At 56.9% G+C, this 207,825-nt stretch overlaps 3 protein-coding genes, 4 non-coding genes and 3 pseudogenes across 7 annotated transcripts; 3 read left to right on the top strand and 7 right to left on the bottom strand.

The window, feature by feature from the left end:
* The first annotated feature begins 8,094 nt into the window (after positions 1 to 8,094).
* Positions 8,095 to 9,043, top strand: LOC143171667 (olfactory receptor 14A16-like; annotated as a pseudogene).
* Positions 9,044 to 22,037: 12,994 nt separating this feature from the next.
* LOC143171650 (scavenger receptor cysteine-rich type 1 protein M130-like) lies at positions 22,038 to 157,153 on the bottom strand. The gene is given in 18 exon segments (XM_076360691.1): positions 22,038 to 22,348; positions 22,601 to 22,753; positions 22,969 to 23,052; positions 23,482 to 23,577; positions 24,338 to 24,475; positions 24,764 to 24,799; positions 25,261 to 25,575; positions 25,660 to 25,722; positions 26,205 to 26,519; positions 27,175 to 27,489; positions 27,576 to 27,902; positions 28,855 to 29,169; positions 29,401 to 29,709; positions 31,003 to 31,326; positions 154,927 to 155,235; positions 156,528 to 156,879; positions 156,882 to 157,000; positions 157,003 to 157,153. Coding segments are annotated over 18 exon segments (3,978 nt in total). The 3' UTR covers positions 22,038 to 22,091.
* On the top strand, positions 44,787 to 45,715 carry LOC143171669 (olfactory receptor 14J1-like; annotated as a pseudogene).
* LOC143171622 (uncharacterized) lies at positions 51,440 to 61,583 on the top strand. The gene is given in 11 exon segments (XM_076360673.1): positions 51,440 to 51,782; positions 51,868 to 52,008; positions 52,011 to 52,181; positions 52,541 to 52,855; positions 54,546 to 54,683; positions 55,846 to 55,941; positions 56,379 to 56,462; positions 56,678 to 56,830; positions 57,080 to 57,186; positions 57,188 to 57,370; positions 61,260 to 61,583. Coding segments are annotated over 11 exon segments (2,055 nt in total).
* TRNAA-CGC (transfer RNA alanine (anticodon CGC)) lies at positions 60,506 to 60,577 on the bottom strand. The gene has a single exon. It is a non-coding gene; the product is annotated as a tRNA-Ala (tRNA).
* Positions 61,768 to 61,840, bottom strand: TRNAF-GAA (transfer RNA phenylalanine (anticodon GAA)). Its single transcript has one exon. It is a non-coding gene; the product is annotated as a tRNA-Phe (tRNA).
* On the bottom strand, positions 62,908 to 137,699 carry LOC143171623 (polyunsaturated fatty acid lipoxygenase ALOX15B-like; annotated as a pseudogene).
* An 8,927-nt stretch (positions 157,154 to 166,080) lies between the features above and the next one.
* TRNAA-CGC (transfer RNA alanine (anticodon CGC)) lies at positions 166,081 to 166,152 on the bottom strand. Its single transcript has one exon. It is a non-coding gene; the product is annotated as a tRNA-Ala (tRNA).
* Positions 166,153 to 167,342: 1,190 nt separating this feature from the next.
* On the bottom strand, positions 167,343 to 167,415 carry TRNAF-GAA (transfer RNA phenylalanine (anticodon GAA)). The gene has a single exon. It is a non-coding gene; the product is annotated as a tRNA-Phe (tRNA).
* A 26,663-nt stretch (positions 167,416 to 194,078) lies between these two features.
* LOC143171651 (hydroperoxide isomerase ALOXE3-like) lies at positions 194,079 to 204,279 on the bottom strand. Its single transcript, XM_076360692.1, has 10 exons — positions 204,142 to 204,279; positions 203,343 to 203,541; positions 203,192 to 203,268; positions 198,298 to 198,372; positions 197,608 to 197,819; positions 197,541 to 197,569; positions 197,335 to 197,435; positions 196,815 to 196,985; positions 196,403 to 196,578; positions 194,079 to 194,196 (listed from the first exon to the last, which is right to left on the bottom strand). Exons 1-10 carry the CDS (start codon positions 204,277 to 204,279, stop codon positions 194,079 to 194,081), a joined length of 1,296 nt encoding a protein of 431 aa, XP_076216807.1.
* Positions 204,280 to 207,825: the final 3,546 nt, after the last annotated feature.

Genomic DNA, 207,825 nt, shown 5'->3' on the forward strand with positions numbered 1-207,825 from the left:
TTTGGTGCCAGCTACTGGAGTCCGACCAAGGGTGTGGCTGTCCCTGGGCTGTGGTGTCAGCTACGGGAGTGTGTGGGGTCTCGGTGCAGCTACTAGAGGCAAATGGGTGTCCCAGTGAAACTACTGGAGTGAAGGGTGTCCCAGTGCAGCTACTGGAGTGAGTGGGGTCCCTGGGCAGGTACTGAAGCAACTGGGGTCCCATAGCAACTGCTGGAGCATGTGATGTCTCCGTGCAGCTACTGGATTGAGTGGGGGTTCCCAGTGCAGCTACTAGAGGGAGAGGGGTCCCAGCGCAGCTACAGGAGCGAGTGGGGTCCCAGTGAAGCTACTGGAGTGAGTGGAGGTGCCAGTGCAGCTACTGGAGCAAGTGCAAGGGTCCCAGTGCAGCTACATGAACCAGTGGGATCCCAGAGCCGCTACTAGAGTGAGTGGGGTCCCTGTGCAGCTACTGCAGAGAGTCAGGGTTTCAGTACAGCTGCTGGAGCATGTGGGGGTCCCAGTGCAGCTCCTGGGTTGAGTGGGGGTCCCAGTGCAGCTACTGGAGCCAGTATGTCCCAGTACAGCTCTTGACACCAGTGGGTTCCCCGTACAACTACTGGAGCAAGTGTGATCTCAGTGCAGCTACTAGAGTGAGTGGGGTCCCTGTGCAGCTACTGCAGAGAGTCGGGATTTCAGTACAACTACTGGAGCATGTGGGGTTTCAGTGCAGCTCCTGGGTTGAGTGGTGGTCCCAGGGCAGCTACTAGAGGGAGGTGATTCCCAGTGCTGCTACTGGAGCAAGTGACTTCCCAGTGAAGCTACTGGAGCGAGTGGAGTCTCAGTGCAGCTACTAGAGTGAGTGGGGTCCCACTGCAGCTACTCAAGTGAGTGGGATACCTGTGCAGCTCCAGCAGCGAGTGGGGTCACAGTACAGTGACTGGAGCCAGTGGGGTCTCCATGCATCTACTGGCTCCCGTGGAGTCCCAGCACAGCTACAGGAGTGAGTGGGGTCCCAGTGCAGCTACTGGGTTGGGTGGGAGTCCCAGTGCAGCTGTTAGAACCAGTGTAGTGCCAGGGCAGCTACGGAGTGAGTGGGGTTTCCCTGTTTATCAGCACTGCCTTGTTTGCGTACCTGAAGCCCCCCTCCATCTCCTCCCCATCCCTGGATCTGATGGTAGCATTGCTGTACACAGCAATATCTCCAGCAGTGAACCCCCTCATCTACAGCATGAGGAACAAGGAGCTCAAGGATGCCATTAGGAAAATTATTCCTTGGACATGTTTCAATAGTGATAAAATTACCACCTTTCTCCACAAATGACTCCCAAAGTATTGGATTCCAGCCTTTTCTGTTTTCTGGGGTTTTTTTTTATTTCGTTTTGTTTGTTTAAATCATTATCATTATTGCTGTTGTTACTGTCCTTCATGGTTATTATGTTTTGTACGGAAATGTTTGCATTTGCATCACTACATGTGAGGCATGTACCTACTCTGTGTCAGCTGGTGCCCTTATGAAAGTGTGTCTCTAATACTGGCTCAGAGCTGGCCTGTCTCATAGCATCTCTGTAGTAAAATGGGATCTCCCTGGTGCAGTGCTTTCAGGCTGGTCTCTTCCTCCAAAGAGGCCTGAGGAACTACACCCCTGAAGTTCCTCTTCCTCCATGTGTTGGGGAGTAAAAGCTCAGTGTCTGTTTGTGACCTTTTGGAGACATAGGACTGGATGTAGGAGTCGCCAGTTGGTGATAAGCATGGCTGCTATTCAAGCATGGTTAGCAGTATCTGAGCAACTTCCATCATAACAATATGACTTTAGAAAGAAGAGAAATTGAGAAAAGAGGACTGGTAGCTCAAAGGAAAATTGCTGAACTTGTTGGAGGGGAAAAAAAAGGCAAGAAGGGGAGCAGAAAATAAGCAAATTCAATCTGTGTTTAATTTACAGCAACAGAGAAGGCTTCTCTACACCTCCCCTTCCCTGGGCCGCAAGCCTTGTCCTGTGCCTGATGTTAGCTCAAAGAGGGACGTGGCTCTGAGAGGTCAAACGCCAATTGTTTATGCTGTCTGTACTCTGGTTCACATATGGAAAGGGCAGAGAGAGAAAGCTCAAGTTGGAGATGCGTGGGAGATGGAAAGGACTGAGTCATGTCACTCCACTGTGGATATCTACATTTGTACAGATGGATGTGGCCCCAATGCCTAAAAAATTGGATGACTGATTCTCACCAAGGAAGCCGACAGTAACTTTATAGCCAATAGCACAAACAACCCTTCCAGAGGAGAGCATCTCCTGCTCTTGTGTGAGGTTCGTGCAGTCCTTGCTTTCTTACTTTGAAACCCAGGAACCTACAGTCTGTCTTTTTAAGGTAGCCAACAAAGCCAGGATCAGGACAAGACGACCATTTCCCACCACGATCCAAAAGTCGGAAAGGTTATGAAGGGGCAATAGTGTGGGCTGGAGCAACCATGGGCAAATCCAGGCACTGTGGGGTGATTTCCTTCTGTGAGACATGTAAGACTATCAATATGGGGAGAGACAGGAGTGAGAAGAGCTACTGCATAAGGAATTGCCCATCCGCAGCCTGGGTATCTCAGTTACTAAGGTCCTCTAAGAGTCAATAAAGAAACAGTCAATATTGCCGATAAGAACTGAGAAGTGGTTCATTTGACCCAAGAGGCTGACTTGAGCTGGCACACAGTGGTGCCTCCAGATCATGAGGAAGCAGAGAGCAGCTCCTCACGCTCCCAGGCCTTGAACCGGCACCGGCAAGGTGATACAAAAACGCTCATCTGTCTGTCCTAGTTGTGCTACCTCTATAACCAAATTTGGGTTTTTTTTCTGATGCTATTACCATGGTAATCTGGGAGTGATATGATATTACTGGTGTGGTTACATTGGTGCTGTTGGCCTAGGAAGATGGGTTAGGGTTAGGGCTAGGTATGAGTTATTTAGGGTTTGGGTTTGGGTTCCAGTTAGGGTTAGAGTTTGGGTTAGAGTTTCTAAGGAGGTCATCACCCTCTTCCCCATCTTGCCAATACTGCATTGGTTATGTCAATATTTGATTCCTCATTCATCAAGAATCCACTGAGTCAGACTCTTCTTTCCTCGTTGTAACAATTTATCAGCTATTCTTCCCAAACCAGTGCTAACAAATCTCTCCTCAGTGTTAGCTCTTCAGCAAACCTGGCTGTCCATAGATTCCAGCTCTTTTTTATATGAAACAGAAGAGCTTTATAGTCCAAGCACAGAATTTGTTACTCTTTTTTTTTTTTCTTTTCCTTTAAAGGGATGCTGTTATATCACCACTTGCTATCAATGCATTGTAGGGTTAACTTATGGAAAAATCAAATACAGCAGCTGAGCTCTTGGTACTAGACTTATGAGTATTCCTTAATACTTTCCTATGCCGTCACTTCTTTTGTGACTTTGCCCCATTGCTGGAGCTTTCCCGCAGTGACACAAGTGTGGTCAAATGTGTGTCTTTCACACTCTCTTTTCCAAGTACAGTCTTCCTCTTCATGTTCCCACTAGCCTCCTTTGTGTGCATCACGGCTGCCATCCTGAGGATCCCATCCTGTGTGGGCAGGCAGAAGTCCTTCGCCATCTGCTTCTCTCACCTCGCCATCGTCGCTGTTTTCTATGGCACCCTCATCATTGTCTACCTGCTGCCCAGCACAGCTCAGCAAAGTCTTCTCCTTTTTCTACACTGTCCTCATGCCCCTGGCCAACCCCCTCATCTACAGCCTGAGGATCAGGGAGGTCAGAGAGGCCATGAGGAAAGGGCTCAAAAAAGTCCTGGCCAGCACCCAGTCCTCGTAGGATTGTTAGACCGTGATGTAGAAATGGTCCTTCTGTGAATCGCTGAGGATAAAGTTTGGGAAAGTGTGTGCTCTGCACCAGGCGCCCTCAAGAAGCGTGTGCCTTGTGGATGTTTGTGAAGCGGTAAGAGGAGGGAGGAACGAGTTCCTTAGTGATCTTTGTGTCTTCTTTAGAAGAGAATGTGGAAAAGTCCCTGCTTGCTTGTGTCATTAATTCTAAATAAAATGGTGTACTTGTCAGGTGGATCTTTGCTGTTCCTGTGGAGATAAAACAGGGATTTTGGCTGAAAAGAGAGCTCTTCCCAATGCCTAGTGCCCCTCGTTATCTAAGTGTGGATTCATCTCTGTCAGCTGAGCACATTTCCAGTGCAGAAGTCTCAGTCTCACCCCATATCCCGTCCCCTCCTACCTAGCGGACCTCTACGATAGACGTCAAGGGGAGCTCCATGGGGATGAGGAGAAAATAATGGCAGTCCAGAATGTGAGGGTACTTAAAAGGGCTGTGTGGTTAACAGCACTCATGCCTGCAGGCATGGACTTCACTGCCAGGTGGTCTGCCACTCAGCCCATCCTCAGGTCGATGCTAACACAGGCCACACCAGTGTGCATCCAGAGCCTGTCCACTGTGATTGGAGAATGCTCCTTGGCTGGCACATCCCCTTGGGCAGAAGAAACATCCCTGAAGAATTTTAGGCTCAAAGTTTAATTATGAATAGCTACTTGTTCAGCATGGGCCCTCCTCACAGCCCGCAACAGCGGTGTGTTGCACCAGGATGACAAATGAGAGTGACACGTGCAGAAAGTGATGGCATTGAGGGTGATGTTATTCCAACATCCCTGAGGTCCCTTGCAACTCCAAAAAAATCCAGTAGGATTGGAAGAGCCCTAAACATCTCAGGCTCACATTTGTAAGGTTGACTTTTTCACTATGAAAGGCTGAGGGAGCTGGGTTTGTTAAGTTATGAGAAAAGAAGGCTTTGGGGACCTCTTCCTTTCCACAGGCCTTCCCACCTCTACCAGGAGCTCATCAAGAAGACAGAGCTGGGCTCTTCCGTGTCGTGTGTGATGGGAGGATGAGGGCCCACGGGCATCAGTTGAAACAAGTGTGGAAAAACAGTTTTCCCACGGAGACACTCAAGCACTGGAGCAGGTTGCCCAGAGACGCTGTGCTGGGTCAGTCCTTGGCAGGTTTCAAAGCCAACGTGACTAAATCCCTCATCAACCTGGTGTGAAACTATAGCCGCCCTTGCTGTGAGCAGGAGGTTGGTCTAGAGACCTCCCGGGGTCCCTTCCAACATGAGGGATTGCACGTTTCCTTCCACCACAGGTCTTCCCTTCCCCGTGGTAGGGAAAGCACTCGGGTTCCCCATGACCCTGGAAGTAAGCCAGACATAGGTTTGGTCGGATCATCTGTGTCATTCTTGTCCCACACCAGTCACTGCTGCTCAGATGCAGAGCTGCTTGGCAGGCACCCCAAACAGCCTTGAGCTTGTCCTTTGCTTCACCTTCTCTTTTCTTTCTCCCTCTTTTCATCCAAGTTCTTCCCTTGGATCATTCTTGTGCCCTCCATACAAACACGCCACCTCCGTTTGCTCTTTCCTCACCGGCCCTGGGTTTGCTGGCTTTGCAGCTGTTTCTGAGGTGGTCACCATGGTTAATCCTACATTGGAAGGAAATTGCATTAAAGTAGCACCACCTTTTAGTATTTGTAGTGCCCTGCAAGTCCCCATGCTGTGACCACCCCATGAGAGGCACCACAATCGGGGCGAGCCATCTGCACACAAATATTAACAGCTGACCAAATGGAGCTTGAGTCCAGGGGGATCTTGAGAAACTCTGGGATTTGGCCAACAGAAGAATCTCTTGAAGTTTTACATGGAGAAGTGGCCAGTCCTGTATCGGGGGCAGAATAACGTGTATGAGGTTAGTCAGGGCCAGCTGGGACCTGACGGGCTGAGGAGGGACCCTGAGGACAAGGGCCTGGGCACTGTCAGGGTTGCCATACAAACCAGTGGTGCACGCTCCCAGTGAGCAAGGCCAGCTGCATACAGGCCTGCGTTAGGAAGTATGTGGCGACCCAGACAACTTGAGCAACCATCCACCTGGAGTCGGCACTGGTGTGCCCACGTGTGGACTAGTGTGTCCCCCTGTGGAGGCTTCCTGTTCTAGAGAAGTGGGGAGGAACTGGAGAGGGTCCGGAGGAGCTCTGCTAAGACGGGGTTTGGGGCCTCAAGCACATGCCCGGTCTAGGTAGGCTGGGGAACCTGGGCTTCTTTGGCCCTTTGGTCCAGTGGCATGGAGGCTCTGGTCTGTATAGCAGTAGCCTGAGACTGCTTGAAGAGATGCACCATCAGAGCTGGTGGAGCTTTTCTTCATAGTGGGAAAGAGTAGGGAAGAGGGCCACAAAGTGCAGCTTGGGAGGCTGAGACTGGACATGAGGAGAAAGAAATGTGACCGCAATGCAGATGCGGTTCTTGGAGCGATCTTGTAAAGCTCTTATAGCCCACAGCCGATGGGATCTCTCTCGTGATGGGTAGGAGGATGTGCTCTAGAGCAGGCATTCCCTGCTGCACCATCAGAGGGACAGGGCATGATGGCTGCCCTCTCCCGGGGATGGCTGCAGGGTTGTGAAGGGGGTGTGCAGCCAAGGATTCCCAGGGCTGTCCTTCAGAGCAGGGTCCCTGTGCCCCAGGGGGCTTTGTGCCGGGGCAGGGACTCTGCCACCTGCCAAGGTGCCAAGGTCAGCGCTCAGCCTGCCTGGGGATGTTCCCATGGCACTGCAGGGAGAAGCTGTGGGTGGAAGGAGCGACTGCCAGCAGGGCAGGGCAGGGCCGGGCAGGGCAGGGTTCCTCTGCTGTCAAGGGGGTTCTATGTGGGTGAGGGCTACTCACAGCTCCAGATCACCCCCAGGACTTTCCCAGGGCACTGTTCAAGAAGCACATCAAGGCAGGGGCTACTTGAAAGGTATGGATCCAGTGCTTTCAGTCTTCTACTCTTGGTTGTCTGGGTGGGGAACAGGACATAGAAATTCATCTCTCAGTTCTGGAGAAGGCACTGAAATTCCAAATATGCTTCTCTTAGAGGTGAATAAACCTGTGATGATCAAAAAGCAACACCCTGTGCCCTACGAGCAGCACCAGTATCCCCTTTCCAGCCTCCCCAGGGTTGCGCTCATGTTACCATCAGAGCCTGCAGACACGGAGATGCCCCTGGGCAGTGTCCTGCTGCCAGGAGGTGTCTGCAGGGCCAAGATGAGTGCACAGTGAGTGGGATGAGCTCTGTGAGCATGGACAAGGAGGAGACTTGGGCAAAGAGAAACAATTCCTGGCAAATACGGCTCCAGGCAGCAGAGTCATGGCAGGGAGTGGGAGGAAATTGCAAGCAAGGACTGGGAGAGGCTATGTTCAGGCAGCTCTCTTTTGGTCCTTCACTGTGGATGTCTTCTGGGCGTTGTCTGCAGGGCAGCGTTGACTCTCCCTTTGGGAGATCCCATTTCAGGACACCTGACTATCCCCTTTGCCTGTCCTTCTGCGCTTGCAAGCTGCCCTCCAGAAAGGCACGGCTCTCGTGTAGGATCCTAGGGAGTGCCGAGCCTTCCCTTGGGGGTTGGCACCGACCTCTCAGAGTTCACAGATCTGCCCTTTGAAACAGGACTCCTCTGCTCTCATCAGAGTCCAGTTGCATTTGTTTTAAAAGCAATTTGCAGGTGCAGTCATCCTTGAGGAAGCACAAATGAAAGCACAGGGCAGCTGGGAACAGAAGGAGGGACACTGCAGTTCTCATGACTCTGCACTAAGCCACAGAGGGCTGACCCCTTTTGCCTGCCTGGTCTTAGGACTTTCACACTTTCAGTTGTAAAAATGGGGATTTCTAACCCCTAAAAAGAGCACTCACCAGACGTAATGATGGAAAACAAGAAACTCGGACAAAATTACCATAAAGACACACTAAGACTCTCATCTTCAGCCCACACTCTTCAGAGTCATGGGTGCAGATACTGAACTTTTCCACTAAAGGTGGATTACATCTGACATCACTTGTGAACACCGGAGGTGTCACCAACCAGCTCCCGTGTACTCACTGCAGCAGGGCAGAGCTGACTCCTCGGGACATCACAGGCAGAGCCCCTGCTCCTCACAGCACATTCAGCACAACAACCCAGAGAAAGGAAATGCTTTTTAATTGGGGGTGGGTGGGTGTGTATTTCAATGAGAAATGGAGTACCTTTGCTGAGAGAAGTCTGTCCTAACTTTACCATGTCTTTTCCATCTTTGGACAGACTTCTGTGCCCAGGGGGAGCAAATGTCCAACAGCAGCTTCATGACTGAGTTCATCCTCTTCATGTTTGCAGACATGCGGGAGCTGCAGCTCTTGCACTTCTGGCTCTTCCTGGGCATCTACCTGGCTGCCCTCCTGGGCAACAGCCTCATCATCACAACCCTAGCCTGCAACCACCACCTCCACACCCCCATGTACTTCTTCCTCTTCAACCTCTCCCTCCTCGACATGGGCTCCATCTCCCAAAATCCATGGCCAGTTCCCTGTGGGACAGCAGGGCCATCTCCTACGTGGGATGTGCTGCACAGGTATTTTTTTTTATCTTCTGGATCTCAGCGTTGTATTCTCTCCTCACTGTCATGGCCTATGACTTCTACGTGGCCATCTGCAAACCCCTGCCCTACAAGACTCTCCTGGGCAGCAGAGCTTGTGTCCACATGGCAGCAGCTGCCTGGGGCAGTGGTTTCCTCAATGCTGTGCTGCACACTGCTAATACATTTTCACTACCACTCTGCCAAGGCAATGCCCTGGACCAGTTCTTCTGTGAAGTTCCCCAAATCCTCAAGCTCTCCTGCTCAGACTGAGACTACCTCAGGGAAGCGGGGCTTCTCGCGATCAGTGCCTTTTTAGTCTTTGGTTGTTTTGTTTCCATTCTGCTGTCCTATGTGCAGAGCTTCAGGGCTGTGCTGAGGATTCCCTCTGAGCAGGGGCAGCACAAAGCCTTTTCCACGTTCTTCCCCCACCTGGCCGTGGTCTCCCTGTATGTCAGCACTGGCATGTTTGCCTACCTGAAGCCCCCCTCCACCTCTTCCCCATCCCTGGATCTGGTCGTGGCAGCTCTGTACTTGGTGGTGCCTCTCGCAGTGAACCCCCTCATCTACAGCATAAGGAACGAAGAGATCAAGGGTGGCCTGTGGAAACTATTTGAATACATGCTACTTCAGCATCAATAAGGTGCCCATCAGTCTCATAGGACTCCATGGGTACCTCAGGAAAAGCCATGGCTAACTTCTGTTCATATGTGTCTTTAATTTTCGCTTAGTTTTGTTTCCCTGCTTGCTTGCTTGCCTTTTTTTTTTTTTTAAATATATAACTATGATAATATTAGTCTTGGCCTCCTACCTTTTTTTTCTCAAAGACCTCGTGTATATATGGAGCCAGGCTCCCTGCTTAGATAAACTCAATAGAGAATCAAGCAGAAAATTATTTGTCTCAGCTCCCATCTCTTATCTATCCTCTCTGGAGCTGGGGGTGCAGCCCCAGCAGGCAGGAGGGGTTCAGGAGCCAAGAGGCAAGCTGCTGCATGGCAGAGCAGCCGCAGTGGCCCTCAGGGCTGCCGCTCACTGCCTCAGTGGCCACTCTGCCACCTTCAAGTCAGGGCTGCTGCTTCCTTGGAGCCGTGTCCATGGACAGCAGCAGGACGTGGTCTTTTCAGTGATGGTCTCCCCTCACTTCCACACTGTCCTCTTAGACCTTTGCAATTGTGGAAGCCCAAAGGTCTCGTGTAATTTGTGGCAGTCCCGTTGTCTCTACAGTGGCATCCCTGTGGCTGTGGGGAAGAGCAGGCAACGTGAACCACTGTGTCAGAGCTGGCCTCTCTGCTAGCACCACCGTCACCAAAGGGGCTCCTCAGGGCAGGGCGAGAAGGCTAGATGCCTCTTCCAAAGCTGGTGTCAGGAATACACCCAAATGAGTGACCATCCAAGTAGAGTCTCTCAGAGGACAGAGTGAACCTGCGGAGCCCACGTGCTAACAAAGACACTGCAATGTCAGGAGAGGCTGTGAGGAGCCAGCAGGCAAAAGGACACAAGACTGGAGAGTGATTCAGGATACTTTGAAAACCCACAGGCTGGATCTAGTGCAGCCCTCATGATCCCCTTGTGCCATTAGAGACACCCCATGGTCCTGGCTACTGAGCCATCAGGGAAGATGGAAAGGGGCTCACAAACAGTGATCCCCATCTACCTGGTCGAGTGTTTATGGGTAAGGATGAGGGGGAAGGCCAACAAGGCAGATATCCTGCTGGGAGTCTGTTATAGACCACCCAACCAGGATGAAGGGGCGGATGAAGCGTTCTACAAGTGGCTGGCACAAGTCTCTCAATCACTAGCCCTTGTTCTCGTGGGGGACTTCAACTTCCCGGATGTCTGCTGGAAATACAACACGGCAGAGAGGAAGCAGTCTAGGAGGTTCCTGGAGTGTGTGGAAGACAACTTCCTGACACAGCTGGTAAGTGAGCCTACCAGGGGAGGTGCCTCGCTCGACCTGCTGTTTACAAACAGAGAAGGACTGGTGGGAGATGTGGTGGTCGGAGGCCATCTTGGTCTTAGTGACCATGAAATGGTGGAATTCTCGCTTCTTGGTGAAGTAAGGAGGGGGGCCAGCAAAACCGCAACCATGGACTTCCAGAGGGTGGATTTTGGCCTGTTCAGGACGCTGGTTGAGAGAGTCCCTTGGGAGACAGTCCTGAAGGGCAAAGGGGTCCAGGAAGGCTGGACGATCTTCAAGAAGGAAGTCTTAAAGGCGCGAGAGCAGGCTGTCCCCATACGTCATAAGAAGAACGGGTGGGGAAGACGACCGGCCTGGCTGAATGGGGAGCTCTTGCTGGGACTCAGGAAAAAAAAGGAGAGTTTATCACTTGTGGAAGAAGGGGCAGGTGACTCAAGAAGAGTACAGGGATCTCGTTAGGTCATGCAGAGAGGTAATGAGAAAGGCAAAAGCCCAGCTAGAACGCAATCTGGCCGCTGTTGTTAGAGACAACAAAAAATGTTTTTACAAATATATTAATGACAAGAAGAGAGCCAAGGAGAATCTCTATCCCTTATTGGATGCGGGGGGGAACACTGTCACCGAGGATGAGGAAAAGGCTGAGGTACTTAATGCCTTCTTTGCCTCAGTCTTTAATAGTCAGACCTGTTATCCTCAGGGTACTTCTACAGCCTCATTCCCCATGTGTTTTCATCCTGCACTGTGATTGGCTGGCAGCCATTTTTAGGTTCTGTCATACCCATGTGTTCTCCGGTAGCCCTGTGATTGGCTGCCTGCCTCCCTTGGACCAGGAAGTGCCGAGATATAAAAATATAAGCATTTATATACAATAGATACATATATAGAAATATATCTATAAAAGGGAGTGTGTAATCATATTAACAAATGTATTTATTTAAAAATAGAACCAGTATTTTTATATATATACTTCTATATATGTATATATGCATATGCATTTGCATATATATGAACAAGCATAAAGCTATAGAAATTAAATTAATATAGCCACAAAAGCATAGGTATGAAATGGATAAAACCTCCTTTAATAAGGGCTAATGGACTGAAGAATTGAATTTTAAATGTGAATAGAAACAAAAGGAAAAGGCCAGGTCGGGGTCCCCCACTTCACCAGAACAAGCCCTGCCAGGTCTGGGGGGGGAGGGGACATCAAGAGGGTGGAGGGGTGCCCAAAAGGTGGTGGGGCGTAAACAAGCTGGAACATGCCCAAGGGAGACGTCCCCCTTCTAGGAGGCCTCCAAGGGGCCCCCGTAACAAATCCTGTCACGTGCAAAGAAGGGCCAGTCCTGTGAGATGGACTGGGAGGCCCCCACATGCCAGCCCAGCTCTGTGGGGCGGCCATGCAGGCTTCCTGGGGCAGACTCTGGGCTTTGAACAATGCTGCAAGACACAGGCCACGTGGGCTGTGAAAATGGAAAACCAGGGCAAAATGCCAAGCTCAGAAGAACATGTGCATGGGGACAAAGAGGAAAAGACCCGAAGGGAATCACCAAAAAGAATCACATGAATGAGAACAAAAACATCTAATGGGCCTGTGAACTGCAAACTGCATTTTGAGGTGTCACACCAAGAAGTCGGGGGGTGGTGGTGAGCTTCCTTTGGTATGGAATAAGGGGTGGAGATTGTCCTGGGTCTGGCTGGGCTGGAGTACATTTGCCTGATAGCAGCCCTTACGGTGCTGTGCTTTGCGCTGGTGGCTGGTGTTGATAACGCACTGATGTTGTGGCTATTGCTGATGAGTGCTGGCATAATGTCAAGGCCTTCTCTGTTTCTCATTCTGACCCCACAGTGAGGAGGCTGGGGATGGGCGAGAGCCTGGGAGGGGACAAAGTCAGGACAGCTGACCCAAACGGACCAAAGAGATATTCCATGCCATATGGCGTCTTGTTCAGCACTAAAACTGGCAGGGGAGTTTCTCCAAAGTAGCCATTGCTTGGAGACTGGCTGGGCATCTTTCTGCTGGTGTGAGTGATTGCTTCTCCATCCCGTGTTTCCTTCCTTTTTTTATTTTTCACCATTTCTTAAAGTGTCATTATCTTGACCCATGAGTTTTTCTCTCACTTTTGTCCTTCCAGTTGTCTCCCCATCCTGCCGGAGGGGAGTGAGCAAGTGACTGGGTGGGAGGTTTAGCTGCCGGCTGGGGTCACTCCACCCCATGAGTACACAGCAAATAAGTTGGTATGTGCTTGTGAGGTCACTGGTGCCTGAGTAGCCGTGTCGTGGTTTAATCTCAGTCGGCAACTAAGCACCACGCAGCCGCTCGCTCAATCCCCCCCACCCGGTGGGATGGGGGAGAGAATGGGAAGAGCACAAGTGAGAAAAACTCGTGGGTTGAGACAAAAACAGTTTAATAATTGAAATAAAATGATAATAATAATAATATGATGATAATAATAATACACAAAACAAGTGATGCACAGTACAATTGCTCACCACCCGCCGACCAATGCCCAGCCAGTCCCTTAGCAGCGGCCCCCCCCAGCCAGCTTTCCCCAGTTTATGTCCTGCGCATGACGTCACATGGTATGGAATGTCCCTTTGGCCAGTTTGGCTGTGCCCCCTCCCAGCTTCTTGTGCACCTCCAGCCTTCTCAGTCGGTAGAACATGGGAAGCTGAAAAGGCCTTGACTAGTGTAAGCATTACCTAGCAACAACTAAAACATCGGTGCGTTATCAACTTTGTTCTCATCCTAAATCCAAAACACTGTACCAGCTACTAGGAAGGAAATTAACTCTATCCCTGCCGAAACCAGGACAATATCCACCCCTTATTCTATACCATCTGCGTCATGCTCAAGTCTCATACTTTCCAGTACATTTTCATTAATCACCACCCCCCCTTTTTTTTTTTTAATCTATATATATACACACACACACACACAGAGATATCATTCCCTTAGTCTGTGGGCCATCCCTCTAAAACGTTCGGTGAGTTCATTTAGTCCATGACTTCGGGCTCCATGTGTCATAATAATCTTTCAGGGCAGGAAAAATGGAGATGCTATGTGGTGTTGGATTGTTTCATGTTGAAGTCAGTTCTGGTACCGTCATCACTGTGCTTTGCTTGGTTTCACTGAAGTTATTCTTCATTAGTCTGGGTGATTCTTATTGTAATAACATTAGTATGGCATATAATATTATTAGTATTATTAGTATATCTGTGTATTATTAGTATAACTATTATAACTATAATTCGTACTTAACATCAGATAATTCAGATCATTGGCTATTCTCACCCAAAATCAAATCCCCTGGAGGTACACATCGGACTTCCCCATCCTCCCGCATCACCCACCAAGTGCACCCAGGTCCTTGAGTAAAAGCAATCCCACGGATGGGTTTGCCTCTGCCCGAGGCAGGAATAACCCAGACTGTCTTCCCCAACATATTTTTTATGTGCACTACAGGGACTTTATTCCCATCTACAGTACGTAAAAGTTCTGACTGGGCAGGGCCAGCTCAGCTGGCAGATCCCCTCGTGTTGACTAACCAGGTGGCCTTTGCTAAATGTGTGTCCCAATGTTTGAATGTCCCGCCACCCATCGCTTTCAGTGTAGTCTTTAACAGTCCATTGTATCCTTTGATTTTCCCGGAGGCTGGTGCATGACAGGGGATGTGATACACCCACTCAATGCCGTGCTCTTTGGCCCAGGTGTCTATGAGGTTGTTTCGGAAATGAGTCCCGTTGTCTGACTCAATTCTTTCTGGGGTGCCATGTCGCCATAGGACTTGCTTTTCAAGGCCCAGGATAGTGTTCCGGGCAGTGGCATGGGGCATGGGATATGTTTCCAGCCATCTGGTGGTTGCCTCCACCATTATAAGCACGTGGCGCTTGCCTTGGTGGGTTTGTGGGAGTGTGATATAATCAATCTGCCAGGCCTCCCCATATTTATATTTCAACCATTGTCCTCCATACCAAAGAGGCTTTAACCGCTTGGCTTGCTTGATTGCAGTGCATGTTTTGCATTCATGGATAACCTGCGCAATAATGTCCATGGTCAAGTCCACCCCTCGATCACGAGCCCATCTGCATGTTGCATCTCTTCCTTGATGACCTGAGGTGTCATGGGCCCACCGAGCTATAAATAATTCACCCTTATGTTGCCAGTCCAGATCCACCTGAGCCACTTCAAACTTAGCAGCCTGATCCCCCTGCTGGTTGTTTTGATGTTCTTCGGTGGCCCGACTCTTGGGTATGTGAGCATCTACGTGACGGACTTTTACAACCAGGTTCTCCACCTGGGCAGCAGTATCTTGCCACAATGCGGCAGCCTAGATGGGTTTGCCTCTGCGCTGCCAGTTGCTCTGCTTCCATTGCTGCAACCACCCCCACAGGGCATTTGCCACCATCCATGGGTCAGTCTAGAGAGAGAGCGTATTTTTTACATCTTGTCCTGCCCGGGCTGGCCCAAGGGCTACTGCATGAACTATCTCCTGTTTAATGTGTTCAAAGGCTTGTCGTTGCTCAGGGCCCCGTTTGAAACCGTTCTTCTTCTGGGTCACTTGATAGAGAGGGTTTACGATCAGACTGTAATTTGGAATATGCATTCTCCAAAAACCCACGACGCCTAAGAAAGGTTGTGTTTCCTTTTTGCTAGTCGGTGGAGACATGGCTGTTATTTTGTTGATCACATCCTTTGGGATGTGACAATCTCCGTCTTGCCATTTTATTCCTAAAAACTGGATCTCCTGTGCAGGTCCCTTGACTTTACTTTGTTTTACGGCCAAACCGGCCTTCAGCAGGATTTGGACTTTTTCCTTCCCTTTTTCAAAAACTTCTCCTGCTGTGTTGCCCCACATGATGTCATCAATGTTTTGCAGGTGTTCTGGAGCCTCACCCTGTTCTAGTGCAGTCTGGATCAGGCCATGGCAAATGGTGGGGCTGTGTTTCCATCCCTGGGGCAGTCGGTTCCAGGTGTACTGGACGCCCCTCCAAGTGAAAGCAAACTGTGGCCTGCACTCTACTGCCAAAGGGATTGAGGAAAACGCATTAGCGCTATCAATTGTGGCATACCACTTGGCTGCCTTTGATTCCAGTTCGTATTGAAGTTCTAGCATGTCCGGCACGGCAGCACTCAGCGGCGGCTTGACTTTGCTCAGGCCACGATAGTCTACTGTTAGTCTCCACTCTCCATTAGACTTCCGCACTGGCCATATGGGACTGTTAAAGGGTGAGCGAGTCTTGCTGATCTCTCCTTGGCTCTCCAGTCGACGAAATCAGCTTATGGATGGGAATCAGGGAGTCTCGGTTGGTGCGATGTTGCCGCCGGTGCACCGTGGTGGTAGCGATTGGCACCTGTTGGTCTTTTGACTTTCAGCAGCCCCACAACAGAAGGGTCCTCCGAGAGACCAGGCAAGGTAGACAGCTGTTTAATTTCCTCCATCTCCAAGGCAGCTATACCAAAAGCCCACCGGTACCCTTTTGGGTCCTTGAAATACCCTCTCCTGAGGTAGTCTATGCCAAGGATGCACGGAGCCTCTGGGCCAGTCACAATGGGGTGCTTCTGCCACCCATTCCCACTTAGACTTACTTCGGCTTCCAATGCAGTTAGCTGTTGGGATCCCCCTGTCACTCCAGAAATACAGATGGGTTCTGCCCCTATATAGCTTGATGGCATTAGGGTACACTGTGCACCAGTGTCTACTAGAGCCTTATACTCCTGTGGGTCCGATGTGCCAGGCCACTGAATCCACACAGTCCAGTAAACCTGGTTGTCCCTTTCCTCCACCTGGCTGGAGGCAGGGCCCCTCTAATCCTCATCACAGTATTCATTTCTCATTTCCTGCAAATACGAGTCAGAAGTCTCTTCATTAAGATCAGAAGTAAGATTGGCCCTTCTACTCTGTCTGGGGAACTGCCCGCTGGAACCTGGAGCAGCAATTTTCCTGGAAGAACCCCCTTTTGTGATTGTTTTCCCTTGCAACTCACGTACCGGTGCCCCTAGGGCTGAGGTAGGTTTTCCATCCCACTTCCCCATGTCCTCTCCATGGTCGCGCAGGTAAAAAACATAGGGTGCCCCGTGGTCTGTACCCTTTATATCCTCTCTCTTGAGCAAAAGAACGCTGACTCCTAATAGCCGAGATATTGGTCCGTACAGGTGAGGAGTAGGACCTATCCTCTTCAAGTTGCTGGTCCTCCCGGGACAGTTTCTCCACAGCTGAGGCGAGGGAGGAAGAGAGATTTCTTTGTATTGCCAGAGTTGACTAGCCAATTCATCCACCGTTTGTTCCTCTCCGTCTTTCCAGGTCATCACTGCCAATGAATTGGCATATGACGATGGTGTGCTCCTTATAAACTTCCGACACATGGGTCGTGTGCACCTGACCTCATCTGGATCTTTGGATATCTGTCCATTGTTCATGTCACCAGAAATCACCTCCAGCACAGCTAATTCCCTCAGGAATTGGATACCCTTTTCCATGGTGATCCATTTGCCTGGGCGACATATAACATCATCTTTGAAGGGATACCTTTCCTTCACACTTGTCAAGAGTCGCCTCCAGAGGCTGAGGACTCGCGTCCCTTTTCCAGTCGCCAATGCCCCCTTCCCTCGAAAGGGATCCCAGCTGCTTGGCTTCTTTACCCTCTAATTCCAGGCTACTGGCCCCATTATCCCAGCATCGGAGCAGCCAGGTGACAATATGCTCACCTGGACAATGGCTGAAATCTTTTCCTATATCTCGCAGCTCACTCAGGGATAGGGATTGGGTGGTTACTGCCTCGTTTATGAGTTCTTCCTCTTCTTCCTCCCCGAGCAGTGGCCGGCCCTCCTCCTCCTGTTCTCGTGATGGCCCTTCTCCAGGGTAGTCTGCCTCATCCACTTCTTCCTCTGGCTCCCTTTTAGAAGAAGCGTATTCCTCCCTTACTAAACGAGCCGACTTCCGCTTCCAAGATCTCTTCTTGTGTACAGGGGCAACTGATACTGGCACAGATTGGCTCTTTGGTTCAGCCGCAGGGCGTATCGCCAGGGTCGGAGTGGCCGCAGGGCCTGTTGCCAGGTTGGAGTGGCCACAGGGCCCATCGCTGGGGTCGGAGCGGCAGCAGGGCCTGTCGTTTTATTGTCAGATCCAGAGACTTTCTCTTCCCCTTGAGGGTACTGAAAAATGTTGAACAGGGCTCGGTAGGCATGGGCCAGGCCCCAGCACGTTGCAGTGATCTGTGTCTCTCTGGAGTTGCCAGGGTGACAGCATACTTCTTCCAACTATTCCACTAACTTTTCAGGATTCTGCACTTGCTCAGGGGTGAAGTTCCAAAACACTGGGGGTGCCCATTGGCCTAGGTACTTGCCCATCTTGTCCCACACACCCTGCCACTCATAACTGTCCAGCCTTGGGGCAGATCTCTGGATGATATTCTTAAATTGCTTATTAAGTTTAGACAAAACCGAAACAATATTCCCAAGAAATACCAATAGAAGTATCTTAACTACCCAAGGATGTTCAAGATACTGAAAAGTTACTGTAATGAAGGAAGAAACGTCATAGAAGAACGTAGCGACGCAGCCATTCTGTATTTCCTCCGTTAAAAATCTCTCAGAGGAAGGACTGTAATTGCTAATTGTCTCCACGAAGTGGTACACGAAGTACAGTAATGGCTTCAGCACGAAGCTCAAATACCAGGTTAAGCTCAAGGTCAGTGTTTTAATAACAAACCTCCCAGGCAAAACATCACTAATCACCACAGACCACAGCAAACTGCAAAACCCAACACCAATCTCTAACACGTACAGCAAAAAAAAGAGCATGATGCGGATTAGACAAACCAATATCGAGAACAGATGAACCAACATTGTGACCCGCAACTGTTAACAGATATAAATTCCTTAATGCGCTCCAGTTAATCTGTTATTATCTCAAACCCTTCGAGCCCCACGTTGGGCGTCAAAAAGGACTGCGTGGTTTAACCTCAGTCGGCAACTGAGCACCACACAGCTGCTCGCTCACTCCCCCGCCCCCCCCCCCCCCCAGTGGGATGGGGGAGAGAATTGGAAGAGTAGAAGTGAGAAAACTCGTGGGTTGAGATAAAAACAGTTTAATAATTGACATAAAATAACAACAATATAATAATAATAATAATAATAATAATAATATACACAGCAAGTGATGCACAGCGCAATTGCTCACCACCCGCCGACCGATGCCCAGCCAGTCCCCGAGCAGCAGCCCCCCTGGCCAGCTTTCCCCCAGTTTATATACTGAGCAAGACGTCACATGGTATGGAATAGCCCCTTGGCCAGTTGGGGTCAGCTGTCCTGGCTGTGCCCCCTCCCACCTTCTTGTGCACCTCCAGCCTTCTCAGTCGGTAGAGCATGGGAAGCTGAAAAGTCCTTGACTAGTGTAAGCACTACTTAGCAACAACTGAAACATCGGTGCGTTATCAACATTGTTCTCATCCTAAATCCAAAGCACAGCACTGTACCAGCTACTAGGAAGGAAATTAACTCTATCCCTGCCAAAACCAGGACACCTAGGCACACAGGGGACAACAGGGCTGTGCTTCTCATAGACACGTCATGGGAGGAGAGTGTTCCTGCTGCTGGCAGGTGCCAAAGGGGTGTAGGTCAGTGGAAGAGGAACAACTTTGCACGTGGGAGGTCCTGGCTTCCATCTCCAGGGCTGCTTTTGCTCTTACTCCCTGGCCTCAAGTGGGTGAGTGCTGGAGCTGGGGCACTGCTCCTCTCCAGGTGCTGTGGGCCTGCCCTGACCTCCCAGGGCCTGGCTGAGGAGTGAGGAGGGCTGTGTGCACTGCCTCTGCTGAGCCCCCTCCTGGAGGAGAGGCAGGCAGCTGTGCTGGACCTGAGCTCAGGTCACTACCCTGCACCACAGATCCACCCCACACACCAACCAGGGGCCCTGCTTGGAGGCAAGGGGTGGCCCTCAGGGAGGGGATAGACATCAGCAGCAGACTGGGTGCTGGCAATCCTTTCTGGCTGCACTGAGAGATGTGGTGTGAGGGTGCTGGTCCAGCCCAGGTGCCCTTTGGGACCAGGGCCACACTGCCCTGGTGGCTCTCCAGGGGTAAGGCTGTGAGATTGTCCTGTCTCCAGGTGGAGATCCCATACCACGTGGGAAGTACCTGTCTGTGCCAACGGGTAGGGATGTCCGAGCTGGAGGAGCGACATTCCTTACCCTGACCCTGTCTCCAGGTCCTTTTCCCTCTGCCATCACCACTGGCTTGAGCAGAGCCGCAGCTCAGGGAACCCGGAGCTGCTGAGGTCAGGCATAGCTCTGCAGAGGTGGAACTGGTGGGGCCGGCACCCACCTCTTGTTCCTGGGGGGGTTGGTGGCTCTGTCCACCCCATGCCAGTGGGATCAGGGAAGCACAGGCCTGTCCACAGCTGTGCAGAGGTGGGGAGGGCAAGGAGATGGTGCCTCGGCTGCTCCTCTGACAAAAACCTCTGCAACCAAAACGGGGTGTGAGACCCAATGTTTCACTGCAGGGTGCCCAGCCCCTGGGAACAGTGAGCCCAGATTCAGAGAAATAAGGTATAAAAATGAAGCAAAGAAGAAGGGGGGTTGTGGGGATATCTTCTGAACACAGGACGGTGGGCGCCAGTATGGACACTGACCTGCAGATTCAAGCCACCCCAGGCAGGGACAGGGGAGAAAAGCCCAGTGTCTGTCCCATGCCACCTCCCCACCAGCTCGGCCCTCCCGCAGGTGTAGTATTTCTCCCTTACTCTGGCACCTGGCAGAGGTTTGCCTCCTCCTCCTCCTCAGGGAAATGAGAGCCAGGCCCTGGGTGTGGGTGAGGGGCAGCACACCTGAGCAGAAAGAGCCCATTTCAAGGCATTTGGGGCCTGACCAGTCTGGCCCTGCAGGCTGGGTTCATTCTCTGCAGCAGTGCGGGATCATCTCTGCCCCAGATCTGTGCAGGCTCCTGCAGCTCCTGAGGACCTACATGAGGGGCCTGATGGTGAGAGCCCAACCCTGTGCACTGCTGCCCCACGTCGGGAAAGGCCATGGGAGAGAGTAGCCTTCCTAGGGTGAGACCCCCAAGGTGATGGGTGACGCACATGGGCACTGCAAACACAGCCTCCATCCCCTGGGAAACTCCCACCGGGGCAGGCTCCAGCCCTGCATGTCCACAGGGAGAGGTGGGCCCAGAGCTGGGGAGGGAGGGGCTGGCTCCGGGGCCAGGGGCTGCCAGCAGGAAACCTCTAGAGACCAGGGCAAAGGAGTGTGTGAGCCTGGGCTCCCCCCAGACCCCCACAGGGTCACCCCAGGGGTGGAGGAGCTCCCAGCAGGGAACGGGCCAACGCTGTCAAGGCAGAGGCTGTTGGTGACGGCTGCCTCCTCCCCTCTTCTGCTCTAGGGCCAGATCCTGCTCTTTGCAGTCACCTACGGCTGCTCCTCGTGGGGAGCCCTGCTGTGGACACCCAACGCACCTTCCAGCCTGCAGCAGAGAAGCCCTCCGGGGAAGAGCTGGAGGGCTGTGGAGACCCAACAGCAGGAGCAGGGAGGGCAGTTTAGGCTCCAGGTTCCTGCCCAAGTGTCAAACCCTTCTCCCCACACAGCTCCTGTGTGAAAGGTTTCTCTGCCCATGGGAGCTGGGGCAGGTGAACGCCCCAGCCGAGGGAGAGGGACCCTGGCTCAACTCCCAGCAGTGCCTGCATTAGGGGAGGGACACAAAATACCCTCTGCCATGGAAATGTGCCCACGTTAGCACCCTCCCAGGCAGGCCCTTCTCCAGGCCAGGGGCTGGATGACAGCTGTGGGTTCCAGTCGACGTCTCACAGGGATCCTTTCTCCCTCCCCCTGGCCTCTCCCTCATCTGCCTCCCACAACGCTGAGGGAAAGGTGCCCCCACCAACCCCCCCCACTCCCATCCCCCCTGCACCTGCACACAGGTACTGCCCCGACACAAACCGACACTGTCACCCCTGGCGAGGCAGCAGGAGGGCAGGGGTGGAGGTAGGAGCGCAGCAGGAGGAGGGGTTCCCAGGGCTGCCATGGGGCCTTAATGCCCCTGCCCAGGAAGGAAGGCAGCTCTGGGGCTGTGATAGAAGTGCTCGGGGTCTGCAAGGACCCCCAAGGCAGCAGGAACAGCCCATGGAGACTGGAGTCCTGGCAGAGTCATTGAAGGGGCAATCCCAGGCCCGTGTTCCCCAGCAAGTGGCTCTGTACCCTGTGCCGAGGCAGTGGGGAGGACAGCTGCCTCCTAACCACTGTGGGAGATGATCCATGGGCCGTGATCCCCCCTGTGGCTGGCTGGGGTGTTCAAGGCACCACGGCCACCTTAGGGCTCACTTCTGTGGGGCCACAACCCAGGCCTCATCCCAACATGGCAGCTCTGTCGTGGGACCAGCATGGTCCTGGGGGAAAGAGCAACTGGGGAACCCCGAGTTGAGGAGATGGGCGTTCCTGCTGGGGTGCATCACGGGACCTTGCAGAGAGCCATTTTTGTTGGAAACTTTTGCTGGCAGGATGGAAATATCAGCAGGAATATTCCCCTGGAACCATGGGCTCTCGCAGCCCCACAGCCTGACCCTGAGCCTGCTGTCCCGAGATGTGCCCATTCCCCTCCACCATGTCTTTGTGCTCTGCTCCCCCCCAGTCAGCCTCAGGGAGACACCCCGACACCTGGGCAGGCAAGCACCAGCTCTGGCTCAAACCCCCAAAGACTTTTATTAAGAACAAATATGGAGGCACAGCGTAAAAACAGCATAATACAAATAGAGGACATGCCCAGCTGTTTCTGCTGCCCGTGGGAAAAGGGAAACAGTTCCCTGGTGCTCACGGCTCTCCCAGCTGCACAGTCCTCTCCTCCCTCCCGGCTGCACCCAGCTGCACGGCAGGGACGGGCTCTCCTGGTCTGGGCATCAGGGACTGTTGTGCACTGTCCGCTGGTATTGCAACCTTTGTGTCCTCAGGGCGATGCGCCAGAGACACCTCTTCAGCATCGTCATAGCCCATGCTCTCTGGGGACAGGGACCAGGCATCTCCCTCAGCTCCAGGGGCCCCAGCACTTCTCTGGGAGTGCAGGTTTGCCCCTGCAAGCAGCAAGGCAGGCCATTGCACGTTTGCCCCATGGGGTGCCTCTCCTGCTCTGTAGATCTCCAGCCTCCCATCTCCTCACTAGTCCTGAGATGTTCAGGTCTCTCTCCCACCCCCTGGTCCCCCCAAGGAAAAATTCCCAGGGCAGGTTCCCCCATCCCAGGAGGCTGGGCTCTCAGTACAGCAGCGATTCATCCAGCACCAGGGATGGCACCCCAGGAACCGGTAGCGCTATCTTTCCCTCTCACCTCCGGGAGCATCCCTGGGCCCTGCTCCCTCCTCTGGCGCCCTGGGCATTTCCCAGTCTCCCTGCCCAGGGGAAGGATCCTCCCCAGGGTCAGAAACCTCCCTGGCATCATCATAGCCATCTGCTGGGTCTCCTCCGAGCAGGACAGGGACGTCTGAAAGGAGAGGGGAGCTGGTGAGAGTGAGAAGATACACCCTGCAGAGCAGAGGATGGGAGGATGCGCAGGGACATGGGGCTCAGACACTGGTGTTGGCAGCACCACAGGAGACACGCAGTGTGCTCCCCAGCTCTGACGGTGACACTCAGTGACACCGCTGTCCATCACATGTCTGCAGGGACAGGACATCAACCCCTTCCTGCCCCTGTTACCTGGTGCTGAACGTGGACCATCCTCCTCCTCGCTGTCCCTGGGGTAGGGCTGCAGCTTGGTCAAGGACCCCTCTGAATCGGAGCCTGGAGAGAGGCACAGTGGGTGTTACGGGAGTGCGCTCTGCTCCCCTGGCTTGTGGTCAGTGCTGCTGGGGACGGGGGACCCACGGAGCCAGGGCTGAGTGGGGAGGAGGGCTCAGGACTCACCCTGCTCCCCTGGGATCAACCCTGTCTCAAAGGGCCTCCCAGAGATGCCTGGGGACAGTCCCTTCCCTCACCCCTCAGGTGTCACATAGGGGTGCAGGGACAGGCAGAGAGGGGCTGTCCCCGGCTGGGACAGGCAGAGCCGGTGAGGAGGAAGCTTCTCTCCCAGGCCCAGGACCTGGCTGCTCTCCCCACAGAACCCACAGACCCCAACTCCATGGGCCAGGGGGTTGCAGTGGGTCAGCCCCAGGTGAGGGCCAGGGGAAAGAGTTCTGCACATGTGCCCCCCCATGAGGGACCCACACCCACCTGACTGACTGAACCTTGCCTGCTTCTCCCACGCTGGGCTGTAACCGATCTCCTCATACACGGCCTCAGGGAAGGGCTCCCAAGCGCGCTCGGAGCCTGCGGATAGAGGCAGGGCTGGCTCAGGGACAGGCAAAGAGGGGACAGAATCCTGCTCTGTTCCCCCAGCCCTGTTCCCCTGGGCCAGCCCAGGGCTGTCCCCACAACACAGACCCGCTGCGCTGTTCGGTCACCGCTGCCACTTCCTCAGTGAGGGCAATGTCTCCATGGAGATGAGCTGGGGCAGTGACACCCTTGCACCGTCCCTTCAGAGACAGACCTTCTGCCCCTCTGGCCCCTGGGTCAGGTCCCTGGTGCTCAGCTTGGAGCAGCTCCCGCTTTTCCTCTCCCCCTGGAGCTTCCCCCTCTCTGCCCCATGGATCCAGAGCATGGCACATGCCCTGCCATGGGGAGGTCAGGGTTGGGCAGAGAAACAGCCTGGGGGTCTGAAACCACGAGTATGGACCCTGCTGCCCCACGTTCTTCCTGGCATCTCCCCTGACCCAGAGCCCACTCCAGCACTGCCCAGAGTGCTGCCAGTGGCAGGTCCTCAGCTGTTTCCCCTCTGCTCCCATCTGTCCCAGCCCAGCTCAGCCATTTGTTTCCTTGCCTCATCCCTAAATCCTCCCAGTGTCCTGACTCTCTCTACCCCTTGCTGCTGGTGGCCCATGGTCAGGCAATCAATGGGGCAGCACATGGGAATGCAGGCAGCACACACTCTTGTCCCCCCAGCTCTGCCTGTACCACTCACTGACACCCCACAGCACCCCTGGCCTTGCCAGGAGGCATCTTCCCCTGGGACCATGGGGGACAGACCCACCTCTGCGCCCAGCCCTGGCACTTCGCACTTGCCCGGCCAGGAGGGCCAGGAGCAGGCAGAGAAGGGCTCCCAGGATGATGCAGATGATGACGGGCAATGAGACCTTTTCACTGCTGGTCGGACGGCCCCGAGTGGGATCTGCATGGGCAGGAACACAGAAAGGGCAGCACCAGACCTGGGAGAGGTGTGGGGCCAGGACACCCCAGTCCTGACCCCCATTACACCGGGGGTAAGGGGCCCCAGGGGGTGAGTGATGGGGAAGCTCCCACCCTACTGAGTAAATGACAGCCCTATCCAACCCCCTCCACCGCTACCCCGGTGCCTCCTCTCGGGAGCTTCACACCCCGACAAGAAGGCCCTTCCCTCCAGCTGCGGGTCACAGCCTGACCTCAAGAAGACCCAGCGCAGCCAGGGAGGACAGGTTACCTGTTCGGGGCGTTGGTGCTGCCGTCCTGGGTGCAGCTGCAGAGGAAGAGAAGGAGACTGGGCTGAGAGGGTGGGTGTGCAGGTACCAGGGAGCCTCCTCTCTGACATGCCATGTGTGTGTGTGTGTGTGTGTTTATATGTGTGTGAATGCATGCGTGTGCTTTTAGACATCCCTGACACATCCCACACAAATTGCCCCTCCTGCAGGGCTGCTCAGGGTGGCCGGAACAGAGCCCAGGGCCCTGCTCTGGGACACGGGTAGGATAGCACAAGCACGCTGGAAGATGCCCCTGGGGCCTGCAGAGCCCTGCTGGGTAGAAGACGGAGGACATCCAGCCCCACAGAAGCAGCTGCCCACTTGGGAACAGGCTCCCATGTTCTGCAGGGACAGCCTTGCTCTCAGGAGCTCTGGAGCCATGATGGGACCCAGCAAGGAAAAACGCCTTCCGTGGCTGCTTGCCAATACCCCCGTGAGGAGTCCCAGCCCTGCCACTCACCTGAGCAGTTCACGGAAGCATCCTCCTTGTGCCGGCAGGCACCGCTGTCCCCAGGACGAGCCCAGCAGTCCTGCAGAGATGGCTCTGTCCCCCGGCACTCCACCTGCTCCAGCCAGATGGGACCCGTCCCCTCCCCAAATGCAGCCTTGTCCAGAGCAGACACTGCAGGGCCACAGCCCAGCTGCCTGCATGCCACCTCGGCATCCTGCATGTCCCAGGAGTCATCGCACACCGTCCCCCAGGAGCCGCGGTGCCAGACCTCCACTCTGCCCAAGCACCCATTCTCGCCTCCAACGGCACGAATCTTCTCCCTGTCTGGAGAAGGCAGAGACCTTCCAGGGCACCGGGACAGCAGGCAGAGCCCTGCCAGGTGAGAGGGGCATGCAGAGGAGCAGCTACCTGTGCAGCTTGTGGAGTTTGGGCACACAGTCCCCAGGGCTGGGGGCGTTTCTGACCGTCTCCCTGCAGAAGGAAAAGCTGGCGTGAAGGGGCTGCTGCAGGGGAGTCATGCAGCAGAGGGTGGGGTACAGCTCTGCTCACACCTCCCCGTGCTGCCTCGCTCACGGCAGCAGCTGAACCCTGGTCATTCAGGGGACACACACAGCAATGTGGGGGACCCTGACTGCTCAGCCCCAAAGGGACCCTGGTTCACAGAAAAGCAGGAGGGTGTCCATGGAGGGGACGCTCCTCGGAGCGCTGGCTGGTCTCTCCTGAGACCTTGCCTGGAGACACCTCTGCCTCCCCCGGGCACTGCTGGGAGCCCGGCTGGCAACTGCTGGTGAATGTGTGGGGCTCTGAGAGCTGAAGTCCCATTTGTGCCACCAGAAGCAGCAGGGTCTGGCACGTAAGGTCAAAGCCCCTGTGGGCCTTGTCTCTGTACTTGACTGTGCCCAGCAGGGAGCAGGAGCTGGGGGGATGCTGGAGCCCGGGTAGCTCAGAATTACCATTGCAGGTGATGTGGGTCTCATCTTGCAGGTCATCGCACGACTGTGGGTCCCAGGGAGCGGAGGGACACTGCCAGAAGGAGCTGTTTCTCTCCCCACACTCCACACGATCCAGCCAGGCGGGGCCAGACACCCTACCATAGGGCAGGCGTGTTTCCAGGAACCCTCCATCCCCGCAGCCCAGCTCCTTGCATGCCAGCGACACTGTTTCGGGAGTCATTAAGTTGGAGCAAACACTCCCCCACGTCCCGTTATAGAAAACCTGCAGGCGCCCGGAGCAGCCATCGCTGTTCTCCAGCCTCAGGTCCACGAACTCTGGGAGGAAAGTGGCCAAAGGGGAACATGCTGGTCTGGGGCTGTGGGAGCAGGGACACCCCTGCACCCCCCAGGCCCTCAGCCAGGCAAAGGCACGTCCAGCAAGTCCCCCTTGCACACATGGACAGAGAAAAGTCCCGGATGGACAGACAACCCTGCCCTCCCCGCTCACCCTCAGGGACAGCTGAGCTCACCGGGGAACCCTGGTGGGACTGAGGAGACCCATGCATTGGCACCCCCGGGACGGGCTTGGGCAGGGGCTGAGAGGCAGCCAGGGACAGCCTCGGCCGTTGCCATCTCTCCCCTCATCCCAGCCTCCCCAGGCACTGGGGCCTGGGGCTATGGGAGCAGAGAAGCCTCTTCACCCCCCAGGCCCTCAGCCAGGCAGAGGCAGGGCCAGCAAATCACCCTTTTGCCAGGGGGCAGAGAGAAGTCCCAGACGGACAGACACCCATGCCCTCCCCACTAACCCTTGGGGACAGCTCAGCTTACAAGGGACCTCTAGTGGGACTGAGGGGGTTTGTGCATGCGTGTCCCCAGGACAGGCTCAGGCAGAGGCTCAGAGGCAGCCAGGGACAGCCTCGGTCGCTGCCGCCTGTCCCCTCGTCCCAGCCTCCCTGGGCACTGGGCTCCCACCACAGCTCCCGGCACAGACCTGAGCAGACGACTCCTGCGTCCTCTTTGTGCCCACAGTCATGCTGCCCCCAGGACCCTGCTGGGCAGTCCCAGAGAGCAGCTTCGGCCCCAGAGCAGTTCACGGCATCCAGCCAGATCTGCCCAGAGCCTTCCCCGAACTGAGCAGAGCCAACCGCCTCCACCGCCCCTCCGCAGCCCAGCTGGTGGCAAACAACAGTGGCATCGGGCAGGTCCCAGCTGTCATCGCAGATGGTCCCCCAGCTGCCCTGGTAGTAGATCTCCACTCTCCCAGCGCAGCGCCCAGGCCCGTTCACCAGCCGGACCTGCCGGCTCCCTGCAGTGGGAAGAAACCCCAGCTGTCATTAGGGGCGGTGCCCACCCAGCCCAGAGCCTGGGGGGGGCCTGTGCAGTGCCACTTACCCCGGCAAATGACCCCCACGTCCTCTGCAATCCCTGCTGCCAGCATGCTCTCGGGCAGGGAGGTGTTGCAGAGGGTCAGGTTGGCCTCGTGCCCTGCACACCTGACCCCTCGCAGCCCCACAGGACCTGTCCCTCTCTGAGGCTTCGGGGGGTTGTAAGCTGTCTCTGCCTCTCCGCACCGCAGCTGCCGGCACACCACGCTGGCCTCCCGCATGTCCCAGTGGTCATCCAGGACCCTGCCCCATGTCCCGTGCTGGAAGATCTCTACTCGTCCGTCGCACCGACTCCCTCCAAGCACCAGCCGCAAGGACGCGGAGCCAGCTGGGCCTGGGGAGAGCAGCCATGCCCCAGCCCTTGGTGGCACCAGGGAGGCAAGCAGCCTGCGGCACGTCTCCAGGCTCTGGCACCCTTTCAGGGCCTTGAAGCTCTGCCTGCCTGTCCCCAGCCCTCTGCGGGAGCTCCTGGGCCAGGGCTCCATGGGGCTGGTTGCCCAGTCCCTGAGCCTTCCTGAGCCAGACGCCAGCTTTGCTGTTGGCGGGCCAGAGACACACAGCACGTCCCTGCCAATGCAGTTGGGGCAGCTTCCGCAGGAGGGAGCAATGGCCAGCAGTGGCCTGGGGATGGGCAGCACCAGGACAGGCTTTGCCCAGCCTCAGCACTGGCACTGGCACTGCTGAGACACCAGGCACAGCCCACACATCTCTGCCCATCTACGTCCCTGGGAATAGGGGACTGGGAGCCTGTGTCCCTGGCAGGGAGCAGAGCGAGGGGGGCCTCTCTGAGCAAACAGGATGAGTTTGGGGCTTGCGCTGACCAGAAGGCAGGGCAAAGCCCAGCCCCGCTCTGCAGCTCACCCCCCTGGTCTGCCGCTGCTGCCGGGGGCACCCAGGCAGCCCCTGTGATGGTGAGTTCAGGCTCTGAGGGTATCTCTCTGTGGCTGGAACAGGGCTGTCTGCAGCCAGGGGGTTGGCGATGATCCCCGTAGCGCTGCCCCGGGCCCATCCCACAGTGGGAGTTCAAAGGAGCCCAGGCCTAGTAGTGGCCCCGGAGCCTGAGCTGCTGACCCGGGGGGCAGAGACGACTGCTCCTGTTCAGTCCTCAGCTCTCCCACAGCAGAGCAGTTGGTCCGAGCAGGCAAAGCCCTCCAGATCGCTTCTGGTGAAGCCAGGGTTTCTCCAGGGAGAAATGCAGCCTGGCACTGCAATGGGGTCCCCTGCTTTGGATTTCTCTCTCATGCCAGGGGAAAATGAAGTTAATCCTGTGTTTTCCCAGCACTCACCTGAGCAAATGACAGCAGCGCTGTTCTCATGGGAGCATGGTGAGGCCCCCAAGGCAGTCACTGGGCACTGTCCCAGGTGAGCTTCTGTCCCATCACAGTAGAATGAGTCTTTCCAGACAGGGCCGGTTCCTCTCCCAAAATGCCCTCCTCTGGGAATGGACTCAGCAAACCCACAGTCGAGGTGACGACAGAGAACGTGGGCATCCAAGAGATCCCAGCGGGAGGCACAGAGAGAGCCCCAGGTCCCCAGCACATGGACCTCCACCCTCCCCTCACATGCCGTGCTGCCGTTCACCAGCCGGAACCCTGTGAACTCCGGGAAAGAGAAGGATGAGAGAGGGCAGACTTGTGCTCTCGCTCCCTCAGGAGCTAGAGGAGAGGCCAAATGGACGAGAGCCTGCCATCCTCCTCCTTCTGCATGATTTTAGGGCTGCAGACAACCACATCACCCCTGCTGTCCTCACACCTGGCACGGCACAGTCCCTACCCTGCTCCCCTGTCCCCAGCACACCCCCTGGCATTTAACACCCCAACAGGAGTCCTTACGTGTGCAGGTGACACCAGCGGCGTCCGTGTGGGTGCAGGGCTGGTCTCTGGGGGACCCCCTGGGGCAGAACGCGAGGAAGGATTCATTCCCCACACACTGCAGCTCTCTGTCCCACATGGGACCGACACCTTCTCCAAAGTGAGCTGCTCCGGGGACGGAGAGGGCTGTGCCACACTGGAACTCCCTGCAGACCACGTCGGCGGCTTTGGGACCAAAGTCTGAGTCACAGACTGTTTTCCACTGGGTTCCATCATGGATCTCCACGCGTCCTGAGCAGGGACTGTTCCCTCCAACCAGCCGGACAAATCCTGGAGCAATCAAAGACCCCTGCGAGTTCCCAGAGCCCTCTGTCCGTTACCTGACCGCATCCCACCTAATCTCCAAGGAGGCCACGGGCAAAGAGTCCCACAAGCACCCCAGCAGCTCCCAGTGGGTGCTGATGGCACAAACACATCAGGGACTGCCTGCCGCTCCTCAGACATCAGCACAGCACTCATGGGCTGGCTTTTCTTCCAAACCCACAGCCACAGATACTGCTTAGAGAAACTGCTGCTGTCCTGGAGACCCTGGGATGCCTGGCACGGGCCCTAGGCACTTGCAGCGCTTGGAGCACTTGAGCCCAGGGAGATTGGCCCAGGCACTGTTGGCTGCTGCAGCCTGCTCTGCCTGCCGAGCTCAGTGCCAGGCTGAGGAACCCCTGGGAGCTACCAGAAACGCACCTCATTCCCAGAGGGTACACACTCTATGAGTGTACCTGCGGTTGCTGTCTCCACCAGCCCCAAGCTCCAACACCCACCCGGGGAGGGGTCCTCAGCCAGGGCCAGAAGTACACGGCCAGGCATGCACAGCCCCAGCCAACAGCTGGGCAGAAGGCAGGAGAGTAGGCAGAGGAGCAGCCCTGGACTGACACAAGCTCCCAAGGCAAGGACAGGCACCAAGGAGAGCCAGAAAGTGCTAGCAAATCCCCCGTGGCACAGGGCAGACAGCGGCTGGGGCCGACAGGAGAGGCTGGGCAGCAGGTCAGCACTGCCTGCACAGGGTTGTTTCCCTGTGAGCTGGCTCTCATGGGGTGACCCTGGAAGAAGAATGGGGTGGCCACGCCACCCTGCTCTTCTGCCCAAGCCCAGTGCTCCTCCCCTGTGAGCAGCCCCTCTGCTTTGGGGGGACTCATGTCTGCCAGGGAACACAACCCAACAGTCCCTGGCCACCTTGGGCCCTTCCCTGGGGCTGTGGGTGGCCACGTGAGCTGCTCTCAGTGCCTCTGCCATGGGGGGACCTGGTCCTCCGTGCTGCCAGATAGCTCCTGCGTGAACAGAAGGAGAAAGTTGGGAACCAACAGAGACTGCGGGGCAGGGTGGGCATTCATCTTCCAGCCCCAGGCACCGATTGAGGGTGGGCTGAGCCACATCGGGGGTCAGGCAGGGACAGGTTCCCACTGGGCTTTCCTCAGGGACCAGGGAAACCAGGAATGAAAGTCCCAGCTCAGCAGTGTGACCGGCCACACTGGGCCCTCCTCTAGTACCCCCTTGTTTCCCTGAGGGCACAGCCAGGTCCCTTCCCCTATCCCGGCCACAAAGGTGAGGAATGGGCTGGTCCCTTACCTGAACACGTCACTCCAGCATCCCAGCTGTGATAACAGTTGTGTTGACCCCATCCATTGTGTGTACAGTCAGACAGGGCAGACTCGGTGCCACGACAGCCAACATCATCCATCCAAATGGGGCCAGATCCTGGCCCAAAGTGTCCATACTTAGGAGCTTTAACAGCAGACCCACAGCCCAGCTGCTTACAAACCACTGCAGCATCGGTCATGCCCCAGGAGTCACTACACACGGTCCCCCACTGGCCCTGGTGTTTCACCTCCACTCTTCCAGCACAGCGTCCACCACCATCCTCCAGCCTCACCACCGCAGCCCCTTCAAACATCAACACGGGACCCATCAGGAGGGCGCTGAGCCCCAAACTGCAGGTCTGGAGGTCCCCCCTGCCCAGGCTGAGTCACAGGCACTGGAGTGGGAGCCCTCCTCCTTCTGGGCTGTCCCCGGGGCAGTGTGGGGGTCCCTTTTCTCCCCATGGGCTGCAAAGAGCTGGGGGTGCCCAGCAGCAGACCTGCTGTGCCATTCACCACCCCACAGCCTGCAGCACCTCCTCCCACCTCAACAACCTCCTGCCCATGCCCACCCGCACACCGTGGCCGTCTCCTCACCATCCCAGAAACCCCTGTACAGCCCTGTGCCCTCAGGCCCACAGCTGCCTCTCCCACCCAGAGAGCCACAGGGAAGGGCAGAAGTTCAATTGACTTGAGTACCTTCTGCCCCTCATCTCAGTGGCACCTGCAAAGAAACCCGTTCTCAGAAGTATCCCGATGACCTCGCTGGTACTCACTGGCCCTGGGCTGTGGGACAAGGGAACCGGCACTTACCCCTGCACAGCTGCACCCAGAGGAGCAGCCACATCACCTGAGGGAACTGGAGTCCCTCTGTGCCCATCCTGAGCCTCCTGCCCTGCTGGCACAGCCCTGCTGCACCCCACTCCCTCTCACGGCTCCGGGGGACTTACAGGGACAACAACGGTGGGAGGGTAATATATCTCTGCAGATGCCGACCCAGCTGCAGGAGGAGCCAATCGAAGCAGCAGCACCTTTTTAGATACGATAAGGAGCTATCTCCCCTCCGACACAGCCCAGCCCTCCAATGAACTTCTCCAGCGCCGTTCATGACCATATATGAGGGATGGCTCCGCTTCGGGTGTCACGGTCACGGCGGTGGGGAATCATCACAGGACAGGGCTGTGGGGGGGGCGGGGAATGGATCTGTCACCCCTTGCATCTCGCTGTGGGGACCAGGGGCACTGAGCATCTCCTACGTTGGGCTCATCCAAGAGCCCAAGAGGCAAGTGACCAGCCATCCCCATGCTACAGGAACCACAGGGCTGGGACTGCACCAAGGTCTGTGTGAGGATGGGAAGGAAACAGCCCCTGCCCCTCCTACAGACCCTGCTGTGCTGGCAACAGCAGCTGGGAAAGGTCCTTGGCCTGGACAAGAGCTCCATCCCAGGAGTGCTGGCTTGCAAAGCCCCATGGTGGGTCCCTTGCAGGAGCTGGAGCTGGGACATGTCCCTGCCCTGGCAGCAGACATGCAGCCCAGAGGCTCAGACATGTCCCTGACTCTCAGCCTGTCACCAAGGGGCCGTTATTCCCCACAGGCAGATTGGGAGCTGGAGCCTGCAGGTGCACAAACCACAGCCCATGTGGCCTCGCAGCCCTCGCCATGCTCCCCCCGCAGCGCCCGTGCAGGAAGTCTGTGGTTTCCTCCTGGCACCGTGCCCTGGCACATCCCTGCGGTGCCCCTGAGCCACCCCCACCCCGACTGCTCCAGCCAGGGCTGCAGGGGCTGCTCCTTCAGCCTTGCAGACATGGGCCAGGCAGCTCCCATCCCCCGTCATGTCCTTCTGATGCACACGGCTGCTCTGCACCGAGCCCCACAGCCACGGGGTGCTATGCGTTATATGACCTCACACCCTTCTACTTCTGCTGCTGTTACACTGTCACACATGCGGGTGTGCTGTGGGGACCATGGTTCTTCCAAAAAGTCATATTTGGATGGGGCCTAAATATTATTTTGATGACATCAGAAGCACCCACACAAGCCATATGCCTGATCTTTGCCTAAAAGCTACTCAGGCACCAGTGAAATCACAAATTCGTGCACAAGCCATGTGCATACTCCTGGCCTATGCGCCACTCAGCCACAGGTGATGTCATAGCATCTAAACCTGCCATGTGCTTCTTCCTGGCCTCTCAGGTATTCAGGCACCAATGACCTCACAAACACCTACACAAACTATTGGTCTGCTCCTAGCCTATCCGCTACTCAGGCACCAGTGACACAACTCAACCTACACCACCCATGGGCCTGCTCCTGGCCTATCAGATAATAGGGCGGCAGTGACTTCACAAGCACCTACACAACCCATAGGCCTTGTCCTGGCCTATCAGCTAATCAGTCACAAATGACGTTGCAAACACCTACATGAGACAAGTTCTTACTCCTGGCCTACCAGCTTCTCAGGCCCCTGTGACCTCAAAATATCCAACACAAGACATGTTTCTCCTGGCCTACCAGCTACTCAGGCACCTATGACCTCACAAAGACATTCACAAGTAATATGCCAGCTCCTGGCCTATCATCTACTCAGGCACCAGTGACCTCAGAAGCGCCTACACAATCCATAGGCCTGTTCCTGGCCTATCAGATATTCAACCCAGAGTAACCTCACAAGTAGGTATCTGTCCATTTGCCATGTACTTGCCATTGACGTACTCAGGCTCCAATGACCTCACAAGCACCTATACCTGGTCCTGGCCTATCAGCTACTCAGCCAAGAGTGACATCACAAGTACATGCCAAAGCTCTGTGTCTCCCTCTTGCCTATCAGCTACTCAGGCACCAGTGACCTGATCACCACATATCCACCTATTTGCTATCTCCTCACCTATGAGGTACAAGGGAACAAGTGACCTCATCCAATCGCTTGCTCACTCCCCCCCCCAGGAGGATGGGGGAGACAACTGGAAGGGCAAAATGAGAGAAAAACTCATGGGTCAAGATAATGACACTTTAAGAAATGGTGAAAAATAAAAAAAGGAAGGAAACACGGGATGGAGAAGCAATCACTCACACCAGCAGAAAGATCCCAGCCAGTCTCCAAGCAATGGCCACTTTGGAGAAACTCCCCTGCCAGTTTTAGTGCTGAACAAGACACCATATGGCATGGAATATCTCTTTGGTCCGTTTGGGTCAGCTGTCCTGACTTTGTCCCCTCCCAGGCTCTCGCCCATCCCCAGCCTCCTCACTGTGGGGTCAGAATGAGAAACAGAGAAGGCCTTGACATTATGCCAGCACTCATCAGCAATAGCCACAACATCAGTGCGTTATCAACACCAGCCACCAGCGCAAAGCACAGCACCGTAAGGGCTGCTATCAGGCAAATGTACTCCAGCCCAGCCAGACCCAGGACAATCTCCACCCCTTATTCCATACCATTTGCATCCTGCCCAGGTCCTGTAGTATTCAATGCATTGTCATCAGCCACCACCCCCCCTTTCCCTGCCCTTTGGCATGACATAAACACCGTGTACTGGGTGTGGCTGGTGTGGCTCAGGTGGACCTGGGCAAGTCCCAGCCCACTCCTGACTTCTCCCTTCACTCAGTCATCTGGAGTTTTTTGAAACATGCGATCAGATCTGGCCTTTTCCTTTTGTTTCTATTCACATTCAAACTAGAATTGTTCACTCCATTAGCTCTTATTAAAGAAGGTTTTATCCATTTCATACCTATGCTTTTGTGGCTATATTAATTTAACTTCTATAGCTTTATACTTGTTCATATATATGTAAACGTATACACATATACGCACATATAGAAGTCTATCTATAAAAATAACGTATCTGCTCTTAAATAAATACATTTGTTAAAATAATTAGACACTCCCTTTTATAGATATATTTCTATATATGTATATATTGCATATAAATGTATATATTTGTATCTCTCAGCACTTCCTGGTCCAAGGGAGGCAGGCAGCCAATCACAGGGCTACCAGGGAACACATCCGTATGACAGTATCTAGAAATGGCTGCCAGCCAATCACAATGCAGGATGAAAACACATGGGGAATGAGGATGTCAGAAATGGCAGCTGCCCTTTATGTAATGACAGGCCCTTTGTGACGTGCCCCTGGGGACACCAGGACAGGCGGCCAGTCCTGCCAGCCAATCACGGGGCTGCCTGAGCGCTCGTAGGTATGACAGTGTCAAGAAATGGCCATTAGCCAATCACAGAGCAGTATGATCTTTAACAAAATGGCAGCTCACTGCCATGGAATGGCGGCACCGTGTCATAACATTGTGGCCAAACCAAAATGGCGGCCCCTGTGTTTGTAGGGGAAGGGCCTTCTGATGCACTTCCGGGTAAACCTGCCAGCCAATCACAGCAGAGCACATGACCGGTAGAGGAGAGCGACGTCCAGGGCAAATGGCCCCTGCAGCTGCTGGGAGGGGGCGGGACTTCCACCAGAAGCTGGTGGGTGGGGCACCTGTCGGGGCATGTCTCCCGTAGCAGTGGTGCTGGTGCTCCTGGCGTGTGCCAGGGCAGGGATCCCAACACGCACCAGGAAGGCACGTGGGGAGGTACAAACACCCCAGCCAGAGCTGGGCCTCCAGAGCTGTGGAAGCCTCCAGTTTCCTCAGGTCTCCAGACCACGCGAGTGACTGTCTCGCAAAACATATGGGTAATTAAACCGACATAAAACACTGGCCCTGTTTGAGCTCTCGGGGCAGTTTGTCTGAGCTTCGCCTCCTGGGGAACCTGCAGCTGTCCCAGCACCACCTGTGGTCACCGTCTGAAACCGTCACAAAAGGACCCCTCGCTGTGTGTGTGTGTGAGGGTCTACACATGCGCTAGCATGTTCAATATTTTACTCTCGTTCATGACATCCAGCCAAAGCGTGTCTTACTCTCATCTGTGTACGGGTGTGTGGAAGGAGAATGGCTGCTCCTTTAAGGGTATCTCGTCAAGGACCTGTTTCAATGAAGCAAGGGATAATAAAACAATGAGAAAAGGAGGAAGCCATAAACAAGAACTTACAGGGACACAGACCTGACCGGCAAATGGTAAGGGAGGCAGGGATGGGAACCAAAGCTGGTCAGTCACACAAACCGATGACGGCATGTGAGAGGGTGAGAGGGTTTATTCCAGCAAGTTTATCTGACCAGGGACCTGGTTAATTGGGAAACTCAGGGGAAAAAAGGGACTCCAGAAGCAAAATACAATGAGACACAGCCTTGACAAAACAAATATGGAGTCCATACAAGGAAGGAACCTAGCCAGTCACAGTGATTGATGGGCCATCAAGGATCTACAGGCACCACTTCCAAGAGGATCAGCTGGACTTTTCAACTGATAACGTTGTGAATCAGAGGGACCCCAGTCTGAGAGGGGTGGGGGAATCGATAGATCTGTGCAAGGCCATGAGGGACATGCAGGGGAAGGGGCAAGAGGGAGGAACGTAGAAGGGGTTAGACAGCAAAGGGTATAAAAGAGGCCAGTTGCATGTCAAACATGGTCAGTCAGTGTGCTTGTCTGGCTGAGAAATGCGCCTGACCACCGCAGTCTGTCGTGTCTTCTTATATCTTCTCATAAAACCTTGTCTTAACTGTCTCTCTGTAATCTCACTCTATCCTGTGTGTGTGCGTGTGCTGCAAGGACAAAGTGCCAGCTGCTGGTGAGACCTCTGTGTGTGTGTGTGTGTGTGTGTGTGTGTGTGAGGGGAATTTGGTGCCAGCTACTGGAGTCCGACCAAGGGTGTGGCTGTCCCTGGGCTGTGGTGTCAGCTACGGGAGTGAGTGGGGTCTCGGTGCAGCTACTAGAGGCAAATGGGTGTCCCAGTGAAACTACTGGAGTGAGTGGGGTCCCTGGGCAGGTACTGAAGCAACTGGGGTCCCATAGCAACTGCTGGAGCATGTGATGTCTCCGTGCAGCTACTGGATTGAGTGGGGGTTCCCAGTGCAGCTACTAGAGGGAGAGGGGTCCCAGCGCAGCTACAGGAGCGAGTGGGGTCCCAGTGAAGCTACTGGAGTGAGTGGAGGTGCCAGTGCAGCTATTGGAGCAAGTGCAAGGGTCCCAGTGCAGCTACATAAACCAGTGGGATCCCAGAGCCGCTACTAGAGTGAGTGGGGTCCCTGTGCAGCTACTGCAGAGAGTCAGGGTTTCAGTACAGCTGCTGGAGCATGTGAGGGTCCCAGTGCAGCTCCTGGGTTGAGTGGGGGTCCCAGTGCAGCTACTGGAGCCAGTATGTTCCAGTACAGCTCTTGACACCAGTGGGTTCCCAGTACAACTACTGGAGCAAGTGTGATCTCAGTGCAGCTACTAGAGTGAGTGGGGTCCCTGTGCAGCTACTGAAGAGAGTCGGGATTTCAGTACAACTACTGGAGCATGTGGGGTTTCAGTGCAGCTCCTGGGTTGAGTGGTGGTCCCAGGGCAGCTACTAGAGGGAGGTGATTCCCAGTGCTGCTACTGGAGCAAGTGACTTCCCAGTGAAGCTACTGGAGCGAGTGGGGTCTCAGTGCAGCTACTAGAGTGAGTGGGGTCCCACTGCAGCTACTCAAGTGAGTGGGATACCTGTGCAGCTCCAGCAGCGAGTGGGGTCACAGTACAGTGACTGGAGCCAGTGGGGTCTCCATGCATCTACTGGCTCCCGTGGAGTCCCAGCACAGCTACAGGAGTGAGTGGGGTCCCAGTGCAGCTACTGGGTTGAGTGGGAGTCCCAGTGCAGCTGTTAGAACCAGTGTAGTGCCAGGGCAGCTACGGAGTGAGTGGGGTTTCCCTGTTTATCAGCACTGCCTTGTTTGCGTACCTGAAGCCCCCCTCCATCTCCTCCCCATCCCTGGATCTGATGGTAGCATTGCTGTACACAGCGATATCTCCAGCAGTGAACCCCCTCATCTACAGCATGAGGAACAAGGAGCTCAAGGATGCCATTAGGAAAATTATTCCTTGGACATTTTTCAATAGTGATAAAATTACCACCTTTCTCCACAAATGACTCCCAAAGTATTGGATTCCAGCCTTTTCTGTTTTCTGGTTTTTTTTTTTTTCTTCGTTTTGTTTGTTTAAATCATTATCATTATTGCTGTTGTTACTGTCCTTCATGGTTATTATGTTTTGTACGGAAATGTTTGCATTTGCATCACTACATGTGAGGCATGTACCTACTCTGTGTCAGCTGGTGCCCTTATGAAAGTGTGTCTCTAACACTGGCTCAGAGCTGGCCTGTCTCATAGCATCTCTGTGGTAAAATGGGATCTCCCTGGTGCAGTGCTTTCAGGCTGGTCTCTTCCTCCAAGGAGGCCTGAGGAACTACACCCCTGAAGTTCCTCTTCCTCCATGTGTTGGGGAGTAAAAGCTCAGTGTCCGTTTGTGACCTTTTGGAGACATAGGACTGGATGTAGGAGTCGCCAGTTGGTGTTAAGCATGGCTGCTATTCAAGCATGGTTAGTAGTATCTGAGCAACTTCCATCATAACAATATGACTTTAGAAAGAAGAGAAATTGAGAAAAGAGGACTGGTAGCTCAAAGGAAAATTGCTGAACTTGTTGGAGGGGAAAAAAAAGGCAAGGGGAGCAGAAAATAAGCAAATTCAATCTGTGTTTAATTTACAGCAACAGAGAAGGCTTCTCTACACCTCCCCTTCCCTGGGCCGCAAGCCTTGTCCTGTGCCTGATGTTAGCTCAAAGAGGGACGTGGCTCTGAGAGGTCAAACGCCAATTGTTTATGCTGTCTGTACTCTGGTTCACATATGGAAAGGGCAGAGAGAGAAAGCTCAAGTTGGAGATGCGTGGGAGATGGAAAGGACTGAGTCATGTCACTCCACTGTGGATATCTACATTTGTACAGATGGATGTGGCCCCAATGCCTAAAAAATTGGATGACTGATTCTCACCAAGGAAGCCGACAGTAACTTTATAGCCAATAGCACAAACAACCCTTCCAGAGGAGAGCATCTCCTGCTCTTGTGTGAGGTCCGTGCAGTCCTTGCTTTCTTACTCTGAAACCCAGCAACCTACAGTCTGTCTGTTTAAGGTAGCCAACAAAGCCAGGATCAGGACAAGAAGACCATTTCCCACCACGATCCAAAAGTCGGAAAGGTTATGAAGGGGCAATAGTGTGGGCTGGAGCAACCATGGGCAAATCCAGGCACTGTGGGGTGATTTCCTTCTGTGAGACATGTAAGACTATCAATATGGGGAGAGACAGGAGTGAGAAGAGCTACTGCATGAGGAATTGCCCATCCGCAGCCTGGGTATCTCAGTTACTAAGGTCCTCTAAGAGTCAATAAAGAAACAGTCAATATTGCCGATAAGAACTGAGAAGTGGTTCATTTGACCCAAGAGGCTGACTTGAGCTGGCACACAGTGGTGCCTCCAGATCATGAGGAAGCAGAGAGCAGCTCCTCACGCTCCCAGGCCTTGAACCGGCACCGGCAAGGTGATACAAAAACGCTCATAGTTGTCCTAGTTGTGCTACCTCTATAACCAAATTTGGGGTTTTTTTCTGATGCTATTACCATGGTAATCTGGGAGTGATATGATATTACTGGTGTGGTTACATTGGTGCTGTTGGCCTAGGAAGATGGGTTAGGGTTAGGGCTGGGTATGTGTTATTTAGGGTTTGGGTTTGGGTTCCAGTTAGGGTTAGAGTTTGGGTTAGAGTTTCTGAGGAGGTCATCACCCTCTTCCCCATCTTGCCAATACTGCGTTGGTTATGTCAATATTTGATTCCTCATTCATCAAGAATCCACTCAGTCGGACTCTTCTTTCCTCGTTGTAACAATTTATCAGCTATTCTTCCCAAACCAGTGCTAACAAATCTCTCCTCAGCGTTAGCTCTTCAGCAAACCTGGCTGTCCATAGATTCCAGCTCTTTTTTATATGAAACAGAAGAGCTTTATAGTCCAAGCACAGAATTTGTTACTCTTTTTTTTTTTTCTTTTCCTTTAAATGGATGCTGTTATATCACCGCTTGCAATCAATGCATTGTAGGGTTAACTTATGGAAAAATCAAATACAGCAGCTGAGCTCTTGGTACTAGACTTATGAGTATTCCTTAATACTTTCCTATGCCGTCACTTCTTTTGTGACTTTGCCCCATTGCTGGAGCTTTCCCGCAGTGACACAAGTGTGGTCAAATGTGTGTCTTGCACACTCTCTTTTCCAAGTACAGTCTTCCTCTTCATGTTCCCACTAGCCTCCTTTGTGTGCATCACGGCTGCCATCCTGAGGATCCCATCCTGTGTGGGCAGGCAGAAGTCCTTCGCCATCTACTTCTCTCACCTCGCCATCGTCGCTGTTTTCTATGGCACCCTCATCATTGTCTACCTGCTGCCCAGAACAGCTCAGCAAAGTCTTCTCCTTTTTCTACACCGTCCTCATGCCCCTGGCCAACCCCCTCATCTACAGCCTGAGGATCAGGGAGGTCAGAGAGGCCATGAGGAAAGGGGTCAAGAATGTCCTGGCCAGCACCCAGTCCTCGTAGGATTGTTAGACCGTGATGTAGAAATGGTCCTTCTGTGAATCGCTGAGGATAAAGTTTGGGAAAGTGTGTGCTCTGCACCAGGCGCCCTCAAGAAGCGTGTGCCTTGTGGATGTTTGTGAAGCGGTAAGAGGAGGGAGGAACGAGTTCCTTAGTGATCTTTGTGTCTTCTTTAGAAGACAATGTGGAAAAGTCCCTGCTTGCTTGTATCGTTAATTCTAAATAAAATGGTGTACTTGTCAGTTGGATCTCTGCTGTTCCTGTGGAGATAAAACAGGGATTTTGGCTGAAAAGAGAGCTCTTCCCAATGCCTAGTGCCCCTCGTTATCTAAGTGTGGATTCATCTCTGTCAGCTGAGCACATTTCCAGTGCAGAAGTCTCAGTCTCACCCCATATCCCGTCCCCTCCTACCTAGCGGACCTCTACGATAGACGTCAAGGGGAGCTCCATGGGGATGAGGAGAAAATAATGGCAGTCCAGAATGTGAGGGTACTTAAAAGGGCTGTGTGGTTAACAGCACTCATGCCTGCAGGCATGGACTTCACTGCCAGGTGGTCTGCCACTCAGCCCATCCTCAGGTCGATGCTAACACAGGCCACACCAGTGTGCATCCAGAGCCTGTCCACTGTGATTGGAGAATGCTCCTTGGCTGGCACATCCCCTTGGGCAGAAAAAACATCCCTGAAGAATTTTAGGCTCAAAGTTTAATTATGAATAGCTACTTGTTCAGCATGGGCCCTCCTCACAGCCCGCAACAGCGGTGTGTTGCACCTGGATGACAAATGAGAGTGACACGTGCAGAAAGTGATGGCATTGAGGGTGCCTTGCAACTCCTGAGGTCCCTTGCAACTGCAAAAAAATCCAGTAGGATTGGAAGAGCCCTAAACATCTCAGGCTCACATTTGTAAGGTTGACTTTTTCACTATGAAAGGCTGAGGGAGCTGGGTTTGTTAAGTTATGAGAAAAGAAGGCTTTGGGGACCTCTTCCTTTCCACAGGCCTTCCCACCTCTACCAGGAGCTCATCAAGAAGACAGAGCTGGGCTCTTCCGTGTCGTGTGTGATGGGAGGATGAGGGCCCACGGGCACCAGTTGAAACAAGTGTGGAAAAACAGTTTTCCCACGGAGACACTCAAGCACTGGAGCAGGTTGCCCAGAGACGCTGTGCTGGGTCAGTCCTTGGCAGGTTTCAAAGCCAACGTGACTAAATCCCTCATCAACCTGGTGTGAAACTATAGCCGCCCTTGCTGTGAGCAGGAGGTTGGTCTAGAGACCTCCCGGGGTCCCTTCCAACATGAGGGATTGCACGTTTCCTTCCACCACGTCTTCCCTTCCCCGTGGTAGGGAAAGCACTCGGGTTCCCCATGACCCTGGAAGTAAGCCAGACATAGGTTTGGTCGGATCGTCTGTGTCATTCTTGTCCCACACCAGTCACTGCTGCTCAGATGCAGAGCTGCTTGGCAGGCACCCCAAACAGCCTTGAGCTTGTCCTTTGCTTCACCTTCTCTTTTCTTTCTCCCTCTTTTCATCCAAGTTCTTCCCTTGGATCATTCTTGTGCCCTCCATACAAACACGCCACCTCCGTTTGCTCTTTCCTCACCGGCCCTGGGTTTGCTGGCTTTGCAGCTGTTTCTGAGGTAGTCACCATGGTTAATCCCACATTGGAAGGAAATTGCATTAAAGTAGCACCACCTTTTAGTATTTGTAGTGCCCTGCAACTCCCCATGCTGTGACCACCCCATGAGAGGCACCACAATCGGGGCGAGCCATCTGCACACAAATATTAACAGCTGACCAAATGGAGCTTGAGTCCAGGGGGATCTTGAGAAGCTCTGGGATTTGGCCAACAGAAGAATCTCTTGAAGTTTTACATGGAGAAGTGGCCAGTCCTGTATCGGGGGCAGAATAACCTGTATGAGGTTAGTCAGGGCCAGCTGGGACCTGACTGGCTGAGGAGGGACCCTGAGGACAAGGGCCTGGGCACTGTCAGGGTTGCCATACAAAGCAGTGGTGCACGCTCACCGTGAGCAAGGCCAGCTGCATACAGGCCTGCGTTAGGAAGTATGTGGCGACCCAGACAACTTGAGCAACCATCCACCTGGAGTCGGCACTGGTGTGCCCACGTGTGGACTAGTGTGTCCCCCTGTGGAGGCTTCCTGTTCTAGAGAAGTGGGGAGGAACTGGAGAGGGTCCGGAGGAGCTCTGCTAAGACGGGGTTTGGGGCCTCAAGCACATGCCCGGTCTAGGTGGGCTGGGGAACCTGGGCTTCTTTGGCCCTTTGGTCCAGTGGCATGGAGGCTCCGGTCTGTATAGCAGTAGCCTGAGACTGCTTGAAGAGATGCACCATCAGAGCTGGTGGAGCTTTTCTTCATAGTGGGAAAGAGTAGGGAAGAGGGCCACAAAGTGCAGCTTGGGAGGCTGAGACTGGACATGAGGAGAAAGAAATGTGATCGCAATGCAGATGCGGTTCTTGGAGCGATCTTGTAAAGCTCTTATAGCCCACAGCCAATGGGATCTCTCTCGTGATGGGTAGGAGGATGTGCTCTAGAGCAGGCATTCCCTGCTGCACCGTCAGAGGGACAGGGCATGATGGCTGCCCTCTCCCGGGGTTGGCTGCAGGGTTGTGAAGGGGGTGTGCAGCCAAGGATTCCCAGGGCTGTCCTTCAGAGCAGGGTCCCTGTGCCCCAGGGGGCTTTGTGCCGGGGCAGGGACTCTGCCACCTGCCAAGGTGCCAAGGTCAGCGCTCAGCCTGCCTGGGGATGTTCCCATGGCACTGCAGGGAGAAGCTGTGGGTGGAAGGAGCGACTGCCAGCAGGGCAGGGCAGGGCCGGGCAGGGCAGGGTTCCTCTGCTGTCAAGGGGGTTCTATGTGGGTGAGGGCTACTCACAGCTCCAGATCACCCCCAGGACTTTCCCAGGGCACTGTTCAAGAAGCACATCAAGGCAGGGGCTACTTGAAAGGTATGGATCCAGTGCTTTCAGTCTTCTACTCTTGGTTGTCTGGGTGGGGAACAGGACAGAGAAATTCATCTCTCAGTTCTGGAGAAGGCACTGAAATTGCAAATATGCTTCTCTTAGAGGTGAATAAACCTGTGATGATCAAAAAGCAACACCCTGTGCCCTACGAGCAGCACCAGTATCCCCTTTCCAGCCTCCCCAGGGTTGCGCTCATGTTACCATCAGAGCCTGCAGACACGGAGATGCCCCTGGGCAGTGTCCTGCTGCCAGGAGGTGTCTGCAGGGCCAAGATGAGTGCACAGTGAGTGGGATGAGCTCTGTGAGCATGGACAAGGAGGAGACTTGGGCAAAGAGAAACAATTCCTGGCAAATACGGCTCCAGGCAGCAGAGTCATGGCAGGGAGTGGGAGGAAATTGCAAACAAGGACTGGGAGAGGCTATGTTCAGGCAGCTCTCTTTTGGTCCTTCACTGTGGATGTCTTCTGGGCGTTGTCTGCAGGGCAGCGTTGACTCTCCCTTTGGGAGATCCCATTTCAGGACACCTGACTATCCCCTTTGCCTGTCCTTCTGCGCTTGCAAGCTGCCCTCCAGAAAGGCACGGCTCTCGTGTAGGATCCTAGGGAGTGCCGAGCCTTCCCTTGGGGGTTGGCACCGACCTCTCAGAGTTCACAGATCTGCCCTTTGAAACAGGACTCCTCTGCTCTCATCAGAGTCCAGTTGCATTTGTTTTCAAAGCAATTTGCAGGTGCAGTCATCCTTGAGGAAGCACAAATGAAAGCACAGGGCAGCTGGGAACAGAAGGAGGGACACTGCAGTTCTCATGACTCTGCACTAAGCCACAGAGAGCTGACCCCTTTTGCCTGCCTGGTCTTAGGACTTTCACACTTGCAGTTGTAAAAATGGGATTTCTAACCCCTAAAAAGAGCACTCACCAGACGTAATGATGGAAAACAAGAAACTCAGACAAAATTACCATAAAGACACACTAAGACTCTCATCTTCAGCCCACACTCTTCAGAGTCATGGGTGCAGATACTGAACTTTTCCACTAAAGGTGGATTACATCTGACATCACTTGTGAACACCGGAGGTGTCACCAACCAGCTCCCGTGTACTCACTGCAGCAGGGCAGAGCTGACTCCTCGGGACATCACAGGCAGAGCCCCTGCTCCTCACAGCACATTCAGCACAACAACCCAGAGAAAGGAAATGCTTTTTAATTGGGGGTGGGTGGGTGTGTATTTCAATGAGAAATGGAGTACCTTTGCTGAGAGAAGTCTGTCCTAACTTTACCATGTCTTTTCCATCTTTGGACAGACTTCTGTGCCCAGGGGGAGCAAATGTCCAACAGCAGCTTCATGACTGAGTTCATCCTCTTCATGTTTGCAGACATGCGGGAGCTGCAGCTCTTGCACTTCTGGCTCTTCCTGGGCATCTACCTGGCTGCCCTCCTGGGCAACAGCCTCATCATCACAACCCTAGCCTGCAACCACCACCTCCACACCCCCATGTACTTCTTCCTCTTCAACCTCTCCCTCCTCGACGTGGGCTCCATCTCCCAAAATCCATGGCCAATTCCCTGTGGGACAGCAGGGCCATCTCCTACGTGGGATGTGCTGCACAGGTATTTTTTTTTATCTTCTGGATCTCAGCGTTGTATTCTCTCCTCACTGTCATGGCCTATGACTTCTACGTGGCCATCTGCAAACCCCTGCCCTACAAGACTCTCCTGGGCAGCAGAGCTTGTGTCCACATGGCAGCAGCTGCCTGGGGCAGTGGTTTCCTCAATGCTGTGCTGCACACTGCTAATGCATTTTCACTACCACTCTGCCAAGGCAATGCCCTGGACCAGTTCTTCTGTGAAGTTCCCCAAATCCTCAAGCTCTCCTGCTCAGACTCAGACTACCTCAGGGAAGCGGGGCTTCTCGCGATCAGTGCCTTTTTAGTCTTTGGTTGTTTTGTTTCCATTCTGCTGTCCTACGTGCAGAGCTTCAGGGCTGTGCTGAGGATTCCCTCTGAGCAGGGGCGGCACAAAGCCTTTTCCACGTTCTTCCCCCACCTGGCCGTGGTCTCCCTGTATGTCAGCACTGGCATGTTTGCCTACCTGAAGCCCCCCTCCACCTCTTCCCCATCCCTGGATCTGGTCGTGGCAGTTCTGTACTTGGTGGTGCCTCTCGCAGTGAACCCCCTCATCTACAGCATAAGGAACGAAGAGATCAAGGGTGGCCTGTGGAAACTATTTGAATACATGCTACTTCAGCATCAATAAGGTGCCCATCGGTCTCATAGGACTCCATGGGTACCTCAGGAAAAGCCATGACTAACTTCTGTTCGTATGTGTCTTTAATTTTCGCTTAGTTTTGTTTCCTTGCTTGCTTGCTTGCCTCTTTTTTTTTTTTAATATATAACTATGATAATATTAGTCTTGGCCTCCTACCTTTTTTTCCTCAAAGACCTCATGTATATATGGAGCCAGGCTCCCTGCTTAGATAAACTCAATAGAGAATCAAGCAGAAAATTATTTGTCTCAGCTCCCATCTCTTATCTATCCTCTCTGGAGCTGGGGGTGCAGCCCCAGCAGGCAGGAGGGGTTCAGGAGCCAAGAGGCAAGCTGCTGCATGGCAGAGCAGCCGCAGTGGCCCTCAGGGCTGCCACTCACTGCCTCAGTGGCCACTCTGCCACCTTCAAGTCAGGGCTGCTGCTTCCTTGGAGCCGTGTCCATGGACAGCAGCAGGACGTGGTCTTTTCAGTGATGGTCTCCCCTCACTTCCACACTGTCCTCTTAGACCTTTGCAGTTGTGGAAGCCCAAAGGTCTCGTGTAATTTGTGACAGTCCCGTTGTCTCTACAGTGGCATCCCTGTGGCTGTGGGGAAGAGCAGGCAATGTGAACCACTGTGTCAGAGCTGGCCTCTCTGCTAGCACCACCGTCACCAAAGGGGCTCCTCAGGGCAGGGCGAGAAGGCTAGATGCCTCTTCCAAAGCTGGTGTCAGGAATACACCCAAATGAGTGACCATCCAAGTAGAGTCTCTCAGAGGACAGAGTGAACCTGCGGAGCCCACGTGCTAACAAAGACACTGCAATGTCAGGAGAGGCTGTGAGGAGCCAGCAGGCAAAAGGACACAAGACTGGAGAGTGATTCAGGATACTTTGAAAACCCACAGGCTGGATCTAGTGCAGCCCTCATGATCCCCTTGTGCCATTAGAGACACCCCATGGTCCGTCCAAGCATCATCCTGGGCTACTGAGCCATCAGGGAAGATGGAAAGGGGCTCACAAACAGTGATCCCCATCTACCTGGTCGAGTGTTTATGGGAAAGGATGAGGGGGAAGGCCAACAAGGCAGATATCCTGCTGGGAGTCTGTTATAGACCACCCAACCAGGATGAAGGGGCGGATGAAGCGTTCTACAAGCGGCTGGCACAAGTCTCTCAATCGCTAGCCCTTGTTCTCGTGGGGGACTTCAACTTCCCGGATGTCTGCTGGAAATCCAACACGGCAGAGAGGAAGCAGTCTAGGAGGTTCCTGGAGTGTGTGGAAGACAACTTCCTGACACAGCTGCTAAGTGAGCCTACCAGGGGAGGTGCCTCGCTCGACTTGCTGTTTATAAACAGAGAAGGACTGGTGGGAGATGTGGTGGTCGGAGGCCATCTTGGGCTTAGCGACCATGAAATGGTGGAATTCTTGATTCTTGGTGAAGTAAGGAGGGGGGCCAGCAAAACCGCAACCATGGACTTCCAGAGGGCGGACTTTGGCCTGTTCAGGACACTGGTTGAGAGAGTCCCTTGGGAGACAGTCCTGAAGGGCAAAGGGGTCCAGGAAGGCTGGACAATCTTCAAGAAGGAAGTCTTAAAGGTGCGGGAGCAGGCTGTCCCCATACGTCGTAAGAAGAATGGGCGGGGAAGACGACCGGCCTGGCTGAACGGGGAGCTCTTGCTGGGACTCAGCAAAAAAAAGGAGAGTTTACCACTTGTGGAAGAATCATAGAATCATAGAATCATAGAATCATTGAGGTTGGAAAAGACCTCTAAGATCATCAAGTCCAACCGTCGACCCAACACCACCACCACCCACTAAACCATGTCCCTAAGTGCCTCATCTACTCGTCTTTTAAATACCTCCAGGGATGGGGACTCAACCACTTCCCTGGGCAGCCTGTTCCAATGTTTAACCACTCTTTCAGTAAAGAAATTTTTCCTTACATCCAATCTACACCTCCCCTGGCGCAACTTGAGGCCATTTCCTCTTGTCCTATCGCTAGTTACTTGGGAGAAGAGACCAACACCGAACATAGCTGTTCAGGGGTGCTGGGCTGGGGAGGAGCAGGTGCCCTGTGCAGGGCCAGGGGGCACGGTATATCAGTGAACATGGGCAGGGGGCCACTGGGGTGGGAGGAGGTGCCAAGGGCTGTGGGGCAGGATATGGCCTACACAGCCCATGGGGAGTGGAGGGACACTGACACTCCCCCAGGGAGAGCCCGGAGGGGAGAGGGCTCCCACCCTGGTGCCTGTGACTCGGCCTGGGAAGAGGGGACCTCCAGACCTGCAGTCTGGGGCTTGGTGCTCTCCTGACCAGTCCCATGTCGGTGTTTGAAGGGGCTGCAGAGTTGAGGCTGGAGGATGGCAGCAGCCACTGTGCTGGGAGAGTGGAGGTGAAACACCAGGACCAATTGGGGACCGTGTGTGATGACTCCTGGGACATGGCTGATGCTGCAGTGGTTTGTAAGCAGCTGGGCTGTTGTTCTGCTGTTAAAGCTCCTAAGTACAGACACTTTGGGTCAGGATCTGGCCCCATTTGGATGGATGAAGTTGGCTGTCATGGCACCGAGTCTGCCCTGTCTGACTGTACACACCACGGATCACATAACTGTGATCACGGTGAGGATGCTGGAGTGACATGTTCAGGTTAATGGCCAGCCTGTTCCCCACCTGTGAGGCCAGGACAGGGGAAGGGACCTGGCTGTGCCCTCAGGGAACAACGAGTGGAGGCCGTAGCAGGGCCTGGTGTGGTTGGTCACACCACCAAGCTGGGACTGTCATTGCTAGTGTCCCTGGTCCCCGAGGAAAGACCAATGAGATCCCACCCCAGGTGCCCACCCCCTTTCTGGCCCCTGAGGTGGCTCAGCCCACCCTCGGTCAGTGCCTGGCACTGGGAAATGAATCCCCCTCCCTGCCCCTTTGTGTCTGTTGGTTCCCATCTTTCTCCTCCCTTTCAGCCAGGACCAGTCTGGCATTACCAGGCGCCAGGTCCCACCAAGCCAGAGGCACCAAGAGCTGCTCACATGACCTCCCACAGCCCCGGGGAAGGGCACGAGGTGGCAAGGGACTTTTGGATTGTGCCTCCTGGCAGACACGAGTCCCTCAGCCTAAGCAAAGGGGATGTTCAGAGTGGAAGAGCGCTGGCCTTGGGCAGAGGAACAGGGTTGCACGTGGCACCTCATTCGTCTCCCAGGCTCACCCCGTGAGTTACAGTCCATGGAGATACGGCCCCATGCAGGCAGTGCCAACCTGCTGCCCAGCCTTTCCTGCCTACCCCAGCCCCCAGCTGCCCTGGGCCACTGGGGCTTTGCCAGCACTTGCAGTGTCCTCAGTGCCTGTCCTTGCACTGGGAGCTCGTGTCAGCCCAGGGCTGCTCCTCTGCCCGCTCTCCTGCCCTCTGCCTGGCTGTTGATGGGGATGTGCATGCCTGGCAGTGCACTCTGGCCCTGGCTGAGGACCCCCTCCCCAGGCACGTGCCAGAGTCGGGGCTGGCACAGACACGGACTGCCAATATAGCCGTGTCATACCTGTACCCTGTGACATGTCCCGTCTAACAGCAGTGTCCCAACAGCCTGAGAGCACCCTGAGAGAAAGGTGTGTTTCTGGTGTGATTCTGGGATTCCTCAGCCAGGCCCCGAGTTCAGCGGGCAGATCAGGCTGCAGCAGCCAACAGTGCCTTGGCCAGTCTCCCTGGGCCCCAAGTGCTCTGGGTGCTGCCAGGAAGCTCAGGGTCTCCAAAATGGCAGCAGTTTGTCTGAGCAGTGCCTACGGCTGGGGGTTTGGGAGAAAAGCAAGCCCACGAGTGCTGTACTGATGTCTGAGGAATGGCAAGATGTCCCTGGTGTGTTTGTGCCATCAGCAGCCACTGGGAACTGCTGGGAGGGTCATGAGGCTCCTTCCCTGTGGTCACCTTGCAGACCAGGTGGGATGTTGGCATGTAACTGCCAGGGGGCTCTGGGAACTCTCCGGGGACTTTGATTGCTCCAGGATTTGTCCAGCTGGTTGGAGGGAACAGCCCCTGCTCAGGACTCACAGAGATCCACGATGGGAACCAGTGGAAAATTGTCTGTGACTCAGACTTTGGTCTCAAAGCCGCCGACGTGGTCTGCAGGGAGTTACAGTGTGGCATAGCCCTGTCTGTCCCGAGGGCAGCTCAATATGAAGAAGGTGTTGGTCCTGTGGGATAGAGAGCTGCAGTGTGCGGGGAGTGAATTCTTCCTCATGTTCTGCCCCATGGGGTCCCCAGAGACCAGCCCTGCACCCACACGGATGCCGCTGGTGTCACCTGCACACGTAAGGACTCCTGTTGGGGTGTTACATATCTGAGGGTGTGCTGGGGACAGGGGAGCAGGGCAAGGACAGTGCCATGCCGGGTGTGAGGACTGGAGGGGTGATGTGGTTGTCTGCAGCCCTAAAATCATGCAGAAGGAGGATAATGGAAGGTTCTCCTCCATTTGGCGTCTCCTCTAGCTCCTGAGGGAGCAAGAGCACAAGTCCGCCATCTCTCATCCTTCTCTTTTCACAAGGACACAGGGCTCAGGCTCATGAACAGCAGCAGAGTGTGAGGGGAGGGTGGAGGTCCAGGTTCCAGGCACCTGGGGGACCCTCTGTGCCTCCCGCTGGGATCTCTTGGATGCCCACGTTCTCTGTTGTCACCTTGACTGTGGGTTTGCTGAGTCCATTCCCAGAGGAGGGCATTTTGGGAGAGGGACCGGCCCTGTCTGGAGACACTCATTCCACTATGATGGGACTGAAGCCCACCTGGGACAGTGCCCAGTGACCGCCCTGGGGGCCTCACTGTGCTGCCATGAGAACAACGCTGTTGTTATTTGCTCAGGTGAGTGCTGGGAAAATGTGACATGGCCACCGAAAACAGGGGACCCCATGGCAGCACCAGGCTGCATTTCTCCCTGGAGAAGCCCTGGCTTCACCAGGAACAACCCGGAGGATTTTGCCTGCTCTCACCCACCACTCTGCTGTGGGAGAGCTGAGGCCTGAACGAGGTCAGGCATCTCTGCCCCCAGGGCAGTGGCTCAGGCCCTGAGGCCATGCCAGGGCTGGGATCCTCTGCTCTCCTGCTGCAGGACAGGCCCTATCCTGGGCTGTGGGGCTCAGCTCCATCCCTCTGGCCGCAGATAGCCCTGTCCCAGCCCCACAGACCCCAATCCCACACCCATGGGGGCTGCCCAGGTGCCCCCAGCAGCAGACCTGGGGGGTGAGCTGCAGAGCAGGGCTGGGCTTTTGCCTTGCTTCTGGTGCTTCTGGTCAGCACAAGACCCAGACTTGTCCTGTTTGGTCAGAAAGGCGCCCCTTGCTCTGCTCCCTGCCAGGGACACAGGCTCCCAGTCCCCCATCCCCAGGGAGGCAGAGGGACAGAGACGTGAGGGCTGTGCCTGGTGTCTCAGCAGTGCCAGTGTCAGCGCTGAGGTTGGGCAAGGCTTGTCCCAGTGCTGACTGTCCCTGGGTAACGGCACCGGCTGCTGCTCCTTCCTGCGGGAGCTGCCCAAGCTGCCTCAGCGCAGACATGTTGGGTGGCTCTGCCCCATAAAGAGCAAAGACAGTGTCTTGCTGAGGAACGCTGAAGGACTGGGAAGAAAATGCTGTAAAAACCCGCTCCTGAAGCTCAGCACAGAGGGCTGGAGGCAGGTGGGTGAGCTCCAGGGTGTTGCAAGGATTCTAGAGCTTAGAGAGTTGCTGCAGGTTTCTGGGCTCTCTGGTGCTGCCAAGGGCTGGGGCATGGCTGCTCTCCCCAGGCCCAGCTGGCGCCGCATCCTGTGGCTGGTTGGTGGAGGGAGCCGGTGCGATGGGCAAGTGGAGATCTTCCAGCGCGGGATGTGGGGCAGGGTCCTGGATGACCAGTGGGATGTGCAGGTGGCCAGTGTGGTGTGCTGGCAGCTGAGGTGCGGAGAGGCAGAGATAGCCTACAACCCCTCGAAGCCTCAGAGAGGGATGGGTCCCATGGCGCTGCGAGGGATCCGGTGCACAGGGCATGAGGCCAACCCGACCCTCTGCAACACCTCCCTGCCTCAGAGTGCACCAGTGGCAGGGATTGCAGAGGATGTGGGGGTCGTTTGCTGCGGTGAGTGGCACTGCACGGGCCCCCCAGGCTCTGGGCTGGGTGGGCACCCGCCCCTGATGGCAGCTGGGGTTTCTTCCCACTGCAGGGAGCCGGCAGGTCCAGCTGGTAAATGGGCCTGGGCACTGCGCTGGGAGAGTGGAGATCTACTACCAGGGCAGCTGGGGGACCATCTGTGATGATGGCTGGGACCTGTCTGATGCCGCCGTCATTTGCCACCAGCTGGGCTGCGAAGGGCGGTGGAGGCGTTTGGCTCCGCTCAGTTAGGAGAAGGCTCTGGGCAGATCTGGCTGGACGGCGTGAACTGCTCTGGGGCCGAAGCTGCTCCCTGGGACTGCCCAGCAGGGTCCTGGGGGCAGCGCGACTACCGGCATAAAGAGGATGCAGGAATTGTCTGCTCAGGCCCATGCCGGGAGCTGTTGTGGGAGCCCAGTGCCCAGGGAGGCTGGGACGAGGGGACAGGCGGCAACAGCCGAGGCTGTCCCTGGCTGCCTCTGAGCTGCTGCCTGAGCCTGTCCTTGGGGACACACATGCACAAACCCCCTCACTCCAACTGCAGGTCCCTTGTAAGCTGAGCTGTCCCCAAGGGTTAGTGGGGAGGGCATGGGTGTCTGTCCATCAGGGACTCTTCTCTGCCCCCTGGCAAAAGGGTGACTTGCTGGCCGTGCCTCTGCCTGGCTTGAGGGCCTGGGGGCTGAACAGGCTTCTCTGCTCCCACAGCCCCAGACCAGCTTGTTCCCCTTTGGGGTCTTTCCTCCCAGGTTTCATGGCCCTAAGGCTGGAGAACACTGATGGCTGCTCTGGGCACCTGCAGGTTTTCTACAATGGCACACGGGGGAGCATTTCCTCCAACTCAATGACTCCCAAAACAGTGTCGCTGGCATGCAAGGAGCTGGGCTGCGGGGATGGAGGGTTCCTGGAAACACGCCTGCCCTATGGTAGGGTGTCTGGCCCCACCTGGCTGGATCGTGTGGAGTGTGGGGAGAGAAACAGCTCCTTCTGGCAGTGTCCCTCCGCTCCCTGGGACCCACAGTCGTGCGATGACCTGCAAGATGAGACCCACATCACCTGCAATGGTAATTCTGAGCTACCCGGGCTCCAGCATCCCCCCAGCTCCTGCTCCCTGCTGGGCACAGTCAAGTACAGAGACAAGGCCCACAGGGGCTTTGACCTTACGTGCCAGACCCTGCTGCTTCTGGTGGCACAAATGGGACTTCAGCTCTCAGAGCCCCACACATTCACCAGCAGTTGCCAGCAGGGCTCCCAGCAGTGCCCAGGGGAGGCAGAGGTGTCTCCAGGCAAGGTCTCAGAAGACACCAGCCAGGGCTCTGAGGAGTGTCTCCTCCATGGACACCCTCCTGCTTTTCTGTGAACCAGGGTCCCTTTGGGGCTGAGCAGTCAGGGTCCCCCACATTGCTGTGTGTGTCCCCTGAATGACCAGGGTTCAGCTGCTGCCGTGAGCGAGGCAGCACGGGGAGGTGTGAGCAGAGCTCCATGCTACTCTCAGCTGCACAACTCCCCTGCAGCAGCCCCTTCACGCCAGCTTTTCCTTCTGCAGGGAGACGGTCAGAAACACCCCCGGCCCTGGGGATTGTGTGCCCAAACTCCACAAGCTGCACAGGTAGCTGCTCCTCTGCATGCCCCTCTCGCCTGGCAGGGCTCTGCCTGCTGTCCCGGTGCCCTGGAAGGTCTCTGCCTTCTCCAGACAGGGAGAAGATTCGTGCCGTGGGAGGCGAGAATGGGTGCTTGGGCAGAGTGGAGGTCTGGCACCACGGCTCCTGGGGGACGGTGTGCGACGACTCCTGGGACATGCAGGATGCCGAGGTGGCATGCAGGCAGCTGGGCTGTGGCCCTGCAGTGTCTGCCCTGGACAAGGCTGCGTTTGGAGAGGGGACGGGTCCCATCTGGCTGGAGCAGGTGGAGTGCCGGGGGACAGAGCCATCTCTGCAGGACTGCTGGGCTCGGCCTAGGGACAGTGGTGCCTGCCGGCATAAGGAGGATGCTTCCGTGAACTGCTCAGGTGAGCGGCAGGGCTGGGACTCCTCACGGGGGTACAGGCAAGGAGCCAGGGAAGGCGTTTTTCCTTGCTGGGTCCCATCATGGCTCCAGAGCTCCTGAGAGCAAGGCTGTCCCTGCAGAACATGGGAGCCTGTTCCCAAGTGGGCAGCTGCTTCTGTGGGGCTGGATGTCCTCCAGCTTCTGCCTGCAGGGCCCTGCAGTTCCCAGGGGCATCTCCCAGGCTACCTGCGCCATCCTGTGAAATACCCAGAGCAGGACTCCGGGCTCTGTTCCGGCCACCCTGAGCAGCCCTGCAGGAGGGGCAATTTGGGTGGGATAGGTCAGGGATATATGCACAAACAAACACGCACGGCATGTCAGAGAGGAGGCTCCCTGGTACCTGCACACCTACCCTCTCAGCCCAGCTCTCCTCCTCCTCTGCAGCTGCACTCAGAATGGCAGCACCAACCCCCTGAGCAGGTAACCTGTCCTCCCTGCCAGCACTGGGTCTTCTTGAGGCCAGGCTGTGACCCACAGCTGGAGGGAAGGGGCTCCTTTTCAGGGTGTGAAACTCCCAGGAGTAGGCACCGGGGTAGCGTTGGGGGGCGTTGGGGAGGGTGTCTTTTACGCAGTAGGGTGGGAGCTTCCCCATCGCTCACCCCCTGGGGCCCCTTACTCCCGGTGTAATGGGGGTCAGGACTGGGGTGTCCTGGCCCCACACCTCTCCCAGGCCTGGTGCTGCCCTTTCTGTGTTCCTGCCCCATGCAGATCCCACTCGGGGCTGTCTGATCAGCAGCGAAAAGGTCTCACTGCCCGTCATCATCTGCATCATCCTGGGAGCCCTTCTCTGCCTGCTCCTGGCCCTCCTGGCCGGGCAAGTGCGAAGCGCCAGGGCTGGGCGCAGAGGTGGGTCTGTCCCCCATGGCCCCAGGGGAAGATGCCTCCTGGCAAGGCCAGGGGTGCTGTGGTGACTGGTACAGGCAGAGCTGGGGGGACAAGAGTGTGTGCTGCCTGCATTCCCATGTGCTGCCCCATTGATTGCCTGACCATGGGCCACCAGCAGCAAGGGGTAGAGTCCAGACACAGGGAGGAGTTAGGGATGGGGCAAGGAGAGAAATAGCAGAGCTGGGCTGGGACAGATGGGAGCAGAGGGGAGACGGCTGAGGACCTGCCACTGGCAGCACTCTGGGCAGCGCTGGAGTGGGCTCTGGGTCAGGGGAGATGCCAGGAAGAGCGTGGGGCAGCAGGGTCCATACTCGTGGTTTCAGACCCCCAGGCTGTTCCTCTGCCCAACCCTGACCTCCCCATGGCAAGGCATGGGCCATGCTATTGATCTGTGGGGCAGAGAGGGGGAAGCTCCAGGGGGAGAGGAAAGGTGTGATCTGCTCCAAGCTCAGCACTGGCATGAGCCGGCAATGTGTGCTCGCAGCCCCGAAGGCCAACTGTATCCTGGGCTGCATCAAAAGAAGTGTGGCCAGCAGGTTGAGGGAGGTGATTTTGCCCCTCTGCTCTGCTCTGGTGAGACCCCACCTGGAGTGCTGGAGCCTTCAGCATAAGAAAGACACGGACCTGTTGGAGCAGGTCCAGAGGAGAGCCACAAAAATGATCAGAGAGATGGAACAGCTCTCCTATGAAGAAAGGCTGAGAGAGTTGGGGTTGTTCAGCCTGGAGAAGAGAAGGCTCTGGGGAGACCTTATAGCAGCCTTTCAGTACTTAAAGGGGACATATAAGAAAAATGGGGACAAACTTTTTAGCAGGGCCTGTTGTGATAGGACAAGGGGTAATGGTTTTAAACTAGAAGAGGGTAGATTTAGACTAGATATAAGGAAGAAATTTTTTACGCTGAGGGTGGTGAAACACTGGAACAGGTTGCCCAGAGAAGTTTTCGATGCCTCGTCATTGGAAGTGTTCAAGGTCAGGTTGAACGGGGCTCTGAGCAACCTGATCAAATTGAAGATATCCCTGCTCATTGCAGGGAGGGTTGGACTAGATGACCTTTAAAGGTCCCTTCCAACCAAACTATTTTATGATTCTGTAATTCCTGGGCCAACCCTGCCTCTGTCCTCAGGCTCCAAGAGAGCTTGGGAGCCCTTCCCTGAGGCTGTGTACGAGGAGATCTGTTACAGCCCAGTGTGGGAGAAGCAGGCAAGGTTCAGCGGCACAGGTGGGTGTGGGTCCCTCATGGGGGGGCACATGTGCAGGACTATTACCCCTGGTCTCCACCCAGGACTGACCTACTGCAGCCCCCTGGCCCATGCTCCCTGCAGTGCTGGGACTGTGGGGTCCGTGGGGAGAGCAGCCAGGTCCTGGGCCTGGGAGAGAAGCTTCCTCCCCACCAGCTCTGCCCATCCCAGCCGGGGACAGCCCCTCTCTGCCTGTCCCTGCACCCCTATGTGACACCTGAGGGGTGAGGGAAGGGGCTGTCCCCAGGCATCTCTGGGAGGCCCTTTGAGACAGGGTTGATCCCAGGGGAGCAGGGTGAGTCCTGAGCCCTCCTCCCCACTCAGCCCTGGCTCCGTGGGTCCCCCGTCCCCAGCAGCACTGACCACAAGCCAGGGGAGCAGAGCGCACTCCCATAACACCCACTGTGCCTCTCTCCAGGCTCCAATTCAGAGGGGTCCCTGACCAAGCTGCAGCCCTACCCCAGGGACAGCGAGGAGGAGGATGGTCCACGTTCAGCACCAGGTAAAAGGGGCAGGAAGGGGTTGATGTCCTGTCCCTGCAGACATGTGATGGACAGCGGTGTCACTGAGTGTCACCGTCAGAGCTGGGGAGCACACTGGGTGTCTCCTGTGGTGCTGCCAACACCAGTGTCTGAGCCCCATGTCCCTGCACATCCTGCCATCCTCTGCTCTGCAGGGTGTATCTTCTCACTCTCACCAGCTCCCCTCTCCTTTCAGACGTCCCTGTCCTGCTCGGAGGAGACCCAGCAGATGGCTATGATGATGCCAGGGAGGTTTCTGACCCTGGGGAGGATCCTTCCCCTGGGCAGGGAGACCGGGAAATGCCCAGGGCGCCAGAGGAGGGAGCAGGGCCCAGGGATGCACCCGGAGGTGAGAGGGAAAGATAGCGCTACCGGTTCCTGGGGTGCCATCCGTGGTGCCGGATGAATTGCTGTCATACTGAGAGCCCAACCTCTTGGGATGGGGGAACCTGACCCAGGAATTTTTCCATTGCAGGACCAGGGGGTGGGAGAGGGAGCTGAACATCTCGGGACTGAGGAGACGGGAGTCAGGAGATCTACAGAGCAGGAGAGGCACCCCATGGGGTGAACGTGCAATGGCCTGCCTTGCTGCTTGCAGGGGCAAACCTGCGCTCCCAGAGAAGTGCTGGGGCCCCTGGAGCTGAGGGAGATGCCTGGTCCCTGTCCCCAGAGAGCATGGGCTATGACCATGCACATCCCCCTGAGTGAGGACACAAAGGCTGCGACACCAGAGTTCAGTGCACAACAGTCCCTGATGCCCAGACCAGGAGAGCCCGTCCCTGTCGTGCAGCTGGGTGCAGCCGGGAGGAGGGAGAGGACTGTGCAGCTGGGAGAGCCGCAAGCACCAGGGAACCGTCTCCCTTTTCCCACGGGCAGCAGAAACAGCTGGGCATGTCCTCTATTTGTATTATGCTGTTTTTACGCTGTGCCTCCATATTTGTTCTTAATAAAAGCCTTTGGGGGTTTGAGCCAGAGCTGGTGCTTGCCTGCCCAGGTCACAGGCATCTCCCTGAGGCTGATCGGGGGGAGCAGAGCACAAAGACGTTGTGGAGGGGAACGGGTGCGTCTTGGAGACAGCGGGCTCAGGGTCAGGCTCTTGGACTGCAAGAGCCCACGGTCCCTGGGGAATATTCCTGCTGACAGAGACATTTCCATCCTGCCAGCAAAAGTTTCCAACAGAAATGGCTCTCTGCAAGGTCCTGTGATGCACCCCAGCAGGAACGCCCATCTCCTCACCTCGGGGTTCCCCAGTTGCTCTTTCCCCCAGGACCATGCTGATCCCACGACAGAGCTGCCATGTTGGGATGAGGCCTGGGTTGTGGCCCCACAGAAGTGAGCCCTAAGGTGGCCGTGGTGCCTTGAACACCCCAGCCAGCCACAGGGGGGATCACGGCCCATGGATCATCTCCCACAGTGGTTAGGAGGCAGCTGTGCTCCCCACTGCCTCGGCACAGGGTACAGAGCCACTTGCTGGGGAACACGGGCCTGGGATTGCCCCTTCAATGACTCTGCCAGGACTCCAGTCTCCATGGGCTGTTCCTGCTGCCTTGGGGGTCCTTGCAGACCCCGAGCACTTCTGCCACAGCCCCAGAGCTGCCTTCCTTCCCGGGCAGGGGCATTAAGGCCCCATGGCAGCCCTGGGACCCCGGCCTCTTGCTGCACTCCTGCCTCCACCCCTGCCTTCCTGCTGCCTCGCCAGGGGTGACAGTGTGGGTTTGTGTCGGGGCAGTACCTGTGTGCAGGTGCAGGGGGGATGGGAGCAGCGGCTGGTGGGGGGACCTTTCCCTCAGCGTTGTGGGAGGCAGATGAGGGAGAGGCCAGGGGGAGGGAGAAAGGATCCCTGTGAGACGTGGACTGGAACCCATAGCCACCATCCAGCCCCTGGCCTGGAGAAGGGCCTGCCTGGGAGGGTGCTAACGTGGGCACATTTCCATGGCAGAGGGTATTTTGTGTCCCTCCCCTAATGCAGGCACTGCTGGGAGTTGAGCCAGGGTCCCTCTCCCTCGGCTGGGGCGTTCACCTGTCCCAGCTCCCATGGGCAGAGAAACCTTTCACACAGGAGCCGTGTGGGGAGAAGGGTTTGACACTTGGGCAGGAACCCGGGGCCCAAACTGCCCTCCCTGCTCCCACTGGTGGGTCTCTACAACTCTCCAGCTCTTCTCTGATGGACTTTGCTGCTGTAGGCTGGAAGGTGTGTTGGGTGTCCATGGCAGGGCTCCCTGCGGGGAGCAGTCAGTAGCACTGCAAAGAGCAGGATCTGGCCCTAGAGCAGAAGAGGGGAGGAGGCGGCTGTCACTAACCATGACAGCGTTGGCCCATTCCCTGCTGGGAGCTCCTCCACCCCTGGGGTGACCCTGTGGGGGTCTGGGGGGAGCCCAGGCTCACACACTCCTTTGCCCTGGTCTCTAGAGGTTTCCTGCTGGCAGCCCCTGGCCCCAGAGCCAGCCCCTCCCTCCCCAGCTCTGGGCCCACCTCTCCCTGTGGACATGCAGGGCTGGAGCCTGCCCTGGTGGGAGATTCCCAGGGAATGGAGGCTGTGTTTGCAGTGCCCATGTGTGTCACCCATCACCTTGGGGGTCTCACCCTAGGACTGCTCCTCTCCCATGGCCTTTCCACAGCCATGCTCTGCCCAGCGTGGGGCAGCAGTGCAGAGGGTTGGGCTCTCACCATCAGGCCCCTCAGGTGGGTTCTTGAGAGCTGCAGGAGCGAGCACATATCTGGGACACAGTGATGATCCTGCACTGCTGCAGAGAACGGAGCCAGCCTGCAGGGCCAGACTGTTCAGACCCCAAAATGCCAGGAAACGGGCTCTTTCTGCTCAGGTGTGCTGCCCCTCAAACCCACCCAGGGCCTGTGGCTCATGTCCACCAGGAGGAGGAGAAGGAGAAGGAGGCAAACCTCTGGCAGGCGTCAGAATGAGGGAAAGATATTACACCTGTGGGAGGGCAGAGCTGGTGGGGAGGTGGCATGGGACAGGCACTGGGCTCTTCTCTCCAGTCCCTGCCTGGGGTGGCTTGGGTCTGCAGGTCAGTGTCCATACTGGCGCCCACCATCCTGTGTTCAGAAGATATCCCCACCCCCCTTCTTCTTTGCTTCACTTTTATACCTTATTTCTCTGAATCTGGGCCCTGACTGTTCCCAGGGGCTGGGCACCCTGCAGTGAAACTTTGGGTCTCACACTCCATTTTGGTTGCAGAGGTTTTTGCCAGGGGAGCAGCCGAGGCACCATCTCCTTGCCCTCCCCACCTCTGCACAGCTGTGGACAGGCCTGTGCTTCCCTGATCCCACTGGCATGGGGTGGACAGAGCCACCAACCCCCCCAGGAACAAGAGGTGGGTGCCGGCCCCACCAGTCCCACCTCTGCAGGGCTGTGCCTGACCTCAGCGGCTCCAGGTTCCCTGAGCCGAAGCTCTGCTCAAGCCAGTGGTGATGGCAGAGGGAAAAGGACCTGGAGACAGGGTCAGGGTAAGAAATGTCATTCCTCCAGCTTGGAGTCCCCCAGGCCTGTCCAGGCTCTTCCAGCTCAGACACCCCTACCTGCTGGCACAGCTGGGTGCTTCCCACCTGGTATGGGATCTCCACCTGGAGACAGGACAATCTCAGACCCTGACCCCTGGAAAGCCACCAGGGCAGCGTGGCCCTGGTCCCAAAGGGCACCTGGGCTGGACCAGCACCCTCACACCACATCTCTCAGTGCAGCCAGAAAGGATTCATAGTGTGCTGCTGATGTCTATCCCCTCCCTGATACCTCTCCCTAGGCAGGCACTCTGCTGCCAAGCATTGTCCCCAGGCGGTGGGTGGGGTGGGTCTGTGGTGCAGGGCAGTGACCTGAGCTCAGGTCCAGCACAGCTGCCTGCCTCTCTTCTGAGAGGGGGCTCAAAAGAGGCACAGCACAGCCCTCCTCACCCCACAGCCAGGCCCTGGGAGGGCAGGGCAGGCCCACAGTGCCTGGAGAGGACAGGACCAGTGCTCCAGCTCCAGCCGGTACCCGCCTGAGGCTGGGCAATCAGGGAAAAAACACCCTTGGAGATGCTGGGGATTGAACCCAGGACCTCCCACATGCGAAGCAGGCACTCTGCCACTGAGCTACATCCCCTTGGCGCCTGCCAGCAGGAGAGACACTCTCCTCCAGTGACATGTCTATGACAAGCACAGCCTGTTGTCCCCTGGGTGCCCAGGGACCCTCTGCAGAAAATAGTACTGGAATCCTCCTAAGATGGGGGAAGACAGTCCTACCTCGCCACTGGGGCCTGATCCTGGCACAGGGCTGCACTGCAGAGCACTGCCCCTTCAACGTCTCTGCAGGGCAATGGGGCAGGAGGAGGCTCTTGCTGCAGGCACTGCTCCCATGCTCTGACCCACTCTGGGGTTGATGGAGAGGAGAAAGCCCCTGAGCCTCCTCTGCCACCCAGGGCAACACTCACCCCTCTGTGCCACATCTGTCCCCGACTCCACAGCAGGAGCAGAGCAACAGGGTTAGGGAAATGCCCCCCTGGGGTGAGGTGCCCCCAGGCTCTGATGGCACCCCAGGGTGTGTGGTGGGGGGACATGAAATTTCACACGTCCTCATCCAGGTACCGGGCCTCCCCCTGCACCCCTCTTCCCACCAGCATCCCTGGAGGTGGGGTGAAGGGCAGGCTTCCATCTCCATGGGGCTGATGCCCAGAGAGGAGCACATATGCATTTCATCAATCATTGCAGCAGGGGGGCAGAGGGGGCCAAGAAACTCTGCTCAGGACAGTGTGTGACCGAACAACACTGACGCCCATGCACTACAGTGGACGATCCTCAGCATAGCTTTGTCAACTGTCCTGGGCACATCAGAGGTCTTGCTGCGACAGACCTCCAGAGGAAGGATGCTGCTGTTCAGGCCTCAGCTCCAGGGAGTGCCTCTCCCTGGGACTGGGGCGATGGTGGCCTCTGGTCTGGGAACTGAGGACCAGGTGAAGGAGGTGTGTGAGGTGGGGAGCAGCCTGTGCACCACTGAGAATGACAAAGAGGAGACAGACAGGATCTTTGCAGAGGTCCTGCAGAGGAGAGATCCCAACCCCTGTGGAGCAGGGAAGGAGGGGCAGCTGGGGACCACCCCAAAAGAGCACTGAATGGAGAGGCCTGCCCAGGGGGAGGCTGGGGACTTGTGGTGCTGGAGGAAGGCTCCTTCTAAGCTGCACATCTGCAGCTACAGAGCAGGGACCGTACTCTGGCAAGAGGGGAAGGAACAAGCAGGGCTGGGGCAGGCTGGAAGGCGGCAGACGGGCTCTGCAATAATCTAAGGGAGAAAATCATTGCTGAAGCCCGGGGTTGAACCAGGGACCTTTAGATCTTCAGTCTAACGCTCTCCCAGCTGAGCTACTTCAGCCCTGCCCCAGCAGCCCTTGTCCCTGTGCCACCCATGCCAGGCCACAGGCTGACACACACAAGGAGTGCTCCTCAGGCAGGTTCCCAGAGAAAAGCTGTGCCCAGCCCCAGGCAGAGGGGACCTGGCCCCTCCCTGCCTCCAAAGCCAGGTGGGCTCCAGGTTTGGGTAGATGCTAGCTTACACTGTACGGGCCAAGATGTGTGTGGGCCTTGTACAAACATGACAGTGGCGAAGGCAAGTGGACAGGCCAGACATGCGCAACTACAGAGGCTGAGGGTGGAAGAAGCATGGGGCCGGTGGAAGACCTTATCTCCTTCCCCATGGAAGGCCTGCCCCCACCCTTTTCTCCTTGCCTGAACTTCACTCCTTTGTTCCCAACTCTTCCGCCTCCTCCCCCCGAGCAGCGCAGGGGGATGGGGAATGGGGGTTGTGGTCAGCCCATAACAGTCCCTCTCTGCTGCTCCTTCCTTCTAACACTTTTCCATGGGATCCCTCCTACGGGCTACAGTCCTTCGATATAAACCTGCTCCAGCAGGGACTATCCTCAAGCAGCCATTCTTTCAGGAAATATCCGATGACTCCAGTGTTGGGTCCTCCACAGACTGCAGGGCTTACCTTCTCCACTGTGGTCTTCTCCACGGGCTGCAGGGAAATACCTTCTCCACTGTGGTCTCCTCCACGAGATGCAGGGGACCATCTGCTCTGGCACCTGGAGTACCTCCTCTCCCTCCTTCTTCACCAACCTTGGTGCTTGCAGGGCTGTTTCTCACACTTTTTTCCCCTCGTTCCTCTCCCACTCTGGCAGTTGTGGCCTTTCTTAAATATGCTTTCACAGAGGTTCCACCAGCTTTGTTGATGGCTTCAGTTTTTGGCCAGCGGTGGGTGCATTTTGGAGCCGGCTGGAACCAGCTCTGTCTGGTATGGAGGCAGCCCCTGGCCTCTTCTCACAGAGGCCACCCCTGCAGCCCCCCCTGCTGCCAAAATCTGGACATGGACACCAATACACAGTGTAAATCTTTGCCTTGCTAAATGACGTCCCCTGCTCTTCCCTCATCCACAAATACAATTTACTCGCTGGGGAGGAAGAGAGAGAACAGAGAAGGCCCTGAGGCTGTGCAAGCACGGTTCAGCAATAGCTACAACATTGGAGTGACATTTGATTTCTTCCAGTCTTCAGAGGACTGTATTGTGTGCACACCTGAACTGAGGCAAGAGGAATCCCACCAGCTGTGGGTTTGTGGCAGGCATGGGAGGGAGCTGAGTCCCTGTGACAGATGCACTCGACGCCATGACTAAACTAGTGGTAGTTTGATTCAGGCTCCAAAGAAGGTAAAGGCCTAGGTGAAACCGGGCCAAGAACCTCTCTAGTTCCGATCTGTTCTCTGGAAACCCACACAGGAACAGAGTGACATGGTGAGCATTGATGCACATGGGTTTGGAAACTGGAACAGCGACCATGCGATTAACACATGAATAGCAGGTGGTTCCTCCAAGACTCATTTATCAAGGAACAGAGAAAGTTATGGGTACAAGGAGTCTCATGCCTACCTTTTCCATTGCATGTAAATTGGCTACGAGCCAAGCACTTTATTCCATAAATGTGACGGCCTAAGTGAGCCTTCTTTGAGCTCTCCCTGCTAAGCAGCTGGCTGCGCGATGGTGACCTCCCCTGGAGCTGGGACACCTCTCAGGGTTAATCCTCAAGGTTGAGAGACCTCTTACCAGCTGCAGATCTTTGGTAAGTGACCAATATCGTGCATAACCTTGTATGATAGTGCACTAAGATTTTGTATTGCTAACTTTGATTTTGCATTGGTAGCTTTGAATCATTGTTATATCCTTTGTGCAGTAAGTAATAAGCTTGCTCCTCTCCCAGGAGTGGCGCAGGAGGGGGCTGCTTAGGGTAGGCGAGGTGTCAGGGTTATGCTTGTATCTGTTGAGAAGAGACTATGCTCTGTAAATTGCCTGTCTTCGGGAGCTGATGTTACTGCTGTCCGGAGAGCTAGTACAACTGGCTAGCAGGCAGAGCTCAGCCCCTTTGAGATGCTGCCTGCCGGAGTCTTCCCACTCCGTATTTCTTCTGTTTTCCTGGCCTGTCCTGACGTGAGAAACCTCCGCAAAAGGCATTTAATTCCAAGGACTCCACTCCATGGGGACCTCTCTCCCCTCGCCTCTGCACTCTTGCTCCCCTGCTTTCTTTCAGGAGATGCAGTGGAACCACCACGTCTGGTCTGTACAAGCAGCAGGTTGGGGGAAATAGGAGATTCCGGCAGCACTGAGCAGCTCTGTGGGGTTGGGAGGAGGACACTTGGATGCGGCAAACACTGCTGCTGCCCGTGGTGTGTCCCTGGGCCATCTCTCGTCGTCTCCACGCCCTAAGCCAGCTCTGGGGCTGGCCTCTTTGTTTTAATGCACTGGGGTGGCACTGGGAGGAGCCAGGGAACCAAACTGGGAGAACTGGGATGGCTCTGGCAGCACTGAGGGGAGTCTCAGCGCCGCATTGGGACCACTGCTGCAGCACTGGGATGACACTGGGAGCACTGGGGTTAGCCAGGGAGCGGTACTGGGAGCACTGGGGGAACCAGCTAGCTGAACTGGGAGCACTGGGCAGGGGCACTGGGATCACTGTTGGGAGTCTCAGAGCAGCTCTGGGAACACTGGGTGGAGCCAGGCAGCCGCACTGGGAGCACTGGGGTGCCATTGGGAGCACTGTGGGGAGCCAGGAAGCCGCACTGGGAGAACTGGGATGGCACTGGGAGCACTGGGGGTAGCCAGGGAGCGGCCCTGGGAGCAGTGGGGGGAGCCAGTGAACTGAACTGGAGCCCTGGTGGCGCACTAGGAGCACTGGGGGGAGACAGGTAGCGGCACTGGGAGCACTGGGGGGAATCTGGGAGCTGAACTGGGAGCACTGGGAAGGCACGGAGGGAGCCAGGGAACAGCACTGGAAGCACTGGGAGGGAACTGGGAGCACTGGGGCGGCACTGGGAGCCGCACTGGGAGCATTGGGATGGCACTGGGAGCACTGGGGGTAGGGAGGGAGCAGCGCTGGGAGCAGTGGGGTTAGCCAGTGAGCCGGACTGGGAGCACTGGGGAGAGTCTGCGACCAGACTGAGAATACTGGGGTGGCACTGGGAGCACTGCGGGGAGCCAGGAAGCTGCACTGGGACGGCACTGGTAGCACAGGGGGGAGCCAGTGAGCAGCACTGGGGCGGGACTGGGAAGATGGGGGATAGTGAGGAAACCAAACTGTGAGCACTGGGAGGGAACTGGGAGCATTGGCATGGCACTGGGAGCACTGGGGGTAACCAGTGAGCCGAACTGAGAGCACTGGGGAGAGTCTGCATCCAGACTGGGAGCACTGGGATGGCACTGGGTGCACAGGGGAGGGCCAGTGAGCAGCACTGGGGGGGGACTGGGAAGACGGGGGAGAGTGAGGAAGCCAAACTGGGAGCACTGGGAAGGAACTGGGAGCACTGGGACGGTACTTACAGCACTGGGGCAGCACTGGGAGCACTGAGGGGAGCTAGGGAGCGGTATTGGGACTACTGGGGAGAGTGAAGGAGCCAAACTGGTAGCACTGGGGCGGGACTAGGAGCACGGGGGGGAGCAAGGTCCTGGCACTGGGAGCACTGGCGGTAACCAGGGAGCAGCACTGGGAGCACTAGGGCGGAACTGGGAGCACTGCAGGGGGCCGGGGAGCCAGGGAGCCACACTGGGAGCACTGGGATGGCAGTGGGAGCACTGAAGAGAACCAGGGAGCCGCACCGGGAGCACTGGGGCAGCACAGGTGGGAGTGTGGGAGACGCGTCAGGAGCACTGGGGCAGCACCAGGAGCACTGGGGTGAGTCTCAGAGCGGCACTGGGACACTGGTACAGCACTGGGAGAACTGGGATGCTACTGGGAGCACTGGGGGTAGCCAGGGAGCAGTACTGGGAGCACTGGGGGGAGCCAGGGAGCCGACCGGGGACCACTGAGGCGCCACTGGGAGCACTGGGGTGCGACTAGGAGCACTGGGGGGAGCCAGGTACCCACACTGGGAGGACTGGTATGGCACTGTGAGCACTGAGGGAGCCAGGTAGCAGCACTGGGAGCACTTGGGCGGCCACGGATCCTCATTGGGAGCACTGGGACGGCACTGGGAGCACTGGGGGAGCCAGGGAGCGGCACTGGGAGCAATGGGATGGCACTGGGATCACTGGGATGGCACTGGGAGCACTGGGGAGCAGCAGGGAGCCGCACTGGGAGCACTGGGGTGGCACTGGGTGCCCTAGGGGGAGCCAGGAAGCACACTGGGAGCAGTGGGGCAGCACTGGGAGCACTGGGTGAGCCAGGGAGTGGCACTGGGGCGCTACTGAGAGCACTCGTGGGAGCCAGCAAGGCAAACTGGGGGCACTGGGATGGCACTGGGAAAGCTGGGGGGAGTCTTGGAGCCGCACCGGGAACACTGTGGGGAGTCTGGGAGCGCACTGGGAGCACTAGGGCGGCACTGGGACCACTACGGGGAGCCAGGAAGCCTCACTGGCAGTACTGGGATGGTATTGGGAGCACTGGGTGAGCCACGGAGCGGCAGAGACAACTTTTTGTTCAATGGAAGAACATGCAGAGGATAAACATGCAGAGGCAGAAGAGGAGGAGGAGGAGGAGGAGGAGGAGAAGGAAAAAGACAAGGAGAATGACGGAGAGGAAGAAGATGGGGAAGAAGAGCTGGAGTAAGATGAAAAGGAGGAGAAAGAAGAACAAGACGGGGAGAAAGAGCAGTAGGAAGACCAGGATGAAGAACATGAGAAAAAACAAGAAGAAGAAGAAGAGGAGGAGTTTGAGGAGGAACCTAAGGAGGAAAAGAAGGAAGGACAAAAGTACGAGGAGGAAGAAGAAGAACAGCAGGTAGTAGAGGAGGAAGAAGAGGAGGAAGAGGATGTACAGGAGGAGGAACAAAAGGAGGAGGAAGAAGAGCAGGAGGAGGAACAAGGGGATGAAGAACAGGAGAAGAGAAAGGAGGAGGATGAGGAGGAGGAATAACAGGAAGAAAGGAAGAGGGGGAAGAACAGGAGGAGGAAAAACAGAAGAACAGGAGGAAAAGCGGGAGGAGGGAGAGGAAGAGAAGGAAGATAAGGAGGAGGAGAAAGCAGAAAAGAATAAGGATGAAGAGGAAGAGGAGGAGGAGGAGGAAGAACAGGAGGAATTGAGCAAGGAGAAAGGAGAACAGGAGGAGGAAGAGGAAGAACAGGAGAAAGAAGAAAAGAAGGAGGAAGAACAGGAGGAGAAGGAGGAGGAAATACCGGAGAAGGAAAAAAGGGAGATGGAAGAGGAGGAGAAGAACAGCAGGAGGAGGAGGAAAATAAAAATCAGGAGAAGGAGCAGGAAAAGGAGGAAGAAGAAGAGCAGGAGGCGGAAGAAGAGGAGGAGGAAGAGGAAGTAGTACAAGAAAAGGAGGAGGAGGGGGAGAAGGAACAACAGGAGGAAAAACAGGGGAAGGAGGAATAAGAAGAGGAAGAAGAACAGGAGGAAGAACAGGAAGAGGAGGAACAGGAGGAGCAAGAGGAGGAACAAGACAAAAAAGACCAGGAGAAGGAGGAGGAGGAGGAGGAAGAACAGGAGGAGTACGAGGAGGAAGAACAGGAGGAGGGAGAACAGGAAGAGGAGGACAAAGAATCAGAGGAGGAGCAGGAGGAAAAAGAAGAGGAGGAAGGGGAGGAAGAAAAATGGGAAGGAAGAACAGGAAAAGGAGGAGGAGGAAAAGGAGGAGGAGGAGGACGACGAGGAGGACGAAACGCCTCCAGATTCACTCTAGATTGTCAGCACATCAAAATTAAGGAATGGAGCACCTGCCACACGCATTTATCCATGGGGATTCACAAAACCCAAGCCTACTGGTGAAGCCGTTACTCACAGGAGTCGTTCCACGTCGCTGCCATCGCTACTTTCGGGAACAGAGGGGACAGCTCTGGATGACAAAGGCTGTCAGGACACACTCCAGAAAGAGAAAATCGGTGCAAGAAGATCCCCGTCACCTAATCGCAAGGAAGTAATTCTAGCTCACTGAAGTGAGTACCAAAACCAAAATACACAGAACAGCACCCATCATCAAAACTGTTTCAGTGGTAGTTTTAACTGCTGCACTGCTGCAGGCAGACAAACTTACTGTCACAGGACCCCAAAAGAAGTAATCATTAGCAAAAGCTAAATTAAATTTAAAAAAAGCTGACTTTGGTACACACAAACGTCTGAGTTCAGATGCGAAACAGCAGAACAACCCTGACAGGGCTCCTTTCCACTGTCCCCCTACCTGTGTGCATGCTGGGACTTCCTCGTTTCCCTCAAGTCCTCCCAGACTAACAGGGACGTGGCATCTGTCCCGTCCACGTGCCACGAGGAGAAACAGTTTTGACCACAAAGGAGGTAGCACATATCTGCATCTGCAGAAGCAAAGGGGCAGCCGCGCCTCAGCTTGGGAGGTGCCCAAAGCTGCCCTGAGCCCCAGCAGCCCCTGCCTTTGCTTGGCCCTGAAGCCCTGCGGGGCCTGCCACTGCTGGGGAGCCCTGGGGACAGAAGGGAAGGACAGCGGTCAGAGCCCGTAGGGAGAACGAGGGGGCTCTGTCCTTCCTTCCAGCACAGGAGGATGCCCTGGGCCACACCAGGACAGGGCATCTCTCCTCCTCACCGCCTGGGGGAAGGTGAGGCCTGAGGAAGGCCCTGGGTGCTGGGCTTCGCACGGGCGGTGGGACCGGGGGCTCTCCTGCCAGGTGCCGGCCTGGCTGACACCACCGGCTCCCATCACGCAGCTCCTCCTGCTCAGGGCTGTGGCTGGCAGCACAGACAGACACGCATTTTAGGGAAGACTCCCCGATCCAGAGCAGATCCAGGGCAGCTCCTCTCCTGTCCCCTCCCCTCCTCTTCACCCCCCTTTCCCTCCCCCCTCTCCCTGAGCAGGCCCAGACCCCATGAGCGCACCGAGGGACAGCAGAGCTGTGCACACACCTTGTGCTGCTGAGAGAACAGCTCCAGGTGCAACGGCCCTTCTTGAAGGCCATCTCTCCGCAGGCCCAGTGTCCCAGCTGGCTGAGGAGCGAGCTGCAGTGCTGAGGGGCAGCAGGCACAGGGCAGCTCTGTGAGGAGAGGCCTGGGCTGCCTGTGCCCACCCAGCAACGGCCGCACCATTGGCCACGGCTGAGCCAATCAGCGGAACCGGAGGCAGCCTGTCAGTCACAGCTGGACTGGGGCGGGGCCGGAGGGGGTGGAGGCTGAGCAGCCTGAGGAGAAATGGGTGAGAGGTGGGCTGGGGGCAGCTGGGGTGAGGGGGGACAAGGGCCAGGGCCAGGGCCAGGGCCAGGGCCAGGGCCAGGAACTACAAACCAGGCCCATGCCCAGGCCCAGGCCCAGGCCAGCTCAGCTCAGGTGTGCTGCAGGCGCCAGAGCAGGTATCTCCCAGTGTGGATGGGCCTGGCAGGCACCTGGAGGCTTCACCGCCCACGGGCCCCACCATGGCCCAGTTCATTAGCCCTGGGCCCGAGTGCTCAGCCCCAGGGACAACCCCACAACCAGGGTCAGAGCGGTTCCTGCTGCTGCCCCGAGGGTCGCCAGCCCCCAGTCAGCCCCGAGCCAGAGTGCAGGTATCTGAACTGGGGTGAGATGGAAGAGACTGGAAAATAGTTCATCGAGAGGAGGTGATGGAAGACGGTACAGTGTATGTGGCACCTGGGATTAACTGACACCCTCAGTTTCGTATCTGGATCAGTACTGTCCTTGCACGTGGAGTAACCCCAGCTCAGAGCAGCAATTGTTGTTCCTAATCCTGGGTGCCAGAGGGCTGTTCCTGCTCTCTCGTCCCCAGTGCGACCCGAGCGCACGACTGCCCTGCCTGCTCCTGCCTCGGTGCTTTGGGACCTTGGGGGTGAAGAGGAAAGACAGACCTGTGTAGTTACGGGGTCTCTTGAGGTGCCCTGGGTTTGCTTTGCTAATCACTTCTGTAACGTTTCCTGGGCTGTTCACTGGATATGTGCATGGAGGGGCAAATGAGGCCGTGAACTAAGTTTCCAATTCAGGGTTTCCTCTTACAATAAAACATGCTTCCACTTTCTCATAGGTGGCAGGCTGATAGAAATGGGCGGTGTCACTCAGCATGAGGAACAGTGGTGTGGGTACAGCCATAGCATGACAGTTTTCATGGCCTTGAGCAGCACCAGGCAGCAAGGCCGGTTGCAGGGGTGTGTGCACAGCTCCTCCCGAGCATGGAGATGGCCATGGGACAAGACAGTGCTGCTCCTGTTGGTGTGTAGCAGGGGACAGTTGGTGGAAGCGGGTCACAGGACATATACTTGAGAGCTGTCATCTTGGTACTCGGTGAGAAATCACACAAGGAAGGGGGCTGGGTCACGAAAGGCCATATTAAGTGTATGTGTGAAGTGACGGAAACAACTTCAGGCTGTTAAGGAGACCGTTAGTTGCGATTAAGGCAGTGAGTGAGACAATCCTTGTAGGAGCTTTCTGAGAGGGCCAGAATGGGACGAGACTGCATGTAAGAACAGAAAAGGCTGTGGCAGTAGTTGAGCTGATCAGATCTCGAATAAGAGGTGATTTGGGCAATACCTGGTGAAGTCAGCATCTGATACGTGTCGCGCAGCCTGCGTGACTTGACCGCAGCAAGGACAGGAGTGTGCTAGGAGTGTTGGAGTGCCAAGGAATGGGGATGGCAGTGATCACAGACTCATTGCTCAGTTTTCCATGGGCTGTCTCTATACCCCACGTAACTCGTCTTGCATTAGGAAAGAAGTGCCACCCTTTTGGTGAAGAGACAAAAAAAAAAAAAAAAGAATGGTAGTGCTTTCCAAGGAATAACATTTAATCCATTTTAATGAGCAGGTAGGTTTCATCTGTGGCAGAGCTAGGACGTGGAGCGAGATTACCATGCTTAGACTTACCACTCTAGAGTATTAAAAACATTTCCTTGAAACACTTTCCCAAGACAACAAGACGTGACTTTCTGAAGTAGCCATTTTCCTCGGAGCTGCGTCAGAGCTAAGCCAGATGAGTCTTGCCTGCTGTTAGTCACTGAGGCTGATGACAAGTCGCCAGCGGTTTTGGCAAGGACAGAACAAGTTCGATCCATATGAGCCTGTGTGCTGATCGTCTTCAGGTTTTGCAGGCTGTAGGTTTGGCAGGACTGATTGTGTCGTTAACGTGAGGGTAATAGCAAAACCTGCAGGCATCTGTGTAGGGCATTTTGGATTTTATATGCTTTGCAAGAGTACTTGAACAGGTTAACGTTCTGTTGAGGTACGGGAGTTCTAGTGTCATCAGAAGAGAGTGAAGACAAAGAAGATGAGGATGGCGAAGATACTCAAAAGCGTTACAACCTTTGACAGCAGAAACGTGTCATTTACAGTTGATACGAACAGTTTTCCTTCAGTGTACTGTTCTTTTCAAAGATTTACAGAGGACGTGGTCGTCTCCTTTCAGGCAGAGGTATCCGTGTAGACGTGCTTGGTCACAGAGGCCTTGCTGCAAAAGGACTAACGGGTGGGTGCGTGGTTAGTGGTGGTTCTCCCTTACCAACAGTGCTGTCAGTCAGGTCAGGGAATGATGCTTTGGAGGGGTTTCAGATGGGTGGTAATTACAAAATAATGGTATGATTATTACTGCGGTAGTCTGAGGCTATGAGGGAAACAAAGATTTGGGGAGGAGAGGATTCTTTTTATTAGCCGTTATTAGATGTTTTAGAGCGCAGCATTTGTGGGTCACTGACAAGACGGTCGTGGAGGTGGTGGCTGAGATTGTGTAATGGAAATTCTTTTGTTCTGGAATTGAAGCCCAAATCTCCCTCTAACCGCCTTAGCCTACTTAACCTGGAAGCATAGTGTTTCTTTTCTTCAAACGGAAGATAATTCAGTTAGAGGGAGAGCCTGTTTGGAAGTGTTAGTAGTGTGGGGACAGAGGCCAGCTGGGGGCTGGGGCCCTCGGGGGTGGGAGCTGTTTCTGCCCCGTGCCCTTGGGCTGGCGCTCACAGCTGGGAACGGGCTTTCCAAAATCCTGCTGGAAGGAGGCAGATGTGGGACCCGTGGCCGAGCTGGGGGACAGGGAGAACCCTGGACCAGGCTCGGGACGTGCGGCAAACCTGCCTTCCAATCAGCTCTCGCAGCAGAACATTGCCCAGGAGTCGTTCTGAGTGTTGCCGTTCTCCTTCAGGAAGCATGGTACGCACCAAGCACACCCAGAGCTGTTCCTGTGCCAGGAGAAGACTTCACGCATTGCTGAGGCTGATGGTGACAGTTCCCACCAGCTGTCCAGCGCAGGAAGATGCAGGTAAGGTGCCACAGAGGGGACACCAACTGGTTGTCACTTCTCTTGCAGGAACAGGACTTAACAGCAGAAGGGAGGCAGGACGAGAGGGCGCCTGAGGTCAAAGAGCACATCAGACAGCTGGGACAGTCACGATGACAGCAGAGGGAGAAGGAGGTGCGGGTGACCTGGCTGGGACAATGCTTCCGAGGTAACGTGCCACACCAACACAAAGACAGACAGGGGCATTGGGAGGTCATGGAGTGGGTGAGAGAGGTGCCTGGGAGAGAGGAGAGCACGGGGAGATGGTGAAAAAGCCAGGGTGTTGGAAGTGAGGACGCTCCTGCTGTGCAGGTGCTTGTGATGTCATAGGTGTCCGAGTAGGTGGTAGTGCAGGAGGAGGACCTGGCTTTTACAGCTCCTTCTGATGTCACTGGTAGCTAAGTAACTGACTGCGTATGAAAGGGCACCTGGCTTCTGAGGAGCTTGTCACGTCAATGGTGGCTCTGTGCTCTTAGGGCAGGAGCAGGCCCCTGGCTTGTGTCGCTGCCTGTGACGTCCTAAGTCCCTGAAGACGTTACAGGGCAGGAGCGGGACCTGGCTTGTGCTGCTGCTTATGTTGTCACTGATGGCCGAGGAGCTGGTAGGGCAGGGGCATGCAGCTGGCTTGTGCAGGTCCTTGTGATGTCACAGGTGGCCGAGTAGCTGTTAGGGCAGGACTATGTAGGTGGCTTCCGCAGGTCCTTGCGATGTCACATGTGTTTGAGTAGTTAGAGGGCTTGTGGAGGTGCTTGTGTTGTCATATTGACCTGCATCTGTGATAGGGCAGGAGGAGGCAGCTGGCTTGTACAGCTGCTTCTGGTGTCAATGGCAGGTGTAGCTATTAGGGCAGGAGTAAGCTCCTGGCTTTTGCAGACGCTTGTGATGTCATAGGTGGTTGAGGAGGTGTGAGGCCGGGGGCCAGCCCCTGGCTTGTGCAGCTGCTTGCGATGTCATGGGTGGAATGGGAGGTGATAGGGCAGAAGCAGGCACCTGGCTTGTTGTTTCAGGAATTACGCAGCCGCCACCTAGGCCATGGTAGGAATTATGCAGGTGCCACCTCACAGGGCTCGGCCCTAGGCTCCTGCTCGCAGAAGACGAGTCGCCAATCTGCTGGGGAAATAAGGGTTTATTTATCCACCATGCAGAGCAGCACGAGCTGGGTGCCTCCAAGGAGGGACCCCTAGTGCTGATCGCAGACCCCAATTATACCCTTACAGACAGATTTCCCGGAACGTACCACCCATCATCCCATCCCCAAGTCCAATCACTTAAGCCTGGTCGGTGGTCTCTTGATTTCTTGTTGGTTTTCTTGGTTGCTGGGCTGGCCGCCTTCTGAAGTTACCTCATTCTCTCGGAATTGTTTCCTTGGTCCTATTCTTCTTCATGCTGCTTGCACCTGCCAGCTTCAGCTAGTTCTGTGGTTGCAACATTTCTCCCCCAGTCAGGTCTCAGCACCCTCCTACTCCACGCTGCCTTTAACCTCTCCCTGCCTTGCTCCTCTCCCCTCGGTGCCTGCAAGCAGGGCCCTCAGCCCTGCTGCGCTTTGCAGAGGAGCTGCTCCTGGGCAGAGCTGTCTCTCTGCAGCGCTGCCCAGTTGCCAGGAGCTCCCTCCATCCCAGGAGCCCAGCCCAGCTCAGCAGCAGAGGACCAGCCCAAGGCATCACTTTTTCTCCCCACCTCTGGGCTCCCTTCAGGTGGCCCTGGGGCTCCAGGGGAACCTGCTGTGAAACAGGCTGAAGGAATCACTGATGTTCCCTCCCTCAGCTGGGGAGAGAGACTTCTTTCCAGCAGTGTCATTTCTCACCTCAGGAAAAAAAACGGGCATGAGAATTGCCTTTCCTTGTCCCATCGTTAGGCAGGACACCCAGACAGGGCCAGGGAGGGATCTCCTGTACCCCTGCGGAATCAAGGGATTCAGCCGAGTCAACGGCGGCACCTCCTCCTGTGTTTTCAGCCCTGGGGCCAGAAAGAGACTTGGCTCCCTCCCATGCACACCACAAACCCACAAATCCATCAAAGGAGGTGGGAGTCCTCTTGCCTCAGTTCAGGTGTGCACAAAATGGCCACCTGCATGTGAGCTCCTTGTCTCAGTGGAGAGGGAGGGCACAGTGAGCTGCTCAGACACAAACACCTGGTGGCATGTCAGGTACTAGAGATGGTCCAAGATATGTGCAGGTAACTGCAAGCTCTACTGGAGCAACTCTGAGAGAGCGGACAACATTTGGGGGCATCTTCTTGGAGGTTGTTGGGAAATTCCTTTGGCCAGTTGAAATGACAGCAGATGCCAAAATTTAGGGCAACTGAACCTTTTGCTATTCATTATGTTCAGGGCTTCATCAGGCATAACAGTAACTTGGAAAGACAAACGCCATAGCCTTGAACGTACACCCCACACACGCCTTGTTCCTTCTTTCCCCCACTTTTATTGCTGAGCACGACGTCATGTGGTGTGGGATATCCCTTTGGTTTGTTGGGGCCAGCTGCCCCGGCTGTGTCCCCTCCCAACTTCTTGCCCACCCCCAGCCTCGTTGCTGGTGGGTCAGCGTGAGAAACAGAGGAGGCCTTGATGCTGTGCAAGCAGTGTTGAGCGATAGCTCAAACATCGATGTGTTATCAGGACTGTTTTGGTCGCAAATCCAACACACGGCACCACATGGGCTGCTACAGAGAAAATTAACTCCATCCCAGCCAAAACCAGTGCAATAAAGCCCATCCTACTCCTACCACGCAAGCGACGCAGCAGAGAGCGTTTGTGCACGCTGGAGGGTCTGTTGTATCCCACAGGCCTTCGATCCCATCTCTTGTAACTGCCCAACCGCAGCCAACCCCCAAAGCCCACCTGCCCAGACGGGGTCCCAGTAGCAGAGACATGTTGGGGCAGGGGGCAGGCGGGGTTTTTGGAAAAGGACTGGGGAGAGAGGGGATGACTGTTTCCCAGGACAAGAGGGGAAATCTATCTCCTCTCTCCCCACTTGTGCCGCCTCCCTGCTGGTGTCATAATGCACCTTCAAATGATGCGGGCTGCTGTCACAGGGGGATACCCCACATCACAGGGAGGTCTCCCCAGCGCTGCGGCAGTGCCGGCACTTCCCGGCGAGGCCTGGGCGCTGCTGGGCACTGCTCAGGGGCTCCCCACTGCTGCCCTTCAGAGCTGCTCTGCTCCACAGCCAGGAGCGGGTCGGGAGGCAGCGGGGCTGCTCTGGGGGACCCTCGCTGACAGGCAGGACCCTTCCTGACAGGCAGAGCAGGGGCACGTTGGAGAGGAGTTTTGGGCGAGGAGCTGCGAAGAGCATCCCTTTCCCTGAGCCGAGAGCAAGCAGCAAGTGCGATGGAGGGCTGCTGCACCGTGGCCGTCAGCGTGGAGCTGAGCAGCTTGTTCCCCACGCTCCTGCAGCTCTCCACCAGGGGTAAGGGTTTCGGGAGCTCCTTCTCGAGGGGTCGCACCGGGGCTGCCCACTGTCAAAAGCTGCAGCTGCCGGGCTGTGGGGGTGGCTGGACAGGGCTGGGGGCTACCGCGAGAGCCCTGCCTGAGGGTCCCACCGGGCTCGGGGAACAGTGCGGCAACCAGGACTCCCGGGTCATGGTGCTGGGGCTGCCCTGAGCCCCAAGGCTCCCGTGGGAATGGCTCGGTCCCCTCGCGAGGGGGGCCATGCGGGGCCAGCTTTCCCTGGGAGCTGGTACCTCTTGGGGTTCTGGCTCTGGGATGAAAAGGGGTCCTGCGTCCCCGGGGCTGGGGCATCCTTCAGCTCCCACAGGGCTCTCACGAGCCGGCTGGAAATGCCTCTGCTGTAAATCAGCCCTTTACCTTGAAGTAGTCTCCTTTGGGAGAACCTCTGCGCCTTCCCACGGGATCCTCTTGTGCCACCAGGCTGGCAGATCATGTCCTGGGCTCTGGGGTGCCGTCCCTTTGTGGGGGTTAGGTGGCCACAGCCCTGGTCCTGAGCCCTTCCCACATCCCCATTTCTGCTCCAGCCCTGCCCCGGGAGCAGAGGAAGGCTGGCAGCCTGAAACTGGGGCACAGCCCAGCTCCGCAGCTGTTTGTGGACACCTGCATCTGTCACTCCCTGGGCGAGGAGCTTGCCGAGAGGCTGTGAGCTGGCTGGCCCGCAGCCTGACACCTCTCTCCCTTGCTTTCCAGAGGTTGTGGCTATCTGGGATGCTGTGTCTGCGTACATCCTGGGACAGCTGAAGCTGGACAAGGTGGGCTGGCATCTTGGTCCTCCTTTGCCCTGGAGAGCCTGGACGCTGGGGAGTGATCCCTCCCTGAGCATTGCGGCAGCACACCGAGACAACCCCGTGCGCCCACAGCTGCTTCTTGGTCAACCACGAGAGAGACTAGTCCCGATCTAGCCTGAGAAAGCATTCGGCACACGATAGGGCTTCACCCTTTGCTATGGTCAGAGTGGAGAGACCAAGCAGAGAGACTGGGGATTATGCTGGGCCCGTGCCAAGGACAATCCCTGGGGATCAGTCCCATAGGTATTCCCTGTGCTGGAAATGCCTGGGATCTTCTCTAGCCAAGGGATGTTAGCAAGTATTTTGAGGAGGGGAAGAAAAGAAATGGAGAACGTGGGCCTTTTCCAAAGCCTTCACTTTTCCCGTCTCCAAAGTACTCACTCATCAGCCTTTTTGTCTTTTTCCTGGGCAGGGTGTCCTGGTCACAGGACTCGGGACCTTCGCTATGGTCCAAGAGCGATTCCACGGCGAAGAAGAGGTGTATGTGGTTCGAAGACCCGTCTTCCGGCTGGACATTGATGCGTTATGTCTGCAGGAGCTCGCGTTCCCCACAGTGGTTATCCCTGGTGAGAAGGCAGCGGCCACCCTCCACTTTCCCCCTCCATGTCTGAGGGCGGGGTGCCTGCTCTCTGCTCTTTGGAAAGGGCTGGGAGAAGTAGAGAATTGCCTCCAAAGGTCGGGGGATGGCTTGAGCTCCCCCCAAACAAACCACTCCCCAAGAGCTGTTTCTAGAAACGACCTTTTCTATGGCGTTTTGTTATGAATCTTACATGGAAATTTGGCCTGCTGCTGGCAGTGACGATGTTCCTTCCCCTTACAGGCGATGTCAAGATCAAGCCACTGAACTACAAGTGGCTATCGCGAGCCACCTCCTTCCCACAGCACGTGGTGAAGGACTGTGTGCAAGAGACCATACTCTTGTACTCTTTCCAACTGAGGAACAGGCAGCGCCTCGCCTTCGCCTTCAAGGACATTGGCGTTCTGTCCTGCAAAGACGATGTCCTGTGCATGCGGTTTTATTACGACTGCGTCACAGGGCTGGAGAGCAAGGCCAGCCGCATTGCGCTGCTTCACACTGTAAGTTGCTCAGGTTTTGAAGGCTGCTTCAATGTCTTTGGGAAGCCTATCGAAGGGTGAGCAGGAGACAGGTCTGCTTCCTTTGGGAGCCAAGAGGAAACTGCCTTGGAAACCCTCTAACAGCTCTGTGTCACTTTGCAGAGGCTGTGGATGCCAGGTGCAGCCGTCTGCGGTGGAGCGACCACCACTCGGGGGATGCAGGCTGCTCCTGCCCATGCGTTCCCGAGGTGAGTGTGTTTCCTCTGCAGCCCTCGACCGACCGAGCGGGCGGCTTCCCAGCTCCTGCTCAGCAGTGCACGTTGTCAGGGCTCCACACTCAGCATCGAGTCAGGGATCAATCCTGAAGTGACTGGTTTCTGGTTAACTAATGCTGAGCTGGGGCTACGCGTGTATTCTCCTGGAGTGACTGGGCATCGTGATCGTGTTTCTCACGCCCAGCCTGCCGTCATTCCCATCAGAGAGAACCAACTGCACACGGGGAGGACTTGAAGCTACATTTTCTGGTGTTGGGGGGAGATTGCCAGTAAAACCTGTGCATGGCCACAAAGGAAAAGGGATGCCATGCCTTGCACGACAGTCAGGAGGATTAGCGCTGGGAAGCTGCAGAGGGTAGGGGCTGACCCTTCTTCAAGCCTGTGTCACCATTTGCTTTCCAGGTTTCAGTTCATTCTGTTCAGCAGATCGGAGGCCAAGGCTTTCTCCACCTGGCACAAGAAGGCTGCAGAAAAGCACAGGACCAGAAGAGGTACGGGAACGGGTCCCTGCTGTCCAGGCGGGGCCCTGCCCCACGCTGGGGGACCACAGCCCAGTTAAAACGCACGCCCCACGGGGCTGCTCTGAAGAGCTTCCTCCTTTCCCAGGTACAGACGGGTGTCCTGACAAGCAGGAGCTTCACCCGCAGAGGCGGGTGAAGTTTTCCCTCCCCGTGCTGCCAAGCCAGGGGCCAGGCACAAGGCAGCAAGACACGGGGAAGAAGACTTCTGCCAGGTGAGACCCTTGTGGGAAGGGATGAAAGGGATCCTTGCACCCATGTAGGAGAGACATCCCCTTTGGATGTTCCGGCTGTAGGGACTCGGGAAGGTCCCTGACACATGCCCCACCGTTTTTATGAGCTTGTTTGCCCCACCGCAGGCCTCTTAGTGGGGAAGACGGCAGATGTTGAGTGCACCCCACATCACTTCCCTTGCCCTTACAACAGACCTGAGGTGCAGTCCTCTGCCATCCACCCGATGGGGCTAAGGAAAGGCTCCTCCTTGCCATGGGAAACGGCCCCCCCGGCCCCCGCTGCTTCTGCCAGCCTGGGGAGCTTTGATACCAGTCAAAAACAGGAGACCAAACTGCCCCGTGCTCATGCCGACTCCTCCTGGTGTCTCTTTGCAGTGTGCTCCCCCCATGTCCAGGCAGCTCCCCCAGGACGAAAGAGGCAGGCAGGCGGGAGCCAGCTCCTCCCGCCAGGCCCACCGCTGCACTCCCGTCCTCCGAGGGCTGCAAGAGAGCGTTGCAGGTACGTGCTCTACCTTGCTGTAACTACCGTGCTGTCTGAGACTCGGCAAAAGCCTCTTTGTGCAGAGAGCCATCCTGAAAGCATCCCTTGGCGTGCGTTCATTGTAACCTGTTTGTCACCTCCTTCAGATCTTCTTCACGAAAAGGAAGGTGCTGCACACCCTTCCCGCCCGTTACTGCCCCCTGGGTTGTCAGGAAACACTTTATCCTGGCCAGGGGCTATGGAAAATGTACCAGTCCTTTCTAGGTCGTTGACAGCGGAGGTCTTTGGTCACTCAGCTGTGTTTGCCATGAGTTGAGGAGCCTGGCATGACTCCGCGGCCCCTGATCTGTTAGGGGCAAAGCGCTGCCGACCGACCTGGCTGAGGCAAGGGGCACCAACGCGGGTCAGGCCCGAAGGAAGCCCCTCCAGGAGCTGAGACTAATCCTGCCTGCTGCTGCGTTTCCATCCCCTCCAGGAGGTCTCGCAGCTGTCTGCAGAGTGGGAGCAAGTGAAGACCCAGTGGCAAGAGCGGCGACAGCAAGCCAAGGCAGAATGGGCGGCGTGGGAAGCCTGGTCTGCAGGGGAGGACCGACAGCCGCCCCAGGTACGCGCAGCGATTGAGAGCGCTGAGAGCAGCAGCGACCCTCGCTGTCGGGGCACCCAGGGTGGCAGGTCTCCAGGGGGTGGGAGCAGGACTGACACCCAGCTGCAGGGCAGGGGGTTGCCTGCTCATCCTGGTGAGGGAGAGATTGGCAGCAGGATCCGAGGGGCAAAAGTAGCCGTCAGCCGTGATGACGGGCACGCGGTGCTGAGTCTCCCGGCTCTCAGTCCTGCTGCAGGCTCCTTTCAAGAGGTCCTCTGGGAAACAGCACCTCTGTTTCCCATCTGGTCTGCTGAGAGCGTCTCCTCCCCGGCAGGCACTCGGCACTGGAGGCACTTGGACTCCCCACCCTCCAGCCCAGCCCAGGAGAAAGGAGGCCAACGAGAGGTGGAGGAAGGCTGAAAACCCTCTCCCAGCAGAGGAGATGGCAGCAGCAGCCCAGCTGGAGAGACTCCATCCTGAGTAAGTGTGTGCCAGCTCTGGCCACAGCCTGGGGCAGTCGAGCAGCCGTGACCCCGCAGACATGTCCAGGACCCCCGTCGCTGCGTCCTGAGTTGCATGGGACACCCCCTGATGTCTCCTAACACGGGCATGACCTGGGGTACCCCCACAGCCAAGGCCCAAAACTCACCACAGGGTGAAAGGGTGGGTACACGCGGGACCGGGTGGGGGCAGGGGCTGGACGAGGCGAGAGGCAGAAGGGATCTCCGGCAGAGGCCGAGGGATGATGTTTCCCTGTTGTTGCAGCCACCTTTCCCCACGAGCGGTCCAGGTCCTCAGAAGGCTGGAGCCGCATCAAGCACGGAGGAACATATTCAAGCACGTCGCTGAGAACAACAGGCGGCATCAAGAGCAGCAGAGGCAGCTCCCCTGGTAACTATCTCCAAAGAGGGATGGTGCTTCCCCCGGCTGCAAGGCCCATCCCTCCACCGAGGGCAGCCCTGGGGGAAAGAGGGCATTTCTCTGACACCCCTCGCGAGACAGAAGCACGTTCTGGAGGCTGGCTTTGGGCTGCACCTCCCTGACACCCAAAGGGGACTGCCTGGGCACCCAGAACTGCCTTTCCATGTGGGCTGTGAAAGTCCTGGCTGAAGACAGAGGGATCCTCCCTCTGATGGCTGCCTTTCCCCCTTCCAAGCCAGAGAGCGTGTGCTTCCCTTGCAGAGTCCTGGGCCAAGACACCTTGCCCCGAGGGGGGACTACCCATATGGGACACTCAAGGTCTTGGCCCAACCTGACTCAGCCCCAGGCTCATCAGCTGCACCTGGGACCTTCTCATGGGCTTGGGCATCAGGGCCTCTCCCACTTCCCAGACACCTGGAGCCTTCCTTGCAAGCAGATCCCATCACAGGTGGCCTGAGCTATGCCTGCAGGAATTCTCTGCTTTCTCATTTACAATCACACACTTCTCTTTCTTCCTCCCTAGCACTAGATGCTGGTACCGCAGCAGAGGGGAAGGTGCCGGGAGCGGTGGCTGTTAGCCAAGGGGCTGGGAGGCTTCTCAGCTGCCGAGATCCACCTCTAAATACAAACTAAAGAGCTCTGGGGCTGTTCCCAGCTGGACTGACTGGCCTGTGCCTGATGATGGATCCGTCTAAAGGGATTAGACACACCCCATGTGTGATCCCAGAACTGCTCTTAGGGGCAGGAGGGAATAAAGTCCACACCTACCCCACAGCTCGAACACGTGCAGCCCCACTCCTGCACATCCCAACACACAGGCAGCACGGCAGAGGAGGCTCTCACACTCTTCCCGGGAAACCAGCACAGCTCGTGCCTCCCTGAAGTGCCTGCACGCTCATGCACGCAGCGTGGAGAACCACCAGCAGGGCCAGAAGTCTGTGTGTGATTACTGGGCTGGGACCACACTGGGACCACAGAGGTGTGGTGGGTAGATGGCACCGCGGGAGGGCTGCGGTGGAGGGACACGGGCTCTTCAGGAAGGACCGTCTGGGAAGGCGAGGAGGTGGACTTGCCTCCTGCTCAGGGTGGGACAGGAGCCAGCTTATGGGTCAGGATCAGCAGGCAGACCAACGTGGGTGCCATCTTAGCAGGTATCTGCTAGAGACCTCCTGTTCAGGAGGAAGATGTAGATGAGGCCTTCTTCAGGCAAGTGAGAGAAGCCTCACGTTCACAGGCCCTGGTCCTCATGGGGGACCTGAACCACCCTGGTACCTGCTGGAAGGACAATCCAGCAGGGCTCAAGCAATCTAGGAGATTTCTAGAGGGCATTTCCTGGCACGGGGGATGGAGGGGCCAAGAAGGAGAGGTGCTCTGCTGGACCTGGCACTGGTGAACAAGGCAGAACTGCTTGGGCATTTGACAGTCAGCGGCAGCCTTGGCTGCAGTGACCATGAGATGGTGGAGTTGAGGATGCAGAGGGGAGGGAGCAGGGCAAAGAGCAGGACCACAGCCCTGGCTTCCAGGACAGCAGATTTCATCCTTGTCAGAGATCTGTTTGGAAGAATCCCATGGGCTATGGCCTTGGAAAGAAGAGGGGTCCTAAGAGCTACTTGATATTCACGGACCACCTCCTCCAAGCTCAAGAAAGGTCCCTCCCGACAAGGAGGAAATCAAGCAAAGGCAGCAGGAGCCCGGCATGGATGAGTGAGGAGCTCCTCACTGAGCTCAGGCACGGAAAGGGAGATGCAAGAGGTGGGGACAGAGGGAGGTGACCCAGGAGAAGGCGAGAGGTGCTGTCTGATGGTGAGGGATAGGGCTAGGAAAGCCAAGGCTGACCTGGAGTTGACCTGGGGAGGGACATGAAGGGACAGCGGGAAGATTTGTACATGACCCTCACCAGATGAAGAGGAAGGAGGACGCGGCCCCACAGCATGCTGGGAACTGTAGTCCCTCCCCCGCAGCATCCTGGGAGCTGAGGTGCCTGCCCTGCCTGCAGGCTCCTCTGGTACAATGAGGTGGCTGAGTTTATCCTGCAGCCAGGAGATCCGTGCAGGACAGCTCAGGCCTGACGGTCAAGCTGTGCTGCGCTGCAGCACAGCACAGATCGGTGACCTCTGGGTCTTCAAAGGTCTTCTGGTCAGGGTCACGTCACCCTCCGACCTCACCGTCATCACTGTTGTTTGTGGCACCCGCATCCTCGTCTACCTGCTGCCCAGAACAGACCCGCTGAGGCAGCTCAACAAAGTGGACTTCTTCTTCTACACCATGCCGCCTTTGGACAACCCCCTTGTCTACAGCCTGAGGCACAGGGAGGTGAGGGAGGCCCTGGGGGAAGGGCAGCCCTGGTCAGCACTCAGCGCTCACTGTGTTACTAGAGCCCAGTGAGGAAACGGTCCCTCTGGGAAGTGCTGAGGGTAAAGCATGGGAAGGCACGTTCCCTGCAGCAGCTATCCCTCAAGGAGACTTCAGCGCCAGGAGGTCTACGATTCAGCCCACGCTGAGGTCAATGCTAAGGCTGGCCACGTGCAGTTTGCCTCCATGGTCTGTCCAGTGCCGTTGGAGAACGTTCCTTGGCTGGCATATCACCTTGGGGAGAGGAACCATTCCTCAAGCCCAACTCCTGCCGAGCGCCTGCCTCTGCCTCCTATTGCAGCACACCCCTGGAGGAGCTGTATATGTCTGCGGTGGGGACATCTGTCCATGAGAGCGTGTCAGCAGAGGATCCCCTGCCATCCCATGGTGCTCTGGGAAGCAGAGTCTCCAGAGGCAGGGCTTCATTTAGGCTTGCCTGGAGAGCTTGAGCTCAAACATCTCTCCAAGCTCCTTGTGCCAGTATCCTCCCTCTCTCCAGGCCTGCCCTCGTGGTGCAGCTCAGGATGTCATTCTCCAGCCTGATGAGCCAAAATAGGCCAGGCCCAAGTCTCCTCCCTCCTCTGGCCAGGCCCAGCCTTGGGAACCAGTTGGTCGCAAGAAGCAGCTGTAATGAGAGGGAAGAAGTTTAGGCAAGAGGTGGTGGGGAGGCATGGCCCTAGTTCTGGCTGGGGTCTCAGACAGCATTCCCAGGAAAGTCAGGGACATCCCTCCCCACACCCTTCCCGCCCTCCATCCCCTGAGGAGTCAGGCAGCCCCAGCTCCAGCTGTGCTCCTCTGGCTCCAGCTGTGCTCTGCCCCTCGCCCTTCGCCATGGAGTCCAATGGGCGGGGAAGCCCCACATGTCCCAGCACCTTCAACCCTTGGATGAGCAAACTTCCCCCCTCACCCCTCCGTCCTTGCCACAAAGCCCTTACCCGTCTCTGCTCCTTGGGGCTTGGGGTGGCGGGGACAGGGCAATCTGGGAAGGCAGGAAAACCTGTCGGCAATCGGGCAGGACACTGCAGTTCAGGTGGGGTTGGTCCTGGCCTCTGGAGGGTTTTCTGCCTGGCCTTTTGAGAGCAGCAATAGGGACAGCCACATGCGAGCGAGACACCCAGAGTGCCTGTTCTGCTCCCAGAGCAGGGAACGTCCCACAGCCCGATCTCTAGGTCCCAGCACCCCAAGAGCCTGGGTCCCCCAGCCCTCCATGCACAGGGAGTGCCTGGGGACCTCTCACCTCCCACCGAGGTGGGGTGGCACAAGGAGGCAGCGCAGCCTGGCCATGCCCTAGAGGACCACGGCCGCAGGATTGGGGCTGTGCTGGCCTGGGGCCCCTGGGGGCACTCTGCCCCTGTGGGAGCTGGTCCTCACCTCCTGGCCAGTGTCACCCGCTTCCCTCCAGCCCCCCACCCGGCCCAGAGCTTGCTCCTCTCCCAGGAGTGGCGCAGGAGGGGGCTGCTTAGGGTAGGCGAGGTGTCAGGGTTATGCTTGTATCTGCTGAGAAGAGACTATGCTCTGTAAATTGCCTGTCTTCGGGAGCTGATGTTGCTGCTGCTCTTGTTACTGCTGTCCGGAGAGCTAGTACAACTGGCTAGCAGGCAGAGCTCAGCCCCTTTGAGATGTTGCCTGCCGGAGTCTTCCCACTCCGTATTTCTTCTGTTTTCCTGGCCTGTCCTGACGTGAGAAACCTCCGCAAAAGGCATTTAATTCCAAGGACTCCACTCCATGGGGACCTCTCTCTCCCCTCGCCTCTGCACTCTTGCTCCCCTGCTTTCTTTCAGGAGATGCAGTGGAACCACCACGTCTGGTCCGTACAAGCAGCAGGTTGGGGGAAATAGGAGATTCCGGCAGCGCCAAGCAGCTCTGTGGGGTTGGGAGGAGGACACTTGGATGCGGCAAACACTGCTGCTGGCCGTGGTGTGTCCCTGGGCCATCTCTCGTCGTCCCCACGCCCTAAGCCAGCTCTGGGGCTGGCCTCTTTGTTTTAATGCACTGGGGTGGCAGTGGGAGGAGCCAGGGAACCAAACTGGGAGAACTGGGATGGCTCTGGCAGCACTGAGGGGAGTCTCGGCGCCGCATTGGGACCACTGCTGCAGCACTGGGAGCACTGGGATGACACTGGGAGCACTGGGGTTAGCCAGGGAGCGGTACTGGGAGCACTGGGGGAACCAGCTAGCTGAACTGGGAGCACTGGGCAGGGGCACTGGGATCACTGTTGGGAGTCTCAGAGCAGCTCTGGGAACACTGGGTGGAGCCAGGCAGCTGCACTGGGAACACTGGGGTGCCACTTGGAGCACTGTGGGGAGCCAGGAAGCCGCACTGGGAGTACTGGGATGGCACTGGGAGGACTGGGATGGCACTGGGAGGACTGGGGGTAGCTAGGGAGCGGCCCTGGGAGCAGTGGGGGGAGCCAGTGAACTGAACTGGAGCCCTGGTGGCGCACTAGGAGCACTGGGGGGAGACAGGTAGCGGCACTGGGAGCACTGGGGGGAATCTGGGAGCTGAACTGGGAGCACTGGGAAGGCACGGAGGGAGCCAGGGAACAGCACTGGGAGGGAACTGGGAGCACTGGGGCGGCACTGGGAGCTCTGGTGTGGAACCGGGAGCACTGAGGGCAGTCTGGGAGCCGCACTGGGAGCATTGGGATGGCACTGGGAGCACTGGGGGTAGGGAGGGAGCAGCGCTGAGAGCAGTGGGGTTAGCCAGTGAGCCGAACTGGGAGCACTGGGGAGAGTCTGCGACCAGACTGAGAACACTGGGGTGGCACTGGAAGCACTGCGGGGAGCCAGGAAGCTGCACTGGGACCACTGGGATGGCACTGGTAGCACAGGGGGGAGCCAGTGAGCAGCACAGGGAGCACTGGGACGGCACTGGGAAGATGGGGGATAGCGAGGAAACCAAACTGTGAGCACTGGGAGGGAACTGGGAGCATTGGCATGGCACTGGGAGCACTGGGGGTAACCACTGAGCCGAACTGAGAGCACTGGGGAGAGTCTGCAACCAGACTGGGAGCACTGGGATGGCACTGGGAGCACAGGGGAGGGCCAGTGAGCAGCACTGGGAGCACTGGGATGCAGTGGGAGCACTGGAGAGAACCAGGGAGCTGCAATGGGAGCACTGGGGGGAGTCTAGGAGTCGCACTGGGAGCACTGGGGCAGCACTGGCAGCACGGGCGGGAGTGTGGGAGATGCGTCGGGAGCACTGGGGCGGCACCAGGAGCACTGGGGTGAGTCTCAGAGCGGCACTGGGACACTGGTACAGCACTGGGAGAACCGGGATGCTACTGGGAGCACTGGGGGTAGCCAGGGAGCAGTACTGGGAGCACTGGGGGGAGCCAGCGAGCCGACCGGGGACCACTGAGGCGGCACTAGGAGCACTGGGGTGCGACTAGGAGCACTGGGGGGAGCCAGGTACCCACACTGGGAGGACTGGTATGGCACTGTGAGCACTGAGGGAGCCAGGTAGCAGCACTGGGAGCACTTGGGCGGCCACGGATCCTCATTGGGAGCACTGGGACAGCACTGGTGCACTGGGGGAGCCAGAGAGCGGCACTGGGAGCAATGAGATGGCACTGGGATCACTGGGATAGCACTGGGGAGCAGGAGGGAGCCGCACTGGGAGCACTGGAGCGGGACTGGGAACACTGGGGAGAGTGAGGGAGCCACACTGGGAGCACTGGGATGGCACTGGGTGCACTAGGGGGAGCCAGGAAGCACACTGGGAGCAGTGGGGCAGCACTGGGAGCACCGGGTGAGCCAGGGAGTGGCACTGGGAGCACTGGGGCGCTACTGAGAGCACTCGTGGGAGCCAGCAAGGCAAACTGGGGGCACTGGGATGGCACTGGGAAAGCTGGGGGGAGTCTTGGAGCCGCACCGGGAACACTGTGGGGAGTCTGGGAGCGCACTGGGAGCACTAGGGCAGTGCTGGGACCACAGCGGGAAGCCAGGAAGCCTCACTGGCAGTACTGGGGTGGCATTGGGAGCACTGGGTGAGCCACGGAGCGGCAGAGACAACTTTTTGTTGAATGGAAGAACATGCAGAGGATAAACATGCAGAGGCAGAAGAGGAGGAGGAGGAGGAGAAGGAAGATGGGCAGAAGGAGGAGGAGAAGGAAAAAGATAAGGAGAATGACGAAGAGGAAGAAGATGGGGAGGAAGAACTGGAGTAAGATGAAAAGGAGGAGAAAGAAGAACAAGACGGGGAGAAAGAGCAGTAGGAAGACCAGGATGAAGAACATGAGAAAAAACAAGAAGAAGAAGAACAAGAAGAAGAAGAAGTGCAAGAAGAGGAGGAGTTTGAGGAGGAACCTAAGGAGGAAAAGAAGGAAGGACAAAAGTACGAGGAGGAAGAAGAAGAACAGCAGGTAGTAGAGGAGGAAGAAGAGGAGGAAGAGGATGTACAGGAGGAGGAACAAAAGGAGGAGGAAGAAGAGCCGGAGGAGGAACAAGGGGATGAAGAACAGGAGAAGAGAAAGGAGGAGGATGAGGAGGAGGAATAACAGGAAGAAAGGAAGAGGGGGAAGAACAGGAGGCGGAGGAGGAGGAGGAAAAACAGAAGAACAGGAGGAAAAGCAGGAGGAGGGAGAGGAAGAGAAAGAGAAGGAAGATAAGGAGGAGGAGAAAGCAGAAAAGAATAAGGATGAAGAGGAAAAGGAGGAGGAGGAGGAAGAACAGGAGGAATTGAGCAAGGAGAAAGGAGAACAGGAGGAGGAAGAGGAAGAACAGGAGAAAGAAGAAAAGAAGGAGGAAGAACAGGAGGAGAAGGAGGAGGAAATACAGGAGAAGGAAAAAGGGGAGATGGAAGAGGAGGAGAAGAACAGCAGGAGGAGGAGGAAAATAAAAATCAGGAGAAGGAGCAGGAAAAGGAGGAAGAGCAGGAGGCGGAGGAGTAGGAAGAGGAGGAAGAAGAGGAAGTAGTACAAGAAAAGGAGGAGGAGGGGGAGAAGGAACAACAGGAGGAAAAACAGGGGAAGGAGGAATAAGAAGAGGAAGAAGAACAGGAGGAAGAACAGGAAGAGGAGGAACAGGAGGAGCAAGAGGAGGAACAAGACAAAAAAGACCAGGAGAAGGAGGAGGAGGAGGAGGAAGAACAGGAGGAGTACGAGGAGGAAGAACAGGAGGAGGGAGAACAGGAAGAGGAGGACAAAGAATCAGAGGAGGAGCAGGAGGAAAAAGAAGAGGAGGAAGGGGAGGAAGAAAAATGGGAAGGAAGAACAGGAAAAGGAGGAGGAGGAAAAGGAGGAGGAGGAAGACGACGAGGAGGACGAAACGCCTCCAGATTCACTCTAGATTGTCAGCACATCAAAATTAAGGAATGGAGCACCTGCCACACGCATTTATCCATGGGGATTCACAAAACCCAAGCCTACTGGTGAAGCCGTTACTCACAGGAGTCGTTCCACGTCGCTGCCATCGCTACTTTCGGGAACAGAGGGGACAGCTCTGGATGACAAAGGCTGTCAGGACACACTCCAGAAAGAGAAAAACGGTGCAAGAAGATCCCCGTCACCTAATCGCAAGGAAGTAATTCTAGCTCACTGAAGTGAGTACCAAAACCAAAATACACAGAACAGCACCCATCATCAAAACTGTTTCAGTGGTAGTTTTAACTGCTGCACTGCTGCAGGCAGACAAACTTACTGTCACTGTCACAGGACCCCAAAAGAAGTAATCATTAGCAAAAGCTAAATTAAATTTAAAAAAAGCTGACTTTGGTACACACAAACGTCTGAGTTCAGATGCGAAACAGCAGAACAACCCTGACAGGGCTCCTTTCCACTGTCCCCCTACCTGTGTGCATGCTGGGACTTCCTCGTTTCCCTCAAGTCCTCCCAGACTAACAGGGACGTGGCATCTGTCCCGTCCACGTGCCACGAGGAGAAACAGTTTTGACCACGAAGGAGGTAGCACATATCTGCATCTGCAGAAGCAAAGGGGCAGCCGCGCCTCAGCTTGGGAGGTGCCCAAAGCTGCCCTGAGCCCCAGCAGCCCCTGCCTTTGCTTGGCCCTGAAGCCCTGCGGGGCCTGCCACTGCTGGGGAGCCCTGGGGACAGAAGGGAAGGACAGCGGTCAGAGCCCGTAGGGAGAGCGAGGGGGCTCTGTCCTTCCTTCCGGCCACAGGAGGATGCCCTGGGCCACACCAGGACAGGGCGTCTCTCCTCCTCACCGCCTGGGGGAAGGCGAGGCCTGAGGAAGGCCCTGGGTGCTGGGCTTAGCACAGGCGGTGGAACCAGGGGCTCTCCTGCCAGGTGCCGGCCTGGCTGACACCACCGGCTCCCATCACGCAGCTCCTCCTGCTCAGGGCTGTGGCTGGCAGCACAGACAGACACGCATTTTGGGGAAGACTCCCCGATCCAGAGCAAATCCAGGGCAGCTCCTCTCCTGTCCCCTCCCCTCCTCTTCACCCCCCTTTCCCTCCCCCCTCTCCCTGAGCAGGCCCAGACCCCATGAGCGCACCGAGGGACAGCAGAGCTGTGCACACACCTTGTGCTGCTGAGAGAACAGCTCCAGGTGCAACGGCCCTTCTTGAAGGCCATCTCTCCGCAGGCCCAGTGTCCCAGCTGGCTGAGGAGCGAGCTGCAGTGCTGAGGGGCAGCAGGCACAGGGCAGCTCTGTGAGGAGAGGCCTGGGCTGCCTGTGCCCACCCAGCAACGGCCGCACCATTGGCCACGGCTGAGCCAATCAGCGGAACCGGAGGCAGCCTGTCAGTCACAGCTGGACTGGGGCGGGGCCGGAGGGGGTGGAGGCTGAGCAGCCTGAGGAGAAATGGGTGAGAGGTGGGCTGGGGGCAGCTGGGGTGAGGGGGGACAAGGGCCAGGGCCAGGGCCAGGGCCAGGGCCAGGAACAGGAACAGGAACAGGAACTACAAACCAGGCCCAGGCCCAGGCCCAGGCCAGCTCAGCTCAGCTCAGCTCAGGCGTGCTGCAGGTGCCAGAGCAGGTATCTCCCAGTGTGGATGGCCCTGGCAGGCACCTGGAGACTTCACCGCCCACGGGCCCCACCATGGCCCAGTTCATTAGCCCTGGGCCCGAGTGCTCAGCCCCAGGGACAACCCCACAACCAGGGTCAGAGCGGTTCCTGCTGCTGCCCCGAGGGTCGCCAGCCCCCAGTCAGCCCCGAGCCAGAGTGCAGGTATCTGAACTGGGGTGAGATGGAAGAGACTGGAAAATAGTTCATCGAGAGGAGGTGATGGAAGACGGTACAGTGTATGTGGCACCTGGGATTAACTGACACCCTCAGTTTCGTATCTGGATCAGTACTGTCCTTGCACGTGGAGTAACCCCAGCTCAGAGCAGCAATTGTTGTTCCTAATCCTGGGTGCCAGAGGGCTGTTCCTGCTCTCTCGTCCCCGGTGCGACCCGAGCGCACGACTGCCCTGCCTGCTCCTGCCTCGGTGCTTTGGGACCTTGGGGGTGAAGAGGAAAGACAGACCCGTGTAGTTACGGGGTCTCTTGAGGTGCCCTGGGTTTGCTTTGCTAATCACTTCTGTAACGTTTCCTGGGCTGTTCACTGGATATGTGCATGGAGGGGCAAATGAGGCCGTGAACTAAGTTTCCAATTCAGGGTTTCCTCTTACAATAAAACATGCTTCCACTTTCTCATAGGTGGCAGGCTGATAGAAATGGGCAGTGTCACTCAGCATGAGGAAGAGTGGTGTGGGTACAGCCATAGCATGACAGTTTTCATGGCCTTGAGCAGCACCAGGCAGCAAGGCCGGTTGCAGGGGTGTGTGCACAGCTCCTCCCGAGCATGGAGATGGCCATGGGACAAGACAGTGCTGCTCCTGTTGGTGTGTAGCAGGGGACAGTTGGTGGAAGCGGGTCACAGGACATATACAGAACAGAAGAGGCTGTGGCAGTAGTTGAGCTGATCAGATCTCGAATAAGAGGGGATTTGGGCAATGCCTGGTGAAGTCAGCATCTGATACGTGTCGCACAGCCTGCGTGACTTGACCGCAGCAAGGACAGGAGTGTGCTAGGAGTGTTGGAGTGCCAAGGAATGGGGATGGCAGTGATCACAGACTCATTGCTCAGTTTTCCATGGGCTGTCTCTATACCCCACGTAACTCGTCTTGCATTAGGAAAGAAGTGCCGCCCTTTTGGTGAAGAGACAAAAAAAAAAACAAAAGAATGGTAGTGCTTTCCAAGGAATAACATTTAATCCATTTTAATGAGCAGGTAGGTTTTATCTGTGGCAGAGCTAGGACGTGGAGCGAGATTACCATGCTTAGACTTACCACTCTAGAGTATTAAAAACATTTCCTTGAAACACTTTCCCAAGACAACAAGACGTGACTTTCTGAAGTAGCCATTTTCCTCGGAGCTGCGTCAGAGCTAAGCCAGATGAGTCTTGCCTGCTGTTAGTCACTGAGGCTGATGACAAGTCGCCAGCGGTTTTGGCAAGGACAGAACAAGTTCGATCCATATGAGCCTGTGTGCTGATCGTCTTCCGGTTTTGCAGGCTGTAGGTTTGGCAGGACTGATTGTGTCGTTAACGTGAGGGTAATAGCAAAACCTGCAGGCATCTGTGTAGGGCATTTTGGATTTTATATGCTTTGCAAGAGTACTTGAACAGGTTAACGTTCTGTTGAGGTACGGGAGTTCTAGTGTCATCAGAAGAGAGTGAAGACAAAGAAGATGAGGATGGCGAAGATACTCAAAAGCGTTACAACCTTTGACAGCAGAAACGTGTCATTTACAGTTGATACGAACAGTTTTCCTTCAGTGTACTGTTCTTTTCAAAGATTTACAGAGGACGTGGTCGTCTCCTATCAGGCAGAGGTATCCGTGTAGACGTGCTTGGTCACAGAGGCCTTGCTGCAAAAGGACTAACGGGTGGGTGCGTGGTTAGTGGTGGTTCTCCCTTACCAACAGTGCTGTCAGTCAGGTCAGGGAATGATGCTTTGGAGGGGTTTCAGATGGGTGGTAATTACAGAATAATAGTATGATTATTACTGCGGTAGTCTGAGGCTATGAGGGAAACAAAGATTTGGGGAGGAGAGGATTCTTTTTATTAGCCGTTATTAGATGTTTTACAGCGCAGCATTTGTGGGTCACTGACAAGACGGTCGTGGAGGTGGTGGCTGAGATTGTGTAATGGAAATTCTTTTGTTCTGGAATTGAAGCCCAAATCTCCCTCTAACCATCTTAGCCTACTTAACCTGGAAGCATAGTGTTTCTTTTCTTCAAACGGAAGATAATTCAGTTAGAGGGAGAGCCTGTTTGGAAGTGTTATTAGTGTGGGGACAGAGGCCAGCTGGGGGCTGGGGCCCTCGGGGGTGGGAGCTGTTTCTGCCCCGTGCCCTTGGGCTGGCGCTCACAGCTGGGAACGGGCTTTCCAAAATCCTGCTGGAAGGAGGCAGAGGACCCGTGACTGAGCTGGAGGACAGGGAGAACCCTGGACCAGGCTCGGGACGTGCGGCAAACCTGCCTTCCAATCAGCTCTCGCAGCAGAACATTGCCCAGGAGTCGTTCTGAGCGTTGCCGTTCTCCTTCAGGAAGCATGGTACGCACCAAGCACACCCAGAGCTGTTCCTGTGCCAGGAGAAGACTTCACGCATTGCTGAGGCTGATGGTGACAGTTCCCACCAGCTGTCCAGCGCAGGAAGATGCAGGTAAGGTGCCACAGAGGGGACACCAACTGGTTGTCACTTCTCTTGCAGGAACAGGACTTAACAGCAGAAGGGAGGCAGGACGAGAGGGCGCCTGAGGTCAAAAAGCACATCAGACAGCTGGGACAGTCACGATGACAGCAGAGGGAGAAGGAGGTGCGGGTGACCTGGCTGGGACAATGCTTCCGAGGTAACGTGCCACACCAACACAAAGACAGACAGGGGCATTGGGAGGTCATGGAGTGGGTGAGAGAGGTGCCTGGGAGAGAGGAGAGCACGGGGAGATGGTGAAAAAGCCAGGGTGTTGGAAGTGAGGACGCTCCTGCTGTGCAGGTGCTTGTGATGTCATAGGTGTCCGAGTAGGTGGTAGTGCAGGAGGAGGACCTGGCTTTTACAGCTCCTTCTGATGTCACTGGTAGCTAAGTAACTGACTGGGTATGAAAGGGCACCTGGCTTCTGAGGAGCTTGTCACGTCAATGGTGGCTCTGTGCTCTTAGGGCAGGAGCAGGCCCCTGGCTTGTGTCGCTGCCTGTGACGTCCTAAGTCCCTGAATACGTTACAGGGCAGGAGCGGGACCTGGCTTGTGCTGCTGCTTATGTTGTCACTGATGGCCGAGGAGCTGGTAGGGCAGGGGCATGCAGCTGGCTTGTGCAGGTCCTTGTGATGTCACAGGTGGCCGAGTAGCTGTTAGGGCAGGACTATGTAGGTGGCTTCCGCAGGTCCTTGCGATGTCACATGTGTTTGAGTAGTTAGAGGGCTTGTGGAGGTGCTTGTGTTGTCATATTGACCTGCATCTGTGATAGGGCAGGAGGAGGCAGCTGGCTTGTACAGCTGCTTCTGGTGTCAATGGCAGGTGTAGCTATTAGGGCAGGAGTAAGCTCCTGGCTTTTGCAGACGCTTGTGATGTCATAGGTGGTTGAGGAGGTGTGAGGCCGGGGGCCAGCCCCTGGCTTGTGCAGCTGCTTGCGATGTCATGGGTGGAATGGGAGGTGATAGGGCAGAAGCAGGCACCTGGCTTGTTGTTTCAGGAATTACGCAGCCGCCACCTAGGCCATGGTAGGAATTATGCAGGTGCCACCTCACAGGGCTCGGCCCTAGGCTCCTGCTCGCAGAAGACGAGTCGCCAATCTGCTGGGGAAATAAGGGTTTATTTATCCACCATGCAGAGCAGCACGAGCTGGGTGCCTCCAAGGAGGGACCCCTAGTGCTGATCGCAGACCCCAATATACCCTTACAGACAGATTTCCCGGAACGTACCACCCATCATCCCATCCCCAAGTCCAATCACTTAAGCCTGGTCGGTGGTCTCTTGATTTCTTGTTGGTTTTCTTGGTTGCTGGGCTGGCCGCCTTCTGAAGTTACCTCATTCTCTCGGAATTGTTTCCTTGGTCCCATTCTTCTTCATGCTGCTTGCACCTGCCAGCTTCAGCTAGTTCTGTGGTTGCAACATTTCTCCCCCAGTCAGGTCTCAGCACCCTCCTACTCCACGCTGCCTTTAACCTCTCCCTGCCTTGCTCCTCTCCCCTCGGTGCCTGCAAGCAAGGCCCTCAGCCCTGCTGCGCTTTGCAGAGGAGCTGCTCCTGGGCAGAGCTGTCTCTCTGCAGCGCTGCCCAGTTGCCAGGAGCTCCCTCCATCCCAGGAGCCCAGCCCAGCTCAGCAGCAGAGGACCAGCCCAGGGCATCACTTTTTCTCCCCACCTCTGGGCTCCCTTCAGGTGGCCCTGGGGCTCCAGGGGAACCTGCTGTGAAACAGGCTGAAGGAATCACTGATGTTCCCTCCCTCAGCTGGGGAGAGAGACTTCTTTCCAGCAGTGTCATTTCTCACCTCAGGAAAAAAAACGGGCATGAGAATTGCCTTTCCTTGTCCCATCGTTAGGCAGGACACCCAGACAGGGCCAGGGAGGGATCTCCTGAACCCCTGCGGAATCAAGGGATTCAGCCGAGTCAACGGCGGCACCTCCTCCTGTGTTTTCAGCCCTGGGGCCAGAAAGAGACTTGGCTCCCTCCCATGCACACCACAAACCCACAAATCCATCAAAGGAGGTGGGAGTCCTCTTGCCTCAGTTCAGGTGTGCACAAAATGGCCACCTGCATGTGAGCTCCTTGTCTCAGTGGAGAGGGAGGGCACAGTGAGCTGCTCAGACACAAACACCTGGTGGCATGTGAGGTACTAGAGATGGTCCAAGATATGTGCAGGTAACTGCAAGCTCTACTGGAGCAACTCTGAGAGAGCGGACAACATTTGGGGACATCTTCTTGGAGGTTGTTGGGAAATTCCTTTGGCCAGTTGAAATGACAGTAGATGCCAAAATTTAGGGCAACTGAACCTTTTGCTATTCATTATGTTCAGGGCTTCATCAGGCATAACAGTAACTTGGAAAGACAAACGCCATAGCCTTGAACGTACACCCCACACACGCCTTGTTCCTTCTTTCCCCCACTTTTATTGCTGAGCGCGACGTCATGTGGTGTGGGATATCCCTTTGGTTTGTTGGGACCAGCTGCCCCGGCTGTGTCCCCTCCCAACTTCTTGCCCACCCCCAGCCTCGTTGCTGGTGGGTCAGCGTGAGAAACAGAGGAGGCCTTGATGCTGTGCAAGCAGTGTTGAGCGATAGCTAAAACATCGATGTGTTATCAGGACTGTTTTGGTCGCAAATCCAACACACGGCACCACATGGGCTGCTACAGAGAAAATTAACTCCATCCCAGCCAAAACCAGTGCAATAAAGCCCATCCTACTCCTACCATGCAAGCGACGCAGCAGAGAGCGTTTGTGCACGCTGGAGGGTCTGTTGCATCCCACAGGCCTTCGATCCCATCTCTTGTAACTGCCCAACCGCAGCCAACCCCCAAAGCCCACCTGCCCAGACGGGGTCCCAGTAGCAGAGACATGTTGGGGCAGGGGGCAGGCGGGGTTTTTGGAAAAGGACTGGGGAGAGAGGGGATGACTGTTTCCCAGGACAAGAGGGGAAATCTATCTCCTCTCTCCCCACTTGTGCCGCCTCCCTGCTGGTGTCATAATGCACCTTCAAATGATGCGGGCTGCTGTCACAGGGGGATACCCCACATCACAGGGAGGTCTCCCCAGCGCTGCGGCAGTGCCGGCACTTCCCGGCGAGGCCTGGGCGCTGCTGGGCACTGCTCAGGGGCTCCCCACTGCTGCCCTTCAGAGCTGCTCTGCTCCACAGCCAGGAGCGGGTCGGGAGGCAGCGGGGCTGCTCTGGGGGACCCTCGCTGACAGGCAGGACCCTTCCTGACAGGCAGAGCAGGGGCACGTTGGAGAGGAGTTTTGGGCGAGGAGCTGCGAAGAGCATCCCTTTCCCTGAGCCGAGGGCAAGCAGCAAGTGCGATGGAGGGCTGCTGCACCGTGGCCGTCAGCGTGGAGCTGAGCAGCTTGTTCCCCACGCTCCTGCAGCTCTCCACCAGGGGTAAGGGTTTCGGGAGCTCCTTCTCGAGGGGTCGCACCGGGGCTGCCCACTGTCAAAAGCTGCAGCTGCCGGGCTGTGGGGGTGGCTGGACAGGGCTGGGGGCTACCGCGAGAGCCCTGCCTGAGGGTCCCACCGGGCTCGGGGAACAGTGCGGCAACCAGGACTCCCGGGTCATGGTGCTGGGGCTGCCCTGAGCCCCAAGGCTCCCGTGGGAATGGCTCGGTCCCCTCGCGAGGGGGGCCATGCGGGGCCAGCTTTCCCTGGGAGCTGGTACCTCTTGGGGTTCTGGCTCTGGGATGAAAAGGGGTCCTGCGTCCCCGGGGCTGGGGCATCCTTCAGCTCCCACAGGGCTCTCACGAGCCGGCTGGAAATGCCTCTGCTGTAAATCAGCCCTTTACCTTGAAGTAGTCTCCTTTGGGAGAACCTCTGCGCCTTCCCACGGGATCCTCTTGTGCCACCAGGCTGGCAGATCATGTCCTGGGCTCTGGGGTGCCGTCCCTTTGTGGGGGTTAGGTGGCCACAGCCCTGGTCCTGAGCCCTTCCCACATCCCCATTTCTGCTCCAGCCCTGCCCCGGGAGCAGAGGAAGGCTGGCAGCCTGAAACTGGGGCACAGCCCAGCTCCGCAGCTGTTTGTGGACACCTGCATCTGTCACTCCCTGGGCGAGGAGCTTGCCGAGAGGCTGTGAGCTGGCTGGCCCGCAGCCTGACACCTCTCTCCCTTGCTTTCCAGAGGTTGTGGCTATCTGGGATGCTGTGTCTGCGTACATCCTGGGACAGCTGAAGCTGGACAAGGTGGGCTGGCATCTTGGTCCTCCTTTGCCCTGGAGAGCCTGGACGCTGGGGAGTGATCCCTCCCTGAGCATTGCGGCAGCACACCGAGACAACCCCGTGCGCCCACAGCTGCTTCTTGGTCAACCACGAGAGAGACTAGTCCCGATCTAGCCTGAGAAAGCATTCGGCACACGATAGGGCTTCACCCTTCGCTATGGTCAGAGTGGAGAGACCAAGCAGAGAGACCGGGGATTATGCTGGGCCCGTGCCAAGGACAATCCCTGGGGATCAGTCCCATAGGTATTCCCTGTGCTGGAAATGCCTGGGATCTTCTCTAGCCAAGGGATGTTAGCAAGTATTTTGAGGAGGGGAAGAAAAGAAATGGAGAACGTGGGCCTTTTCCAAAGCCTTCACTTTTCCCGTCTCCAAAGTACTCACTCATCAGCCTTTTTGTCTTTTTCCTGGGCAGGGTGTCCTGGTCACAGGACTTGGGACCTTCGCTATGGTCCAAGAGCGATTCCACGGCGAAGAAGAGGTGTATGTGGTTCGAAGACCCGTCTTCCGGCTGGACGTTGATGCGTTATGTCTGCAGGAGCTCGCGTTCCCCACAGTGGTTATCCCTGGTGAGAAGGCAGCGGCCACCCTCCACTTTCCCCCTCCATGTCTGAGGGCGGGGTGCCTGCTCTCTGCTCTTTGGAAAGGGCTGGGAGAAGTAGAGAATTGCCTCCAAAGGTCGGGGGACGGCTTGAGCTCCCCCCAAACAAACCACTCCCCAAGAGCTGTTTCTAGAAACGACCTTTTCTATGGCGTTTTGTTATGAATCTTACATGGAAATTTGGCCTGCTGCTGGCAGTGACGATGTTCCTTCCCCTTACAGGCGATGTCAAGATCAAGCCACTGAACTACAAGTGGCTATCGCGAGCCACCTCCTTCCCGCAGCACGTGGTGAAGGACTGTGTGCAAGAGACCATACTCTTGTACTCTTTCCAACTGAGGAACAGGCAGCGCCTCGCCTTCGCCTTCAAGGACATTGGCGTTCTGTCCTGCAAAGACGATGTCCTGTGCATGCGGTTTTATTACGACTGCGTCACAGGGCTGGAGAGCAAGGCCAGCCGCATTGCGCTGCTTCACACTGTAAGTTGCTCAGGTTTTGAAGGCTGCTTCAATGTCTTTGGGAAGCCTATCGAAGGGTGAGCGGGAGACAGGTCTGCTTCCTTTGGGAGCCAAGAGGAAACTGCCCTGGAAACCCTCTAACAGCTCTGTGTCACTTTGCAGAGGCTGTGGATGCCAGGTGCAGCCGTCTGCGGTGGAGCGACCACCGCTCGGGGGATGCAGGCTGCTCCTGCCCACGCGTTCCCGAGGTGAGTGCGTTTCCTCTGCAGCCCTCGACCGACCGAGCGGGCGGCTTCCCAGCTCCTGCTCAGCAGTGCACGTTGTCAGGGCTCCACACTCAGCATCGAGTCAGGGATCAGTCCTGAAGTGACTGGTTTCTGGTTAACTAATGCTGAGCTGGGGCTACGCGTGTATTCTCCTGGAGTGACTGGGCATCGTGATCGTGTTTCTCACGCCCAGCCTGCCGTCATTCCCATCAGAGAGAACCAACTGCACACGGGGAGGACTTGAAGCTACATTTTCTGGTGTTGGGGGGAGATTGCCAGTAAAACCTGTGCATGGCCACAAAGGAAAAGGGATGCCATGCCTTGCACGACAGTCAGGAGGATTAGCGCTGGGAAGCTGCAGAGGGTAGGGGCTGACCCTTCTTCAAGCCTGTGTCACCATTTGCTTTCCAGGTTTCAGTTCATTCTGTTCAGCAGATCGGAGGCCAAGGCTTTCTCCACCTGGCACAAGAAGGCTGCAGAAAAGCACAGGACCAGAAGAGGTACGGGAACGGGTCCCTGCTGTCCAGGCGGGGCCCTGCCCCACGCTGGGGGACCACAGCCCAGTTAAAACGCACGCCCCACGGGGCTGCTCTGAAGAGCTTCCTCCTTTCCCAGGTACAGACGGGTGTCCTGACAAGCAGGAGCTTCACCCGCAGAGGCGGGTGAAGTTTTCCCTCCCCGTGCTGCCAAGCCAGGGGCCAGGCACCAGGCAGCAAGACACGGGGAAGAAGACTTCTGCCAGGTGAGACCCTTGTGGGAAGGGATGAAAGGGATCCTTGCACCCATGTAGGAGAGACATCCCCTTTGGATGTTCCGGCTGTAGGGACTCGGGAAGGTCCCTGACACATGCCCCACCGTTTTTATGAGCTTGTTTGCCCCACCGCAGGCCTCTTAGTGGGGAAGACGGCAGATGTTGAGTGCACCCCACATCACTTCCCTTGCCCTTACAACAGACCTGAGGTGCAGTCCTCTGCCATCCACCCGATGGGGCTAAGGAAAGGCTCCTCCTTGCCATGGGAAACGGCCCCCCCGGCCCCCGCTGCTTCTGCCAGCCTGGGGAGCTTTGATACCAGTCAAAAACGGGAGACCAAACTGCCCCGTGCTCATGCCGACTCCTCCTGGTGTCTCTTTGCAGTGTGCTCCCCCCATGTCCAGGCAGCTCCCCCAGGACGAAAGAGGCAGGCAGGCGGGAGCCAGCTCCTCCCGCCAGGCCCACCGCTGCACTCCCGTCCTCCGAGGGCTGCAAGAGAGCGTTGCAGGTACGTGCTCTACCTTGCTGTAACTACCGTGCTGTCTGAGACTCGGCAAAAGCCTCTTTGTGCAGAGAGCCATCCTGAAAGCATCCCTTGGCGTGCGTTCATTGTAACCTGTTTGTCACCTCCTTCAGATCTTCTTCACGAAAAGGAAGGTGCTGCACACCCTTCCTGCCTGTTACTGCCCCCTGGGTTGTCAGGAAACACTTTATCCTGGCCAGGGGCTATGGAAAATGTATGAGTCCTTTCTAGGTCGTTGACAGCGGAGGTCTTTGGTCACTCAGCTGTGTTTGCCATGAGTTGAGGAGCCTGGCATGACTCCGCGGCCCCTGATCTGTTAGGGGCAAAGCGCTGCCGACCGACCTGGCTGAGGCAAGGGGCACCAACGCGGGTCAGGCCCGAAGGAAGCCCCTCCAGGAGCTGAGACTAATCCTGCCTGCTGCTGCGTTTCCATCCCCTCCAGGAGGTCTCGCAGCTGTCTGCAGAGTGGGAGCAAGTGAAGACCCAGTGGCAAGAGCGGCGACAGCAAGCCAAGGCAGAATGGGCGGCGTGGGAAGCCTGGTCTGCAGGGGAGGACCGACAGCCGCCCCAGGTACGCGCAGCGATTGAGAGCGCTGAGAGCAGCAGCGACCCTCGCTGTCGGGGCACCCAGGGCGGCAGGTCTCCAGGGGGTGGGAGCAGGACTGACACCCAGCTGCAGGGCAGGGGGTTGCCTGCTCATCCTGGTGAGGGAGAGATTGGCAGCAGGATCCGAGGGGCAAAAGTAGCCGTCAGCCGTGATGACGGGCACGCGGTGCTGAGTCTCCCGGCTCGCAGTCCTGCTGCAGGCTCCTTTCAAGAGGTCCTCTGGGAAACAGCACCTCTGTTTCCCATCTGGTCTGCTGAGAGCGTCTCCTCCCCGGCAGGCACTCGGCACTGGAGGCACTTGGACTCCCCACCCTCCAGCCCAGCCCAGGAGAAAGGAGGCCAACGAGAGGTGGAGGAAGGCTGAAAACCCTCTCCCAGCAGAGGAGATGGCAGCAGCCGCCCAGCTGGAGAGACTCCATCCTGAGTAAGTGTGTGCCAGCTCTGGCCACAGCCTGGGGCAGTCGAGCAGCCGTGACCCCGCAGACATGTCCAGGACCCCCGTCGCTGCGTCCTGAGTTGCATGGGACACCCCCTGATGTCTCCTAACACGGGCATGACCTGGGGTACCCCCACAGCCAAGGCCCAAAACTCACCACAGGGTGAAAGGGTGGGTACACGCGGGACCGGGTGGGGGCAGGGGCTGGATGAGGCGAGAGGCAGAAGGGATCTCCGGCAGAGGCCGAGGGATGATGTTTCCCTGTTGTTGCAGCCACCTTTCCCCACGAGCGGTCCAGGTCCTCAGAAGGCTGGAGCCGCATCAAGCACGGAGGAACATATTCAAGCACGTTGCTGAGAACAACAGGCGGCATCAAGAGCAGCAGAGGCAGCTCCCCTGGTAACTATCTCCAAAGAGGGATGGTGCTTCCCCCGGCTGCAAGGCCCATCCCTCCACCGAGGGCAGCCCTGGGGGAAAGAGGGCATTTCTCTGACACCCCTCGCGAGACAGAAGCAGGTTCTGGAGGCTGGCTTTGGGCTGCACCTCCCTGACACCCAAAGGGGACTGCCTGGGCACCCAGAACTGCCTTTCCACGTGGGCTGTGAAAGTCCTGGCTGAAGACAGAGGGATCCTCCCTCTGATGGCTGCCTTTCCCCCTTCCAAGCCAGAGAGCGTGTGCTTCCCTTGCAGAGTCCTGGGCCAAGACACCTTGCCCCGAGGGGGGACACCCATATGGGACACTCAAGGTCTTGGCCCAACCTGACTCAGCCCCAGGCTCATCACCTGCACCTGGGACCTTCTCATGGGCTTGGGCATCAGGGGCCTCTCCCACTTCCCAGACACCTGGAGCCTTCCTTGCAAGCAGGTCCCATCACAGGTGGCCTGAGCTACGCCTGCAGGAATTCTCTGCTTTCTCATTTACAATCACACACTTCTCTTTCTTCCTCCCTAGCACTAGATGCTGGTACCGCAGCAGAGGGGAAGGTGCCGGGAGCAGTGGCTGTTAGCCAAGGGGCTGGGAGGCTTCTCAGCTGCCGAGATCCACCTCTAAATACAAACTAAAGAGCTCTGGGGCTGTTCCCAGCTGGACTGACTGGCCTGTGCCTGATGATGGATCCGTCTAAAGGGATTAGATACACCCCATGTGTGATCCCAGAACTGCTCTTAGGGGCAGGAGGGAATAAAGTCCACACCTGCCCCACAGCTCGAACACGTGCAGCCCCACTCCTGCACATCCCAACACACAGGCAGCACGGCAGAGGAGGCTCTCGCGCTCTTCCCAGGAAACCAGCACAGCTCGTGCCTCCCTGAAGTGCCTGCACGCTCATGCACGCAGCGTGGAGAACCAGCAGCAGGGCCAGAAGTCTGTGTGTGATTACTGGGCTGGGACCACACTGGGACCACAGAGGTGTGGTGGGTAGATGGCACCGCGGGAGGGCTGCGGTGGAGGGACACGGGCTCTTCAGGAAGGACCGTCTGGGAAGGCGAGGAGGTGGACTTGCCTCCTGCTCAGGGTGGGACAGGAGCCAGCTTATGGGTCAGGATCAGCAGGCAGATCAACGTGGGTGCCGTCTTAGCAGGTATCTGCTAGAGACCTCCTGTTCAGGAGGAAGATGTAGATGAGGCCTTCTTCAGGCAAGTGAGAGAAGCCTCACGTTCACAGGCCCTGGTCCTCATGGGGGACCTGAACCACCCTGGTACCTGCTGGAAGGACAATCCAGCAGGGCTCAAGCAATCTAGGAGATTTCTAGAGGGCATTTCCTGGCACGGGGGATGGAGGAACCCAGAAGGAGCGGTGCTCTGCTGGACCTGGCACTGGTGAACAAGGCAGAACTGCTTGGGCATTTGACAGTCAGCGGCAGCCTTGGCTGCAGTGACCATGAGATGGTGGAGTTGAGGATGCAGAGGGGAGGGAGCAGGGCAAAGAGCAGGACCACAGCCCTGGCTTCCAGGACAGCAGATTTCATCCTTGTCAGAGATCTGTTTGGAAGAATCCCATGGGCTATGGCCTTGGAAAGAAGAGGGGTCCTAAGAGCTACTTGATATTCACGGACCACCTCCTCCAAGCTCAAGAAAGGTCCCTCCCGACAAGGAGGAAATCAAGCAAAGGCAGCAGGAGCCCGGCATGGATGAGTGAGGAGCTCCTCACTGAGCTCAGGCACGGAAAGGGAGATGCAAGAGGTGGGGACAGAGGGAGGTGACCCAGGAGAAGGCGAGAGGTGCTGTCTGATGGTGAGGGATAGGGCTAGGAAAGCCAAGGCTGACCTGGAGTTGACCTGGGGAGGGACATGAAGGGACAGCGGGAAGATTTGTACATGACCCTCACCAGATGAAGAGGAAGGAGGACGCGGCCCCACAGCATGCTGGGAACTGTAGTCCCTCCCCCGCAGCATCCTGGGAGCTGAGGTGCCTGCCCTGCCTGCAGGCTCCTCTGGTACAATGAGGTGGCTGAGTTTATCCTGCAGCCAGGAGATCCGTGCAGGACAGCTCAGGCCTGACGGTCAAGCTGTGCTGCGCTGCAGCACAGCACAGATCGGTGACCTCTGGGTCTTCAAAGGTCTTCTGGTCAGGGTCACGTCACCCTCTGACCTCACCGTCATCACTGTTGTTTGTGGCACCCGCATCCTCGTCTACCTGCTGCCCAGAACAGACCCGCTGAGGCAGCTCAACAAAGTGGACTTCTTCTTCTACACCATGCCGCCTTTGGACAACCCCCTTGTCTACAGCCTGAGGCACAGGGAGGTGAGGGAGGCCCTGGGGGAAGGGCAGCCCTGGTCAGCACTCAGCGCTCACTGTGTTACTAGAGCCCAGTGAGGAAACGGTCCCTCTGGGAAGTGCTGAGGGTAAAGCATGGGAAGGCACGTTCCCTGCAGCAGCTATCCCTCAAGGAGACTTCAGCGCCAGGAGGTCTGCGGTTCAGCCCACGCTGAGGTCAATGCTAAGGCTGGCCACGTGCAGTTTGCCTCCATGGTCTGTCCAGTGCCGTTGGAGAACGTTCCTTGGCTGGCATATCACCTTGGGGAGAGGAACCATTCCTCAAGCCCAACTCCTGCCGAGCGCCTGCCTCTGCCTCCTATTGCAGCACACCCCTGGAGGAGCTGTATATGTCTGCGGTGGGGACATCTGTCCATGAGAGCGTGTCAGCAGAGGATCCCCTGCCATCCCATGGTGCTCTGGGAAGCAGAGTCTCCAGAGGCAGGGCTTCATTTAGGCTTGCCTGGAGAGCTTGAGCTCAAACATCTCTCCAAGCTCCTTGTGCCAGTATCCTCCCTCTCTCCAGGCCTGCCCTCGTGGTGCAGCTCAGGATGTCATTCTCCAGCCTGATGAGCCAAAATAGGCCAGGCCCAAGTCTCCTCCCTCCTCTGGCCAGGCCCAGCCTTGGGAACCAGTTGGTCGCAAGAAGCAGCTGTAATGAGAGGGAAGAAGTTTAGGCAAGAGGTGGTGGGGAGGCATGGCCCTAGTTCTGGCTGGGGTCTCAGACAGCATTCCCAGGAAAGTCAGGGACATCCCTCCCCACACCCTTCCCGCCCTCCATCCCCTGAGGAGTCAGGCAGCCCCAGCTCCAGCTGTGCTCCTCTGGCTCCAGCTGTGCTCTGCCCCTCGCCCTTCGCCATGGAGTCCAATGGGTGGGGAAGCCCCACATGTCCCAGCACCTTCAACCCTTGGATGAGCAAACTTCCCCCCTCACCCCTCCGTCCTTGCCACAAAGCCCTTACCCGTCTCTGCTCCTTGGGGCTTGGGGTGGCGGGGACAGGGCAATCTGGGAAGGCAGGAAAACCTGTCGGCAATCGGGCAGGACACTGCAGTTCAGGTGGGGTTGGTCCTGGCCTCTGGAGGGTTTTCTGCCTGGCCTTTTGAGAGCAGCAATAGGGACAGCCACATGCGAGCGAGACACCCAGAGTGCCTGTTCTGCTCCCAGAGCAGGGAACGTCCCACAGCCCGATCTCTAGGTCCCAGCACCCCAAGAGCCTGGGTCCCCCAGCCCTCCATGCACAGGGAGTGCCTGGGGACCTCTCACCTCCCACCGAGGTGGGGTGGCACAAGGAGGCAGCGCAGCCTGGCCATGCCCTAGAGGACCACGGCCGCAGGATTGGGGCCGTGCTGGCCTGGGGCCCCTGGGGGCACTCTGCCCCTGTGGGAGCTGGTCCTCACCTCCTGGCCAGTGTCACCCGCTTCCCTCCAGCCCCCCACCCGGCCCAGAGCTTGCTCCTCTCCCAGGAGTGGCGCAGGAGGGGGCTGCTTAGGGTAGGCGAGGTGTCAGGGTTATGCTTGTATCTGCTGAGAAGAGACTATGCTCTGTAAATTGCCTGTCTTCGGGAGCTGATGTTGCTGCTGCTCTTGTTACTGCTGTCCGGAGAGCTAGTACAACTGGCTAGCAGGCAGAGCTCAGCCCCTTTGAGATGTTGCCTGCCGGAGTCTTCCCACTCCGTATTTCTTCTGTTTTCCTGGCCTGTCCTGACGTGAGAAACCTCCGCAAAAGGCATTTAATTCCAAGGACTCCACTCCATGGGGACCTCTCTCTCCCCTCGCCTCTGCACTCTTGCTCCCCTGCTTTCTTTCAGGAGATGCAGTGGAACCACCACGTCTGGTCCGTACAAGCAGCAGGTTGGGGGAAATAGGAGATTCCGGCAGCGCCAAGCAGCTCTGTGGGGTTGGGAGGAGGACACTTGGATGCGGCAAACACTGCTGCTGGCCGTGGTGTGTCCCTGGGCCATCTCTCGTCGTCCCCACGCCCTAAGCCAGCTCTGGGGCTGGCCTCTTTGTTTTAATGCACTGGGGTGGCAGTGGGAGGAGCCAGGGAACCAAACTGGGAGAACTGGGATGGCTCTGGCAGCACTGAGGGGAGTCTCGGCGCCGCATTGGGACCACTGCTGCAGCACTGGGAGCACTGGGATGACACTGGGAGCACGGGGGTTAGCCAGGGAGCGGTACTGGGAGCACTGGGGGAACCAGCTAGCTGAACTGGGAGCACTGGGCAGGGGCACTGGGATCACTGTTGGGAGTCTCAGAGCAGCTCTGGGAACACTGGGTGGAGCCAGGCAGCTGCACTGGGAACACTGGGGTGCCACTTGGAGCACTGTGGGGAGCCAGGAAGCCGCACTGGGAGTACTGGGATGGCACTGGGAGGACTGGGATGGCACTGGGAGGACTGGGGGTAGCTAGGGAGCGGCCCTGGGAGCAGTGGGGGGAGCCAGTGAACTGAACTGGAGCCCTGGTGGCGCACTAGGAGCACTGGGGGGAGACAGGTAGCGGCACTGGGAGCACTGGGGGGAATCTGGGAGCTGAACTGGGAGCACTGGGAAGGCACGGAAGGAGCCAGGGAACAGCACTGGGAGGGAACTGGGAGCACTGGGGCGGCACTGGGAGCTCTGGTGTGGAACCGGGAGCACTGAGGGCAGTCTGGGAGCCACACTGGGAGCATTGGGATGGCACTGGGAGCACTGGGGGTAGGGAGGGAGCAGCGCTGAGAGCAGTGGGGTTAGCCAGTGAGCCGAACTGGGAGCACTGGGGAGAGTCTGCGACCAGACTGAGAACACTGGGGTGGCACTGGAAGCACTGCGGGGAGCCAGGAAGCTGCACTGGGACCACTGGGATGGCACTGGTAGCACAGGGGGGAGCCAGTGAGCAGCACAGGGAGCACTGGGACGGCACTGGGAAGATGGGGGATAGCGAGGAAACCAAACTGTGAGCACTGGGAGGGAACTGGGAGCATTGGCATGGCACTGGGAGCACTGGGGGTAACCACTGAGCCGAACTGAGAGCACTGGGGAGAGTCTGCAACCAGACTGGGAGCACTGGGATGGCACTGGGAGCACAGGGGAGGGCCAGTGAGCAGCACTGGGAGCACTGGGATGCAGTGGGAGCACTGGAGAGAACCAGGGAGCTGCAATGGGAGCACTGGGGGGAGTCTAGGAGTCGCACTGGGAGCACTGGGGCAGCACTGGCAGCACGGGCGGGAGTGTGGGAGATGCGTCGGGAGCACTGGGGCGGCACCAGGAGCACTGGGGTGAGTCTCAGAGCGGCACTGGGACACTGGTACAGCACTGGGAGAACCGGGATGCTACTGGGAGCACTGGGGGTAGCCAGGGAGCAGTACTGGGAGCACTGGGGGGAGCCAGCGAGCCGACCGGGGACCACTGAGGCGGCACTAGGAGCACTGGGGTGCGACTAGGAGCACTGGGGGGAGCCAGGTACCCACACTGGGAGGACTGGTATGGCACTGTGAGCACTGAGGGAGCCAGGTAGCAGCACTGGGAGCACTTGGGCGGCCACGGATCCTCATTGGGAGCACTGGGACAGCACTGGTGCACTGGGGGAGCCAGAGAGCGGCACTGGGAGCAATGAGATGGCACTGGGATCACTGGGATAGCACTGGGGAGCAGGAGGGAGCCGCACTGGGAGCACTGGAGCGGGACTGGGAACACTGGGGAGAGTGAGGGAGCCACACTGGGAGCACTGGGATGGCACTGGGTGCACTAGGGGGAGCCAGGAAGCACACTGGGAGCAGTGGGGCAGCACTGGGAGCACCGGGTGAGCCAGGGAGTGGCACTGGGAGCACTGGGGCGCTACTGAGAGCACTCGTGGGAGCCAGCAAGGCAAACTGGGGGCACTGGGATGGCACTGGGAAAGCTGGGGGGAGTCTTGGAGCCGCACCGGGAACACTGTGGGGAGTCTGGGAGCGCACTGGGAGCACTAGGGCAGTGCTGGGACCACAGTGGGAAGCCAGGAAGCCTCACTGGCAGTACTGGGGTGGCATTGGGAGCACTGGGTGAGCCACGGAGCGGCAGAGACAACTTTTTGTTGAATGGAAGAACATGCAGAGGATAAACATGCAGAGGCAGAAGAGGAGGAGGAGGAGGAGAAGGAAGATGGGCAGAAGGAGGAGGAGAAGGAAAAAGATAAGGAGAATGACGAAGAGGAAGAAGATGGGGAGGAAGAACTGGAGTAAGATGAAAAGGAGGAGAAAGAAGAACAAGACGGGGAGAAAGAGCAGTAGGAAGACCAGGATGAAGAACATGAGAAAAAACAAGAAGAAGAAGAACAAGAAGAAGAAGAAGTGCAAGAAGAGGAGGAGTTTGAGGAGGAACCTAAGGAGGAAAAGAAGGAAGGACAAAAGTACGAGGAGGAAGAAGAAGAACAGCAGGTAGTAGAGGAGGAAGAAGAGGAGGAAGAGGATGTACAGGAGGAGGAACAAAAGGAGGAGGAAGAAGAGCCGGAGGAGGAACAAGGGGATGAAGAACAGGAGAAGAGAAAGGAGGAGGATGAGGAGGAGGAATAACAGGAAGAAAGGAAGAGGGGGAAGAACAGGAGGCGGAGGAGGAGGAGGAAAAACAGAAGAACAGGAGGAAAAGCAGGAGGAGGGAGAGGAAGAGAAAGAGAAGGAAGATAAGGAGGAGGAGAAAGCAGAAAAGAATAAGGATGAAGAGGAAAAGGAGGAGGAGGAGGAAGAACAGGAGGAATTGAGCAAGGAGAAAGGAGAACAGGAGGAGGAAGAGGAAGAACAGGAGAAAGAAGAAAAGAAGGAGGAAGAACAGGAGGAGAAGGAGGAGGAAATACAGGAGAAGGAAAAAGGGGAGATGGAAGAGGAGGAGAAGAACAGCAGGAGGAGGAGGAAAATAAAAATCAGGAGAAGGAGCAGGAAAAGGAGGAAGAGCAGGAGGCGGAGGAGGAGGAAGAGGAGGAAGAAGAGGAAGTAGTACAAGAAAAGGAGGAGGAGGGGGAGAAGGAACAACAGGAGGAAAAACAGGGGAAGGAGGAATAAGAAGAGGAAGAAGAACAGGAGGAAGAACAGGAAGAGGAGGAACAGGAGGAGCAAGAGGAGGAACAGGACAAAAAAGACCAGGAGAAGGAGGAGGAGGAGGAGGAAGAACAGGAGGAGTACGAGGAGGAAGAACAGGAGGAGGGAGAACAGGAAGAGGAGGACAAAGAATCAGAGGAAGAGCAGGAGGAAAAAGAAGAGGAGGAAGGGGAGGAAGAAAAATGGGAAGGAAGAACAGGAAAAAGAGGAGGAGGAAAAGGAGGAGGAGGAGGACGACGAGGAGGACGAAACGCCTCCAGATTCACTCTAGATTGCCAGCACATCAAAATTAAGGAATGGAGCACCTGCCACACGCATTTATCCATGGGGATTCACAAAACCCAAGCCTACTGGTGAAGCCGTTACTCACAGGAGACGTTCCACATCGCTGCCATCGCTACTTTCGGGAACAGAGGGGACAGCTCTGGATGACAAAGGCTGTCAGGACACACTCCAGAAAGAGAAAATCGGTGCAAGAAGATCCCCGTCACCTAATCGCAAGGAAGTAATTCTAGCTCACTGAAGTGAGTACCAAAACCAAAATACACAGAACAGCACCCATCATCAAAACTGTTTCAGTGGTAGTTTTAACTGCTGCACTGCTGCAGGCAGACAAACTTACTGTCACTGTCACAGGACCCCAAAAGAAGTAATCATTAGCAAAAGCTAAATTAAATTTAAAAAAAGCTGACTTTGGTACACACAAACGTCTGAGTTCAGATGCGAAACAGCAGAACAACCCTGACAGGGCTCCTTTCCACTGTCCCCCTACCTGTGTGCATGCTGGGACTTCCTCGTTTCCCTCAAGTCCTCCCAGACTAACAGGGACGTGGCATCTGTCCCGTCCACGTGCCACGAGGAGAAACAGTTTTGACCACAAAGGAGGTAGCACATATCTGCATCTGCAGAAGCAAAGGGGCAGCCGCGCCTCAGCTTGGGAGGTGCCCAAAGCTGCCCTGAGCCCCAGCAGCCCCTGCCTTTGCTTGGCCCTGAAGCCCTGCGGGGCCTGCCACTGCTGGGGAGCCCTGGGGACAGAAGGGAAGGACAGCGGTCAGAGCCCGTAGGGAGAGCGAGGGGGCTCTGTCCTTCCTTCCGGCCACAGGAGGATGCCCTGGGCCACACCAGGACAGGGCGTCTCTCCTCCTCACCGCCTGGGGGAAGGCGAGGCCTGAGGAAGGCCCTGGGTGCTGGGCTTAGCACAGGCGGTGGAACCAGGGGCTCTCCTGCCAGGTGCCGGCCTGGCTGACACCACCGGCTCCCATCACGCAGCTCCTCCTGCTCAGGGCTGTGGCTGGCAGCACAGACAGACACGCATTTTGGGGAAGACTCCCCGATCCAGAGCAAATCCAGGGCAGCTCCTCTCCTGTCCCCTCCCCTCCTCTTCACCCCCCTTTCCCTCCCCCCTCTCCCTGAGCAGGCCCAGACCCCATGAGCGCACCGAGGGACAGCAGAGCTGTGCACACACCTTGTGCTGCTGAGAGAACAGCTCCAGGTGCAACGGCCCTTCTTGAAGGCCGTCTCTCTGCAGGCCCAGTGTCCCAGCTGGCTGAGGAGCGAGCTGCAGTGCTGAGGGGCAGCAGGCACAGGGCAGCTCTGTGAGGAGAGGCCTGGGCTGCCTGTGCCCACCCAGCAACGGCCGCACCATTGGCCACGGCTGAGCCAATCAGCGGAACCGGAGGCAGCCTGTCAGTCACAGCTGGACTGGGGCGGGGCCGGAGGGGGTGGAGGCTGAGCAGCCTGAGGAGAAATGGGTGAGAGGTGGGCTGGGGGCAGCTGGGGTGAGGGGGGACAAGGGCCAGGGCCAGGGCCAGGGCCAGGAACAGGAACAGGAACAGGAACTACAAACCAGGCCCAGGCCCAGGCCCAGGCCCAGGCCCAGGCCAGCTCAGGTGTGCTGCAGGTGCCAGGGCAGGTATCTCCCAGTGTGGATGGGCCTGGCAGGCACCTGGAGACTTCACCGCCCACAGGCCCCGCCATGGCCCAGTTCAGTAGCCCTGGGCCCGAGTGCTCAGCCCCAGGGACAACCCCACAACCAGGGTCAGAGCGGTTCCTGCTGCTGCCCCGAGGGTCGCCAGCCCCCAGTCAGCCCCGAGCCAGAGTGCAGGTATCTGAACTGGGGAGAGATGGAAGAGACTGGAAAATAGTTCATCGAGAGGAGGTGATGGAAGACGGTACAGTGTATGTGGCACCTGGGATTAACTGACACCCTCAGTTTCGTATCTGGATCAGTACTGTCCTTGCACGTGGAGTAACCCCAGCTCAGAGCAGCAATTGTTGTTCCTAATCCTGGGTGCCAGAGGGCTGTTCCTGCTCTCTCGTCCCCAGTGCGACCCGAGCGCACGACTGCCCTGCCTGCTCCTGCCTCGGTGCTTTGGGACCTTGGGGGTGAAGAGGAAAGACAGACCCGTGTAGTTACGGGGTCTCTCGAGGTGCCCTGGGTTTGCTTTGCTAATCACTTCTGTAACGTTTCCTGGGCTGTTCACTGGATATGTGCATGGAGGGGCAAATGAGGCCGTGAACTAAGTTTCCAATTCAGGGTTTCCTCTTACAATAAAACATGCTTCCACTTTCTCATAGGTGGCAGGCTGATAGAAATGGGCGGTGTCACTCAGCATGAGGAACAGTGGTGTGGGTACAGCCATAGCATGACAGTTTTCATGGCCTTGAGCAGCACCCGGCAGCAAGGCCGGTTGCAGGGGTGTGTGCACAGCTCCTCCCGAGCATGGAGATGGCCATGGGACAAGACAGTGCTGCTCCTGTTGGTGTGTAGCAGGGGACAGTTGGTGGAAGCGGGTCACAGGACATATACTTGAGAGCTGTCATCTTGGTACTCGGTGAGAAATCACACAAGGAAGGGGGCTGGGTCACGAAAGGCCATATTAAGTGTATGTGTGAAGTGACGGAAACAACTTCAGGCTGTTAAGGAGACCGTTAGTTGCGATTAAGGCAGTGAGTGAGACAATCCTTGTAGGAGCTTTCTGAGAGGGCCAGAATGGGACGAGACTGCATGTAAGAACAGAAGAGGCTGTGGCAGTAGTTGAGCTGATCAGATCTCGAATAAGAGGTGATTTGGGCAATACCTGGTGAAGTCAGCATCTGATACGTGTCACGCAGCCTGCGTGACTTGACCGCAGCAAGGACAGGAGTGTGCTAGGAGTGTTGGAGTGCCAAGGAATGGGGATGGCAGTGATCACAGACTCATTGCTCAGTTTTCCATGGGCTGTCTCTATACCCCACGTAACTCGTCTTGCATTAGGAAAGAAGTGCCGCCCTTTTGGTGAAGAGACAAAAAAAAAAAAAAAAGAATGGTAGTGCTTTCCAAGGAATAACATTTAATCCATTTTAATGAGCAGGTAGGTTTTATCTGTGGCAGAGCTAGGACGTGGAGCGAGATTACCATGCTTAGTCTTACCACTCTAGAGTATTAAAAACATTTCCTTGAAACACTTTCCCAAGACAACAAGACGTGACTTTCTGAAATAGCCATTTTCCTCGGAGCTGCGTCAGAGCTAAGCCAGATGAGTCTTGCCTGCTGTTAGTCACTGAGGCTGATGACAAGTCGCCAGCGGTTTTGGCAAGGACAGAACAAGTTCGATCCATATGAGCCTGTGTGCTGATCGTCTTCCGGTTTTGCAGGCTGTAGGTTTGGCAGGACTGATTGTGTCGTTAACGTGAGGGTAATAGCAAAACCTGCAGGCATCTGTGTAGGGCATTTTGGATTTTATATGCTTTGCAAGAGTACTTGAACAGGTTAACGTTCTGTTGAGGTACGGGAGTTCTAGTGTCATCAGAAGAGAGTGAAGACAAAGAAGATGAGGATGGCGAAGATACTCAAAAGCGTTACAACCTTTGACAGCAGAAACGTGTCATTTACAGTTGATACGAACAGTTTTCCTTCAGTGTACTGTTCTTTTCAAAGATTTACAGAGGACGTGGTCGTCTCCTTTCAGGCAGAGGTATCCGTGTAGACGTGCTTGGTCACAGAGGCCTTGCTGCAAAAGGACTAACGGGTGGGTGCGTGGTTAGTGGTGGTTCTCCCTTACCAACAGTGCTGTCAGTCAGGTCAGGGAATGATGCTTTGGAGGGGTTTCAGATGGGTGGTAATTACAGAATAATGGTATGATTATTACTGCGGTAGTCTGAGGCTATGAGGGAAACAAAGATTTGGGGAGGAGAGGATTCTTTTTATTAGCCGTTATTAGATGTTTTACAGCGCAGCATTTGTGGGTCACTGACAAGACGGTCGTGGAGGTGGTGGCTGAGATTGTGTAATGGAAATTCTTTTGTTCTGGAATTGAAGCCCAAATCTTCCTCTAACCGTCTTAGCCTACTTAACCTGGAAGCATAGTGTTTCTTTTCTTCAAACGGAAGATAATTCAGTTAGAGGGAGAGCCTGTTTGGAAGTGTTAGTAGTGTGGGGACAGAGGCCAGCTGGGGGCTGGGGCCCTCGGGGGTGGGAGCTGTTTCTGCCCCGTGCCCTTGGGCTGGCGCTCACAGCTGGGAACGGGCTTTCCAAAATCCTGCTGGAAGGAGGCAGATGTGGGACCCGTGGCCGAGCTGGGGGACAGGGAGAACCCTGGACCAGGCTCAGGACGTGCGGCAAACCTGCCTTCCAATCAGCTCTCGCAGCAGAACGCTGCCCAGGAGTCATTCTGAGTGTTGCCATTCTCCTTCAGGAAGCATGGTACGCACCAAGCACACCCAGAGCTGTTCCTGTGCCAGGAGAAGACTTCACGCATTGCTGAGGCTGATGGTGACAGTTCCCACCAGCTGTCCAGCGCAGGAAGATGCAGGTAAGGTGCCACAGAGGGGACACCAACTGGTTGTCACTTCTCTTGCAGGAACAGGACTTAACAGCAGAAGGGAGGCAGGACGAGAGGGCGCCTGAGGTCAAAGAGCACATCAGACAGCTGGGACAGTCACGATGACAGCAGAGGGAGAAGGAGGTGCGGGTGACCTGGCTGGGACAATGCTTCCGAGGTAACGTGCCACACCAACACAAAGACAGACAGGGGCATTGGGAGGTCATGGAGTGGGTGAGAGAGGTGCCTGGGAGAGAGGAGAGCACGGGGAGATGGTGAAAAAGCCAGGGTGTTGGAAGTGAGGACGCTCCTGCTGTGCAGGTGCTTGTGATGTCATAGGTGTCCGAGTAGGTGGTAGTGCAGGAGGAGGACCTGGCTTTTACAGCTCCTTCTGATGTCACTGGTAGCTAAGTAACTGACTGGGTATGAAAGGGCACCTGGCTTCTGAGGAGCTTGTCACGTCAATGGTGGCTCTGTGCTCTTAGGGCAGGAGCAGGCCCCTGGCTTGTGTCGCTGCCTGTGACGTCCTAAGTCCCTGAAGACGTTACAGGGCAGGAGCGGGACCTGGCTTGTGCTGCTGCTTATGTTGTCACTGATGGCCGAGGAGCTGGTAGGGCAGGGGCATGCAGCTGGCTTGTGCAGGTCCTTGTGATGTCACAGGTGGCCGAGTAGCTGTTAGGGCAGGACTATGTAGGTGGCTTCCGCAGGTCCTTGCGATGTCACATGTGTTTGAGTAGTTAGAGGGCTTGTGGAGGTGCTTGTGTTGTCATATTGACCTGCATCTGTGATAGGGCAGGAGGAGGCAGCTGGCTTGTACAGCTGCTTCTGGTGTCAATGGCAGGTGTAGCTATTAGGGCAGGAGTAAGCTCCTGGCTTTTGCAGACGCTTGTGATGTCATAGGTGGTTGAGGAGGTGTGAGGCCGGGGGCCAGCCCCTGGCTTGTGCAGCTGCTTGCGATGTCATGGGTGGAATGGGAGGTGATAGGGCAGAAGCAGGCACCTGGCTTGTTGTTTCAGGAATTACGCAGCCGCCACCTAGGCCATGGTAGGAATTATGCAGGTGCCACCTCACAGGGCTCGGCCCTAGGCTCCTGCTCGCAGAAGACGAGTCGCCAATCTGCTGGGGAAATAAGGGTTTATTTATCCACCATGCAGAGCAGCACGAGCTGGGTGCCTCCAAGGAGGGACCCCTAGTGCTGATCGCAGACCCCAATTATACCCTTACAGACAGATTTCCCGGAACGTACCACCCATCATCCCATCCCCAAGTCCAATCACTTAAGCCTGGTCGGTGGTCTCTTGATTTCTTGTTGGTTTTCTTGGTTGCTGGGCTGGCCGCCTTCTGAAGTTACCTCATTCTCTCGGAATTGTTTCCTTGGTCCTATTCTTCTTCATGCTGCTTGCACCTGCCAGCTTCAGCTAGTTCTGTGGTTGCAACATTTCTCCCCCAGTCAGGTCTCAGCACCCTCCTACTGCACGCTGCCTTTAACCTCTCCCTGCCTTGCTCCTCTCCCCTCGGTGCCTGCAAGCAGGGCCCTCAGCCCTGCTGCGCTTTGCAGAGGAGCTGCTCCTGGGCAGAGCTGTCTCTCTGCAGCGCTGCCCAGTTGCCAGGAGCTCCCTCCATCCCAGGAGCCCAGCCCAGCTCAGCAGCAGAGGACCAGCCCAAGGCATCACTTTTTCTCCCCACCTCTGGGCTCCCTTCAGGTGGCCCTGGGGCTCCAGGGGAACCTGCTGTGAAACAGGCTGAAGGAATCACTGACGTTCCCTCCCTCAGCTGGGGAGAGAGACTTCTTTCCAGCAGTGTCATTTCTCACCTCAGGAAAAAAAACGGGCATGAGAATTGCCTTTCCTTGTGCCATCGTTAGGCAGGACACCCAGACAGGGCCAGGGAGGGATCTCCTGTACCCCTGCGGAGGCAAGGGATTCAGCCGAGTCAACGGCGGCACCTCCTCCTGTGTTTTCAGCCCTGGGGCCAGAAAGAGACTTGGCTCCCTCCCATGCACACCACAAACCCACAAATCCATCAAAGGAGGTGGGAGTCCTCTTGCCTCAGTTCAGGTGTGCACAAAATGGCCACCTGCATGTGAGCTCCTTGTCTCAGTGGAGAGGGAGGGCACAGTGAGCTGCTCAGACACAAACACCTGGTGGCATGTGAGGTACTAGAGATGGTCCAAGATATGTGCAGGTAACTGCAAGCTCTACTGGAGCAACTCTGAGAGAGCGGACAACATTTGGGGGCATCTTCTTGGAGGTTGTTGGGAAATTCCTTTGGCCAGTTGAAATGACAGCAGATGCCAAAATTTAGGGCAACTGAACCTTTTGCTATTCATTATGTTCAGGGCTTCATCAGGCATAACAGTAACTTGGAAAGACAAACGCCATAGCCTTGAACGTACACCCCACACACGCCTTGTTCCTTCTTTCCCCCACTTTTATTGCTGAGCGCGACGTCATGTGGTGTGGGATATCCCTTTGGTTTGCTGGGGCCAGCTGTCCCGGCTGTGTCCCCTCCCAACTTCTTGCCCACCCCCAGCCTCGTTGCTGGTGGGTCAGCGTGAGAAACAGAGGAGGCCTTGATGCTGTGCAAGCAGTGTTGAGCGATAGCTAAAACATCGATGTGTTATCAGGACTGTTTTGGTCGCAAATCCAACACACGGCACCACATGGGCTGCTACGGAGAAAATTAACTCCATCCCAGCCAAAACCAGTGCAATAAAGCCCATCCTACTCCTACCATGCAAGCGACGCAGCAGAGAGCGTTTGTGCACGCTGGAGGGTCTGTTGCATCCCACAGGCCTTCGATCCCATCTCTTGTAACTGCCCAACCGCAGCCAACCCCCAAAGCCCACCTGCCCAGACGGGGTCCCAGTAGCAGAGACATGTTGGGGCAGGGGGCAGGCGGGGTTTTTGGAAAAGGACTGGGGAGAGAGGGGATGACTGTTTCCCAGGACAAGAGGGGAAATCTATCTCCTCTCTCCCCACTTGTGCCGCCTCCCTGCTGGTGTCATAATGCACCTTCAAATGATGCGGGCTGCTGTCACAGGGGGATACCCCACATCACAGGGAGGTCTCCCCAGCGCTGCGGCAGTGCCGGCACTTCCCGGCGAGGCCTGGGCGCTGCTGGGCACTGCTCAGGGGCTCCCCACTGCTGCCCTTCAGAGCTGCTCTGCTCCACAGCCAGGAGCGGGTCGGGAGGCAGCGGGGCTGCTCTGGGGGACCCTCGCTGACAGGCAGGACCCTTCCTGACAGGCAGAGCAGGGGCACGTTGGAGAGGAGTTTTGGGCGAGGAGCTGCGAAGAGCATCCCTTTCCCTGAGCCGAGGGCAAGCAGCAAGCGCGATGGAGGGCTGCTGCACCGTGGCCGTCAGCGTGGAGCTGAGCAGCTTGTTCCCCACGCTCCTGCAGCTCTCCACCAGGGGTAAGGGTTTCGGGAGCTCCTTCTCGAGGGGTCGCACCGGGGCTGCCCACTGTCAAAAGCTGCAGCTGCCGGGCTGTGGGGGTGGCTGGACAGGGCTGGGGGCTACCGCGAGAGCCCTGCCTGAGGGTCCCACCGGGCTCGGGGAACAGTGCGGCAACCAGGACTCCCGGGTCATGGTGCTGGGGCTGCCCTGAGCCCCAAGGCTCCCGTGGGAATGGCTCGGTCCCCTCGCGAGGGGGGCCATGCGGGGCCAGCTTTCCCTGGGAGCTGGTACCTCTTGGGGTTCTGGCTCTGGGATGAAAAGGGGTCCTGCGTCCCCGGGGCTGGGGCATCCTTCAGCTCCCACAGGGCTCTCACGAGCCGGCTGGAAATGCCTCTGCTGTAAATCAGCCCTTTACCTTGAAGTAGTCTCCTTTGGGAGAACCTCTGCGCCTTCCCACGGGATCCTCTTGTGCCACCAGGCTGGCAGATCATGTCCTGGGCTCTGGGGTGCCGTCCCTTTGTGGGGGTTAGGTGGCCACAGCCCTGGTCCTGAGCCCTTCCCACATCCCCATTTCTGCTCCAGCCCTGCCCCGGGAGCAGAGGAAGGCTGGCAGCCTGAAACTGGGGCACAGCCCAGCTCCGCAGCTGTTTGTGGACACCTGCATCTGTCACTCCCTGGGCGAGGAGCTTGCCGAGAGGCTGTGAGCTGGCTGGCCCGCAGCCTGACACCTCTCTCCCTTGCTTTCCAGAGGTTGTGGCTATCTGGGATGCTGTGTCTGCGTACATCCTGGGACAGCTGAAGCTGGACAAGGTGGGCTGGCATCTTGGTCCTCCTTTGCCCTGGAGAGCCTGGACGCTGGGGAGTGATCCCTCCCTGAGCATTGCGGCAGCACACCGAGACAACCCCGTGCGCCCACAGCTGCTTCTTGGTCAACCACGAGAGAGACTAGTCCCGATCTAGCCTGAGAAAGCATTCGGCACACGATAGGGCTTCACCCTTCGCTATGGTCAGAGTGGAGAGACCAAGCAGAGAGACTGGGGATTATGCTGGGCCCGTGCCAAGGACAATCCCTGGGGATCAGTCCCATAGATATTCCCTGTGCTGGAAATGCCTGGGATCTTCTCTAGCCAAGGGATGTTAGCAAGTATTTTGAGGAGGGGAAGAAAAGAAATGGAGAACGTGGGCCTTTTCCAAAGCCTTCACTTTTCCCGTCTCCAAAGTACTCACTCATCAGCCTTTTTGTCTTTTTCCTGGGCAGGGTGTCCTGGTCACAGGACTCGGGACCTTCGCTATGGTCCAAGAGCGATTCCACGGCGAAGAAGAGGTGTATGTGGTTCGAAGACCCGTCTTCCGGCTGGACATTGATGCGTTATGTCTGCAGGAGCTCGCGTTCCCCACAGTGGTTATCCCTGGTGAGAAGGCAGCGGCCACCCTCCACTTTCCCCCTCCATGTCTGAGGGCGGGGTGCCTGCTCTCTGCTCTTTGGAAAGGGCTGGGAGAAGTAGAGAATTGCCTCCAAAGGTCGGGGGACGGCTTGAGCTCCCCCCAAACAAACCACTCCCCAAGAGCTGTTTCTAGAAACGACCTTTTCTATGGCGTTTTGTTATGAATCTTACATGGAAATTTGGCCTGCTGCTGGCAGTGACGATGTTCCTTCCCCTTACAGGCGATGTCAAGATCAAGCCACTGAACTACAAGTGGCTATCGCGAGCCACCTCCTTCCCGCAGCACGTGGTGAAGGACTGTGTGCAAGAGACCATACTCTTGTACTCTTTCCAACTGAGGAACAGGCAGCGCCTCGCCTTCGCCTTCAAGGACATTGGCGTTCTGTCCTGCAAAGACGATGTCCTGTGCATGCGGTTTTATTACGACTGCGTCACAGGGCTGGAGAGCAAGGCCAGCCGCATTGCGCTGCTTCACACTGTAAGTTGCTCAGGTTTTGAAGGCTGCTTCAATGTCTTTGGGAAGCCTATCGAAGGGTGAGCGGGAGACAGGTCTGCTTCCTTTGGGAGCCAAGAGGAAACTGCCCTGGAAACCCTCTAACAGCTCTGTGTCACTTTGCAGAGGCTGTGGATGCCAGGTGCAGCCGTCTGCGGTGGAGCGACCACTGCGCGGGGGATGCAGGCTGCTCCTGCCCACGCGTTCCCGAGGTGAGTGCGTTTCCTCTGCAGCCCTCGACTGACCGAGCGGGCGGCTTCCCAGCTCCTGCTCAGCAGTGCACGTTGTCAGGGCTCCACACTCAGCATCGAGTCAGGGATCAGTCCTGAAGTGACTGGTTTCTGGTTAACTAATGCTGAGCTGGGGCTACGCGTGTATTCTCCTGGAGTGACTGGGCATCGTGATCGTGTTTCTCACGCCCAGCCTGCCGTCATTCCCATCAGAGAGAACCAAGTGCACACAGAGAGGACTTGAAGCTACATTTTCTGGTGTTGGGGGGAGATTGCCAGTAAAACCTGTGCATGGCCACAAAGGAAAAGGGATGCCATGCCTTGCACGACAGTCAGGAGGATTAGCGCTGGGAAGCTGCAGAGGGTAGGGGCTGACCCTTCTTCAAGCCTGTGTCACCATTTGCTTTCCAGGTTTCAGTTCATTCTGTTCAGCAGATCGGAGGCCAAGGCTTTCTCCACCTGGCACAAGAAGGCTGCAGAAAAGCACAGGACCAGAAGAGGTACGGGAACGGGTCCCTGCTGTCCAGGCGGGGCCCTGCCCCACGCTGGGGGACCACAGCCCAGTTAAAACGCACGCCCCACGGGGCTGCTCTGAAGAGCTTCCTCCTTTCCCAGGTACAGACGGGTGTCCTGACAAGCAGGAGCTTCACCCGCAGAGGCGGGTGAAGTTTTCCCTCCCCGTGCTGCCAAGCCAGGGGCCAGGCACCAGGCAGCAAGACACGGGGAAGAAGACTTCTGCCAGGTGAGACCCTTGTGGGAAGGGATGAAAGGGATCCTTGCACCCATGTAGGAGAGACATCCCCTTTGGATGTTCCGGCTGTAGGGACTCGGGAAGGTCCCTGACACATGCCCCACCGTTTTTATGAGCTTGTTTGCCCCACCGCAGGCCTCTTAGTGGGGAAGACGGCAGATGTTGAGTGCACCCCACATCACTTCCCTTGCCCTTACAACAGACCTGAGGTGCAGTCCTCTGCCATCCACCCGATGGGGCTAAGGAAAGGCTCCTCCTTGCCATGGGAAACGGCCCCCCCGGCCCCCGCTGCTTCTGCCAGCCTGGGGAGCTTTGATACCAGTCAAAAACGGGAGACCAAACTGCCCCGTGCTCATGCCGACTCCTCCTGGTGTCTCTTTGCAGTGTGCTCCCCCCATGTCCAGGCAGCTCCCCCAGGACGAAAGAGGCAGGCAGGCGGGAGCCAGCTCCTCCCGCCAGGCCCACCGCTGCACTCCCGTCCTCCGAGGGCTGCAAGAGAGCGTTGCAGGTACGTGCTCTACCTTGCTGTAACTACCGTGCTGTCTGAGACTCGGCAAAAGCCTCTTTGTGCAGAGAGCCATCCTGAAAGCATCCCTTGGCGTGCGTTCATTGTAACCTGTTTGTCACCTCCTTCAGATCTTCTTCACGAAAAGGAAGGTGCTGCACACCCTTCCCGCCCGTTACTGCCCCCTGGGTTGTCAGGAAACACTTTATCCTGGCCAGGGGCTATGGAAAATGTATGAGTCCTTTCTAGGTCGTTGACAGCGGAGGTCTTTGGTCACTCAGCTGTGTTTGCCATGAGTTGAGGAGCCTGGCATGACTCCGCGGCCCCTGATCTGTTAGGGGCAAAGCGCTGCCGACCGACCTGGCTGAGGCAAGGGGCACCAACGCGGGTCAGGCCCGAAGGAAGCCCCTCCAGGAGCTGAGACTAATCCTGCCTGCTGCTGCATTTCCATCCCCTCCAGGAGGTCTCGCAGCTGTCTGCAGAGTGGGAGCAAGTGAAGACCCAGTGGCAAGAGCGGCGACAGCAAGCCAAGGCAGAATGGGCGGCGTGGGAAGCCTGGTCTGCAGGGGAGGACCGACAGCCGCCCCAGGTACGGGCAGCGATTGAGAGCGCTGAGCGCAGCAGCGACCCTCGCTGTTGGGGCACCCAGGGTGGCAGGTCTCCAGGGGGTGGGAGCAGGACTGACACCCAGCTGCAGGGCAGGGGGTTGCCTGCTCATCCTGGTGAGGGAGAGATTGGCAGCAGGATCCGAGGGGCAAAAGTAGCCGTCAGCCGTGATGACGGGCACGCGGTGCTGAGTCTCCCGGCTCCCAGTCCTGCTGCAGGCTCCTTTCAAGAGGTCCTCTGGGAAACAGCACCTCTGTTTCCCATCTGGTCTGCTGAGAGCGTCTCCTCCCCGGCAGGCACTCGGCACTGGAGGCACTTGGACTCCCCACCCTCCAGCCCAGCCCAGGAGAAAGGAGGCCAACGAGAGGTGGAGGAAGGCTGAAAACCCTCTCCCAGCAGAGGAGATGGCAGCAGCAGCCCAGCTGGAGAGACTCCATCCTGAGTAAGTGTGTGCCAGCTCTGGCCACAGCCTGGGGCAGTCGAGCAGCCGTGACCCCGCAGACATGTCCAGGACCCCCGTCGCTGCGTCCTGAGTTGCATGGGACACCCCCTGATGTCTCCTAACACGGGCATGACCTGGGGTACCCCCACAGCCAAGGCCCAAAACTCACCACAGGGTGAAAGGGTGGGTACACGCGGGACCGGGTGGGGGCAGGGGCTGGACGAGGCGAGAGGCAGAAGGGATCTCCGGCAGAGGCCGAGGGATGATGTTTCCCTGTTGTTGCAGCCACCTTTCCCCACGAGCGGTCCAGGTCCTCAGAAGGCTGGAGCCGCATCAAGCACGGAGGAACATATTCAAGCACGTCGCTGAGAACAACAGGCGGCATCAAGAGCAGCAGAGGCAGCTCCCCTGGTAACTATCTCCAAAGAGGGATGGTGCTTCCCCCGGCTGCAAGGCCCATCCCTCCACCGAGGGCAGCCCTGGGGGAAAGAGGGCATTTCTCTGACACCCCTCGCGAGACAGAAGCAGGTTCTGGAGGCTGGCTTTGGGCTGCACCTCCCTGACACCCAAAGGGGACTGCCTGGGCACCCAGAACTGCCTTTCCATGTGGGCTGTGAAAGTCCTGGCTGAAGACAGAGGGATCCTCCCTCTGATGGCTGCCTTTGCCCCTTCCAAGCCAGAGAGCGTGTGCTTCCCTTGCAGAGTCCTGGGCCAAGACACCTTGCCCCGAGGGGGGACACCCATATGGGACACTCAAGGTCTTGGCCCAACCTGACTCAGCCCCAGGCTCATCAGCTGCACCTGGGACCTTCTCATGGGCTTGGGCATCAGGGGCCTCTCCCACTTCCCAGACACCTGGAGCCTTCCTTGCAAGCAGATCCCATCACAGGTGGCCTGAGCCACGCCTGCAGGATTTCTCTGCTTTCTCATTTACAATCACACACTTCTCTTTCTTCCTCCCTAGCACTAGATGCTGGTACCGCAGCAGAGGGGAAGGTGCCGGGAGCAGTGGCTGTTAGCCAAGGGGCTGGGAGGCTTCTCAGCTGCCGAGATCCACCTCTAAATACAAACTGAAGAGCTCTGGGGCTGTTCCCAGCTGGACTGACTGGCCTGTGCCTGATGATGGATCCGTCTAAAGGGATTGGACACACCCCATGTGTGATCCCAGAACTGCTCTTAGGGGCAGGAGGGAATAAAGTCCACACCTGCCCCACAGCTCGAACACGTGCAGCCCCACTCCTGCACATCCCAACACACAGGCAGCACGGCAGAGGAGGCTCTCGCGCTCTTCCCGGGAAACCAGCACAGCTCGTGCCTCCCTGAAGTGCCTGCACGCTCATGCACGCAGCGTGGAGAACCAGCAGCAGGGCCAGAAGTCTGTGTGTGATTACTGGGCTGGGACCACACTGGGACCACAGAGGTGTGGTGGGTAGATGGCACCGCGGGAGGGCTGCGGTGGAGGGACACGGGCTCTTCAGGAAGGACCGTCTGGGAAGGCAAGGAGGTGGACTTGCCTCCTGCTCAGGGTGGGACAGGAGCCAGCTTATGGGTCAGGATCAGCAGGCAGACCAACGTGGGTGCCGTCTTAGCAGGTATCTGCTAGAGACCTCCTGTTCAGGAGGAAGATGTAGATGAGGCCTTCTTCAGGCAAGTGAGAGAAGCCTCACGTTCACAGGCCCTGGTCCTCATGGGGGACCTGAACCACCCTGGTACCTGCTGGAAGGACAATCCAGCAGGGCTCAAGCAATCTAGGAGATTTCTAGAGGGCATTTCCTGGCACGGGGGATGGAGGAACCCAGAAGGAGAGGTGCTCTGCTGGACCTGGCACTGGTGAACAAGGCAGAACTGCTTGGGCATTTGACAGTCAGCGGTAGCCTTGGCTGCAGTGACCGTGAGATGGTGGAGTTGAGGATGCAGAGGGGAGGGAGCAGGGCAAAGAGCAGGACCACAGCCCTGGCTTCCAGGACAGCAGATTTCAACCTTGTCAGAGATCTGTTTGGAAGAATCCCATGGGCTATGGCCTTGGAGAGAAGAGGGGTCCTGGAGAGCTACTTGATATTCACGGACCACCTCCTCCAAGCTCAAGAAAGGTCCCTCCCGACAAGGAGGAAATCAAGCAAAGGCAGCAGGAGCCCGGCATGGATGAGTGAGGAGCTCCTCACTGAGCTCAGGCACGGAAAGGTGGATACAAGAGGTGGGGACAGAGGGAGGTGACCCAGGAGAAGGCGAGAGGTGCTGTCTGATGGTGAGGGATAGGGCTAGGAAAGCCAAGGCTGACCTGGAGTTGACCTGGGGAGGGACATGAAGGGACAGCGGGAAGATTTGTACATGACCCTCACCAGATGAAGAGGAAGGAGGACGCGGCCCCACAGCATGCTGGGAACTGTAGTCCCTCCCCCGCAGCATCCTGGGAGCTGAGGTGCCTGCCCTGCCTGCAGGCTCCTCTGGTGCAATGAGGTGGCTGAGTTTATCCTGCAGCCAGGAGATCCGTGCAGGACAGCTCAGGCCTGACGGTCAGGCTGTGCTGCGCTGCAGCACAGCACAGATCGGTGACCTCTGGGTCTTCAAAGGTCTTCTGGTCAGGGTCACGTCACCCTCCGACCTCACCGTCATCACTGTTGTTTGTGGCACCCGCATCCTCGTCTACCTGCTGCCCAGAACAGACCCGCTGAGGCAGCTCAACAAAGTGGACTTCTTCTTCTACACCATGCCGCCTTTGGACAACCCCCTTGTCTACAGCCTGAGGCACAGGGAGGTGAGGGAGGCCCTGGGGGAAGGGCAGCCCTGGTCAGCACTCAGCGCTCACTGTGTTACTAGAGCCCAGTGAGGAAACGGTCCCTCTGGGAAGTGCTGAGGGTAAAGCATGGGAAGGCACGTTCCCTGCAGCAGCTATCCCTCAAGGAGACTTCAGCGCCAGGAGGTCTGCGGTTCAGCCCACGCTGAGGTCAATGCTAAGGCTGGCCACGTGCAGTTTGCCTCCATGGTCTGTCCAGTGCCGTTGGAGAACGTTCCTTGGCTGGCATATCACCTTGGGGAGAGGAACCATTCCTCAAGCCCAACTCCTGCCGAGCGCCTGCCTCTGCCTCCTATTGCAGCACACCCCTGGAGGAGCTGTATATGTCTGCGGTGGGGACATCTGTCCATGAGAGCGTGTCAGCAGAGGATCCCCTGCCATCCCATGGTGCTCTGGGAAGCAGAGTCTCCAGAGGCAGGGCTTCATTTAGGCTTGCCTGGAGAGCTTGAGCTCAAACATCTCTCCAAGCTCCTTGTGCCAGTATCCTCCCTCTCTCCAGGCCTGCCCTCGTGGTGCAGCTCAGGATGTCATTCTCCAGCCTGATGAGCCAAAATAGGCCAGGCCCAAGTCTCCTCCCTCCTCTGGCCAGGCCCAGCCTTGGGAACCAGTTGGTCGCAAGAAGCAGCTGTAATGAGAGGGAAGAAGTTTAGGCAAGAGGTGGTGGGGAGGCATGGCCCTAGTTCTGGCTGGGGTCTCAGACAGCATTCCCAGGAAAGTCAGGGACATCCCTCCCCACACCCTTCCCGCCCTCCATCCCCTGAGGAGTCAGGCAGCCCCAGCTCCAGCTGTGCTCCTCTGGCTCCAGCTGTGCTCTGCCCCTCACCCTTCGCCATGGAGTCCAACGGGTGGGGAAGCCCCACATGGCCCAGCACCTTCAACCCTTGGATGAGCAAACTTCCCCCCTCACGCCTCCGTCCTTGCCGCAAAGCCCTTACCCGTCTCTGCTCCTTGGGGCTTGGGGTGGCGGGGACAGGGCAATCTGGGAAGGCAGGAAAACCTGTCGGCAATCGGGCAGGACACTGCAGTTCAGGTGGGGTTGGTCCTGGCCTCTGGAGGGATTTCTGCCTGGCCTTTTGAGAGCAGCAATAGGGACAGCCACATGCGAGCGAGACACCCAGAGTGCCTGTTCTGCTCCCAGAGCAGAGAACGTCCCACAGCCCGATCTCTAGGTCCCAGCACCCCAAGAGCACAGGGAGTGCCTGGGGACCTCTCACCTCCCACTGAGGTGGGGTGGCACAAGGAGGCAGCGCAGCCTGGCCATGCCCTAGAGGACCACGGCCGCAGGATTGGGGCTGTGCTGGCCTGGGGCCCCTGGGGGCACTGTGCCCCTGTGGGAGCTGGTCCTCACCTCCTGGCCAGTGTCACCCGCTTCCCTCCAGCCCCCCACCCGGCCCAGAGCTTGCTCCTCTCCCAGGAGTGGCGCAGGAGGGTGCTGCTTAGGGTAGGCGAGGTGTCAGGGTTATGCTTGTATCTGCTGAGAAGAGACTATGCTCTGTAAATTGCCTGTCTTCGGGAGCTGATGTTGCTGCTGCTCTTGTTACTGCTGTCCGGAGAGCTAGTACAACTGGCTAGCAGGCAGAGCTCAGCCCCTTTGAGATGTTGCCTGCCGGAGTCTTCCCACTCCTTTTTTCTTGTTTTCCTGGCCTGTCCTGATGTGAGAAACCTCCGCAAAAGGCATTTAATTCCAAGGACTCCACTCCATGGGGACCTCTCTCTCCCCTCGCCTCTGCACTCTTGCTCCCCTGCTTTCTTTCAGGAGATGCAGTGGAACCACCACGTCTGGTCTGTACAAGCAGCAGGTTGGGGGAAATAGGAGATTCCGGCAGCACTGAGCAGCTCTGTGGGGTTGGGAGGAGGACACTTGGATGCGGCAAACACTGCTGCTGGCCGTGGTGTCTCCCTGAGCCATCTCTCTCTTTGTTTAATGGGTGAGGTGCAGCGTCTTTGACACGTTCATCCACTTTCTGGGTTTGCTCAGGGGGCTCCCAAAGAAGCGCCTGGGCCTGATGCCCCTACGAGCGCAGGCAGTGGGAGCGCAGGAGTCTGCAGCCAGCTTTGCTGCTGAAGGGGTCTGTGTGTAGAATGGGACTGTGAACAGTAAGGGAGTGGCTAATTTCGGTTACTCTCCTTAGAGCAGAGATGCCTGTCTCAAAAGTGCACCTGTCGCAAATTGCTTCACTCTTCCAAGTAATTCGAGGAAACTACCAGCTCCCCCCAGGAGGCCCCGATAACCCGCGGGCAGCCTCGGCCGTACCAGTGGCCTCGCTGCCCCTGTCCTCCGGGTGCTTTGGCTCAGTGGGCAGCTCGTGCTGGAGGAGAGTCGGGCATTGATGTCTTTAACACTGCCTGATGAGCAGCATTGCTGCAGAAAGCCGCCTGCCACACAGGAGCATGGAGTGTGCGGAGCTTGAGCCTCTGGGTATGAGGCAGGTTGTGAAATTCACCATCTGTCATCGCAGCACCTCTCTTTCTCTCGACCTTCTATTAATTTATTATGACCTGACAGGCATTGCAACCCATCCTGTGTTTTCCAATCATTTGGTTTTGGCCATCTGAGGGAAAACCCCACACCTCTCTTCAGATGCAAATACCAATAGAGAGCATTGCAGGTGGACGTACTACTGGAGATGGAGATACCGCTGGAGATGCAGATGCCACTGCAGATACCTTTGCAGATGGATGATCCATTCCTAATAGCATTGCAGATGCTGATGCCCTTGCAGGTGTCATTGCAGATCCCATTGCAGATACCACTTCACTCTCAAATACCATTGCATACACCACTGCAGGTGGTGTTACTGATGCCATTTCAGATGCTGACATCATAGCAGATGCAGATACCATGACTCGTGCAGATGCCGTGGCAGATAGCAGTGCAGATGCAGGGACCGGAGCAGATGCAGAGGATATTGCAGATGCTATTGCATTTCACACCCCCACGCATATACCATTACGGATGCAGGTGCCGTTGCAGATGTCATTCCAGGGGCAAATACGATTGCAGAGAGCGTTGCAGGTCAGCATAGATTGCAGATGGAGATCCCAGTGGAGATGCTGATGCCACTGCAGACGTAGACCAATTTGGAGATGCAGGTACCATTGCAGCTACCCCTGCAGATGCAGGTAGCAATGCTGATTCTGATGCACATACCATTCCTGATAATTATGCAGATGCGGACGCCAAAGCCAATACCAGTGCAGATGCAGATGCCGTTGCAGATACTGCTGCAGCTGCAGACGCCATTTCTGATGCAGATACTGCTGCAGCTGCACATACGACTGTAGAAACCACAGCAGAGGCCATTGCTGATGCAAAGTCAGGTGCAGACACAATAGGAGAGGCAGATGCCATTGCAGCTGCAGGTACCAATGAAGATGCAGAGGCCACTGCAGACACCCATAGCATTACAAATGCCATTGCAGATGCAGATGCCTTTGCAGCTGCAGATGGCATTGCAGATGCAGCTGCCGTTGCAGATAGCCTTGACAATGCCTTTTCAGCTACAGCCACAGACAGCAATACTGTGAGGAAGATCCCGATTCGATTGCAGATGCAACGGCAGATACAAGGGCAGATACAGACACGATAAACCTGCCATTACAGATACAAGTACAGCCACAGGCACCATTACACATGCAATTGCAGGTGCGCTCATAGATACAGGCAGAATTACACATACAATTACAGCCACAAGACCAGCCACAGACACGAGTGCACATTCCATTACACCTATAGATACAGACACAGACACCGATCTCGTTCCTGAGAGGGGAACCATTACAGAGAGAGGTGCCATTACACATACAGGTAGTGATGGACACACCACTGAAGGTACAGGGAGTACCTGCATCTGAACTGGGGGTCTGCCATGGCTTCAGCATCTTCAAGAGCAGCTCTAAAGGCAATTGCATCTGAAATTGTACTTGCATCTGCAAGGCCATCTGCAGTGGTATCTGCATCTGCAATGCCATCTCCAGTGGCATCAATGCCCGAATCTTCAACGGCATCTCCATCCGCAATGGTGTCTGTAACGGTACTTGCATCTGCAATGGCATCTTCATCTGAAGTGCTGTCTGACGTGGCATCTGCATCTCCAGTGGCCCTTGCAGTGGCGTCTGCATCTTCAATGGCATCTCCATCAGCAACTGCACCTGAAATTGTATGTCTGAAATTGTCCCCCTCCAGGGCTGGGGGCAGCGTATGAATGACAGCTGGGGACGTCCCGGAGGGTGGCACCTGCCTGGGCCCTGTGTCTCCCACAGGAGTTCAGAGCTGGGCCAGGAGCCCTGTGCGGGGGGGACGGTGTGTTTTGGGGGCTTATCTCCTGGCACAGTGGGGTTTTGCCTGGCATGCTGAAATACCGGGTTAGAGCTGCCCACTGCTGTCACAACTTCTCCCAGCCTCAGCCCACCGGTGCGCCCCAAACCTCCACCAGGCCCGTGGGCACAGGCCCTTGCAGGCTGGGGCAGGGCATGTTTGTTATTTTAATGGCATGTCACGTGATTTTTGGCATCACGGCGTGCGAGCATCAGCCAAGCAAGAGCTGCCGTCCGTGGAAAGCTGCCCGGGAGTGACAGGCTTCATCAAAGCCAACCCGTCCTCTCCCCCACGGCCCCACCCTTGAACCCACCTCCCCTAAACGCATTTGTTCCCCGTGTGCTCCTGCAAGCATGGCCTGGCTTACATTGGGCAACTGTGCTTTTTAAAATGCTTTTGGGGGGGTCCCATTCTGTTCCCTTCTCTGCGCTGAGGCTGCACCCTCGTGGGAGAGCTAACAGGGGCTGTGTGCTCCTCCCCACCTGCGTCATCATCCTGCAGACCACGCATGTCACCTCTGCCAGCAGGACTTGGGTGGTGGAGAAATGCCAGGTAGCGTGTGAACGTTGCCCATCTCCACCAAGAAAAGCCCTCGGAAGTTCATCCCAACTGCTACACTATCGGAGCATGAAAAGAAACACCTGCTGCTGTGGTGCAGGGCTCTACCTTGCATGAGCTGCTGCGGTTGCAAATACTTTTTGCATTTTTGCCGGCAGCTCCCTCCCTCGGCATTCTTGGGGTGATCTGGGGTTATTTTGCTGCGGCAGTGAGGCAAAGCCGGGCTCTGGAGCTGAGTGCGGTGGGACCCGAGGAAGGGCATCTTGACAGTTTGAAGGGCTTTGCATCGAGCCCTGTCCCCAGTGGTTGCTTTCAAGATGGAGGCACTGCAGCCCTTGTTGTCATGTCCCTGAGACCCCCAGGTCTGTCCTTGTCCCGGGGGGGCGTCAGTGCTGCTTTCTGCGTGGGACCATGTCCGTGATTCCTGCAGGGACCCGTCTGTCCTGGCTCCCCCACCAAAGGGCTCCTTCCCCTGGGGAAGGGGACAGGGGAGTCCCTCCTGCCATTGCCTGCCCCGCTGGCGGTGACACGGCCCTGGGGATGGCTTGGTTGCCCTTCGGGGCTCGCCGGCTCTGATCTGGGGCTCAGGGGGGCTTTTGCAGCTCTTGGGTGCCGTTTCCCGGTGCCCCCTGTGCTCCCCCCCACCTCCCAGGCAGGCACGGAGCGGTTCCAGAGAACTGGCTTGTAATGGAAAAAAAACAAGAGGAAAGGTCCCATCAAAACTACTATATTATGTTGCTATGGGCTCATCACTGCCATGGGTGATGTCACCGCCCAGGGTGGTGCCACCATCCATGGGCTCATTGATGCCTGATGGGATGTTACTGCCCAGGGGGCTGTTAATGTCCATGGGGACCTCCGTTCCTTGGGGGATGGCACTGCCCTGAGGTGCTCCCGCAGGGGGTGGTCATGCTGGAGAGGCTGAGCTGTGTGATCTGCCCGGCGACGTGGTGGCAGCCGCGGAGGGAGGGCGGCAGCACCGGGGCGGCTGGGACCACCGCTCTGCCTGATGGTTGCAGGTCAGGATGAGCTACTGTTGGCCCTGGGGCGTGCTGGGGGCTTCCAAGGCTGGGGGGGTGGGACACCCACAGGGCAGTACCTGGTGGAGAAGCGCCGCCGTGGCCGAGCGCGAAGGTGGCCGGCAGAGGCAAGTCGGCGTTTCTCCCCTCCATGCAGATGACGTGGGGGTCAAAGCAGCCGCCGCACGGAGCCACCTGCAGACCTGCGTGGGAGAGCTGGTGACCTCCACTCCTTCCCCAGAGAGTGTCCCCAGGCTGCAGGGATTGGGGTCGGTCCCTACCTCGGAGGTAGAAGGTTTTGGGGAGGATGAATGGCTGAAGCAGCTGGGGGGGCGGGGGCAATGTGGTGGGAGCCACAGGGCTGGCAGTGCCATGGTCCATTCCGTCTGTTGGATGCTAAGGACTCGGCGGGGCTGCCAGCTCTGGCCGCTTCCATTTGAGGGTCTCCCAGAAAGGAAGGTGCGGGCTCCCCGTGTTCCACCCCATCCCCAACAGCCTCCCCAGCTCCTCATGGGGAGGGAAAGGGTTGCTTTCCTCCAAAACAGAGGCATTTCACATCCTAGAGAAGGGAAAAAACACCCCCAAAAAAGCCCAACCACAATTGTTTTTGTAAGAATGATCCAAAAGGAAGCAGGAGGTACAGAGCATAACAGCCCTTTCAGGAGGAAGAGCTTCAGGGAGAGTTTTCTGCCCAAAAAGCACCAGAGCCCCTGGGAAGAAAACCGCTCATGACTGCAGCCTCTGAAGACCCTTTCTCCCCTCCTCCGTTCGTACTCGGGGGTTTACACCAAAGCCTTGAACATCCTGGGGAGCTACCAGGTACGGACTTTCCCCCAACATACACAATGCTCTTTGGGTAGTTACCTTAGAAGAGTCTGGGGCTGCTACCTGGGAATTCTCCTGTCTCCAGAAGAAACCAAAATGCTCCCGGAGATGCCTGAGGGGAGTTCCAGGGAGCTACAGGGCATGGACCTGCCTCCAACATCGACAAAACTCTTCAGGTAACCGCCTAGGAGTCATAGGCAGCTCCTACACTGGACTTCAGCCATCTCCAGGGAAGGACAAAACACACCCAAGCTGCCTGGGAGGAGTCCCAGCAAGGGACAGAGCATGGACATGCCTCCAACATACACAAAACTCCTCGGGTGGCTTCCCTGGAGTAGTCTCGGGTGCTACCTGCAAAATTCAGCTGTCTCCAGGGGAGGCCAGAACATTCCTAAACTGCCTGGGAGGAGTCCGAAGGAGCTGTGGAGCATGGTCCTTCTCCCAACACGGATAAAACGCCTTGGGGAGCTGCCTTGCAGGGGTCTAGGGCTGCTCCCCAGGGCTTCACCTGTCTCCAGAGGAGGCCAACACACCCCTGGGGATGCCTGGGAGAATTCCCACGGAGCTACCGGGCGTGGACTTTCCCCCAACACACACACTGCTGTCCCAGTAGTTACGTCAGAAGAGTTGGGGGCCGCTGCCAGGGAATTCCCCAGTCTCCAGAAGAAACCAAAATGCTTCTGGAGATGCCTGGGAGGAGTTCTGGGAACACTGAGGGGCACTGGGGAGACTGGAGAGCACGGGGGACACTGGGAGCACTGGGGAGTGCTGGGGGGCACTGGGGAGAGTGAGGGGCACTGGGAGCGCTGGGGAGACTGGGGAGCACTGAGGGGCAATGGGGGGACTGAGGAGCACTGGGGAGCCGCGAGGGGCACTGGGAGCACTGGGGAGAGTGGGGTACACTGAGGGGTACTGGGAGCACTGGGGAGCAGTGGGGGGCACTGGGAGCAGGGGGGAAACTGGGGAACACTGGGGGCACTGGGAGCACCGGGAAGACTGGGGAGCACTGAGGGGCAGTGGGAGCACTGGGCACCCCATCATGTCTCCCAGTTGCCCCCCCAACTCCCTCTCTGGGTGGGGGCCTCTGGGGAGGTGTTGGGGGGGGTCCTCAGGTTTTCAGCCGCCCCCCATCAGAGAGGGTTTGATTGACAGCTGGCATTTATTGAGGGGCTGGGGGTGAGAAGCAGGGCAGGGGGTGCTGGGTGCTGGGGGGCTGGTGGGTGCTGGGGGCGTCCAGGTGCTGGGTGGTGGGTGTGCTGGGTGCGCAGGTGATGAGTGCTGGGGGTGGCCAGGTGTGGGGTTCTGGGGGTGCGGGGGCACTCGGAGATGCTGTTCTCGGTCTCCAGGGGGTTCATGTAGTTGTATCTCAGCTTGGCCCAGTGGTTCCTCTCCTCGATGTGGTCCCGGATCTCCTCCAGCTGCCCTTGGAAGGCCCTGATGAGCCAGTGGGGTTCCACCTCTGTGAACCGCTCCTCCAGGTACTGTCCCGGGAGTATCTGGGAGACAGGGATGGGGACCCATCAGGTTCAAGCACTTGACTGAGGTGTCTCAAGCCATCTGGGGGTCTCTGGCCCCGTGGTAGCTGTAGAGCGATGGTGCCCACCACCCTGGGCTTGGGGATACCCAAGGTGGTGATGTGCACCCATGCCCTTGTGGGGCATCTCCTGGGATTCCTCAGCCCCACAGAGCCACCGTTTTGGGGAGGGCATGGTGATGGTGGGGCCAGACTCACCACGTCACTGAGGCATGAGCTGAGGAGGATGAGGGCCACCAGGATGTTGGCGGTGGTGTCCACCTCAGGGACGGTGGTGAGGAAGTGTTGGAGGAAGGCCTTGCCCTTCTCTGCCGGTGGTGGGTGGCGCATGGAGGACGGGGCGCTGGGGAGGAAGGTGCCCAGGTCATACTGCAGGGTGAGAGGCCACTGTCAGCAGAGGACATCCCTCTGGCATGGGGACAGGTGGGATGGGGACATTCTCATGCGGTGGGCTGGGGACATCCCTCTGGCATGGAGGGGGGAATGGATGGGGACATACTTCTGGCATGGAGCTTCTCCTGAGCTGGGGTGGGGATGTCCCTCCAGGAGGGATGGGGACATCCCTCAAGCACGAAGAGAGGTGGGAACACGGACACCTCCCCTGGCTCAGGATGGGGACATCCCTCCTGCGCACAGAGGGGAACATCTCTCCAGCATGGGACGGGGACAGCTGGGGACACCTTTTGGGTGCAGAGGGGTCAGAGGTCCCCTGTCCCACCTGCCCATTGTTGACGGCTGCGTGCTGTGCTGAGCAGGTGAACACTGCCATGGTGAGGAACTTGCTGAGCTCCACCACCATCCGCAGTGAGGAGGGGATACCTGGGGTTGGGTGGGGGGACAGCAAAGAGCATCAGGGACCTGTCCTTGTCCCCCCACCACCCCTGGGGACACCCCATGGGACCCATGGGTGTGGGGATGCAGTACCCGAGGAGGTCCTGCCCAAGGAGATGAAGCTACCATGGGGTGAGGTGACCATGAGGTCATGGAGCACCCATGGGACCACCACCAGCTGCCACCTAATCCCTTGTCCCATCTCTCGATGGCTTCCCAGAGGCTCATTGCGTCATCCCGGTAGTGGTAGCTGGGGAGGTGCACCACGCCGCGGTGCCACATGTCATCAGGGAGGCAGAGGGAGGTGTAGGTGGCCTTCTCCAAGCCCTGCTGGATGATCAGCAGCATCCCCTCGCAGGTAACCCCCGAGCCCTGGTGGGGAGGGGTCACCCATGGGTGCTCAGGGCAGAAGGTGCCTTTCCCCCCCTCCAACCCCCGGCTGCCCCATGGCTCCTCGGTGCTCCCAGTATATGACACTGTCCCCAGTGCTCCCCAGCCCCCTCGCCCCATGCTCTCTAGTGTCCCCCAGGGCCCTCTGTGCTCCCCAGTGTCCCCCAGTGCTCCCAGTATAACCCAGTGGTCCCGAGTGCTTCCAGGGCACGAGTACTCCAAGTACTCCCCCCAGTGCCCCCAGTATGCCCCCCTAAGTGTTCCCATTAACCCCCCAGCCCCCCCAATTAGAATCATAGAATCATAGAATCATTGAGGTTGGAAAAGACCTCTAAGATCATCAAGTCCAACCGTCGACCCAACACCACCACCCACTAAACCGTGTCCCTAAGTGCCTCATCTACTCGTCTTTTAAATACCTCCAGGGATGGGGACTCAACCACTTCCCTGGGCAGCCTGTTCCAATGTTTAACCACTCTTTCAGTAAAGAAATTTTTCCTCACATCCAATCTAAGCGGATGTCTGCTGGAAATCCAACACGGCAGAGAGGAAGCAGTCTAGGAGGTTCCTGGAGTGTGTGGAAGACAACTTCCTGACACAGCTGGTAAGTGAGCCTACCAGGGGAGGTGCCTCGCTCGACCTGCTGTTTACAAACAGAGAAGGACTGGTGGGAGATGTGGTGGTCGGAGGCCGTCTTGGGCTTAGCGACCATGAAATGGTGGAATTCTCGATTCTTGGTGAAGTAAGGAGGGGGGGCGGCAAAACCGCAACCATGGACTTCTGGAGGGCGGACTTTGGCCTGTTCAGGACGTTGGTTGAGAGAGTCCCCTGGGAGACGGTCCTGAAGGGCAAAGCTCATGCCTTGTGAGTGCCCTCAAGATGAACCGCTCCATAATCTTCCCCGGCACCGAGGTCAGGTTGACAGGCCTGTAGTTCCCCGGATCCTCCTTCCGGCCCTGTCCAGGTCCCTCTGCAGAGCCTTCCTACCCTCGAGCAGATCAACACTCCCACCCAACTTGGTGTCGTCTGCAAACTTACTGAGGCTGCACTCAATCCCCTCATCCAGATCATCGATAAAGATATTGAAAAAGACCGGCCTCAGTACTGAGCCCTGGGGAACACCGCTCGTGACCGGCCGCCAACTGGATGTAACTCCATTCATCACAACTCTCTGGGCCCGGCCGTCCAGCCAGTTTTTGACTCAGCGCATAGTACACCTGTCTAAGCCGTGAGCCGCCAGCTTCTCTAGGAGAATGCTGTGGGAGACGGTGTCAAAGGCCTTACTGAAGTCCAGGTAGACCACATCCACAGCCTTTCCCTCATCCACTAGGCGGGTCACCTGGTCATAGAAGGAGATCAGGTTGGTCAAGCAGGACCTGCCTCTCATGAATCCGTGCTGGCTAGGCCGGATCCCCTGGTTGTCCCGCTCATGCCTTGTGAGCGCCCTCAAGATGAACCGCTCCATAATCTTCCCCGGCACTGAGGTCAGGCTGACAGGCCTGTAGTACCCCGGATCCTCCTTCCGGCCCTTCTTGTAGATGGGCGTCACATTGGCAAGCCTCCAGTCGTCCGGGACCTCCCCCGTTAACCAGGACTGCTGATAAATGATGGAGAGTGGCTTGGCGAGCACCTCCGCCAGCTCCCTCAGCACCCTCGGGTGGATCCCATCCGGCCCCATAGACTTGTGAGCATCCAGGTGGCGTAGCAGGTCATTGACTGCTTCCTCTTGGATTACGGGGGGTTCATCCTGCTCGCCATCCCTGTCTTCCAGCTCGGGGGGTCGAGTACCCTGAGGATAACTGGTCTGCCTGTTAAAGACTGAGGCAAAGAAGGCATTGAGTACCTCAGCCTTTTCCTCATCCTCAGTGACAATGTTCCCCCCTGCATCCAATAAAGGATGGAGATTTTCCTTGGCTCTCTTCTTGTCATTAATATATTTGTAAAAACTTTTTTTGTTGTCTTCTCATTCAATCCATGTCAAGTCAATTCATGCTTGCTAGTGCCCCCAGTGCCTCCCCAGTATTCCCAGTATACGCCTCTGTCCCCAGTGCTCCCCAGCCCTCCGTCCCTCCATGTTCTCTAGTGTCCCCCAGGGCCTTCTGTGCTCCCCCAGTGTCCCCCAGCACTCCCAGTACATCCCAGTGCTCCCAGTAGACCCGAGTGCTCACCTTGTCGATGACGCCACCAGGGTTGATGAGGACGCTCTGGGCCAACGTGTTGAAGTGCAAGTTGGGGACGAGGAGCTGGTGGTGGAAACCAGGAGGTTGGAGACGACTGGGGACCTCCTAAGGAGCTGGGGTGGGTGTGTGTGTAGGGGGCACTGCGGTCAGATGGGGGCGGGGGGCACTGGGTGGTGCTGAGGTGGGACCTTACCTTGAAGAGGGGGTGACAGGTGGGCAGTTGGCATAGGGTGGCGATGGCGAAGACCTCCCCAAAGAGGTGGGTCCTCAAGGGGTGGGTGAGGAGCTTCCAGGCTGTAGAAGTCGGCGTTGCGCCAGGTCTTGGCCAACAGCCAGTCCCACTTGGCATTGCTTTGTAAGAAGATGGGGCTGGTGGGTCCCGGTGTTTGGCTGAGCTGTGGGACGCAAACCACGTGGTGGGACCATCTCCTCTCCACCACCACGGTGGGGTTGTCCACTGGTTTGGGGTGGGACGTCCCTACCTGGATGGCGATGGGACGTAGGAGCCCGTCGGCACCCTGGTGCAGCAGGCAGAGCAGGGTGGCGACGTGCTGCCAGCGCCTGTGGATGGTGCTGGCCGCAATGCCTTCCAGCACCTCATAGTCCAACGATGAAGATCTGACCCTCTTGCATCTCCTTGCCCAGGTTGGTGCCACCACCCAAAGAACCGGCCACCATCTCCAGCGTCACCAGGAATTTGGCCAGCAGCATCACGCAGTGCTGAATGGTGTTGGGGTTGTTGCCATTGAAGAACTGGTAACTGAAGAAGTCATCTTCTCGCCAGTGCCTGGCCGCGTACTCAGGGACTGAGGGGGTGGCTGGACATCAGCGCTGGACTGCCCACCCTCCATGTCAAGCCAGGGACTTCCTGGGAAGCCCTGGGTGGCGGGGGAAGACGCACAAGGCACCCACCAATCTCCCTGCCCCGCGTCCAGGAGAAGATGCTGCGCATCTCATCCAGGCTCTTCCAGAAGGTGGGTCTCAAGAGGAACCCTGCCAGAAGGTGGAAGGCCCCTCTACGGGACAGAGGTGGACCTCAGCAACCACCATTCCTTCCCTGGTCCCCCACCACCAGCCTCCCAGGACAGGGTGGCACTGGCGATGCTCCTCACTCCCATCATCCAGGTCCTCCCCAACCTTGGGGTATTGCTTACTGGAAGATGAGGACACCGGTGAAGTTGGTGGCCCTCACGCAGGAGAACTGAACATTGGAGTCCAGCTCGAGGATGGAGCCCACATTGAGGCAACGGGGCCAGCCCTTGGTGAAGCTCTTCCACCTGCGGGTGGGACAGGGGGACATACGCCAGCGTCACTGCTGGCCAGGCCACCCTGGCCATGGTGGGCCTCCATCCTTATGTCCCTGCTCTCACTGGTAAGCCTCCTGCCGTGCCTTCAGCTCCTGCTGCCGATGCTCCTTGAGGATCTCCAGCTCATCATCCACCAGCTTTTTCCCTGGAAAGGAGGAGAGAGGAGTCAAGGTCGGACCCCTGGCTAGCAGAGGAGGGTGGGGGTGGGATGAGTCCTACCCGAGCTCTCCCGGACCTCCACCGTGGTAACCCCCTCCAGCCACTGGTAGCAGGGGAAGCGGTAGAGGGTGCCGTCAGGGCCCATCACGCGGATGTCCCTGCAGAACCAGGCATCCTCCAAGAAGAGCCGCCACTTGTGCAGGCGGATGAGGACAATGCGACCCAAGTCCTGCTCGCAGCGCATGGTCATGTCCTTCTCCTGGTGGGGGGTGGGCGGGAAATGGCTTGGGGTGGGAGGGCAGCTGCCCTGGCATGGCACTGGGGGATACGGGCATTCCCCACCAGTGGAGTGGGGCTTCAGGGCATCTCCCAAAGATCCTCTTCCTCCATCCCCCCAGGACCCCTTTCCACCATCCCCCAGGACCCCTCCTCCATCATCCCCGCAAGATCCTTTTCCTACATCCCCCCCCCAAGACCACTTCCCACCATCCCCCCAGGATCCTTTTCCTCCACCCCACACCCCCCAAGACCACTTTCTTTCATCCCCCCCAAAGATCCTTTTCCTCCATCCCCCCCCACCCCCACCCCCTCGCTCCATCCCCCAGGATCCTTCCCTCCATGTCCCCAGGACCCCTTTCCTCTATTCTCCCCCCCCACCAAACCCTTTTCCTCCATCCCCCCCAAGAACACTTTCCTCCATCCCCCCATGAGCCCTTCCTTCATCCCCCCAGGACCACTTCCCACCATCCCCCCAAACCTTGGTGAAGACCCATCCCTTTTCTTACCCTCTCCAGTAAAACCCATGCCGGGGCCCCCGGCATGCCCATGCCTCCACTCGTGTCCCCATCCCTGCGCTCACCGTCCCCGGCAGCAACCAGTAGTTGATGGTTGTCCGGCGCCTCTCACCACGGCTGCCCACCAAGGTGATGGAGATGGAGTTGTTGGTCCCACCTTCGAGGATGTCACCCGTTGCCACCTTCACCTTGTAGACGGCCATGGCGAGCTGCACAAGGACACGCCGCGACATTCAAGAGCTGCCTTTAAAAAGCGACCACCTGTAGGGGTGAGGGTTTTGGGGGTGGAAACCTGCCATCTTGGGTGGTTTGCATGCTGCAAGCCCCGTGGCCGTTGCACAAGCCGGGTGGCCAGTCCTTCCTTCTCAAGGGGAGGTTATCAGATGACCGTTATTGGCCGGCGACCAGCATATCGAATCTCAATGGATGTGGCCATGGAGACATTACCCAAGCGATGGCCCCGGGGGTGGCCATGGGCCCAAGGGAGGGGGTGTTTGCCATGGTCCAGGAGCTCCTCCTGCCTCCCCAGGGTCTCCTCCATCTCCTGCTGTGTCCCTGCCCGTGCTGCTGCCCGCACTTCACTGGCTGCTCAAGGGATGCTGTGGAGCAGCGGTTGTGGGGCAGGCAGGGCTTTCCCAAAGGAAGGTCGTGGAGCAACTAATACTGGTGTCACAGTTTAACCTCAGTCGGCAACTGAGCACCACACAGCCACTCGCTCCCTCACCCCCCCGCGGTGGGATGGGGGACAGAATTGGAAGAGTAGAAGTGAGAAAAACCCGGGGGGGTTGAGATAAAAACAGTTTAATAATTGAAATAAAATGATAATATACAAAGCAAGTGATGCACAATGCAAGTGCTCACCACCCGCTGACCGATGCCCAGCCAGTCCCTGAGCAGCGGCCCCCCCCGGCCAGCTTTCCCCCAGTTTATATACTGAGCATGACGTCATATGGTATGGAATAGCCCTTTGGCCAGTTTGGGTCAGCTGTCCTGGCTGTGCCCCCTCCCAGCTTCTTGTGCACCTCCAGCCTTCTCAGTCCGCAGAGCATGGGAAGCTGAAAAGTCCTTGACTAGTGTAAGCACTACTTAGCAACAACTGAAGCATCGGTGTGTTATCAACATTGTTCTCATCCTAAATCCAAAGCACAGCACTGTACCAGCTACTAGGAAGGAAATTAACCCTATCCCCGCCGAAACCAGGACAGTATCCACCCCTTATTCTATACCATCTATGTCATGCCCAGGTCCCACACTTTCCAATACATTCCCATTAATCACCACCCCTTTTCCTGTTTTTGATATATATACACACACACAGAGATATCATTCCCTTAGTCTATGGGCCATCCCTCTAAAATGTTCGTTGAGTTCATTTAGTCCATGACTTTGGGCTCCATCTGTCATCATAATCTTCCAGGGCAGGAAAGATGGGGATGGTATGTGGTGTTGGATTGTTTCATGTTGAAGTCAGTTCTGGTTCCATCATCACTGTGCTTTGCTCGGTTTCATCAAAGTTCATTCTTCATTAATCTGAGTGATTCATATTGTAATATCATTAGTATGGCATATAATATTATGTAGCACTTAACATCAGATAATTCAGATCATTGGCTATTCTCACCCAAAATCAAATCCCCTGGAGGTACACATCGGACTTCCCCATCCTCCCGCATCACCCACCAAGTGCACCCAGGTCCTTGAGCAAAAGCAATCCCACGGATGGGTTTCCCTTTCCCCGAGGCAGGAATAACCCAAACTGTCTTCCCCAACATATTTTTTATGTGCACTACAGGGACTTTATTCCCATCTACAGTACATAAAAGTTCTGACTGGGCAGGGCCAGCTCAGCTGGCAGATCCCCGAGTGTTGACTAACCAGGTGGCCTTTGCTAAATGTGTGTCCCAATGTTTGAATGTCCCGCCACCCATTGCTCTCAGTGCAGTCTTTGTCCATTGTATCGTTCAATTTTCCCAGAGGCTGGTGCATGACAGGGGATGTGATACACCCACTCCATGCCGTGCTCTTTGGCCCAGGTGTCTATGAGGTTGTTTCGGAAATGAGTCCCGTTGTCTGACTCAATTCTTTCTGGGGTGCCATGTCGCCATAGGACTTGCTTTTCAAGGCCCAGGATAGTGTTCCGGGCAGTGGCATGGGGCACGGGATATGTTTCCAGCCATCCGGTGGTTGCCTCCACCATTGTAAGCACGTGGCGCTTGCCTTGGCAGGTTTGTGGGAGTGTGATATAATCGATCTGCCAGGCCTCCCCATATTTATATTTCAACCATCGTCCTCCATACCAGAGAGGCTTTAACCGCTTGGCTTGCTTGATTGCAGCGCATGTTTCGCATTCATGGATAACCTGCGCAATAGTGTCCATGGTCAAGCCCACCCCTCGATCACGTGCCCATCTGCATGTTGCATCTCTTCCTTGATGACCTGAGGTGTCATGGGCCCACCGAGCTATAAATAATTCACCCTTACGTTGCCAGTCCAGATCCACCTGAGCCACTTCAATCTTAGCAGCCTGATCCCCCTGCTGGTTGTTTTGATGATCTTCAGTGGCCCGACTCTTGGGTACGCCAGCATCTACGTGACGGACTTTTACAACCAGGTTCTCCACCTGGGCAGCAGTATCTTGCCACAATGTGGCAGCCCAGATGGGTTTGCCTCTGCGCTGCCAGTTGCTCTGCTTCCATTGCTGCAACCACCCCCACAGGGCATTTGCCACCATCCATGGGTCAGTATAGAGAGAGAGCATATTTTTTACATCTTGTCCTGCCCGGGCTGGCCCAAGGGCTACTGCATGAACTACCTCCTGTTTAGTTTGTTCAAAGGCTTGTCATTGCTCAGGGCCCCATTTGAAATCATTCTTCTTCTGGGTCACTTGATAGTGAGGGTTTACGATCAGACTGTAATTTGGAATATGCATTCTCCAAAAACCCACACCACCTAAGAAAGCTTCTGTTTCCTTTTTGCTAGTCGGTGGAGACATGGCTGTTATTTTGTTGATCACATCCTTTGGGATGTGACAATCTCCGTCTTGCCATTTTATTCCTAAAAACTGGATCTCCTGTGCAGGTCCCTTGACCTTACTTTGTTTTACGGCCAAACCGGCTTTCAGCAGGATTTGGACTATTTCCTTCCCTTTTTCAAAAACTTCTCCTGCTGTGTTGCCCCACATGATGTCATCAATGTATTGCAGGTGTTCCGGAGCCTCACCCTGTTCCAGTGCAGTCTGGATCAGGCCATGGCAAATGGTGGGGCTGTGTTTCCATCCCTGCGGCAGTTGGTTCCAGGTGTACTGGACGCCCCTCCAAGTGAAAGCAAACTGTGGCCTGTGCTCTGCTGCCAAAGGGATTGAGAAAAACGCATTAGCGCTATCAGTTGTGGCATACCACTTGGCTGCCTTTGACTCCAGTTTGTATTGAAGTTCTAGCATGTCCGGCACGGCAGCACTCAGCAGCGGCTTGACTTCGCTCAGGCCACGATAGTCTACTGTCAGTCTCCACTCTCCATTAGACTTCCGCACTGGCCATATGGGACTGTTAAAGGGTGAGCGAGTCTTGCTGATCTCTCCTTGGCTCTCCAGTTGATGAAATCAGCTTATGGATGGGAATCGGGGAGTCTCGGTTGGTGCGATATTGCCGCCGGTGCACCGTGGTGGTAGCGATTGGCACCTGTTGGTCTTGTGACTTTCAGCAGCCCCACAACAGAAGGGTCCTCCAAGAGACCAGGCAAGGTAGACGGCTGTTTCATTTCCTCCGTTTCCATGGCAGCTATACCAAAAGCCCACCGGTACCCTTTTGGGTCCTTGAAATACCCTCTCCTGAGGTAGTCTATGCCAAGGATGCACGGAGCCTCTGGGCCAGTCACAATGGGGTGCTTCTGCCACCCATTCCCAGTTAGACTTACTTCGGCTTCCAATGCAGTTAGCTGTTGGGATCCCCCCGTCACCCCAGAAATATAGATGGGTTCTGCCCCTTTATAGCTTGATGGCATTAGGGTACACTGTGCACCGGTGTCTACTAGAGCCTTATACTCATGTGGGTCCGATGTGCCAGGCCACCGAAGCCACACAGTCCAGTAAACCCGGTTGTCCCTTTCCTCCACCTGACTGGAAGCAGGGCCCCTCTAGTCCTCATCACAGTATTCGTTTCTCATTTCTTGTACATACGAATCGGAAATCCCTTCATTAAGATCAGGAGTAAGGTTGTCCCTTCTACTCTCTCTGGGGAACTGCCCACTGGAAACTGGAGCAGCAATTTTCCTGGAAGAACCCCCTTTTGTGATTGTTTTCCCTTGCAACTCACATACCCGTGCCCCTAGGGCTGAGGTAGGTTTTCCATCCCACTTCCCCATGTCCTCTCCATGGTCATGCAGGTAAAAACCATAGGGTGCCCCGTGGTGTGTACCCTTTATATCCTCTCTCTTGAGCAAAAGAACGCTGACTCCTAATAGCCGAGATATTGGTCTGTACAGGTGGGGAGTAGGACCTATCCTCTTCAAGTTGCTGGACCTCCCGGGACAGTTTCTCCACAGCTGAGGCGAAGGAGGAAGAGAGATTTCTTTGTATTGCCGGAGTTGACTAGCCAATTCATCCACCGTTTGTTCCTCTCCATCTTTCCAGGTCATCACTGCCAATGAGTTGGCATATGACGACGGTGCGCTCCTTATAAACTTCTGCCACATGGGTCGTGTGCACCTGACCTCATCTGGACCTTTGGATAGCTGTCCATTGTTCATGTCACCAGAAATCACCTCCAGCACAGCTAATTCCCTCAGGAATTGGATACCCTTCTCCATGGTGATCCATTTGCCTGGACGATATATGACATTTTCCTTGAAGGGATACCTTTCCTTCACACTTGTCAAGAGTCGACTCCAGAGGCTGAGGACTCGTGTCCCTTTTCCAATCGCCAATGCCCCCTTCCCTCGAAAGGGATCCCAGCTGCTTGGCTTCTTTACCCTCTAATTCCAGGCTACTGGCCCCATTATCCCAGCACCGGAGCAGCCAGGTGAAAATATGTTTGCCTGGACGATGGCTGAAATCTTTTCGTATATCTCGCAGCTCACTCAGGGATAGGGATTGGGTGGTTACTGCCTCGTTTATGAGTTCTTCCTCTTCTTCCTCCCCGAGCAGTGGCCGGCCCTCCTCCTCCTGTTCTCGTGATGGCCCTTCTCCAGGGTAGTCTGCCTTGTCCACTTCTTCCTCTGGCTCCCTTTTAGAAGAAGCTTCTTCCTCCCTTACTAAACGAGCCGACTTCCACTTCCAAGATCTCCTCTTCTGTACAGGGGCGACTGATACTGGCACAGGTTGGCTCTTTGGTTCAGCCGCAGGGCGTATCGCCAGGGTTGGAGTGGCCGCAGGGCCTGTTGCCGGGTTGGAGAGGCCACAGGGCCCATCGCTGGGGTCAGAGTGGCAGCAGGGCCTGTCGTTTTATTGTCAGATCCAGAGACTTTCTCTTCCCCTTGAGGGTACTGAATAATCTTGAACAGGGCTTGATAGGCACAGGCCAGGCCCCAGCACGTTGCAGTGATCTGTGTCTCTCTGGAGTTGCCAGGGTGACAGCATACTTCTTCCAAATATTCTACTAACTTTTCAGGATTCTGCACTTGCTCAGGGGTGAAGTTCCAAAACACTGGGGGTGCCCATTGGCCTAGGTACTTGCCCATCCTATCCCACACACCCTGCCACTCATAACTATCCAGCCTTGGGGCAGATCTCTGGATGATATTCTTAAATTGCTTATTAAGTTTAGACAAAACCGATACAATATTCCCAAGAAATACCAATAGAAGTATCTTAACTACTAAGGATGTTCAAGATACTGAAAAGTTACTGTAATGAAGGAGGAAATGTCATAGAAGAAGGTAGTGACACTGCCATTCTGTATTTCCTCCATAAAAAATCTCTCAGAGGAAGGACTGTAATTGCTAATTGTCTCCACGAAGTGGTACACCAAGTACAGTAATGGCTTCAGCACGAAGCTCAAATACCAGGTTAAGCTCAAGGTCAGTGTTTTAATAACAAACCTCCCAGGCAAAACATCACTAATCACCACAGACCACAGCAAACTGCAAAACCCAACACCAATCTCTAACACGTACAGCAAAAAAAAGAGCATGATGCAGATTAGACAAACCAATATCGAGAACAGAAGAAGCAACATTGTGACCCGCAACTGTTAACAGATATAAATTCCTTAATGCGCTCCGGGTAATCTGTTATTATCTCAAACCCTTCGAGCCCCATGTTGGGCGCCAAAAAGGACTGCGTGGTTTAACCTCAGTCGGCACTGAGCACCACACAGCTGCTCGCTCACTCCCCCGCCCCCCCTCCCCCCCCTCAGTGGGATGGGGGAGAGAATTGGAAGAGTAGAAGTGAGAAAACTCGTGGGTTGAGATAAAAACAGTTTAATAATTGAAATAAATTAATAACAATATAATAATAATAACAATAATAATAATAATATACACAGCAAGTGATGCACAGCGCAATTGCTCACCACCCGCCGACCGATGCCCAGCCAGTCCCTGAGCAGCGGCCCCCCTGGCCAGCTTTCCCCCAGTTTATATACTGAGCATGATGTCACATGGTATGGAATAGCCCTTTGGCCAATTTGGGTCAGCTGTCCTGGCTGTGCCCCCTCTTACCTTCTTGTGCACCTCCAGCCTTCTCAGTCCGCAGGGCATGGGAAGCTGAAAAGTCCTTGGCTAGTGTAAGTACTACTTAGCAACAACTAAAACATCGGTGTGTTATCAACATTGTTCTCATCCTAAATCCAAAGCACAGCACTGTACCAGCTACTAGGAAGGAAATTAACTCTATCCCTGCCGAAACCAGGACACCTAGGCACACAGGGGAAAACAGGGCTGTGCTTCTCATAGACACGTCATGGGAGGAGAGTGTTCCTGCTGCTGGCAGGTGCCAAAGGGGTGTAGGTCAGTGGAAGAGGACCCGCTTTGCACGTGGGAGGTCCTGGCTTCCATCTCCAGGGCTGCTTTTGCTCTTACTCCCTGGCATCAAGTGGGTGAGTGCTGGAGCTGGGGCACTGCTCCTCTCCAGGTGCTGTGGGCCTGCCCTGACCTCCCAGGGCCTGGCTGAGGAATGAGGAGGGCTGTGTGCACTGCCTCTGCTGAGCCCCCTCCTGGAGGAGAGGCAGGCAGCTGTGCTGGACCTGAGCTCAGGTCACTACCCTGCACCACAGATCCACCCCACACACCAACCAGGGGCCCTGCTTGGAGGCAAGGGGTGGCCCTCAGGGAGGGGATAGACATCAGCAGCAGACTGGGTGCTGGCAATCCTTCCTGGCTGCGCTGAGAGAGGTGGTGTGAGGGTGCTGGTCCAGCCCAGGTGCCCTTTGGGACCAGGGCCACACTGCCCTGGTGGCTCTCCAGGGGTAAGGCTGTGAGATTGTCCTGTCTCCAGGTGGAGATCCCATACCACGCGGGAAGTACCTGTCTATGCCAACAGGTAGGGATGTCCGAGCTGGAGGAGCGACACTCCTTACCCTGACCCTGTCTCCTGGTCCTTTTCCCTCTGCCATCACCACTGGCTTGAGCAGAGCCGCAGCTCAGGGAACCCGGAGCTGCTGAGGTCAGGCACAGCTCTGCAGAGGTGGGACTGGTGGGGCCGGCACCCACCTCTTGTTCCTGGGGGGGTTGGTGGCTCTGTCCACCCCATGTCAGTGGGAACAGGGAAGCACAGGCCTGTCCACAGCTGTGCAGAGGTGGGGAGGGCAAGGAGATGGTGCCTCGGCTGCTCCTCTGACAAAAACCTCTGCAACCAAAACGGGGTGTGAGACCCAATGTTTCACTGCAGGGTGCCCAGCCCCTGGGAACAGTGAGCCCAGATTCAGAGAAATAAGGTATAAAAGTGAAGCAAAGAAGAAGGGGGGTTGTGGGGATATCTTCTGAACACAGGACGGTGGGTGCCAGTATGGACACTGACCTGCAGATTCAAGCCACCCCAGGCAGGGACAGGGGAGAAAAGCCCAGTGTCTGTCCCATGCCACCTCCCCACCAGCTCGGCCCTCCCGCAGGTGTAGTATTTCTCCCTTACTCTGGCACCTGGCAGAGGTTTGCCTCCTCCTCCTCCTCAGGGAAATGAGAGCCAGGCCCTGGGTGTGGGTGAGGGGGCAGCACACCTGAGCAGAAAGAGCCCATTTCAAGGCATTTGGGGCCTGACCAGTCTGGCCCTGCAGGCTGGGTTCATTCTCTGCAGCAGTGCGGGATCATCTGTGCCCCAGATCTGTGCATGCTCCTGCAGCTCCTGAGGACCTACATGAGGGGCCTGATGGTGAGACCCCAACCCTCTGCACTGCTGCCCCACGCTGGGAAAGGCCATGGGAGAGAGTAGCCTTCCTAGGGTGAGACCCCCAAGGTGATGGGTGACGCACATGGGCACTGCAAACACAGCCTCCATCCCCTGGGAAACTCCCACCGGGGCAGGCTCCAGCCCTGCATGTCCACAGGGAGAGGTGGGCCCAGAGCTGGGGAGGAAGGGGCTGGCTCCGGGGCCAGGGGCTGCCAGCAGGAAACCTCTAGAGACCAGGGCAAAGGAGTGTGTGAGCCTGGGCTCCCCCCAGACCCCCACAGGGTCACCCCAGGGGTGGAGGAGCTCCCAGCAGGGAATGGGCCAACGCTGTCATGGCAGAGGCTGTTGGTGACGGCTGCCTCCTCCCCTCTTCTGCTCTAGGGCCAGATCCTGCTCTTTGCAGTGACCTGCGGCTGCTCCTCGTGGGGAGCCCTGCTGTGGACACCCAACGCACCTTCCAGCCTGCAGCAGAGAAGCCCATCGGGGAAGAGCTGGAGGGCTGTGGAGACCCAACAGCAGGAGCAGGGAGGGCAGTTTAGGCTCCAGGTTCCTGCCCAAGTGTCAAACCCTTCTCCCCACACAGCTCCTGTGTGAAAGGTTTCTCTGCCCATGGGAGCTGGGACAGGTGAACGCCCCAGCCGAGGGAGAGGGACCCTGGCTCAACTCCCAGCAGTGCCTGCATTAGGGGAGGGACACAAAATACCCTCTGCCATGGAAATGTGCCCACGTTAGCACCCTCCCAGGCAGGCCCTTCTCCAGGCCAGGGGCTGGATGGCAGCTGTGGGTTCCAGTCCACGTCTCACAGGGATCCTTTCTCCCTCCCCCTGGCCTCTGCCTCATCTGCCTCCCACAACGCTGAGGGAAAGGTGCCCCCACCAACCCCCCCCACTCCCATCCCCCCTGCACCTGCACACAGGTACTGCCCCGACACAAACCGACACTGTCACCCCTGGCGAGGCAGCAGGAGGGCAGGGGTGGAGGTAGGAGCGCAGCAGGAGGAGGGGTTCCCAGGGCTGCCATGGGGCCTTAATGCCCCTGCCCAGGAAGGAAGGCAGCTCTGGGGCTGTGGCAGAAGTGCTCGGGGTCTGCAAGGACCCCCAAGGCAGCAGGAACAGCCCATGGAGACTGGAGTCCTGGCAGAGTCATTGAAGGGGCAATCCCAGGCCCGTGTTCCCCAGCAAGTGGCTCTGTACCCTGTGCCGAGGCAGTGGGGAGGACAGCTGCCTCCTAACCACTGTGGGAGATGATCCATGGGCCGTGATCCCCCCTGTGGCTGGCTGTGGTGTTCAAGGCACCACGGCCACCTTAGGGCTCACTTCTGTGGGGCCAACCCCAACACAGCTCTATTGTGGCCTCTACGCTGTTGGACCAGCATGGCCCAGGCAGGGCCTGGAGGAAAGAGCAACTGGGGAACACTGAGGTGAGGAGATGGGTGCTCCTGCTGGGGTGCATCACGGGACCTTGCAGAGAGCCATTTTTGTTGGAAACTTTTGCTGGCAGGATGGAAATATCAGCAGGAATATTACCCTGGAAACATGGGCTCTCGCAGCCCCACAGTCTGACCCTGAGCCTGCTGTCCCGAGATGTGCCCTTTGCCCTCCACCATGTCTTTGTGCTCTGCTCCCCCGGATCAGCCTCAGGGAGACACCCCGACACCTGGGCAGGCAAGCACCAGCTCTGGCTCAAACCCCCAAAGACTTTTATTAAGAACAAATATGGAGGCACAGCGTAAAAACAGGGTAATAGAAATAGAGGACATGCCCAGCTGGTTCTGCTGCCCGTGGGAAAAGGGAAACAGTTCCCTGGTGCTCACGGCTCTCCCAGCTGCACAGTCCTCTCCTCCCTCCCGGCTGCACCCAGCTGCACGGCAGGGACGGGCTCTCCTGCTCTGGGCATCAGGGACTGTTGTGCACTGTCCGCTGGTATTGCAACATTTGTGTTCTCAGGGCGATGCGCCAGAGACACCTCTTCAGCATCGTCATAGCCCATGCTCTCTGGGGACAGGGACCAGGCATCTCCCTCAGCTCCAGGGGCCCCAGCACTTCTCTGGGAGCACAGGTTTGCCCCTGCAAGCAGCAAGGCAGGCCATTGCACGTTCGCCCCATGGGGTGCCTCTCCTGCTCTGTAGATCTCCTGACTCCCGTCTCCTCACTAGTCCTGAGATGTTCAGGTCTCTCTCCCACCCCCTGGTCCCCCCAAGGAAAAATTCCCAGGGCAGGTTCCCCCATCCCAGGAGGCTGGGCTCTCAGTACAGCAGCGATTCATCCAGCACCAGGGATGGCACCCCAGGAACCGGTAGCGCTATCTTTCCCTCTCACCTCCGGGAGCATCCCTGGGCCCTGCTCCCTCCTCTGGCGCCCTGGGCATTTCCCAGTCTCCCTGCCCAGGGGAAGGATCCTCCCCAGGGTCAGAAACCTCCCTGGCATCATCATAGCCATCTGCTGGGTCTCCTCCGAGCAGGACAGGGACGTCTGAAAGGAGAGGGCAGCTGGTGAGAGTGAGAAGATACATCCCGCAGAGCAGAGGATGGGAGGATGCGCAGGGACATGGAGCTCAGACACCGGTGTTGGCAGCACCACAGGACACACCCAGTGTGCTCCCCAGCTCTGACGGTGACACTCAGTGACATTGCTGTCCATCACATGTCTGCAGGGACAGGACATCAACCCCTTCCTGCCCCTGTTACCTGGTGCTGAACGTGGACCATCCTCCTCCTCGCTGTCCCTGGGGTAGGGCTGCAGCTTGGTCAGGGACCCCTCTGAATCGGAGCCTGGAGAGAGGCACAGTGGGTGTTATGGGAGTGCGCTCTGCTCCCCTGGCTTGTGGTCAGTGCTGCTGGGGACGGGGGACCCACGGAGCCAGGGCTGAGTGGGGAGGAGGGCTCAGGACTCACCCTGCTCCCCTGGGATCAACCCTGTCTCAAAGGGCCTCCCAGAGATGCCTGGGGACAGCCCCTTCCCTCACCCCTCAGGTGTCACATAGGGGTGCAGGGACAGGCAGAGAGGGGCTGTCCCCGGCTGGGATGGGCAGAGCTGGCGGGGAGGAAGCTTCTCTCCCAGGCCCAGGACCTGGCTGCTCTCCCCACAGAACCCACAGACCCCAACTCCATGGGCCAGGGGGTTGCAGTGGGTCAGCCCCGGGTGAGGGCCAGGGGAAAGAGTTCTGCACATGTGCCCCCCCATGAGGGACCCACACCCACCTGACTGACTGAACCTTGCCTGCTTCTCCCACGCTGGGCTGTAACCGATCTCCTCATACACGGCCTCAGAGAAGGGCTCCCAAGCGCGCTCGGAGCCTGCGGATAGAGGCAGGGCTGGCTCAGGGACAGGCAAAGAGGGGACAGAATCCTGCCCTGTTCCCCCAGCCCTGTTCCCCTGGGCCAGCCCAGGGCTGTCCCCACAACACAGACCCGCTGCGCTGTTCGGTCTCCGCTGCCACTTCCTCAGTGAGGGCAATGTCTCCATGGAGATGATCTGGGGCAGTGACACCCTTGCACCGTCCCTTCAGAGACAGACCTTCTGCCCCTCTGGCCCCTGGGTCAGGTCCCTGGTGCTGAGCTTGGAGCAGCTCCTGCTTTTCCTCTCCCCCTGGAGCTTCCCCCTCTCTGCCCCATGGATCCAGAGCACGGCACGTGCCCTGCCATGGGGAGGTCAGGGTTGGGCAGAGGAACAGCCTGGGGGTCTGAAACCACGAGTATGGACCCTGCTGCCCCACGTTCTTCCTGGCATCTCCCCTGACCCAGAGCTCACTCCAGCACTGCCCAGAGTGCTGCCAGTGGCAGGTCCTCAGCTGTTTCCCCTCTGCTCCCATCTGTCCCAGCCCAGCTCAGCCATTTGTTTCCTTGCCTCATCCCTAAATCCTCCCTGTGTCCTGACTCTCTCTACCCCTTGCTGCTGGTGGCCCATGGTCAGGCAATCAATGGGGCAGCACATGGGAATGCAGGCAGCACACACTCTTGTCCCCCCAGCTCTGCCTGTACCACTCACTGACACCCCACAGCACCCCTGGCCTTGCCAGGAGGCATCTTCCCCTGGGACCATGGGGGACAGACCCACCTCTGCGCCCAGCCCTGGCGCTTCGCACTTGCCCGGCCAGGAGGGCCAGGAGCAGGCAGAGAAGGGCTCCCAGGATGATGCAGATGATGACGGGCAGTGAGACCTTTTCACTGCTGGTCGGACGGCCCCGAGTGGGATCTGCATGGGCAGGAACACAGAAAGGGCAGCACCAGACCTGGGAGAGGTGTGGGGCCAGGACACCCCAGTCCTGACCCCCATTACACCGGGGGTAAGGGGCCCCAGGGGGTGAGTGATGGGGAAGCTCCCACCCTACTGAGTAAATGACAGCCCTATCCAACCCCCTCCACCGCTACCCCGGTGCCTCCTCTCGGGAGCTTCACACCCCGACAAGAAGGTCCTTCCCTCCAGCTGCGGGTCACAGCCTGACCTCAAGAAGACCCAGCGCAGCCAGGGAGGACAGGTTACCTGTTCGGGGCGTTGGTGCTGCCGTCCTGGGTGCAGCTGCAGAGGAAGAGAAGGAGACTGGGCTGAGAGGGTGGGTGTGCAGGTACCAGGGAGCCTCCTCTCTGACATGCCGTGTGTGTGTGTGTGTGTTTATATGTGTGTGAATGCATGCGTGTGCTTTTAGACATCCCTGACACATCCCACACAAATTGCCCCTCCTGCAGGGCTGCTCAGGGTGGCTGGAACAGAGCCCAGGGCCCTGCTCTGGGACACGGGTAGGATAGCACAAGCACGCTGGAAGATGCCCCTGGGGCCTGCAGAGCCCTGCTGGGCAGAAGACGGAGGACATCCAGCCCCACAGAAGCAGCTGCCCACTTGGGAACAGGCTCCCATGTTCTGCAGGGACAGCCTTGCTCTCAGGAGCTCTGGAGCCATGATGGGACCCAGCAAGGAAAAACGCCTTCCGTGGCTGCTTGCCAATACCCCCGTGAGGAGTCCCAGCCCTGCCACTCACCTGAGCAGTTCACGGAAGCATCCTCCTTGTGCCGGCAGGCACCGCTGTCCCCAGGACGAGCCCAGCAGTCCTGCAGAGATGGCTCTGTCCCCCGGCACTCCACCTGCTCCAGCCAGATGGGACCCGTCCCCTCCCCAAATGCAGCCTTCTCCAGGGCAGACACTGCAGGGCCACAGCCCAGCTGTCTGCATGCCACCTCGGCATCCTGCATGTCCCAGGAGTCGTCGCACACCGTCCCCCAGGAGCCGCGGTGCCAGACCTCCACTCTGCCCAAGCACCCATTCTCGCCTCCAACGGCACGAATCTTCTCCCTGTCTGGAGAAGGCAGAGACCTTCCAGGGCACCGGGACAGCAGGCAGAGCCCTGCCAGGTGAGAGGGGCATGCAGAGGAGCAGCTACCTGTGCAGCTTGTGGAGTTTGGGCACACAGTCCCCAGGGCTGGGGGCGTTTCTGACCGTCTCCCTGCAGAAGGAAAAGCTGGGGTGAAGGGGCTGCTGCAGGGGAGTCATGCAGCAGAGGGTGGGGTACAGCTCTGCTCACACCTCCCCGTGCTGCCTCGCTCACGGCAGCAGCTGAACCCTGGTCATTCAGGGGACACACACAGCAATGTGGGGGACCCTGACTGCTCAGCCCCAAAGGGACCCTGGTTCACAGAAAAGCAGGAGGGTGTCCATGGAGGGGACGCTCCTCGGAGCGCTGGCTGGTCTCTCCTGAGACCTTGCCTGGAGACACCTCTGCCTCCCCCGGGCACTGCTGGGAGCCCGGCTGGCAACTGCTGGTGAGTGTGTGGGGCTCTGAGAGCTGAAGTCCCATTTGTGCCACCAGAAGCAGCAGGGTCTGGCACGTAAGGTCAAAGCCCCTGTGGGCCTTGTCTCTGTACTTGACTGTGCCCAGCAGGGAGCAGGAGCTGGGGGGATGCTGGAGCCCGGGTAGCTCAGAATTACCATTGCAGGTGATGTGGGTCTCATCTTGCAGGTCATCGCACGACTGTGGGTCCCAGGGAGCAGAGGGACACTGCCAGAAGGAGCTGTTTCTCTCCCCACACTCCACACGATCCAGCCAGGCGGGGCCAGACACCCTACCATAGGGCAGGCGTGTTTCCAGGAACCCTCCATCCCCGCAGCCCAGCTCCTTGCATGCCAGCGACACTGTTTTGGGAGTCATTGAGTTGGAGCAAACGCTCCCCCACGTCCCGTTATAGAAAACTTGCAGGCGCCCGGAGCAGCCATCGCTGTTCTCCAGCCTCAGGTCCACGAACTCTGGGAGGAAAGTGGCCAAAGGGGAACATGCTGGTCTGGGGCTGTGGGAGCAGGGACACCCCTGCACCCCCCAGGCCCTCAGCCAGGCAAAGGCACGTCCAGCAAGTCCCCCTTGCACACATGGACAGAGAAAAGTCCCGGATGGACAGAAAACCCTGCCCTCCCCGCTCACCCTCAGGGACAGCTGAGCTCACCGGGGAACCCTGGTGGGACTGAGGAGACCCATGCATTGGCACCCCCGGGACGAGCTTGGGCAGGGGCTGAGAGGCAGCCAGGGACAGCCTCGGCTGTTGCCATCTCTCCCCTCATCCCAGCCTCCCCAGGCACTGGGGCCTGGGGCTATGGGAGCAGAGAAGCCTCTTCACCCCCCAGGCCCTCAGCCAGGCAGAGGCACGGCCAGCAAATCACCCTTTTGCCAGGGGGCAGAGAGAAGTCCCAGACAGACAGACACCCATGCCCTCCCCACTAACCCTTGGGGACAGCACAGCTTACAAGGGGCCCCCAGTGGGACTGAGGGGGTTTGTGCATGCGTGTCCCCAGGACAGGCTCAGGCAGAGGCTCAGAGGCAGCCAGGGACAGCCTCGGTCGTTGCCGCCTGTCCCCTCGTCCCAGCCTCCCTGGGCACTGGATCCCACCACAGCTCCCGGCACAGACCTGAGCAGACGACTCCTGCGTCCTCTTTGTGCCCACAGTCATGCTGCCCCCAGGACCCTGCTGGGCAGTCCCAGAGAGCAGCTTCGGCCCCAGAGCAGTTCACGGCATCCAGCCAGATCTGCCCAGAGCCTTCCCCGAACTGAGCAGAGCCAACCGCCTTCACCGCCCCTCCGCAGCCCAGCTGGTGGCAAACAACAGTGGCATCGGGCAGGTCCCAGCTGTCATCGCAGATGGTCCCCCAGCTGCCCTGGTAGTAGATCTCCACTCTCCCAGCGCAGCGCCCAGGCCCGTTCACCAGCCGGACCTGCCGGCTCCCTGCAGTGGGAAGAAACCCCAGCTGTCATTAGGGGCGGTGCCCACCCAGCCCAGAGCCTGGGGGGGGCCTGTGCAGTGCCACTTACCCCGGCAAACGACCCCCACGTCCTCTGCAATCCCTGCTGCCAGCATGCTCTCGGGCAGGGAGGTGTTGCAGAGGGTCAGGTTGGCCTCGTGCCCTGCACACCTGACCCCTCGCAGCCCCACAGGACCTGTCCCTCTCTGAGGCTTCGGGGGGTTGTAAGCTGTCTCTGCCTCTCCGCACCGCAGCTGCCGGCACACCACGCTGGCCTCCCGCATGTCCCAGTGGTCATCCAGGACCCTGCCCCATGTCCCGTGCTGGAAGATCTCTACTCGTCCGTCGCACCGACTCCCTCCAAGCACCAGCCGCAAGGACGCGGAGCCAGCTGGGCCTGGGGAGAGCAGCCATGCCCCAGCCCTTGGTGGCACCAGGGAGGCAAGCAGCCTGCGGCACGTCTCCAGGCTCTGGCACCCTTTCAGGGCCTTGAAGCTCTGCCTGCCTGTCCCCAGCCCTCTGCGGGAGCTCCTGGGCCAGGGCTCCATGGGGCTGGTTGCCCAGTCCCTGAGCCTTCCTGAGCCAGACGCCAGCTTTGCTGTTGGCGGGCCAGAGACACACAGCATGTCCCTGCCAATGCAGTTGGGGCAGCTTCCGCAGGAGGGAGCAATGGCCAGCAGTGGCCTGGGGATGGGCAGCACCAGGACAGGCTTTGCCCAGCCTCAGCACTGGCACTGGCACTGCTGAGACACCAGGCACAGCCCACACATCTCTGTCCATCTACGTCCCTGGGAATGGGGGACTGGGAGCCTGTGTCCCTGGCAGGGAGCAGCGCGAGGGGGGCCTCTCTGAGCAAACAGGATGAGTTTGGGGCTTGCGCTGACCAGAAGGCAGGGCAAAGCCCAGCCCCGCTCTGCAGCTCACCCCCCTGGTCTGCCGCTGCTGCCGGGGGCACCCAGGCAGCCCCTGTGATGGTGAGTTCAGGCTCTGAGGGTATCTCTCTGTGGCTGGAACAGGGCTGTCTGCAGCCAGGGGGTTGGCGATGATCCCCGCAGCGCTGCCCCGGGCCCATCCCACAGTGGGAGTTCAAAGGAGCCCAGGCCTAGTAGTGGCCCCGGAGCCTGAGCTGCTGACCCGGGGGGCAGAGACGACTGCTCCTGTTCAGTCCTCAGCTCTCCCACAGCAGAGCAGTTGGTCCGAGCAGGCAAAGCCCTCCAGATCGCTTCTGGTGAAGCCAGGGTTTCTCCAGGGAGAAATGCAGCCTGGCACTGCAATGGGGTCCCCTGCTTTGGATTTCTCTCTCATGCCAGGGGAAAATGAAGTTAATCCTGTGTTTTCCCAGCACTCACCTGAGCAAATGACAGCAGCGCTGTTCTCATGGGAGCATGGTGAGGCCCCCAAGGCAGTCACTGGGCACTGTCCCAGGTGAGCTTCTGTCCCATCACAGTGGAATGAGTCTTTCCAGACAGGGCCGGTTCCTCTCCCAAAAGGCCCTCCTCTGGGAATGGACTCAGCAAACCCACAGTCGAGGTGACGACAGAGAACGTGGGCATCCAAGAGATCCCAGCGGGAGGCACAGAGAGAGCCCCAGGTCCCCAGCACATGGACCTCCACCCTCCCCTCACATGCCGTGCTGCCGTTCACCAGCCGGAACCCTGTGAACTCCGGGAAAGAGAAGGATGAGAGATGGCGGACTTGTGCTCTCGCTCCCTCAGGAGCTAGAGGAGAGGCCAAATGGACGAGAGCCTGCCATCCTCCTCCTTCTGCATGATTTTAGGGCTGCAGACAACCACATCACCCCTGCTGTCCTCACACCTGGCACGGCACAGTCCCTACCCTGCTCCCCTGTCCCCAGCACACCCCCTGGCATTTAACACCCCAACAGGAGTCCTTACGTGTGCAGGTGACACCAGCGGCGTCCGTGTGGGTGCAGGGCTGGTCTCTGGGGGACCCCCTGGGGCAGAACACGAGGAAGGATTCATTCCCCGCACACTGCAGCTCTCTGTCCCACATGGGACCGACACCTTCTCCAAAGTGAGCTGCTCCGGGGACGGACAGGGCTGCGCCACACTGGAACTCCCTGCAGACCACGTCGGCGGCTTTGGGACCAAACTCTGAGTCACAGACAGTTTTCCACTGGGTTCCATCATGGATCTCCACGCGTCCTGAGCAGGGGCTGTTCCCTCCAACCAGCCGGACAAATCCTGGAGCAATCAAAGACCCCTGCGAGTTCCCAGAGCCCTCTGTCCGTTACCTGACCGCATCCCACCTAATCTCCAAGGAGGCCACGGGCAAAGAGTCCCACAAGCACCCCAGCAGCTCCCAGTGGGTGCTGATGGCACAAACACATCAGGGACTGCCTGCCGCTCCTCAGACATCAGCACAGCACTCATGGGCTGGCTTTTCTTCCAAACCCACAGCCACAGATACTGCTTAGAAAAACTGCTGCTGTCCTGGAGACCCTGGGATGCCTGGCACGGGCCCTAGGCACTTGCAGCGCTTGGAGCACTTGAGCCCAGGGAGATTGGCCCAGGCACTGTTGGCTGCTGCAGCCTGCTCTGCCTGCCGAGCTCAGTGCCAGGCTGAGGAACCCCTGGGAGCTACCAGAAACGCACCTCATTCCCAGAGGGTACACACTCTATGAGTGTACCTGCGGTTGCTGTCTCCACCAGCCCCAAGCTCCAACACCCACCCGGGGAGGGGTCCTCAGCCAGGGCCAGAAGTACACGGCCAGGCATGCACAGCCCCAGCCAACAGCTGGGCAGAAGGCAGGAGAGTAGGCAGAGGAGCAGCCCTGGACTGACACAAGCTCCCAAGGCAAGGACAGGCACCAAGGAGAGCCAGAAAGTGCTAGCAAATCCCCCGTGGCACAGGGCAGACAGGGGCTGGGGCCGACAGGAGAGGCTGGGCAGCAGGTCAGCACTGCCTGCACAGGGCAGTTTCCCTGTGAGCTGGCTCTCATGGGGTGACCCTGGAAGAAGAACGGGGTGGCCACGCCATCCTGCTCTTCTGCCCAAGCCCAGTGCTCCTCCCCTGTGAGCAGCCCCTCTGCTTTGGGGGGACTCATGTCTGCCAGGGAACACAACCCACAGTCCCTGGCCACCTTGGGCCCTTCCCTGGGGCTGTGGGTGGCCACGTGAGCTGCTCTCAGTGCCTCTGCCATGGGGGGACCTGGTCCTCCGTGCTGCCAGATAGCTCCTGCGTGAACAGAAGGAGAAAGTTGGGAACCAACAGAGACTGCGGGGCAGGGTGGGCATTCATCTTCCAGCCCCAGGCACCGACTGAGGGTGGGCTGAGCCACATCGGGGGTCAGGCAGGGACAGGTTCCCACTGGGCTTTCCTCAGGGACCGGGGAAACCAGGAATGAAAGTCCCAGCTCAGCAGTGTGACCGGCCACACTGGGCCCTTCTCTAGTACCCCCTTGTTTCCCTGAGGGCACAGCCAGGTCCCTTCCCCCATCCCAGCCACAAAGGTGAGGAATGGGCTGGTCCCTTACCTGAACATGTCACTCCAGCATCCCAGCTGTGATAACAGTCGTTTTGACCCCATCCTTTGTGTGTACAGTCAGACAGGGCAGACTCGGTGCCACGACAGCCAACATTATCCATCCAAATGGGGCCAGATCCTGGCCCAAAGTATCCATACTGATGAGCTTGAACAGCAGACCCACAGCCCAGCTGCTTACAAACCACTGCAGCATCGGCCATGTCCCAGGAGTCATCACACACGGTCCCCCACTGGCCCTGGTGTTTCACCTCCACTCTTCCAGCACAGCGTCCGCCACCATCCTCCAGCCTCACCACCGCAGCCCCTTCAAACATCAACACGGGACCTGTCAGGAGGGCGCTGAGCCCCAAACTGCAGGTCTGGAGGTCCCCCCTGCCCAGGCTGAGTCACAGGCACTGGAGTGGGAGCCCTCCTCCTTCTGGGCTGTCCCTGGGGCAGTGTGGGGGTCCCTTTTCTCCCCATGGGCTGCAAAGAGCTGGGGGTGCCCAGCAGCAGACCTGCTGTGCCATTCACCACCCCACAGCCTGCAGCACCTCCTCCCACCTCAACAACCTCCTGCCCATGCCCACCCGCACACCGTGGCTGGCGCTGCACAGAGCACCGTCTCCTCACCATCCCAGAAACCCCTGTACAGCCCTGTGCCCTCAGGCCCACAGCTGCCTCTCCCACCCAGAGAGACACAGGGAAGGGCAGAAGTTCAATTGACTTGAGTACCTTCTGCCCCTCATCTCAGTGGCACCTGCAAAGAGACCCGTTCTCAGAAGTATCCCAATGACCTCGCTGGTACTCACTGGCCCTGGGCTGTGGGACAAAGGAACCGGCACTTACCCCTGCACAGCTGCACCCAGAGGAGCAGCCACATCACCTGAGGGAACTGGAGTCCCTCTGTGCCCATCCTGAGCCTCCTGCCCTGCTGGCACAGCCCTGCTGCACCCCACTCCCTCTCACGGCTCCGGGGGACTCACGGGGACAACAGCGGTGGGAGGGTAATATATCTCTGCAGATGCCGACCCAGCTGCAGGAGGAGCCAATCGAAGCAGCAGCACCTTTTTAGACATGATCAGGAGCTATCTCCCCTCCGACACAGCCCAGCCCTCCAATGAACTTCTCCAGCGCCGTTCATGACCATATATGAGGGATGGCTCCGCTTCGGGTGTCATGGCCACTGCGGTGGGGAATCATCACAGGACAGGGCTGTGGGGGGGGCGGGGAATGGATCTGTCACCCCTTGCATCTCGCTGTGGGGACCAGGGGCACTGAGCATCTCCTACGTTGGGCTCATCCAAGAGCCCAAGAGGCAAGTGCCCAGCCATCCCCATGCTACAGGAACCACAGGGCTGGGACTGCACGAGGGTTTGTGTGAGGATGGGAAGGAAACAGCCCCTGCCCCTCCTACAGACCCTGCTGTGCTGGCAACAGCAGCTGGGAAAGGTCCTTGGCCTGGACAAGAGCTCCATCCCAGGAGTGCTGGCTTGCAAAGCCCCATGGTGGGTCCCTTGCAGGAGCTGGAGCTGGGACATGTCCCTGCCCTGGCAGCAGACATGCAGCCCAGAGGCTCAGACATGTCCCTGACTCTCAGCCTGTCACCAAGGGGCCGTTATTCCCCACAGGCAGACTGGGAGCTGGAGCCTGCAGGTGCACAAACCACAGCCCGTGTGGCCTCGCAGCCCTCGCCATGCTCCCCCCGCAGCGCCCGTGCAGGAAGTCTGTGGTTTCCTCCTGGCACCGTGCCCTGGCACATCCCTGCGGTGCCCCCGAGCCACCCCCACCCCGACTGCTCCAGCCAGGGCTGCAGGGGCTGCTCCTTCAGCCTTGCAGACACGGGCCAGGCAGCTCCCATCCCCCATGATGCTCCTCTGATGCACACGGCTGCTCTGCACCGAGCCCCACAGCCACGGGGGGCGTTATATGACCTCACACCCTTCTACTTCTGCTGCTGTGTGCTCATGAGTTACACTGTCACACGTGCAGGTGTGCTGCGTATGGGCTTCTGCTGACCATGGTTCTTCCAAAAAGTCGTATTTGGATGGGGCCTAAATATTATTTTGATGACATCGGAAGCACCCACACAAGCCATATGCCTGCTCTTTGCCTAAAAGCTACTCAGGCATCAGTGAAATCACAAATTCATGCACAAGCCATGTGCATACTCCTGGCCTATGCGCCACTCAGCCACAGGTGATGTCATAGCATCTAAACCTGCCATGTGTTTCTTCCTGGCCTCTCAGGTATTCAGGCACCAATGACCTCACAAACATCTACACAAACTATTGGTCTGCTCCTAGCCTATCCGCTACTCAGGCACCAGTGACACAACTCAACCTACACCACCCATGGGCCTGCTCCTGGCCTATCAGATAATAGGGCGGCAGTGACTTCACAAGCACCTACACAACCCATAGGCCTTGTCCTGGCCTATCAGCTAATCAGTCACAAATGACGTTGCAAACACCTACATGAGACAAGTTCTTACTCCTGGCCTACCAGCTTCTCAGGCCCCTGTGACCTCAAAATATCCAACACAAGACATGTTTCTCCTGGCCTACCAGCTACTCAGGCACCTATGACCTCACAAAGACATTCACAAGTAATATGCCAGCTCCTGGCCTATCATCTACTCAGGCACCAGTGACCTCAGAAGCGCCTACACAATCCATAGGCCTGTTCCTGGCCTATCAGATATTCAACCCAGAGTAACCTCACAAGTAGGTATCTGTCCATTTGCCATGTACTTGCCATTGACGTACTCAGGCTCCAATGACCTCACAAGCACCTATACCTGGTCCTGGCCTATCAGCTACTCAGCCAAGAGTGACATCACAAGTACATGCCAAAGCTCTGTGTCTCCCTCTTGCCTATCAGCTACTCAGGCACCAGTGACCTGATCACCACATATCCACCTATTTGCTGTCTCCTCACCTATGAGGTACAAGGGAACAAGTGACCTCATCCAATCGCTTGCTCACTCCACCCCCAGGAGGATGGGGGAGACAACTGGAAGGGCAAAATGAGAGAAAAACTCATGGGTCAAGATAATGACACTTTAATAAATGGTGAAAAATAAAAAAAGGAAGGAAACACGGGATGGAGAAGCAATCACTCACACCAGCAGAAAGATGCCCAGCCAGTCTCCAAGCAATGGCTACTTTGGAGAAACTCCCCTGCCAGTTTTAGTGCTGAACAAGACGCCATATGGCATGGAATATCTCTTTGGTCCGTTTGGGTCAGCTGTCCTGACTTTGTCCCCTCCCAGGCTCTCGCCCATCCCCAGCCTCCTCACTGTGGGGTCAGAATGAGAAACAGAGAAGGCCTTGACATTATGCCAGCACTCATCAGCAATAGCCACAACATCAGTGCGTTATCAACACCAGCCACCAGCGCAAAGCACAGCACCGTAAGGGCTGCTATCAGGCAAATGTACTCCAGCCCAGCCAGACCCAGGACAATCTCCACCCCTTATTCCATACCATTTGCATCCTGCCCAGGTCCTGTAGTATTCAATGCATTGTCATCAGCCACCACCACCCCTTTCCCTGCCCTTTGGCATGACATAAACACCGTGTACTGGGTGTGGCTGGTGTGGCTCAGGTGGACCTGGGCAAGTCCCAGCCCACTCCTGACTTCTCCCTTCACTCAGTCATCTGGAGTTTTTTGAAACATGCGATCAGGTCTGGCCTTTTCCTTTTGTTTCTATTCACATTCAAACTAGAATTGTTCACTCCATTAGCTCTTATTAAAGAAGGTTTTATCCATTTCATACCTATGCTTTTGTGGCTATATTAATTTAACTTCTATAGCTTTATACTTGTTCATAGATATGTAAACGTATACACATATACACACATATAGAAGTCTATCTATAAAAATAACGTATCTATTCTTAAATAAATACATTTGTTAAAATAATTAGACACTCCCTTTTATAGGTGTATTTCTATATATGTATATATTGCATATAAATGTATATATTTGTATCTCTCAGCACTTCCTGGTCCAAGGGAGGCAGGCAGCCAATCACAGGGCTACCAGAGAACACGTCCGTATGACAGTATCTAGAAATGGCTGCCAGCCAATCACAGTGCAGGATGAAAACACATGGGGAATGAGGATGTCAGAAATGGCAGCTGCCCTTTATGTAATGACAGGCCCTTTGTGACGTGCCCCTGGGGACACCAGGACAGGCGGCCAGTCCTGCCAGCCAATCACGGGGCTGCCGGAGCGCTCGTAGGTATGACAGTGTCAAGAAATGGCCATTAGCCAATCACAGAGCAGTATGATCTTTAACAAAATGGCAGCTCACTGCCATGGAATGGCGGCACCGTGTCATAACATTGTGGCCAAACCAAAATGGCGGCCCCTGTGTTTGTAGGGGAAGGGCCTTCTGATGCACTTCCGGGTAAACCTGCCAGCCAATCACAGCAGAGCACATGACCGGTAGAGGAGAGCGACGTCCAGGGCAAATGGCCCCTGCAGCTGCTGGGAGGGGGCGGGACTTCCACCAGAAGCTGGTGGGTGGGGCACGTGTCGGGGCATGTCTCCCGTAGCAGTGGTGCTGGTGCTCCTGGCGTGTGCCAGGGCAGGGATCCCAACACGCACGGGGGAGGCACGTGGGGAGGTACAAACACCCCAGCCAGAGCTGGGCCTCCAGAGCTGTGGAAGCCTCCAGTTTCCTCAGGTCTCCAGACCACGCGAGTGACTGTCTCGCAAAAGATATGGGAAATTAAACTGACATAAAACACTGGCCCTCTTTGAGCTCTCGGGGCAGTTTGTCTGAGCTTCGCCTCCTGGGGAACCTGCAGCTGTCCCAGCACCACCTGTGGTCACCGTCTGAAACCGTCACAAAAGGACCCCTCGCTCTGTGTGTGTGTGAGTGTCTACACATGCGCTAGCATGTTCAATATTTTACTCTCGTTCATGACATCCAGCCAAAGAGTGTCTTACTCTCATCTGTGTACGGGTGTGTGGAAGGAGAATGGCTGCTCCTTTAAGGGTATCTCGTCAAGGACCTGTTTCAATGAAGGAAGGGATAATAAAACAATGAGAAAAGGAGGAAGCCATAAACAAGAACTTACAGGGACACAAACCTGACCGGCAAATGGTAAGGGAGGCAGGGATGGGAACCAAAGCTGGTCAGTCACACAAACCGATGACGGCATGTGAGAGGGTGAGAGGGTTTATTCCAGCAAGTTTATCTGACCGGGGACCTGGTTAGTTGGGAAACTCAGGGGAAAAAAAGGGACTCCAGAAGCAAAATACAATGAGACACAGCCTTGACAAAACAAATATGGAGTCCATACAAGGAAGGAACCTAGCCAGTCACAGTGATTGATGGGCCATCAAGGATCTACAGGCACCACTTCCAAGAGGATCAGCTGGACTTTTCAACTGATAACGTTGTGAATCAGAGGGACCCCAGTCTGAGAGGGGTGGGGGAATCGATAGATCTGTGCAAGGCCATGAGGGACATGCAAGGGAAGGGGCAAGAGGGAGGAACGTAGAAGGGGTTAGACAGAAAAGGATATAAAAGAGGCCAGTTGCATGTCAAACATGGTCAGTCAGTGTGCTTGTCTGGCTGAGAAATGCGCCTGACCACCACAGTCTGTCGTGTCTTCTTATATCTTCTCATAAAACCTTGTCTTAACTGTCTCTCTGTAATCTCACTCTGTCCTGTGTGTGTGCGTGTGCTGCAAGGACGAAGTGCCAGCTGCTGGTGAGACCTCTGTGTGTGTGTGTGTGTGTGTGAGGGGAATTTGGTGCCAGCTACTGGAGTCCGACCAAGGGTGTGGCTGTCCCTGGGCTGTGGTGTCAGCTAAGGGAGTGAGTGGGGTCTCGGTGCAGCTACTAGAGGCAAATGGGTGTCCCAGTGAAACTACTGGAGTGAAGGGTGTCCCAGTGCAGCTACTGGAGTGAGTGGGGTCCCTGGGCAGGTACTGAAGCAACTGGGGTCCCATAGCAACTGCTGGAGCATGTGATGTCTCCGTGCAGCTACTGGATTGAGTGGGGGTTCCCAGTGAGGAGACGGGAGGCTGGAGATCTACAGAGCAGGAGAGGCACCCCATGGGGCGAACGTGCAATGGCCTGCCTTGCTGCTTGCAGGGGCAAACCTGCGCTCCCAGAGAAGTGCTGGGGCCCCTGGAGCTGAGGGAGATGCCTGGTCCCTGTCCCCAGAGAGCATGGGCTATGACGATGCTGAAGAGGTGTCTCTGGCGCATCGCCCTGAGGACACAAAGGTTGCAATACCAGCGGACAGTGCACAACAGTCCCTGATGCCCAGAGCAGGAGAGCCCGTCCCTGCCGTGCAGCTGGGTGCAGCCGGGAGGGAGGAGAGGACTGTGCAGCTGGGAGAACCGTGAGCACCAGGGAACTGTTTCCCTTTTCCCACGGGCAGCAGAACCAGCTGGGCATGTCCTCTATTTGTATTATGCTGTTTTTACGCTGTGCCTCCATATTTGTTCTTAATAAAAGTCTTTGGGGGTTTGAGCCAGAGCTGGTGCTTGCCTGCCCAGGTGTCGGGGTGTCTCCCTGAGGCTGATCTGGGGGGGAGCAGAGCACAAAGACATGGTGGAGGGCAAAGGGCACATCTCGGGACAGCAGGCTCAGGGTCAGGCTGTGGGGCTGCGAGAGCCCATGGTTCCAGGGGAATATTCCTGCCGATATTTCCATCCTGCCAGCAAAAGTTTCCAACAAAAATGGCTCTCTGCAAGGTCCCGTGATGCACCCCAGCAGGAGCGCCCATCTCCTCACCTCAGTGTTCCCCAGTCGCTCTTTCCCCCAGGCCCTGCCTGGGCCATGCTGGTCCAACAGCGTAGAGGCCACAATAGAGCTGTGTTGGGGTTGGCCCCACAGAAGTGAGCCCTAAGGTGGCCGTGGTGCCTTGAACACCCCAGCCAGCCACAGGGGGGATCACGGCCCACGGCTCATCTCCCACAGCGGTTAGGAGGCAGCTGTCCTCCCCACTGCCTCGGCACAGGGTACAGAGCCACTTGCTGGGGAACACGGGCCTGGGATTGCCCCTTCAATGACTCTGCCAGGACTCCAGTCTCCATGGGCTGTTCCTGCTGCCTTGGGGGTCCTTGCAGACCCCGAGAACTTCTATCACAGCCCCAGAGCTGCCTTCCTTCCCGGGCAGGGGCATTAAGGCCCCATGGCAGCCCTGGGACCCCGTCCTCTTGCTACACTCCTGCCTCCACCCCTGCCCTCCTGCTGCCTCGCCAGGGGTGACAGTGTCGGTTTGTGTCGGGGCAGTACCTGTGTGCAGGTGCAGGGGGGATGGGAGCAGCGGCTGGTGGGGGGACCTTTCCTCAGCGTTGTGGGAGGCAGATGAGGGAGAGGCCAGGGGGAGGGAGAAAGGATCCCTGTGAGACGTGGACTGGAACCCATAGCCGCCATCCAGCCCCTGGCCTGGAGAAGGGCCTGCCTGGGAGGGTGCTAACGTGGGCACATTTCCATGGCAGAGGGTATTTTGTGTCCCTCCCCTAATGCAGGCACTGCTGGGAGTTGAGCCAGGGTCCCTCTCCCTCGGCTGGGGCGTTCACCTGTCCCAGCTCCCATGGGCAGAGAAACCTTTCACACAGGAGCCGTGTGGGGAGAAGGGTTTGACACTTGGGCAGGAACCCGGGGCCCAAACTGCCCTCCCTGCTCCCACTGGTGGGTCTCTACAACTCTCCAGCTCTTCTCTGATGGACTTTGCTGCTGTAGGCTGGAAGGTGTGTTGGGTGTCCATGGCAGGGCTCCCTGCGGGGAGCAGTCAGTAGCACTGCAAAGAGCAGGATCTGGCCCTAGAGCAGAAGAGGGGAGGAGGCAGCTGTCACTAACCATGACAGCGTTGGCCCATTCCCTGCTGGGAGCTCCTCCACCCCTGGGGTGACCCTGTGGGGGTCTGGGGGGAGCCCAGGCTCACACACTCCTTTGCCCTGGTCTCTAGAGGTTTCCTGCTGGCAGCCCCTGGCCCTGGAGCCAGCCCCTCCCTCCCCAGCTCTGGGCCCACCTCTCCCTGTGGACATGCAGGGCTGGAGCCTGCCCTGGTGGGAGATTCCCAGGGGATGGAGGCTGTGTTTGCAGTGCCCATGTGTGTCACCCATCACCTTGGGGGTCTCACCCTAGGACTGCTCCTCTCCCATGGCCTTTCCACAGCCATGCTCTGCCCAGCGTGGGGCAGCAGTGCAGAGGGTTGGGCTCTCACCATCAGGCCCCTCAGGTGGGTTCTTGAGAGCTGCAGGAGCGAGCACAGATCTGGGACACAGTGATGATCCTGCACTGCTGCAGAGAACGGACCCAGCCTGCAGGGCCAGACTGTTCAGACCCCAAAATGCCAGGAAACGGGCTCTTTCTGCTCAGGTGTGCTGCCCCCTCAAACCCACCCCGGGCCTGTGGCTCATGTCCACCAGGAGGAGGAGAAGGAGAAGGAGGCAAACCTCTGGCAGGCGTCAGAATGAGGGAAAGATATTACACCTGTGGGAGGGCAGAGCTGGTGGGGAGGTGGCATGGGACAGACACTGGGCTCTTCTCTCCCGTCCCTGCCTGGGGTGGCTTGGGTCTGCAGGTCAGTGTCCATACTGGCGCCCACCATCCTGTGTTCAGAAGATATCCCCACCCCCCTTCTTCTTTGCTTCACTTTTATACCTTATTTCTCTGAATCTGGGCCCTGACTGTTCCCAGGGGCTGGGCACCCTGCAGTGAAACTTTGGGTCTCACACTCCATTTTGGTTGCAGAGGTTTTTGCCAGGGGAGCAGCCGAGGCACCATCTCCTTGCCCTCCCCACCTCTGCACGGCTGTGGACAGGCCTGTGTTTCCCTGATCCCACTGGCATGGGGTGGACAGAGCCACCAACCCCCCCCCAGGAACAAGAGGTGGGTGCCGGCCCCACCAGTCCCACCTCTGCAGGGCTGTGCCTGACCTCAGCGGCTCCAGGTTCCCTGAGCCGAAGCTCTGCTCAAGCCAGTGGTGATGGCAGAGGGAAAAGGACCTGGAGACAGGGTCAGGGTAAGAAATGTCATTCCTCCAGCTTGGAGTCCCCCAGGCCTGTCCAGGCTCTTCCAGCTCAGACACCCCTACCTGCTGGCACAGCTGGGTGCTTCCCACCTGGTATGGGATCTCCACCTGGAGACAGGACAATCTCAGACCCTGACCCCTGGAAAGCCACCAGGGCAGCGTGGCCCTGGTCCCAAAGGGCACCTGGGCTGGACCAGCACCCTCACACCACATCTCTCAGTGCAGCCAGAAAGGATTCATAGTGTGCTGCTGATGTCTATCCCCTCCCTGATACCTCTCCCTAGGCAGGCACTCTGCTGCCAAGCATTGTCCCCAGGCGGTGGGTGGGGTGGGTCTGTGGTGCAGGGCAGTGACCTGAGCTCAGGTCCAGCACAGCTGCCTGCCTCTCTTCTGAGAGGGGGCTCAAAAGAGGCACAGCACAGCCCTCCTCACCCCACAGCCAGGCCCTGGGAGGGCAGGGCAGGCCCACAGTGCCTGGAGAGGACAGGACCAGTGCTCCAGCTCCAGCCGGTACCCGCCTGAGGCTGGGCAATCAGGGAAAAAACACCCTTGGAGATGCTGGGGATTGAACCCAGGACCTCCCACATGCGAAGCAGGCACTCTGCCACTGAGCTACATCCCCTTGGCGCCTGCCAGCAGGAGAGACACTCTCCTCCAGTGACATGTCTATGACAAGCACAGCCTGTTGTCCCCTGGGTGCCCAGGGACCCTCTGCAGAAAATAGTACTGGAATCCTCCTAAGATGGGGGAAGACAGTCCTACCTCGCCACTGGGGCCTGATCCTGGCACAGGGCTGCACTGCAGAGCACTGCCCCTTCAACGTCTCTGCAGGGCAATGGGGCAGGAGGAGGCTCTTGCTGCAGGCACTGCTCCCATGCTCTGACCCACTCTGGGGTTGATGGAGAGGAGAAAGCCCCTGAGCCTCCTCTGCCACCCAGGGCAACACTCACCCCTCTGTGCCACATCTGTCCCCGACTCCACAGCAGGAGCAGAGCAACAGGGTTAGGGAAATGCCCCCCTGGGGTGAGGTGCCCCCAGGCTCTGATGGCACCCCAGGGTGTGTGGTGGGGGGACATGAAATTTCACACGTCCTCATCCAGGTACCGGGCCTCCCCCTGCACCCCTCTTCCCACCAGCATCCCTGGAGGTGGGGTGAAGGGCAGGCTTCCATCTCCATGGGGCTGATGCCCAGAGAGGAGCACATATGCATTTCATCAATCATTGCAGCAGGGGGGCAGAGGGGGCCAAGAAACTCTGCTCAGGACAGTGTGTGACCGAACAACACTGACGCCCATGCACTACAGTGGACGATCCTCAGCATAGCTTTGTCAACTGTCCTGGGCACATCAGAGGTCTTGCTGCGACAGACCTCCAGAGGAAGGATGCTGCTGTTCAGGCCTCAGCTCCAGGGAGTGCCTCTCCCTGGGACTGGGGCGATGGTGGCCTCTGGTCTGGGAACTGAGGACCAGGTGAAGGAGGTGTGTGAGGTGGGGAGCAGCCTGTGCACCACTGAGAATGACAAAGAGGAGACAGACAGGATCTTTGCAGAGGTCCTGCAGAGGAGAGATCCCAACCCCTGTGGAGCAGGGAAGGAGGGGCAGCTGGGGACCACCCCAAAAGAGCACTGAATGGAGAGGCCTGCCCAGGGGGAGGCTGGGGACTTGTGGTGCTGGAGGAAGGCTCCTTCTAAGCTGCAGATCTGCAGCTACAGAGCAGGGACCGTACTCTGGCAAGAGGGGAAGGAACAAGCAGGGCTGGGGCAGGCTGGAAGGCGGCAGACGGGCTCTGCAATAATCTAAGGGAGAAAATCATTGCTGAAGCCCGGGGTTGAACCAGGGACCTTTAGATCTTCAGTCTAACGCTCTCCCAGCTGAGCTACTTCAGCCCTGCCCCAGCAGCCCTTGTCCCTGTGCCACCCATGCCAGGCCACAGGCTGACACACACAAGGAGTGCTCCTCAGGCAGGTTCCCAGAGAAAAGCTGTGCCCAGCCCCAGGCAGAGGGGACCTGGCCCCTCCCTGCCTCCAAAGCCAGGTGGGCTCCAGGTTTGGGTAGATGCTAGCTTACACTGTACGGGCCAAGATGTGTGTGGGCCTTGTACAAACATGACAGTGGCGAAGGCAAGTGGACAGGCCAGACATGCGCAACTACAGAGGCTGAGGGTGGAAGAAGCATGGGGCCGGTGGAAGACCTTATCTCCTTCCCCATGGAAGGCCTGCCCCCACCCTTTTCTCCTTGCCTGAACTTCACTCCTTTGTTCTCAACTCTTCCGCCTCCTCCCCCCGAGCAGCGCAGGGGGATGGGGAATGGGGGTTGTGGTCAGCCCATAACAGTCCCTCTCTGCTGCTCCTTCCTTCTAACACTTTTCCATGGGATCCCTCCTACGGGCTACAGTCCTTCGATATAAACCTGCTCCAGCAGGGACTATCCTCAAGCAGCCATTCTTTCAGGAAATATCCGATGACTCCAGTGTTGGGTCCTCCACAGACTGCAGGGCTTACCTTCTCCACTGTGGTCTTCTCCACGGGCTGCAGGGAAATACCTTCTCCACTGTGGTCTCCTCCACGAGATGCAGGGGACCATCTGCTCTGGCACCTGGAGTACCTCCTCTCCCTCCTTCTTCACCAACCTTGGTGCTTGCAGGGCTGTTTCTCACACTTTTTTCCCCTCGTTCCTCTCCCACTCTGGCAGTTGTGTCCTTTCTTAAATATGCTTTCACAGAGGTTCCACCAGCTTTGTTGATGGCTTCAGTTTTTGGCCAGCGGTGGGTGCATTTTGGAGCCGGCTGGAACCAGCTCTGTCTGGTATGGAGGCAGCCCCTGGCCTCTTCTCACAGAGGCCACCCCTGCAGCCCCCCCTGCTGCCAAAATCTGGACATGGACACCAATACACAGTGTAAATCTTTGCCTTGCTAAATGACGTCCCCTGCTCTTCCCTCATCCACAAATACAATTTACTCACTGGGGAGGAAGAGAGAGAACAGAGAAGGCCCTGAGGCTGTGCAAGCACGGTTCAGCAATAGCTACAACATTGGAGTGACATTTGATTTCTTCCAGTCTTCAGAGGACTGTATTGTGTGCACACCTGAACTGAGGCAAGAGGAATCCCACCAGCTGTGGGTTTGTGGCAGGCATGGGAGGGAGCTGAGTCCCTGTGACAGATGCACTCGACGCCATGACTAAACTAGTGGTAGTTTGATTCAGGCTCCAAAGAAGGTAAAGGCCTAGGTGAAACCGGGCCAAGAACCTCTCTAGTTCCGATCTGTTCTCTGGAAACCCACACAGGAACAGAGTGACATGGTGAGCATTGATGCACATGGGTTTGGAAACTGGAACAGCGACCATGCGATTAACACATGAATAGCAGGTGGTTCCTCCAAGACTCATTTATCAAGGAACAGAGAAAGTTATGGGTACAAGGAGTCTCATGCCTACCTTTTCCATTGCATGTAAATTGGCTACGAGCCAAGCACTTTATTCCATAAATGTGACGGCCTAAGTGAGCCTTCTTTGAGTTCTCCCTGCTAAGCAGCTGGCTGCGCGATGGTGACCTCCCCTGGAGCTGGGACACCTCTCAGGGTTAATCCTCAAGGTTGAGAGACCTCTAACCAGCTGCAGATCTTTGGTAAGTGACCAATATCGTGCATAACCTTGTATGATAGTGCACTAAGATTTTGTATTGCTAACTTTGATTTTGCATTGGTAGCTTTGAATCATTGTTATATCCTTTGTGCAGTAAGTAATAAGCTTGCTCCTCTCCCAGGAGTGGCGCAGGAGGGGGCTGCTTAGGGTAGGCGAGGTGTCAGGGTTATGCTTGTATCTGCTGAGAAGAGACTATGCTCTGTAAATTGCCTGTCTTCGGGAGCTGCTGCTGCTGCTGCTCTTGTTACTGCTGTCCGGAGAGCTAGTACAACTGGCTAGCAGGCAGAGCTCAGCCCCTTTGAGATGTTGCCTGCCGGAGTCTTCCCACTCCTTTTTTCTTCTGTTTTCCTGGCCTGTCCTGACGTGAGAAACCTCCGCAAAAGGCATTTAATTCCAAGGACTCCACTCCATGGGGACCTCTCTCTCCCCTCGCCTCTGCACTCTTGCTCCCCTGCTTTCTTTCAGGAGATGCAGCGGAACCACCACGTCTGGTCTGTACAAGCAGCAGGTTGGGGGAAATAGGAGATTCCGGCAGCACCAAGCAGCTCTGTGGGGTTGGGAGGAGGACACTTGGATGCGGCAAACACTGCTGCTGGCCGTGGTGTGTCCCTGGGCCATCTCTCGTCATCTCCACGCCCTAAGCCAGCTCTGGGGCTGGCCTCTTTGTTTTAATGCACTGGGGTGGCACTGGGAGGAGCCAGGGAACCAAACTGGGAGAACTGGGATGGCTCTGGCAGCACTGAGGGGAGTCTCGGCGCCGCATTGGGACCACTGCTGCAGCACTGGGAGCACTGGGATGACACTGGGAGCACTGGGGTTAGCCAGGGAGTGGTACTGGGAGCACTGGGGGAACTAGCGAGCTGAACTGGGAGCACTGGGCAGGGGCACTAGGATCACTGTTGAGAGTCTCAGAGCAGCTCTGGGAGCACTGTGGGGAGCCAGGAAGCCGCACTGGGAGGACTCGGATGGCACTGGGAGGACTGGGGGTAGCCAGGGAGCGGCCCTGGGAGCAGTGGGGGGAGCCAGTGAACTGAACTGGAGCCCTGGTGGCGCACTAGGAGCACTGGGGGGAGACAGGTAGCAGCACTGGGAGGAATCTGGGAGCTGAACTGGGAGCACTGGGAAGGCACGGAGGGAGCCAGGGAACAGCACAGGAACCACTGGGAGGGAACTGGGAGCACTGGGGCGGCACTGGGGGGAGCCAGGGAGCGGCACTGGGAGCCCTGATGTGGAACCGGGAGCACTGAGGGCAGTCTGGGAGCCGCACTGGGAGCATTGGGATGGCACTGGGAGCACTGGGGATAGGGAGGGAGCAGCGCTGGGAGCAGTGGGGTTAGCCAGTGAGCCAAACTGGGAGCACTGGGGAGAGTCTGCGACCAGACTGAGAACACTGGGGTGGCACTGGGAGCACTGCCGGGAGCCAGGAAGCTGCACTGGGACGGCACTGGTAGCACAGGGGGGAGCCAGTGAGCAGCACTGGGAGCACTGGGGTGGGACTGGGAAGATGGGGGATAGTGAGGAAACCAAACTGTGAGCACTGGGAGGGAACTGGGAGCATTGGCATGGCACTGGGAGCACTGGGGGTAACCAGTGAGCCGAACTGAGAGCACTGGGGAGAGTCTGCAACCAGACTGGGAGCACTGGGATGGCACTGGGAGCACAGGGGAGGGCCAGTGAGCAGCACTGGGAGGGGAACTGGGAAGACGGGGGAGAGTGAGGAAGCCAAACTGGGAGCACTGGGACAGTACTTACAGCACTGGGGCAGCACTGGGAGTGGTATTGGGACTACTGGGGAGAGTGAGGGAGCCAAACTGGTAGCACTGGGGCGGGACTAGGAGCACAGGGGGGAGCAAGGTCCTGGCACTGGGAGCACTGGCAGTAACCAGGGAGCAGCACTGGGAGCACTGGGATGGCAGTGGGAGCACTGAAGAGAACCAGGGAGCCGCACCGGGAGCACTGGGGCAGCACCAGGAGCACTGGGGTGAGTCTCAGAGCGACACTGGGACACTGGTACAGCACTGGGAGAACCGGGATGCTACTGGGAGCACTGGGGGTAGCCAGGGAGCAGTACTGGGAGCACTGGGGGGAGCCAGGTACCCGCACTGGGAGGACTGGTATGGCACTGGGAGCACTGAGGGAGCCAGGTAGCAGCACTGGGAGCACTTGGGCGGCCACGGATCCTCACTGGGAGCACTGGGATGGCACTGGTGCACTGGGGGAGCCAGGGAGCAGCACTGGGAGCAATGAGATGGCACTGGGATCACTGGGATGGCACTGGGAGCACTGGGGAGCAGCAGGGAGCCGCACTGGGAGCACTGGAGCGGGACTGGGAACACTGGGGAGAGTGAGGGAGCCACACTGGGAGCACTGGGATGGCACTGGGTGCACTAGGGGGAGCCAGGAAGCACACTGGGAGCAGTGGGGCAGCACTGGGAGCACTGGGTGAGCCAGGGAGTGGCACTGGGGCGCTACTGAGAGCACTCGTGGGAGCCAGCAAGGCAAACTGGGGGCACTGGGATGGCACTGGGAAAGCTGGGGGGAGTCTTGGAGCCGCACCGGGAACACTGTGGGGAGTCTGGGAGCGCACTGGGAGCACTAGGGCAGCGCTGGGACCACAGCGGGAAGCCAGGAAGCCTCACTGGCAGTACTGGGGTGGCATTGGGAGCACTGGGTGAGCCACGGAGCGGCAGAGACAACTTTTTGTTGAATGGAAGAACATGCAGAGGATAAACATGCAGAGGCAGAAGAGGAGGAGGAGGAGGAGGAGGAGGAAGATGAGCAGAAGGAGGAGGAGAAGGAAAAAGAGAAGGAGAATGACGAAGAGGAAGAAGACGGGGAGGAAAAGCTGGAGTAAGATGAAAAGGAGGAGAAAGAAGAACAAGACGGGGAGAAAGAGCAGTAGGAAGACCAGGATGAAGAACATGAGAAAAAACAAGAAGAAGAAGAAGAAGAAGTGCAAGAAGAGGAGGAGTTTGAGGAGGAACCTAAGGAGGAAAAGAAGGAAGGACAAAAGTAGGAGGAGGAAGAAGTAGAACAGCAGGTAGTAGAGGAGGAAGAAGAGGAGGAAGAGGATGTACAGGAGGAGGAACAAAAGGAGGAGGAAGAAGAGCCGGAGGAGGAACAAGGGGATGAAGAACAGGAGAAGAGAAAGGAGGAGGATGAGGAGGAGGAATAACAGGAAGAAAGGAAGAGGGGGAAGAACAGGAGGCGGAGGAGGAGGAGGAAAAACAGAAGAACAGGAGGAAAAGCAGGAGGAGGGAGAGGAAGAGAAAGAGAAGGAAGATAAGGAGGAGGAGAAAGCAGAAAAGAATAAGGATGAAGAGGAAAAGGAGGAGGAGGAGGAAGAACAGGAGGAATTGAGCAAGGAGAAAGGAGAACAGGAGGAGGAAGAGGAAGAACAGGAGAAAGAAGAAAAGAAGGAGGAAGAACAGGAGGAGAAGGAGGAGGAAATACCGGAGAAGGAAAAAGGGGAGATGGAAGAGGAGGAGAAGAACAGCAGGAGGAGGAGGAAAATAATACTCAGGAGAAGGAGCAGGAAAAGGAGGAAGAGCAGGAGGAGGAGGAGGAGGAAGAGGAGGAAGAAGAGGAAGTAGTACAAGAAAAGGAGGAGGAGGGGGAGAAGGAACAACAGGAGGAAAAACAGGGGAAGGAGGAATAAGAAGAGGAAGAAGAACAGGAGCAAGAACAGGAAGAGGAGGAACAGGAGAAGCAAGAGGAGGAACAAGACAAAAAAAGAAGAGGAGGAGGAGGAGGAGGAAGAAGAACAGGAGGAGTACGAGGAGGAAGAATAGGAGGAGGGAGAACAGGAAGAGGAGGACAAAGAATCAGAGGAGGAGCAGGAGGAAAAAGAAGAGGAGGAAGGGGAGGAAGAAAAATGGGAAGGAAGAACAGGAAAAGGAGGAGGAGGACGAGGAGGAGGACGACAAGGAGGACGAAACACCTCCAGATTCACTCTAGATTGTCAGCACATCAAAATTAAGGAATGGAGCACCTGCCACACGCATTTATCCATGGGGATTCACAAAACCCAAGCCTACTGGTGAAGCCGTTACTCACAGGAGACGTTCCACATCGCTGCCATCGCTACTTTCGGGAACAGAGGGGACAGCTCTGGATGACAAAGGCTGTCAGGACACACTCCAGAAAGAGAAAATCGGTGCAAGAAGATCCCCGTCACCTAATCGCAAGGAAGTAATTCTAGCTCACTGAAGTGAGTACCAAAACCAAAATACACAGAACAGCACCCATCGTCAAAACTGTTTCAGTGGTAGTTTTAACTGCTGCACTGCTGCAGGCAGACAAACTTACTGTCACTGTCACAGGACCCCAAAAGAAGTAATCATTAGCAAAAGCTAAATTAAATTTAAAAAAAGCTGACTTTGGTACACACAAATGTCTGAGTTCAGATGCGAAACAGCAGAACAACCCTGACAGGGCTCCTTTCCACTGTCCCCCTACCTGTGTGCATGCTGGGACTTCCTCGTTTCCCTCAAGTCCTCCCAGACTAACAGGGACGTGGCATCTGTCCCGTCCACGTGCCACGAGGAGAAACAGTTTTGACCACAAAGGAGGTAGCACATATCTGCATCTGCAGAAGCAAAGGGGCAGCCGCGCCTCAGCTTGGGAGGTGCCCAAAGCTGCCCTGAGCCCCAGCAGCCCCTGCCTTTGCTTGGCCCTGAAGCCCTGCGGGGCCTGCCACTGCTGGGGAGCCCTGGGGACAGAAGGGAAGGACAGCGGTCAGAGCCCGTAGGGAGAGCGAGGGGGCTCTGTCCTTCCTTCCAGCCACAGGAGGATGCCCTGGGCCACACCAGGACAGGGCGTCTCTCCTCCTCACCGCCTGGGGGAAGGTGAGGCCTGAGGAAGGCCCTGGGTGCTGGGCTTCGCACAGGCGGTAGGACCGGGGGCTCTCCTGCCAGGTGCCGGCCTGGCTGACACCACCGGCTCCCATCACGCAGCTCCTCCTGCTCAGGGCTGTGGCTGGCAGCACAGACAGACACGCATTTTGGGGAAGACTCCCCGATCCAGAGCAGATCCAGGGCAGCTCCTCTCCTGTCCCCTCCCCTCCTCTTCACCCCCCTTTCCCTCCCCTCTCTCCCTGAGCAGGCCCAGACCCCATGAGCACACCGAGGGACAGCAGAGCTGTGCACACACCTTGTGCTGCTGAGAGAACAGCTCCAGGTGCAACGGCCCTTCTTGAAGGCCGTCTCTCCGCAGGCCCAGTGTCCCGGCTGGCTGAGGAGCGAGCTGAGGGGCAGCAGGCACAGGGCAGCTCTGTGAGGAGAGGCCTGGGCTGCCTGTGCCCACCCAGCAACGGCCGCACCATTGGCCACAGCTGAGCCAATCAGCGGAACCGGAGGCAGCCTGTCAGTCACAGCTGGACTGGGGCGGGGCCGGAGGGGGTGGAGGCTGAGCAGCCTGAGGAGAAATGGGTGAGAGGTGGGCTGGGGGCAGCCGGGGTGAGGGGGGACAAGGGCCAGGAACAGGAACAGGAACTACAAACCAGGCCCAGGCCCAGGCCCAGGCCCAGGCCCAGGCCCAGGCCCAGGCCAGCTCAGCTCAGCTCAGCTCAGCTCAGCTCAGGCGTGCTGCAGGTGCCAGAGCAGGTATCTCCCAGTGTGGATGGGCCTGGCAGGCACCTGGAGGCTTCACCGCCCATGGGCCCCACCATGGCCCAGTTCATTAGCCCTGGGCCCGAGTGCTCAGCCCCAGGGACAACCCCACAACCAGGGTCAGAGCGGTTCCTGCTGCTGCCCCGAGGGTCGCCAGCCCCCAGTCAGCCCCGAGCCAGAGTGCAGGTATCTGAACTGGGGAGAGATGGAAGAGACTGGAAAATAGTTCATCGAGAGGAGGTGATGGAAGACGGTACAGTGTATGTGGCACCTGGGATTAACTGACACCCTCAGTTTCGTATCTGGATCAGTACTGTCCTTGCACGTGGAGTAACCCCAGCTCAGAGCAGCAATTGTTGTTCCTAATCCTGGGTGCCAGAGGGCTGTTCCTGCTCTCTCGTCCCCAGTGCGACCCGAGCGCACGACTGCCCTGCCTGCTCCTGCCTCGGTGCTTTGGGACCTTGGGGGTGAAGAGGAAAGACAGACCCGTGTAGTTACGGGGTCTCTCGAGGTGCCCTGGGTTTGCTTTGCTAATCACTTCTGTAACGTTTCCTGGGCTGTTCACTGGATATGTGCATGGAGGGGCAAATGAGGCCGTGAACTAAGTTTCCAATTCAGGGTTTCCTCTTACAATAAAACATGCTTCCACTTTCTCATAGGTGGCAGGCTGATAGAAATGGGCGGTGTCACTCAGCATGAGGAACAGTGGTGTGGGTACAGCCATAGCATGACAGTTTTCATGGCCTTGAGCAGCACCCGGCAGCAAGGCCGGTTGCAGGGGTGTGTGCACAGCTCCTCCCGAGCATGGAGATGGCCATGGGACAAGACAGTGCTGCTCCTGTTGGTGTGTAGCAGGGGACAGTTGGTGGAAGCGGGTCACAGGACATATACTTGAGAGCTGTCATCTTGGTAGTCGGTGAGAAATCACACAAGGAAGGGGGCTGGGTCACAAAAGGCCATATTAAGTGTATGTGTGAAGTGACGGAAACAACTTCAAGCTGTTAAGGAGACCGTTAGTTGCGATTAAGGCAGTGAGTGAGACAATCCTTGTAGGAGCTTTCTGAGAGGGCCAGAATAGGACGAGACTGCATGTAAGAACAGAAAAGGCTGTGGCAGTAGTTGAGCTGATCAGATCTTGAATAAGAGGTGATTTGGGCAATACCTGGTGAAGTCAGCATCTGATACGTGTCACGTAGCCTGCGTGACTTGACCGCAGCAAGGACAGGAGTGTGCTAGGAGTGTTGGAGTGCCAAGGAATGGGGATGGCAGTGATCACAGACTCATTGCTCAGTTTTCCATGGGCTGTCTCTATACCCCACGTAACTCGTCTTGCATTAGGAAAGAAGTGCCACCCTTTTGGTGAAGAGACAAAAAAAAAAAAAAAAGAATGGTAGTGCTTTCCAAGGAATAACATTTAATCCATTTTAATGAGCAGGTAGGTTTCATCTGTGGCAGAGCTAGGACGTGGAGCGAGATTACCATGCTTAGACTTACCACTCTAGAGTATTAAAAACATTTCCTTGAAACACTTTCCCAAGACAACAAGACGTGACTTTCTGAAGTAGCCATTTTCCTCGGAGCTGCGTCAGAGCTAAGCCAGATGAGTCTTGCCTGCTGTTAGTCACTGAGGCTGATGACAAGTCGCCAGCGGTTTTGGCAAGGACAGAACAAGTTCGATCCATATGAGCCTGTGTGCTGATCGTCTTCCGGTTTTGCAGGCTGTAGGTTTGGCAGGACTGATTGTGTCGTTAACGTGAGGGTAATAGCAAAACCTGCAGGCATCTGTGTAGGGCATTTTGGATTTTATATGCTTTGCAAGAGTACTTGAACAGGTTAACGTTCTGTTGAGGTACGGGAGTTCTAGTGTCATCAGAAGAGAGTGAAGACAAAGAAGATGAGGATGGCGAAGATACTCCAAAGCGTTACAACCTTTGACAGCAGAAACGTGTCATTTACAGTTGATACGAACAGTTTTCCTTCAGTGTACTGTTCTTTTCAAAGATTTACAGAGGACGTGGTCGTCTCCTTTCAGGCAGAGGTATCCGTGTAGACGTGCTTGGTCACAGAGGCCTTGCTGCAAAAGGACTAACGGGTGGGTGCGTGGTTAGTGGTGGTTCTCCCTTACCAACAGTGCTGTCAGTCAGGTCAGGGAATGATGCTTTGGAGGGGTTTCAGATGGGTGGTAATTACAAAATAATGGTATGATTATTACTGCGGTAGTCTGAGGCTATGAGGGAAACAAAGATTTGGGGAGGAGAGGATTCTTTTTATTAGCCGTTATTAGATGTTTTACAGCGCAGCATTTGTGGGTCACTGACAAGACGGTCGTGGAGGTGGTGGCTGAGATTGTGTAATGGAAATTCTTTTGTTCTGGAATTGAAGCCCAAATCTCCCTCTAACCGCCTTAGCCTACTTAACCTGGAAGCATAGTGTTTCTTTTCTTCAAACGGAAGATAATTCAGTTAGAGGGAGAGCCTGTTTGGAAGTGTTAGTAGTGTGGGGACAGAGGCCAGCTGGGGGCTGGGGCCCTCGGGGGTGGGAGCTGTTTCTGCCCCGTGCCCTTGGGCTGGCGCTCACAGCTGGGAACGGGCTTTCCAAAATCCTGCTGGAAGGAGGCAGATGTGGGACCCGTGGCCGAGCTGGGGGACAGGGAGAACCCTGGACCAGGCTCGGGACGTGCGGCAAACCTGCCTTCCAATCAGCTCTCGCAGCAGAACGTTGCCCAGGAGTCATTCTGAGTGTTGCCGTTCTCCTTCAGGAAGCATGGTACGCACCAAGCACACCCAGAGCTGTTCCTGTGCCAGGAGAAGACTTCACGCATTGCTGAGGCTGATGGTGACAGTTCCCACCAGCTGTCCAGCGCAGGAAGATGCAGGTAAGGTGCCACAGAGGGGACACCAACTGGTTGTCACTTCTCTTGCAGGAACAGGACTTAACAGCAGAAGGGAGGCAGGACGAGAGGGCGCCTGAGGTCAAAAAGCACATCAGACAGCTGGGACAGTCACGATGACAGCAGAGGGAGAAGGAGGTGCGGGTGACCTGGCTGGGACAATGCTTCCGAGGTAACGTGCCACACCAACACAAAGACAGACAGGGGCATTGGGAGGTCATGGAGTGGGTGAGAGAGGTGCCTGGGAGAGAGGAGAGCACGGGGAGATGGTGAAAAAGCCAGGGTGTTGGAAGTGAGGACGCTCCTGCTGTGCAGGTGCTTGTGATGTCATAGGTGTCTGAGTAGGTGGTAGTGCAGGAGGAGGACCTGGCTTTTACAGCTCCTTCTGATGTCACTGGTAGCTAAGTAACTGACTGCGTATGAAAGGGCACCTGGCTTCTGAGGAGCTTGTCACGTCAATGGTGGCTCTGTGCTCTTAGGGCAGGAGCAGGCCCCTGGCTTGTGTCGCTGCCTGTGACGTCCTAAGTCCCTGAAGACGTTACAGGGCAGGAGCGGGACCTGGCTTGTGCTGCTGCTTATGTTGTCACTGATGGCCGAGGAGCTGGTAGGGCAGGGGCATGCAGCTGGCTTGTGCAGGTCCTTGTGATGTCACAGGTGGCCGAGTGGCTGTTAGGGCAGGACTATGTAGGTGGCTTCCGCAGGTCCTTGCGATGTCACATGTGTTTGAGTAGTTAGAGGGCTTGTGGAGGTGCTTGTGTTGTCATATTGACCTGCATCTGTGATAGGGCAGGAGGAGGCAGCTGGCTTGTACAGCTGCTTCTGGTGTCAATGGCAGGTGTAGCTATTAGGGCAGGAGTAAGCTCCTGGCTTTTGCAGACGCTTGTGATGTCATAGGTGGTTGAGGAGGTGTGAGGCCGGGGGCCAGCCCCTGGCTTGTGCAGCTGCTTGCGATGTCATGGGTGGAATGGGAGGTGATAGGGCAGAAGCAGGCACCTGGCTTGTTGTTTCAGGAATTACGCAGCCGCCACCTAGGCCATGGTAGGAATTATGCAGGTGCCACCTCACAGGGCTCGGCCCTAGGCTCCTGCTCGCAGAAGACGAGTCGCCAATCTGCTGGGGAAATAAGGGTTTATTTATCCACCATGCAGAGCAGCACGAGCTGGGTGCCTCCAAGGAGGGACCCCTAGTGCTGATCGCAGACCCCAATTATACCCTTACAGACAGATTTCCCGGAACGTACCACCCATCATCCCATCCCCAAGTCCAATCACTTAAGCCTGGTCGGTGGTCTCTTGATTTCTTGTTGGTTTTCTTGGTTGCTGGGCTGGCCGCCTTCTGAAGTTACCTCATTCTCTCGGAATTGTTTCCTTGGTCCTATTCTGCTTCATGCTGCTTGCACCTGCCAGCTTCAGCTAGTTCTGTGGTTGCAACATTTCTCCCCCAGTCAGGTCTCAGCACCCTCCTACTCCACGCTGCCTTTAACCTCTCCCTGCCTTGCTCCTCTCCCCTCGGTGCCTGCAAGCAGTGCCCTCAGCCCTGCTGCGCTTTGCAGAGGAGCTGCTCCTGGGCAGAGCTGTCTCTCTGCAGCGCTGCCCAGTTGCCAGGAGCTCCCTCCATCCCAGGAGCCAGCCCAGCTCAGCAGCAGAGGACCAGCCCAAGGCATCACTTTTTCTCCCCACCTCTGGGCTCCCTTCAGGTGGCCCTGGGGCTCCAGGGGAACCTGCTGTGAAACAGGCTGAAGGAATCACTGACGTTCCCTCCCTCAGCTGGGGAGAGAGACTTCTTTCCAGCAGTGTCATTTCTCACCTCAGGAAAAAAACCGGGCATGAGAATTGCCTTTCCTTGTCCCATCGTTAGGCAGGACACCCAGACAGGGCCAGGGAGGGATCTCCTGTACCCCTGCGGAGGCAAGGGATTCAGCCGAGTCAACGGCGGCACCTCCTCCTGTGTTTTCAGCCCTGGGGCCAGAAAGGGACTTGGCTCCCTCCCATGCACACCACAAACCCACAAATCCATCAAAGGAGGTGGGAGTCCTCTTGCCTCAGTTCAGGTGTGCACAAAATGGCCACCTGCATGTGAGCTCCTTGTCTCAGTGGAGAGGGAGGGCACAGTGAGCTGCTCAGACACAAACACCTGGTGGCATGTGAGGTACTAGAGATGGTCCAAGATATGTGCAGGTAACTGCAAGCTCTACTGGAGCAACTCTGAGAGAGCGGACAACATTTGGGGGCATCTTCTTGGAGGTTGTTGGGAAATTCCTTTGGCCAGTTGAAATGACAGCAGATGCCAAAATTTAGGGCAACTGAACCTTTTGCTATTCATTATGATCAGGGCTTCATCAGGCATAACAGTAACTTGGAAAGACAAACGCCATAGCCTTGAACGTACACCCCACACACGCTTTGTTCCTTCTTTCCCCCACTTTTATTGCTGAGCGCGACGTCATGTGGTGTGGGATATCCCTTTGGTTTGTTGGGGCCAGCTGCCCCGGCTGTGTCCCCTCCCAACTTCTTGCCCACCCCCAGCCTCGTTGCTGGTGGGTCAGCGTGAGAAACAGAGGAGGCCTTGATGCTGTGCAAGCAGTGTTGAGTGATAGCTAAAACATCGATGTGTTATCAGGACTGTTTTGGTCGCAAATCCAACACACGGCACCACATGGGCTGCTACAGAGAAAATTAACTCCATCCCAGCCAAAACCAGTGCAATAAAGCCCATCCTACTCCTACCATGCAAGCGACGCAGCAGAGAGCGTTTGTGCACGCTGGAGGGTCTGTTGCATCCCACAGGCCTTCGATCCCATCTCTTGTAACTGCCCAACCGCAGCCAACCCCCAAAGCCCACCTGCCCAGACGGGGTCCCAGTAGCAGAGACATGTTGGGGCAGGGGGCAGGCGGGGTTTTTGGAAAAGGACTGGGGAGAGAGGGGATGACTGTTTCCCAGGACAAGAGGGGAAATCTATCTCCTCTCTCCCCACTTGTGCCGCCTCCCTGCTGGTGTCATAATGCACCTTCAAATGATGCGGGCTGCTGTCACAGGGGGATACCCCACATCACAGGGAGGTCTCCCCAGCGCTGCGGCAGTGCCGGCACTTCCCGGCGAGGCCTGGGCGCTGCTGGGCACTGCTCAGGGGCTCCCCACTGCTGCCCTTCAGAGCTGCTCTGCTCCACAGCCAGGAGCGGGTCGGGAGGCAGCGGGGCTGCTCTGGGGGACCCTCGCTGACAGGCAGGACCCTTCCTGACAGGCAGAGCAGGGGCACGTTGGAGAGGAGTTTTGGGCGAGGAGCTGCGAAGAGCATCCCTTTCCCTGAGCCGAGAGCAAGCAGCAAGTGCGATGGAGGGCTGCTGCACCGTGGCCGTCAGCGTGGAGCTGAGCAGCTTGTTCCCCACGCTCCTGCAGCTCTCCACCAGGGGTAAGGGTTTCGGGAGCTCCTTCTCGAGGGGTCGCACCGGGGCTGCCCACTGTCAAAAGCTGCAGCTGCCGGGCTGTGGGGGTGGCTGGACAGGGCTGGGGGCTACCGCGAGAGCCCTGCCTGAGGGTCCCACCGGGCTCGGGGAACAGTGCGGCAACCAGGACTCCCGGGTCATGGTGCTGGGGCTGCCCTGAGCCCCAAGGCTCCCGTGGGAATGGCTCGGTCCCCTCGCGAGGGGGGCCATGCGGGGCCAGCTTTCCCTGGGAGCTGGTACCTCTTGGGGTTCTGGCTCTGGGATGAAAAGGGGTCCTGCGTCCCCGGGGCTGGGGCATCCTTCAGCTCCCACAGGGCTCTCACGAGCCGGCTGGAAATGCCTCTGCTGTAAATCAGCCCTTTACCTTGAAGTAGTCTCCTTTGGGAGAACCTCTGCGCCTTCCCACGGGATCCTCTTGTGCCACCAGGCTGGCAGATCATGTCCTGGGCTCTGGGGTGCCGTCCCTTTGTGGGGGTTAGGTGGCCACAGCCCTGGTCCTGAGCCCTTCCCACATCCCCATTTCTGCTCCAGCCCTGCCCCGGGAGCAGAGGAAGGCTGGCAGCCTGAAACTGGGGCACAGCCCAGCTCCGCAGCTGTTTGTGGACACCTGCATCTGTCACTCCCTGGGCGAGGAGCTTGCCGAGAGGCTGTGAGCTGGCTGGCCCGCAGCCTGACACCTCTCTCCCTTGCTTTCCAGAGGTTGTGGCTATCTGGGATGCTGTGTCTGCGTACATCCTGGGACAGCTGAAGCTGGACAAGGTGGGCTGGCATCTTGGTCCTCCTTTGCCCTGGAGAGCCTGGACGCTGGGGAGTGATCCCTCCCTGAGCATTGCGGCAGCACACCGAGACAACCCCGTGCGCCCACAGCTGCTTCTTGGTCAACCACGAGAGAGACTAGTCCCGATCTAGCCTGAGAAAGCATTCGGCACACGATAGGGCTTCACCCTTTGCTATGGTCAGAGTGGAGAGACCAAGCAGAGAGACTGGGGATTATGCTGGGCCCGTGCCAAGGACAATCCCTGGGGATCAGTCCCATAGGTATTCCCTGTGCTGGAAATGCCTGGGATCTTCTCTAGCCAAGGGATGTTAGCAAGTATTTTGAGGAGGGGAAGAAAAGAAATGGAGAACGTGGGCCTTTTCCAAAGCCTTCACTTTTCCCGTCTCCAAAGTACTCACTCATCAGCCTTTTTGTCTTTTTCCTGGGCAGGGTGTCCTGGTCACAGGACTCGGGACCTTCGCTATGGTCCAAGAGCGATTCCACGGCGAAGAAGAGGTGTATGTGGTTCGAAGACCCGTCTTCCGGCTGGACATTGATGCGTTATGTCTGCAGGAGCTCGCGTTCCCCACAGTGGTTATCCCTGGTGAGAAGGCAGCGGCCACCCTCCACTTTCCCCCTCCATGTCTGAGGGCGGGGTGCCTGCTCTCTGCTCTTTGGAAAGGGCTGGGAGAAGTAGAGAATTGCCTCCAAAGGTCGGGGGACGGCTTGAGCTCCCCCCAAACAAACCACTCCCCAAGAGCTGTTTCTAGAAACGACCTTTTCTATGGCATTTTGTTATGAATCTTACATGGAAATTTGGCCTGCTGCTGGCAGTGACGATGTTCCTTCCCCTTACAGGCGATGTCAAGATCAAGCCACTGAACTACAAGTGGCTATCGCGAGCCACCTCCTTCCCACAGCACGTGGTGAAGGACTGTGTGCAAGAGACCATACTCTTGTACTCTTTCCAACTGAGGAACAGGCAGCGCCTCGCCTTCGCCTTCAAGGACATTGGCGTTCTGTCCTGCAAAGACGATGTCCTGTGCATGCGGTTTTATTACGACTGCGTCACAGGGCTGGAGAGCAAGGCCAGCCGCATTGCGCTGCTTCACACTGTAAGTTGCTCAGGTTTTGAAGGCTGCTTCAATGTCTTTGGGAAGCCTATCGAAGGGTGAGCGGGAGACAGGTCTGCTTCCTTTGGGAGCCAAGAGGAAACTGCCCTGGAAACCCTCTAACAGCTCTGTGTCACTTTGCAGAGGCTGTGGATGCCAGGTGCAGCCGTCTGCGGTGGAGCGACCACCACTCGGGGGATGCAGGCTGCTCCTGCCCATGCGTTCCCGAGGTGAGTGTGTTTCCTCTGCAGCCCTCGACCGACCGAGCGGGCGGCTTCCCAGCTCCTGCTCAGCAGTGCACGTTGTCAGGGCTCCACACTCAGCATCGAGTCAGGGATCAATCCTGAAGTGACTGGTTTCTGGTTAACTAATGCTGAGCTGGGGCTACGCGTGTATTCTCCTGGAGTGACTGGGCATCGTGATCGTGTTTCTCACGCCCAGCCTGCCGTCATTCCCATCAGAGAGAACCAACTGCACACGGGGAGGACTTGAAGCTACATTTTCTGGTGTTGGGGGGAGATTGCCAGTAAAACCTGTGCATGGCCACAAAGGAAAAGGGATGCCATGCCTTGCACGACAGTCAGGAGGATTAGCGCTGGGAAGCTGCAGAGGGTAGGGGCTGACCCTTCTTCAAGCCTGTGTCACCATTTGCTTTCCAGGTTTCAGTTCATTCTGTTCAGCAGATCGGAGGCCAAGGCTTTCTCCACCTGGCACAAGAAGGCTGCAGAAAAGCACAGGACCAGAAGAGGTACGGGAACGGGTCCCTGCTGTCCAGGCGGGGCCCTGCCCCACGCTGGGGGACCACAGCCCAGTTAAAACGCACGCCCCACGGGGCTGCTCTGAAGAGCTTCCTCCTTTCCCAGGTACAGACGGGTGTCCTGACAAGCAGGAGCTTCACCCGCAGAGGCGGGTGAAGTTTTCCCTCCCCGTGCTGCCAAGCCAGGGGCCAGGCACAAGGCAGCAAGACACGGGGAAGAAGACTTCTGCCAGGTGAGACCCTTGTGGGAAGGGATGAAAGGGATCCTTGCACCCATGTAGGAGAGACATCCCCTTTGGATGTTCCGGCTGTAGGGACTCGGGAAGGTCCCTGACACATGCCCCACCGTTTTTATGAGCTTGTTTGCCCCACCGCAGGCCTCTTAGTGGGGAAGACGGCAGATGTTGAGTGCACCCCACATCACTTCCCTTGCCCTTACAACAGACCTGAGGTGCAGTCCTCTGCCATCCACCCAATGGGGCTAAGGAAAGGCTCCTCCTTGCCATGGGAAACGGCCCCCCCGGCCCCCGCTGCTTCTGCCAGCCTGGGGAGCTTTGATACCAGTCAAAAACGGGAGACCAAACTGCCCCGTGCTCATGCCAACTCCTCCTGGTGTCTCTTTGCAGTGTGCTCCCCCCATGTCCAGGCAGCTCCCCCAGGACGAAAGAGGCAGGCAGGCGGGAGCCAGCTCCTCCCGCCAGGCCCACCGCTGCACTCCCGTCCTCCGAGGGCTGCAAGAGAGCGTTGCAGGTACGTGCTCTACCTTGCTGTAACTACCGTGCTGTCTGAGACTCGGCAAAAGCCTCTTTGTGCAGAGAGCCATCCTGAAAGCATCCCTTGGCGTGCGTTCATTGTAACCTGTTTGTCACCTCCTTCAGATCTTCTTCACGAAAAGGAAGGTGCTGCACACCCTTCCTGCCTGTTACTGCTCCCTGGGTTGTCAGGAAACACTTTATCCTGGCCAGGGGCTATGGAAAATGTACGAGTCCTTTCTAGGTCGTTGACAGCGGAGGTCTTTGGTCACTCAGCTGTGTTTGCCATGAGTTGAGGAGCCTGGCATGACTCCGCGGCCCCTGATCTGTTAGGGGCAAAGCGCTGCCGACCGACCTGGCTGAGGCAAGGGGCACCAACGCGGGTCAGGCCCGAAGGAAGCCCCTCCAGGAGCTGAGACTAATCCTGCCTGCTGCTGCGTTTCCATCCCCTCCAGGAGGTCTCGCAGCTGTCTGCAGAGTGGGAGCAAGTGAAGACCCAGTGGCAAGAGCGGCGACAGCAAGCCAAGGCAGAATGGGCGGCGTGGGAAGCCTGGTCTGCAGGGGAGGACCGACAGCCGCCCCAGGTACGGGCAGCGATTGAGAGCGCTGAGAGCAGCAGCGACCCTCGCTGTCGGGGCACCCAGGGCGGCAGGTCTCCAGGGGGTGGGAGCTGGACTGACACCCAGCTGCAGGGCAGGGGGTTGCCTGCTCATCCTGGTGAGGGAGAGATTGGCAGCAGGATCCGAGGGGCAAAAGTAGCCGTCAGCCGTGATGACGGGCACACGGTGCTGAGTCTCCCGGCTCCCAGTCCTGCTGCAGGCTCCTTTCAAGAGGTCCTCTGGGAAACAGCACCTCTGTTTCCCATCTGGTCTGCTGAGAGCGTCTCCTCCCCGGCAGGCACTCGGCACTGGAGGCACTTGGACTCCCCACCCTCCAGCCCAGCCCAGGAGAAAGGAGGCCAACGAGAGGTGGAGGAAGGCTGAAAACCCTCTCCCAGCAGAGGAGATGGCAGCAGCAGCCCGGCTGGAGAGACTCCATCCTGAGTAAGTGTGTGCCAGCTCTGGCCACAGCCTGGGGCAGTCGAGCAGCCGTGACCCCGCAGACATGTCCAGGACCCCCGTCGCTGCGTCCTGAGTTGCATGGGACACCCCCTGATGTCTCCTAACACGGGCATGACCTGGGGTACCCCCACAGCCAAGGCCCAAAACTCACCACAGGGTGAAAGGGTGGGTACACGCGGGACCGGGTGGGGGCAGGGGCTGGACGAGGCGAGAGGCAGAAGGGATCTCCGGCAGAGGCCGAGGGATGATGTTTCCCTGTTGTTGCAGCCACCTTTCCCCACGAGCGGTCCAGGTCCTCAGAAGGCTGGAGCCGCATCAAGCACGGAGGAACATATTCAAGCACGTCGCTGAGAACAACAGGCGGCATCAAGAGCAGCAGAGGCAGCTCCCCTGGTAACTATCTCCAAAGAGGGATGGTGCTTCCCCCGGCTGCAAGGCCCATCCCTCCACCGAGGGCAGCCCTGGGGGAAAGAGGGCATTTCTCTGACACCCCTCGCGAGACAGAAGCAGGTTCTGGAGGCTGGCTTTGGGCTGCACCTCCCTGACACGCAAAGGGGACTGCCTGGGCACCCAGAACTGCCTTTCCACGTGGGCTGTGAAAGTCCTGGCTGAAGACAGAGGGATCCTCCCTCTGATGGCTGCCTTTCCCCCTTCCAAGCCAGAGAGCGTGTGCTTCCCTTGCAGAGTCCTGGGCCAAGACACCTTGCCCCGAGGGGGGACTACCCATATGGGACACTCAAGGTCTTGGCCCAACCTGACTCAGCCCCAGGCTCATCACCTGCACCTGGGACCTTCTCATGGGCTTGGGCATCAGGGGCCTCTCCCACTTCCCAGACACCTGGAGCCCTCCTTGCAAGCAGATCCCATCACAGGTGGCCTGAGCTACGCCTGCAGGAATTCTCTGCTTTCTCATTTACAATCACACACTTCTCTTTCTTCCTCCCTAGCACTAGATGCTGGTACCGCAGCAGAGGGGAAGGTGCCGGGAGCGGTGGCTGTTAGCCAAGGGGCTGGGAGGCTTCTCAGCTGCCGAGATCCACCTCTAAATACAAACTAAAGAGCTCTGGGGCTGTTCCCAGCTGGACTGACTGGCCTGTGCCTGATGATGGATCCGTCTAAAGGGATTAGGCACACCCCATGTGTGATCCCAGAACTGCTCTTAGGGGCAGGAGGGAATAAAGTCCACACCTACCCCACAGCTCGAACACGTGCAGCCCCACTCCTGCACATCCCAACACACAGGCAGCACGGCAGAGGAGGCTCTCGCGCTCTTCCCGGGAAACCAGCACAGCTCGTGCCTCCCTGAAGTGCCTGCACGCTCATGCACGCAGCGTGGAGAACCACCAGCAGGGCCAGAAGTCTGTGTGTGATTACTGGGCTGGGACCACACTGGGACCACAGAGGTGTGGTGGGTAGATGGCACCGCGGGAGGGCTGCGGTGGAGGGACACGGGCTCTTCAGGAAGGACCGTCTGGGAAGGCGAGGAGGTGGACTTGCCTCCTGCTCAGGGTGGGACAGGAGCCAGCTTATGGGTCAGGATCAGCAGGCAGACCAACGTGGGTGCCGTCTTAGCAGGTATCTGCTAGAGACCTCCTGTTCAGGAGGAAGATGTAGATGAGGCCTTCTTCAGGCAAGTGAGAGAAGCCTCACGTTCACAGGCCCTGGTCCTCATGGGGGACCTGAACCACCCTGGTACCTGCTGGAAGGACAATCCAGCAGGGCTCAAGCAATCTAGGAGATTTCTAGAGGGCATTTCCTGGCACGGGGGATGGAGGAACCCAGAAGGAGCGGTGCTCTGCTGGACCTGGCACTGGTGAGCAAGGCAGAACTGCTTGGGCATTTGACAGTCAGCGGCAGCCTTGGCTGCAGTGACCATGAGATGGTGGAGTTGAGGATGCAGAGGGGAGGGAGCAGGGCAAAGAGCAGGACCACAGCCCTGGCTTCCAGGACAGCAGATTTCAACCTTGTCAGAGATCTGTTTGGAAGAATCCCATGGGCTATGGCCTTGGAAAGAAGAGGGGTCCTGAGAGCTACTTGATATTCACGGACCACCTCCTCCAAGCTCAAGAAAGGTCCCTCCCGACAAGGAGGAAATCAAGCAAAGGCAGCAGGAGCCCGGCATGGATGAGTGAGGAGCTCCTCACTGAGCTCAGGCACGGAAAGGGAGATACAAGAGGTGGGGACAGAGGGAGGTGACCCAGGAGAAGTCGAGAGGTGCTGTCTGATGGTGAGGGATAGGGCTAGGAAAGCCAAGGCTGACCTGGAGTTGACCTGGGGAGGGACATGAAGGGACAGCAGGAAGATTTGTACATGACCCTCACCAGATGAAGAGCAAGGAAGACGCGGCCCCACAGCATGCTGGGAACTGTAGTCCCTCCCCGCAGCATCCTGGGAGCTGAGGTGCCTGCCCTGCCTGCAGGCTCCTCTGGTGCAATGAGGTGGCTGAGTTTATCCTGCAGCCAGGAGATCCGTGCAGGACAGCTCAGGCCTGACGGTCAGGCTGTGCTGCGCTGCAGCACAGCACAGATCGGTGACCTCTGGGTCTTCAAAGGTCTTCTGGTCAGGGTCACGTCACCCTCCGACCTCACCGTCATCACTGTTGTTTGTGGCACCCGCATCCTCGTCTACCTGCTGCCCAGAACAGACCCGCTGAGGCAGCTCAACAAAGTGGACTTCTTCTTCTACACCATGATGCCTTTGGACAACCCCCTTGTCTACAGCCTGAGGCACAGGGAGGTGAGGGAGGCCCTGGGGGAAGGGCAGCCCTGGTCAGCACTCAGCGCTCACTGTGTTACTAGAGCCCAGTGAGGAAACGGTCCCTCTGGGAAGTGCTGAGGGTAAAGCGTGGGAAGGCACGTTCCCTGCAGCAGCTATCCCTCAAGGAGACTTCAGCGCCAGGAGGTCTGCGATTCAGCCCACGCTGAGGTCAATGCTAAGGCTGGCCACGTGCAGTTTGCCTCCATGGTCTGTCCAGTGCCGTTGGAGAACGTTCCTTGGCTGGCATATCACCTTGGGGAGAGGAACCATCCCTCAAGCCCAACTCCTGCCGAGCGCCTGCCTCTGCCTCCTATTGCAGCACACCCCTGGAGGAGCTGTATATGTCTGCGGTGGGGACATCTGTCCATGAGAGCGTGTCAGCAGAGGATCCCCTGCCATCCCATGGTGCTCTGGGAAGCAGAGTCTCCAGAGGCAGGGCTTCATTTAGGCTTGCCTGGAGAGCTTGAGCTCAAACATCTCTCCAAGCTCCTTGTGCCAGTATCCTCCCTCTCTCCAGGCCTGCCCTCGTGATGCAGCTCAGGATGTCATTCTCCAGCCTGATGAGCCAAAATAGGCCAGGCCCAAGTCTCCTCCCTCCTCTGGCCAGACCCAGCCTTGGGAACCAGTTGGTCGCAAGAAGCAGCTGTAATGAGAGGGAAGAAGTTTAGGCAAGAGGTGGTGGGGAGGCATGGCCCTAGTTCTGGCTGGGGTCTCAGACAGCATTCCCAGGAAAGTCAGGGACATCCCTCCCCACACCCTTCCCGCCCTCCATCCCCTGAGGAGTCAGGCAGCCCCAGCTCCAGCTGTGCTCCTCTGGCTCCAGCTGTGCTCTGCCCCTCGCCCTTCACCATGGAGTCCAACGGGTGGGAAGCCCCACATGTCCCAGCACCTTCAACCCTTGGATGAGCAAACTTCCCCCCTCACCCCTCCGTCCTTGCCACAAAGCCCTTACCCGTCTCTGCTCCTTGGGGCTTGGGGTGGCGGGGACAGGGCAATCTGGGAAGGCAGGAAAACCTGTCGGCAATCGGGCAGGACACTGCAGTTCAGGTGGGGTTGGTCCTGGCCTCTGGAGGGATTTCTGCCTGGCCTTTTGAGAGCAGCAATAGGGACAGCCACATGCGAGCGAGACACCCAGAGTGCCTGTTCTGCTCCCAGAGCAGAGAACGTCCCACAGCCCGATCTCTAGGTCCCAGCACCCCAAGAGCCTGGGTCCCCCAGCCCTCCATGCACAGGGAGTGCCTGGGGACCTCTCACCTCCCACCGAGGTGGGGTGGCACAAGGAGGCAGCGCAGCCTGGCCATGCCCTGGAGGACCACGGCCGCAGGATTGGGGCTGTGCTGGCCTGGGGCCCCTGGGGGCACTGTGCCCCTGGGGGAGCTGGTCCTCACGTCCTGGCCAGTGTCACCCGCCACCAGCCCCAGCCCCCCACCCGGCCCAGAGCTTGCTCCTCTCCCAGGAGTGGCGCAGGAGGGTGCTGCTTAGGGTAGGCGAGGTGTCAGGGTTATGCTTGTATCTGCTGAGAAGAGACTATGCTCTGTAAATTGCCTGTCTTCGGGAGCTGCTGCTGCTGCTGCTCTTGTTACTGCTGTCCGGAGAGCTAGTACAACTGGCTAGCAGGCAGAGCTCAGCCCCTTTGAGATGTTGCCTGCCGGAGTCTTCCCACTCCTTTTTTCTTCTGTTTTCCTGGCCTGTCCTGACGTGAGAAACCTCCGCAAAAGGCATTTAATTCCAAGGACTCCACTCCATGGGGACCTCTCTCCCCTCGCCTCTGCACTCTTGCTCCCCTGCTTTCTTTCAGGAGATGCAGTGGAACCACCACGTCTGGTCTGTACGAGCAGCAGGTTGGGGGAAATAGGAGATTCCGGCAGCACTGAGCAGCTCTGTGGGGTTGGGAGGAGGACACTTGGATGTGGCAAACACTGCTGCTGGCCGTGGTGTCTCCCTGAGCCATCTCTCTCTTTGTTTAATGGGTGAGGTGCAGCGTCTTTGACACGTTCATCCACTTTCTGGGTTTGCTCAGGGGGCTCCCAAAGAAGCGCCTGGGCCTGATGCCCCTACGAGCGCAGGCAGTGGGAGCGCAGGAGTCTGCAGCCAGCTTTGCTGCTGAAGGGGTCTGTGTGTAGAATGGGACTGTGAACAGTAAGGGAGTGGCTAATTTCGGTTACTCTCCTTAGAGCAGAAATGTCTGTCTCAAAAGTGCACCTGTCGCAAATTGCTTCACTCTTCCAAGTAATTCGAGGAAACTACCAGCTCCCCCCAGGAGGCCCCGACAGCCCGCGGGCAGCCTTGGCCGTACCAGTGGCCTCGCTGCCCCTGTCCTCCGGGTGCTTTGGCTCAGTGGGCAGCTCGTGCTGGAGGAGAGTCGGGCATTGATGTCTTTAACACTGCCTGATGAGCAGCATTGCTGCGGAAAGCCGCCTGCCACACAGGAGCATGGAGTGTGTGGAGCTTGAGCCTCTGGGTATGAGGCAGGTTGTGAAATTCACCATCTGTCATCGCAGCACCTCTCTTTCTCTCGACCTTCTATTAATTTATTATGACCTGACAGGCATTGCAACCCATCCTGTGTTTTCCAATCATTTGGTTTTGGCCATCTGAGGGAAAACCCCACACCTCTCTTCAGATGCAAATACCAATAGAGAGCATTGCAGGTGGACGTACTACTGGAGATGGAGATACCGCTGGAGATGCAGATGCCACTGCAGATACCTTTGCAGATGGATGATCCATTCCTAATAGCATTGCAGATGCTGATGCCCTTGCAGATGTCATTGCAGATTCCATTGCAGATACCACTTCACTCTCAAATACCATTGCATACACCACTGCAGGTGGTGTTACTGATGCCATTTCAGATGCTGACATCATAGCAGATGCAGATACCATGACTCGTGCAGATGCCGTGGCAGATAGCAGTGCAGATGCAGGGACCGGAGCAGATGCAGAGGATATTGCAGATGCTATTGCATTTCACACCCCCACGCATATACCATTACGGATGCAGGTGCCGTTGCAGATGTCATTCCAGGGGCAAATACGATTGCAGAGAGCGTTGCAGGTCAGCATAGATTGCAGATGGAGATCCCAGTGGAGATGCTGATGCCACTGCAGACGTAGACCAATTTGGAGATGCAGGTACCATTGCAGCTACCCCTGCAGATGCAGGTAGCAATGCTGATTCTGATGCACATACCATTCCTGATAATTATGCAGATGCGGACGCCAAAGCCAATACCAGTGCAGATGCAGATGCCGTTGCAGATACTGCTGCAGCTGCAGACGCCATTTCTGATGCAGATACTGCTGCAGCTGCACATACGACTGTAGAAACCACAGCAGAGGCCATTGCTGATGCAAAGTCAGGTGCAGACACAATAGGAGAGGCAGATGCCATTGCAGCTGCAGGTACCAATGAAGATGCAGAGGCCACTGCAGACACCCATAACATTACAAATGCCATTGCAGATGCAGATGCCTTTGCAGCTGCATCTGCCTTTGCAGATGGCATTGCAGATGCAGCTGCCGTTGCAGATAGCCTTGACAATGCCTTTTCAGCTACAGCCACAGACAGCAATACCGTGAGGAAGATCCCGATTCGATTGCAGATGCAACGGCAGATACAAGGGCAGATACAGACACGATAAACCTGCCATTACAGATACAAGTACAGCCACAGGCACCATTACACATGCAATTGCAGGTGCGCTCATAGATACAGACAGAATTACACATACAATTACAGCCACAAGACCAGCCACAGACACGAGTGCACATTCCATTACACCTATAGATACAGACACAGACACCGATCTCGTTCCTGAGAGGGGAACCATTACAGAGAGAGATGCCATTACACATACAGGTAGTGATGGACACACCACTGAAGGTACAGGGAGTACCTGCATCTGAACTGGGGGTCTGCCATGGCTTCAGCATCTTCAAGAGCAGCTCTAAAGGCAATTGCATCTGAAATTGTACTTGCATCTGCAAGGCCATCTGCAGTGGTATCTGCATCTGCAATGCCATCTCCAGTGGCATCAATGCCCGAATCTTCAACGGCATCTCCATCCGCAATGGTGCCTGTAACGGTACTTGCACCTGCAATGGTATCTTCATCTGAAGTGCTGTCTGACATGGCATCTGCATCTCCAGTGGTCCTTGCAGTGGTGTCTGCATCTTCAATGGCATCTCCATCAGCAACTGCACCTGAAATTGTATGTCTGAAATTGTCCCCCTCCAGGGCTGGGGGCAGCGTATGAATGACAGCTGGGGACGTCCCGGAGGGTGGCACCTGCCTGGGCCCTGTGTCTCCCACAGGAGTTCAGAGCTGGGCCAGGAGCCCTGTGCGGGGGGAACGGTGTGTTTTGGGGGCTTATCTCCTGGCACAGTGGGGTTTTGCCTGGCATGCTGAAATACCGGGTTAGAGCTGCCCACTGCTGTCACAACTTCTCCCAGCCTCAGCCCACCGGTGCGCCCCAAACCTCCACCAGGCCCGTGGGCACAGGCCCTTGCAGGCTGGGGCAGGGCATGTTTGTTATTTTAATGGCATGTCACGTGATTTTTGGCATCACGGCGTGCGAGCATCAGCCAAGCAAGAGCTGCCGTCCGTGGAAAGCTGCCCGGGAGTGACAGGCTTCATCAAAGCCAACCCGTCCTCTCCCCCACGGCCCCACCCTTGAACCCACCTCCCCTAAACGCATTTGTTCCCCGTGTGCTCCTGCAAGCATGGCCTGGCTTACATTGGGCAACTGTGCTTTTTAAAATGCTTTGGGGGGGGGTCCCATTCTGTTCCCTTCTCTGCGCTGAGGCTGCACCCTCGTGGGAGAGCTAACAGGGGCTGTGTGCTCCTCCCCACCTGCGTCATCATCCTGCAGACCACGCATGTCAGCTCTGCCAGCAGGACTTGGGTGGTGGAGAAATGCCAGGCAGCGTGTGAACGTTGCCCATCTCCACCAAGAAAAGCCCTCGGAAGTTCATCCCAACTGCTACACTATCAGAGCATGAAAAGAAACACCTGCTGCTGTGGTGCAGGGCTCTACCTTGCATGAGCTGCTGCGGTTGCAAATACTTTTTGCATTTTTGCCGGCAGCTCCCTCCCTCGGCATTCTTGGGGTGATCTGGGGTTATTTTGCTGCGGCAGTGAGGCAAAGCCGGGCTCTGGAGCTGAGTGCGGTGGGACCCGAGGAAGGGCGTCTTGACGGTTTGAAGGGCTTTGCATCGAGCCCTGTCCCCAGTGGTTGCTTTCAAGATGGAGGCACTGCAGCCCTTGTTGTCATGTCCCTGAGACCCCCAGGTCTGTCCTTGTCCCGGGGGGGCGTCAGTGCTGCTTTCTGCGTGGGACCATGTCCGTGATTCCTGCAGGGACCCGTCTGTCCTGGCTCCCCCACCAAAGGGCTCCTTCCCCTGGGGAAGGGGACAGGGGAGTCCCTCCTGCCATTGCCTGCCCCGCTGGCAGTGACACGGCCCTGGGGATGGCTTGGTTGCCCTTCGGGGCTCGCCGGCTCTGATCTGGGGCTCAGGGGGGCTTTTGCAGCTCTTGGGTGCCGTTTCCCGGTGCCCCCTGTGCTCCCCCCCACCTCCCAGGCAGGCACGGAGCGGTTCCAGAGAACTGGCTTTTAATGGAAAAAAAACAAGAGGAAAGGTCCCATCAAAACTACTATATTATGTTGCTATGGGCTCATCACTGCCATGGGTGATGTCACTGCCCAGGGTGGTGCCACCATCCATGGGGTCATTGATGCCTGATGGGATGTTACTGCCCAGGGGGCTGCTAATGTCCATGGGGACCTCCGTTCCTTGGGGGATGGCACTGCCCTGAGGTGCTCCCGCAGGCGGTGGTCGTGCTGGACAGGCTGAGCTGTGTGATCTGCCCGGCGACGTGGTGGCAGCTGCGGAGGGAGGGCAGCAGCAGTGGGGCGGCTGGGACCACCGCTCTGCGTGATGGTTGCAGGTCAGGATGAGCTACTGTTGGCCCTGGGGGGTGCTGGGGGCTTCCGAGGCTGGGGGGGTGGGACACCCACAGGGCAGTACCTGGTGGAGAAGCGCCGCCGTGGCCGAGCGCGAAGGTGGCCGGCAGAGGCAGGTCGGCGTTTCTCCCCTCCATGCAGATGACGTGGGGGTCAAAGCAGCCGCCGCACGGAGCCACCTGCAGACCTGCGTGGGAGAGCTGGTGACCTCCACTCCTTCCCCAGAGAGTGTCCCCAGGCTGCAGGGATTGGGGTCGGTCCCTACCTCGGAGGTAGAAGGTTTTGGGGAGGATGAATGGCTGAAGCAGCTGGGGGGGCGGGGGCAATGTGGTGGGAGCCACAGGGCTGGCAGCACCATGGTCCATTCCGTCTGTTGGATGCTAAGGACTCGGTGGGGCTGCCAGCTCTGGCCGCTTCCATTTGAGGGTCTCCCAGAAAGGAAGGTGCGGGCTCCCCGTGTTCCACCCCATCCCCAACAGCCTCCCCAGCTCCTCATGAGGAGGGAAAGGGTTGCTTTCCTCCAAAACAGAGGCATTTCACATCCTAGAGAAGGGAAAAAACACCCCCAAAAAAGCCCAACCACAATTGTTTTTGTAAGAATGATCCAAAAGGAAGCAGGAGGTACAGAGCATAACAGCCCTTTCAGGAGGAAGAGCTTCAGGGAGAGTTTTCTGCCCAAAAAGCACCAGAGCCCCTGGGAAGAAAACCGTTCATGACTGCAGCCTCTGAAGACCCTTTCTCCCCTCCTCCGTTCGTACTCGGGGGTTTACACCGAAGCCTTGAACATCCGGGGGAGCTACCAGGTACGGACTTTCCCCCAACATACACAATGCTCTTTGGGTAGTTACCTTAGAAGAGTCTGGGGCTGCTACCTGGGAATTCTCCTGTCTCCAGAAGAAGCCAAAATGCTCCCGGAGATGCCTGAGGGGAGTTCCAGGGAGCTACAGGGCATGGACCTGCCTCCAACATCGACACAACTCTTCAGGTAACTGCCTAGGAGTCATAGGCAGCTCCTACACTGGACTTCAGCCATCTCCAGGGAAGGACAAAACACACCCAAGCTGCCTGGGAGGAGTCCCAGCAAGGGACAGAGCATGGACATGCCTCCAACATGCACAAAATTCCTCGGGTGGCTTCCCTGGAGTGCTACCTGCAAAATTCAGCTGTCTCCAGGGGAGGCCAGAACATTCCTAAACTGCCTGGGAGGAGTCCGAAGGAGCTGTGGAGCATGGTCCTTCTCCCAACATGGATAAAACACCTTGGGTAGCTGCCTTGCAGGGGTCTAGGGCTGCTCCCCAGGGCTTCACCTGTCTCCAGAGGAGGCCAACACACCCCTGGGGATGCCTGGGAGAATTCCCACGGAGCTACTGGGCGTGGACTTTCCCCCAACACACACACTGCTGTCCCAGTAGTTACGTCAGAAGAGTTGGGGGCCGCTGCCAGGGAATTCCCCAGTCTCCAGAAGAAACCAAAATGCTTCTGGAGATGCCTGGGAGGAGTTCTGGGAACACTGAGGGGCACTGGGGAGACTGGAGAGCACGGGGGACACTGGGAGCACTGGGGAGTGCTGGGGGGCACTGGGGAGAGTGAGGGGCACTGGGAGCGCTGGGGAGACTGGGGAGCACTGAGGGGCAATGGGGGGACTGAGGAGCACAGGGGAGCCGCGAGGGGCACTGGGAGCACTGGGGAGAGTGGGGTACACTGAGGGGTACTGGGAGCACTGGGGAGCAGTGGGGGGCACTGGGAGCAGGGGGGAAACTGGGGAACACTGGGGGCACTGGGGGCACTGGGAGCACCGGGAAGACTGGGGAGCACTGAGGGGCAGTGGGAGCACTGGGCACCCCATCATGTCTCCCAGTTGCCCCCCCAACTCCCTCTCTGGGTGGGGGCCTCTGGGGAGGTGTTGGGGGCGGTCCTCAGGTTTTCAGCCGCCCCCCATCAGAGAGGGTTTGATTGACAGCTGGCATTTATTGAGGGGCTGGGGGTGAGAAGCAGGGCAGGGGGTGCTGGGTGCTGGGGGGCTGGTGGGTGCTGGGGGCATCCAGGTGCTGGGTGGTGGGTGTGCTGGGTGCGCAGGTGATGAGTGCTGGGGGTGGCCAGGTGTGGGGTTCTGGGGGTGTGGGGGCACTCGGAGATGCTGTTCTCGGTCTTCAGGGGGTTCATGTAGTTGTATCTCAGCTTGGCCCAGTGGTTCCTCTCCTCGATGCAGTCCTGGATCTCCTCCAGCTGCCCTTGGAAGGCCCTGATGAGCCAGTGGGGTTCCACCTCTGTGAAGCGCTCCTCCAGGTACTGTCCCAGGAGTATCTGGGAGACAGGGATGGGGACCCATCAGGTTCAAGCACTTGACTGAGGTGTCTCAAGCCATCTGGGGGTCTCTGGCCCCGTGGTAGCTGTAGAGCGATGGTGGCCACCACCCTGGGCTTGGGGATACCCAAGGTGGTGATGTGCACCCATGCCCTTGTGGGGCATCTCCTGGGATTCCTCAGCCCCACAGAGCCACCGTTTTGGGGAGGGCATGGTGATGGTGGGGCCAGACTCACCACGTCACTGAGGCATGAGCTGAGGAGGATGAGGGCCACCAGGATGTTGGCGGTGGTGTCCACCTCAGGGACAGTGGTGAGGAAGTGTTGGAGGAAGGCCTTGCCCTTCTCTGCTGGTGGCGGGTGGCGCATGGAGGACGGGGCGTTGGGGAGGAAGGCGCCCAGGTCACACTGCAGGGTGAGAGGCCACTGTCAGCAGAGGACATCCCTCTGGCATGGGGACAGGTGGGATGGGGACATTCTCATGCGGTGGGCTGGGGACATCCCTCTGGCATGGAGGGGGGAATGGATGGGGACATACTTCTGGCATGGAGCTTCTCCTGAGCTGGGGTGGGGATGTCCCTCCAGGATGGATGGGGACATCCCTCAAGCACGAAGAGAGGTGGGAACACGGACACCTCCCCTGGCTCAGGATGGGGACATCCCTCCTGCGCACAGAGGGGAACATCTCTCCAGCGTGGAACGGGGACAGTTGGGGACATCTTTTGGGTGCAGAGGGGTCAGAGGTCCCCTGTCCCACCTGCCCATTGTTGATGGCTGCGTGCTGTGCCGAGCAGGTGAACACCGCCATGGTGAGGAACTTGCTGAGCTCCGCCACCGTCCGCAGTGAGGAGGGGATACCTGGGGTTGGGTGGGGGGACAGCAAAGAGCATCAGGGACCTGTCCTTGTCCCCCCACCACCCCTGGGGACACCCCATGGGACCCATGGGTGTGGGGATGCAGTACCCGAGGAGGTCCTGCCCAGGGAGATGAAGCTACCATGGGGTGAGGTGACCATGAGGTCATGGAGCACCCATGGGACCACCACCAGCTGCCACCTAATCCCTTGTCCCATCTCTCAATGGCTTCCCAGAGGCTCATTGCGTCATCCCGGTAGTGGTAGCTGGGGAGGTGCACCACGCCGCGGTGCCACATGTCATCAGGGAGGCAGAGGGAGGTGTAGGTGGCCTTCTCCAAGCCTTGCTGGATGATCAGCAGCATCCCCTCGCAGGTAACCCCCGAGGCCTGGTGGGGAGGGGTCACCCATGGGTGCTCAGGGCAGAAGGTGCCTTTCCCCCCCCTCCAACCCCCGGCTGCCCCATGGCTCCTCGGTGCTCCCAGTATATGCCACTGTCCCCAGTGCTCCCCAGCCCCCTCGCCCCATGCTCTCTAGTGTCTCCCAGGGCCCTCTGTGCTCCCCAGTGTCCCCCAGTGCTCCCAGTATAACCCAGTGGTCCCAAGTGCTTCCAGGGCACGAGTACTCCAAGTACTCCCCCCAGTGCCCCCAGTATGCCCCCCTAAGTGCTCCCATTAACCCCCCAGCCCCCCCAATTCATGCTTGCTAGTGCCCCCAGTGCCTCCCCAGTATTCCCAGTATACCCCACTGTCCCCAGTGCTCCCCAGCCCTCTGTCCCTCCATGTTCTCTAGTGTCCCCCAGGGCCTTCTGTGCTCCCCCAGTGCCCCCCAGCACTCCCAGTACATCCCAGTGCTCCCAGTGCTTACCTTGTCAATGATGCCACCAGGGTTGATGAGGATGCTCTGGGCCAACGTGTTGAAGTGGAAGTGGGGGACGAGGAGCTGGTGGTGGAAACCAGGAGGTTGGAGACGATTGGGGACCTCCTAAGGAGCTGGGGTGGTGTCGGAGTTTCCCTTTGTTCAGTGTCGACGACGGAGCGGGAGTTGCGATTCCGGAGTAATGACAGATCTCAATATGAGTATGGTCATTCTCCTTTATTTACACTTATAACAGGGCTTATATAGTTAACTACTATGGACACGCGCTACCTGCCGCTTGCAGATAGGTTACAGCCTTGTGTTCACGCGCATCTATGCTCTAGCAGATTGGCCCGTTCTTTCTGATCATGCGAAATGCCTTCATGGTCTTTATCTCGTTTTTCTCCTTTCAACTGCACATTCCTTTCTCCGTTATTTACTGCTTAAGTGCCTTGTCATGCCAGGTGGTGCAGTGTTTGCTCATTAAAATCAAACTCAGGAATGTCCGTTAGTGAGACTCCCATTCCCACATCTCCCCCTTTTTGTTTTACTAGAAACACTGCTGAAACCGATCTTTCAATCATTTTTCGTATACATTGCAACAAACAGGGTACACAAAACAAAAATGCATATAAATACTATTACACATATCCCTCTTAGCTTGGCTAGTCCTTTTAACCAGCCACGAGGAGGAGCTGTCTGATACCCGCAAGTCTGCAAACGCAGCAGCCAGGGGGTCTTTCTCCCCGGTCACTCCCCCATCATTCATCGGAACGGATGGGGTGGCTGGGCACGCTCTTCATAACAACCTATAATTGGTTAATCACAGCTGTCCACGCACTCACAACACCTTCGGACACGCTCTTCATAACAACCTGTAATTGGTTAATCACAGCTGTCCACGCGTTCACAACACCCTTCTCATCGGTAGCTGCCGGCTGGTCCCGCCGATCTCTGCCTCCTCCTTATCCCGGGTGTTGTTCCGCTGTTGTTGTTCATCACGTAGTGAGGCTCCTTCTTCTGCTCAGGGAAGGATGGTCAAGGTCACCAGCCGTCTTTGTCAGCATATCCCTGCTACTGTTAAAAACATGGGTTGCTCATGGATACTAGATCGTGCCCCTGCTGTACCAGCCACTCCTCCACAATTCCCCCTTCTTGTTTTTGAGCAACCCAGACTTGATTAACAATTTTCATAATTGCTTTCTTCACACAGCTAAAAATTATACAAGAGCATATACTTATTACTAATATAACAATTAAAATGCGTAAGCTTTCTTTTATTAAACTTATTATCCAAGATGGCAGTTCCCCAAATATATTCTTAAGCCAGGTATCGAATAACCCGTGATCTTGTTGAATATTCTTGGTGTGGTCCTTTAACCATTGTAGCTGTTTGTGGATTGACTCCCCATGGTCAGACAGATTCATACAACACATCCCTTCAAAATCCTCACACCCATGTCCTTGTGCTAGTAACAGAAAGTCAATAGCAGCTCTATTCTGTAAAATCGCATGATGGAAGGTATCCTGATCTGCAAGTAATTTTTCAATAAGCTCTGTTGTCACATCAGCCTGCTTTTTAGCCCAACAAGCTAATTTCCCTACCTCATTTAGGGCCCTCGCAGCTGCAGCGCCTGGTACAAATAGTGAAAGGAAGACCTTTTCGGTGTCGCTAGGCAGAATTACGTCATCACGACAGTCTGGGGAAAGACCCGTGGCGGCTCTTTTTCGTCTTTGTTGTTGCCCTTTTCTTGTTATGGTTTTCCACCAATTTTCTCCCGGGGCCAGCAGGGTCAATTTTCCTAAGTAGCATGGCCCTCCTACAGCATTTGCTGGGAATACCCTGCCAGGCTCTGTCCCCGCATATTAAAAATACCTGTGGGGGCAACGCCTTTGGGGTACCATTGTTCCAGATCCCTATTCCTCCCCTTGTTTCCGCTCCAGCCGCTCCTAAAGCATAGCTATTACCACTGTCATTGGTACCACAAAAATCGCCCGCATCCTGATACTTGTAGTAAGATGCGTGAGAGGTGACATTAGTCCACCCTGTCCAATTTCTTGCCTGGTACAAGTGGATACCCGTCTGTAGGGGTCCCCCAAATATAAAACATGTCTGAGTCCAGTTTTTAGATGTATTTCCAACTCGCATCGACCCTAATAGTTCCAACTCCTGGGGATTCCAGGGTAGCGAGTGATTTAATCCTTTTATCAAGTTAGCACTACAGTTGCTAGTTGCAGTCACATTAGTACAACTGCCATTACTGAACCCGGCAAAGTCACCTTCCTTATATCCAGGCATACCTAACAAACAAGTCCTAAACGGCTCAGTTGCTGAGGCGAGGGAAAGGCAAAACGCGGGCTGCCCTGTTTTATTTGCCCAGGTTACCCACATATTTTCCCTTGGGTTAATGCGATGTATAGTTGCCGACCCTGGGATTATTAAGATTAGCCCAATTACGATCACATCTGCCTGGCTCAACATTTTCTCTTCTAGGCGAATTGCCTTTCTTTTTTTTTTTTTTTTTTTTTTTTTTATTATTTTTTTTTATATTTTTTTATTTTTTTATTTTTTTATTTTTTATACAAACAATAATCAATTTGGCAGTTTCGTGAACTGTATTTCGTGTCCAGTGATTATTAATATTCTATACAGCACTATTTCTTTCAGATAGCAAGTTTCAGATCACCTTTGTGCGCGCGTGCACCGGGCCCACCACTTCTTATCACAATGGTAACACTGACACAATACTCATGGTACACACCGTAGGCACTCTTTGTTTTTGGTTTTTTTGTTTGTTGGTTTTTTTTTTTTTTCTCTTTTTTTTTCTCTCTCTCTCTCTTTTTTTTTTTTTTTTTTTTTTTTTTCCCCCACGTATCGCCCCCCACAAGCGATCGACAAAATGACTATACGCTTCAGTGGCACCTTGCTGTACAGAACTAAAGGATGGAGTGGACGAACCGGGCAAGGCTAAAAAGGCATCTAGCACCAGTTTGGCAGACAACTGCAACAAAGCAATAGGAAAAACCAACTGAGCATTAATATCATTAAACCTTCCCGTCCCCGTTATCATTTCCGCGGTAATCCCATAGAGGGGATCCCCCTGCGTTTGATGCTGTGCCGCAGCACTTGCCGCCCGCCGTGACCATTCCGACCCCCACAACAAATACTGCGTAGGTGACAATAAAAGCCTCATAAGGTTTTGGCAGTCAGCAGGGCACATCAGGTCAGCCGAAAAAATCCAGATTACAATTTGACGTGAAGCTTCTGATTTTATCCCATACTGGGACACAGTGTTTTTTGCTTGCTGTAGGATTTTCCAATCGTGAGGTGCCCACTTATTGCCGTTATTCTCTTGCAGCACAGGAAAAGCACTCGCCCCCAAGCTGGATACCGCTTGCCACTGCCCGTCCAGCATAGCGTCTCTAGCCACTTCGCTCCAGCGTCTGGGCTGAACCGTCGCTGGTGGTCCAGAGAGGCAAGGGGGTAGGGATTCCCCTGACGCCCCGGACAGGTGCTCCATCCCTCCCCTCTGGGCTGTAATTGTTAAGTCCTGTAACTGTTGCACTACCTTCTTCAGGAGCTCATTAGTCTCAGCCATACTCTGTTCTTTGCTGTCACCCTGTGGTGGAGTAGATGCACCTGAAGAGACTCCTAGAGGTGGGGCTGTTGGCCACGGAGGGGTTAACGGAACCAGCCGCTCCTCCTCTCCGGGTCGTTGTTTTTCCGCGACCGTCTCAGGTGAAAGAGGGGCCCCGTTACCGCTAGTTTCTGCATCTTTGCAGTCCATAAGCGGAGGGTACGTTTCAAGCAGTTCAGAAGCGCCGTCACCCCCCAGAACACTATACTTGGCTTCCAAGGCAGTTCGTTTGGGGGTACCCGACATACCTCGGACTGCCGACGGCCCAAAGAACCGAAACAGTCCAGATGTTGTATTCTTCGGTCTATCAGGCAAAGGTTCTGGGGCTAGCATTTGAGTGGCTGCACAAGCCACCTTTCTTTCAGCTTTCATGGCTTTTAAAGTCTCTGACACAGACCTCCATAGTTCTCGCACTGTTTTAATCTCCTTCTTTGACTTTTCATCCCCCGTGATAGTCTGCTCCCACATAGTATTGCCAAGCTCTCGCCACTCAAGGTCAGAAAAAATAGTTTGACTGTCCTTAAAATGTCCCCAACGTTGTCCTAATCAACGTACATAATTGTTTTACCGTTGTCTCGATCCCTCTCTTGGAGAGGATGCTTACGAGCAACACAGCTGCCGCCTCTGTTTCCATGATAGCGGTCGCTCACTGGGAGGCAGTTGGCCAGACTGCTCCGTTATCTTATCCCCCTCCGATCATCGGGATAGTACAACTCCCAGCCGCTTTTCTCCCGCTCCCCTTCTCTCGCTGCTCTTACCGCAGTCTCGAAGATATGCGCCGAACCATCCTCTGCTACCAGATGTCGGAGTTTCCCTTTGTTCAGTGTCGACGACGGAGCGGGAGTTGCGATTCCGGAGTAATGACAGATCTCAATATGAGTATGGTCATTCTCCTTTATTTACACTTATAACAGGGCTTATATAGTTAACTGCTATGGACACGCGCTACCTGCAGCTTGCAGATAGGTTACAGCCTTGTGTTCACGCGCATCTATCCTCTAGCAGATTGGCCCGTTCTTTCTGATCATGCGAAATGCCTTCATGGTCTTTATCTTGTTTTTCTCCTTCCAGCTGCACATTCCTTTCTCCGTTGTTTTCTGCTTAAGTGTCTTGTTATGCCGGGTGGTGCAGTGTTTGCTCATTAAAATCAAACTCAGGAATGTCCGTTAGTGAGACTCCCATTCCCACATACGCCAGCGTCACTGCTGGCCAGGCCACCCTGGCCATGGTGGGCCTCCATCCTTATGTCCCTGCTCTCACTGGTAAGCCTCCTGCCGTGCCTTCAGCTCCTGCTGCCGATGCTCCTTGAGGATCTCCAGCTCATCATCCACCATTTTTTTCCCTGGAAAGGAGGAGAGAGGAGTCAAGGTCGGACCCCTGGCTAGCAGAGGAGGGTGGGGGTGGGATGAGTCCTACCCGAGCTCTCCCGGACCTCCACCGTGGTAACCCCCTCCAGCCACTGGTAGCAGGGGAAGCGGTAGAGGGTGCCGTCAGGGCCCATCACGCGGATGTCCCTGCAGAACCAGGCATCCTCCAAGAAGAGCCGCCACTTGTGCAGGCGGATGAGGACAATGCGACCCAAGTCCTGCTCGCAGCGCATGGTCATGTCCTTCTCCTGGTGGGGGGTGGGCGGGAAATGGCTTGGGGTGGGAGGGCAGCTGCCCTGGCATGGCACTGGGGGATACGGGCATTCCCCACCAGTGGAGTGGGGCTTCAGGGCATCTCCCAAAGATCCTCTTCCTCCATCCCCCCAGGACCCCTTTCCACCATCCCCCAGGACCCCTCCTCCATCATCCCCGCAAGATCCTTTTCCTACATCCCCCCCCCAAGACCACTTCCCACCATCCCCCCAGGATCCTTTTCCTCCACCCCACACCCCCCAAGACCACTTTCTTTCATCCCCCCCAAAGATCCTTTTCCTCCATCCCCCCCCACCCCCACCCCCTCGCTCCATCCCCCAGGATCCTTCCCTCCATGTCCCCAGGACCCCTTTCCTCTATTTCCCCCCCCACCAAACCCTTTTCCTCCATCCCCCCCCAAGAACACTTTCCTCCATCCCCCCATGAGCCCTTCCTTCATCCCCCCAGAACCACTTCCCACCATCCCCCCAAACCTTGGTGAAGACCCATCCCTTTTCTTACCCTCTCCAGTAAAACCCATGCCGGGGCCCCCGGCATGCCCATGCCTCCACTCGTGTCCCCATCCCTGCGCTCACCGTCCCCGGCAGCAACCAGTAGTTGATGGTTGTCCGGCGCCTCTCACCACGGCTGCCCACCAAGGTGATGGAGATGGAGTTGTTGGTCCCACCTTCGAGGATGTCACCCGTTGCCACCTTCACCTTGTAGACGGCCATGGCGAGCTGCACAAGGACACGCCGCGACATTCAAGAGCTGCCTTTAAAAAGCGACCACCTGTAGGGGTGAGGGTTTTGGGGGTGGAAACCTGCCATCTTGGGTGGTTTGCATGCTGCAAGCCCCGTGGCCGTTGCACAAGCCGGGTGGCCAGTCCTTCCTTCTCAAGGGGAGGTTATCAGATGACCGTTATTGGCCGGCGACCAGCATATCGAATCTCAATGGATGTGGCCATGGAGACATTACCCAAGCGATGGCCCCGGGGGTGGCCATGGGCCCAAGGGAGGGGGCGTTTGCCATGGTCCAGGAGCTCCTCCTGCCTCCCCAGGGTCTCCTCCATCTCCTGCTGGGTCCCTGCCCGTGCTGCTGCCCGCACTTCACTGGCTGCTCAAGGGATGCTGTGGAGCAGCGGTTGTGGGGCAGGCAGGGCTTTCCCAAAGGAAGGTTGTGGAGCAACTAATACTGGTGTCACAGTTTAACCTCAGTCGGCAACTGAGCACCACACAGCCACTCGCTCCCTCACCCCCCCGCGGTGGGATGGGGGACAGAATTGGAAGAGTAGAAGTGAGAAAAACCCGGGGGGGTTGAGATAAAAACAGTTTATTAATTGAAATAAAATGATAATATACAAAGCAAGTGATGCACAATGCAAGTGCTCACCACCCGCTGACCGATGCCCAGCCAGTCCCTGAGCAGCGGCCCCCCCGGCCAGCTTTCCCCCAGTTTATATACTGAGTATGACGTCATATGGTATGGAATAGCCCTTTGGCCAGTTTGGGTCAGCTGTCCTGGCTGTGCCCCCTCCCAGCTTCTTGTGCACCTCCAGCCTTCTCAGTCGGTAGAGCATGGGAAGCTGAAAAGTCCTTGACTAGTGTAAGCACTACTTAGCAACAACTGAAGCATCGGTGTGTTATCAACATTGTTCTCATCCTAAATCCAAAGCACAGCACTGTACCAGCTACTAGGAAGGAAATTAACCCTATCCCCGCCGAAACCAGGACAGTATCCACCCCTTATTCTATACCATCTATGTCATGCCCAGGTCCCACACTTTCCAATACATTCCCATTAATCACCACCCCTTTTCCTGTTTTTGATATATATACACACACACAGAGATATCATTCCCTTAGTCTATGGGCCATCCCTCTAAAATGTTCGTTGAGTTCATTTAGTCCATGACTTTGGGCTCCATCTGTCATCATAATCTTCCAGGGCAGGAAAGATGGGGATGGTATGTGGTGTTGGATTTTTTCATGTTGAAGTCAGTTCTGGTTCCATCATCACTGTGCTTTGCTCGGTTTCATCAAAGTTCATTTTTCATTAATCTGAGTGATTCATATTGTAATATCATTAGTATGGCATATAATATTATGTAGCACTTAACATCAGATAATTCAGATCATTGGCTATTCTCACCCAAAATCAAATCCCCTGGAGGTACACATCGGACTTCCCCATCCTCCCGCATCACCCACCAAGTGCACCCAGGTCCTTGAGCAAAAGCAATCCCACGGATGGGTTTCCCTTTCCCCGAGGCAGGAATAACCCAAACTGTCTTCCCCAACATATTTTTTATGTGCACTACAGGGACTTTATTCCCATCTACAGTACATAAAAGTTCTGACTGGGCAGGGCCAGCTCAGCTGGCAGATCCCCGAGTGTTGACTAACCAGGTGGCCTTTGCTAAATGTGTGTCCCAATGTTTGAATGTCCCGCCACCCATTGCTCTCAGTGCAGTCTTTGTCCATTGTATCGTTCAATTTTCCCAGAGGCTGGTGCATGATAGGGGATGTGATACACCCACTCCATGCCGTGCTCTTTGGCCCAGGTGTCTATGAGGTTGTTTCGGAAATGAGTCCCGTTGTCTGACTCAATTCTTTCTGGGGTGCCATGTCGCCATAGGACTTGCTTTTCAAGGCCCAGGATAGTGTTCCGGGCAGTGGCATGGGGCACGGGATATGTTTCCAGCCATCCGGTGGTTGCCTCCACCATTGTAAGCACGTGGCACTTGCCTTGGCAGGTTTGTGGGAGTGTGATATAATCGATCTGCCAGGCCTCCCCATATTTATATTTCAACCATCGTCCTCCATACCAGAGAGGCTTTAACCGCTTGGCTTGCTTGATTGCAGCGCATGTTTCGCATTCATGGATAACCTGCGCAATAGTGTCCATGGTCAAGCCCACCCCTCGATCACGTGCCCATCTGCATGTTGCATCTCTTCCTTGATGACCTGAGGTGTCATGGGCCCACCGAGCTATAAATAATTCACCCTTACGTTGCCAGTCCAGATCCACCTGAGCCACTTCAATCTTAGCAGCCTGATCCCCCTGCTGGTTGTTTTGATGATCTTCAGTGGCCCGACTCTTGGGTACGCCAGCATCTACGTGACGGACTTTTACAACCAGGTTCTCCACCCGGGCAGCAGTATCTTGCCACAATGCGGCAGCCTAGATGGGTTTGCCTCTGCGCTGCCAGTTGCTCTGCTTCCATTGCTGCAACCACCCCCACAGGGCATTTGCCACCATCCATGGGTCAGTATAGAGAGAGAGCATATTTTTTACATCTTGTCCTGCCCGGGCTGGCCCAAGGGCTACTGCATGAACTACCTCCTGTTTAGTTTGTTCAAAGGCTTGTCGTTGCTCAGGGCCCCATTTGAAACCGTTCTTCTTCTGGGTCACTTGATAGTGAGGGTTTACGATCAGACTGTAATTTGGAATACGCATTCTCCAAAAACCCACACCACCTAAGAAAGCTTCTGTTTCCTTTTTGCTAGTCGGTGGAGACATGGCTGTTATTTTGTTGATCACATCCATTGGGATGTGACAATGTCCGTCTTGCCATTTTATTCCTAAAAACTGGATCTCCTGTGCAGGTCCCTTGACCTTACTTTGTTTTACGGCCAAACCGGCTTTCAGCAGGATTTGGACTATTTCATTCCCTTTTTCAAAAACTTCTCCTGCTGTGTTGCCCCACATGATGTCATCAATGTATTGCAGGTGTTCCGGAGCCTCACCCTGTTCCAGTGCAGTCTGGATCAGGCCATGGCAAATGGTGGGGCTGTGTTTCCATCCCTGTGGCAGTTGGTTCCAGGTGTACTGGACGCCCCTCCAAGTGAAAGCAAACTGTGGCCTGTGCTCTGCTGCCAAAGGGATTGAGAAAAACGCATTAGCGCTATCAGTTGTGGCATACCACTTGGCTGCCTTTGACTCCAGTTCGTACTGAAGTTCTAGCATGTCCGGCACGGCAGCACTCAGCGGCGGCTTGACTTTGCTCAGGCCACGATAGTCTACTGTCAGTCTCCACTCTCCATTAGACTTCCGCACTGGCCATATGGGACTGTTAAAGGGTGAGCGAGTCTTGCTGATCTCTCCTTGGCTCTCCAGTCGACGAAATCAGCTTATGGATGGGAATCGGGGAGTCTCGGTTGGTGCGATATTGCCGCCGGTGCACCGTGGTGGTAGCGATTGGCACCTGTTGGTCTTTTGACTTTCAGCAGCCCCACAACAGAAGGGTCCTCCAAGAGACCAGGCAAGGTAGACGGCTG

This window comes from Aptenodytes patagonicus, chromosome 29 (assembly GCF_965638725.1).
Source record: "Aptenodytes patagonicus chromosome 29, bAptPat1.pri.cur, whole genome shotgun sequence".
Classification (NCBI taxonomy): Eukaryota; Metazoa; Chordata; class Aves; order Sphenisciformes; family Spheniscidae; genus Aptenodytes; species Aptenodytes patagonicus.

Coding starts and splice junctions, on each gene's coding strand:
- LOC143171651 (XM_076360692.1), bottom strand. CDS start 204,279: ATGGCCGTCTACAAGGTGAAGGTGGCAACGGGTGACATCCTCGAAGGT. Junction 203,542..204,141: donor ACTGGTTGCTGCCGGGGACG/GTGAGCGCAGGG, acceptor ACCCCCCACCAG/GAGAAGGACATGACCATGCG. Junction 196,579..196,814: donor GCTCATGCCTCAGTGACGTG/GTGAGTCTGGCC, acceptor CCTGTCTCCCAG/ATACTCCTGGGACAGTACCT.